The sequence below is a fragment of the Pseudopodoces humilis genome, chromosome 8, assembly GCF_049639895.1.
Source record: "Pseudopodoces humilis isolate 2021_Gansu_Grassland_sample_001 chromosome 8, ASM4963989v1, whole genome shotgun sequence".
NCBI lineage: Eukaryota > Metazoa > Chordata > Aves > Passeriformes > Paridae > Pseudopodoces > Pseudopodoces humilis.
In genome coordinates this window covers 32,533,714-32,774,474 of record NC_142207.1, presented here as the reverse complement: position 1 = coordinate 32,774,474, position 240,761 = coordinate 32,533,714, and the positions used below count along the sequence as shown (strand labels likewise).

General features: G+C 43.3%; 6 protein-coding genes across 28 annotated transcripts; 4 read left to right on the top strand and 2 right to left on the bottom strand.

Annotated features, from left to right (window-relative positions):
- Positions 1–2,891: 2,891 nt before the first annotated feature.
- On the bottom strand, positions 2,892–74,026 carry PCNT (pericentrin). 15 transcript variants are annotated; one of them, XM_088058678.1, is made up of 55 exons: positions 73,895–74,026; positions 68,668–68,865; positions 67,071–67,121; positions 66,048–66,227; positions 65,136–65,279; positions 62,630–62,794; positions 59,871–62,333; positions 59,693–59,785; positions 59,301–59,477; positions 58,101–58,356; positions 56,195–56,253; positions 55,843–56,017; positions 55,108–55,244; positions 54,472–54,583; positions 53,494–53,526; positions 51,690–51,954; positions 51,366–51,453; positions 50,602–50,818; positions 49,485–49,711; positions 48,126–48,592; positions 45,816–46,392; positions 44,943–45,176; positions 43,822–43,986; positions 41,997–42,131; positions 41,327–41,478; positions 40,590–40,798; positions 39,908–40,134; positions 38,493–38,655; positions 37,869–38,012; positions 37,552–37,590; positions 33,625–33,854; positions 33,056–33,175; positions 32,495–32,515; positions 30,124–30,351; positions 26,922–27,092; positions 25,965–26,117; positions 25,387–25,557; positions 24,016–25,125; positions 21,653–22,177; positions 20,886–20,982; positions 20,283–20,437; positions 17,279–17,467; positions 16,848–17,018; positions 16,085–16,280; positions 14,778–14,991; positions 14,133–14,283; positions 11,653–12,369; positions 10,813–11,093; positions 10,454–10,553; positions 8,321–8,485; positions 7,324–7,562; positions 6,100–6,188; positions 5,261–5,423; positions 4,620–4,747; positions 2,892–3,276 (listed from the first exon to the last, which is right to left on the bottom strand). In XM_088058678.1, the coding sequence occupies exons 1-55, from the start codon at positions 73,946–73,948 to the stop codon at positions 3,233–3,235; spliced, it is 13,434 nt and encodes a 4,477-aa protein (XP_087914804.1). In that variant the 5' UTR covers positions 73,949–74,026; the 3' UTR covers positions 2,892–3,232. The 15 variants fall into 15 exon arrangements, with proteins under 15 accessions (XP_087914804.1, XP_014113255.2, XP_087914814.1 ...); XM_014257780.2 differs by having other exon boundaries at positions 20,886–20,979; XM_088058688.1 differs by having other exon boundaries at positions 24,157–25,125.
- A 3,794-nt stretch (positions 74,027–77,820) lies between these two features.
- C8H21orf58 (chromosome 8 C21orf58 homolog) lies at positions 77,821–85,438 on the top strand. Of its 3 annotated transcripts, none has more exons than XM_088059053.1 (9): positions 77,821–77,909; positions 78,153–78,218; positions 78,914–78,971; positions 80,390–80,457; positions 81,402–81,545; positions 81,976–82,090; positions 83,498–83,637; positions 84,085–84,251; positions 85,352–85,438. In XM_088059053.1, the coding sequence occupies exons 2-9, from the start codon at positions 78,159–78,161 to the stop codon at positions 85,365–85,367; spliced, it is 768 nt and encodes a 255-aa protein (XP_087915179.1). In that variant the 5' UTR covers positions 77,821–77,909; positions 78,153–78,158; the 3' UTR covers positions 85,368–85,438. The 3 variants fall into 3 exon arrangements, with proteins under 3 accessions (XP_087915179.1, XP_087915180.1, XP_005528996.2); XM_005528939.2 differs by having other exon boundaries at positions 77,898–77,909; positions 78,156–78,218; XM_088059054.1 differs by lacking the exon at positions 81,402–81,545.
- Positions 85,439–86,928: 1,490 nt separating this feature from the next.
- KMO (kynurenine 3-monooxygenase) lies at positions 86,929–95,948 on the top strand. Of its 3 annotated transcripts, XM_005528924.3 has the most exons (15): positions 86,929–87,069; positions 88,205–88,274; positions 89,376–89,473; positions 90,335–90,424; positions 90,623–90,671; positions 91,267–91,354; positions 92,174–92,339; positions 92,842–92,913; positions 93,690–93,811; positions 94,264–94,411; positions 94,794–94,851; positions 94,962–95,044; positions 95,307–95,408; positions 95,493–95,552; positions 95,738–95,948. In XM_005528924.3, exons 1-15 carry the CDS (start codon positions 87,016–87,018, stop codon positions 95,903–95,905), a joined length of 1,428 nt encoding a protein of 475 aa, XP_005528981.1. In that variant the 5' UTR covers positions 86,929–87,015; the 3' UTR covers positions 95,906–95,948. The 3 variants fall into 3 exon arrangements, with proteins under 3 accessions (XP_005528981.1, XP_087915330.1, XP_014113224.1); XM_088059204.1 differs by lacking the exons at positions 89,376–89,473; positions 90,335–90,424 and having other exon boundaries at positions 88,205–88,279; XM_014257749.2 differs by lacking the exons at positions 89,376–89,473; positions 90,335–90,424 and having other exon boundaries at positions 87,013–87,069.
- A 771-nt stretch (positions 95,949–96,719) lies between these two features.
- ITGB2 (integrin subunit beta 2) lies at positions 96,720–108,227 on the bottom strand. Its single transcript, XM_005528925.3, has 16 exons — positions 108,088–108,227; positions 103,565–103,631; positions 103,163–103,251; positions 102,682–102,865; positions 102,309–102,479; positions 101,863–102,104; positions 101,395–101,550; positions 101,093–101,188; positions 100,874–100,963; positions 100,557–100,697; positions 100,131–100,315; positions 99,189–99,433; positions 98,722–98,941; positions 98,410–98,624; positions 98,131–98,297; positions 96,720–97,859 (listed from the first exon to the last, which is right to left on the bottom strand). The coding sequence occupies exons 1-16, from the start codon at positions 108,103–108,105 to the stop codon at positions 97,797–97,799; spliced, it is 2,349 nt and encodes a 782-aa protein (XP_005528982.2). The 5' UTR covers positions 108,106–108,227; the 3' UTR covers positions 96,720–97,796.
- A 3,788-nt stretch (positions 108,228–112,015) lies between these two features.
- SLX9 (SLX9 ribosome biogenesis factor) lies at positions 112,016–150,890 on the top strand. Of its 2 annotated transcripts, XM_005528926.3 has the most exons (6): positions 112,016–112,144; positions 113,105–113,213; positions 143,171–143,239; positions 146,277–146,430; positions 148,814–148,882; positions 150,260–150,890. In XM_005528926.3, exons 1-6 carry the CDS (start codon positions 112,016–112,018, stop codon positions 150,384–150,386), a joined length of 657 nt encoding a protein of 218 aa, XP_005528983.2. In that variant the 3' UTR covers positions 150,387–150,890. The 2 variants fall into 2 exon arrangements, with proteins under 2 accessions (XP_005528983.2, XP_087915033.1); XM_088058907.1 differs by lacking the exons at positions 112,016–112,144; positions 113,105–113,213 and adding an exon at positions 133,054–133,174.
- Positions 150,891–161,340: 10,450 nt separating this feature from the next.
- On the top strand, positions 161,341–223,081 carry ADARB1 (adenosine deaminase RNA specific B1). 4 transcript variants are annotated; one of them, XR_015773082.1, is made up of 12 exons: positions 161,341–161,417; positions 179,709–179,745; positions 184,681–184,755; positions 190,765–191,696; positions 199,304–199,418; positions 201,217–201,385; positions 201,894–202,042; positions 202,648–202,816; positions 210,840–211,021; positions 216,274–216,452; positions 217,183–218,422; positions 222,937–223,081. XR_015773082.1 is itself a non-coding variant. In XM_088058797.1 (11 exons), exons 3-11 carry the CDS (start codon positions 184,728–184,730, stop codon positions 217,357–217,359), a joined length of 2,100 nt encoding a protein of 699 aa, XP_087914923.1. In that variant the 5' UTR covers positions 161,341–161,417; positions 179,709–179,745; positions 184,681–184,727; the 3' UTR covers positions 217,360–223,081. The 4 variants fall into 4 exon arrangements, 3 of the variants coding, with proteins under 3 accessions (XP_087914923.1, XP_005528984.1, XP_087914924.1); XM_088058797.1 differs by having other exon boundaries at positions 217,183–223,081; XM_005528927.3 differs by lacking the exon at positions 161,341–161,417 and adding an exon at positions 175,797–175,929 and having other exon boundaries at positions 217,183–223,081.
- The last annotated feature ends 17,680 nt before the right edge of the window (positions 223,082–240,761 follow it).

Sequence of the window (240,761 nt, the reverse complement as noted above, 5' to 3'; positions counted from 1 at the left end):
CCGAGCCTGAGCCCACGGGGCCCACCCAGCCCACCGCGTGTTCCAGGATAGGGCATGGACATCTTCACGGCACAGAATTCCACTGTGAGAGCCTGCATGTCAAGTGGTGCCTGGGACTGCATAAAAAAAAGAAAGAAAAAAAATTTAGAAAGCGTGTCTTTTCTAACGCAAACCACCTCTGGAAGGGCAGCAGAGAGCAGCAGGAAGCGTTTGGCTTGGAGGCTGTGTTGAGGCAGTAGTTTTTCCCTTATACTCTCTCACACACACACACACACACATATATATATATCCTATCTATTTCAGCTATAGGTTCTAGGGTGAGTGTGTGGCTGAGCAGCAGAGCCTGATGTTCTGGCATTCCTGCAGCCTCACAGAGGCTCGGGCAAAGGCAAGTCCAGAACCTTGCCAGTGATCCTGACCACCCAAACTGCTCTGCCAGTGGCAACTTTACTAGAACTAAAAAATAGGGAAATCTGGGGAGTAGTCTGCCAACAACTGCTACTGTCCAAAACACCACTCTTGTTTGGGATGATTGCATTCATGTTAGGGCTTCCAAAAATCTCTACTCACATTACTGAGGTCAGCACATCACACAAGTGTATCCCATGTGGCTGCCCTTCTGAGGGCAGACACACCACACCAGCACTAGGAAAACCATTGCTGCTTAAAATGTCATTCCTTACACTGGGCAGAAACACTTCTGCTTCCACTACCCTTCAGAAAGCTGTCTGTGGGTATCGGGAAGCTGAGGGGAAACGTAGTCATGGGGAACACATTACCTGTAGCTCAGATCCTATTGGATTGAATTAGTTTGATGCCTTAAGTTTTAGCTTTCATATCTTCCAGATTGTGTGCTGCATTAGCATACAACTCTGAACTTCATACAAAGTGTTAGCAAGTTCTCCTCATGGTTTAGTTAGACAAAACAATCCTTTAACAGCCCAAGAACCAAGGACACAGTTGCAGCTTCGGGCCTGAAAGTATAAACAACAGTGAACTGAGGAGAGCAAACTGGGAGGATGGGACTTCAAAACTTGAAGCTGTATTTGGACAATTAACCCCAATATGTAAATGGACCAAAAAAGTGTGAAAATGTGACCTGTGGTCCATGGTGGGTGTAGCCTCAGCCAGGCTCTTGTACTGCCCAAGGTATATTCTTTCAAGGCCTTTATAATAAATACCTACTTTATTCCTTTAACACTGTCTAGCCTCTGCTCTAGGTAGCCTCTCAAGGCATCAACTTCTCTACAGATTTCTTTTCTGAGGCGTAGGCTGCAGCATCTGTCCCTTTACCCCCATGTCCCACCTGTGCTCCTGGAAACAGTGACCACCCAAGGAGACTCCTGGAGGGATGTGTAGGGAGGAGGTGAGGCAGGGAAGTACCGACTGCCACAGAAAAGTTCCTCTGGATGCAAAGCCCTGCCAAGGCTTGGGAAGAGCCCTGCATATTCTGGGACATTAAAAAAACCCCTGCAGATTGATTTAAAAATGTGCTGATGCAAAGCCAAATTCCCTTGAAACAGAAGTGATGCCCACAGGATGTGCCAAATGTCCTTTAGAGAGTAACTTTTAAACTGTCCTTTAAACTAAAGGGGAGTTTTAATTGCCCTGAGCACAGGCCCTCAGGTCTCACAGCCCTCCTGCTTACACTCAACATGGAAACATCCAGCTGTGAGTGTGCTATTACATATTGGATTTAGTGCCAGTTCTGAATGCATTGTTCCCAAAACGGGATCAACTTGTGCTATGCTATGCAAAAAGGGCACCAGCACCATTCACTTTGTGCAGTCTCACAATGTTGCATCTAGTGTCAGGATTCTTAGAATCTGATTTTTAAAAGAAATATGATGCAGTCACTGAGCCAGCATAAACTTAGTTCAAATTGGTTTGGAACTCTGGACAAGTTAAATTACTTCTTACCAAGCTTTTACACCAAATCAAGTATTGTTTGTTCACAGCTCTCTTAAATTTATGCCAAATCAGTTCAAGGGTTCTCCTATAGCTGTCAGGGTAATAAATAAATAAATAAAATAAATCTGTACATGTGCCAAGCCCTATCACTACCACTTTTTTTTTTCCAGAGAACCAAATGGTGATCTACCTGACAGATAAATATGAGTTTACCAAGACAAAAGCAGCTAAATAAGTAATAAAACAATCTCAGATGAATGCAAATATATAATTCTCAATAGCCAGTAAATATTTTAATAGGCTGCAGCAGAACAATTTGCCTCCAGAGAAGATTTTTCTCATGCTCCAAAGTTCAACACCACATCTGCTTCAAAGGCAGAGATTTCACATGTCCGGAGGTTTAAAATATTCTGGCATTATAATTCTTCCTATGCCTTTTCTAAAGAAACAGAGAAATATCACAGGAAAGTCTTACTCAGCATGATACTTGAATCTCTCTAATTTTTGCACTGAGACATTGTGATAGGAAATGGGTGTACCAACAGAGCATCTCTTTGCTCTTCTCCTACCAGCAACTTCATACACATTTGGAACTGCCCCCTGAAGGTAGCTACAGAATAAGATACCAGACAGAGGCAGGATCACTTACATTAGATGTAGATAGAGTTCACAGGTTTCATTTAGTACATTTTGCCAAAAATGCATAGAGTTGAACAAAATTATGGGCCTTTTGAACTAGAAAAATGAAGCTAAAAGTATCCAGAATAAAAAGGAGAGACTGAGGGAGGACTTAAATACTGAAAAATCAGAAGAGCAAACCCCAAATTTACAGAAGGCTACAGGTAACTTTGATATTTTTGAATAGTATCTGAGCTATTCCTTTAATTGGAATGATACTACAGAAATATTAAAACCCAAACAAATCTAGGACCAGCAAAATAAATAAACAGGCAGAAATAAACAACCACACAATGTAAGAATTCACTAATAAAATGCCATTTTAATAACTTTTTTTACAAGGAATCCAGCTATACACTATAGAAAAATAAACACCACAGAGACTTTTTGCAGCTTACAATACAGCAATGCAGGCACACTTCAGCTGTTGACTTAATTTCACATGAGAATGTAAAACATTGTTCTTAGTGAAAAGTAAGTCCCTCTTAAATTACTAAAATATAATAAAAAGAGTTGTATAAAAATTTGCTCTAAAAGCACTGCCCTTTATTCAGTTGCATGGGAGATTGCAAGTGCCTTTGTTGAGTGAGGACCAACTCAGAGGAATCACGAACCTGCAGGACAGATTTCATAAGCGTTCCCATCACTTTTTTAGGTTTCTCTGATGAGGTGAAGCTAGTACTTGCCCTAAATTAAAAAAAAAAAAAAAATCTGTATTAGAAAACTGCTTGTATTATGAAGCAACAGCATACAATTATCAGCATATTTCCTCAAAGCACTTCATATGAACTATACACTGGAAGCAATTCCAATTTTCATCAGCCACCTAGGAGCAATCCCAAACAGGATTTCGAAAGCCTAAACATCTGCCAAAGCAAACCTTCACAGCCTGTGACCAGTGCTCCATCACAGGCCTGCTTTACCTCCAGGGACAGCTCAATTCTGCCATTTCTGTGGTGATTCTTAAGGACATTGCTGGACAAGGTCTTGCCACTGCATAGATGTCCCAAAGCTCATTAGGAACTGGGACATCTCTTGGCTGACAGCACTGTTCTAAAGATGGCAGCATCATTCTGTAATGACTGGACATTATTGTCCTGGTAACATGGAAATGATAGAAATTATATGCACTTTTCACAAAGTGCTGTTCATGGTGTCCCAGCCCTGGAGTACTTATTCTGCATTTGGAATGAAGCAAAATGTGTTACTTCCATAAAGGCTGACAGGTTTCAAGTCCAAAACCTGTTTATCTATCTGAATCAGCCGTGCAGCTGCAGTATTTGGGAAAAAAAAACTCAAAACAAATCCACAAAGTCATGGTAATAAAGTTTCTAGGTAAAGTCCTGCTGAGGACAATTGTCAAAGTTCCCAAACTCTTCAGGATTTCAGGATGATGTGATGACAGTCTGTGAGTTCCTCCTTAGGACAAGGTTTTCCTCTGCTATAATCAGTATGTAACAAGAGGAGGTAATTAGACTAGGGAAACGAAGCAAATTTGGTGGAACTGTTTTAAATAGCAAAGCTAAGTGCCACTACAATCCTTTGTGTGCTCTTTGATAAATCTTAAAACTAGATGGCTGTATTTACCAGCCTCCGAATATTTTTTTAAAATCTGTTATGAACATAAGGGAGTGATAAATAAGGGAAGCACTACAGTTTGTGCTGCAGAGAAAGCCCTGCTCAATTATTGCAATAGCTATGTTTGACTTTAAAGCAAATTAACTCTCTAAACTGTTTCATCTAAATCGGAACACTTGCTTGTTTAGACTTGGGAACGGAAGTGGGGCAGAAATCACATGAAATTATTCCATCTTATCTCTTTCACTATTACCTTAGAGAAATGCCACACTTGGAATAGTTTTAGATACGATTCAGAAAGGTTTCCTTTCCGAGACTGATTTAGTTGTTATCCCCCAATAATGATAATTATTCCTTAAAATGATGCTCTGTATTGGCACTGTGTACAAAGAACCTTGTGAAAAGCAGCCCAGACTTGCAGGAGCTGTAAGGGGTAAGAAGGTAGCTCTTACCTGGCTGCACCCCTTGCAGCCTTTGCTGAATCACCTCCAAGCGATGGATATATTCTGTGAGTGACTGTTCAGGATCCTGAGGTGGCACAAGGGACTTCTCTGGAGCTGAACTTGGGGACGGATGCAATCTTAAAAAGAAAAAAAAAATATTTTCTCCTGCTCATGCTCATACTCTCAAATATATCCAGAAGATACATTCATATAGTCAGGAATTCTGGGCAAAGAAAACTGGAACCACCACCACCCCTTCCATCTGTATAGCTGTTCCTGGAAACAAGAGCAGCAATAGGCATTATTTAGCACACCTTGGATCTACATCAGACCTGAGGCACCACCAATCCAGTCACACTGAGCACCAGCTACTTATTATGCTGTTATTAATACCATGTTCCATAGCATACAGGTGACTTTTCTTAGCAGGGCTGTCAGAAACAGACACAGGCCATGACAGAGGAATAGGGTAAAGTCTTCTGGAAGTGCTTGCAGGTCTCAAACTCTCCAAAATGCTTTGCTAAATTACATGCGAACCAGAAGACTACCTGGCTGTTTAGGACAAGCAGTCTGTTTTTCCAAACTACCAGCAAAGTTAAAGAAAAAACCCCTACAATAATTGGAAACATCTCCCATCTTGGCAGACTGACCTGTTGTGTGAGCGGGAGGAGGACCGTGGGGAGAGGCTCATCAATCTTGCAGCACAGATGGGTCTGTGGCATAGCCCTGTGTCCCTGTCCTGGGTAGGGGGAGAGCTGATGGGAACAGCTGGGGGCTGCTGCTCTCTCAGGACTTCTGTTCTCGCACCAGAGGCTGTGGTAAATATGAAGGGTTAAAAAAATATGTGCTAGGAACCATTGAGAAAAAGATATCATAAACACATCCAATAAACCCATGAAAATGATGCAGAATATGCTTAAGTTTGGTTTTAAATGCTGGTAAATACAATTTCTACAGCTAACTGCTTTTTTTGTTTGTGTGGGTTTGTTTCTTTTTTAACCATATTTAACAGAATTGTGATGCTATTTTGTATTGAGGTAGAAAGTTCAGCATTTAAGGATTCAAGTTTCCTAGGAATCATACCACAGTGGGTATATGTACAAAGGTATGCTTTTTTTAAAACAATTATTACCAGCAACTCAGAAACAGTGAAAATTACATAGTACCAGGTAATGAAAAATACACTATTTAATCTGAATTTTGTTAGGCATTGAAAAGGCACAAGTAATGGAATTTTACATTAACGGCAACAGTTCCTCAGTATTGGGTGCCACATTAAGATGTTTGTGGAAATTCTTACAAAGGTACACATCAGTAACTCAAAGGAACACTCAAGTGTTCCTGACCTGCATGAGACCATCTATCCATCTACTCTACAGATGGATAGTGGCAACATAAGCAGATTTTCCCACTTGGGTTTTGTTTTTAAATGAAACACATCACTGAAGAGAAATTACAAAGAAAACCACGTACTTGTCCAAACACATACCTGTGTTACCTCCTATACTGTGAGAAATACTTTCACTCTGTGTGCTCTTCCTGCCAACTTTGTTCCACTTCCTCACCAAAAACTTTAACCTTGGTGAGAAAACAAATTTGTACAAGCATTAAAAATAAGAAGAAATACATTTAATTTTATTATTATTTGTTGGTGTAGAACCTATTAAGCAACATAAGCAATAATTGTTGTGGGAATGACAGGAGAATTCTTCAAATTCAGTTTTTGGAATGCTGGGTTATCCTATTTTACACTGCAATGATCTTGGAACTGCTGAAAACACTTGCATATTTTGGCTCTGCTCCTAATCTCCAGAGAGTTCTTCCTACCCAAGAGGAGGAGTTTGGAGGTTACTGCATGAGTCTGGAGGTCCTGCAGCCTTTGCTGCTATTATGGTATTCATGTCAGACTCTGTGTCATCTCCTGATAGAAACCTGCTAGGAGTCACTTTAACTAGACAACAAAATTGCTCAAAAAATAGCCACCTATTACATTTAAAACTGCTTATTTTTCATTAAATGGGCTTAAAGCTACTGGGAGATGGCATGTTGTCTCGTGTACAGCTAGCAAAACCCATTTGATAGAGAGAGAGCATGATAGAATCACACCCAATGAAACACATGCTCCTGGATTCCAGAGAGAACCAATCCTGACAGATCACATTCTGATACAAGACAGACTATCCAGTGAGACCAAGGAGACAAGGGTCAGCCCCAAAGGCCTTCAGTTTGCAATGCCGTGCACTGGTTCCCAAATATATTGCAGCTGGGTATCACTCAAGTAGGTTTTTGATAGAATTATGGAGTGGTTTGGGCTAGAAGGGATCCTAAAGAAGCCACCTTGTTCCATCTCCTGCCATGAGCAGGGACACCTTCCACCAGACCAGGCTGCTCCAAGCCCCATCCAACCTGGCTTTGAACACATCCAGGAATGGGGACAGCGACAGCTTTTCTGGGCTACCTGTGCCAGGGCCTCACCACCCTCACAGGGAAAAATTTCTTCCCAACATCCCATGTAAACCTACCCTCTTTCATCTTAAAGATATTTTTTACAAATCTTTAGTGCAGATCAAACTCAGCTAATAAGTCATGCTTGAAACAGTTCTGGAGATTGCATCTTCTTAATATCAGTGTAGGATAAGCCACAGGAACTACCAATTATTTAAGTTTCCAAGTAAACATCATATATAAGAGACAGGGAGTATTTTGGCTTTACCTTGAGATGGCAATGATGGCTCTGACTGCACACTTGAACTTGGTGAAAGGCCGGGAGCGTGATCTAGAAAGCTGCAGGTCTGCAGGAGAAGGATAGATTCCCATGCGGGCGATGAGAGAGAGAGTTGCTTGCTCACAGTCCTGAAACCCACCAAGCAGCAGCAAGAGGTATTTCTTCTGATAAACTAGAGCCTTTCTAAAGCTCTCTGCTCGAATGTACTTCCGATATAATCTCTGCAACTGCAGAAAGAAAAAAAAATATATTCAAAAAGTTCAATTTTTTCCACGGTTCCTGTTGCAAGAACCCAGCCACAAACAAGGTGTCTTCAGGTCAAATGTCCAGACTGAAGATACAACGGCAGCCAAAACAATTCTGTATACTGCTAAAACACACCCAGATTTGGAATGTCAGACCTCTTTAAATCTCCTGAATGTTTTCAAGCAAAATTATCATACTCAAAACTCTAAAACAGTTTAACTCTTTAATAAAGAAAATACATCTGCTTAACAGAAAAAAAAAATTAACCAGGAAGCATGGTGGGAGAGATGCCTATCAGATTTGATTACAATCAAACTGTCAGAAAAATAAGATGTATTTAAGATTAGTCAGCAAGGATTAAAAATAATGAGTGTTTTCTATTTTCATGCTTAGACAAGAAATCTAAGTCTCCCTCTCATTTAAGAGTGGAAAGAAATTCCGAAGATCCGGATTACTTTTGATGCAAGTTCCTGTCTAACACTGAGAAAGTTCCAAAGGAACTTCTCTGATGAGTTACATATGGGGAAAGTTTCTAATTTAAAATAATATATCAAACTGTTCATCGAGAAAATCAACCTTTTAAAATAGCAACCAAAGATTACAGCAGTGAAAGATAAATACCATAATCTGACAGATCCCTTTTTCATCCCCAGCAGATGAGGCTGAAATGCTACCTCCTCTGGCTGTGGTTTGCTGGCTCTCCAAGCTCCACAGACCCTCTTTGTCCCCATGATTTTACCTTAGGATTTGAAGTTTCTGCCACTGGTTTGTTTTCAATTTCAGCATTTGCTTTAGCCAGCTGGGATTCTGCCTGTTTCAGCATGTTCTGCAGCGTGTTCCTCTCCCGTTGCCAAGCCTCTCTTTCCAGCTCTTGAAAAGGGTCAGCAACACCTGCAGATCTCATCTAAAACAGAAACCTAAAGGAAGTGAGCCACAATGGGTTTTGCACATTACTTCCACAATCAAACATCTCAAACTGAGTAGTAACCCAGCTTTATGACAAATTAAAACATAATAACAATGAGCCTGAAAACCAGCAATGGCATTCAGGTGTTAAACAGCACAATGGGAAACTGAAATGCATGAAAAGCCCTTCTGACTTTCATCTGACTTTCTTCTACACCCACAGGCAGCACTATTATTCAGAAGTAGTGAAAATTTCTGTGTACATGCAAAAACAAGCTGCACATACATCAAAAACAAGTTGTGAAAAATTCTGAAAAATCACATTCAATTCTGAGAGTCTCTTGTTCAGAAAAGCTGTGGCTGATCCATCCCAGGAAGTGTCCAAGGTCAGGCTGGTCAGGGCTTGGAGCAATCTGGTCTAGTGGAAGGTGTCCCAGCCCATGGCAGGGGGTGGAATGAGATGAGCTTTAAGGTCCCTTCTGGCCCAAACTGTGCTGTGATTGTGTGAAACTGAACTTTGTGGTAAGTCATCTCTTGTAGGAATGAGACCCAGGACTCCAGCTCCAATTCTTCATGAAGTTCTGCCTTCATAACCCTCTTTGTATCAACTACAGATTTACTGGTCAGTCATCAGTTACATCAGTGCATGATGCAGTAGCTCACAAAAAGAAATAGAAGATTTTTTTTTTAAGGTAGTTGATGTTTTATCCCTTGAAATAAAATCTATAAATTAGAGAAGCCAGTACAAACAACTGACCTCAGTTTCTCCTAGCAACTTATTTCAGTCCAATCTGTAGTATCTGAAGGAGTTCTACATGACTCATCTACGTCCTTGACTTCTACTGCACTGCTTGGCAGCTGATTAACAGGACAGCTCCACTTGGCACAGATTTTCCATGCTGACATTTTGCCAGGTTCCCTGTCCAATACTCCCCAATTTATTGCAACTCAAGGTGGGAACTGCAGAAAATTCCTTTGGTCTCCTGAGCACGTGGTTCAGTACCTTAAAGGAAGAAGAAATTCAGGAAGGAGACTGAAGGAAAAGGTGAGTCTGGAAGAAAAAAAGATCAAGGCCTGGAAAGAGGGCAGAGAGGAGGGACTGTTTGTGCCCACAGAAGAAAAGCTATTGAGGTGGAGTTTTTGCTCCTAAGCTCTAGAAAGGCATGTGTCTTTGAAGTTCTCTACTGAACACTTTTTTTGTTAAACAAAATTGAAGTCAGGAAACTTGAGCTCCTTTATTTTTGTGTGGTCAGTCCCTGAAGGAGGGAACTCTGCTCCAACAAAGGTTTTGTTGACAGCTGACAGCTCTAAAGGTTTGTGAGAGAAAGGCTTAACCAAAATAACCCCATGAACTTGGAGAAGAGGCTGCATCCCCCTCCTCAAGGCTGGGGATGATCCATTTGGCAACCACCTCTGTGGCTGCACAGGTGACAGAAGGAAAATATTAACTATATTTTATTTTGTAAGCAGGTAGACACTGGGAGAACTGCAACATGCCAAGGCAGCTTATCACACATCAGACTTGTGACCAGAAGATACAAAAACTTTAACTTATCAGACAGTCATAGATCTCTGTCTGTTGCAAGAGAAAGACATAAAGCTGCAGTTATCTGGGGAATCAGATGGAGTCTAAAAGTTATGCTTTTATGTATTTTCTATCAGTAGACCTGAGCTTGATCTTTGGTAATCTCTGGGCTTGTGTAAAATATTAGCAATACCGCAAACTTGGGTCAGAACAGCCCTCCTGAGATTACAAACCACTTCTTGAACTGCTTTTTGAAAAGTTCTTGGCATTTTGGTGAAAAACAACTGTCTCTGGATGCATAAAGAAGATACAGCAACACATCCTAAAGCTTGTGATCCTTCAAAACATTACATATCTAGGAAAAAAAAATGCTCTCAGAAGCAGACTCTGCAACACAACAAAACAGATTTGGACATTAAAATACGTTAATATTTTCCTTACCTGAGATGCAGGAGGAGACAAATCTGATTTTAGTTCCCTTAATGTCTGCAGTAAAGAGGCTACAGCTTCATCATTTGATGCAGACCAATCGTTAACCGTTCTGTTTAGGCAGAAATACCATTTCAGTATGAGGCTGATTTGTAAGAATGTTAACACACATTTAATTACTTCTTCCCACTACGTGGCCTTTAAAGTTCTGAGGCTTTAACTTACGCAATGTTTACCACACAAATTACTACACATACACAGAGAAATGAGCAACTTCTGTTAATTTTTAAGAATTAAAAGAGCTAAGGGCTCTCAGCCATGACCTACACAAAAAGCAGGATAGAAAGCAAAGTGCTATTTTATGAACTCACTTATCGAGAGTTTTATAAATGAACTCATTCAGGTGCACAGCCACAAAGAACAACTGCTGCCTTATCTTCTCCAGCTGTTGTTGCTGCTGCTGCAAGTGGGGTTTTTCAGTTTCTTTTGTCACCGGCTGTGTGGCACTTCCATCTTTGCTTGAGGTACACAAGAGTTCCTCCTGACAGTTTGGAGCTGGAGGATTTCTTTCTCTTTCTTTTAATACTGCCAGTATTTCCTGCAATTCTTTAATTCTTTGTTCATCCCTTTGGTGTTGCCGTTCCAAGTTTTGCTGTTCGAAAAGAGAAAGTAGTGGTTAATTGCATCTTGTATATATATGTACTTATGTGTCAGCATACCTAATTAGCATATACATCTGGTGTTCCTTAACTGCCAGACAGCTTTTGGGGAAAGGCTTTCCTGCTTTCTAGGGCCACCAGGAAGCCATTTAATGACACTGGAGTGGGCACTGTCTCCATCTAAGGAGAAATTCAGGGTGAAACCAATACTGCCTCAAGGCTTGATTTGGATCCTAGCTCAAAATAAGGGCAATGACATGAAATCTAGTTTGGTTACCATTAACTCATTCCCATTTAACCCATATTCATCCCCACCTGTGAACAACCAGCAATTCCCAGCACAGGCAAAACTTTAAAGATCCATTTCCGCCAACAGTAAACGCAGACACAATCCCTTGAAAACAGCTACATTTCAGAAAAGCAGGACAAGAGCTCATTTAATGCATTTTTCAGAATGCTTTAACAGGAAGGAAATATTCCAATTGAAGAACACCATCCAGAGAGTTAAATGCTAGTGTGTGGCTATTTCAGTGTATGGTAGAGCATTCTCACCAGTCTCTCCTGAACTCTGTGCCAATCCTTCTGTTTCTGTAGCTCTGTCTGTTCCTGCTGTTTCTGCTCTCTTTCCCTCTCCTCTTTCCTGTTCTTATCTTGCTCTTTAAGCAGCTTGAAGAGTGACTGCAGTTGCTCCCAGTCAACTTTCAGCTTGACCTCTCTCTCCCTCTGGGCCTCCAAGGAACGGATCACCTCTTGCTTTTGCGCCTGAAGAGACTCCAGGGTGGCTCGCAGTTTGTCACTGACCTCCCTCTCCTTCTGGGTTTCCTCACAGCACATCTGTACCTCAGCCTCCAGCTGCCTCTTGGACAGGATGGCCTTCTCATGCATTTTCTCAATAACAGCAGCAAGCTCTGTAGTTCGGGCCCTCTCCTCTTCCAGCTGGGCTTGGAGCTCTCGGACAAAAGCTTGTTCCAGCAGCGACTCCCTGTGCTGACAGGAAGCACCTTCCTTCACTCTCATGCTCAACTGCTCTGTCAAAACACGCTCGTGATTCAAGGAATCCAGGAGCTCCAACGAACGATTTTTCTCAGCATCCAGGTTTTTCTGTAGCTCCTGCAGTTTGTTCTGTTCCTGGGACAGCAAGGCTTCGCAGCGGGAGTGCTCAATCTGCAGCTCCTTGCGGAGGTTATCTGTCACTGTCTTCTCGTGCTCTAAGGACACGAGCAGCTGGCAATTCTGCACCGACTGCACATCCAGGGCAGCCTGCAGCTCCTGGGCACGAGAGGGGAGAACACATTAATATTCCAGCACAAACACTCATTTGTGGGACTGGCTGGTATTTAGCAATGTTCAACCTCCTATTTTATCCAAAAATATATTCAAGACTTAACTAGAGTAGTTCAGGTACTAAAAAGTTTAATTTAAAATTACAAGTTTCAGAAAAATGCTCCTTAGCAATATGGCACCAAGCAACAGACCCAAAAATTATCATGTTAATGTATCTGCCAGTACATTATTTCTTCTTTAGTTAGTAAGACCCTCATTAGGAAATCACTACTTTTTACATCACTCAGTCCCATTAATAAGTAACATCTGAAACAGCAATAATCCTGTTGTTTTAAAAAGAAAAATCTAAGCAGTAAATTCAGATGTAAAACTTCAGGACTTAGCAGCCCATCTCTTCAAATAATCACAGAATGGTCTGGGTTGGAAAGGACATTCAAGCTCATCTCATTCCCACCTTCTTCCATGGGCAGGGACACCTTCCACTGTCCCAGATGGCTCCAAGCCCTGTCCACCCTGGCCTTGTACGCTTCCAGGGATGGGGCAGCCACAATTGCTCTGGGTAATCTTGGAGCCAGAGCTGCACCACTCTCACAGGAAAGAACTTCTTCCTTATATCTAATCCAAATCTACCCTCTTTCCCTTTAAAATCCACCCTTAGGTCCATTCTGGGAGCCAGCCTTTCTCCAGAAGGAAAGGCGGGGACTGAAGGGGCAGTGTAGGGCACTGCAGACAGTCAGAGCTGGCACTGCTGTCCTAGTAGGGAGGTCTACCCTGCCCCCACCTAGCCAGCACCATTTGTTATCTCCTAGAAAGCCAGGTCAGATGCTAAAAGGCAGAAGCTTTCCATAAAGGGGCTTCAATAAAGATTTGTGAATGCCAGACCAATCTGCCTGTCCAAGAGCTACCCCCAGGGCAAAGCACTTTTCTCCTGGCCTTGGCTACTGTGTCCTCCTTGCATAAGCAGGTTTCTGAAAAAGAGGATGGTAGCAGCATTTCCTAACCATACAGCAGTAACAAATATCCCAACAAAAATCACTCACAAACCTAAACCTACCAGGAAGATGACAGGAGAAGCCAAACTACAAGGAACTTAGGGAATTTAAGTAGGATTGTTTGGAGATGAGTTTAGTTTTGGGGTTAAACCCCAAAGAAATGGTAAATGTTAAATCTCCCTCCTTTTCCATTCACCGTAGGCCTTTTAAAAGGACTGAATCATTGCTATTACAGTCTTGGAGAGAAAGCTGTTCACTTGTTTTCTGTTCAATTTAGAAGGGAACAGGACGACTTTGGTTAACTTCCAAAAATACATATAATATTGAAAAGGCTCCACTTACTCTCTGCCAAACCTATTTGTCATTGTGTGGTTTTCTTTATAATCTCAGAGATCATACACCTCACACCCCCATGGTAAATTTGCTCTGGAATTAAGGGTGCAGTTAGACAGCTGTAGAATCTGGCTATCCCTACTCAGCAAGGGGCAGTACAGAACGGGGGAAAATGGGGAAAGAAAAACCACTAAGAAGATGTGGGGGAAAAAACCAAACCACCACGGCATTCAACCCTGGTTTATTTCTGCATGTGCAATTAATAAAAGTAACTGAAAGCTTTAACTCTGAATAGGGATGCTGTGCACATTCAGAAAAGGTTTGGGGGTTTTAACAGTTACTAAACAAAAAACAGTGGAGGTGAAGAAGACTGCAAAAATAACCTGCTAGTTAACGTCATGCCCCAGGGGAGCTGGGCGTTACCTCCATGGCCTTTGTCTTTTCATCCTCTGCTTTCCTCTGCTGACGCTGCTGTTCCTCAAACCAACCTCGCAGCTCAGATCCCTTCAGCTGCTCAGCCTGCAAGTCTTCTAGTGCAGCTGCCAAATCCTTTTCTTTTTTTTCCAATTCAACACTGCAAAGTTCAAAATGACATTTCTATGTTCACAACAGAACATCCTTCACCAACATCACAAACAAGACGTTTTGCATTGGTTTCTCTGAGTTTCTCTTGAGTCCTTTCTATTGATTGGTTTTTTTTAAGGTGGCCTCTATCCTTTCTAATGAAGGTCAGTTATCAAGTCACAGCATCTGAAAACATTTAGTTCCCTGCAAGCCAAGCTAGAATTGCTCGACTTAGTAACAATTAAGAGATAGGTTATTTATCATGGCAGAGGAAAGCTGTTGTCCTTCGAGACGAAAGCAAAATATTGGCACACGCTAAGAAGGGAGTGGGGAAGGAACATATCCGAGATGACAATTTAGTAAAGAAAACATAATCCTTAAAAGTGAGAGACCCTAGTTTTCCTCCCTGTGTTTCCAAGTGCTAAGCTCTGTGTGGATCCAGTTAGTATAAAGCTCTTTCAGACCTACTGATAAATCAAGTAAATTAATAAATCTACTTCTCACCGTAAATTATTTATTTCCCTCTGAAGCTCTTCCAGGGATTTCTGCAACCTTTCATTCTCTTGCTTACTTCCAGAAAGCTCTGATTTCAGGGATGCTTTTTCTCGAGTAAGGAGATCACATGTTTCAGAGGATCTTTTCTGCTCCTCAGAGAGGGTGCTGTGCAAGTCACTTACAATAGATTTTTCCTGCTGAAGCTTATATTCCAGTAATTCAACTAGGATAAAAAAAACATTGTAACAATTATTTATATTACAGAGACCTTGACATTATGATATCAGTTACACTAATTCAAATTAGAAAAAAAAAAAATCAGCTGTATTAAATTTTTCTTGTCTGAAGAATTAATCTCTTTTCAAACATGAGAGGAATCAGCAGCAGGATGCACAAACGCTATGATTCTATCATTGTGATATTCTGTAATATCACTAATGGATTTTAAACTTCATTAAACAAATTACTCACTTACACAAACATTTTATGACAGGAATCACTATATAGAACCTGTTTTGCCAGCTCTGCTCAGGCAGGCGAGTTAAGAGAAACAACTCTCCCTAAATTTGGAGGTTCCTGTTTGATAAGTATGTAAAAATATTTAATGTACCTACGTCTACAGTATTATGTAAATAAAATTAGCAATAAACTTCTGGATTTCCAGAAAACTTTCCTTATTGGACTAGTGCATGTGCTATTAAATGGCTGAATCCTGAATGATAGTGATGAAAAAACAAAAATAAGGAAAAAAAAAAAATAAGGAAAAAACAAAAATAAGGAAAAACCAGTGTTTTGCTTTGAAGAGACATGTTTATTTTTGACCAATTTTTCACCTGCACTTGTTTTTTTATTACATAAAGAGAATTTTCTGTGAAAACCAAGGCTTGCTTATTTCATCAGGAGCATGGTTTAGCAGTGGGCTTGGCACTGTTTATGGTGGGACGCCACAGTGTTAAAGGTCTTACCCAACCCTAAATGATTCTGTGATTTTATACTAGTAAACATATAGATAAACAATTCTCTGCAAACAAACAGGGGTTTTACTGTCCTTGCTGGGTTTTCTCCATGTATACACTATTTCAGTTCTATTGCTTTGGGTTATTTTGCAGTTTCTCTTTGCTTTTCATAGATTTGTCTTAACTACTGATATGAGAAAGAGCAGCTAACATCACAGGAAACCTGAGTGCATTCAGTAAAACTGAGGAATTGTACAACACCTGCTTCTTTGCAAGACACCTTCTTTTGCCTTCTTCCTTTGAGGCAATAAGGAACTGATGTAGAAGACAGAAAGAACTGACAAAGACAGTAAGAATTACCTTTCCTCCGAAGCTGGTGTTCCTGTTTGTTCCCATGATCTTCAGCCTTGGTAAGGGTTTCCTGTAGCTGCTGGAGCTTCTCCTGGTTCTGGAGATGTGTCATGCGGAGCTGGGCTCGGAGGTCCTGGATTTCTGAGAGCAGGCTATTCCGGTCCGAGGAGAAGAGGTGCTCCACAACCATCTGCCTCTGCTCCTCCTGAAACAAACCAAGGCCTATTCAAACTACAAGGCTATTTCCATATCTTCTGCAAGGATAAGTACTAAACTCTTACAGTACAAGTTTTGTACAGAAGCACTCAAATTACTAAGTTCATGCTTCACATTAATGCAAACTGTTAACATTATGTAAAAAAGAAAAAGCTCACTTCACTTGCCTTGTCGAGTTTATATGTAACAATTACAACCTAGAAACTAAATATTATTGGCAAAAAGCCCCCAGATTCAGAGTTAGTTCAATATATACCCTTTGCAAGAGTGCTCTGTGAAGTTCCAGACAAATGGGAAGGAGAGAAAGAATTGAAGTATTTCCCATTCACTATCACTTTCTTGGTGCCAGTTAAAATAACCAATAGGCTTTGTAACACCATATACAAAGTTCAAGAAAAATGCTACCACAACAGAAACTCTAAAAGCTACTGATCCCACACCATCTGCATTAATACACAAGATTTAACAGCAGAAGAAATAAAACTGAACAAAAAAATTAAAAATAACAGAATAAAAAAGTGATTTATAAACAGCACACTTTAAGAGCTTCTCATACTTGTTGTTTCATTATATACTCCAGCTTTTCCCCTAATGAACTTGCATCACCAGATGCAGGATTGAAGTGAGACCTCAAGTCAATTTGCAACACATTTCTCTCCTTCTCAAACACACTCTGTACTGCTTGCAGAAGTTCTCCTCTCCAGTCAGCACCAACACCTGATGTTTCCTGTTAAAATAGAATTTTTTTAAATGGCATCTCTCTCAACCTCTAACCCAGCATCCTTCATACCATAAGAGTATATCTGTTAATTTAACCACTTTTAGAAGTGTTAAAAGAGTACTATCCCTTATTACTTAAATATATACATACACACACACAAGCCTCATAGTATAAGCCTCATAATATATTATATATATAATACACATTTATATATATATACACACACAAGCTGATTCCCTTGCTTAAAGACTATTTTATAGCCACACCTTGTCTCCTCTATCTGCCACCTTGCTGAGGTAATCCTTCAGTGACTGGATAGCATCCAGCAGGGATAATCCCTCCTTCTGCCAGCCCTCCAAACTCTGAGGGACATTCTTCAGCTCCCTCAAACGAAAGGGATGCTCTGACAAAGCCAATATTTTGCGGCTCTCCTCATACACCATTTTCAGCACAGTCTGAGAATATTAAAAAAAAAAGATAGCATCAGGAAACAGGCATCAGCATCCTGACAGTGTAAGAGTAGGATGGGATAGTACTAGACAGCAAAAGTAAGGTGTCTATATCAACACACTAAGATGCAATTAAGCAGAAATTATTATTCATGACAAAAGGCGGTACTTGACCTTTGTTTCTGAACCATTTAGCTAACTTTACTGGGAATAAATTAAATTCTATCAAGTCTGAAGCTGTGTTACTAAACCCCAGTGATGCCAGAAAATTGAGTTATGTATTTACACAACCTTAGCTTAATTTAGCAAATTATGTACAAGTATCAACTCCTAAAATAACCAGCTTTAATAATTTACAGAGTGGAAATTGTTTCCTCTGACATTGTCAGGCCAAATAATATATTTTAAATAAATTTCCCGTTCACATACTATTACATCATGCACAGATGTTTCTGGGCCTCCTTTCAAGGAAGGTCACTGGGGATTTAAATCCCTTTCTTAAACACATCTCATCAGAAGCCTCCATATGGAGCTGTTCCTCACTGCTACGCACTTTAACAACACAGAGTACTTGTATTTAACTCTTGATATTCTTTCCTTACACTTATTTTAAAATAACTTTGGAACAAACATGAATTGCTTTTCTGTCACTGGAATCAAAATAGTGATTACTTCAATAATCAATGAAAACCTTTAGTAAACATTAATATTAAAAACACAGTAAAGTGTTCAAACTAAACATTCAGTACTGGAATATGCACCCAGATCTTACAGCCAGTAAAGTCTAGATTCATGCTCCACAAAAGAAACAAAAACAAAACAACCAAAACCAACAACAAAATAACATCTGTTTCTTAAGGTAAAACAAAATTCACCTCTTCCATGAAGCCTCTGACACAGAATTTTTTAGACACAGAATGGTTGTCAGTTGGAAGAGACCTTTCAAGACCATATTTAGTCCAACTCTGCTGTGACAGGCAGAGAGAACACCTATTTTTTCAGGTTGTGCAAAGCCCCCTCCAATCTCATTTTGAATGGATTGAATGGGGGTCCACAACCGCACTGTGCCAGCAACTCATCACAAGTTTTGTACTTATGCCAAATCCATATCATGATCTTACTAGGCAGTGAGGTGAGGCTGAAAGATCAGTAGTTTCCAGGGTGCTCATTATTGAGCTTTTCAAAAATGGATGCTATGTTTCCCTTTTCTCCAGCCACTAGGGACTTTATCTGACTGCTGTGACTTGTCAAAAATTATGGAGAGCAGCTTGACAATTGCAACTGCAACATTTCCTCAGAACCCTGGGATCCACGTCTTTGGGTCCCATAGAATTAACTATGTCCAGGTTCCTCTGGTGGTCTTGAATCTTATCTTCTCTTGCAATAGGAGATACTTCATTCCTCCAGTCCCTTCCTCATCCAATTTAAAGCTTCCCTTATAGGTTTGGCCAGCTTACTGGTGGAGACACTCTTGTCCTACTTGGTTGGGTGAATTCCATGAGCTCCCAACATTTCTGGCTTCTCAAAGGTAAATACATGATAATAAAAATGAAAACCTTGAGTACTGCATCAGCTGCACAGCCAGGGATTCACGTCTATCCTGGTCCCCTTCCTCTGACTGGGAGGATAGAGGATATCACCCATGGTCCCAAACCTTTGAACTGTCCTGTTACAGTGCTGTTAGACCCTACACAGGTGACAATCTGTAGGGCTCAGTCAATTTGGCAGGCTCAATGATAGCACAAATACAAGCTGCTGGTAAGCAACAAACTTCTCCAGAGAAAGTATCTTGATGGCAAGAGGGTGCTTCAGTGCCTCTCAGTAAGGAATCTCCAATTACTAACACCTGATGTACTTTTCTGGTAGCACTGGTTCTAATGCTGGCAGATGATTTCATCAGCTTTGCACGTTTGGCTTTTCCTGGATCACATCGGTTATTGCATGTGTCCTTCCGTCTCCAACCCTAGAGCATCATGTCTCTCAAGGGCAGATAGATGGGGGAGAGAGCTTCCTTCACTTGAGCAGTGATAAAGGCCCAGTCTCCTTCATCTTGTGTGGTACCTGTGCCAGTTAGCTTGAGTGAGTTTGAATTCAGGCTTACCTTCCCCTTGCACAAGTCTTCCTCCACTGTGCTGAGCTAGCTGAAGGAACCTGCTAAGCATACCAGGAGACAGGATTCACTTTCTAGGAAGGGTATTTCTTCTAGCTTCTTATTACTTGAGAACTCACTGTAACCTTCTGTATTCTCTTATAGATAAGAATCTCTCCCTTTCTGTGGCTGGAATTTTTGAAATGGAGAGCTTGCTCAGCAAACCGAAGAGTTCTAGGCATATACTTCAACTTTCCTTACTGACTAGAGTGAGCACTCCCTGCTCAGTCTTCTGTATATTCCTCATGCTGCTTGACCGGGCTCTGACCTATCCCTGCACACCTTGCAATGGTGTTTCCACAGCTCTTCATCACATCAGGATGACAAGAACAGGCAGAGGAGCATGATGTCAGTCAGCTATGGTTACCTCTGAAACAAGCTTCTCTGAAGTCTCCAAGGCAAAAGCATAAAGCAGAGTAATCAGTCCTTGTACCCCCATGTTCTGAAACAGCACCAATGTTGTCCTAGAAAAACTAGTTCAATTCTAGCAAGTACAAGCAAACGTCAATAATATTGTCACAAGAGATGCAGAGACAAGAATCATAATCAACTTGAAGTTTAAACCATTACAGAACAGTTTTCAGTGTAAATGTAGCAGCTACTTTAGATTACCATTTTGTTTTTGCTGTCCAGTTTTAATTTGCTGGTATGCTCATATTAATCATACATTACCTTCATCTCTGGTGAAAGTATTTCCTTTTCTTTCATTGATTCCATAATATCTGGAATCATCTCCCGGTATCTCAGATAAGGCATGACATTGGCATCTAGGTGATCTGACCTTTGTAGCTCCTGCTTTAGATTAGCTGCCAAATCTGAGCTGGTATCTGAAGGAAGAAACAATCCCCCAATCCCCACAAAGTGTTATAAATATGGAAAGAACTTGAAACTAGAACCACCACTTGAAAAATAATCATGATTTCTTCTGCTCATATGAACGCAGGGTCACATTAAGTTGGTTGGTTGAGATCTTAACTAACTTAAACAAGTTAAAAATCATTAAGTTGCCTTTAGAACCAGAGAAAAGTGTTGGAGTTAAATCAGGACTCACTTAAACCCCCTGCCTCTGTCCTGTATGTACATGAAAAGGTAAAAGCAGGCACAATATAGATATGTACACATATACATGTATGTTTCTAAATAAAAAACCACCAGCCTAAGGCATAACTTTCCAATAAAAGACCCACGTTTTATCCAAGTAAAAGAAAATGGGAGAAACATATTAAAACATGTTTCAATACTGAAGATAAAAATAATCTACAAAGTTCAACTTACTGCTGCCACACCCATCACTCATCACAGATGCTCTTGATCTTTCATCATCTTGTATATCAGAAGGGGTTAAAGTCAGATTATCAGCTTCTCTCATCTGCTTGAAAATTAATTTTTCATGTTACTTTGGTTTTCTGAATGTAGCTGTTGGTTTCTGCATTTATGACAACTTTTTTAATAGTGTGAATTTTAGCAAATGCCTACTTGATCCAAGTGCTAGAGATGGCAAATACCATGATTAATGCAACCTTGGTGCTCTCTGGAAGCCATTCCATCTCAACTTTTTTCTCTTTTAATAGTCTTAAGATATATATATTTATATTTAACTACCCATCAAAGCAAGGCAAAAAAAATATACAGCCAAAGATAAATTTTCTTAAGTACAGACTTTATCTTCCAGTGAAATTACAGAACACAGACAATATATAAAATATTGCCATTAAAAGGAAAAGCCTCAATTCTCTAGTTTTGAAAGAGCCTCTTCAGACTGTTGAAGTGGGGAGCTGTTATAGGGCACTGAGTACTGTGGTAGCAAAGGTTTTACAGCTTTAGCTCAATTACTGACACATTAAGTGTTATCACAAATTTATCTGTTATTATCACAGTAAGAGAGGAACTAATAATTGTATATCCAGAACTTCACTGGACCTACTCCCAGCACTGTGTAGGTTTCTATTACTTGAAGCCCGTGGCCCCTCAATGATCACAGGGGGACAGGGCTGAGGAGTCTTGTTTAATAAGAATTAAATCAGACATGAAATATCACTTACCAGAAACTTCACCATATCTTCATCATCATCAACAGAATAGGTACTTTCAGAGAAAGCTGGGGATTTTCTATCTGCTCCCACTGCTGCATCCCCACTGCCATTTTCATCCAGGTTAGAATATCCCAGTGATATGGAATTATCTCCTTGCAGGGATGACCTTGTGTGCACAATTTGAAAATCTGTGTTTTCAGCTTCTGAGAAGGGTGTCAGATGAAGCACTGGCTGAAGTTCCATGCTTATATCTTGTTTTCTCATGATCTCAGGCGAGCCCCATGAAGACATACTTGCAATTAAATTCTGGAAATTTTTTGGAGTCTCTTTGTCTGTGTTCAAATTGTGTTTTGGTGAATCAGGAGTTTGATGAATTGCCAACATTTGCTGGCAATGCTTTTTCAAATCTTGATCCCCTTCTGAGCTGCAGATCATGTCCAACTCCTGGCACAAGATATTTTCTTGTGATTGCTTAATCTGCATTTTTGGATTTTTGTTGTCAATTGTCAAGTCAAACATAACTTCATCTTTTTCCTATAATGAAATAACACATATTAATTGTTTAATGGAATTTGAGTATGATTTTGCTAACTGAGAAACATACACTTAAAGACCTTTTAGAATTGATTGATTTTTCCTCCAATCGCTTTATCTAAGTAATTTTAAGATAAAATTACTCTTTTAACCTCTGATTCTGTGACTGAGTCTAAATAATGCCCTTTTTAGTTTATTTTAAACCTGTCAGCATGGAAATTTGGTTTCATCCTCCACACCTATTGTCAGATACAGTGAATAATTGTTATCCCTCTCATTTTAGACCATCATCTTAATCCTTTTGTGTTAATTATCCCACTTAATCATCTGTTTTAAGACTAGTACTAGCTGCTAGGATTTAACTCTTTTTGCTGCTCCTTCAGCTTTCATTTTAATACATTTCCTGATTTTCACATTGTTTCCACTTTGGAACCCAAGCATAACTGCAGGAGGGATTCTTTGCTCCTTTAAGAATACTGTACCATACATTTTCTAGTACTAGGATGAGCTAGATCCATAGTAAAAGTCTATAGTAATGAATGCCTGAAGACATGGTGTTTCTTTACTTTGATTCAACATATTCTTCAACTTTGGTAATTATCTTTCCTCAGCCTACTTAAAAACTTCTAGCACTTAAATATGGAAATACACATACTGACATACAAACATCAATTTAAACCTTTCAGAGGCTGAACTTCTACTTGAAAAGTGATTTTTACATCATTTAACTGCCCCCAGCATGCTAGTATTCCCTGATATCCTTCAAAATGTTATCAATTTTCTCTTTACTGGATCCTAAATTACTTCTGTTTTTTAAACAGGGATCTGACAATCCATACCTGTATAAACAACATGATCCAGTAGCTACTGGACTGGAAGTCTGCTGCCTTGTACAGACACATTCCATGGTCTGAAGTACATCAAACTGCATGGGTCATTTATCACTTTTCCTACCTATTTCCTTTTCCTGAGAGGTTTCTGGGGCAGACCCTGAATGTATAGTGCCACCCAGGCACTGATGGCACTGCTCCAAACTTGAACTTCCAGGCAAATAAAAATATAAACACCAGCAATGATCACATGTTTTGCATAGCTACACTCTCCATTTCTGCTTTAAAAATAAACATGTCATTTCACATAACAATTATCCTATCATTTCTTTAAATAAGTCATCTACCTTGGATGATTATTATAACATACTGCCAAGCAGGGCCCTGAAAAATCCACATAATCTGACACTGAATGTTTCTCCTTTCCTGTATACTCAAATACTTCATATAAACCCTCTTAACTAGCACTTATCACCTCTGTAAGCCAGCCTTTAAAGACAGTAACTTGGTGTATGACAGATTTCTACAGCTCCCTGAAAAAAGGGTCACCTGGGTACTACTGCTTTCTAAAATTGAGTGACTTAAGAAGAATTTAAGAAGATTAGAGGTTACTTGGAGCAAATGGTTCTAGAAAAGATTCAGAATAATTACATGAAGGAGTTACAGTAAAAAAGGATTTCTGAAAAGAGAAGGAGACATGATGAAGTGTTTTCTAGTAGTTCTCCAATACAGGCATGAAGAATTGCAAACAGTCTTGGTAGCTCACTGTGAGCTCATTGTTCAGCTTGCAGATGCCCACCCTCTCACTCTCCATCCTCAATAGATCAGGAGGAAAAAAAAAGCTGGGAAGAGCTTACAGATGGAAAAGAAAGAAGGGATATCACTTACTAACTACTCTCACAGGCAAAATAGAGTAAAATGGGGAAAATTTATTCTATTAATCTAGAAATAGATTATTCTAAAAAAACCTCTACAACAAATAATACTATTAAAAATCAAATAATGTACCAGTTTAGCCGTAGGGGAAGCCAATACTCCAAATGACTGATCAATATTTGTTTCTAATTCCTGCATTCCAGTTTTAAAGGCTACATCTTTTCTTTTACTCTGGCACAATGGATTGAGAAATTTAGTCTCTTCGTGACCTACTTGCTCTGCCAGCTTGGAAGACTCCAACTGTGAAAGAACTTCAGCTCTTTCCAATCGTAAGGCTTCGAGCTCTTTGATATGGGCTTTGATTTCACCTTTCAGTTGTGCAGTGCTCCCTTGCAGTTCCTTGATTTCTTTCAGATGGGCTACTTCTTTCTGATTCAGTCCTTGCACCTGGAAATCAAGTCTAGAAACTTCTAACTGAAGACTGTAAACATCTTGTGCCTGACTTGCACCTCTCTTTTCCAGCTCTGTTTGGAGCTCTACTGCCTTTTCTGTTAAGTACTGCAGCTCAGTTACATCAGCTTCTCTTTGATCTGCCATTGTCTTAATTTGCATCTCTTTCTCTAGAATATCTGCTTCCCTTTCTCTCACCTTATCTTCAAGTTCTTGAACTTGAGATGTAATCATCTTTGTCTCAGCCTCTTTCTGAGACAAACGAGTTTGGGAAACACTGTATTCTTCCTGAAGTGCCTGGTGCTGGATTCTTAGGGAGGTGAGCTCTGCAACAGACTGCTCTGATGACTTTTGCAACTGTTGGCATTTTTTCTCCAAAATTTCCACTTCTGTTTTGAGCTGCAATTCCTTTTTTTCCAGTTGCTGCTGCAGAGCTTCTTTAGAAGCTGAGACAAGCTCCAGTTCCTCCTGAAGTTCTCTCACTTTGGAGAGTACTGATTCGTTTCTTCTGTTTGGATCAGCATCACCTTGACAAGCTACCAGTCCCTTCAACTCATTCTGAAGGTTTTCCACTGACTTCTCCAATGGAACTTCATAGAAATAAACCTGGTTGTCACTATCTTCATGACATACTGGTCCAAATTGTGACAGTTCTTTATGAAGCTTCTCAATTACTTCATGGAGCTGCTCCACCTCTTCATCCTTGTCCTTACGCAGCCTCTCCTGGTCAAGGCGAAGGTGCTCAACCAGTGACCTCAGTTCTTCAATTTCAGGCTTTTGGTCTTCTGCAATCTAAGCAAAAGGATAAGGACTGAATGCTGCTCTATGTAGGCAATTATTATTGCACACAGAGTTTATATTTCTCTTCTCAATCACACAGGCATTAAATCACACATTTAACAGCAGGAAGAACCATACATTTCAGCTGGTAATTTCTCAGAATAATCTCTACTTTCCTGAGAGAATTATCAAACAGATTTAATTTACAATAAGAATCTGCACACCTTGATTCCCCTAAAAATCAAGCAATGAACATACAGTAAGCACTCTTACTTTATTCTCCAGAGCATTCTGCAGCTCATGCTGAAGTCTCTTCATCTGCTCATTCAAATGATCAATTTCTTGATTCTTTTCTTCAAGCAGTGCTTGTGGTAATGACAGAGCTGAGAAATCACTAATTCCCAGGTCCTTGCTTGGCTTCACATCAAGTTTTGTTAGATCCTCCTGACCAGAAAAAACAAAAACCTTTTTAGAAAGGACTGAATTTCTCTCTCCACCTAACAGCAGAACAGAACTAGAGGCTTTATTTAAACATTCTGCTCTTTACTAAAACGGTGAAAAGCTCAGGAACACAACTACAGCTTCTTTGGGTTTGCACTACTATATTAGACTGCCCCAACCCAGAAAATAACGTCAGCTTTTGATTTAAATCAAATCACTGTAGAAGAAAATGCTACAAGCATGAATCTAGAATACTGGGAAGCTTTAGTCTTATAAAGATAATGCCACATGCTGATAGCAAGAGAAACAACCCAAATCTCTGATTACAACATCATGAGATGAAGACCTCAACACTCAAGAAAGCAGGTCTCTGACATTTTAAGTGGTGCACTAAAGCTAGAGGAACTTACCTGTAAGTGTGCATTCTCTGCCTGAAGCTCAATGATGTTGGAAGTGCTTAAGTTTTTTTGTATCTCTAATTGCAATTTCAGCTGCAATATCTCCTCATCTTTCTTGCTCAAGTTATCTTTGTATTGTTCTACCTGGTCTAGTAAGCTTGCAATCTAAAAAAAATTAAAAATAAATAGATAGCATAGTTGTTTCAATTAAGTCCTCCAAGATAAAACTTTGTTTATTGTATTATTTAATCACAAGAAATTACTTCAGCAAATTCAATGATTTAAACTCTAATTAGCCTGCATTAGTAAAACATATAAAAGACAAAAAGAGTGAGAAGCTTGTATTCCAGCTCCTCACCTGCAAAACCAAAGTACTGCAAAGGTGGGTTTCTGGTTTCTTTTTTAAAGAAATCTACCTGTTCACAAAAGATCCATTAATCTGTATTGTGAGTGATCAAGGCTTGACTGATGTCATTTGATGAGACATATTAGCATTTGATGTGCAACAATGACAAGCAGTCAATATAAACACCATCCTTGTCCTCCCAGAAGCCAGAAATGAGATAATAATATAAACATACAGTGGGGTTGTGTATGCATTTATACGTGTAAATCCAATAAGAGTTCCAGATATTGTGAGTAGTTTCTCTGTTTCTTCTTAACTTGACACAAAAACTCACCACAAACATTCTCTCAAAACGGGTTAAATTACACCATTATGGGTAATTGCCCTTTCTGGTCTTAAAAGAATTATCTCTCACTCGCAAACAAAAACTTATGTACCTACTTCAACTTTGGAAGGAAAGGAAAATCAGTTTACAACTGGTACTGACCACTCTCAAAAGTTACGTGAATCATCATGAAATGGTTTCCAGCAGGAAGGGAGATGGACACAAAGAACAGAGCAAGGAATAGGAAGGTTGAGGCCAAAGCAACTCAAAGTCTGTAGAGCTCTCCCAAAGCTCTCACCTCTCTGTCCTTGACCTGAAGTGCTTCCTGCTCTGCCTGTAGCTGCTCCTTCAGCAGCAGGGCAGAACTGCCATCCACTGGCACTCGGTGCCTCGCTTCATCCAGTTTAGACTGCAGGGCAGAGATCTGGATCAGGTTATTGTACTGCTGCTGTTGCAATGCCTCTTTATCCTGAAAAATGTTTTTTTTTTCATGTTAGAATTAAGTGCTGTCAATATACAAACCTCCTTAACCAGAGCAGTCCTGCTGAAACACTTCATCAACCCTGACACACCCAGTACAAGAAGTACATAATCCCAGTGGGCTATAAAGAAATAGCAATTCAAAACAACTGAGTGTTTTTAGCTCATTATAGGTTTTTACCCCTTTATTTTTTGTAATCCAATTTTAACAACTTCTGAAAATTTAGCATTCAGTGATAAATTATACTTTCTCAGTTACATAGCATTTTATATGTATAAGAACCTAACATCTTGTTCTTGTAGCCATTTCCAAATTTATTATGATACCATATATGTGCCAAACTAAATTTGATAGATGAACACAATTTAAGAAATGAAGAGTTCTGGGTAGATCAAAACCTACTCACAAATACATCAAGTTCAGTCAGAACGTGATAAAACAGCACTGAGTTTGTCCAACCTGCGATCTGCTAAGCTATCATAGCTTATTTTATTTCTAAAAAATTGGTTTTTGATCCTCTTTCTCTCACAGTCCTTCTCAGGAGCTGAGTCAGTCCAAGGAGGAAAGGTTCACCTGGGAACTGTCCAAACAATAAGCATACATATCTGTACTTAATACAGTAAAGGAAATCTTGATAAGAAGCCTAAGGCAGTAATTGCCTCTGCTGTTCAACATTTACTCTGCCCATAGTTTAATGCACGTATCTTTAATAGGTTATTTTAGACTCATTGTGTGATTTGTAAAAACATACATAAATTTAACCATCTTTTCTCTAGTTCAAGAGATTTAAGACTCAGTGCACATAGCTACCATCTTCTGATTCTAAACTTAAAGTAGTAGCAATTAAAAAAATAAAAATAAATTGCAAAGTTAATGCTGTGCCACAGTATCAAAAGGTAAAGGAAAACCAGAAATTTTTCTTGCCCTTGCATGAAACCTGTGATATCAACCAGCCCCTCTGGCAATGCCTCAGGAAAGGACACACAAAATCAAACCAAACCCCAAGCAACAGCAGAGCCTTTTTTGGTTTTTATCAACTGAAAACATTACCCAAACCACAGTGATCACTGACCTAAACCCTTCAGCAACACTGTGCAATCCAGACCACTGCAGAAGTGGGCTGCCCTGCCTTTCTGGACAGCCAAGTGTGCAGTGTCAGTTCAGCTCTGCACACAGGAGTTCAGTTCCTCCTGGCATTCTCCAGTTGCCATGTCCTGAGGTTGCTACAGCAACTCGGCAAAATCAAGTGGCAAACTAGGCAAAAATCAGGGCTTTATATAACATACCTCCACTGTACTTTCTGGGTGGTCATTCACATGTAGTCTAATGTGGTGTCTTCTTCCATGAATCCCAAAATCCACAGCAGAGCAGACTCCCTAAATTAGCCCCACTTCTTAGATCTCAAGCAAAAGGATGAACGGTCCTTCCAACACAACCCTACCCAGGAGCTTCAATGTTACATATCAACAACCTGAACCACTGGAAGGAACTGGGGCAGGATAGAACAAAGACCTGCTCCATGCACATCAGTAGGGCCAAATGAACCTATTAGCTGTGACTTTACTCAGTATTCCTCACAAACTGTTCTATATTCAAGACATTCTATTTCCAGACCTATTTCTTATTTCTCCATCACCTGCAATACATGCATTTTTCATATGTTGGAATATGGGGGACAATAAAACTCTGCAATTACTATTCACATCAAGTGTACTTTTGCAGAAAAATGCCATGGCATGTAATTGTTCTTAGAGCTCCATTGGACCTTATTTACTGCACAAAATTGCTTCAAGACAAGCTATTACAGTGCTTTCACGTGGCAAATTGAATAGTACAACCTTGTTTAGATTGGATGAATTAGTTTCTGGGTAAAAAAAAAAAGAAAACCCAAACTCTAAAGTGTCTGAGTTTATTTATTTAAGATATTTCCAAAACACCAATTGATGGGGACATTCACACAACCAAAAGAATATTCTGAACTCACATGGATAGAGAAAGCCTCTTTAACAGCAAGCCAGTATTCCAGAGGAAAGAGCAATTTGCCAACACCAAGCAGCACCACAGTCTCCATCCACTCTGAGGCAGACAGAGAGTAAATGGGCATGGCTTTTTATGTTTGGATAAAACCACAGAAAAAATTAAGCTCAGAAAGGTCTTTAGAGTTCTCTGACTCAAAGCAATTCTCGTATCTCCCAGAGACACCACTGCCACTCTGAGCTTCCTTTAAGGAGTGGCTGCCCCCAGTGTGAACACTTCCCCCTTCCATTTAATTGGAATTTCCTTTGTTTATATGCCTATCTTCTCATCCTTTCATTTGCACCTTCTAGTCTGACTCCACCTTCTTAAAACCTCTTACAAAACTGTACACAACAAGATCTCCACAAAGCTTTAAACAATACTCAACCATGGAAAATTATTGGGAGGACACTGAACATTCAGTTTCAGATGGTAGAAAAAGTTACTCAGATGTTTAGTAACATTTGCTACATGGATTGTAATTCTTAACTGTAGGCTGTGATTACCTCTGTAGTAGTAACAAACTGGTAGAAGTTTTGGACTATGGCAAACAGATCTGGCTTCAGACACAGAGCAACAAGGGCTACAGATTAAGATACTTTGATTTTAAACACAGGTACTTATTGAAGACCCTCAATGTTTGATATTCAGTAACATCACCTTCTCAGAAACTTCTAGACAAGCACAAGAGCAGCTCTGAAGGAGCAAACATGACAACTGTCAAAAGCAGCCTCCATAGTAGGACTTTGAATAAGTCTTACTTAAGTCTTGTAAGTAATATCTAAAGTACATACTACTTACAAGTAGTACTTAAGCCTTTATAATGGACTTCAGAGTTTGTAGAACCAGAGATTATTTAAAACTCTGGCTGTGATATGTGCCATTAATACACCAGTTTAACTCACCACTGGGTGCCAGACACTGTCGTAAACACTACTGACAATCCCCACAGAGCCACTGTCATGTAATGCAAATCCCATTTAAATAAGGATTTAAAAATTACCTGTTTCAGTTCAGTTTCCACTTTCTTCATTTTCTGCAGCTGTTGTTCCAAGCTGTGTACTGTCTTTGAGACCTCAGCACCACTAAGCTTCAGCTCTTGGATCTGTGCCACCAGTTTTTCTATCTCTGTATCACGAGCTGCAATTTCTTGGTGTTTTCGCTCCTTTTCCAGTAACAGTTTATTGTAATCATCCATCTTCTCTTTTATTTCTGCTTGCAAAGATTCTACCTACATAGAGATCATAGTATACAGATATTCAGGCAATATGAACAAATTTCCTGCCAGTTGAAAGCAAGAATCATTTCACATTAAAGCAAATTTTACTATGGATTAAAGTGGTGCTAAAATCCCAGGTGAAAATAAAACTAAACACAGAAAGTAGGAAGAGTTAGCTTTTTTTTCTGAAATCCTGTTTTCCAAATGCAGCAGCTCTTAGTTTGATTAGTCTCTCAACATCTGCAGTACTCTCAAAGTACTAGGATGAAGGTAAACTCTCAAAGGAGCCTTTTGGTGACAGGGTTAGTTGGTTATGAGATTACAGATCCATTAAGATTACACGAGTTATTCATAATAGCATTGGATTATGAACCCTCAGAACCCTCTTCCAATATTCCAAGGAATTCCAGTTTAAAGGAAGATACCAAGAACTGAAGGATAAATATGCAGTCAGAGATTCCCAGGAGTCAACATAGGACAGGTACTTCTCTTTCCAACAATAACTTAAATATGAAGACGATACAAATTTTGAATTTTAGCTGCAGGAAAACAGTCATTCATCCCAGTAATCAAAGTGAAGGCAAGGCTAGGAGCTTTGGTGTGACAGACAGACTATCTCAGGGTGTGATAAAGTCATTTAGCATAGTGAAAGCAAGCTCAGGCAGGAAAGCAGTGGGAATGGAGAAGTAATTTGGTCAATACCCATGAGCAAGGAAAAGGGGATTTTACAAAATAAATGTTTTGTTCATCAAGAAGTGTCTGAATTGATGTAAATCCCACTTCAACATTATGAAATAAAAATTCTTTGCATTAACATAGATCTTTATATCTTCAAAGTATTGTGCAGATTTTACTAAAGCAGGAAGATATGCTCGAGCAAACAGAGGAGTCAAATTAATAAGCAGGGAGAATGTAGGAGACTGGTTAAGAAAACCAGAAGTTATGAAAATTACATCTTCAAACTGCTTATAGGCATAAACCTTCCCTTGATTGTGCATGTATCTTACTCCCTTCTCATCTCATCAGCAACTAAGCACTGCTAACCATAACACAGGTCTTACAGTGAAGTTTTTGGGTATAGAAAAATCTTCTAGAAGTCTAATCTTTCTAATGCTACAAAATTTTGGCATCAGAATCCCCAAACTATGACACTTCAGACATAAAAAACGTGTTTTTAACACCACATTGCTAGAGAGCTAGTGCTGTGATCCTGTAGCTAAGAAAACACTTCCACATAACCTCCACTCTCACAGTGCACACTGCAGCTCCCAAGAACCAGTCAGCACTCTTTTCACAAAATTATCCCACTTACACATACTCTGTATCTAGTAAACACCAGAGGGGGAAACTTGTTAGAACTGCTACATGCAGAAATCAGTTTACTTGAGATGATTTGGCTTAGAGTGAGTTAAGCAGTTACTGATGTTACAGCTGCGTTAAACAAACAACTGAACAAATGCTGACATTTCCTGGCACAGAATGCCTGCATACCTCACTCTATCCACAAATGTCACCTGCCTAGTTACCATCCTTGTGGGTTTTTCTCCAAGTAAGTTTTCATCCTTTCTGAGAGAGGTTGCAAAGCTACAGTGTTAATTTTTCCAGCTATGGCCTCCAGCATGGAAAATTCATACACTGGAAATTCATTCATATCAAGGGTAAGGATTGCACCTCCTAACACTGAGGCACACAATTCCATAACTATACATAAATAGGCAGATGGAAATGAATTTAACTATTAAAATTAAATTAAATTAAAAATAACAACTTTACCAGTTTTGATAAGAGCCAGGCCACAAACAAAAGCTGAAGGCTAGGGCACAGTTTTATCATCACTATTCCAGTATCTCTGTTTCATGCTCCAAACCTCAACTTCTCCTTTTATAACAAGAGGCTGTTTCAGTGAATAACTGCCTGCAACACCTCTGAGCAGTAAGCCAGGAGAGCTAATTACTTATGTACAGGAAATTACACTGAAAGCAGTTCTTCATTCCCTGCAAGATTTCTGCCACCCTAAAACCTATATCCTTAGCTCCAAGTCATACTGAGTCATGCCTTGGCATATCAAGAAGAGGAAAAAAGCTAAAGCATATCTAGAAGGGATTGAAAGAAAAAGGAAAGAAAAGTTAAGAGACATTCATGCTGTTTTCCATACCTGTAGAATCAATTCATAGTTCTGTATAATGTTCATTTATGTGAAAAAAAAAACAAAAAAAAAATAACCAATCAAAAGGGGAAAAAAAAGCAAAAGTTAATCTTTGAAGCCAAGCATCAAACAAACAAAAATGTGTAAACAAAGGCTCATTTATAAACTTAAATAGGCTGAGGCACGCAGACAAAGGACATCTCTATTTCAATTGTTTAGGTGGAAAAAATAAACACATTTAGAACCCAGAAGTAATTTCTCAGATGTGCTTTTTAGAGCGGAGTGTCTGTAGTGCTGTCCTCCTTGGTTCATTAAAGCCAGACTCAGAGGTTCCTTTAAATCAGACTCAGAAACTTTACTGTAAAGCACATGCAACAGTTCTTTCCATCTTTGTAACAAATAATATAATGCACTCTCATTGCTTAAATATAGTTCAATCAGCTGGGGAAAAATCTGCTCTCTGGCTAACAGAGGAAAAAAAGTCTCCCAAGAACCAGACCCCCGAAAACATACAGTTTTGGTATTTAATTGTATTAAACTCCATTGGCCACCAAATCTGATTTTACTCACCCTATGCTCTCTGGACTGTCCTGAAGTCTGTGATTTTGATGACAGTTTTAACTGTTCTTCCAATTTCTGAATTTCCTGCTGAAAATCATCACGTTCATGTTCCCTTTCTATGGCTTGTTCCTGTAAACGCAAGCAGAGAGAATCAAAATATTTTTGAAGATTTCATTACAATCTTGAGTACAAAAATAATTGGGGTTTATTTTTGTGGTGAAGAAACTGTTAATTTAAAAAATAATTAACTGATTACTAATAATTAATCAAGACTACCTTCCAGTAGTCCTGAAAGCATATCTACAGTTAGAGAGAAAAAAAAAAGAAAGCACCTTTTTGACTGCAACATACATATAAACTACAATTGTCATTTAATAAAAAGGAAAAAATTACCCTGCAGTATTACAGAAAATGAATTGAAAACTCTACTTTTTTTCCTCTTTGATGAGACTAGAACACCCAGGTCTTAATTTCAACCAAAACTGAAAATAGCCCACTTTGGGAACCACCTTCCATGTCTCAAGCCAAGATGAGAATTTATCACCTCCAAACCCATGAAAATGTGGTCTCTTACTTACATCCATGAACTGCCGCTGGTTTTTAAGCTGTTTTTCAAGAACTTCAATTTGCTGTTTTAATTCAGCAACCTCCAGTAACTTTGTAGCCAGGTCTTGGTTACTGCACAGCTGCTCTTCCAGCTCCACCTCCAAAACTTTCATCTGAGAGCGTAAGTTGGAATGGTCTTTTTCTGCCTGACATTGAAGCTCAAGTTTCTCCTTTGACAAAAATTCTACTTCCTTGAGTAGACCTGAGTAAGAACACAAAAATAATAAAAGCTGTCAGTGAAGGCTACAGAAGTCAAATGTTTCAGATGAGACTAAATTTGGATATTTTGGACAGCATCAAAACAAAGAAAAATATTTATTCCTGAGGTGGGCTCTAAGAGACATCCTACACTGCCCCAGCCTAAATCAAAGTATCTCCTTAATCAAGCCATCCAATACAGAATTCTCTGTTCCTCTAAACTGTCATGCCAAGATCCTCCTTAGTCATCCAATATCAGTCTTGAGCTGATTTCTCCATTACTCCTTCCTTGTGCCATGCTGGTTAGTCAGTACCCAGTCCCATCTTTCTAGTGGCCACTGCTGCCCAGCCTGACTCTGAAACCAGCTGCTAGGAAAAAAGTTACTGTATTTCTCTGAACCCGAGTGGGGATTAAAACCCAGAGAAAAATCATGCTTACAGAAAATCAGTCCAGTTCTGAGGTTACAAAGGAAAGAAAATGGCACATATTTTCCTTATGCAGACTGCAAAAGAAATACCAAAAAGGGAAATGTACATAGCTGAAATTATTTAAGTTATCAAGAGTTATAAAGATTATTTAAGTTACCAAGAACACTCTTGTAGAAAAGCTACTTCAATGTGAATATAGTTAGTAAACTGAGAATGAAAAGAATTCTGTCTATTTTGTTTCAAAGCAAGGTCCTGCAAGAGCTCATGATTTTACTTTTCAAGTGTTCCACTATTTACCTCAAATGTTTTTGTCACAGGTTAAAGGTAAGTCTGTGATCCAAAAAGGACCTTAAGAAATCACTCTGCCCAATTTCTGAAATGGTCAACTCCCTTTTTGAAGTATAACCAATTCAATGTATGTGATTTCTGGCTTAATGTCATTACAAGCTGCTCTTAAAAATCTTTACTACCACAGCCTACCTACAACATTTTTTCTAGGGCTTCATTATCCACAGATATTTAATGACATTTCTAAACCCTTGATACTAAGCAAAAAACCATGAAAATTTCTATGTTCACATATAAAAGGGTAAGAGTGACAGGCTTGGAATAATGCAACAACATTTACAATACACATTGGGGAAAATGTCACTACAATGAGGATAATGGAAAACAATGTCAAGAGTGGATGTGTCAATGTGAATTCTCTGGTTCTGAAAATCAAAAAAAAACCAGACAAAGAGAATCAAGGAAGTTTGGAACAAAAGCATTGACTACATGAGCTCTCAAGCTCCACAGCAATCCTGTTATAGATTACAGCTACACTCCAACTACATTTCACTCCAAGCACTAATTATAGCCTACATAATAACCACAGTGCAATCACTGTGCCACACTTCCTACTTTTTATTTTATTTTTAAATAACCACAATAAATAATCACAAGTTTATTTGGTTGTGGATGTACTCAGGCTCTGGCAGAATGCATGAAGTGAAGACTCTCCCCTAATTTCTCTCTCAATCCCCTTGGAGCTCTATTGTACATATAACGTATTTTATATATATATATAATTTCCATCATGTGATGCAACAGAAAAAAAATCACAAAACCCAACAATATTGTGAATTCCATTAGGACACTCAATCCCAGCCATAGCTGCATGACAGAGAATATCTTTTGCCAAGAGCTGTGTTTTGCCAAGCAGGAGATGGGAATAATGTGAATAAAAGAGCAGCCTAGTGAATTTACTTATACATGGTGCTGAGAGGAGGGCAACGGCAGGTGCTAGACATATTTAGGCACCCAAAAGAAAGTCATGGATTTAGACTGACCCTGAAAGAAAAGAACTAGGATTTGGGAAAACAAACACAATAATTTTGCCTCCTATATCCTATGGAACATGGTTGATAGCTTCTTTTTTAGCTTCCAGAGGAACACTAGTGTTTTTGAGGAACAAAATACTGATGAGGCAACACTGACATACACAGTCATAATCACCTTCTCAGACAGAAATGCAAATTAATTGACAAAAATAATTAGGCAAACAGATTTTACCTGGAATCAGCAGTATTTCATAGAAAGCATGTATCAAGTTTTGGCAACCTCTAAGCACAATCTGACAAAGTCTTTAATTTTATTTTTTTTAAGCACATGTTCACCAAGTGTATAAATAGAATTTCAAGCAAGACACCAACAGATTATCAGCTCACAGATTTGTTGCTTTGTAGGGGCAAACCTATTTTATTAATGCTACTTCACATCATGCAAATCCCCTTCAGAAAGGCTCCAGCACACTCCTTAGGACTCCCAAAATCATTAGCAAATGCCAAGCTCCATTCCAAAAAAAGTTTTAATTAGCAAGGCCATTCTACTCACATTAGTACTCCACATGAAAAACAGGAGGAGATGTCAGCTTTTCAAGGAATAAGCCCGTGCCAATCAACTCCAAACAATATGATTTATATTTATCATATTTTCCACATACTACAAACAAATTCAAACCTGAGGAAGAGTACTACCGATAGCTGGGGTGAAGAAAAGGGGATGGATTTCAGGACTTGGCCCTCGCAGCAAAAACTGATCAAGTTCTGAGAAGCTGCTGGCAAGAGCTGGGCTGCAGCTCTTGGGAGAATGTCAATCCCAAAATACACCATAACCAACTTGGTTCTACATTCCCCCTCATTCAGAGGGCAGCAGCAAATTTCAGGACAGTGAGCTGGATACCAAAAATAGGCTAAATTAAAAATAGTGTTTGAGGGAGATCTGAATAGACAGAAGGCATAAAGATATAGTAATGGATAAGAAAGCTCAGTGCAGCTGTTTGAATCTAACAGGAATTTACCTACATAAATTTTTATTCACCTGAATGATTTGGTTTACTCAGCTAACACTGTCTGGGGAAAAGAAAAAGCCCAGAAATAAGAGACAGTGAATATTCAAGAATCTACGACTATATATGTGTTATAAATAAAATTAATCTAAAAACAGTAGGAGAATTATATTTTGAGTAGACCACAAAACAATCATGGCAACTATGAATTTATCAGATCTGAATGTTAGCCACTCAGGAGTTCAGTATGCAAACTTCAGTTCAGGAGGAGAAAAAAATTTTTCTTTCAATTTGACACCTAGAAATTTGACTACAGCACTTGACTTCCAAAATCCTTCCTGCTTATTTCTGGTTTCCTCTTTCATTGCTTTACTAGTCTTCCCTACCATTCTGCTTTCCTTTTTTCTGATGTACCAATCCATTCAGTTACATTTCTCTCATTTGCCTTAGATGTCCTTCAGTTCTTGCTGTACCTGTTTTTAGCTCAAGTTTTATGTCACCTCTAATATTTTTCTTTTTCCGTCCGTTCTTTAACTTAATTTACTCATTATTCATACATAAATGAGTACTCATTTACTCATTAATTTCCTCATTTACAGCCCACTTTGTATCACTAGAAGCAGCCAGCCTGCAACCCACTCCATCCCCTCAAAAAAAATGAAGCTGGCAAATAAAAAGACAATGGCACAATGCACTTTAAGCCTGATGGCAGCAAAACATCTTTGTCATTTCAAATATTCATTATTGAATTGAGTATTCCTAATTTTGCATCATAGAAGTAATAGCTTTTTTTGGCCAAGATAATTATAAACCAAATAACCTGTCAGGCCTAATTATTAAGTACTATTCCTCGTTGTTAAAATAAAATAAAAGTTATCAATTCATTCACTCAGTGTTACAGCAACATGGCAAGAAAAAAAAATCCACACTTGTCATTACAAACCTGAACCTTCTTTTTGTGCTACATTAGCAACAGATGTTCCTAGAAATCAAAACACAGACACATGTACAAGACAATTAGGGCATTGTGATCTATTTCATCTTCTTGGCACAGATTGTGCCAACCTTTAGGCATTTCATCTTCATCGTGCCACGAAGCTCCTGATGACCTTGATCCACATGTGTAGAGCTTTCTGCCTTTCTCACCTGTGTACCAGTCTGGTCATCAAGCCAAACTCCGATCCATGACTGAAGGACATTGCAATGTCCCCTGACTGGAGACAACTTGGTTTTGCACTAAGAATGCTATATTCTACTCACCAAGGATTGCTTGCTCCTGGGTTAGCTCTTGGAAGCGTTCCCGCATGTTCTCCAGCTCCACAACAAGACGACGCTCAGATTCCTCTTTCAGGTTTAAGGCCTCTTCTAACGCAGCTTTTTCTGCAACATAGCCTTCAATAATGCCTGGAAGCCAAGTCAGAATGCACATAAAGCCATAGACAAACTCATCTACTGGGAAAAAAGCAGCTTGAAAACATGAGTAAACAGTTTTTGCCAAACAATGGAATGTGACATAAAAAGGAAGAACTAAAAGATGATTTATGTTTATACTGTAGCTAGGCTTTTGAAGTATCTTAAGGAACAAAATGTACTAGTTAATGTATTCAAAGATTATCAAGATTTTACGAGGCTGACACATCATGAAGTGTCTCCAAATCTGTAGAATTCAAATGGGGATCATTAAGCTTTGATGGCCTGGGATGAGCTTACAACACATCCTCTGCTGAGGGCTGACGTTTGAAGAAACAGAATCTCCAGAAAGTAAGATCAAATGTTAGATTTAGAGCCCAAGAAATCCAGGAAACACAACACACATCATAGATACTTGGAGGGACAAGCTCTGAGTAAACGACACTGCAATCTCACTCAGCTTCCTTTTCTTACCCTCTGCCTTATGAAGCTCTAGTGCCAGCTGGTTCTTGGCCTCACTCTCCTCACTGAGGCACTCCATCAGCTCCTGGTGCTGACTCACCACCTGGGCGGTCTCCCGATTGCAACGGCTGAACTCTTCCTCAAACTGTGCATGGTTTTCATGCATCTTCTCTAGCTACAAGTGAATAATTTCCCCAGCATCAGACCTCAGAGGCACATGCAAGGTAATAATACTGCAGACATTTCAACAAAAAACCTTCTCAAATTTTTAATAATGTTTACACATTAAGGTCCAAGTTTTGAAGTTTCATTTTACTACTAAGCTGACTTTGCCCAAAACTTCTGGATACTTTGGTGAATCCCTGTCCTTGCATACCAGTATTTTTGCCATAAGTCTTGCTTAGGAACTTATGTTTCTTCACTATTCATAAAAATAAATACTTCCCTATTAGCTAAACTGCTCAGCTTGACACTCCCTGAGCCACTTGAAATTTAAAGCATCCTTACACTTGAATTCTTCAAGAGATTCAGTCACCTTTAATAGACAGGGAAGTCCATGTATCAGGTTTCCCAGGTATACCACCAGTAAGCAAAGTATCCTGGATCACAGCTGATGAGGGTCACCTAGAACCCAGATCTGCCATGGCTTGGGCAACTGCTTTAACCACAAGTTAGCTATGTCTCAGTGGAACCATCATCAGTACCTAAAATTAAATTTATGCACCTCATTCTAGGAGGGATTTTTGAAGATGGTGAATATAAATTTCATACAGACACACATATCTGGGTTTCACAAAATACCTGATGAATAGATTAATTTCAGACATGTTTTTTTCCTTCCCGTCTTCTCTTCAATTAGGGACTTCCGTACCCAAAAAACTAGTTATTGTCACACTAAATTAAATCCTCAGATGTATACAGTGCTTGTGCATATACTCCAGATGTGCAGTCTAAACACTGCAAAACTCAGTATAGAAATACTCAAGTTCTTTTATGATACTAAGTGCATCTCCTTTTGTCAGAATTAAAGCAGCATAGAATTACAAGGACGTTTGTTTACTGCTATCTACATTTTCCCCAAGCATTTTGGCTGTAGACTGCATTTTCCTGAACCTGCTTATCACTGTCAAAAAAGCATCAATGTGAAGCAGGATAAAACCCCCTCAAAAAAACTACTGGTCTCCTGAAGTTACCAAACTAATTTAAATTCTAGTTTAGATCTACTTAAGGTGAACAATTTATTGCCTCCCCACAGGATGTGTTAAAAGACTTAGAACTGATTTCACATTTTCAGTGTTATACACAAAACCACAAAACTGTTTGTGTTGAAAGGGATCTTTAAAGACCAGCTAGTTCCAAACCCCTGCCATAAGCAGGGACATCATCCACTAGACCAGGCTGACTCTGTACAGATTAAAAAGCTTTACTTGTTTAGTTGACTCTGTAACCAGTTCCAGAAGTTTCTCCACTGCAGTGTGCAAACGATGACAGATTTTCTGTATTGTTTCTTCACTTTCACACGCCGATTCTGGCTTTGCAAAAACACTTTCACATAAGTACTGGCTCAACTCGGACACCTCGTCAGATGTTGGAGACAGCTGGTTGTGTTCTGTGAGAGTTTCATCAAGCAGCTCCTCTACTGAAAACAAGGAAGCTATTGAAAAACACAGGAAAGTGACAGCTAGCCACAAAACTGGTATCAGCCAGATAACTGACATCAGGCAGTGACATGGTCCTGGACATGCACTATGAGATGAAAACTTGGACACATCAAAAACTCAATGCTGAAAAATCATGAGGGTTTTTCACATGGTTTGGGAATCTTGTGCATACATCAGGACCTGGAACTCTGCATTCACCAAGTCCATCTTTCCTGCCCTATAATCTATACAAGCTTTTCTAACAACATTTTAATAGTTGCACTATTAAAAGAATTAAACTGAGAGAACACTGGTAGACAACTATCTTAAGTGTGGACCAACTTTAAAAGACACAAACATTGCAAAAAGAGATAATCTCTTTCTGATCTTCATCCATACAAAAGGATATGAAAAGGCAGTTTTCAAGAATTTTAATTGACAACATCCAGGTTTGCTGCTTTGTACTCACCTTTTTCTAGGTGATGGTTTTCTTTGGCTTTAAAATACTGCATGAATCCCATTTCTTCCATAATACTCTGAGTTTCTTTAGAATCTCCAAGAGCCAGGCTGTCATCAAGACCAATCTTGCTACAGATAAGGTCCTCAGTAACTATTGTGGCCTTCACCACTTCCATAAGCAGCTTCAGAACGTGCTGATAAGATTCACGCAGTTTTTCCCTGGAACAAAAGCATATTGAACATTTGAAAAATTGCATGCACTTGAAAGCTCTATTTCTATTTATGAAAATATTTTAGTTTTAAGATTAATACTAAGCCAGTTTCTGAAAGATATGAGAGAGAATTCTAGAAGCTTATGCAGCGTGACAGCTTCTCTAATCCACACATCCCCATGACACATCAAACCAATCCACTCCATCTGAAAGCCTCTTGGTCACAGAACCTCTCTCCATTTTTTTAGATTTTTCCAAGATTAGAGACAGCAGAAACCCCAAAACACCAAAGTCTTCGTCACACTGCAAGAAAAATAGCAAGAAAAAAACCCAACTTGCTCTTAATGTCAGAACAGATTGATAACTTAGAAAACCTCAAATAAATTGCAAATAAAAGCAATATATCATCCTTCAACCCTACTATTTTGAGCTGGCTTAGTTTTGCCAGATTATTGATTTCTTTATGAGAAGAGAGGAAACAAGCAAACAAAAAAACTCCAAGCACTAAGAATTATGTAACCAAAGATGAACAGACCTTTCCTCCTTGGACTGCTCAATATCAGACCTCAAGAGGGCTACCAAATTTCCTCCTTCTTGGTTTTCCCTGTCCCGCCGCTGAAGGAGTGTCTCCAGTTCAGAGTTGGTCTCCCCTATCTCATGCTTTAAAGACGCCACTTTCTTTTCCAGCTGTGGAAATACAGTAACAACACAAAGTCAACAATTTTGCTTAAACTTTGCTTTATAAACTCTACCTGAAAACAAGTTTCTAGAAGATTACTTATGTCCTTATATTTATTTGTTCAGATGATACCTATACCAGACTAAAACATATGATTACATATAAATAAAAATACATATTTGTACGTATATATCCACACCCACCTCCAGAATTCGCTGCCAAACAAATTACTGCCATTTTGTTAGAAACTCTGTCTCATAAGTAAGCTAAGCAAATAAGTCAAAATATCTATTTGGGAGAAAACTGCAAAGACAGAAAAGCATTCTGTTCCCATGCCAACATTCTCAACACTCATCAAGTCCTACAAGGAGAGCTGGAATGAGTAATGCATTCCCAGTCAGGAAACTCTTAGCATTACTCTGTTTTCCCCTAGTCTAATATATCACAATAATTAAAACTGCAGTCCCTCTAAAATATAACCCCAAAAACACATTTAAAATCTAAATTTGAAGTAATTTCTCCACACCTGGATAATTATTGTTGCCTTTTCCTGCAGCTGAGCTGATAACATTTCTTGTTCCTTTTGGTGAGCAGCCTGTGCCTTCTCCCTCTCCTGAATCAACATCTGCTCCTTGTCCTTTTTTTCAGCTTCAAATTCATCCTGCATAAATCATATATACTTGGATTTACTGAGAAGAAAAAAGTGCCCAAACACCACCACTACCACCCTCCCAAAAATGCTCAAACAGCCCCTGTATTTTTTCCGTATTCTTTAGAAGTACACATTCTGCCTTTCAGAATAATAAGCTGTAACTTACACATCAACACTTTCAAACAACAAAATTATGCTGAAACTGTGATCAAAATCAAAAATAATGTGGCCAGCAGAACCAGGGCAGTAACTGTCCCTCTGAACTCATCATTGATGAGCCACAATTTTATCTATGAACACCAATACACTCCAAAATTAATTTTTTCACCTATTTTTTACATTGGTAAGTCAAGAAAACAGCTTTCCCCCATGGCAAGAAATAAGACTTCAGAGCAGAAGACCTGCAGACCCAAGCTGACATGAATCCCGAGCCAGTCTGTCCCATGCTTTAGCAGTTAGGAAGGTAAAAAGCAGCTGACAGAAAGGGGTAGGATGACTTTCCTTGACCTAGAACATGGCATTTGTGGACAAAATCTCTGAAGTAGCCTGCTTGTTCTTCTCAGAAGCACTTAGAGAGTATGTCAGAGCACAGACAACAATTCTGAATACCTCAAATCTGCTAGGGGAGGCAGAGGGAAGAAACCAAGGGAACATGTTGGCTTGAAGACAACTGCATAATCAGCACAGGGGAGTGGGAAGGGAAAGGCTTGTAAAAAACTGCATCAGCCACAATACAGCTCAGTCTGACAAATGCAAAAAGATCCAATCTCTTCTGAGACAAAACACTGGTCATCAAGTTCATGTGGCAAAAAAAATCCCCAATTGAATCCATAGTCAGCTGTACCAGCAGGAGAATTAGCCCTGGAAAAGGTTCAACAAAAAGTGAAGTTTCTGGTGTCACAAATGCTTATTAAGGCAGCATAAGAGAAAAAAAAAACAGGGATAATTTCTGGAGTTTCTGCATAACACTCAGTTCAGTCCCAGCTTTTATGGGCTGGAGACTGGGGTTCAGCTGAGGACAGCAGTGCCAAATAACCCAAAACAATTTTTCAGGATACATCTGTGCCCTCTGTTTCAAAAGACAGCTGCAACAGCCAGAGAGAGGTGAAATAGTGATCAGGACTACACAGAGGGCCAGAGGCAGGAAACATCTTGAAAATGCTTATCATGATGCTTATCATGGTGAATCAATGAAAGCAGCGAGTAATAACAAGAGTATCAACAAAGTATCTCATAGACATAGACAAAGTATCTGACTGCCATCACACACTTGGTACAGGCTTAGATGAAACTGAATATTTTGCCACATACACACAGTATGTGCAGTAGATGTGGGATGATAGACCAAGAGCACAGTCTCTGCAGACACTAAGAAGAAAAAGTCTCCAATGACAAACTGAACATGTACACAAGGAATGCTGCTTAGAGCATGTTCCACTGATTTTTTTGGTTTTAGCTGAAGGACACTTCATATCCAGTTCAGGACTTGAAGACAAGCCTGTGGTAAAGACAATTGCCCACAGTAGACTGCTTTATTTCCAGTGCTGTTTTTCTAGTTCTAACACTGTGAACCATGGGAGAGATCTCACTCAGACTGTCATTTTAGAGGCTGAAGAACAAAAATGTTACACCAATTGTTCTTTTTCAGTGAAACACACTCCCAGTGCATACTCAGAAGCACATTTTCACCAGAGCCTACCTTCAGCTGTGCAATCTGCTGTTCCAGCAGCACCTCTGACTGACACTTCAACAGCTCAATCTCCTCCTGGAACTGAAGCTGCTGCTTCAATTTTACCTCTGCAAATTGAGCCAGAAGAGCTGTTCTCACAGATTCTACTTCAGAGGCTGATGCAGAAGCATACAGCTGCAGACAAGGAAGGAAGATAAAATATTTTAGCCACAGTGTTAGAATTAAGGAAAAGATGAAACCAAACTAAACTGACCAAGCTAAACCAAATTCTGAGAGTACATTCACAATCCTCAAGGTCATACAGGGCTGTCATTTATCATCACGCTGAGTATAGAAAAAAGCAGGTTGATAAAAATAGATAAGAAACAACTAGGCATTAGGTATCAAATATCTCCTGTATTCATGAGGCCATCAGGTCAGACCAGCAAAGTACTTTGGACTTACTCTTTCCAAGAGACACTTCCCTAAAAAAAAAACTCAAAAAATAAAGAGGAAAGAGGGGGAGAGAAACACAGACAGCATATTTTGTCAAGATGTGATTTCCCTTGTTCAAATGGGAACAAACACTACACATCTCTATACAGTGCAATTATCCTGGGATACAACAGTGAAAGGTTTGAGAGATTTTTGTTCTTTTAGGGTTTTTTATGCTACTATTCTCTCTAAGAAGAGTCACTGTTGTCATCAGATAGACAAATCCTTTTCCCAGGATGATGCACTTGAAGACTGAATCACCATTAGAACATCCCAGGAAACTAATGAAACTTCCTCCCCTGGCAATCTACTCTTCTAAAAGTGATTTAAGAGTTATTTGGAACAATATAAAATTTTCAATTTAGTAAGTGAAAAAGCAAAAGTTAGTAGTAATGTTTTAACTTAATGTGTTCTGTGGTTATAACTGGATAAAGCTCATTTTGTTTGTGACTTTTCCTACTGTATGAGTGCAATATGTAACACTAGCTGCTGCTTGCATCTGCAGTAGTCAGATTATATCCTCTTACTACTGCCACTATTAAAAAAATTCTAAAACCATCTAGATATACAGCCTTATTTCAAAGCTTAATAAAATTGAATTTACTTTATGATAAAACATGGATTGTTTTGAGTTTAGGTGTTAGCAGCATTCTGACCTCTTGCTCACGTTCATGCTGTGCTTTTAGCTTCCCTAGCTCTTTTTCCAGCTCTATGGAGTACTCTTCCTTATGTTTCCTAATATCTGCCTCATGAAGGTCCTGAAGCTCTTTGAGTGCTCTCTTGTGCTTTTCCTCCATCTGCAGCACTTCTTCACGTAACAGATCCAGAGCCAGACATTTTTCTTCCTCCAGCAAATGCCTTTGATTTCGAAGAGCTGTGTTCAGATCATCCTGCATAAGCATTAATTTAAAAAAAGGAGAGGGAAAAAAAGCAAGTATAAGTATCTTTGCAACCCATTTGTCAAGCACATGTCCTGCTGTATCAAAGCTTTTAAAGTAAACAGGAACAATATTGTTTCATGAAGGATGAGCATACATACATATATACATACTCTCTAAAGCATTTAAATGGGTTTATTTTTCTTATCTAGTGTAAGTTTTGTAAATCCTTACTTATTCAGAAAGATCTTTAGATTCCTAGAGCTGTAACTTAACCTCCAAAATTGCATTTGCTTTGGTCTAATCACTTTCTGAAGACTTACACAACAGCTCTACCAGGGAGAGAAGGTCTGAGCCACAAAATGAAGACCCCCTCCAATCTTAAAAACATTAAAAGATATATCTCATTTGTACCTTTTCCACAAATGATATAGAAAACTCATTAGACTGAGCATTTGGGGCAGGAAGCAACAGATGGATTTAATTTTCAGCTGGAGTTTCCTGTTTCAGCTCAGAATATGGCCAGATAAAATGTGTCTGTGCTGGCACGAAGACATTGTGAAAATATCCCCCAAGAACAAAGGAAAAGGTGATCCCACACAATGTGTCATGAAATTTCACCTCCTGTGCTAGGTTTTCTTTCTGACTCACCTTATGAGCTTCTTCTGCTTCAAGAGCCATGGTTTTCAGCTTTTCCATATTAACAGTAGCTAGCTCAATTTTCAAATTATTTTGGATAAGTTGAAGTTCTTCAGCATGCTTTAATTTCAGCATCTCAACCTCCTGAAGTAGTTGTGCCTGATGCATTTTATCCTGCTCTTGAAGCTGCTCCCTGTGCTGCAGCTGCAGCTTCTCCAGAGCCCAACTGTGTTCATCTCTTACACTCTGAATTTCAGATAGGTAGGAAGACTCCAAGGAATCCAGATTTGATAAGTGCTTAACCTCCAGCTCATCAATTTGGGCCTGATGCTTTGTCTGTAGTTCAGCAACACAACTTTCAAGCTGAATCTGCTGTTTACTTTCCAGTGTAGATTTAAGTGTCTCAATTTCAGCTTGGTGTTTTGCCTGAAAATCAGCTGTCAGAGACAAAATCTGCTGCTTATGCTTCTCCTGTAACTGCTGACTTTGGAGTTCCAGCTCATCCACATGTTTCATTTTCAGCTTTTGGAGAAGAATCTCTTGCTCAGTTGTGAATTTCTGAGTCACTGCTTTGTGTTCCTCCATAAACCTGTATTATTTCCAAGAAAATTAAGAAGCTATTGTCAAAAAAGGCATTGTTTTTATTTTTTAAATGATTGAGCTAATAAGTAATAATCCAAGGAAAATAAATAGAGCTCACTTAACCTCCACAAGTTTTACTTGATGCCTCAAATAGAGAAATAAATTCAGAGCAAGCAACAACAATGATTTCATAGCCACATAATTAAAGCTTTCTGCAATGTCACCTGGGAGTATCTGGTTATTACTAGAGAACCTGGCATCCCTATTAACTTACAAATAGAGACCGACATGTTTGAGAAATACTAACGTGACAGTATCTCATGGTGTATATATTGCTACATCTCAAATGTGTTATCTGCAAATAAATGAACTGTCATAACAAACACCTCTAAAAACACCTGGTAAAGACAGACATAAAATCACTGTGGAGATGTATGTGGGATACTTGGGGGCTCCACCAAACCCAGCTGATCTCTCCTTAAAGCTTGATGCAGAAAATCTAGTATCTGAAGTACTGCCATTTACTGCAATCTACTGTAACTACAGGATTTTTGCATGCACACCAATAACTGAAAAAAAAACTTGTCTAAAAGTTAAGTTGCTGCTTTCAGTGTTTACTTACAGTCATTATTTCTCCAGTCTTGTTCTGTGAACATATTTTTGGGAAGGGAAGAAGGGATAAATTTGAAGCAAAGCATGCAAATACCAATATGAGCTTGTTTACTTCCCTTAATTCACTTGAAACAACAGGTGTAGGAAGGGGAAGAAAAACAGTAGTTTCAGAACTAAAGAATACCAAAGGGGGCCCCATTAACCTCAGCATTCAATGGTTAGCACAAGTTTCATTCACCAGGAAAAGCTTGTTTACATTCATTCGAATTGTTTAAAAACAGAGAATTTTTCCGCTTATGTGGAGGCCCAAGTGCCTTAACCCTGGAGAGACACCCCTCTAGATTAGGGTGGGGAAAACCTTGTTCTCACGGGTTTTTGCAGCCACACGTTAGTACCTGTTGGGTTCTGGTGTTCTAGCGGTTTGTGGAAATTGGTAACACCCTTGTTCAGCCCCCGTTTGCCATTTATGTAAATTTCCTGGAATCTTCTTTCTTCCCTTAACCCCCATTGGCTCTGTTTTCCTGCAGAACTCCACCCCTGTTGCCCTATTGGCTCTCCCAACCTTTAGCCACTCCCATGCACCACTTTCCTTTATCCCTACCGGCCCTTGACCATCAGATGCACCCCTTCTGCCCCCATTTTACCCTGAGCCCTCAGACCAGTTCTTGTTCTCATCCCTGAACCTGTTTGTGGCTGTGTTCAATAAACCAGTTGTTGGATTATCAAACGAGAATCCATCCCTTTGTCTTAAATCACCAGTATTTTCTACTGGTGTGCTCCAGGCTGAGTGACACAGGTCATCCTCTGGGATCTCGTTGTGGCCCAGGCTGTAACACACTTATATATCCTGTCACGCTTCTCTTTGAAGGCTGGTCTATGATTTCCATCTCTGCTGTAACTCCTAACAGGCAAAACCCGACTACATTTTATTTGCTAGACTAGATGAAATGCCTTTACACAAAGCAAAATCTACAGCAGATGATAACAGACAACAGTGCTGTTCCCTGGGACAGCAGCTTTATATATGTAAATCAGATAGTGCCATCAAGTGACTACCTTGCACTCTCACTAAGTTTAAAATAAGACAAAGCAACTCTAACAATGAGTGAGCTTCTAAGGGAAACTTACTTGTTTTGTGCTTCCAGGAGTTTCAGTGCACATTCTTCCTGCAGGCTGAGTGTGGCTTTTTCCATTTCTTTCGCCATGACAGCTTTGACTGCCTCCAGGTCAGCTTCGTACTGCTGCTGAGCTTTCTGCACAGCCTGGGCACCTCCAAGGCTGTCCTCCAGCTGCTGCAAGTTGTTTTGCTGCTCCTTCACCAGCTTTTCTAGCTCTAGAATTTTGGCAGCTTGGTGATCTTGAAGCTGAATCATTTCAGCTTCACGGAGTTCAAACTGTTTCTGCAAGTTCTGCTTCTCAGATTCTGCTCTGGTTTGCAGTTCTATGTGCAATAGCGATAACTTCTCTTCTGCTAGGATTCTCTGGGCCTCACTTTCACATTGCCATTTCTTCTCTTTTTCTTTGTACATATTCTCTATTTTCTGGACTTCTTCTCTTAATTCATTTTTGTGATCCTCAGCAATTTTATATTTTACCTGTGAAGACAATTATTTAAAAGAAAAAAGAATAAACCACCAAAACCAAACTGAAGTGCATGAAATGAACACTCAGGTATTTAAGGTCTTGGAAAGATTAAATTCTTGTAGTGAAGTAACCCTTCCTAATGAAAGTAAGGCTGAAATAACTAAATTTATAAACTGACATGATGCATTGAATTCAATGCATTATTAAGAATTAATCTGGGTTATTAAGATAAGAAAAAAATAAGGCAGAATTCTATAATTAATATGGTACTCTATGTTGACTTTTCTTGAGGTCGTTTATCTTCTTTTCAGGTGTTCAACTTACACAGCTATGGGCATCTTAGGTGTTTATATTAGGCATGAATAAAACCCCTTTTTAAACTTCTTTTAAAAGCCACATAAAAAGCGTGTAACATAAGAACAGAAGCCAAAGCAGCAAATGACTGCTCAGTGACAGAAGGCAAAAAAAGACTCTCTAGCTTTCTCCATCAATTTCTAAGCCTGGAAAAGGATACATGGCTCTTTAAAAAGGGTGGAAAGGAGGACTTGATAAATAAGAGCTTCACCCATCTAATTCTCACAAGCACTCAAATATGCAACAATTTAAGCAAGGGATTAACATCCAATCTAAGTTAATTCTCAGACTGAACAGCTGATTTAACATGTAAGAGTGATGGTACTGTGTATGATTGTCTCAGCTCTAAGACTTTGAGGTACAAGAATTATACCAAAACAGAAATGTATTCCAACATTTGTGTCTATCCAGGCAAGTACATTTAAAGTTTAGCTACTATCCCCAAACCAGGGACTTCTAAGTGCAAGTGCTGCCTTCCCCTCCCTTGGCCTTCCCACCAGGCTGGAGCTTGCCCAACTCTACACAAAACAGTTCTGTAGTACAAATTACCTTTTCCATTTCTTCTTTCAGATGCTTTTCATTTTGCTCAGAAAAATCTTTTTGTTTTATAATCTCTTCCTTTAAATGCCTTATTTCCTCTGAGAGCTCTGCAATACGCTGTTTCTCAGAGCTGGAGAGAGCGAGCTTGGCTTTGTGCTCTTCCTCCAACACAGACACCTCTATCTCAACCTGACATGCTACATCTTGAGCACTCTGGAGACACAGCTTGGTGATTTCTGGAAGGAAAAAAAAAAACCTAAAAAATCCAAGCCAGACAATAAAATGACATTCTGGAATTTATTTCAACAGCTCCTATTGATGCACAGAAATAAAGCTGAATGTTGTCAGCTGTGCAATTTATCCATACCCATGCTAACTACAGGACAAGGAGAACCCCTTAGCTGGATGATTTTATATACTCTGTTCCATTTTATCACTGCCTTGGGAATTTACCAGTATTAACACACACAGAAATAATCATAAAACTTGTGGCATGACCTCCCTCCTTATCTGCAACAGCCAGAGGAGCAAGCTTTCTTTATGGGCAATGTAATGACAGATTTATGGAAGTTTTATCTGCTCTTTTGCACATCATATTATACAAGGCATTTCCCTGGAAGTCAGATGGGACAAATCTCTAAACATTCTTATTTAAGCAGTTTTGATAGTCTCTCTAGTATTAAAAATAAATAATTCAAGGTAAGAATTATAACTGCAAATTTAAAAAGCTTTACTAATCCTTTTAACCAACATACAATGGAATACAACTATAACCATGTGTGTCAAATTAGCTAACTAAGTTATGTATTGTTAGTCCAAATGTTTGTATGACAGTGCCCTTCTAGGCACCAGAAATGGAAACCTGAACAACTCCTTTTAGCAACTGTTCCACAGTTCTAGTAGTTTTTACTACAGAATAAACAACTTCAGGTCACCAAATCTTCTGAAGTGCAACTCAACATGCCCGTAAGTGCTCAACAAAAGGGATTAACATCTGTTCAATGTTCCCCATAGTTTAGGGTAAACTAATAAGTTGAAAACTTCTTCAGATAAGCCTGTTCAAAGAAAAATATAAGCCACACAACCAACTTACTGTTTCCCTTCCCAGTCTATCAGGCCATCCTACCTTTAGAATGTTCTTCTGAAAGTTGGGCACGGAGCTGCTCAAGTTCTAAACAATGCTTTCTTTTCATGGCCTCAATTTCTGTTACATATTTGTCTGACAGATCCATCTTCATTTTCATCAGGTCCTCTTTATACTCAAGTGCAAGGGAGGATCTTAAGGAATCCAATTCATGCTTGTGTTGTTCTGTAAGCTGTAGCTGCAAACAGGCAAGTTCTTCCTACAGAAATAAAGTGTTAGGTAGAGATCTTTAGCTTCTAAAAACCATGATAAGAACCTTTCAATGAGAGAAAGGAAAATTCCTTTTCCAAACACATAGTCAACTTGAAATAAGTTGAGCAAAAATGTTGAGATCTTCAGTCACAGCAAGGTGCATGAAAATAGGGGCATAAATTTAAGAGGGAGCAAATTAGCATCTTGGCTTGAAGAGAACATGGACAGCCACAATTACTACCAGAACTACAGAGAAGAGAAACACCATGAATTCTGCACTTGTGTAGAAGAACTGATAAGCTCCTAACTCAGCACAGGATAATCCAAACACCACACAAAATTACAAAGCACTGTTTCAGCTGTACTTCTCCACAGCCTCTCTGAGGCTGAGAGCTATTTAAAGATGGTAATTTACAACATTCCTGTCAAAAATAATTAAGCCCTACTACACATCTGAAATTAGTTTACTCTTTGTAAGAGCTAGGAATCAGACATCAGTTTTCATACAGGTCATGTGAAGAACAGTAAAGCTTAAAATATAGCAAAAATCCTACCTGTTGTTGTTCAAGCTGTTGGTTTAGCTGACCAAGTGCACCACTTCTCTCTTTCTCAGCAGACTCTTCAAAAAGTGTGACAGAAGAACTGAGAAAAGGGTTTTAAAGTTTAAGGCTGTGATATGTCATGAATTCAGTTAAATTTACTTGATGACTTATGGTGTAGTACTGAAAGCAAGCAAAGAGCAACTATAACAACTGCTCAGGACTGGGCCATCACCTAATACTCAATCCCAATAGATTTAGATGCTATCATCTTTTATGGTAAACAAAAAGAAAATGGAAGCATGCTGTCATAAAATGAAAGGGAAAAGAACAGATCACCTGATATCCCCTACTTGATCTTGACTCATTTCCAACTCCGACAGTGAATAGTCCTTCAGTTCTTGCGGTCTCTGATGCAACAAAGTCAATTCTTCTTTGTAGTTTTCTTCAGCAACAATTAACTTGTTTTCAAAATAAAGTCTCAGTTGTTCCAATTCAGCTTCGTGCTCCTTGTTTCTCTGCTGACACTGCTGTTCAAACTCCTGTTTTAAACACTCTATTTCTTTTACCTGTGATGCTCGAGCCAGGAGCTGCTCTTTTAGCTCTGGAATGGAGGCAAAACCAACACAAGCACTAAGAATATATATCTTTAAGCTAAATGATTCTGTGAAGATTAGATTTAGTTGCAGAGTGTCAGTGGTTTAGGAATGGCATTGCCCCATTAATATTCCCATGAAAAACACCACAAGCCACTTCCTTCTCAATGGGACTCACAGAAGGCAGAGATCACAGGTTGAAGTAAGAGCCATTCACTGGAAATAGCAATGAGATAAGAAAAATGAATTTCTGAAAGACAAGAACTCCTTCCTCTGAAAACATTCTCAGTTACAGTTACAGTACGTTCAGAGAAACCACTCACACTAAGAATCAAAACCACCAGCACAATGTTAGGTCTCATTGTTTTCTTACAGTACAGGACTAGGCTGGTAACAAGCAGAGTCATGCACTATTGCTTAACCTTCACACCTGCTTGCTGTTGTAGCACCCAGAAGCAATAAATTATTCAAGAACATTTAATTTGCTCCAGGCAAAACTATCCAAACAAAACCAAACTGAGCATAAACTGCGCAGAAAACCAAAAATCACAGGAAGGAAAATAAAATCAATTCTGGATTACTTTAATGATGGTTTGCTACCCATTGTGTGCTCAGAGGCCGAACTGTCTGGATTAAAAGAATCAACCAGTAAAACAGGAATGCAAGTAAAAAGCAGCTACCAAGGCTGCCCTCCTTCCAGAGAGTGAGAACAATGGCCAGCATTGCAGCTTTTTCATCAGCCCTCCAAGAGATTTCTTCCCCCGCTTCTGTATTAAAGCAGCAGTAACAATTTGGGAAGTTAAAAGGTAGGGAAAAAGGGGGAAAAAAAATCTCAAGAGATGTAAGTTTTCCCAATAACTCAACTTTCCAAATAATTCAAGTTAGTTAAATCCCCAAAGAATCAACTGAAGTGGGAAATACACTTGGAGGAGTTCCTTGAAAAGAAACAACTTGCCTGGAGGCAAGCAATTGCTTATGTTACACAAGAGAAACTTAAGAAACATTGATGGAAACAGAGGATGCCAACCAGGAGTAACACAACTGATTGTCACAATGTGGTTTTGTGTAGCAAACAAGAAAATGCACTCCCAGCATGAAAAAATTCTCACTGAGAAGAAATAAGTGTTCAAGGCTAGGTTGGATGAGGCTTGGACAGTGGAAGGGGTGGAATGAGATGATCTTTAAGGTCCCTTCCACTCCATGATTCTGTGAAGTCCATGGTTCAAGCCGGCTTGCAAAGGGAGAAGCTGCCAGGCACAGGGACCAGAGGAATCAAGTGACAAGAAGGGACAAGGGAAGTCCAAACTGATGCAGGTAGGTTTTGGGTAGCCAGCAAAATCTACTAGCACAAAATTAACCCAAAAAAGTGTTTTGTTGTTTTGAACCGGCATGCCATTCTTACACCACTGCAGCAACCCCATCATGCAGCTGCTATGATTTAAATCCTACCATCAACCCAAATGCATGGTCAAATCATCACTCAAATGAAGAACAGCAGAGTAAAACAAAACACCTTTGAGATGTCACATACCAAAAGAGAGCCTCACCTGGACCATGAGCCTGCATTCTGGTCTCATCACCTTCAAGAAAGATGAAGAAACACAAAGGGTCCAAAGAATGGGATTGTGAGTGATTAGAAACATGGGAAGACATGTGAAATGTTAAAGATTAGATCTACAGAGAAGAATTCCAGCAAATACTATGAAGTGCTATGTACTATAATTCTGTAATATCAAAACAAAAAAAAAAATGAAATAGTCAAGGTAAAGTCTGCCTAATAGAAAAAATTACTTATTTAGTGTATGACCAAACCAATCAAAGAAAATGGTTGCTCTAATACACTTCAAAAGCTACCTACAGTTATATTATTCAGAAAATCTGTAAGTAGTATTTGAAGTATGTTACATGTGCCTTCTGTTCTAACTACCCCAGCAGAACTCAAAAACCTCAAGACAAGAGTTTCAACACAAGAACACTGGCAGAGTCATGGTTTCTAGGTTGTTGGCTTTTTTCCCCAAATGTTCTTTAATATGTTATACATGTCTGTGCACACACATCTATGAGATGCTATATTTTATTTCAAAAGCGGATGTCATCTCCAACCACTACACTGCAAAACTGGATGTTTCATTTAATACACCTGGGTCTCAAAGCAGAAATACAAATAGGATCATGTTACTGCACTGACCAGCATTTTCTCCAGTTTTTAATTACATGATACTTAATTTGAAAATCCTTTTGTTTTCACTGAATGTTTTCATAGTGTGCAGGAAGTGAGTGGGAAGGGAAAGGAAAAGCACAGAAATAAGCTTTTCCTCACAGTCATACCATGCTTTTTGACACTGTAGAACCGGTCATCTGACACTGACCCACCTCAATCTAGAGACAGATCATACAGTGCATGCCAGTGCACTGTAGCCTTCCTGTGTGCTTCTGGTACTCAGTTTAAAAGCATTTTGTGTAAATAATGTCTACTTCTGTATGAAGAAGAGGCAAAAACCAAAATGTGTTGGTTATGAACATACCACTTAGCTCTTGTCGATTTGCTCGGGTACTGTCAAGCTGAGACCAAAGCTGTCTGATTTCTTCTTGTGACTGAGCCTTGAGTTGCTCATGCTTGACCTGAAGTTGGTCCAGCTACAAAAAAACCCCACTTGTTAAAACACCAAAAAAAACCAACAAACCCACCACAAACAATTTTGTTCTCAGGATTTATTTTACATGCAAGAGACACTTCTGTCAGAAATAGGTGGAAACAGTGACAACACCACTCTCAGATCCTGACAGTATAAGAGATCTCAGTAGCAGCATCTCTTAACTATTACACTCCTCTCAGAGGGAAGAATGTGTTCCTGAGGTCATAATTATCTTCACTGGCAAGAAAATAAGGTATTAGCCAGACAAAAACGAAATGTGAGAACCAGAAAATTTGGAATATATATACAGAGGAAGAGATGGCACCAAATGGCACAAAGGCAACTGCATTCCAAAGGTTTTGAACTCCTGTGGAAACTCAGTATTTACCTGCTTCATGATTCATTTTGATTTTTCAATAACATCCCTAAATGCAAACAGGTCACCCAAATGATATGTATATGGTCTAGTTTTCATTGCATAAAGAGTAATCAACTACTCTAAACAACTAAAGAAATGTTATTTACCTCCTTCTGAAGCTCCTGTTCCTTTTCTTGGCTTTTCATCTTTATGTCTTCTAGGAGTTGATTATGTTCAGCCTGCAGCTGTTCTTGTAATTTTGTGATAGCTAACTGGTGCTGCCTCTCCAATTCTACACATTTCACTAAAATTAAAAATTAGTTCTGTTACTCTGTCATCCCAGTTAATGAATAACCTGTACAGCTTCTGTGCAACAAAAATAGGAACACGTGTCTCTAGCTCAAGCACTAGCTTTTAGGGAATCACAGAAATGCTTGAGAACAGTAAATTATTTCAGTCAAACACTTCCATGCACTGCTTTGTAATTCTCTGCATCCCACACTGTCAGTTAGCCAAGAGACAACCATTTGTTCCATTAAGCCTTAACTATTCACAACCCAAATGCAATTTTTTTGTTAGAAAAAGCTTCTATTAATATTAATCACATTTTTTATTAACTCAGCAAGTGTCAAAACAGGTTTTCAGATAGAAGCAAAACAGCACCTCCCTTTAATATTCACCTTACATCTCATACTCTGTGGAAGTCAAAATGCAGCAATGCTATCCAGGTTTTAAACAATTCTTCATTTACAACCTGTTGTCTAGACAGTCTTAGGCCATCATCCCAGGTTTTAAATAAGGCTACATAAATACATCTTGTATGTGCTTTTATACATATTGTAAAATCACTTAACTATGTCACTATTCAATAAAACAGCTGCCTCCCAGACCATGATACTTACTTTTAGATTGTACATTCTCAACAGAAAGAAGCCCCAGCTCTGCTCTGACTTTTTCCAAATCCATTTCCAGAGATTTCTGCAGTGCGATCATCTCGGTCTCATGTTTTTCAGACAGCTCCTCACACATGTTTTTTAAACGTCTATCAGACTCTATTTCCCAGTCTCTTTTGAGGGTCTAAGAGAGTAAGACATGCATTATATTAAAACAAACACATTTAGTAAATTAATAAGGTTTTATTTCTCCATTTATTTGTCCTTTACAATAAATGTGTAGCAGATCTGGGACTTGTAACAGCTCTTGTTTTCTGAAAGGAGCTTTATTTTTTCCTTGTATAAAGAACAGAATTTGTACCTCTAATGCCTGGACATGTGTGTCTTCCATTTCCAATTCTATTTTCTTTCTCTGGTCAACTGTGAAATAAAATACTTATTAATAAATTTACATAAAACATTAAATTATAAGTAGAAATATGGATGAGATTACAATTTTCAACATCAAACTCAGGACTTATATGGGCAGGCATAGAGCAGGGCAAGATGCTCAGTTCATCCACACCTGCTTCAGGTGAACACTGGTTCACTTTCATTTTAGAAAACAAGCATTCTAGAACTTACAGCTTCAAAGACTACTCAGAAAGTGAAGTTCAATTTAATTAGTAAAGCCTGCTGAAGTCTACAGAGAATGTGATACTAAAAAGAAAAATAACCCTAAAGGTACAAATTCAAATGACTATTGATGTCATTTTAACATTTCACTGCACACCACTACGAGCACAAAATCACCTCCAGAAAGACAGAAGTAGCACACAGCAGCAGCAGGTAGGAAACTTCAAATTTCTTCTACAAATGTCTAGGAAAAAAGACTGCAAAACAGATGCCACTATCTGCTCAGTTATCACTGACACAAATAGATTCTTCCTTTCCAGCTCCTCCCTCAATTAATTCCAGCTCCTTGTTCGGTCTCTTTTTTGGTTTGCAGGAACCCTGTAAAGGTCTATTAGCCACCTTCCCACAGCATCAAAGCACTGTTACCTAGGCTTACTTATAATATTTAATAGTTTATAATATGCAATCATTATTTCAAGTCTTTTCATGAGAAATGAAAACTTAGGGATTAAACTGGAATTAAGTTGCATTGGCGAAACACACCTTAATGGGATTGCTATTAAGAACTGCCTCTTGGCCTCCTCCTGCTCCCAATCTCACTGTGATATCAGTTCACTGCACTACTGGTGGTAACAAATGATTTCCCTTCTTTTAGATCAAAAAGAAACACCCTTAAATGAATGTTCTCTTTCTCTTAGAGAAGGACACCTAAAGGAATGGTTTCTAAACCATATTTCAGAGCTCAGATGGGTGTGATGAGCACTGCAGAGCCTAGCTGGAGGCCTGCAACTAGGAGTGTTCTCCATTAATCCACTGGAATACAAGGAAAAACTTCTTTTCTGTGAGGGTGACAGAGCCCTGTAACAGGCTGCCCAGAGAGGCAGTGGAGCCATTTTCTCTGCAGATATTCAAAACATTCCTGGACACAATCCCATGCAAATTGCTCTGGGTGGAGCTGCTCTAGCAGAGGTTTGATGATCTCCAGAGAGCCCTTCCACCCCGACCAGCCTGTGATTCTGTAAACTTCTTCAGTGAAGTGCTGCAAGATTCACCTTTCTTCAGAAATTTCTCAAGCTCTGCCATACAGGTAAAAAATGGTCTGACCTGGAAAGAGAGAAATTTCCCAAACAATGCCAAGAGCATCATCAGCAGGCCTTCAGTACTATGAGGTGCAGCTGCCTTCTTACTTATGCCACAATACCATCTTACATTAAGCGCAGCTCAAAGGACACCCAGCTACAGGTTCTCACTGAGCCTTTCAGTTCCTTCCCAATTCCTTCCTAACACTAAAAGGGTAAGCCAGGAAGCATTCACACATCTTCTCAGAAAGACAACAGTAGCGCTGACTTCGGGAAAGAAGAACCCTGAGAACATAAGGGATAAGAGCCCTGCTCTTTGCACTGATCAAGTTCTTTATGAGAACTTGGTCTAAAGCCTCCTGAAAGAAAGTAGTTCAGTTTAGCACTAATTTACAGATAAAGAACAACTAAACTTAGGTCTGCACAACTTCATTCTTATATATAAAACACGCACTCTTGCACATGGCAGCCCTGCCCATACTAGAGGTAACACCAGCTGTCATTCACAGGCCAGCTCTACACCAAGACAGGAACCTGTGCAGGAAGAAAATACTTATTCCCCAGTTTTAGTACCTAGTTCTTGCTGATACTTGGACTTAAGGTCTTCTTTTTCCTTCAGACACTGTTCTTTCATCTTCTCCCACTCCAGCTGGTGGCGGCTCTGCAGAATCGCTACCTCCTGAGCACGTTTGTCATTGAGCATCTCCCGCAGCTCCATGAGGGCAGTCTCCTTCTCTTTCCTCAGGTTTGACTGTGTAAGCTCCAGCTGAGAGGTGTGTATATTGTTTAAGGTCAGGCGTAAAGCTTCCAGTTCAAGGCTGTGCAGTGTCTGCAGTGGAGTAAAAAAGGGTTTCTCCCTCCCCTCTAATGAAATGTGCTTGCTTTTTCATGACTAGTTTAAGTTTTGACTGTTAAACACATCTGAGTTTTGCCTTTCTGTACTTGGAGACTGTTTCTTTGTGGCAAGGACCCTTCAACCCTTAAAATAAGCTGCTATAATGAGACTTGAATGTTCTCAGTGCAATGTAAAAGGCTTTCCTTACCTGCCTCCTAATTTCCTCCCAAATATCCTGTATCTGTCTACTTCCTGATATCAAAGCAGAACACAAGCTCACCCCAGCCCTTCACTGTCTTTTGAAAGAGCTCTTTATGTTTGGTGTTGGTTATAATTTGTTAACAAAGTAAAGATCTAAGTGATATTGGAGAAGTAGAAATAAAATTCACTACTTCTCAATTCTTAAGTAAGCTAACCAGTGTACCAACAGGTTATAATTTGACCTAAACCTAGACATATTCTTTCCATTTCCACTTTGCATTTAGTGGAAATGTTCAAAAACCCAGGAAATATATAGAAGTAAAAGTCAGGGTTTCACACTTCAGCTTAGCAAGAAAGCATTCCTAATTATTAATAGTAGGATAATTAAAAAGGGGGGAGGGGTTTATATCCTTTATAGAATTTACCTGTTAAACGTGCCAAAACAAAAAATTACAAAGCTGTTTTTTCTCTCTTAAAATCATCAATTTAAACATCCAGTTTTCTTCAGAATTCATGTTAAAATATAATTGCAGTGAGGATTCTGGAGAACTCCTCTAAAAAATATCTACTACCACTCACTAAGAGAACACTCCATTGACTTTGGTTGCAGCACCATGTGAAAGAGCACATGTAAAATCCACAAAAATTAAGGAGAAGGCTCCTTGATTTCTGTGTATGCTGGAGATCATCAACAGTCAGCTAAGAACTATATTAATCACTGTGTTTCTTGTTTTCACCTGGGATTGGAGCTGAGCTTGCTCATGCTCTGCTCTGTGTGTGGCTGCCATTTGCTGCTGGAGCTCATCTAGAAGGTTCCTCTGTTCCTCCTTTAGCTCAGCACGGAGCTTCTCCATTTCCTCTGAGTGTTTAGCAGCCAGCTCAGAGATTTCCCGATCGTGCTCTCGTTCATGAACCTGCAGAGAATACTCAGATGACAAGCTTTCTTCAAAATATGTTTGTTTAGCCCTAATTATGGAACAAGAATTATCCCCTCCTCCTGATCCCAAAATGAAAACACCACAGAAAGAAATAATAAATAGAATTTTGCATATCTAAAATGTTTACACTGCTTACGTGACAAGGCAAAATTACTTTACTTTTCCAAAACAAACCAAATTACACCATGTACCTTTTTTATTATAGCAATCTCTTCCTTTCTTTTTTCTTCCAACTTCCGTTGTTCTTCCACTTTGTCTTTTATTTCAGCATTTAACTCTTCTATCTGAAAACAGGCATACAAACATTAGAAATGGCTACCTTAAGCATTCCAAAACCCCACAACTCCTGCAGTTTTCAGGGTTTCCTACCTCTCTCTTGTGTGCCAAACTCACTTCAGTTAATTCAGTAAGGTGCTGATTCTCCATCTTATCCATTTCCTCTTTGTAGTGCTTCTCCATCTTGGACTGAGCCTCCTGGGCAGCCTGACAGGACTCCTGCAAGAGAGCCTCAAGCTCCAAATGAGCCTTTTTCAACTGGGCAATTTCTTCAGTCAACTGGCTTTTTTCCTCACTATATTCAGTAGTCTTTTCCTTTATTTCAGCAGTAAGTTTATTAATTTGTTGGTTGCTGAGGTTTAACCTGTCCTCATAGCTCAGTCTTTCACACTCCTGTATTTCTTTGATGTTTTTCATTTCAGCATTAAGCTCATGGATGTTTTTCTCAAGGTCCTCAATGATGCTAGCATTCTCTGCAAGTGCTTGTTCTGCTTTTAACAGATCCTCCTCAACGTGGGATAGTCTCTCTCTTAAGGCTGCTTTTTCCTTCAACAAAAGTGCTAAATTTTGTTCTTTAGTACTGATTTCAGCTTTGAGCAATTCCTGTTCTTTTAGCAATGTCTCTTCAGATATGGGTTTCTGACTGCACAGCTCTGCTATTCTCTGATTTTTAGCCTTCTGAGCATTAAGCTGGCTTTGCATCCAATCCCTTTGACTTTGCAAAGCTGCTAACTGATGGTCAAAAAGAGCCTGCACTTCGCTTGTCACGGAATCAGAAGCTGTTTTCTGCTCCTGAATACCTCTCACTAACTCCTCCTGAGTTTGCAGCTGCATCACCAACATGTCTCTTTCCTCCTGGAGGTCTTTCACCATTTCTAGCCATGTACAGGGGTTTGACACTTGTGCTGGAGATGGCTGGCCTCCATCCTCACTCTGCTGTTTTACTAGAAGCATGAGTTGATTTTCAAGTTCTTTCTCCCTCTCCATTTTCTGAAGAAGTTCTTTTTCACAACAGATCCGTGCTTTGTGTTCTTCCTGCAGTTTTGCATGCATGTGAGAGAGCTCAGACATGGCTTTTTCCCAATTTCGAACAGCTTCTTGGGTATCCTGATAAGGCATTTCCAAGGCTGACTCCTGATGGAGCTGTTCAGCTGGCTTCAGAGGTCTCTCTGCTAAACACATCATCTCATCATCCTCTGTGTCACCGTGGTCTCCAATTTTATTTTGCTGCAGGGAGCCATCTGACATATATGAAACAAAGGCTTCTGCTCTCGCCTCTGCCTCTTCAAAAACATCTTGAGCCAAGCCACTGAGACATGTCCCGTCATCAAGGCTAGAGTTTAATGGAGAAGATATAAAATCTCTGCTGGGTCCTAGGAGCACACTGTTGTCTAACCCATACATACTGCATCTGCCCTCTTCAATGGCATGGCCCTCTGAGGAGCTGGACACACAGGAGTCTTCTGGAGTTTCTGTGGAAATGAGGTACTTAGCCAATATACCTACATCACCACTGAAAAGCCCTAGTTCTGACAAGGGTTCTTCAGACAGGTTCTCCCCTTCACTACTTCCATTATCCTTCATGATCTCTAAATTCTTTGTTTCTTCTAATTGATTCCTTGAGGAGTCATGCTGGAACTCCAGTTCTCCATGCACTGGCTCATCTCTAACTTCTGACTGGTCTGCTGCGTCCCACATCTCCTCAAGATCCACTCCCTCCAACTGAGACATCCTTGATAAAATATGGCTTTCCCTCAATTCCAATAACTTTTTATTAGAGACTATCTCTCCTTCATGCTTTTGCCTTACATCTATACTTTTTTCAGCCTCATAAAGTTGCTTTTCATTTAATTCCTGGATGTAGGAATTCAGTTTCTGAATCTCCTCATTCAAGGACTGTTTTTCTTTTTTATATCGCTGGGCTTCCTTCACTTGCTCTTCTGCATGAGAAAGTCGATAGTTAAGGCCATCAATTAAATCCTTGTATTTAGTTTCTATTTCCGATTTTTCCCTCTGGAAGTCTTCCCGTTGGTTTTCAAGTTTCATCTTCAAATTTTCTTTACTAATTTCAGATTCTTGAAGCCTTATATTTAAGTCAATTATTATGCCATTCAAATTCTGAATGTGTTCTTCAGAATTCAAAGCACAGAGTTCTTTCTTTAACTGTTCAAGTTCACTTTTATATTTTAAAATAATTTCTTCTTCATAGACCTGCTTGGCTTCTGCAATCTCTCTTCTGTGGCACTTCTCCAGCTCATTTCTCAAGTTATCCAGCTGTCTGCAAATATCCTTCTCATGACTGATTTTCAGTTCTTCAATATGTTGCTGTTCTTTTACTTTGGATAAAGCGATTTCTTTTTTTAATTCTGTTATTTCTGAGTCCCGGAGAGAAAGTGTGTGCTGTAGTATAGACAAGCCAGATCTTTCTGATGTCAGGACATCTTGAAGACTTTTAATAAATTGTTCTTTTTCAGCTATGCTTTTGTATAGCTCTTGCATTGTATCTTTCATATCCTCTTCCCTTTGGACAAGAGGGTTTTCTTTACCTTTGGTATTCTTAAAAATAAAACATTACATATAAAATATGCCATGATTTCATTTCCTTAAACGTCACGTTTTTAATTTGCATTCAGAAATAATGCTTAAGTTTAAGGTTTCTATTTATGGCACTACTAATTACATTCTTAAATTAAACCAGACATTAAGCTGTTTCATTAATGTATGTTAGTCATCACAATCCCTATGAATTTATTTCTGTATAAAAAGACTTTTTTTCATGAAAATGTCACTACAGCAAGTTCAAGCTGTCACCAAATTTGAAATAAATAAGAACAAAAAAATTATGTTTTTACCTTTTGAGAAGACTCCAGCTGTACTTCCAGGTCATGTGCTTTCTCACGCAGTATCTCCAAGTGTGCATTTTGCTCTCTGAGACAATCCTGAAACAAGGACATTTGCTGCTGAGCTTCTAATTCTTGGTTTTTCCTGAGACTTTTATTCCTCAGTATCTCTGTAACCTGGACACATAAAAGGCACTCACAGTCAGGAGAAAGTTGATATCCAAACAACTCATACACAAGACTCACTGAAAGCAAGTGATTTTACAGATTTACCCTAAATCTTTCATTCTCAAGGAATAAAAATCATCCTAAAAAAGCAGACAACACTTGTCATGTTTGAGATACAATTACTTACTGAAAAGATGCAAATGTTAGACAATTCATCCCTATGGTAAATTTTCTAACATTATAAACCTATCAATCTATCATAATAAATCATACTGGATTCCTCCAATATGAAGCAGAACTTCCAATGGACTGGACATGCCATTAAGAGGACAATGAATAAAACCAGTCTTCTCTGCAAAGCATTTACAGCTCATTACTAAAGATAGTTTCTTCCCTCTCCACATCCCTGCCAATGAAAGGAAAACATTTCCCCCATGAGGCTAACAAAATATGTTTTATTTAGCATATTTTTCTCAATGTCACTAAAACCAAGGAAGAATATGTAAGACAATATTAGTGCCTTCATCTGTTATCAAAGTTGACATCCATCCACAAGGTGCATCGTCTCAATAAACTTAGAATATGCCTGAAATGCTACTTAGAGGCTTGATCCTTGTCTTTCAATGGCTTATGGTGCAAATCCAAAACACCTGCTGAGTAGCCTTCACTTTTACCATATTCTGCTGTTGCAACCAGAATTGTAGACACAGAGCAGTATTTTTTGTTATTTTACAAAATTTCATTTAGCAGACAGTTTATTTTTCAGGGCATAAGCAACTCCTTTAAGATAATTCCTGGACTTAAAAAGTCTCCATTTTTATTTTTAAAATATTTACAACCCTTTCCCTTCCTATCCAGACTTTTAAGATAATAACCCCATGTAGGGCAATTCTTATCCTGCAAACCTGAAACAGTTACTGTACAGAAACACTTCTCTTTGGTGTATATTACAAGGCTACAAGGACAGCAAATACATAGGTTGAGAGAGAATGGCCACTAGAACACTGAGCATCACCAAGAAAGGATAAAGCACTTTTAAAAATACATTTTAAAGCAGTGAAGTGCTGCAGTATATCTCATTATCCAGGGATTAGATCCATGATCAACCCAATGCACTGAAGCAGGTTCCTATGTGTCACAGAGGCTGCTTGAACCATGTTATTTAAATTTCTTTCTTTGAGCCAAGTCACATCACCTCAGCACAGCAAGTTTCTGTCTAACAGCTGAGATGTCCCAGTTGCCCAAGCAGAAACTCATAGATTTCTCTGGCAAAGGACAAATGATCACATGCAAACCCAAATAATAGAGCAACAGTTGTGTAAAAGCCACAAACCACTTGTGGCAGGACATTCCCCTACCACAGAAGGGCTCATCTGTTCTGCCTATCAGCTGGTGCAATAGCTCAGGGCATCTTCCCCTCTCACAAGATTTTGCTAATCCTTGAAATATCTCAGGCAAGACATCTGTCTGGTAGTGAGATATTTCTGGTGCCATGGAGGTGGCATTCCCAGCTGACAATAAATATCTTGCCTTGGCAGAGAGATTGAAGGAAGATAAGCTTGAATTTCTGACTGATAGACACTTTACAAATTATAAAAGCTACACCAAATTTTCGTGAGGCAGAAGTCTTCTGCATATTCCATGGAAATGAGTGGGGCTCTTCCCTAAAGCTGAGATGCCACTTTGTGGTTACTCTCTTGGGGGTTGAGTCAAAGCAATCTGTGTGCCTCAACATCAGTTTGGTGGTAAGTTATACTGACTCCTATCCATATAACTTCTTTGCCAGCTATAATATAGGTACCTTTATGTTGTGCACTGTTTTATGTAATCTACTAGTAGTTCTTTGTTTTAACCTGTGTAGTACTGAACTCTGTTTAAGGCCATTTGTGTGTTAATCTTCTGCCTACTCAATAAATAACTCATTTTGTGATAAACCTGATCTGCAATTCTTAAGAACTTGCGAGCCAGAGAGGTTTAGGTGTGCCTCACCTGAATTCAAGCTGCTGCCAAAAATCTACACCCAAGGCAGGGCTTGAATAATGCTTTTACTCAGTCCATAACACCACTAACAACATTGTGTAAAATTCCCTAACAAGGGCTTAAATTAAGGATAAAAGAAGTGCAATTACCTTCAAAACATTATGCAAGCAAGTGGAAAACATGGGGATATTTCCAGGACTTCTCCATAGCAACCAGGAAAAAACTCTGCCTCGAACTGAAATAATTTTGACTGCTGTGCTACAAACTGAACTATGAAGAGCTACATCATCAGTTCAATGTTTTTACATTCATACTCTAAAGTTGTTCTTGCTGTCTCTGTAAGGACACACAAATTGGAGGAGGGGCACACCTGATGTAGCTGGAGCTGTAAATCATGGATCTGACCAGCCACAGATGAAGCCTCTTCCTGTAGCTCATCCCGGTCTTTCTTGGCCTGTTGAAGGCAGGTTGTTAACTTCCAGATGATTTCATTCTGCTCTTGAACCACTGTTTCCTACAGGAGTCAGAAGAAGTGCACTTTTAACATTAAAAGATTCTTAACATATTTGGAACCAAGTAGGTTTTCTTGAAGCAAAGCCATTACAGAGTCTGTAGTTATATTTCAGTTTTAACCAACTCGCACTAAAGAAGTCTTTGTGTCCAAAGATGATGGCAGGCATGATGGAAGAGGAGTCTTAAACTGATCTCAGAGATAATAAACCTAACCAAAAGTGACTTTAAAAACAAATTATGGGATGCCAGCAATGAAATGGGTATTTTTACTTCCAAATTTGTAGCTCTTATTGAAGTAAAAAGCAATCAAATTTTCAAAAAGGATATAATGAATATTTAGTACCCCCTAAATTATTTCCTATCTGCCAGCAATTCCCTTCAGTCATGTGAGAGGAAGCTAATGAGATTGGATACATTAATCCTATTTTACATTAATCACATTTATCTTTTCAATTTATTTATCACCAACAGTAAATGTTTTTGTTTCCCCAATCCTAGAATGTGAAAAAGAACATCTAAAGGGGAAAGTAACTAGTCTTAGAAAGCATCTGGTAATAATTTACCTTTATGCAGAACTGCTAGAGAAAGGGAATCCAAATTATTATTTAATATTCTGGAAGAGGATGCTGCACTACATGTACTCACTAAGTTCATGTGTACACTACATGTTCTCACTAAAAAAAAATAGGTTTTTGAGTTCTGTGGCCTAAATATTTTTAGGATTAAAACAAGATAGTATTATCCCAATACCCAATTCTGTGAAACATACCTGAAGCTGCATAGAATCGTTGTGCTGGGTGAGTTGGTCCTGCAGCTCCTCCATCTGTATAGTGAGCCTTTCCACTGCTTCCTGTTTCTCAAGCAGTCTGCTCTCCAGCTCAGCTATCCTCACCTGACACATCTGAGCATCAGCCTCGCTGTATTCTGCAGCAGAATTTATCCTATCTTTCTTCATAAAAAAAAAAAAAACCATCAGAAATGCATTTTTATTCACTAAAAATACCATTTCTGATTTGTGATTAGTCTGAAAACAAATTTGGCTCCAAGGTTAAGTCCTGGGCAAATTCTACTTTAAAAGTAACCCAACACTGGGACTTTGTATCTAATAGACACCTTACCTACATAAAGTCCTTAATGCCTAAAAATTTCAAATTAAAAATTATCATAGATAATAAATTTTCATGATAGTTTAAAGCACAAAAGTAAAGTAAGAGTGTTGTGATTCTATAGCACCAAATGGTGGCAACATGCCATTTTGGCATGTATTGGGATTTAAATACCTCCAGTTGTGAGGAAGGAAACAGAATGCTACCAATTTAAACAAACCTTTTACATCCATCTGACCAGAGAACAGTCCACTCAAATGAGAAGCAACAATGTAAAGCTCTTCAGTTACAATGAAATTTCTGTGGTTTCTTAGGAGCAACATTGTTGCAATCATCACAGAGGATACAGTAGCTTGAATTTTATTTTTAATACTTTTGGTTGTATTGTTTGAAACAATGAAAAAGGAACCCAAGTATGAACTGGAAACATTAGAAACATTCAAATTTCTCTGGGCAAAGCCTATGATTTTACAAAACCCAATTTTCTTAGCAACCAATTTGCACAGCCAGTACATGTACATACAGAGAAATACCCGTTTTATACCATAAAATAGTGAAATCGCATCAGTTTTATCCTATTTGATAACAATGTTTAATTAATCATTTTAGCCACCAATTATCACTTATATCAATTATAGTCTTCTTTCAGCTCTATCCAGCACAAAGATACACCCTTTCACACTTACTTGAGTTGCATGATCATCCAGTGGCTCCCAGCTAGACAAATCAGTGCTGCCCTGGTAAATAAACAAAGCAACACTAAATCATAACTATTTTAAATAAAAATAAGGAAAAACAGAATTATTTTGGAAAAACCTTAAGCATAAGCCAGAAAGGTCTGTGCTGTGAGAGACTGACTTTATGTTAAATCCAGCTGGTCTTTCATGGTGAAATAAACTAAACTGCAAAAAAGTAAACAAACAAAAGTATTATGTCTACGTAAATTTAGGGCTAAGCCTCAACACTGATTCAATACTTGATCCTCTGCTGTTGTAGCTGGCATATATGTGAGCAATCTTTCATCTAGTACTAAAGATTAGTAAACTGAGAGGAGATTATTTAACAAACATGCCAAAACCATTCAGGTAATCACAAAAGCAACACCTTTTTCTGACACACAGATATAACACAGCTCGATATGCTGAAAGAGGTTTCCCTCTCACTAAATTCACAAGACCAAGATGACCATTGCATTATTTGGAAAAGGTAGCCCACAGCTCACCCTGCATTTTGAGTCTGCTTGAAGTAGTTCCCAATGATTACTGTCTCCCTGGAGGTATCCTCTCCAGATAACCTAGAATTCCAGTTGCTTCACAAACCAGCTATTTTGAAAAAAGCTGCTTAGCAGCAGTAAGTGATTTTTGTTTGCTTTTTTAAATTTAAGCTCACACAAATGTAGAAGGGACATGGCTTTGGCTGAGTGACAAAACACTATGTTTTCCCTCAGTGCAGACACTTCTGTAGCTTCATAAAAGCCTTTGCAAAACTAACATTATGTTGAAGATATCCTGAAAGCATCAGGGATACCCTCACAACAGAAAGCAGGATAACACACACAAATTTTATGTCCCATCATTGCAGGTTTGCAAACACATTAGAGTTTGATGCTATTGTGGTATGTTGTGAAAATACACCAACATCTGGAGGTGTTTTTGGTGCAGAAGGCACCAGCTCCCCAAAATTTCTTTCACAGAGAACATGCCTATCTTCAGGGAGTCATCAGTATATATATATACCAAAATACACCAGACACAACCAAAGTCACATCTTAAACAAATCTGTGGAAATTACATCTATGCTGGCTTTAAAATGGCTACTAAGAGCTTGCTGGAATAAAATACAGTTTTTCAGAAAACACTAAGAATATTTGAATCAGTCAAGTGATACAAAACCAAATTAATGGTGCGCATTACAAGGTCCTGGCAGTTTCTAATCTGTTGATGTCCCAGTCCAGATTTGCCATTTTATGACTTCACAGCCACATAACCCTAAAGTCTGCCCAAAGAGAAGTCATGACAGTGAAATACTTTAATTTAGGAGGCTAACAGCTCCCTGGCAACAACAGCTGCCCAGGCCATATCATGGAGATGTCCTACTCAGCAAATGAGATCACTTTGTTAGAGAGTGAACTATTACAAGTGAAGATAACACCAGTTCACTTACCTCTCAAGGTCAGCTGGTGGCCAGTGCCAGTGAGCTAACACTCAATCGAGTAAAACAACCACCTGAACACTTGTTACCTGCAGATGGAGCATAGCAAAGGCAAGAAATATTGAAATTTACCTGTGCCTCTGTTGTTGCCTCTGGCAGGTTGGTGTCTTCAGCCTGACCCTCTACACCCTTCCCAGCATCTCTGGCTGCTACTGGGTGCTCTTCCTTCGGAAGGTCATGCGTGTGGACAGCCGAGCCCTTCCTCTTCGCCGCCTTTTTCTGCGACTGCGTGATGCCACCCTTTGCTTTTCGCTGTCTGAAGTAAGCAAACTGTTCAGGAAAGATTGCAAGAGGTACAGGGAGAGGTAAGCAAGGAAAAAGTAGCAGGACCACAAGATTAACACAGTCATGGGTGACAGAGCTCCTGTCTTGATAAAATATATACATCTGCAGAAAAACTGCTTTATCTGCCTACTCTCACAACATACTGGATAACTGTGCCCTTAAGCAACAAATCTCACACCAGCACTAAAGGCTCATTTCCACACAAGAATCCAAGTTTTACTCAGTGAAACTTTGTGCGTTAATGATAATCCAGAATTACAGCAAGACAAATTAATAAAGGAATGAGTTGTCAATATACTAGAAGCATTAGGAAAAAATAATAATTGAGCAGTCTTTCTGTAAGACCAGCCAAACCAAGCACCCTCTTGTCATGGTGACAGAACCAGCACACCCCTACAAATACATCTAAACAGGTCTTAGCCAGCGTAAGCTTTGAGATGAGGATTCACTTCCGTTAATTTTAATGCTCCTTCCCTGCCACCCCCTTAAGAGAACACAGCAAAACTTCCTCGCCAGAAAGCAGCCTCCAGTACATAAATAGAAAATCAATTAAGCCAGGTCATTTTAATTTCTTCTGTTGAAGAATCAGATGCTCTACTTTATCAGGCTATCACAGCTATCCAAAGCCCCAGGGACTTGTAAAGAATGTCACTGACAATTTATTACCCAACTCACCCTAAACAGCTTGAAAAGGATTATTGTTATTTTCAAGTCTAGTATAGTGTTTAGGCACCATTTCCAAATAGCATCTCCCCCAGAGAAGAAATCCAGACATCCTTCTCATAAGGAAAAAGTCTTCTTCAAGCTTAAAACCACATGTTAACAAGTTTAGTGTTATATCCTTGTGATAAGCATACAGATAGTTAACTGTAGATGACTGGATATAAACACCACTGCCAAGTTGTACCTGCAAAATATATGAAAATCCTTGACAAGCTTGGTTTTCCTGTCAGCCACCTTGCAGAAAAATCTTGTCCCATTCTTCTCATTCAGATTGTGAAAAGGATCTAGTTCAGTCCCCTCTCCTTACAGGAACTTCTACCTGACAGCTTACCAACTCAACAGGTGCACAGTTGCACATCTGCTACACCCAGCAGCCTGTTTGAAAGGTATATTTGCAGAAAGACATCAACTTCTTAACCGCTGATATAATTTTTATGTACAAAAAACTTATTTTTTAAGACTACCTTCTGTAATTTCTACAGTTAGTTATACTGAAGTGCAGATTAAATGAAGATTGCCAGGCGTGTGCCTTTCATAATAAGCAGAATGAACAGACCATGAAGCTGCAGTGAGACACAAATACCATCCTGTGAAACCAGGTGTCAACTCCAGCACTTACTGATGGCAATGTATGTCAAAAATAGCTACAGCACTAATTAACCTGATAACATGGGGAAACAGGGCAGGAGAAAGCATGCAGAAAAATGGAGAGTAGAGGAAACTGCTGAAGCAGGGAAAAAGGGAAAACAGGAGTAAAACAAGCAGAAAAAATTAAAGGCAGAGAGAGTGGGCATTACAGAGAGCAGTTACTGATTAATGAAGGGAGAACCAGAGACTTGGCATGGATGAACACCAAAACAGTATAAATTTTCAAATGCACAGGTAAAGAAAACAGAACTTACTTTGTCCTATTCACATGCACTAAACATATAAAATCATAATATATACCATGCAAAAATATCTAACTACACCAAAATTTTATGGAACTACTGGACTTGGTGGAGTGGCTGGAGTCAAACATGTTCCAGATTTATGGGAAAAGTTCTATTTAGAACAATATCCAGTTTTCATGTGAGAGAATCTCAAATTCACAAGCAGCCATCCAACACGAAGTAGTGAATATGAATATGAAGAAAGCAAGACACAATTGCCTCTGCCTCATCACAATGAGATCCCATCATGCCCGTTTTGAATTAACCCTCCTTTTGCTTTCTAGAAGCACATGCAAAGGTGAAAGCTTCACTTTTAGCCAAGATTGCCACAGGAACCCTGAGAGCATTGTCCTCCACAGCATTCTAAGCAGCTGTTGTAACATAAGAACACCTTCCTACAGGTACCAATGCACTAAAACTTCATTTCACCAGGACCAGACAGTTAAAAGTTGATGTAATACTTTATGTACTTCAGAAATTAGTACCAAAACCAACACCCAGAGAAAATGGAACAGAGCAGAAAACCACATCAGCACCAAACAGAAACAGGTTGTTCAAATAAACATTAGTCTACTTCTTGGATACAGCAAACATAAGCAACAAGTGCTCTCAGACAAAACCAATAAATAGTTTCTAGACCTTCCTCAAAATGACGAGGTGGGAGAACTTCCTGGAAAACCTGAACTCATTTTTCAGGTCCTAAGTGTAAAACGGAAGAGGAGCAAAACTTCCCACACCCGAGATACGGCACAGAAAGCTCTGTAACTAGAGGTACAGGTGGTCAACATGCAGACTAATTAATGTGAGGTAGGAAAAAACTAGGAGAAAAAAGCAGCAGTAGTTAAGCTTGTTCTGTTTCTCAATTACTACTCTGGCTATGAGTATTGCACTCGTTAGAGGCAGGAATCTGAGGTACCTGACAGTCAGTATTCAGCTGCCAATTACAGTCTCCAGTAAATACAACAGTTGGCATTATCATTATTATTATTAGGTGATAACTTAAATGCATCTCAATAGTGGAATGCTTATTCCTATATGGAAAAGAAAAATGCAAGTATGGTTTGAAAATATTTAGATCATATTTCTTTGCAAAGTCATTGCTTAGCAGACTAAAATCTAAGGATGCTAAAGATAAAATAATTCATTTTGTGGAAGGTGGCAGTTAGACAAAAAGCCCTCAAGAGTTGACACCTTCAGACTGAGGCAGTATCAAACTGCAGTTACATCACTGCACAGGTTGCTACAACAGAGGCCTGTCACATGGAATCAGCCTCACTCCTGTCCCCTGCTGTCAGGAGTGCCTGTAGAGATGTGTGGAGATGGTTTAGAAAGCTGATCTGGTGGACACTGAACATTTCTGTGTCAGACCAAAGATGAGATCATCCTAAGCTGCCCTCAGCTGCACCACAGGAAGGAGAACCTGTACTTGCTCATGGTTCTTCCTCCCTTTCAAAACTGTGCTGTATCCATGAGGAGGAGAGCACAAATAAAACTAGAAAAAAAGAAAAGCAGAAGAATAAAAAAGGGGAAATGTCATCTGGGTGCTTTTTGGAATCTGCCAGGAATCTCAAGGAATAGATCTCTGTGACATTCTAATCATCAGAGGAAGCACCACATTTATCTCTGTCTCTCAAACTCTTCCTCTCCTCTTGGAATACCGCATGACACCATGTAGCAGCAACACTGATGGGGCTGCTAATGATATTTTTTTTTTTTTTAAATGGGAAGAGAGATTAAGTACACAGTATAGAAAAGCAGTAAATGCAACACTGGGTCTGCAGGTGTAACTTGAAACGTAAGTCCCTGATTTTTTTTTTTAATGGCAAACAACACTTTTCTACCAGGTGTGAGCTAATAACTTATTCAAGCTAGATCTGTCACATTTTTCTAATGATAAACAGGTCCTGCACCTGGAATTGTGCTAACAGAAGTGTTAACACAGGTTGTGCCACACTAAGGTAAACTGTCAGCCTTAAGAACTCCTGCTCTCAGAGTTCTTTCTCTTGAGCTAATGATACAGCTGCTCTCCAGCAGAGGATTGTGTTCTCACAGCACATGACAAGGCTGGGAAGGCAGGCACATGAGAAACTGCTGAGCAGGAACAGGCAGTGTGGAATCCATGGCAGCATCAGGAAGGGCCAGGCCAGAGACGAAGGATCTGTACTGCCCATCACCAGGCTGCAGCTTCAGCACAGCTCCAGCTACAAACCTGCTCCCTTCCAGAAAAGCTCTCTGGTTTCCTTGTACACAGCACTAGCGTGAAGTAGCTGAAACAGAAACACAGCAGACAGACAGGACAGCTCCAAGCCACCTCTGACCCCACTAGCCAGATATCCAGACAGGTTCCCTGCAGAAAGGGCAGGATCTGGAAAGATCTGATGGGTCCAAACTTCCCCCGACCCTGTGCAGCCTCAGCTATCCCTGTCCAGCTACAGCATCCATTCCAGTCCTACTGGAACAGTGAGAACTAGAAAGCCTTACGTAGCAGGGCCAGCCAGAATGGAAGTATGACAAAACCAGCTCAAAAGCCAGCAGAAACGCTAAATTAAAAGGAAAGTAACCCGGTATTTCCAACCAGCTCCTTGAACATCATTAATAAAACAAAGCAGAAGTTTTTATCCAACAGGATTAGAACACAACCAGAGTTAAAACACATGGTTGCAAGTAATAATTGCTTGGAGAATGCTATCTTTATATAGGCTCATCCCGTGAGCTCTACAGAGGTCCCTAAACTACACACAAGTGAAGACACTTAAATGTTCAAAGCTTATGAAGTGTTTTCCACCGGCGTGACTGGAAACCAACAAACCAAGCCCAGCTCTCTGCTAACCCACCTGCAGACACACAGGGAAGCCAATGAGCCAGCGGAATAATAAAACAACACCTGTTCTTTGGGATCCTCAGCTGGAAATGCAGTATTCCCACCAACACTGAATTCTAGGCAAAAATGGGATCCTTCCAAAAATCCTTCCCTAGTTAGGAAGGAAAAAGAAGCCAAACAAAGAAAAGAGAGCCTGAGGGACGGTATATGCACTGCTGTCAGCTGCTCTGTGTCTACCCCAGGTAATGTTTCTATGCCTGTGTAGCAGGATGGGAGCCCCGCAGGCAGCCTGCACGCACAAACACCTCCGGGCACGGCTTTTCCTGCGGAGCCATGGTGCCAGGGAAGCCCCGGCCTCTGTGGACAGTCCCGGGCCGGCAGCAGACCCCGGCCCCGCCGCTGCCCGCGCCCAACCCCACGGAGGGGAGAGACCGGGGGCGATCTGAGGCGAAGCCGCCCCCCGGGCCTGGCAGCCCTCTCAGCGCACAGAGACCGGGGCGGGCGCAGCCTCCGCCTAGCGGGGAGCCCTTCCCCTCACCTTGGCCCTGCCAGCCTCCAGCTTGCGCCTTCGCGCCTCCTCCTGCGCGTCCATGCGGCGGCCGGGGCGGTTCGCGCCCCCCGCGCCGTCACGGCGGCGGCAGCGAAGCCTCGGTCATGGCCGCCCCGGGCCGCCCGCCGCCGCGCCAGCCACACCTCGTGGGGCGGAGCTCTGCGCCCATTGGCCAGAGCTCCTGACGCTCCGCGGCCGTCGACCAATGGCGACAGCGTATCTCAGCCGGGCTCCGCCCCCTCCCGCTAAATGGCTGCTGGGATACCCCGGGCAAGCCGGCGCGAGCCCCCGGCCCCGCCCCTTCCGCGGCAGCCACAAATGGGAGAGTCCCGCGCCATTTCAAAAGGGCCGCCGGCCCCGCCCAGCGCGGGAGACAGCCAATGGAGGCGCGGCTGGCGGCAGCCAATAGGATGAGGGGACGGGTTGGTGGTTCCCTTCCCGCCTTTTCGCTTGTTTGTAAATCTTGTAGCGAAGGAATTATTAAATTCCTTATTAAATTAATTATTAAATTAACGTTCATTGGTTCTGAGTTGCATGATTCTCTTCAGTAATGAGTGTGCTATCCTCTGTTGCTTATTGATCTCTCGTTCTTCGTGCTAATTTGGTCGTCATTCTTTGAACCCTCTATCATAATTTTCTCGGAGATGGAGTCTCCAGCTGTCCAGGCCTTAATCCCCTCTGGACTCTTCTGGTTACTCCAACGTCCTTGAAGGGCCATAAGATCCCAGATGTCCAATCTTCAACTCCTTTTTACTCTGCTTATTGAAGCTACAAAATTGGTGGCTTCTTTGTATTTAGAAATCATTGTTATAAATTTAATATATATTTTAAATATAAGTATATAAATATAATTTTATAAATAATATTATAAAAATGCAGTCAAATCTGTTAGGGCAGTGTGCTGGATTGGCAAGCATTTAAAAGCATTAAAAAGCATTAAAAAGCCCACTGCAGAGGTTTGTGGGGTGCAGTAGTTTTGGCTTTCCTCTTCACAAATGATTTTACTCTTCTCAGGAAGAGTGGAAGTTTCAGTGAGCAAACCACGCTCGTGCTAGCTTTGACAAGGAAGAAGACGTGTGCTCATGTTTTTACAAAAAATTCTGAGGGTGAAGGTGTGGGTGTCAATGTCTTTGAAATGTCTTCATGTCTCTACGAACTTCAGGCAGCAGGTTGGTTGCAAAGCCCACTCTTGAAACAGTCAAGGGTCTGTACAAGGCTGAACTTTTGAACTTTGGGGTAAATTATTTGCTTTTCCTGGTAGTACTGTCATGCTCTCTGATTTCTTAGCCAGGATTCTGAGATTGCCTGCAGTCATTACCAAAAGACAAAGACTGAATTATGGAATGTCTTAGTGAGCACCTCCCAGGATCAGGCAGCCACAACCTTTCTGGGGAAACTGTTCCGGGGCTTCACAGAGAAGAATGTTTTCCTAATACCCAATCTAAACCTGCTCTCTGTCAGTGGGAAGTCATTTCCCCTTGTCCTGCCACTCCAGGCCCCGGTAAATTGTCCCTCTCCATCTTTCTTGTAGACTCCCTTCAGACACTGGAAGGCCACAGCTAGGTCACCCTAAAGTTTCTCTTTTCCAGGCTGATCCATCCCAATTCTCTCAGCCTTTCCTCACAGCAGAGTTGCTCCACCCCTCTAATAATTATTATCATAATATCTTTTTAAATTCTCTTTTTGAACTCACAGAAATGAAAATTAAGGATATAAAATATCAGAATCAATAAAAGACATCAAAGAAATGCAATACTGGTATGGACCTCATCAGGTTATCTAATCCTTTCTTGTATCTGAGGAGTCCTACAATGGTTCAACACATTTGATTTTTTAATTGTTCCTAAACAACTTCTGTGAAAGTTTTTTTTTGTCTAATAGCTGCTCCATCATTTCCCTTAGAGGTTAATGAAGATTCCTTTCCCCATTTTTATCAGGCTTTCTCTTCCTCATTAAGCCAAATGCCTGTGTTTTTCCAGATGGAACTCCCCCACTCCACCCCGTTTTTTGATTGCATCCTCTCATTTATTTAAAAGATTCTGGCCTGTCCTCTTCTCACCAGCTACTTACTAATTAAACAAAGCCAGTTCTTTAAAGTCCTCCTTAGAACCTTCCTTTTTGTAAATGCATCCTTTCTATTTATTTTTTTTTCCTGGACTTACTTTCCTTCTAAACCACCATGTCTAAAAATAGGCACAGTGTCCAAACTGACTTCAGCGCTGCTAAATAGAGCAGAATAATTATGTCCTGTGAGGTGCATGTAACACACCTGTTATTCCTCTGCAGGATTAAATTTGTCTGGTTTTGCTCTTTTGAATCCTCATTCTCAAGTGTGATCCCTTATTTGGGATTCAGTGTAGCTACAGATCCCTTTCAGCAAGATCTTGTGTGTGGCTGGCACATTTCTGGCACCCCATTAATTAGCAGGTTGTAAGATGTCCCAAGAGTAAGGATCACACTGTAACCAAGGCATCCATAAGTGTGGGAAGAGAGAGATCCTTTAGCAGCTTTGCTGGAAAGCTTTTTGATTTTTCTGCCTTTTTTATTTTTATTTTTTCCTCCTAGTATTGGATTTTCTCTGGGATACCTGTCACATCAAGCAAGAATTTATCATCATTTCCTCTTTAGTAAATTCAGTTGCTTAACACTGGTGCTGTACTTTTAATGGAATGCTTATAGCTGGTTCTTTTTGTCAAACTTATTTGTAACTCTCTATTCATACTGCAACATAGGCTCTAGAAATTTAGTTTTTAGGGGCACTGTACTAAATCAGTTGATGGTAAAATAATCAGCTCAATATTCACCAGCAATCAAAAAGGGGTAGGTGTCTTTCCCAGCACAGAAGCAAACTATAATGATGCAGTTTACTGACATTACTAGGCTCATGCTTATGGTTAAGATAACTAGGAAGCTCCTTGTCAAACACTGTTGCAGCTGCTTGGATGAAGGTCTCAAAGATGTCAGAGAAAAATCTTGTTGGGGTTTTAAAGTACAGAAATGGACTTCAATGAGTTGTTTCCCAGGAGAACTGCTGGCAGGTGAGAGGATTTTCTGTCCTGGCTTGTCACTCCTGCCATTCACCACAGAGCCCTGCCAGAGGAAGCTGAACCCCAGCTCTGACACAGCACAGCTGTTTTAGGGATCCCTGTCCCTTGGTTTCCCTAATTTCTCCAGTGACTTCCAGCCTGTGTGGGTCACAGCTGGGGGAGGTGATCTGTACTGCTCTCACACAGCTTAGGAGCATCTCTGAGCTGCTCCAGCTGCCAGCACTGGCTCTGCTGCAGTTTTGCTGTGACCTCCGAGTGAGGAAGGGGTTGTAACTTGTCTCTCCTGGGAGCAGAACTGGCCTTAAAATATGATACTGAGGAGTGTCTGTTACTTGACTCTTTTTCTCTTGCCTTGCTGTTCATTTTAAGGTTGTCACCGATAAATGTTACCCTGTTTTGATGCTGGTGGGGATTTGCTGGGAGAGGGAGACACTCTACAGGTTTCTTGGGAGATGGTAGCCAAAAGGATGTTACCCCATAGCCTCTTTGCTCTTGAACTTACCCAGGGGTGAGTTCCAGCTATGCTCCTTCATTTTTTTAGTTACTGTGTGGTAATAACTCATGTAAAGGGCTTTGTCAAAAGTGTGCAGACCCCTTATAGTGGAATAAAAAGGCACCATTCAGCAAGATCATAATCTGACCGCTGGCACTGGGCTTGTTTTAAAGAACCATTGGCTTTTATTTCTTTTTTTCTTGTCCACTAATGTGCCAGGCATTTGCCTTACCAAAGGTACACAAGCTTCTGTGCCTGGAGATTAAATTGTTTATGTTATGTATTGACATTACAAACTATAGCAACCAGGTTACAGGCACAAACCTCTGAACTAATTAGAAGGCTCTAACAACACAGATGCCAGGCTTAGTGATGCTTCCAAGGGAAGGATAGCAACCATTAGGAACAGACAAATAAATATTCAGTCTCAGTTACCTTCGTGTGAGCAGCCTGCAGCACAAAAGTATGTTGAGAGAAATGGCAGGAAAATCTGTGTCTGTGATGTTGTGAACGCCTGTACTCATTTTTACCTGGGAGTGAAACTGAAGCTTTTATCTGCTTGTCTCAATTTCTACTCTTCTTGTATTACTGTCTTTTAATAATGGAATTATTCTGAGAAGACTGTGGAGGGAAAAAAAATGAGCACTGAAAACCTATCTGCCTCTGTTTAGCTTTTTAACATGTTTTTACCTGCCTGCTCTTCCAGTAGATAATGGCAGATCCTTCAGTGGTGGATCACCTGACACGACTGAAACTCAAACTCCTAGAAAAGGTAAGAGAAACTCCTAGAAAAAAGTAAGAATTCTGCAGTGTTTGCTCTGCCTTTTGCTCTTGCATGTCTAAGCATTTACAGTGTATTTTAAAACAGTATGACTCTACTGAGATACACTGAGGAGTGGTAACACTTACTTTCTTAACTGGCATTGTACAAGTTTACATGGAGCTACAGTAAATAAAATTGACTTTGGTTTTATGGGAGATGTCACCAGTTAGCTCAAAGCCAGTTTGAGCTGGGACAGGCAAAGTTTAGGAGTAAATCTTGGGTAAAGAGAGTCTCACATTGTTTTAAGGCGATTTCATATCTGTTTTCACATAAGATGTGTTGCCTGGTCAGACCTTTGCTGAATCAAGAGTCCAGATCTTGGACTATCAGGCAAGCCCAAACTGAACATTATCAAGTTCTTCATATGATGCAGCTCTCTGCCCTACAAAATAAATTATGTATATGTCTCCTGATTCATCATGCTATCAATTTTAAGGTCTGGAATAGCCTGGGCAGCTGGAAACATGACTATTCATTATTGTAACTAGATTTGTAATGAGACATTTCATACTTTTTTAAGAACCACCATTTTTCTCCACTTCTGCTCTATTTCTTCCATCCCAAACTCATGCCATAGGCCTCTAAATCCTTGTGAGCTTTTCTGCCTGACTTATAACCAGTCCTGGTTATGGTTCTGCCAACAGAGACTAGAAAATGAACAGGAGAACCTAGAGAAGATGGAGATGTCTCTCCCAGCAGCAAGTAAGAGAAGCATTTGTTCTAATTATAGGCCTATTTTGGAAAGGGCTTGCTTATGTTCTCAGGCATGAGTTCCTCAGATGATCCCCTCTCCTCCCTAAGAGCTGTGAGCTAACTGCTTTTTATCTTTTGCATTTCTTCAGCTATTTTTTTCCTGAAGGGAAGTGAACAACCAGCTGAGCACTAACATAAGATGACTTCCTGCAGGAAGGTATCCTCTGCAGCCTCTCCAGCTGGCTCAGCTGGAGCAAACTGATGGTGATCCAGTTTGTCCTAGCTCTTACACCTAGGAGTGAGCCCCTGTTGTAGTCCAGCTGTTTGCTTGGCTTTGGTGATTCTGAAAAGGCAGGAGGAACACTTCATTTCTTTGCATGGCACATGCACTGTTTATATTATTTATGGATTCAAGGCTATGCCAGTAAAAGCTCAGTGATATTTCTAAATTGTACTGTGGATTCATTGATCTGATGCACAAATAGCTGGGATCTTCTAATACTGTGGCCAAATTTTTTTAAAAATCCCCTATAACAACTTACAGTTTCAAAATATGAAATTGTGCTTTCCAGAGCAGACACCAAGCATGGCTCCAAAGTACCTGAAAACACTCTTGCTTATCTTCATTTCAAGAGAGTTCAAAATCAGCCATGTGTGGGATGAACTGAACAGGAACTTGATTCAGAACAAAATAGAAACAGAAAAGTTGACATTCAAACCGTAGTTTGAGCTGTTACTACAGACAGTCATCCTCTGCATGCACAGGGTACATCTAGAAACTTTCAGGCTAAAACCGATTCCTAAACCAGGAGGTTCAAAGGAGGCTTCAGAGAGCAATCTAAAGAGTTTATTTTAAGAGGTGTTTTACCTTTGTAGAGCTGCTGAGCAGCTGTGACTGCAAATGCATAAAGTCATTTTCCATACATGTATTTGACAAGAAACAGCCTTTTCCACAAGCCTTTTGTGGAAGAACTCAGGCTGTTAAAGCAGGGCAACACAGAGTCCTCAGGCAGGTGCAGAGGGGAGCCTCTGCTTTTTATTGCAAAAACCAGGCCTTTTAGAGCATTTAGGCCTTTTCCAGTTACACAGTTTTAAATCACAACAAGCATAATCCAGCCAACCAGCGTACACCACGATGTGAGCACACAATGTTTATATAACTTGTTTTTCTGCCTCTAATTCAGCTGAGTCACTTTCCCATAGCCCTTTTCTGCTTAGCCAAAGTAGTAGGCCTGAGCCATGGTTTTACATGGGTAACAAGGCCCTTACTTTATTATTATTTATTTATTATTATTATTAAGGCTTTACCTATATGCAATATTAAGCTATCTAATAACACATTTTCCACATTAATATCGTAATACAGGTGCTGTAATAGCTCTGTCTTTGTGATCCTTTGAGAAGATAATGGACTTTTCCTCTTCCAGGGAACAGACATCAGGACATGCTCCAAAGTGCCCTGAGGCAAAGGAAAGATCTGCTGCAGGAGCTTAGGGTAAGAGCCCTCTCTGGCCAGAAGTAACAGAGCCCGGTGATCTGTACATCCACTGCTGATGTGGATTCAGTGTCTTCCTGTCCTTTAGTTCTGGGGCTGGACAGGATTTAGTGCTCTGCTGCTTTAGAATATAATAATAATAATAATAATAATAATAATAATAATAATAATAATAATAATAATAATAATAATAATAAATGTATGTGTATATCTATCTATCTAAAATATATTATAATATATAATATATATTACATATATTATATATTTTAATATATATAGATATATTTTTATATCTATATATCTATATATTTATATATATCTATATATCTATATCTATATCTATATCTATCTATATACATATCTATATCTATATCTATATCTATATCTATCTATCTACATATACATATACATACATACATATATATATATATATATATATATATATATATATATATATATATATATAAAAATATGCTTTGGGCTAGCTAATCAGGGAGAGAGCCTGGGGAGCAGCTTGGCTGCCCTCACTACAGCTCTAGGAGCTTGCAGCTGCCTCAGGTACTACAGGGGGGATGATTCTGTTTGTCCTGAACTGCTGTTCCGTAAACTTTCTGTGCCAAAATGCAAAGAAGGGATTTTTAGCAATGCCAAAGTAGAGACAACAGTAATTGTTATTTATTCCTACTTTGTGGAGGATACCAACTATTATGGAAAAGTTTTGCCTGACTTTTGGCAGCTTGTTCTGCACTTTTTTTTTTTTTTCCCCAATCCTTTTTGCTTATGCTTCAAGACCTGTGGGAAGGAAAACTTTCTTTATACTTACACAGGCACTGACAGTGCCCTTGATGCACTAAGGGGCTAATCCCATTTGGTCCAGAGAGCATAACCATTCTCTCTGCCTTGCTGTGACCAGATTTTCTTCAGGAAAATACTTGACTTTGCAGGAGCAGCACCTTCTGGAAGAGCTTTCACAGCCACCTGCACCAGCTGGGGGACACTGCCATGACCACAGAGCTGCCCTCCCACAAGTCTACCAGATCCCTTTTCCAGCTTCCCAAGTGGAGCCACCAAGGATTATCCAGCAGGCAGTAAGGATTGTCTCCTAGAAAGCACCACTAGCACTGTGCCAGTCTGAGCTGACAATCATTTGGGAGCTGCATGGAATTGCTCATCCCACAAAACTGGAAGATACATCTCTTGCTCTTTTATGGGACTCTTGCTGCCTGCAGCAAAACCTAAGGGGAAATCATCTTGCAAATAAGGCTCAAAATTAACAATAGGAATGGTTTACCCTAGGAAGAAGATGGCAGAAGGAGTGGCAGAGCTGCCCACACTCCAGCCTGGCCATTCAGCCACTTTCTAACACACATCAGTCTGCTCATGCAGCCCACAACCTCCACAGCTTCTCCACGAGAATCCCAGAGTTTTCCTGAAGCCTAGGCAGATGACAGCTGTTCCCATAGATAGACCAGCTGGCCAAATCCATCCCTGACTTCTCCACTTTCCTTCCTGTTCCAGATGCCAACTCAGCCTGCCACCATCATCCAGCAGTTGCCCCAGCCATCCCCTCTGGTCACACAGGTTCTGCCAGCCCAGCCCTCTGCAGCCCCCAGCCCTGGGAGCATTAGAGAAGGTAACAAATTCTCCATATAGCAGCCAGCTCCTGTCACTAGGCCTGCAGAGGGGCAGGGCAGGTGGAAGGGGACATGGGATAGTGGCCAAGCTAGTTAGTGATGTGCTGTTTAATGAGCTGGTGGAGCTTTGGGAGTTGTGCTTCATAAGTGGGATGGGTACCAGTTGTGAAAGGCATTAAGGCAAACTCTTATCACTAAAACTAAAGAAAGAGGAACTACAAACTCAAGGGAAGATTGGGAAAGCAAAACAGCTCAGCTCATGAGTAATCAACTCATGGCACTGAGTAATATTAACAAAGTCAAACCCATGCACTTGGATGATTCCAGAATTAGCAAACAGGCTTCTAAAATCTGGTTTTATTCTTTTGTTCCTTCCTAACCAGCTGTTCAATCTCCTCAGGCTTTTATTTGTACTCTGTGTTTGGAAACAAGACAGAGCATCTGAAAGTGTTGTTCTAAATATAGTGCAATGCCAATAAAAGTGTTTGTTTCTAAACATAGGTGGGTGCTACTGTGAAGTAATACATGAACTAAAACCTGGGACAATTTCCCTGTCTCAGCCTTCAGCCAAAGGTTCATCCCACACAGGAATCCTCAGTCATGAAACAGCAGTATTTCTCAGCTCCCACTTCATCTAAGTGTCTGGATTTTTGAATCAGAGTTTATTTCCATAACCAAAATAGTCCCAATCCACTCATGACTTCTCTGAAGCTGGTCCATGTAAACTACTTTTTGTATGATCAGAAAAAAGGACAATGAGAGTTGCCTTCATTGCTTTTTCCCTTCTTTTTTTCATCACCTGCCCTTTTTCACTTCTCCCAAAGGAAATTAATTATACTGCACAAGTCCTTTGGATCCCAGAGATCATGTTAGGAAATTTGATGTGCATGAAATGACAGATTAAGGGTTGGACTTGATGATGTTAAAGTTCTTTTCCAACCTTTACAATTCTATGAATCTGTGGACTCTCAAGGTGGCAGTGCAATATCACATAAATTTGAGGAAACCTCTCACATGGAAAGCAGCAATCTGGGGCTGAAGCAATGGAGAGCACAGTCAGGAGCCTGTCCATGCTGGAGTAAGGGAAAGCTGCATCTCTTCTCCATCCTGCCATCCAGCATAGGTGGGGGTGTGGGCTTGCAGGGCAGGCAACAGACAAGATACTCAGCAGCAGCTTTCTTGTAGAAGGGAGGAGAAACAGGAAAGCTGGTATGAACAATCCCATTCACAAACATTAACTCTGCACTTTCTGGGGAAATATTGCCAATATTCTTCATGTGCCCCCTTCCAGCTGCTCTGCCTTGGTTGCAGTGAGCAGTCTGTGTGCTGGAGGGCACTCCTTGCCATGATGCCTCTGCTGCTTGGCAGCTGTGGATAAAGCTCTTACTCTGCTCTTCTCTTCCCAGATATGGTGGAGATGATGCTGATCCAGAATGCTCAGATGCACCAGATCATGATGCAAAACATGATGCTGAAGGCTCTGCCACCGACGGTGCTCACACAGCTTGGGGGAGCCAGCTCTGCCCTGCCCCAGCACACGCAGCAGGTAACAATCCCCCAGCCTCAAGGGCATCCTTGCCCACACCAGGCAATGGCTCATCTCCCTGAGAGGGAACAAGGCCTGGACACAGCACACAAAGGGCTGGGAGAGCCAGAGGACTGTGGAGGACACTGAACCTTAGGAAAGATGACAGAGGAAGAGCATGCCCTGATGCCCACCTTCCTCTCCAGGCCATCCTGTCATTCTGCATTTCCCTGACATTGACTAATGGAGTAAATTGGAGGGAGCGGGGTCTGAATATCAGGTGAAATCTGAAGTCACCAAATGTTCTTGGACCTTCTTTACTGGAACCTGCAGGCTCTTCTCCAGACACATCCCAGAGGCCTTCCTTTCCCAAGGGGTGGCTGAGTGGAACCCTGACCCCTCAGCTAGGGACCCCCCCTCCGTGGGGACACAGGTTTCTGCAGCCACCCTTTGTCTCTCTCCACCAAGGACCTGCAGCTCGCTGCTCCCCTGGCCATGAAAGGAGACAGGCCCAAGCCACCTGTGGTGCACCACCACCACCATTACCCTCCCACAGAGGTGTTCCCAGTGACCCCCAGAGGTTTCCTGTCCACATCCCCAGCACAGCACTGGACTGCAAGCTCTGCCCAGCCTATGTAAGTAAGCAGGCAGCTGTGAAGTGCACTTCACAGTTTCTCCCTGCCCAGGTGGGGTGGCAAGGCAGATTGTGAAATAAACGTGGGATGACACGTTTATTTCACAATCCTCATCCTGACAAGGATGAGGATCACACAGATCCCCCACCCTGCCATGCTGCATTGCTTTGCTCTGCAGAGCCTTTTGGCTCTCCCTGTACACCCAGCAGTCATCTGCTAAATAAGGCAGGGGGTGGGGGAAGTGTTTTATGCTTGGGCTAAGGTTCCCAGAAGGATTTATGTTCTTAAAGCACTGCTGGGACGTTTGCTAATCAGAATTTCCTGGGGAAATAAAAACCCAAACCACCAGCTAAGAAAAATGGTACAAAGGGAGGGGAGTATCAGAAATAATGCTGAGCCTTTGCCATAAGCTTGTGCTTGCTGTTGAAGGGGGTGGGTTTCAAGTGCAGAAATGGATGAGCTTTTCCCCAGGATGCTCCCAGATTCATGGAAGCCTTGAGCCCTGTGCAGAGGTCACAGCCAGCTCCTCCAGGGGCTCACTTGCTTTGTGCCTTCATCTGAGCTTGTCCTGCCTGGCTTCCTAGATGCTAGGAAGTTCTTGTATGCCAAGGCTGGTAAAGAAGTGCACCCTGCTAGAGCATGGAAGGGAGGGTGACATGGGGACACACTGTGAGAGCTCAACTTTTATTTCTGTGCCATTGCTCTTTCAGAGCCTTAGTGAACAGGAGAACAGGATGGAGGCAGCTGTAGCCTTGGGCACAGATGACCTGCTGGCAGGGGTATCTGTACAGCCCTCTTTAGCAGAGGATTTGAATTCCTGAACAGATTATTTACCTAATGGGATTATAAAGGATGAACATTTCTACCTATTTCCCCTTGACACGGGCTTGTAATCTGAACCAGTAAAGAACTCCTGGCTCCTGTCAGGATCAGTGCAATTCACTGTTTGAAGAGATCAGGTTTTGTCATGGCTTTTAAACTACGTTCTTCCTCTTCTTCAGCTGCCTTTCCCCACAACCTATGAGACCAAACACATCTTTTTGCAGCTGAACCACTACTGGCTCTTACTAAACACAATAACCCCATTTTTCTTGTTGCAGGTGGCCCACATACTGACAGTACAGGATCCTCTGCAAGTGGACCATAGCCTTTCTAAAAACAATAAAGTCCTGATGTTCTTCCTCAGCCATTGGCATGTCTTTTTCTTCAGCAACACAAATCGAACACTTTTCCCTCCTTTACTTTTCCCACTAGTTTTCAGAGGGCAGGCTTTAATCCATACCCATGTTATCCTGTTCTTTTTAGTTTTATTTAGAACTTCTTAAAAGGCTCACTCAGAGTTTTTATCAGGCAACACTTTTTAATGCTCTCAGCAGCCTGATTTTGTTTAATATAGAAAGATGAACAATCATTTTGTAGCACTTTCTCAGTATCTTCCCACCTTCTGTTTTTAAAGTGGAGAACATCTGTACACCGGGTTTGCCTCATGCAGTTTGTGAGCTAGTCTGATTAAGAAAACCCAGGGACCTAAATTTTGTTTGGAATGAAGAAAAGATAGTAACTGCCACTGCTGGAAGCTAAATAGTGTGCTGTGTTGCAAAACCAATTAATGAATAATTTATTTACTGTGTAAAACCTACCTTGCTCTTTGCCCTCTCTGCTCTGTCGTCTTTGAGATTCTTATTGCTCTCTACAACTTCTCACTTTCTACAACTACCTGAAAGAGGAAATGGCCTCAAGTTATGCCACAGGAGTTTAGATGGAATATTAGGAAGAAATTCTTACCTGGAAACATTGTCAGACATAGGAAGAGGCTGCCCAGGGAAGCATTTGGGTCCTGCCCCGTTCCTGTGGGTCTTTGATAGCCATGCTGATGTGGCATTTAGGGTCATAGCTTAGTGGTGTGCTTGGCAGTGCTGGGTTAACAGCTGGGACTCGATGTTCTCAGAGGGCTTTTTCTACCTTAACAATGCTATGAGCCAAAGCTGCTGGTGCCCGGCAGGTTTAGCAATAAATTGTACTTGATTATACAAATGTCTGCAGTTTCACTGTCTGCTGTTTATTTATTGTGTGTTGGCCCTAATTGGCTCCTCCTTTTTCAAAGCTTACTGTGAGCAGCATTGGCTCAGCAGAGCATTTCCTCCCAAGGATGGGCATGTGAGATAATGCCTGCAGAGATGTTTCCTCACAGCCTTGTCTAAGTCCTGGAAAGCTTCTGCAGAGCAGGCATGGACCTTCTCCTAAGCATCACCCCCCCAAAACGCCTGAGCCACACACAGCTTCCTTGGATGAAAGATGTGCTCAAGGATGGGATGAGGCTCCTGGGCAAGTAGTGTGGCTTCCTTCCCACCCTCAGGAGAGAGTGTGTGAGGCTCCAGAAGTCACTCCACATTGTCCCACCAATGCCTTTGCAGTTGCATCCCAGCAAAAGCCTGGCCGATGCAAAAGCCTGGCTCCTGCTCTGTGTGTATTCCTTGGAGACTGCAGGATTGCTCTACAAGTTCCAAAAGAGGCCTTTGGATGGAGCCTGACTGAACAACACCACGGTGCTCTCTCAACACCTCAGCCTCAGCCAGGCTGACTCCCTGACAGTCTCTGGGCTGGGAGTTAAACTTTAATATGGATTGGGGGAGAAGAACCCAGGCATGACTCAGCCACCCACAGTCCTTCCCTTCCCCTCCCCACTGGCAAGGGCAGAGGGACTGGGGAGAAGCAGAGGGATCAGAGACTGAGCAGGGATCTGAGAGCCAGGGGCTGACCTAGCATGGAGCCCTGTGACCCACGAGGGAAAAGAGTTGCTATTGTCGGTGGTGGTCTGGTAGGAAATGCCATTTAGCTGCTGCATGATTGTGTTTGCTGGGGAGCTGGGGCTGTAAAAACACTGCTTGAATGTGGGGGTGAATGCTTTTCTTAAAATCATTCCTCTGTCAGATGATGGGGTGTTGCCAAGGGGTTGATTGAGTTCCTACTGTGGGAGGCTCCTGTCCTTTTGTCGGATGAAGGGGTTTGGGTAGTGGGTGGAGCAGTGGTGCCCAGGTACACCAAATAAAAGTCCTTGTTTGGGCTGCCAGGTTCCCCAGTCCCTTGGCTGATTTTGGCTGTAATCAAATCTCTAGTGTGAAATGCTTTATAAGAACTGAGAGTGGTAAAAGCCAGGCTGGGAGGAAATGCCTTCCTCTGCCCACTTTTGTTTGGGAATGGTTCTCATCTACTGCTACTTGCAGAGAGGTGTGACACTAAAGGCCAGGCTGGATGGGGCTCTGAGTAACCTGGTCTAGTGGGAGGTGTCCCTGCCCATGGCAGGGGGTTGTAACAAGATGGTCTTCAGCATCCTTTGCAACCCAAACCATTCTATATGAGTCTGTGATTCTGTGACAGCTCGGGGTATTGCAGCACCTACATCTTTCTCTTGACTTTTTGGACATTAGCTCCTTGGAAAAGAGTGATAACAGAAGAGGCTGTAGTTCTGATAACAATTCATAATGGAAATTAGATTTTTTAATTAATTTAAATTACAAACAGGACATATTTGTACTGTTCTCCCTTACTATGTTCCCAAGGGAATGCTGCTACACTCTGAATTCTAGTGAGGAAGGTAAACAGAGTCCAGAAAGGAGCTGGGAACTTGTCTACACCAGCTCCTGCTGCCTCTGGCTGAAGAGGTGAGCCCTGCTGCACTCAGCTGCTGTGTGTAAACAAGCTTGAGCTTGGTATAAACTTTACAAACATTTTAGACTTTATAAAAAGAGTTTTGATGGGTGGCTTTTGTCTTGGAGACTCTGCAAACACACAGGGCTGCCAGAGGACTTCAGTAAAAAATCTTCTCAGGTTCTTGGTCAAAGGACCTCCCTGTTTATGCTGAGCTGCATCCCTTGATCACTTCTTTCCTTTGATGCATCTCAGTAGTGCCCTCTGAAATACTTCACCCACCATTCATGATCCTTTTCTTGCAGGTGGGTGCGTTAAATGCCTGTTTCTTGGCTAGAAGAGGTTTCCATGTTGACGTTTATGAAGCCAGAGAAGGTAAGGTCAGTCTGATCATTACTGAGAGCTCACTGAAACTGCAAGAAAATAACCAAATTTGAGAGTGGCAGTTTGGGGATGTTCTTTTCTCTCTCCCCTTTAGCTCCTGTGGTGGGGAGGAGCATTTATTTGAAGTTCATCTTGTATGGAGGGAACCCACTCTTTATCTACTAAAATGATGCCCTTTTTTATATTCTTGGCTTAAACACTGATTCAAATCCTCACCTTTGAAGCCTGGTCTCTGCAGGAAGCATTATAGTACAGTGCTCCATCCGGAGATGGAGCCTCCAGGTCCACAAGGCACCACAAAAGAGAAATTAGGATTTGGAGCTAAAGGCAGAGAAATTGTTCATCTTCAGTATCTGTCAGCTGGCAGACAAAAGAAACCTTGGTAGAGGTGGCAAACTGATTGGCAGGTGGGAATGATACCATGGGAAGAGAAATGACTCAAGTGTGCGGTGAAGGGGAGGAGGAGCCATGCCTGACACTCTGCAGTAACTCTTCCTGCCCTGACAGACAGCAGAACAGGCAGTTCTGCTGCATGGCTTACAGCTGACAGAAGTTCCACAGCTTCAAAAAGCCTCTGGTTGCTCTCACCTGCCTTCTGAGTTGGATGGATCCTACTGTGCTAGTCCATTTGTCCCACTGCTTACAGTGATACCCATGTTGGGATGAGGAGGCTCTGTCCCATATGCTGGCCAGACAGCCCAGGAAGTCTAAAAGAGACAACTCAGAGGAGGAACAGGCCAATTCCCAGACATTTCCATCTGATCAGGCATGAAGAAGGTGACCTGCCAACGTCACAAAAAGCCTGTGGACCTCAGCAGAACCTGGCAGGCATTCACTGCTCAGCCTTCTCCATTTAGAGGGGAAATGGCTCTTAATGTTAATGGACCCTCTGGCACGTGGGGCGCTGTCAGAATCCAGCATTCCCTTTGCAGCTCTTGGCTGCAGCTGCTTCTTCCAGGCTGGAGGTGGCACGGAGGATCCAGGCTAGGCTCCCCCCTACCCCACCTGCTGTTACTGCAGGGGGCTTGGGAGATGTTCCCCTCCCCAGGCTGTGCTATCATTGCCTCCACAACCAGCTGCTCTCCCCTGCAGATATCCGAGTGGCCAGCTTTGCGCGTGGCAGGAGCATCAACTTGGCCCTGTCTCACAGGGGACGCCAAGCCCTGCGAGCTGTGGGGATGGAGAACCAGGTACTCTGGCACATCTGGTGCTGGTGGGGGTCTCTGTGTCCTCTCCTTTCTTGCCCTGTCCCAGCCAGACCTCTTCCACTGCATGCCTGCAGTCTGGCTCTCCCCTGCTTCACAGCACATCTGCCAGCAGGACCTTCCCCATGCCAGGCAGCTGGGCTCTGCACCTGGCAGTGAGCGCTTCCCTGGGACACCAAGCACCTTCCTGTGTTTACCTCCCTGCTGTGCTCCCCTCCCTCCTGGAGAAGAGGGCAAACAGGGCAGGAGTAGATGGACTCCCAAAAGAGCTGATGCAATAAAGCAGGATGCAATAAAGGCAGCTGTTTTCCCCACAGACACGTCCAGATTTGTATTTTCCCAAAAAACCTTGGTCTTTGGGCTGATCCCTGACATCCATCCACACTGCCTTCTGCCCAGCATGCTCGGCTGGGAGCCCAGCACTCTTCTGCAGGGTACTGCCTACCATTTAACATCCAGCTGTTGGCTGTGGTGGGATCTTCTGGTCCCTGGATCCCTGCAGAGGAGCCCAGGCTTTGACAACACACATCCCAGTCCCAGGATGTAATTTGGCTTTCATCCCCTGCCCTGTCCAGCACTCTGGGATTTTACATGTCCCTTCTATCCAAAAACAATTTCCCTCTGATTTTTATAAGAATGAGCTTGTAAGTTATCTCAGTAAACTGTAGTAAATTGAAGTGACAGCCCTGTTAAAGTTTTCCCTGGTTATTTGGAAATGTGTGAGGAAAGAACCCCCCCATTCTTCCCTGAGTGCAGTGCTTGGGTGAGGGGATGATGCTTGGTAACCTGTACTAAAATCCCACAGTTTTGGCCAGAAGCATGGCTTGTGTTTCCCTGCTGTTTCAGATTGTGGCCAAGGGCATTCCTATGCGGGCAAGGAGGATACACACACCTTCAGGGAAAAAATACTCTATCCCTTATGGGAAGAAGAACCAGGTACTGGAGTTGCTCTACAGAGCACAGGAGGTCTTTGTTAGCATTTGTGTCTCTGTGTCATGGACAGTGTGGGGCTCATGGATGTGGGAGAGGCTGGAGAGAATGAGGGAAGGGGATTACTTGGAAGGGAGGGTTTCCTGGCCATGCAGAGTGTCCTTCAGCAAAGCTTTCTGAACACCCTGTTTGTTTGCCTTGCAGTACATTATCTCTGTGGACAGAGCAAACTTAAACAAAGAGCTGCTGACAGGTAGGTTGTAACTTCTGTTTGCAAATTCTTCTAACACACTTTTTGCTGGGGATTTTGGGTTTTCCCCGTGACTAGAAGACTTTGAGCCCCAAGCTCCCTTACCCACATCTTAGGAAGTGCAAACCTGAACTAGCAGAGGAAAACCTGTGCTGTTCCCCAGCTAAAGAAGAAGAGACCTCCCCAGCCTTGTCACAGTTTGTGGCATTTTCCATAACCCCTGATTGTACAGAGACAAAGAGAAATTGGAGCTCTGTGGCCAAGTATGTAATCAGACTAGACCAAATTTATGCAAATTCCCCACCGACTGCAGGCACCTCAGCCCATCCTGAACTTGAGTGGAGTGATGGTGGAAAGCTGTCAATGACTCATGTCATTGTAGGGAAGAAAAAAAACCTTGCAGGATTGCTTGCATTTTTTAAACCATATTTTAAACCATAGTTGACCAGTCCCAGTGTGCCCTGCCTGCTGGCCCTCATGCAACACAGCAAATTATTTGCTGTAATGGCAAAAATCCCTATAATTTAGGGATCTCTTGGAAATATTTTTTGTGGTCACAGTAAACCCCTCTACATTTTGTTGTTTTTTCTTTTCACAGCTGCTGAGAAGTACCCCAACACTAAACTGTTCTTTGGACACAAGCTCCTCGGGTGCAATGCAGAGTTGGGGACATTATCTATAAAAAGGTAATGCCTGGACAAGCGTGGGATCAAGCATTGTGGTCAGCTAGTTTCTGCTTAATCATTCATAAAACCTCAAACAATTGAGCAATCTCAGTTTTGAAACTACTGTGCAGGCAAAACTTTGTGCCAGTTTTGAAAAGGAGAGACATCAAGACAGCATTAAGGGAGAGACTGAGGAAGGTTTAAGCAACTCACAAACCCTCCAGCCTGGCAGCAGGCACACATTTCCTGACTTGTGCAGGGGATAAACATACCAGTATCCATACCACTGGGTTCAGAGACAGATTGCTCATCAGGGAGGGTGGATAACTGGTGATTCCCCATCCCTGGAAGTGTTCCAGGCCAGGCTGGATGAAGCTCTGAGCACCCTGGTGTGGTGTCTATGCCCATGGCAGGGGGTGGAATGGGCTGAGCTCTAAGGTCCCTTCAAACCCAAACAATTCTGTGGTTCCACAACCTTGTTTCACAGTCTTTCATGGAAGTTCTGGTCCTACCCCCCATCCTCCTGGCAGGTGCTGTAGGCTCTACAAAACAGCAGTGTTATCTCAAAGGTGCCTCCTGCAATGCTGAGTAGACCTGGCAGAGTTATGCTTTTGATAACCTACAGGATAATTATTTATCCTAATGCTGTGCTTCCCAGGCAGTGAGAGCCAATCTTCCCTAGAAGATTACTAACACATTTTGCAAAAGGCAGATCCTCTGGGCACAGTGGTGCTGAGCTGGCCCGGAGTTGCAGGAGGATTATCCACAGAATCATGGAATGGTTAGGGTGGAAATGGACCCTGAAGATCAGAATGATCCAAGGTACTGTCCTGCTTTCAGATCTGACCAGCAGATCTTGGAACTGACCTATGATCTCATCGTGGGGTGTGATGGAGCCTTCTCAACAGTCAGAAAACAGTTCATGAGGCAAACACGCTTCAACTACAGCCACGAGTACATTCCTCATGGCTACATGGAGCTGACCATCCCTCCCAAGGATGGAGATGTGAGTGTGCCTGTCCCAGGGGCTGCTACAACCTTCACAGGTTGGATATCCCACCCCCTTCTCACTCTGGCTCTGCTAGAACAGCTTTGGAAGAATTCATTTCTCACCTGGGGTTCAGGCAAGGGATTAAACCTTCCCTAAGAGAAGACACACGTCTCTTCCTCTTCCAAAAGTGGGGCCAATATTGGTACCTGCATGCAAAAATCCTAGAGTGCCTGGAGTGGTGGGATTAACTCTGGCTCTGAGAGGTCCTGGAGGTATGGGAATGTGTCTATGAGGACATCAGCAATTGCAAAGCATCAGATTTTTGCCCATATTTCTTATCCTTTCCTCTTTCCCTTGCTCTGTGTCTCCCTGAAGCATCAGGGACCAGAAAGGGGTCCTGTAGTTGTTGTGTCTTCCCATAGGAATTGTTGTGCTGTGTGGAGGGAAGCCAGTGCCTGGGCTGGGGAAGCTGAGCAGGGCAGGTCAAGGATACAAGGCAATTTTCTTTCTCTTTCAGTTTGCCATGGAACCAAACTACCTCCATATCTGGCCGAGAAACACCTTCATGATGATTGCACTGCCCAACATGGTGCTAACCCAGGGCCATGCTCTCTTGGGGCACAGGAGGGGGTTGGTGGGGATGAACAGCTGTGGTGGAAGGGATTGGGAGGGTCAGGAGTCACGGAATAACCAAAACACGGGATCAATTAGATTGGAAAAGACCTCTGAAATCACAGAGTCCAACCTATGACCCAATACCACCTTGTCAACCAGACCATGGCACTGAGTGCCATGTCTTTCCTTAAAAACCTGCTGGGACACTGACTCCACCATCTCCCTGGGCAGCCTGTTCCAATGTCTAATCACCCTTTCTGTGAAGAAATTCTTCCTAATGTCCAGTCTAAACCTCCCCTCGTGCAGCTTAAGACTGCCTCCTCTTGTCTTGTCCCTTGTTACCTGGGAGCAGAGCCCAACCCTCACCTGGCTCCATCCCCCTGTCAGAGTGCTGTAGAGAGTGATAAGGTCTCCACTGAGCCCCCTTTTCTCCAGGCTAAGTAGCCCCAGCTCCCTCAGCTGCTCCTCACAGGATTTGTGCTCCAGACCCCCACAAACCAGCACTCTGCAGCTGGATGTTATAAACTACATACCAGGAGCATCAGGACAGTGTGCCAGGCCCATGCTGGCCAGTCACACACAGTTTCTGCCTCCCCTGTTCCTGCCCAGCACGAGAAAGGGGATGGCCAGATATTTGTCCCTTGCTGTGCCAGTGGGTCACAGGGATTGCCAGTGGCTGGGCACTGAGCTGCTGCCTCAGGTCCTTTCTGTTCTCTGGGCTTCTTACTGACCTTTTTTCCTGGCTGGCAGGACAAGTCCTTCACCTGCACACTCTTCATGCCCTTTGAGGAATTTGAGAAGCTCACAACAGGCGAGCAAGTGCTGTCTTTTTTCCAGACCTACTTCCCAGATGCCATTCCCCTCATCGGAGAGTGAGTGTTCCCATCTCCCCTATTCACTCATCAACAGTTATCTATTATGGGATGGGCTTTCTCTTGGATGATATCAACAGTCTCAGCTGTGTTAGGCAGTTTCCTCTTAGAATGAATTATCCCAGGGCTTCATATTAACTGAGAAACTCAGATCTTCTCTGGTATGTCCTTCCTACATTGGCCAACATCTACTGCAGCTCACAGTGAGAGGACTAAGATGTCAATAATCAAGTTGTGTGCAGAACTTAAAACCTACAGACAAAATATCTGGTCCACAGTGGGGAAGTTGACTTCCATATTTTTCCCAGCACAAACAGCCTAGTGCACAGGCTTGGGGGTTTGCACACCAAAGCTGACAGTGCCTGTGGCCTGGCTTCCTGAGCTTGGATGCGGCATGGCTTGCTCTTCTCTCTTGTGGTTCCACACAACAAAATCTGTTGTTTTACCTGAAGGCAAGAGCTGAAGCACGATTACTTTTTGCTGCCAGCCCAGGCCATGATCTCTGTGAAGTGCTCTTCCTACAACCTCTCCTCCCGGTGCATGCTGATGGGAGATGCCGCGCATGCTGTTGTGCCCTTCTACGGACAGGGCATGAATGCAGTAAGTTCATGGCTGGCCTGTCCCTCTTGGTGGAGATCCCACTCCTTTCACCCACAAATGCCTGGTTTTAGTGTTTAACTCCATAGAGCTCATGGGCTGGCTGTCCCACAGCCTGATGCCCTCTGAAGAGCTGGGGACAGGGTGATGATGCCACCTTCCCATGGAGCAGCAGACTACATGAGAGGGGGGTCCAGGCAGCTGGGAAATCAGCAGCAATCCCCTCAATTTCTCTCAAGACCCCTGTCAGCAGGGCCTGGAGTAAGACTCCTACTCTGAAGCTGTGGTCAGTGGGACCAAACAGCTACAATAGCTAAGGATCCATGAGAACACTTCTGAATGTATGGGTCCTTTATGCCTATTAACCCCCTAATATTCCTTCCAGGGCTTTGAAGATTGTCTGGTCTTTGATGAATTAATGGACCAGTTCCACAATGACCTTGGTACGTGAGGTGGCTGGGCACATGTGAGAGCAGAGGAACATCCCTCTGCAGCTGAGGGCAGCTGGATACCCTGCAGGAGCTGCCTGTGAACTGTTACTTTCTTCTCCCAGGTGCCTGCCTCCCTGAGTTCTCCAGACTGAGGGTGCCAGATGACCACGCAATTTCAGATTTAGCCATGTACAATTATGTAGAGGTAGGTGAGAGCCCCACGCAGACCTGTGGTTCTGTGGGCCATGCACACAGTAGTGCTCTCAGGATGCATGCAGCAGGGAGGGCCTCTGGCAAGTCCCTGGCTGGGCTCTCACCCTGGCAGGTTTTAGCCTCACAGCTCCTTGGGAATGTCACTGGGGCTGAGGAGGCACTGGTCCCTGCATCACTCTCCTGGAAGAGGTAGCAAAGCACAGGGGAGCTCTGACAAAACCCATTGCAAAGGGGTGACTGTTGCTCTGTTGCAGATGCGTGAGCACGTGAATTCAACATGGTTCATTTTCCGGAAGCACGTAGACAACTTTCTCCACGCCCTCATGCCTTCCACCATTGTCCCGCTGTACACCATGGTAAGCCAGCGTGTCATTTCCCACTGCTGTGAGCTCCTCCTGCCTGGCTTTGGGGTGGTGACATTCTCCTGCAACCCCTCCCAGGTGACCTTCACCAGAATTCGCTACCATGAGGCCCTCCTACGCTGGAAGTGGCAGACAAAGGTTGGTCAAGGGTGGTGCCCACCCTCCCCATGCCATGAGCCTGGGGAGCATCTTGCACACCAGCACTGCCCAGCTTGGGGGGGGACAGCTTTTTTGGTGGGATATTGCCAGGTGTGATGACTGCTTGGTGTTGCAGGGTAGGGACCAGCCTCTGATGATGTCGGGGATTCTCTTTGCACTTGCAGGTAATTAATCGAGGGCTGTTTGTTGTGGGAGCAGCAGGACTGGGTGGCACCTACCTGCTGATGAAGCGTCTGGCACGGAACTTCAGCTTCTGCTTGGAAGACTTGTGGGGCTGGTCCCATTATCTGAAGAATATTGGAAATCTTCCCTTTGGCACACGAGTGGCTTAAATGTATGGGGAGCTCTTTGTTGTAATAAAAATGAAGGCCCGGACTGTTGGCTCAGCTGGGTGATTTTGTTTCTCTTGGGATGTGGTTTGGCAGCTCCTGCAGCCCCTTGGAAGCAGTTTGGCCTCTCTCCCTTTCCCAGGTGAGAGGAGCCCGTCAGGCACAGTGCCCAGAAAGCTTCTCCAGGGGCTCAGGTGTGTAACCCTGGCAGCCTGGTCTCAAGGGATGTCATATGTAGATCTGGCACTTAGAGATTATGATTTAGTGTTGGAGCTGGCAGTGCTAGGTTAATGGTTAGATGGTCAATGATCTTAGAGTTTTTTTCCAACCTGACTGGTGTGTCCCAGCCTGCAGACTGCTTTGAGCAAAAACAAGCCATCATTTTGAGGGTCCTGAAGCCAACAATAGCTGCAGTCTGGAAGAGAACTAGGTGGATTATCAGACACACTTTCCTTCTTACCTTGCCCTGGACCCTCACAGTCACTGCTTAAGAACAATAAAATGGCCCAAATTGACCCCTGATCTGATGTGGCACCGCCAGTCTCATTTGAGGTGGTCTGTGAACAGCTGCCAGCACATGGGCAGGGATGAGAACTGCTCTGCACTGTTCAGTGAGTCAGTTTTGACTCGCAAGGGAGCACCATTCAGGGCATAGATGGCAAACTGTGTAGAAAACAGTTTGCTTCTCTAGCTGGGATCTTTCCCAGGCACTGTACCTATGGAAGATGGTGGTAGCAATGACAAGGTGTGATGGTAGTTTCTCCAATGAATGCTTTAGCTGCTGCCCTTGCACCTAATTCTTAGCAGGACAGATGTATTTACCTTATATATTAATTTTTATTCACATTAAACTTCTTCACAGAGCAAATAAAGATTCAACACAATACAACTCTATGCAAATTAATACCAAACTTAAAGAAAATAAGGAATTGGACCACTATTTCACAGGAATGGCCCACAATGTAAGAGCAACCGGCTGCTATGTGTGGTTGGGATAAGTGCTGAGCTGGAGAGGCTCTGGGTACTGCCAGATGTTTTGCACAGCTGGTTCCTGGCATGACTGACATGCTTGCAAAGCAGAGAAAAAATCATGCCCCAGGGGGTGGGAGAAGCTATGGCTGACCTCCAACCTGCATTTTCCAGGTGCTCATAGATCATAGATCAAGTTCTATAGATCAAACAGTGGCTCCTTACTGCACAGAGGACTTCAAGGCATGATGGAGACAAGGCAAGCATGCAGAAGCCCAGGCAGAACCTGGCCTGAGGTAGGTCTGAGCAGGGAGCGATGTCAGGAAGCTGTTGGTGATCTGGGAAAAAGATCCAGTGCATGTTCTCCAGCTGCTCTTCATCACAAGGTACAGGTGCTCACTTAGGGCCTATCATGTCACTGCAGTTGCTTGGACCCTTTATGTCCAGCTCAGCAGTGAGTTCTCAGGAAAACATTGCATAGTGGTAGAGACCAATGCTGCAGGGGAAGGCATGGAGCAGCCTGCAGGCAGATCCTGCTGGAGCAGAAGAGAGATGGTAGTTTTGAAATCCCAGCTCAAAACAAAAGCTGGAAGCACTCTGTACTCTGGCTTTGGGGTCAGTGTCCAAGATTGCTGCCAGAAAGCAAAGTTGCCTTCAGGAGATGGGGCAGGACCCACTGCATATTCCTGTGGTGTTCCCCTCTCCAGCTCCACCAACACAACTGGAAAGCAGGGCCAGGAGACTGGCGTGGGTGCAGTCCTTCAGTCAGCACCTGACACGATGAGGGCTCTTGGAAGAAGGGACGAAAACATGAGAATAAAGAAGAAGGGGTGGGAGCCTTAGTTTCAGATTTCCTTAGTTTGAGCTTTCCTTAGCTTGGCATTTCCTTTTTTAACAGTGAGTCCCAGTGCTGCCAGGTATTGCCTCATTCATTAAACCTGGGGTTGACGACAGTGGTGGTGGCACTCTTGAAGAGGGGATTATCAGCCTGGAGGGAGAGAAGTGAGAGGCTTGTGTTGGATTTCCAGCAGAGCATTACCCATCCCACCCATCCCAATGCCAACAGCACAGACAGCACTGGAAGAAGAGCCCATAGGGTGTTTAGGCCCCTAAATGGCAAAATCCAGCTGGGCTGAAAAATGAGCGGTGCGGAGGGCTCAGGTCTACATGGCTGCCTCTGGAAAGGATGTCCGCTCTGACTGTCCCCAGTGGATCTGAGCACCCCAGAACATCCCACTGGCACAGATGGGCTCTCTTACATCATTCCACTTGGCTTTGGTCTTCTCCTTCTCAAACCGGCGGTATTCCCGACGGTCAAGCAGCTCCATCAGGAGCCGCCAGATGACCAGGACCAGAATGCCAATGAGGAACACGCCAGCGATGGTGCTGCCCACGATCAGTGGGATGTTGGGAGGCTGTGGGCACTCTTTGGGACAGACAGACAGTGTCAGGCTGCAGCCCCTGGCAAAGCAGCAAGGCTGCCATAGCAAGGTTGGCAGCCTGCCTGTGTCAGGGCAGGGGGAGCAGGGATGGGATACCTCTATCAGGATCAACGATGATGGTGTACATATCCTCGCCATCCTCCTGGACCATACGGAAGGACATCCAGCAGTTCTGGGAATCCTTTTCTCTGCATTTCCTATCATTTATGCTCACCTCTGTTGAGTTTGTGTGCAGCTGGATGTTGGGACAGGCCTGGGAGCAGTTCTTCTCAAAGGGACCACTGCTGAAGAACTTGCACTCCACGCAGGAGCTGCAAAACAAGCAGCCACAGCTCACATCTGCAGGGGCAGCAACCCTCTCACCTGGCTTTGGCTACAGCTGGGCTCTGCCCAAGCACAGGCACTCACATGTATCTGCCACAGGGTGAAGCGCAGCCTGGGCACTCCTGGCAGAAGGGGGGCTGGTACCCTCCCCAGCACTGGCAGCGGTTGCAGTGGCAGGTCCCGCGGAGGCTGCACACGTGTCTGCGGGTGTTGAGGCAGCCGTCCGTCGACTGCTGGCACTGGCAGGCGCTGCCCTCGAATCCAGGCAGGCACTTGCAGGCCCCGCAGTCGCACTGCCCTCGTGCTGCAGAGGAAGATCTTTCAGATCCTGCAGGCAACCAGGCCACCCTCCCTCTGCCCACGCTTGGAGAGCGTCACCCACCCTGCGCTCACCACACCACCCTTCACGGGATGCCCAAAGAGCCGGTGTGGTGGGACCCAGCAGCCCCAAACCCTCCCACTGGGCTTATGGCACAAAAAGGCCACATCTCCCTGGGCATTTAATTCTTCTAAGCAGTGGCCAGTTGGAAAAGCTGTCGCAGGCACATCACCTGGGCCGCCGCAGAGGGAGCCGTTGAAGAACTCGCAGTTCATGTTGTCGCACTGGCAGTAGGTGCCGTAGATGTACTTGCCAGGTGTGTCACTGGTGTGGCAGACGCACTGCCCGCACACGCAGTCCCCCTGCCCCGAGCAGATCACCGAGCTGTTGTCCCTCTGGCAGCTGCGCTCCAGCTCCTTGCTGCTCTTTCCTTTGGTGTCGCACTCACAGTTCTTCCCTGTGTATCTTGAATTGCAGCTGCCGCCAGAGGAGACAAGCAAGCTTGGGTCAGTGGCCATGGGGCATGCACAGGGCCCAGACCTCCATAAAAGTGGAGCAAATCCAGGACAGCCTCACCAAAAACCAATCACAGCATGTTGGTGCTAACTCCATGCTGGAGCAGGGTGGCTGACTGGGAGCAAACCTCAGAAATGCTGCTTTTCCACCAGTTGTATGCACAACACCAAATAAATGCCCAAAAATTATTGTTATATTTTATAATTTCTAAGCCCTTGCCAAGGAGATGTGAGTATTTCCTGAGGGAACCCAGTCTTTGCCTCTCTTTGTCACTGAGAGGCCGTGAGGCAATAATTACACTTAAAGACCTAAGAGCTGCAGCCAAGAAATGGGATTTTCACCCACTACAGAAATCTGTGTCTGCTCGGTGGGTGGATTGGTGGATGATTTGATACTGGGATGGATGGGTAGATAGTTGGATTGAGGCCCTTAGGAAAACAGCATAACCTCCACCAACAGAAGAGCCAGCTCATTGTGTCCCCTGCCTCCATCAACACAGGGGACAGTTCCAAGGGAAATGCACGGATCCACCCCTCTGAACAAAAAAAATTTGTGCAAAGCTACAGAGCCCAGCCAAGGCTTGGCCCAACATCCCTCTCCCAGCAATTCCCCAGCTCTGGCAGCATTTGAAATTGTGTTTTGGGTGGACAGCACATACCTGCAGATGCCACATTCGATGATGCCTTGCCCATTGCAAGCGGCTGGGTCAGGCTGGTCATTGCAGTGGCAGTCACAGTTGCTGGCCACATGGACAGTGAGGGTGTCTGTGAAGCCTAGTGGCCGGATGGTGAAGGAATAGTTTGGAATGCACACCTTGGCTGTGACCTTCACTTTGAAGATGACCTAGAAAGTGCAGAGTAGGACAGGGAAGGGCCAGATGTCACAGTGTGCAGGCCCTAGACTGAGGACATGCACATCCAGAACAAGGGCAGATCTCCCATATTCTATAACATTTCGGACACTCTTGGCATTAAATTAGTATAAACAGAAAGCCTGGAAGAGCAACCAGGGTTCCTGTCATTAAACAGGATGGGCAACAGAAACCATGCAAGCTGTGGGGTGTTCCTGGTACAGGAGAGCATACCTCATCATTGATCTTGACATTGTCGCACTGGCCTCTTGCTTCATCCACAGACTCCTTGTCATTTTTGCATTTGGAGTCATATTTGACATCCAGAGTGTCCAGCAAGGAGGAATGGTCCAAGATTATCCGCGAGGAGAGGTTCTTTGAAAAAATGGTGGAAAGGGTGCCATCAGTCCAAGAGTAGACTGAACCAAGGGTATGGGGTTGCAGGTCAGGAAAAAGAGCCAGAGAGCACCACAGGTCAGGATTTCAGCTGCCTGGGGTGGTTCTGGAAATGCAGGTGATGTCACTGGAGAGGTGGGAACTCCTGCACTTACATTGTAGGCCACTTGGATGAGTTCAATGATGTTGCTGGAGTCCTCATTCAGCTCTCCCACCGCTGACTTTGGGATCATCTCACTGAGTTTCTGCCAGCGGAGAGCAAAGAGGTGAGCACTTCCTACCACGTGATAGCTGAGCAGGAGACAGCAGCAGGAGACACACACAGCTGTGTCTGTCCTCCTGGAAAGGGGATGGAGGATCTGACATATTCTCACCTTGTAAACATCCACCACCTTACTGGTGACAGCAAAAATGGGCTGAATGTTGTTTTCAGCAAGTTTCTGGACCAGCTGGCCAACAGATGGGTAGTCCTGGATGGGGAGAGGGATAGCACACTCAGCACAACCTCCCCCACCAGCAAAAGAGTAGACACTTTGGGTGTGGCAGCACAACTTAGGGTGATTAAGGTGGTATTTTGGTCTCTGAAACAGGATGTTATTTACATGACATCATCTTTTCTGCCTGGGGAAGTGAGGTGGGGGGTGTTGGAGATGCTGAACAGCCCCCAGGTACTTACAAACTCATTGCTCCTTTTGTACATGTTCTCCTCCAAGTGGCACTTGCCATCGTTGGGGGTCAGGATGCCCGCAAGCTTGCCATCCCCGGCAAAGTGGAAGCCGTCATCAGTAGCAAACACCAGCAGGCGGGTCACGTTGCGCCAGCCGATCAGGTCCTGCAAGTGGCACAGAGAGTGGCCCCTGTCCCTGGGCAAGGCTGGCAGGACAGTGACTCCACCCATTGTGTCAGCCCCAGCATGGGGCAGGGGGCACGAGGAATGTGGGTTCAGGGAGATGAGGGTTAGGAGGCTCTGGGGTAGGATGCCCTCTTGTGCTCTCCAGAGTGACCTGCCCTGCTGCCAAATCAGAACTTAGGCAGGATGGGCTTCCAGAGCCCACCAGGAGAGGGGCAGAGCCACCTGTGTGCGTGGGCAGCAGCCCTCCTGCCTGAGCACACCCCCTGGCAGCAGGGCAGGTGCAGGACTCACCCCACACACTGCTGCCTGCATCATGGCATCCAGCCCCCCCTCTGGGGCATCCAGGTTCCCTGAGATGAACTGCTTCCCCACTTCGTTCTCAAACTGCTTGGCATTGTCCGTCAGCGACAGGATGTGCTTAAAGGCGAAGGGAGGCTGGCACTTCTCGTCCTTATTGGGACAGGGGTTCTGCAGCTTCTCGGGGTGTGTGTTCACAAATGGCAGCACTGTCTTGTCCACAAAGGAGCCAAACCCTAGGGTAGCCAGACTACAGTTTCAGGGGCAGGGCACAGGGCATGGACAATCTGCTGGCCCCCACACACATGTCCCATGTGCCCTTGCCTTGCCACACTCTTCAGCCTGGCAGAGGACACCTGCTGTCCACCTCCTGCATCCCCCTCCAGCCCTGCAGCTCTTCCCAGCAGCAAACAGATGTGCCAGGCTGAAGACAGGCTCACCAATTCGCCTATAAGGGGTGGTGCTCTCCAGCGCCCTGAGCAGCTCCCCTCCCAGCTTCTTCACCTTCTCCAGGTCATCCAGCATGGAGTAGGAGAGGTCCATGAGGTAGTAGAGATCAATGGGATACCCCATGGCACGGCGAAACTTCACTTCAAACACAGCAGGCTGGCCTGAGGGACAGGGATGGCGGGATCAGCTGCCGTGTTGTGCCAGCTTGTGCCATCACCCACCCCCCCCCTCTCTGGGAAGAAAAGGGGTGGAAATGCAAGCTGTAATGTGTTGCTGTGTCTCAGGTGAGTCTGGGGATGAGTGGAAAGGCGTTGTTGGCAGGCCACAAGAAGAAGGGTGTTGGGGATGCCAGGCAGAGCATACCTATCCTCAGTTTCAGGTGCACCTCCTGTGGAGTCAGCTGTATCTTGTTGCTTAAGGGAAGGTCCTGTGTCCTTTTGATCTCATTGCCTGGAAACTCAATCTCACTCTCTGGGCATCCCCTCTGCTTCAGCTGCTCAATGGTGTCGCAGCGGATGGAGTCTGGCTCACCGGCTTTGGTGAAATTCTGCGTGTGACAACACCAGCAGGAAAAAAACAAAACAGAGGAGCAGGAGGTGAACAGGCACTGTACAGGATGACCTGGCCCCCAGTCCAGGTCTCCAGGCCATTGATGGAGAAAAGAAAGCCTTTGATGGAGAAAGGATATAGCTGTTGGATCCCTCCTGGCCCCATCCTTCAGGCAGGACATGAAACACTCCCACAATGAAGTCAGGCAGAGCCAGGCAGGCAGGGTGACTGCCTTGATTGATGCCTGTTAGCTGACTGCTGGGGGGTGACAGCTAGACAGGCTACATGGACCTACCAGCTTCTTGCACCAGGCGCATCCTGGACCAGACTGAATGCAGTCCTTGCACGTCCCCACTTTGATCTTGGGGCACTCCATGGCAAAGGCTGGAAAGGCAAGAAGGCAGAGTTGGTGTGGGGGAAGTTGGGGGTGTTCAGACACCCAACACCATGCACCCAAGCTGGCCTGAGCCTGCCCTGCCTCCCAAACCAATGCTGGGGGCTCTGGAAGGGCCCTCAACTGCCTTGCTGTCCTTCAGCTGAGCTGGCTCGTGTTAAGTCCAGATCCCAGGAAGTGTAAGGACATTGCCTTTACACACCTCTCAGTGCCTGTGTCCCCTCTGCTGTTGGGCAGATTTTGGATCCCCCCACCCTTTCACTGCCCGTGAAAGGTGCTGGGAGGAAGGCAGGTCGTGCTCACCTGTTGTCACCAGCAGTAGCACCCAGGTCACTGCTGACAGCTGGAGACAGTAGTCAGGACACATTTTCTGCAAGACAAAAAACATTCTTGTGACCACCTGGGATGTGCCCCAGGGATGAGGCAGCTGCAGTTTCCCTGGACAACCTGCGTTGAGATCACATTCATTAAAACTGTCATGTGTCACACCTTTCCCCAGCAAAGCCCTGGAGCAAACCCTGACAGTCTAATGGCCTTGCAACATGGATGAACACGAGGAAGTCAGAAAAGAGGAATTTGTTAAAAGAAGAAAAAGGAATAAGAAAGTACAAAGGAACAACAAACACTCCCTTTTTTAGCAATATTAGACACAGTGCCTGAAAACCAGGTCATCAGTTTCAAAATAGCTCTGATAGCTGCCCTGAGTAAGAACAGAACCACTCCTGCCATTACCTCTTCCTGTGAACTTACCAAATAAACAGCTCAGAGTGATGTGGAAATGAGAAAACAAGGCAAACTGTCAAAAGACACTGAGGCAGGTTAGTACTTTAGGGCTGCCCAGGTCCCCTTCTCAGGCATCAGGGTGTGCTGCCTTAGCTCATCAGCCTCTGTAAGACACCACACCAGCTAAGGATGACACTGGTCAGCCTTGAAAGGATGTCTGGTCTTCTCCCAAAGGCAGAGAGAGGGTCTAGGTAGATCAGTGGGTAATGTTTGCACAGTGAGGTTTGGTGCCCAGCTGTGATACAGGTAGTGGCCATCACTGATTATGGCTGGGGCCATCTGGAAGCCCACCCTGCCCTGGATCCAGTCCCCCTGGCAGAGCTCCACAGCCAACATCACATTGCTGCACAGCCAACAAGAGGTACTGCTGTGGTCACCCAGCCAAACCCTCAGGGTGACAAGTTCACTCTGCCACATCTGCACCATCCTATGGTGGGTGGCCAGAGCCCTCCTGGACAAAGAGCTCTGCAAGTTCCTCTCCACCACCACAGTCCCCCATGGTAAGATTTTAAGTGCATAATTTATTGTCACAGCTGCAATGTCCCTGTCTGTGTGTCATGCTGTGCTCAGCTGGCCCAACTATCCTATCATCTCCAGATTCTGCCAGCAGAATTTGAGCTTGAAGGAAAGAAAAGTGGGTCCTGCCTTTGTTTCCTGTAGAACTCAGTGACTGACACCCCATATGTGCCTAATTCGGCTCCAGTTGTGCTACAAACCAGAAGTTCCCACACATGCTGTGAGGACCAAACCCATGGGCTCAATGAGCTCCTGCTGTTCCACCTGCCCAGTGTTTCCAAGTGTTTAATTCCCACTGCCATGCCAAAGTGTGCAGTGGTGAGGGGATGGAGCTCTGTGAGCTCCTCGTTTTTGCTGGAGGTTGGAGTTTCCTGTTTACAGGCTCATCTCATAAAAGAGAGCAACTCTGAAACTGGATTTAGAAAAGCTCCCGAACTCCAAAAATACAGAAATACTCTCAACACACCCCCAGTGCTAGCTGCTATCAAATATTGTATAGTAGGGCTCATGTTGTGAGCTGTATTTGGATGCTTTATTTCACCCCCACAGTGGCTTCTTGCCCTTGTCACAAGAGTATCTCCTGATACTTGGAGTGAGCAACAGCAGGAAGTTCAACACTTCTCTTCTGCTATGGAGGGAAATTACGCTGTGGTGTGTAGGCGGGTGAGCACAGGGCTTTCAAAGAGCACTAATGGGGTTTCTGCCTTTGTCTGCCTCCTTACAGCCTTCAGAGGAGGGCAAAGCAAGCTTTCAACCTGACTCTGCATGAGCAGGGCACTGACATAGGCCTCAGCAGCACTTCCTTCAATCCCCTTGATGATCCCTTCAGCTCATCCCAGATTTGCAGTCACCACCAATCCTGGGTCTTGACTCCCGCAAGTGCTCTGCTTGTGAAATTGTTTTCTTCCCCTTCTTTCCCACAAATTCAGGCAAGCAGAGGGGTGCATGTGGTCCATCCTCCTGCCCTTCTGTGAAGGAACAGAACTGCAGAGCTTTACAACCACCTTCATCCCATGGTGGGGAGTAGAGTGCCAAGATGGAGCAACCCAGCTAAGGGCAGGACACATTGCCACCAGACTCTGCTTCCTGGCCAGGACTGCATGGTGGCATCAGGGGGAGAAAGCTGCACCTCAGGACCAGGGTCCTTCTTGGTCCTGTGCTCTGATCTTCTCACCACATGACTTGGGTGGCTCGGGATCAAGCCTCATCTTCAGCAAGCCTTTTGCAGAAGCCACCATGGTATTCCACCAATGGAGCATCTGCCTTAGGGCAGGGTGTCCCCCAAGGGTCTGCATGACAGAAGATGTGAGGGTGGCCTCAGGGAAGGTGCATAAGTTAAATGCTGGGTGCTGTCCTTGCTGTTCTGCCTGTGGGCAGGGTGCAGAGCTGGGGCACTCTAGCACTCAGGATCTGCTGGGGGCTGCTGTTGGGGTGAATCCGGCTGCTGTGCTCATGGAGGAGCAAGCTGGGAGCTATAAATAAGGCTGAAGGGGAAGTGTTGATGCCAGCAGTGATCCTGTTGCTATAAATAAAACAAGTGTTCAACAGCAGAGATGAGTCTTGAAGTCTGTTAGCCACAAGCTCCCATCAGGGCTTTGCTAAACATCTGTTTTCCCACAAAAAGGGGGGATATGCACTCATGCCAGGTATCCCGGGGGGACTCCTGTGGTGTTTGCATCATCCACCTGTAACAGTGAGGTTCCACTAGCACCAGTGCCCATGGGTGCTTTGCTCCACACTGCCAAGCATCCCTGGTGCCAGGTCACCGTCATGCTGTGACAGAGATGCCAGGTATTGCACCCAGCAGAGCTGCTCCTTCCCACCCCTGCAATCTGGGCAGCTCCAGACCCCTGTACAGAGGGGAAATGAGCAGAGTGGGGTATGGTGAGGATGGGAGAGTGGATGTCACTTGACTTGGGGCTGATTCTTCTGTCACTCAGGTCTTTCCCAGTCCATGCAGAATATCATACGCAGAGCGTGTGTGTATATGTTTTTTTTATATATATATTGTATTTATAAATCACAGGAAAAAATATAAAAAATAAATGTATAGAAACATTTTTTTAATATGTAAAGAATACATATAATTAAATAAAAAGTATATACATAAACACAGACACATATATATATCTGTATTCCCATGTCCTATTATAGGAAATACAAATATATTTTATATATATTTCCTTCCAGCAGCCTCCAGTGCCTGCAGAGGATAGACCTGTGGGGTGAGCTCTCTCCCATGTGCACCAAGTCCCTGCCTAGTTGGTGTCATCCCTTGGCTATGAGCACCAAGATCCCTGGGTGCCCGTGGGACCCTTGTCCTGTCCTGGGATGAAGGGAAGGAGGGGGTTTGTGCTGCTGGGTCTGCCAGGGTCAGAGTCCTGCTTGGGTGGGAAGGGGCTGCCTGCTATCTGCCCTGGGTAGTCTGGGAACACCACATCCTCCAGCCTGCCTGAGATCACTCGGAGCAGCACCAAAAGTGCAAAACCGCTGTGAAGCAGGATGTGACAGCTGCCACAGCTAGGATAGCAAAATGCACCATTTAGAGACTTCCCACAACTTGCAATAGCCCCGTTCTAGGGTCTGTGCTGGCCATAGGACATGATGTCACCGCATGTGTTCACACCGTTGCTCCTTACCTGCTAGGAGGCTGGGAGCTGTAGCTGTGACACTGGAAAAAGCATCAAAAACAGGGACCCAGCTGCTTTCCCTGACACCTGGGGTGTGCCCCACATTCCATCTGCATCCAGGAGCCACTGAGATGTTGGGAAGGACCTGCTCTCCCCAGGGCCACATACCTGCAGAGTATTTGATGTGTGCAGCACACAGAGAGATGGAGAAGAGCGAGGCTCTCACTCCCTCTCCCAGCTATTCCCCCAGGCTCACAGGGGTGCAGGGACAGCCGGAAGGGTCTGTGCACAGGTATTCCAGGTGGTGACACTGTGCTGAGTCCTCCAGGCAGCCATCCCTACTATCCTCATGCCATGCCACCGTGCCACTTCCCTCTTTCCCACTGCAACCCGTGGCTGGCAGTGGCAGAGATCCCCTTAGGAAGAGAGGGGGTCACGGGAGGGGACGGCGGCAGCCCACAGCCTTGGTGCTGCACGTCAGCACACAGCCCATGCCACCCTGCCCAGTGCCATGTGTGAGGGCGTGGGAAGAGCACACTGCACCCTCTCTGCCCTGCCTTCCGAGCCTGCAGGGTGTGAGAAAAGGGAGTTTTGGAGGTCTGGCGTCATCCCCACAATAACCACCTGCATTTCTGGGCTCAATGCTATCTCCAAAGGCAAAACTGTCACAGACCAGGCAAGCTGCCTTTGCAAAGGCTGCACGGACTGACCTGCCGGCAGGAGGGACACCACGCCAAGCTCCCTGAAGCACCCTGAACTCAGGTAACCAGAGGTTAGATCAGGAGTAATAAAAATGTGCCATTGAAAGACCAGAGTCACAAAACCTCCTTGTTGCCTGCCTACTTCCCCCCCAAGAAAGAAGGAACAGAAGCATAAAAATTGAGACGCTGTACTTGCCTGGCCTCTAGCCCTCATCTCTATCCTGTACTTGGGCTGGGATGAGGATGGTCTCAGCTTCTTAAGTTTGGCTGGGAAAAGCAGCTGGGCATCAGGAGCTCTGTGATGTACCGCAATCTTTCCTTCCTACTTCTGTCTTGCAGTTGCAGGGGAAGAGGAAGTCGAGTGGTGCCCTGCGGGAGGGTGTGTTTCCCCAAACCTCAGCCATCCCCACTCAGCCTGGCCAAACTCACAGCATCCTGCCTTGTGGGACTGGGACCGGACTCCCTGGGATACCCAGGGTCTTGCAGCCCTCATACTGCACCTAGGAAAGGGACCCACCCAAACCCCCACACTTCATGAGAACTTTTCAGCTTTCACAGCCCTGCTGGGGACCGGCACTGACCTCAGTGGGCAAACAAAGCTGGGAGTGGGTGAAACTAGCGAATTTGGGAGCTATTGGCAGCCCTTGGGTGTGGAGAAGATGGGGAGCTGGCTCCTCTTAGACTGTGGGTTGGGCTCTGAAATGTTTCTGCAAGGGTAGTCAGGCCTCCTCACATGACAGAGGATGCAAGCGCTGTCCTCTGGCAAAGCTCAGGGCTGTGTGGGGAATTTTTTTTAAGCAGCCTTTTACTGTTTTTGTGCCGGCTTCAATAACTCCTCCCAGCAGCAGCATTTCCCTAAGCAGAGAGGAACGAGCTTCTGGCAATTTTCTCTTAACCTCTTCAGGGCACTACAGTAAGAAAAATAAAGTCATTTAGAAAACATATAGGACTGTAGGGTTTTTTTAAAGCTAATAAATGCGAGTCTTTATTAATTGCTTTGTAGGTTTTCCTTCCAAGCAAGCTGATATTGAGCCACCATTTTGTATTATCATGGAATCCCAGAAGAGTTTGTGTTGAAAAGGACATTACAGACTATCTTGTTCCAATTCTCTGCCATGGTCAGGGCAACTGGAGGCGTTACAGGACCCTGATGCTGTTCACCTGCTGCTGTGTTACAGTTACGGGTTTATTTTTGCAGTAAGAAAAGCGGTTGCAGTGCCAGCAGAAAATTTGCAAGCCCTGTGGATTGTAAAATTGATAAAATTTCTTTGCTCTGTGGATTGGTGCTTTTATTAAAGAAGACATCAAACCTGGCTTGGTTTCATCACAGCCAGGTGCAGCAGGAAAGCATCACAGTAATCCTGGCAGTGGGACAGGAGCATCAGAGCATCTAATGCAGGATATGGTGGGGATGGACCCTGAGAGTGAGCCAGCTGGAGCTGGGACACTCATCCAGCCTGGATGGCTGAGGCTGGATGTTGCAGAGAACTCCCCAGGCCTCCCAGGAGTGGGTGAGCTGTGGTAGATAAAAATGGGAAGGTTGGTGGAGTTCCTGCCAGTGGTGGGGGTTGCAGATCTGGGGGAAGGAAGTGTGGTTGAATGAGATGAGCTGCTGTAATTTTCCTTTTGTATGCATTAGGCCCTTAATGTATGGGTCTTTTCTCCCCAGTTATTTCATGGGGTTCGTCCAACCACTTTGCTTCAACTGACTCAAAGTTGCAGGAACAGGGTGGGAGGGCTGGGAGCCCCCAGAGTTGGAATGGTGGGAGCAGAGAGGGTGTACCATGGCTCCTTGCAGCCAAAGCTGAAACTTGCTGGCATATCTCAGTCCTTTCCAGCTGTTCCTCAGGCTCTGCTGCAGCTTTGGCCTTCAGCGCTGCAGGTGAAGCTTGCCCAACCATTGAGAATATGCTTGGTCACAGCACATATGCTCCCCAGCCTGTTTTGTAAGCATTTTAAGCTGCTAAACATTCCCTTTCCTATTTTAACTGCCTTTATTTTTATTGGTTCATCTTTTTATTTATACTAGCGTGGATTGTGTTTCTCCCCCCCCACTAACTGCAGGACCCCTATGGTTTATGCAGGATGCACTTGAGCAGCTGAGGTGGGGAGCTGGGACACTGTCAGAGTGGTTTTTTTCACAAAGTCATTGACTTTGATGATCAGAGTTGTAATTTTGTGCCTTTGCTCCTAAATTATGCTCACCCAGCCTACAGCAGGGTAAGGGAAATTCTCCTGTTGTTATTTTCTATCCCTGTTGAACATTAAATCTTGTGGATGCCCCCTATCTCTGGAAGTGTTCCATGTCAGGCAGGAATAGGCTTGGAGCAACCTGATCTAGAGGCAAGGGAGTGGGACAAGATGATCTTTAAGGTTCCTTTCAACCCAAACCATTATGTGATTCCATGTTTTCAACATCCTCTCAAGGGGAAGCAGAGGGCCAGACACTGATCTCTTCCCTCTCGTGACCAGCGACAGGACTTGAGGAAATGACAGGGACCTGCGTCAGGGGAGATTTAGGTTGGATCTTCCCCCAGAGGGTGGTGGAGCACTGGACAGGCTGCCCAGGGAATGGTCACAGTCCCAAGGCTGCAAGAGCTCCTTGTTTGGCCACCACTGTGAGCTGAGATTTTTGGGATATCCTGTGCAGGGCCAGGAGCTGGAGTCAATGATTCTGATGGGTTCCTTCCAGCTCAGCATATTCCATGATTCTGTGATCTTTCCAAGTACCTTCCCAGAGGCCTCTCCCTGCATTTCCTTGGTACCCACAAGAAGTGTACTTACAGCTGTGCACTTCTATTGCCCAATATCAGGCCCTGGGAAACACAGCCTGGAGCAAAACGGGAGGGCAGAGGACGTGGAAAACAAAGATGTATTAACCAGGGAGCATCTCTCAGTGCTTGTTAAGATCAAACATACCGTGGCTCCAGGCTTGGAGCTTTTTATTCATCTTGGAGCAAGGAGAAGCAGCTTTGCATTTCACCCCCTCCTGTGTGTGGAAAGGTGCAGCCAAGGCTTGCGTTGCTTTGTTGCAGCATCCACTTGGGCCCATGACTGCAATCTGGCAGGTGTTTGCCCTCCCTGGGGGCTTGCTGGGTATTTTCTACTGTTTTAACTGTAGAAATAATTCCTGGCAGTAATTTTTAAAGTTGTTTTTTGTCCTACGTGGCAGCCTGGTCACTAGCTGGTGCTACTGTTACCAAGAAATCTCCAAAATCATTGGGATAAATAAAGCTGTCTCTCTAAAACTGTCTTTTCAGTGTCAGTGAGTGAGGCTTTATTCCTGGCCAGGACAAAGGGTGTGTGTGGCTAAACATTTCAGCTCTACACTGACCCCAGCACAAAATTTTTTTCACTTATTTATACATTGCATATATATATATATATATAGATAGATAGATAGATGTAAATTACATAATTATCTTAATTAGTATTCTATCCTGTATTGCTTATTGATTTCTTGCCCTTCATGCTAATTTAGCCCACATTCTTTAGTCCTCCTTCTATTCCTAGTCCTCTATCTATTTCTCAGACAGGGAATCTCCAACTTTCTAGGCTTCTATTTCCTCTGGTATCCTCTGGTTACTCCAACCTCCTTGAAGGGCCATGAATTTAAGATATCATTTTAAGATTCTCAGATATCTGATCTTCAACTCACTTTGGCTCTGCTTATTGAAGCCTGTCAAGGTTAACCAACTATAGGTTTTAATCATCAAAGTAACATTAAGAGCCTGTGAAGAAACTTAAAAAGTGGGCACTGCTCACAAGTAATTGATCAACTAATTATAATTAGTTTAGGAAAGTTCTATCATTTCCAATGCTACCAAGAGGCTCTCAGCTCTTACAGAGGCGCACACTTGGCTTTAAACTGTTGCCGAGTGTCTGGGTTTAACCTAAGCACGCAGAACACCCTCAGGCCGTACACAGGACCCACCCTGGGCAGGCCGCAATGGTCGGAAGGCGACGACCCGCAGGCCGCCCAGCAGAGAGCCTGGCGCCACAAGGCACTCATCCGAGCCGCCACCACACCACCCAGCCGCGGCGGCTGAAGAGCTCCGCCCGTGGAAGGCAAATTTCCAGCCGGAAGGTCCCGCCCGGCCCGGCCTTTTCCTCCCGGCAGCGCCATGGTGGGCAAGGCCCGGCGCCCAAGGCTGCACCGCGCCGCCCCCCGGCCCGCCCGGGCGCCGCCGCCGCCGCTCCCCGGGCCCGGCCCCGGCCCCGCCGCGGGCGGATGGAGCGCGGCGGCCGGGAAGGTACCGGGGGCAGGGACACTCGGGGAGGCGGCGGGCGGGGGCTGGCAGCGGCCGCCTCGCAATGGCTTCTCCGCCTTCCCCCTGCGGAAGGGGCCGGTCCCCCAGCACCCCCGGCCCCAGTCGAGCTCTTGTGGGTCTGCCCTGGCTGCCGGGGCTGTGCGTGGGAAGGAGTGGAGCAGTGCCGCTCTTCAGTTTTAGGTTGGGGCAGATGGAGAAGACCTGTTTATACAGAAATATTTAGGATATTCTGGTTTTCACCAGCTGTGTTTTGAATATACGGTTCAGGTGCCTCCACGTAGCCCCCTCACAGCAAGGACACAACACCAGTAAATGTTTTTTATGTGCGTAAGCTTTCCTTGTGAGGAGGCAGGAATTACCTGTCACACTCCTACCTGTGCCAAATACAGCTGGGTTTATACCACTGTGAAGTTATGTGTTGGTGATGGTAGATACTGTTGGCTAAAGTAATAGTTTCCAATCCAACCAGAGTAGCTACTGCAGATTTTAGGGAGGCATTGCATGCTTAAAGCATGATGCTGAAGATTTGCTGAGTTGCTGGTAGTTACTGAATCTGCTTAATGTCCATTGATTAAGGCTTTAGTCCCCTAATCTTCTCATTTGTTGCATATCTATATTGTTCTGTACCTGTAACAAATGTCTTTTCCTAAGGAGGCTGTTCGCAGCTCTCCTGGGAGTGAACACACTTGAGTGAGGCAGGAATCTCTTAGGAACAGAACAGTCCAAAATGAGACTTTGTGAAACTTCCCTCTGTGTGGAAGAGCCGGGGGATAGGTGGGAGGGGGAGCAGGACGGTAGGGTGCCTTACCTGCTCAAGAGAGTCACCTGCTCACTACCACTGTTCCTATCTGAATGGTGCTGGGTTTAATTTTTTAAATTTTTTTGAACGTGTGTTGCCTGGTGGTGTATGTACTGATTCCTGCTTTGTTTCTTTTGCATAAGGACTGGGACTTCTCATCTTCTGGTGTATTTTCTGGGCTGAAAATTGACCCTGATACCCTAGTAAAGAAGCTTGACTTGGACTCCAGAAGCATAATTTCCTCCAGAACAGGTTTGTTGTATTTTGAATGCGTCCTGCATTAGGTTGTGAGCAAAGATGCTGAGAACTGTATTTGCAGTGGCTTTTAGTGGCTATCCCAGGAAGCTCAGGGAGCTACAAAGCAAATATTGCTTCCTGTGCTCCTGTGAAGGCTTTTAGAAGAGGTTTGTTTTTGTTTTGGCTTCTGCATGGATGTGCTTAGTGATGGCCAGGTGGGGGACTAGCTTCAGGCTATCTATGGGATATTCTCGTGCAGCCAAAGACTGCCAGGGCTGAGAGCACAGCAGAGCCCAAGCTATGACCTGATCTCTGGGCTTGCTCTGTGGATGCTTTTGCCTCACCAGCAGCTGCTATTGGAAACCCGGTGCTTTGTCAGCAGGCTCTCATTGAGTGCCAGCAGTGCTTCACTCACATCAGCCTGTCTGCAGCAAGTCTTCTCCCACCCTTTGCTGTTGAGGGGTCTGTGGTTCGAGTATTCCTGGGCAAGAGAATCTTAACTCATAGGAAGTATGGAAAGTGAGACGAGGAAAAGGGAGGACATGACAGAGCCCTTTGATTTTCAGTCCCAGAACAAGGAAATGCTCTCTTTAACTGCTCACTGTGAGACAGAGCTTTGTGTCTGAAAGCAGTTTTCAGTTCTAAATGTCTGCAAGGTCTCAAAAAATTTATCTGAAACCTGAATGCCAACCCCTCCCACAAACTATGTAAATGTTTAAAAAATCCCAGAAGGAACAAACCACCAGGCAGAGCCTGGTAGCACAGCAAGCTGTCCTGGTACAGAAGATGCATGTGACTCCCAAATACCTTCTTTGCAAACTAAATTAATTTCTTTTCTTCATGTAAATAAATACTATAGTGACTTTGTTTTCCTGTCCAGGGCTATAAACAAATCAATCACACAAGGGAAAGTGGTTGCCTGAGCAGTGGCGGGCTGCCCATCAGTGACATTTGGGCACAGTGAGGAAGTGAGGAGGTTGTGTGAGGACACATTTGCCTGCTCTCTGTACAGAAACCTTGGCAAAACATACTGCTTTTGAAACACTGGGCTCATTGTTGGTAATTCTCCTGGGAAAAGGACATGTATGCATCTATGTGTGCATGTGCACCTTGCCATCTCTTTAATTAAATCGGACAGCATGTTGTTGGGGGCTGGCAGCCTGCAGTCCCAGCCTTTCAGTGCAGGCTACAGCTGTACATGTCTGGGTTATAAATAGAGCTGTGCTGCTGGTCCCCGTGCAGTGCTGATGATGCAGATGTGCAGTGCCTTGCTGCCTCTCCCTGGGCTATGGGCTGGCTTCCTGCAGCCAGCCGTGCTGACCCCACTGCTTTGTGCTGTCACGCACTGTCCAGATGATTGGCTAAAAATAACTGTTCATTTGGGGGGCTCAAAACTGCAATTCAACGAGGCAAAAAGTGATTTCATTATTTTTTTACATCTTCCCAAGCTGTTATGCCCTTTCTTGTTGTCGCACTCTGGAGCCATGTAGAGGCTTTTTCATTATGGAAATCAGTTCGTTGTTTTTTTGTGTTAATTCAGTGAACTGTAACTAAGCTGTGCATACAATGGCAGACACCGTAGAGTTAGAAAAGAGATGTGCTTTGTCTCCTGGCATCTCTGGTCAGCTCAGAGCCTGTTCTGCAAGAAGTTCAAACTTGACTCTAACCCTCCCTCTACCTCTTCCTCCCTTTTCCCCTCAGCTTAGAGCACAGGCCAGGAGGGTAGGATTCTCCTACACATTGCTATTTTAAGACTTAATAACAAGACAAAAGCATGCTTCCCTCCCACTTGCTTTTCAAGCTCTGAGAAGGTCAAGTTGGCAGACTGTAGGTGGGCTCACTATCTCCTGTGCTTTTTGTAGCTAGAGAAGATTTTTTTTTTTTTTCTGCCAAGGCTGCTGTGTGGCAGTTGGGAAAACAGGTATTTGTCCTGTGTGTGTGTGTGTGTGTGTGTATTTCACATTATCCAAGATTTATTCACATTGTCCAAGATTGCTGGTATCTGTGTTTTGTGTTTAGATCTGATCTTATGCTGTGACTCTCTTCCAAATAAAACGTAGTCTGAGGGAGATCTTGGAATCGGGTTGGATTTTAGAGGATGTCAGCTTGGAGCTCGATAGTCAAAAAAGCCAGCTGGATGTTGGGAAGTAGGAGGGAAAGAGAACATGGAGAGCATTGTTACACTGTAAATAAACCCATGATATAGGCAGCTCTTTGATGCTATGTGTACCATCACAGGGGATAACTAACCAACAGCAGAGCATGGTTACTTCCATGGGATAAAGGGCTTCACCTGGAGCAGCTGTTTTCATGTGTCAGAGCCAAAGAGGTGCAGTCCTGCAGGAAACCAATCCACAGCTGTGCTTGGGATTAAGGGCTGTTGCCTGTGGTTTCCAGTCTCTGCAGTTTTTTCCTCACAGTTTTCCTCAATTTGTAAGTGACCAGCTTTTGCTGGTTTTTTGGCTGTGGTGGTTTTGAGGGAACAGGACGAAACGCAATGTGTAAATTGGAAAGTCCAGCATCTCTAGCAGGGTTATCCTGTTTGGCATGAGTGCTTCTGTGTGCTGGAGCTGAAAGGAGTGAGGCCCCTTTTTGTGGGGGAACAAACTGGTGGTGTTGATTTTTGTTAGCTGAAGGTCTGTTTTTTATGGGGATTTCTGAGGATTGTTGGTGCATCTGGTTGGGGCAGGGTGCCCTGGGGAGGTATCTGCTACTCATGGTAGTGGTCTGTTGCTTCCTTTAGATACAAGGCTGATTCAGTGTGCTTGTGATTAGTGTGAGGTACCAGCACAGGCTGTTCTGGCATCAGTAATCCCTGTGGCATGAGAAGGAGAGGGTGGAACTGTAATGAAAAATGTCACCAAAATGGAATTCCTTGTAGGTGAGTCTTGCGTTCTGTGATATAAAAAGACAGTGGTCTAAAAAGGAAAGTATTTTAATACAGTAGCTCTAAGCTGTCGTGCTTAGAAGCAGACCTGCTGCAACTGCTTTCCCCTGCTCTGCTTTTTGTCTTTAATCATTAGCTGAGCTTTACTCCAAATTCCAGATGATTTCCACACGTGTGTAGGTAAGAAAAGCCAGTGCCATCCCTGAGAATGCTGGAGTTCAGTCCATGAGTTACTTTGTGCTCAGTGATTGCTTCCTGTCAGTATAGTTTACTTAGCCACTGACGTAATGTAAACCAAAGTCTTTGCCGTAATCTAATCCATGCAGGGACCTCTGTGACTCGAGTGAGTGGATAAATCTCATTTGGGTGAGCCTCTGTAGCGTGGGAATTAAATGTTTCCTACCAAGTCAGAAATAATGGCCTGTCATATCGGAGTTGCTGCTGCTCATTTTATGTTGTTTTCTTTAGCTTTCCTTCGTCAGTGTTTGCTCCTTGAAGCAAGGGCCTAGTCAAGCTTGGCTCTGGCTGAGGAGTTGCCTATGAATGTCTCTTTTCTTGGAGTGGATGATGAACCAATTGTGGAATGATATGAACGACTGGATTGGTAGCTTCCTGCTTCATTTTCAGCCGCTCCTGAAGGGAATGGTGACAGGCTGTGTTGTTGAGAAAACAGAAGCGCAACAGCAGCAAGTTCATAATTTTTTGCAAAACTTGATGCAAAATCATCCTGATTTCTGAGGTTGGATAGGACATAAAGAAAGACTTCTCATTTTACCATGAGGGTGATGAGGCTCTGGCACAGGATGCCCAGAGAAGCTGTGGCTGCCCCATCCCTTGCAGTGTTCAAGGCCAGGTTGGATGGGGCTTGGAGTAACCTGGGATAATGACAGGTGAAGGAGGGCGTTTAAGTAGATGCCATCTGCAGGTTTCTTCCAACCCAGGCCACTCTGTGTGTCTGTGATTCTATACCAGGGTGTGAAGCTGGTAGAGTGAGGTGGGTCATGAGCCTGAGCAGAGGTTGTGCTCTGAAGAACAGGACTGTCTTGCAGCATGGGAGCCACTCTCAGTGGCACACAGGGGTGTAGAGGAAGGAAATGACTGGGCATCTGACAAAGAAGGAATTTGCTTCTCCTCCTGAACAAATGTGGAGATAGGAGATGATAAAATCAGACTAAGCAGGAATTCACTGACGGCAGTGAATTTCTGGGTTCTGCAGGCTGTGTACAGCCTTGCTTTCCTCCTTTCTGAGGTTCTCTGTAAGTTTATTTTGTTACTAAGCCTCTTTTTGCAGAGTCACTGACAGATCCCTTCTGGTTTGCACCTCAGTTTCTGCTCTAAAGTTCCAGATCTGCTGGGTCTGTCACCTTATCTGCTTCTGCTTGGGTTCTGCACCTGCTTGTCCAATTCTGTTCTCCTTTTTTAGCCTCCAACAGAAGCAGAAAAGCTGTGGTTGGTTGGCATTATGGTTCTGCATTAGCTTCACGCAGTATGATTTGCTGTCCAGTTTTGGGGATTTTTTTATGGATGTTGTACCAGAATGTTACAGAGTTCCTGTAACACCTCTTCTCTGATAGCATTGCTGTTCCTGCAGTGTCTAGGTTCACAGTTACCCCTGCAGAGGATCCACACCACCCTGGAAAAATTGCAGCTATGACCAGGCCCCCATTACTCTTCAGGAGCTCTTGACAGGATGCCAATCTTTGTGTCCTATGGTTTATTCTTGTCTGTTGATTGGATTTCTGTGTGTTTATTGCCTTTAAATATTAAGGTTCCTCCTCTTTTGTCCCCATCCCTCATCACCTTCCTCTGTTTTGATTTTATGCTTTGGTTTTTTTCCACTCTTCTGGAATACCGGCGTGTTTAACAATTAAAGGATTAAAAAAATAAAAATTAATCCTGTTTGTTTTAATGAATGCATCTGTTCTGAATATTGGTTCTAAACCTCTGCTGCTGTTTCTTAATGCATGCTTGGGGAATTTTGAAATCTGCTTGTGTTGGTCATTCTCATCTCTGGTGTAGAAAGCTGCTGGATCCTCACAATTCTGCTGCTGTTGCTTTTCTTCAGCTTATCATTCTGTGCTGGCAGTTGTCAGGCCTGTCTTTTGTTTGTTTTGTGCAGAACGCCTTCCTCAAGCTGTTCCCCACAGTAACACTGCTCAGATGGGAAGGGGTGTAAACAGGCTGCTCCACATGCTGAGGATGGCAGGGAGCGGCTGCAGCACCTCCAACGTGTTCGTGAAATTTCCCTGGGAAATGCCTGTGTGCTGTGCTAGACCCAAGTGATGAGGTGTTCCTCCTCCATCTGTCTTTGTTATTAGCTGCCCAAGCTTTGGGCTGTGTGAATTTGGGGAGTGCTGAAATGCTCTGTCCCTGATGCTTTCAGTGATGCCCTTGGTGGTGTAGCACTGAAACTATTTTAATGCCTTTGAAAGTATCTGATGGGCGTGTGGGCGCTGCCCTGGAAGGAGCAGCTGTTTGAGTGGTGTTTGAGCTGGGAATTCTTGCTTTAGCTCCCCTCTCCCTCCACCCCATACCTTCTGTAATGTGTCTGTGTCCATTGTGTCACCTGCACAGGTCCAGGATGTGTCCCAGGACTGAGTGTACAGCTCTCAGCTCAAAGGGGGAAACTTCCTACATAAGCTGATGTTGCTTCTGACATTGTGTGTGAAAGTGTTTGAAACCTCCAGTAACAAAATTTGCAAGAAAGGAGAGTTCCCAGGGAAGGGAAAATGCTGTGTAGGGGTTAAAGTCTTTACCTCTCCCCCAGGTCCAAGGTTGGCCACCCTGGTAGCTTGATAAAGTGACAGATGGCAGTTTACCTTATCTGGGTAAAATGCTTTAGGTAGCAAATTGCTGTACATTCCTTCTTCTTTGCTGTTCGGCTGAAATTTACTTGGTTTTTTTGACTGCATCATTAGGACCTGCTTTTATCTTGACAATGCCAGATCACCTTTTAAGGGCAGATTTGGTGTCTGAGAGTTTTGTAACAGGCTATTAGAAAACTGCACTGTGTTTGAGAGGAGCTGAGATAGCGGTTTGTCATCTGGAAAGCCTTTCCAGTGAGGTCAGATGACCTCAGCCTACTGGACGCCTCAAAGAGGTTCTGTTGTTCCCAACAACTTGCCTCAAAGCTAGAGAGTTTTTCTGTTCCTTTGGTCCAGTGGGATCTTACTTCAGGAGTCAGATTGACCAAGTTCTGTAGCAGTGGTGAACAGCTGTGGGGATTGGTTGAAATGGAGAGCGGAGACCTGCTGTGGTCTCTGGGCAGCTGTGGAGTGGGGATCCTACTGAAAGCTCAAGACATTGGTGCCTTAAATAATAATAATTAAAAAAAAAAAGGTTAAAAATCCATGCTGCTTAATGTTGCTTTAACAATTTGTGCAGTGTGGTGCTGGCTGTGAGAATAGCTGTGGGAAGCTCCACTTTAATTAAAGTAAATGCAATTAATTGAGAAACTGTAAATAAGCGTCTGAAGCTCGCACTGGTTTTGGTGCTTTTGCTTCCCTTCTGCAAATAGAGCATTTCCATGTTGTGAGTGCCTTCTGCCAGATCACAGGAATCACTTGTGTTAATATTTATGGAACTAATTAACTTTTTTGTTTTCTTTCCCTCCCTCTAGCTGTGGCTAAGTCTCTGCTCTTAAAATTAACATTAAAAAACCAAAAGACTCCAATTAGCTCATGGTTGAGCACAACACAAACATAAACATTTTCCAGAGAGCCCAAAGCTTCCAAAATGTTTTGCAGCCTACTCCAGGGGAGGAGGCTGTCAGTGGGAAGAGCTTGAAATGAGTCCTAGGAGTTTGAAGGATGTGTCAGATCGCTCTAGTTTCCTATTTTGGTTGGTTCCTTGGCTGTGCCTGCTGTGTAATGCTCACCAGTAGCACTAGTGGAAGGTACCTGCCCTGGAGCAGCCTTTCTGTGCTGCTGAGTGGATGAAGAGGAGGATATGGCTCAGTGAGGGATTGGAGACTTCGTTGGAGAAGCTCCTGAGGTTCTGCTCTGTGCTTTTGCTTAGCCTTCTTCCAGATTTTGTAGAAGTTGTGTGCTCAAACCTGAGCTTTTTAGGTCAAACGTATCAGTGCCTTGTGCCACTGAAGGGCTTGCTGAATTTGAGGCCGGGGTAACCCCTTGCCTTCCTGGCCAGAAGTGGTGGGGCATGGCCGTTGCATGTCATGCCATGTCTTGCTCTGTGTGATCATGATTCCTGGAGTTTTAAAAGGATACTGATCTAGCCTAGTATTCTCCTGTGAAATGATTTTAAAATGGTTGGACATCCTTACACAAAAATAGATCAGCACTGCTTAGGAGAGTACTGAAGCTGCGGTGTTACACAAGAGGGTTATGAACTGAAATCCTTGTCTTTGCTGCACTAATGTTAAAGCTTTAACATAATTAAGTTATAAAATTATAAATTCTACAAAGAGAGAGGTAGAATGGCTCTGCACTGGTGCCACAGGGGTCTCCCAGCACAAGTTCAAGTAATGCAAACCTCTCATGGGCTGTAAGAGGGATGGCTCAACACTGCAGGAATTGAGAGACCAAACCTGAAGAGGGGTGAGGAAGCACTTCTGGAAAGGGGACATTGATAGTTCTGGAAGTCAGAGCCATTTTCTTGTCACCAGCAGTGGTATGGTGGTGTGTCAACCTGTCAAATGTCTCTCTGAAATATGTGTCCTGGGAGTTTAACAGACACTCTGTTTAGAAAATCGGTGAAGGCTGGTTAAGGGTGGATGGTATGAGAGGTTTCCCTCTTCTGGGTTGCCCCTTCTGACTTGTCTTTATAAGTTTCTGCGGTGGAGGAATAAAGTGAGTATTCTCCTGCTAACCCCTCTGGGAAATGCATCCATGAAAAACATTATTTTTCTTGTTTTGGTTTGGTTTTTTTAAACAAACTTCTATGCTATATAAATCACATTTCTGATTTACTAAGAGATAAATCTCTGCCCTGCTCATGTGGGTCTTACTGAATTACAGGCTGTGTTACAGGGAGATCTCAAAAGTTCATGTCTGTCATTCAGACCTAGTGGGATCTGTAGTGTTATTCTACTCTATGCAAGTTATCCTTTATTTCTGATCTTTGTGAGCAATTTATGGACCAAGGTTTTCTTTATGCTTGGGTGGAAATGCATCTGTCAGCTGAAGATCTGTTTATCCCCTTCAGCATTTCAGAGTGGCACTACTGATGTTCATATGTGGCATAACCGGTAATAACATCTAATTTGGGCTTAGGTTTTTAGTCAGGTGGCTTATAGAAAGGAGTTTTTATTGTTTATTTGATTTTTTTAATGAAGCTTTTAACACAGTAAATCTCAATGTACATTGTCTGAGCTAAATGTGGGAAACACAGCTATGCAAGGATTAAATGCAGTGGTTACTGGAATATTCTAGGTTGTTTGAAATGATAATTTGGACAGATTTAGACTGAACAAGCAGTGTTGCAAATGTCCTGTAAGGCAAACCACGGAACATTCTGGAGAAAATCCTGCTGCAGAAAATTAGGCTATCCAAGCAGTTCTTCAAACAAGAAGGGACTGTGAGTTGGAAGGTATGTAGTGATAGTGATAACCAACTCCAATGAAATGTGGTGTTTTAGAGAGTCCCAGGCAGGAAATTGGAGTGAAAATGGGGCACACAAACTTGTTTCCTGACCCACTTGTGCTGTGTTCTTGATTGCTTGGAGAACACACAGCAAATCAAAAGATCTACTTAAAGAATTTTGGCTTCTATGAATGCTCGGGGATGTTTGTGCGTGCTGTGGCTAGGCACGTGCATGCCCTGGGCTGATTCCTATTGCATTTCCCAGCTCCATGGCTTTTTAACTTTGTTTTTCCTTATGTCTATTTTCCTCTCCAAGGTTATTTGTAAATTCAGGTCACTGAGTGTTCTTATGTAACAGGAATGGGCTTCTTTAGCATGGGAAGGACATTTCCAGCTGCCATGGGTGCAGGCTGTGTCTATACACGCAGCAGTTATTTCACAATGTGGTTTGAGTTGAAATAACCTGGTGTGCCTGACGACAGGGTGACATGGGAAGGCTCTTCTACACTGCGGGAATTCTGTTGTTAGAAATCACAATTTTAAATTGCTTTGTTCAATGACACTTCTGTATTTTGCTCAGCAGAGCCTCTGGCTATTGCTTTTGATTCATGCCAGTAATTTGTGAGGGCTGGGCTTGGGTAGGGCTGCGCTTAGATGTGCTCCTCTGCAGCTGCATGTGTGCTTGTTTTAGTGTCTGCACCTGAGTGGGTTTTTATTTATGGAAATAGCATACAAATGTCTAGATATTGTTTGTGTGGGGTTATTATAACTTCATGTATTTTCTTCCTCCAAAATAGAGGGCATTGGCTTGTTCACCTGTATTGGATGGAAGTGCAGGGTTTTGGTAGCAGGACAGAAGCCAGAGCTGTCACATTCTGTGCACAGCCAGGTCCAAAGAGCTAAAGTGCACCCAATGGAGCCACAGCTGAGCCTGTCAGGCACAGTGGTGCTGTCTCTGGGAAAACATAGAATTAAGAAGGAGTAGAAAAAAAGTGAGAGAGCCCTAGGAAGACCAGGGACAGAAAAGGAGGAAAGGCGGTGCTCCAGCCTCCAGGACCCCAGTGGGTAAGTGTGAGGAGGAAGGAGCAGCAGAGGGTGACTGTAATGCCATTCCCTGGCCCCTGCACTGCTCAAGGGAGCCGGGAATGAAGAAGTCAGAATGAAGAAGTGGAGGTGAGAAGGGGGTGGGTGAAGGGAAGGTGTGTTTTAGTGTTTGCTTTTCATCATCTGATTCTATTCTAATTGGCAATACATTACATTAATTTTTCCTGAGTCTGTTCTGCCTGTGATGATGATTGCTGAGTGATCTCCCTGTTGTTTACCTCAGCCCACAAACTTTTCACCGTATTTTTCTCCCCTGTTCTTTTGAGGAGGGAGGGAGCAGCTGGGTGGGCAGCTGGCCAAGGTCGGCACACAATAGCTCAGTAAAAACTGAGATAAAACTCAGTACTAGGTGGAACTTTCTCCATGGTGGTTCCTCTGCCTTCCTGTGTTTTTCAACTGAATGTTTTCTGAGCATTGTGCAGGTGCAGAGACACCCTTGCATGAGAACTGAATTCCTTTGCTTTTGATTGAGGCTCACAGGTGTTGAAGCAAGTAATTCTTCCACATGTCTGTGGTACTTGTATACCTGTAACAACATTGTGGCCCTTGCATCCTGAGCATCAGAATTGGGAACCGCTCCCCTCCCTCTATTCAGGCAAAGAAAGGGAGCAGAACAGGACCCAGCCATATACTCCAGTCTGAATTCAGGGAAGTACAGAACAGATCTTGGGCCTATCTAGGTGTTTCTTCTGCCTGTCTTTGCAGTGTAGGAGGTGCTTCTCCAGCTGTGTCTGCATTGCTGACAGCTTTGTAGCACAAGAGGACGTACCTGTGGCAGAGCAGAACAGATCTCTTTTGAGACTGTTCTTTTTCAGATGTTAGATGTGCTCATTAGAGGGCAGCAGAATAACTCTTCCTTTTTCTAGGTCAGGTCTATATTTTTGAATATTTTTCATCTCTGCAGGGCATAGAACAAAATTTTCCAGTTCCTCCGTCAGTTTTTCCTGGTGCATTAAGTGTACAAAGCAGCAATGCTCATATGAAAACCTTAGCCTGTATAAAGAAATATGGAGTATTTATAGTAAAACTTGCCTCTTTGAAGCTTAGGGGGGTTGCAGGCTTATATGAGAGAGCTTCATTAAGATTAAACCACAAATGGTTAGCACAGTATGTAGAAAAACAGCCAAAAGAATATTTCACAGCTAACTTGGTTTTTGCTCAGCCTAATTCTTATTTGACCTATATGTCCATATGCATCTATGGATTTGTTTGCTGCACTCCAGCTGATGCTGCCACCTTTTTCTGCTTGAAGAAAATGTTAAAGAGCCAGTCTTGCTTTATCCAAAAGTAATCTTTAAATGAGATCTGATAGTACACAGCCCACCATCGTCTGGAATGTAAATACTATAAATAATTATGGCACTGTCTTTAAAGGCTAAGCGAGGCTGGGATTTGGAGTCCAGCATCACAATATTAAAATGCATTATTTATTATGTAACATTCATAGGAGGTGGCTGTAGCACTGACTTTGTAGCCAGCATGTTTCAGGCTTCTGAAAGAGCAGGGTACAAGTCCTAGCTAGGAGTTAACATCTCCCATGCACACCTTACTGGCAATGTTTTGCATGCTGTTGTCTTTGGAAGAGGTAAGCTGGTTCAAGACAGCTGGAATAGCAGGAAATTTTTTGGGTTTTTTTAAGTTTAGCAGCATCAGCCATTGATTTCCAACAGCTGACTGATTTTGGAAGGTCCTCAGTGGAAGTAAAGCTTCATGAACTAATCTTTGCTCCGTGGCCTGATGTGGTGGAGCAGGTGGGAGGGTTGGCAGGAGGAGACACGACACCTTTCTCTCTTACCCACAATGTGTTGTGTGTATTTTGACATCCTGCAGGCTTCTTTATCTGCCTGTCCTCTACCTAAAGGTGCATGTGTCCACCCAAAGGGAAGGTCCCTCAGGGGTTTGTGAGTGCCTTGTCTTCCTCACATGCATGGGGGCTCTACCAAAGCAACATACACTTGGCTGCTGCTTTCTGCCCTCAATTATTTTTAGAGTGGCAATATCCAAACCCACAAACTGCTGAAATGGAGCAACCTTCTTGATACTAGCAAATGTTGATCCTGGCACGGTGGCTTGGATCAGTCCTGCCTCCTGGAGAAGTCCAGATTGTGCTTTGCACTCCTGGTTTGGGATCCACCATGTAGCTGGCGTTTCTTCACGTAATGCTGCGACACCTCAGCAAAGTCAGCATTAATGGGGAGTTCCTCATCAGGGAAGGAAAGCTGAACAAAGCCATAAAAATGTGAACAATGGCTCATAGTTCTTGGCAGCTCTTGAGCCATTAGGTAAAATTAATATCCTGTCAGCAGGGTAAAAAGATTAAACTGAGTCTTACACCAAGTGAGAAACATGATGAGTCTGTAGGCGTGTGGATTTAAATCCATTGGACTGTGATCCATATTAGGAAATTAGCAGGCACGGTGCTCATGCCACAGCCTTCTTCGTGCAGAGAAACATTCTTCCTGCCAGCATCTTCTGTGCAATGTGGGAAGATTGCTGGCTTCCCTTGTGTAATGAAAGTCTCTCCTGGGAACTAACATGGTATTTTGTTGGGGATACAGGAGTTCTCAGTAGGTATTGTTTCAGGTTTTTCTTGGGTGTGGTGAGCCTAAGTATTGCAGATACTACTGGGTAAGGGGAGTGTAGCTTTTTTTGTTCAGGTAACACTTTCTTCACAGGAAGAATGCCAGTCCTTGTTGCCCTGTAAGTGTAAGGATACTGAATGAGAGTTGAGGGGATGGATGGGCAGTCTCAAGGTTTACTGCTGCAATCCCAGACCTGAGAAGATCAAGGCAATGCCAAATGTCTGGCAGCTTTGAAAGCTGACAAGGAGTGTCAGAGAAGCACCTACTCATGGTAGTTTTTTCCTTTGCCATCCCCTGTTATTTCTTCTAACATCATGGGTGTTCTTGCCACAGCTCTGTGCTGGCAGCTGCTGATCTCATCTCTGTGTGGGGTGGATGGGGCTGGACCCGTTCATGCTAGTGCAGACAGTGTAGATCAGACTTTGCCTGTGCTGCTGGCAGGCAAGAGCATCAAGTACAAAGTGGCAGAGCCCTATCATTTTTTTAAAATTTCGCTTGCTTTTAAAATAGATTCTGCCAGGAAAATATCATTCCAAGATGGGTAATGGATGCTGACCTGCAGGGTTGAAATAAAGAAAAGGTGAAGAGGTGATGGGATGGAGAAAAAAAACAAAACAGCAAAACAGTTTCTAACTCTTCTAGAGGGGCCCAGACCTTGATTTTCCTTTTAAAAAAGATTTCTTCTGCATTTAAGTGAGTCAAATGGGTATATTGGAGTAGAGGGGCTTGCTCTAAGACCGTTTTTGAAAAACAAGTCTTGTGTGAGAATCGCTGTGGACCACACAAAGAGCTCCCTGACAGGGGGCAAGCCTAGCTTTGTCAGGAGATGAAGAATGCTGTGGGGGTCTGGAGTGAGGTGATGGTGGGGTCTGTTCAGGGGCTTGGTAGTGGGATGGTGCCCTGTGTCCCTGGAGCCAGAAGAGGAGCTGGAGCGGGGTGTGGATGTAGGTCTGTCCAGGGGGGAGGATACTGTGTGTCTGTGTTGTGTAAGATGACAGAACTGGTGATCTTGTTGGTGCCTCAGGGCTTTTGGGAGCTCTGCATTGTCAGCTGAAGTGGAAGAGCAGTTGAGACAGCACAAAAGCAGCCACCAGAAGTGGCAGTGGCAGCTGGAAGAGATGGTGAAGCAGTGTTTGGACCAGTTCCACTTACAGAGCAGTCTGTGCTCGCAGGAGGAGGGAAGGAGACTTGACATGCTTGGGCACCACCTGGAATGAGTGTTTTCATGGGCTAGGCTTGTTGAACTGTTTAATCAACATCACCACTGTGAAAAAAACCCCATCAAAACTGGTGGTTTACTGTGTCTTGTTTGAATGCTAGAGCTAGTAAAACCCTTTCAAGGTTAAAGTGCCATTATGATCACACAGAGGCTTCATGGAGACACAGGATCACCTTGATCTGTCCTTTAGGGGCTTCTGCTTGGCAGCTTCGGTCTTGACCTTGTGATGAAACAGTTACTTATCGATGGTACTCAGTTGTCAGTGATGTGGTAAAAAAGGCATCTTGTTTCTGTTCTAGACATAAGCCCTTTGAGCAGGGAAGGCTGTGTGCTCATGTGAGGCAGGAGGAGGTGCCTGGATTCAGCAGATGCTAAGCTGCAATATATGCTGAGAGTGGGCTCAAGTTCCATCCCCACCCCAATCACAGACCAGAAGAGCAAGGATTTTATGTCTTGTACTACTTCAGGCAGTTATTTTTCCAGCTCCATTCTTCAAATGCTTCCCAATTTTGAAATCTGCTATACGTGCCCCTAAAATGGGGGAGAACGGGAGGTGTTCTGCATTGCCAATCCTGTGTGTCAGCTGTTGCCCAGCTGAGCAGGGGGCTGGAGATCAAATATATGCCTGTCACAATTTTTGGGCAAGCTTTCCTGGGTATTCTCACCCTCCTTACTTTATGTTAGTGTTTTAGTCCTCTGTGTGTGCAGCAGTTTATAAAGCCACTTATGATGCAAGTGGTGTTTGAACTGATTATCAGAATGTGACCCGATCAAGCTAATAATTCTTAAATGATGTAAATAATGAAAGTCTCCTGGTGTTATACAGGCTGAGTTGTGGCGCTCTTTTCTATGTCTAAATCTAAAATTTACTTTGTATATATTGCCTAAACAGACTGTCAGGTAAAAGAAATGAGTATGATTACATTTAATATGTGGCTGCTCGGTGGTATATGATGTGGCTGGACTTAGTGTTTCCTCAGTGCTCCCAAGCTGCAGGTGTGTGGGTTTCCTGGAGTGTAGGAGCTCTGACAGCTGCAGATGGTGGGATTAACTCCTTGACGTATGGTTGTGCAATAGATAGGGCAGCGTGGGGAGGGGGACTGCACTACGCTAATCTGCCGCTCTGACTTAAAAATCAAGGGCAAGCTTTGGCATGTGATTACTCTTTTCATTTCACTGTCAATGCATGGAGTGTTGTGAGTGGGGAAACTAACTGATGCCACAGGGAGCCTGAGACCAGACATGTTAAAGAATCCAAGGAGGAGTGCCAGGAGAGGAGAATTAATCAACACTTAAAATAACACAGTGGAAATTTTGCCATGGTCCTAAAGCTCTGAGTAAGGTTGAGAGTAATTACTTCATAAAAAGAATTGATTGGAGCAGTCAGGAAACGTCTCTAGAAACTCTCCTTCTGCTTTTCTTTCTGCTGGGGTGTAGGCATTGCTCAGGTCCTTGTGGCTGTGAACATGATGCCGGGTTCACCGAGCTTCCTTAGCACAGTGGCAGGAAAAGCACATGTGCCTCACCTCAAAGGAGGTATAGGAGCTCACAGCAGTGTCTGCAGTCAGTGCTGTCCTTCCTGAGCTCTCACATTTATCTGCAGATCAGGTTTTTGGCATTGATGCCAAAAGTGTGGAATATGAGTGAGTAATGACTCAATTGATCAGAGCTCTTTTGCTTGGAAAAGATGACGGTGAGAAAAGACGAGCTGATGAAGTTTAATCAAGTAGGCTTGCCCCAGAGACTAAACTTGTTCCAGTGTCTTCCAGTAAGATAAGTGGGGAAAAAACAAACTAGAGGATGCTGGGTTCAAGGTGGGCAAAGATCCTTCAGTAAAATGGCAGTTAAGTTGCAGTTCCCCTTGCACATCGTTGTTCTGAATGTCTGGTACCCACATGGATGCGAAGCAGATCTTCCAAAATAAAAATTCATTGGAGGTACTGCATGCAGGCACTCTTTACTTTCACAAAGCTGTGGTCAGGTCTGGTATGTTCTTAGCTCAGTGGTGCTGTTTGCTGGTGGTAAATCTGGACACCAGGACTCTAGTTCAAGTCCTCAAAGTGCCTTCTGTTAATGCTTTATGAGATGTTGGTGTGTAGGCTCTGCCTGTGGCTAGCTGGACAAGGTGAAAGGCCGGGGGTGCTGCCCATAGGTGCTCCAGTGGGTGTTCCCTCCAGCCCAGTTTCAGAGGCTTTTTTTGGGTCTCCTGAAGCTACAACTGGAGATGGGGCAGAGGGGCTGCCAATGGTACAGCTAAGCAGTGCCAAAGTGGAATTTTTTGTTCCCATCCTGATCCCAGTCCCAAATACATTCATTCAGTCACTCTGCCCCTTGGCTATTTTACCATAAAGTTGCCACTACAGTATTTTTGTTGCATTTTAAAAACTGGAATGAAAGTATTAAGAATCTGACCTTGTACATGCTTTTAATACAATTGTGCTGGAACTGAGAATAGCTGATTAAAATACTTACAGGGTACAAGTTAAGCTTTGGGCTTTTTTGTCTATTCTGCCTGTAACATTTTTGTAACAGCCAGAAAATTGGTATATCTTCCCAGTCTGTTTTGCAATCATTTCTCTGTACTTTCTTGTTTCCTGTGCTTCCTGCTGTCCTTCAGATCCATCATGGAAATAATTGGTGGGGAAAAAAGAGCAGGGAAAGAAATTTGCCTACTGCGCATGGCAGGAATTTAGCTGGTCTCAGGTTAAGTACGGAATTGTAACATGCCTTTCTGTCAGATAGCAGGCATCTGCTCCGTGTTTCTTGCTTCAAAATAGGATATGCAGATTTTGTCTGGAGAATAAGGCCTATGGCCAAGATGGGAAATGTTTGCTACTTAGCACTAGGCCGGAGAAGAGGGATTACAGTTCAGCAAGCAAACAGGGCAAGAATTTGGTAAGCAATAGAAATGCTGACTCTGCTGCCCTCAGAAAGGGGTAACTCGAGCCCAAGTGGTTGGGAAGCCGCTGTTTGGAGGTCAGGAAGGAGCTACTGTTTGGAAAGCAGAGGCAAAGGTCAGGGGCTGATTGGATTAACTAGGGCACCACTGAAAGCTCATCAAAAAGAAAGTAAGGTGGGGAAAGGCTTTTTTTAACTTCCTATTGGTCTTGCCCAGGATTAGGCACTGGGAGCTCCTTAGAGGAGGCTGGAACTTTCTCTCTGCCCCTTTGTCCCAGCAAAGGATGTGTCTGTGCTCCTAGCGTGAGCCTTCCTGGAGCTTGGTCTCTGCACGCTGCAGAATCCTGGATCGTGTGGCCTTCTCCCAAGCTTTCTGTCTCACCTCATGCCTATTCATAAAGCAGACCAGAGAATTGAGTCTTCTCCTGGGTTTCTCTTCTAATTCTGTTTTCTTCTATTTGTTTCTTTATGCTACAATTCAGGCTGTATCTGTTTATTCCTTGTACAATTCCCATGTGTGCGTCTGAAGGGACATTTCTGTCATGTTTGTGTCTTTAATTTAGAGGCACATACTCCTCTCTGGATATGTGCTCTGGGCCACACAGGGCAGAGGAGTAGCACTGGTTTTATGTGTATCCTATGCTCTGTCATGTGCCTGGGACCAGTTAGGAATCTGCTGTTTGTAAACACAAAACATGTAGCTTGTAGGGTCATGTAACTTGCAGGATACAGAGATGTGTGTCTCCAAATGTTAAGCATATCTGCTGTATTTTGTTATCTTTCCTGAGGCCCCTGTGGGGGAAAGTCCAGTGTCCAGACATCTCTGCCTGATTTTTTTTCATGTCAGCAGCTTTCCAGGAGCCAGTTCAGGCGCTTCCTTGTTGTATGCGTCTGAAGGCTGCTGCATCCTTGGTGGGCTTGCACAGCCTCTTACCACCAACTCCCTGATAGTATTTTGTTGTGTAGTTTCACAACAATCTTAATCTTAAAATTTTAAGATCTTAAAAGATTAGCCCACCAAGATCACCCTTCTGGGTTTTGAGGCAGAGGTGTTGACATCCCAGTACCCCTAAAGAGTGAGTAGGAAAGTAAGGGAGGACTGTAGACATGGTGGGCAGCTCGTTCCTGGAACAGTTGTGGTACCTTAGGAGGAGAGAGGAGGCACTTCTGCCATGACAGGCTAAACTATGCAGCTGTAACTCAGTCTGTGGGGAAGAAGAGGAGGAAAAGATGCTGTAGCAGTGTTCACTGTAACTGTTTAATAGACAGATGTGGGAGACACAGAATTCACTTCAAAAGCTTTTCTTTCAGAGTGTACATCCAGGTTTCTCTGTCAGAGTCCTCTGCCAGCTGCTCCCCTCCTTTACCTTCTGTCTAACAACAGAGGCTCTTCTGGAGTCCTATGTCAGAGTGTAGCTGGGAAATCAAAAAAATCAAAGCTGTGGTGTTGTGCCAAGTCCTGCCTCTGGTTATCTCCCTTCTCCCATGCCACATGTTGCCTTTTTCCCCAGTGGAGCTGTGGCCTCTGCATTTTGGCTGGCTGTTATTCTAAATAGGTCTTTGGGAAGAGGCAGAACCCAGCTAAGAAATCTGTAGCTAGAATTACTAAAGGAGAAGGTGAAATAGGGGAGGAAGGAAGATTTTTCAGCCTGTTGATGAGCTGGTGTTAAAGCAGGTCAAAACCTGCTGCTTGATGTTGACCCCTGAGCTATTTCTGAAGGTGCTTCTGTTTTTTTCTTCCAGGCTGCAATCAGAGTGGGAATTGGTGCTGGAATGTTTGATCAGGGAATTTGTTTCTTCCTTCTGATGGTCAGACACATATTTCTCTATGGTTCCTGTGTGTGAGAGAACTGTGTTTGGAAGGTGGGGGTTGGGGTGGGTCACCCAGTAATTTTCATGTTTCTCTTGTTTCTGGTGGCTTGGTTGCCTTCGCTGCTGAATCTTTTACTGTGACAAGATCATTCCCACCCCTCCACAAGGCTTGGCATAGGAGCTGGTGTGCTGTGTCAGAGCAAGAAAGAGTATCCAAACTGGGCACTCCCATCTTTTGACTGCAGCCAGGAGGGAAAACCTTGGGAGTATAGCAGCGCTTTCCTCAAAATGCTTAGCTGGGTATTTAAAACATCCAGTGCTTAGTAACTGTTAAAAAACAAACTAGTGAACTGCACAAGTAGAAAGCTGTAGGTACCACCAGTGCCAAATCCACTGAGTGTCCCTGTTCCTCCAGCCATGAGAGGTTCTGCAGACATTCCCTCTGTCCTTGCTTGTGAATCTGTCCTGAGGATTTGGGAGTGCTTGTGTGCTCATTCATGTCAGGCTGGAATGGGGGGCAACAGTTGGCCTAGAGAGATGGTGCTACTGATGAATTTTAACTTCTGTCTAAAATAGATTATGGGTACTTTAGACCTTGGGACTGAAGTTTAAAAGATCAGTCCAGCTGTCTCACAGAGCTCCCTGTGCTCCTGTGCATCTCCCTTGGTTTGGCTTAGCTCATTAAAGAAGCAGGAAGCTGACCTGGGTGCAGGAGAGTTTGGATTGTGTGCAGGACCTGGGGGGATAAGCTAAGCCAAGGCTAAGCTCTCATTTACCAGCGCCCTGAGCTGCTTTGGAGCCTGCTTGCTGTTGTTTCTGTGCCAAGTTTCCAAATGTCATGTGTTGATACTGTCCATGGTATTGATAACTGCTTCACATTCCATGTCGATCTTTCCAGGGGAAACAGCCCTGGCTCTGTGTCATTAACATAGAAGTCGATTACAGTTGATTTTTTTTTTTTTCCTTTAGTTCCATTAGAGCCAAGCAATCCAATATTGCATTCAGTATTCCCTGGAGCAAGTCAGCACTTTGCAGACCTCTTCCCTGCTCCCCAGAGCACCCCTGAGCATCCTGCCAGCATCACTGCAGAATTTGAGAGCATGTCTGCAATCCCTTTAGCAGTAGGCGGGGTGTTGGCATACAGAGACCTTGGAGTGGTCTGGAGATGTTACCTGTATGGGCATGTGGTGAAAGAGGCTGCCAGTTTGCCAGGAGAGCTGATTTACTGAACAGAGAATTTATTAAATTAAGTGGGGGACCCTTCCCTGATGTGTGGCCCAGCCAAAGGTGAGGGCTGCCTGCCTTAGGTGTGGCTGAATACACTCGCAGCAGCGAGTGAGGGGATGGTGATTGCCGCTACCTTCTGAAAGCATCTCCAGGTGGAGGCGTTTGGGTAGGCAGGAACACAGCTTCACACACACACAGCAGCCACAGAGAGCAAAAGGAGCCAGGAACCATTGAAAGGGTCTTCTGTATGGAGTTCTGATGGGGCTTATTGGGGCCACACCACCCAGGGGGGCCAGGGGTGGAAGACAAGCATAGGCTGAGGGTCCAGGATTATATGTGAGTAAAGGAGGGTGGATCAGAGGGTCAGGGTCCAATGGGAATAGGGAAAGGTGGTGTATAGGTGGGACAACCAACTAGGAGAACCAGTAGGATAATGGGGTGGAGTAATGCACCAAGCTGGGGCCAATGGGGGAACAAGGGAAGGAGAACATTCTGGGGGATGTGCATAAAAGGTGGGTGGGGGCTAAACTGGGTAATGTCAACGAGATAAACCACTAGGGGAACAAACATTAACGTAAAGCTGGTGATGTCTAAGGGAGAGAGGCCTCTCCCACCCCAACCTTGGGAGGCATTACTTATGGCCTCCTTTCCACGATTGAGGGATGGGGATTTTGGTCATAGGCCTTTGGGCCTCCACATACACTCAGGTTTTTTGACTGTTGTCTGTCTGACATGTTTGGGTTTTTTAATATGTGTTTTGGTGAAATCCCAGCTTGATTGTAGATGCTAAAGCAGTATTTCTGATTAATGGAACTTTTTTGAGGAGGTGGGAGGGAAGCAGAAGTGTGACATTTCAGCTTCCTTGTCCTTGAGCTATGGAGCTCTCTGAGCTATGGTGGCAGGATGGTCCTTCCTACCAGTGTCCTCTCTGCTGAAAAGGCAGCCTGAGATAGTTACTTGCTGGTGTTAGAAGGGTGCATTCAGGGCCATCCAGCAAATCCTTTCTTCAGGTCTAGATTGCAGCACACCCTTTAAATGCTAATTTAACAAATCTCCTAAGAAGAAACAGGGAAAATGTAAACTGGAGAGAATACTTTTGTGGATCTTCAAAGGTTTTTCTAGGATTTTTCATGGTTTTGAACATGTGCTTTCAATGTATACTTGTATTTCTTGACACTTGTGATAAAGAGAGGGTTTCAGGAATAAATTTTAGGCAGTCTTTTCCTACTTTGGGCAAGTCCAAGTTTATATTGCTGTTGGAATAGTTGCCATGGGAGATGGAGGGGTGCAGAGATCAATATGATCAGGATGTTACTTTCAGGTAAGCTGTCATGTTTGATGAAAAGTCATAGGTTCAGATTTTTCTGGAAAGCACTGATTGGCATAAGCACAATTGCTTCCCAAATGGAAGTTGCTGGAGTGAAGTACTTGATGCCCTTCTAAGAAACTGGACACTGAGGAAGTAATGGTAGGGGGAAATTCTCTCCTCTCCCAGCTCTTCTCTGCCTTCTGCTGTGCCCCTGAGTGCTTATTCCTTCTCAACTGATGGAAGGAGAGGATCTGTCCACTCTGTGCCTTGTGTGCCCTGTGGAGAAGAGAGGGCTCAGTGAGTGGGTGCTTCGGGTCAGCAGGGTAGGAGCAGAAATGATCCTTCTGCCAACCCTTCTCCCTTTCTGCCCAGATGGGCTTTGGTTTTGCTGTGGCAACCCCACACCTTCCTACTGGAAGACTGAACATTTAATGGTGTCCTGCGGGCTCCCTTTAATATCCTTGTTTCTGCCCCTTCCCTCGCTGTTCCCACTTCTCCCATTTTCTCTCTGCAAGAGCTTCGTCCTTATGCTCCTGTCATTTGAAACTGTGATTTCAGCCAGTTTTGACAGTCTTCTCTTGACCTTCATGGCTCAATTCTTTCCCCTTCACTGTGGAGACATTTGTGATGTGATCTTTTTTCTCCTCTCTGCGCTGTTGAAGCTCCTGTATGTAACTCCCACTTATTGCTGATCTTGTGATGGTTTTGTTTTTACCCTGAAGTTACATATCTGCACAGTCTACTCAATGCAGTTTCTGGCTGGCCTTGTTGCCTGGAAATATAATTAAATATTGATTACTGGGCATTCAGCAGTCAAATGAGTTAATGTATTAATTATGTGTAAGTGTATGTCATTCCAGTAATGTTTGTTACCTACTGGCTGTGTTGGGAGAGAGGATGTAGATGGACTTTGGGAGTGGTGTTCGCTTTCTCTTTCGCCTTTTCATGGTTGAGTCCCTTGACTGATGGTGGTCTGGGCATTGCTGTTGTCTGGTGGTGTTGTTTCTTGCCTGTTCCTGCTCATTGCTCTCCGCTGATCATAAATTTTCAGAAGCCTTACACTACCTTAGTGGTTACTTCTGTTGGAAGCCAGGCTGGAATAATCCCAGTTAACATCTTGCTTTTGGGGGCTTCCTGGGAAATAGCAGTGCCTCCCTTATTCAGACTATCTGTCAGGTGAGTGGTTGGCCTGATTCAGGAGCTAGGTAGCTACTGGCTGGAAGATGTGTCTCTCTGCCAAGCCTTCACGTCACAGAGAGTGCAAAAAAATCCACCTTGTTCTTCTTGCTCCCTGGTGGTCTTCTGCATGGCTTAATGTGGGAAAAAATGTTTCTCTGCTGCTAAGTCTTGCTTACCAGTTCATTGGATTCTATCCATTAAAAATCTTTGAAAACCTCTGGCCAGCAGCAGCTTTTAATAGGAGCTGTGTGATTAACCTGAAACAGTCCCTGCCAGCTTCCCTTGTGCCACAACTGGTGTAAAACATTAGCCTGACCTCAGCGTGCATGGTGGGAGATTCTTCTCGTGTCCAGAGAAGGGTGATGGAGCTGGTGAAGGGTCTGGAGCAAAAGCCTGACGAGGAGCGGCTGAGGGATCTGGGGGGGATCAGCCTGGAGAAAAGGAGGCTCAGGGGGGACCTTCTCATGCTTTACAACTCCCTGACAGGAGAGTGCAGCCAGGTGGGGCTTGGGCTCTGCTCCCAGGGAGCAAGGAACCAGAGGAAATGGCCTCATGTTGCACCAGGGGAGGTTTAGATTGGCTACTGGGGAAAAGTTATTAACTGTAAGGGTGGCCAGGCATTGGAAAGTGCTGCCCAGGGCAGTGGTAGAGTCACATCCCTGGAAGTGTTCAGAAGGCGTTTGTGGAGCTTAGGGTCTAATGGTGGAACCTGCACTGGTGTGTTAGTGGTTGGATTTGATGATCTTAGAGGTCTTTTCCTGATACACAACCTAAACTTCCCCTGACTCAGCTCCCAGCCCTTTCCTCGGGTCCTGTCACTGGTCATGAGAGCGGAGAGATGGGTGTCTGCCCCTCTGCTTGCTCTCAGGAGCATGTTGAAGACCTCAGTGAAGTCTCCCCTCAGTCTTGCCAGGCTGAGCAAGGTTACCTGAGCCAATCCTCATAAGGCTTCCCCTCCAGACCCTCTCCCATCCTCGTGGTCCCTCTTTGAAAGCTCTTTATCAGCTTGATGTCTTTTTTTGTATTGTGGTGCCCAAAACTGCACACAGGACTTGAGATGAGGCCACAACATGCAAAGCAGAGTGGGACAATACCTTCCTTTGACTGGCTTGCAATGCTGGTTTGTTTTATTTGTTTTATTAGTTTCTCTTCTCTCCCCAACACTTCCCAAGTGAAGTGTGCACTGTCTTTGCTTAGCAGCATGGAAGGGCTGAGCCCTGGGATTCCTCCTACCTCTCTTTTTCCATCTCCATCTGAGGAAAGGTCCAGATGATTAATCCAGATGATTAAGGGAGTGGTTCCTCTGGGCACTTGTTTCACCAAGTTGCACAGTGAGTAAGGGTCGGTCTGGTTGCCTGTCATTTCTCATTTCCGTTAAAGAAATGATTCCAGATTATACAATCTGTCTGAATCCCTCTATGTCCTGTTTTTCCCAGGAAGATGGCTTTGATTGCTAAACCTGACTCAAAAAAATTAGGAAAATTTGGTACTTCTACAAACAATCAAATGAATCTATGAAATGTATTGCGTGTAGGAGTGGGAGGGAAGGTGGTGCTCTGCACATAACAGATTCAGGTGTTTGCTGCAATCCCTGAGAAACAGCAAACAACTCCAGAAATCGTTCTAGGTAATGTCTCATACCTCCTCCTGTGTGCAGCTGGTCTGCTGCCTGTGCAGCTGTGGCACCTGACAGTGACATATTTGTCTGTTTGCCTTGGAAGTCTGTCCCTTTGTGCTTTTTTCCCTCTGAGCATATTTAAATCTGTATTTTGTTTCTCTCTCTTCCCTATTTTTGTCTGCTCTCTTCACCTTTCCCCAGCACCCCATCAGGCCACTGCTTTGGCTTGGATGGGAAAAGCAGCATGAAATGCTGCCTGAGGCAGGTGTGGTTGGAGCTAGATGATCTTTAAGGGCCCTTCCAACCCAAACCATTCTGTGATTCTATGTTAAAATGCAATGTCTCCACGGAATCCATCCACTGGGAATGTAATAGCAAGTGTAGCAGAGCAGAGCTGCCTCCCCTAAGGTGCTGAAGGAACATATATGAAGGCATAGGTAAAAGAAATGCCAGGTGACAAAAACAGTACGAGAAGGATTATAGGAGCTAGTGGCTGGAGATGGAAAACTTCCCTAGGGAATGCCAATTTAATTGTCTACTAGATAATATGCAGTTAAAAGACAAGAAAATTAAGGTAGACTGTTCTTGCTTTTTGCATAAATTAGAAGTGCCAGATAAAATTCAATAGTGTAACTATTTCAGATCTAGATCTTTCACTGTGTAGTACTGAAGAGATACTGAACTACTGATTTTTAAAGCTTCTCAAAGGACAGGATAGTCAAAGATAATCTTACTAGCAGGAAAGAAAAGGATATTTTGGGGAAAATCTCTTTCAAATACAGACCTCCAAGGCATTGTCACAAAACATAGCAGTGTTTCAATATTCTGCCTCCTTTAGCAAACCCTAAGGACAGAATTTCCCCTTTGGTAAACATGAATTACTCCTGGTCTCAGAATAAATCTCATTCCAGAGGTTTGTTGCTGTTCAAGCTTTTATAGAAATGGTGTTTTGTTCTTCTCACTGCCCTTTATTGAAACTGCAACATCCACACAATTAACTATATGGTGTGTGTATCTCTGTTGCTAAAATATAAATTTTTATCCTGTGTGAAGGGAATCTTGCCGACTGTCCAAATTGTACTGCAGACTGGGTGCTGCTCCTTTGGGAAGGCTGGGCTTTGGGGAAGTGAGGATTGCCTGTGCTCCCAGGGAAGCTTCCCCTGAGAGTCTGAACTTGAGGAATGTATATCCTTGTATATATGTGTGTGTTTCTGTATCTTCCCCTGTGTCTGAATTGCAGCAGAGGAAGCTGCTTTAACTGGATGGCAATGCTTAATGCCACAAGCTCACTAACTTTTGTTCTTCAGGAATATCTTGAGCCAGTCAGTGTTGTTTCCTCTGGGTGAGGGAGGGTCCAGGTGTCCTTGGTGCTGCCTGAAGCAGCATTTGGCCTCAGCTCCACCATCTGCACTTCTTGGAGACTCTGGGGCTTGTATATGGGTGGTGGAAGCAATGAAAACATGGTTGATTCTCCTCTCTTGAGGGGGCTGGGGCTGTGAAGTTGCCCTCAGAAGCTTCTGGTGGGGTTTCTCTGCTCACAGTGTTAAGGCAGGATATTGGAATAGTCAGGTTTCTTGGCTGAGTGTGGAAAATGAGGCTGCTGCCAACCTACAGCTCCTTGGACCAGCTTGATTGCATTAAGGCTTTGCCATTCATACAATCATAGAATTGTTCAGGTTAGAACAGCTCTGTAAGACTGAGTCCCACCATTCCCCTGCACTGCCAGGTGTACCCCTAAGCCATGTCCCCAAGTGCCACATCCACACCCCTTTTGAATGCTTTCAGGGATGGTGCACTGATGCAATAGCCTCTGCTGCTCTTGTGGCTGAGTGACCTTTTGGAAGGCTGGAAGCTGCAGCAGAGCTTGCTGAAAGCTGCTGGGCATAACGTTAAATTCACTGTGATCATGGGTATTTAAATTGTTTATGGGGCTGTACAGAGACAAAATACATGCCAGAGATAGAAAGGAAAAAGTCAACTTTTTTGCCGTGCCATTCCTTGACAAATAAGAATATTTGCAGTTTGTAATTTATGATACTTTTGGAGAACTCTTTTGTTGGAAGAAGTGTACGCACACTTGTTGCATGTACATGGAAAGGGGTGTGGGGGGGTTAAAACGTCTTTTCTTGTAAGCAGACTCATTCTCCCAAAGCTGGAAAGCCCTGTTTTTTGAAGGAGATCACACCTGGTCTTTGAAAGTCCCTGACATGGTGTGTGTTTCCCAGGGCACCTGTCTATGGGTGAGCCTCTCTGCGTTTGTTTTGTGGGTTTTGAAGTTTTCCACATCAGGGAGTACTGAGACATATCCTTCTCTCCCTCCCCTCCCGTTTTCCCCACTGCAGGGGTTTGTAATGAGTTACTCTTCAAGGTCCCTTTTAGCCCAAACCATTCTATTTCTTTGATTCTCTGAGTCTGAAATAGCAATACCAAGCTCCTGTATTAGACAAAGCATTCTGCAGTCCTTGTGGCATGCTTGGCTCAGAAATCCGGGTTCCCTGCGGCATTTTCAGCCTTGGTTATAAAAATAACCTTCAGCTGCACAAGTGGCTTCAGGAACAGTGACACACTGGGCCACCTTGAGCATCCTCTGTGTGCCTGTCTGTGACTGAGCCTTTGAAGGGCAGCCTTTGTTCTGGGGAGGGCTGAGAATGTGCAGGTGGGAAGGATGAGGACCTGAAGTGGAAAAGGCCTTGGGCAAAGGAGGAGAAGGAGGTGCTTTTACCTTGTGGAAGGGGCTGAGTGTGCCAGCAGTGTTTAAGACACCGTATGGAAGCACAGACTTTGTGTCTGAAGTCGCCTTTCACAGCCTGCTGTGCAGATTGTGACTTCCTGGTCACCTCCTGAGGGGATGTGGTCCTGCCACTAATGGAACATCACTTGTGTGCTTCTGTGAGCCCAGTCTGAGCTCTGCTGCACTGGGAGGCCTTGTGCCCTTGCTGGGGCTGCTTGGAGCCTCGGGATGTTTACCAGGCCTGACAGAGCCATGACCTTGGCGTGAGGACACGAGCTGCACTGCTGCTCTGGGTTTCCATTGGAAGCCAGGCTTGGAAGTAGGCTTTGCTTCAAATAGCTAGGGGATCTGAAGGGGCAGAGAATGCAGATCCTGCTTTTTGTAGGATGCCTTGCATATTGGGGCAGAAGGAGCGCTTGCATGCTGGTGTAATTATTAAGTGTGAACAAAAATAATGTAGCTTGTTTTATGTTGTGAAAAGCAAATGCTGTATCCATGGAGAAACCTTTTCCTCCAGCACTGGTTCCCAAGCCTGCAGCGGGGCTTGGACTGGGTAAACCCATATGTATCTTCTGTGGCCACATACAGGTACCAAGCTGTCCCTGGGGGCTCCCCTAACAGCCAGAGGACAGAGGGCTTGGATGCAGCCCCCTGCCTCTGTCCTTGCCTCCCCCAAGCCTTGGTCACACTAGTGACCCTTCTGCATCCATCACTGCTTTTGGGAGCAATGGAGCTGGAGTCAGTGATTGGGAGCTGTCAGTGGGATGAGGGGATGGAGCTGTGGAGCATCCTCTCTGCCAGAGGACATCTTGGCTGGCTTTTTGCCTGGCCCGTGTTGTCCCTCATCTCTGTTCCTAGAGGAGTAAGAACACCTTTGGGGGTTGTGCACTGACAGCTGCCAGGTCACAGCACTGTTGTGCGTGCCCCAGGAGACTGTCCTTACCATTTCCCAGGCTCTTTCATTGGACAAGAGTAGCGCACAACTTAAGAGTGACACTATGTAATTTTAAAAAACAACTCCAAACCACACCCAATATTCTGCTTTTGGATGTAGTCTGACTTTCTTCATGAACTCATCCCACAGCTGTAGGCATATGGTCATTCTTGTTGTTACACAACTGAGGCTAAAATTAAAACATCTGTTGTTATTTAATTTCAGTTTGCCAAAATACTATGTTTTGAGCAGCAACAGCTTTACTGTTATGTATCATTGGGGTTTTGGAATAATAATTAATGTTACATGTCGTTTTTTAATGTCTCATAGCCCAAGTGGAGCTTTGCAGGGCGGAGCAAATGCCTGATGCTCCTCTGTCCATGTGGCATTGCACAGGTTTATTGAATATTTCTGCTCATGGCCAAATGCTCCAAGTCATGTAGTTTCCTGGAACTGTCAAACCCTCTTGGTTGCGGAGCCAAAATTAAATAGTGGGATCTTGGAGCAGGGAAGCCTGTAGTGTTACAGCTTTAACTCAGTCCAGCTTCTTTCTGGATGCCTAGAAAGGATAAAGTGGGGATTTCTAAGGTAGGATTTATAGATATATTTAGTCTAAGGAGTTCTTTATGAAAAATAGTCATATATATGTGTGTGTATATATATATACATTCAATTTTTATTTTTAGTCTGAGTCCTTTACCAAAAAACCCTCAAGATTTCTGAAATCCCAAGATTTCTGAAAGCCATCCTCAAAAATCTGCTTCTCTGTCATGAAAGCAGGATCCTGAGGGTTGCCAAGAGTAGTACCAAATGCTTTATGTAGGTGGCAAAAAGCTATTGTGGTTTTTTTAACCTGTTTGTATCTGGCATATCTTGTACTGCACAGATCAGAGGGAAGAAAGAAAAAAACATGTTCTCACTGAAATGAATAATTGTCAAGTTTATAGTATGGAAATTATCCTTAGCTAATGTAATGGGGTTTGCTTACCTTTCCACTAAATTGTTGTTAAATTACCTGTGGAATGGGCTGGAGAGGAGGATTCAAACCCTTCTGATTTCACAGGAAAATAATTAAGACAGAGCTGCAGTTTGGCTTGATCTCAGAGGTGCTTGCAAGCTAAATAAAAATAAAAGGCTACCTTGGGGACAGTCTGTGCTGTTAATTAACTAGCTAAATTCTGCCTTCACTGTTCTCCAGCGGGTTTCCAGCAGTTTTGGCACTTGACATCACAACTGGAAGCTGCCAAGCACAACTTTGCACCTTCAAGCAGCCAAACAGCCTTCTGAGGGCAGGCTGGGATATGGAAATTGGAGCGTCTGGGGATCCAAGTGATGGAAAAGGGCAGGAACTGGCTGCTGGCAGAGGAGGGATGCAGCTCCTTTCCCTCAGGCACCCTCTGGATATCTGTGGCCACCTTCCCCCGGCCAGCAGCAAGGTTGGGTTCCTGCCAGGAAAACAGCTTTTGTGTTTCCTTAAATATTCCACTACCGTTTTGGGGAAAAGAAACACCAACCCAAACCTGAATTGCTGTTATTACTAGAGTTTGCCAGCTGGCTGAATTGGGCCTTTTTATTTTCATTAACAAATGCTGCCAGGCGATGTTTTTCCAGTGAAGTCATAAGTGTGTTTCCAGATGAGGGGCAGATCTTCCCAGCACTGCCATGGCTAAAATCTGGGCAGTCTGGAGCAGCTGTGGTGTCCTGTGCAGGCAGCCTTCTGGAGATCACTGGGATGGGATAACAATTCCATAATAGTAGTACATATGTGATAATTGACTATAATTCATCCTTTTTTCCCCTGAAACCACAGAAATGAGGGGTGATGGGGGGTGGGCATAACTCAGAGTTGGTTATTGGACCATGCAATTTGTTGTATCAAAGCATCTGCTTTGATACCACAACAAACATGGTTTTAGTAAGTCCTTTTTGGGAATTTATTTTTCTGGGAAACGAGGCTGTGGAAGCTCCAGCTTCATTCTCCCTGTCTCAAAACATGGTGGTGATTGTTGGTTTTATGGAAAGGTCTCCTTAGCCCCAGCAGGTTTCTTCTGCTCTGAAGAAATTACTAAGGCATGCTGTTGTTTAAATCATCCTGAAGGATCTGTAGCTTCAGAAAAGTTATCCTTAGTGAGTTGTTTTCATAATTCTGTTGAGTTCCTTTTCTCTTTATTTTGGGGGAGGCAGGAAAAGGGGTACTTTTTCTTCCCCTAAGCTAAAGTGAATGGCGTGATCTTTGGGGAGCTTGTTACTCTATTGGAATTCTGGTATTTCCAGCACATTTCAGGACAAAAGTTGGCTAAAGTCAATTTTGTTTTAAACACGTGAGGTAAAATATAATTCTATAGCACTTGCAACAGATCTCCAGTAAAAATATTTGCAATGGTATTTTACCTTATATTGGATATCAGTGCCCAACAGCTGCTTTCCAAATACTGAATTTGGTAAATAGTAGGTACTGGTCTTTTTTACAAGCTGCTGGCAAACAGCTGCTCCCTAGGGCTTCCCTGGATATATTTCAGAACTTTCTCCCTGTGAGGGTGGTGAGGCCCTAGCACAGGTTGCCCAGGGAAGCTGTGGCTGCCCCGTCCCTGGAAGTGTTCAGGGCCTGGTTGGACAGGGCTTGGAACAAACTGGTCTAGGGGAAGGTGTCCCTGCCCACAGCAAGGGGCTTGGAAATGGGATGAGCTTTGAGGTCCTTTCCAATCCATACCATTCTGTGATCCTGTGCTGATAATCTGATTTACTTGCTTGTTTCTTGTTTTTTAACTCACAGAGAGCAGATTTGATTTGCGTGGCTAAAAGTTGGGGTGCAGGGTAGCCTCTGGATCTGCCTGCAGCCTGCCTACCATGCCAGCAAGCTCAAAAGCATCAAGGGTTGAACAGAATCTGTTATGCAGGAGCCAGGCTCCATCTCATGTCTCTTCTCTTCCAGGTTTGGAAGAAAAAACAGTTATTTCCAAGAAAGAGAAGATGAAGCTGAGGAAGGAAAGATGGCTGCAGAGTGAGTATTCCTGTGACATGGCATCACAGAGCATAGTTCTGATTGATCTCTATACTCTGGGTTTGGGTGACAGTGCTGGAAGAAGTTGAACACTTCTCAGAAATCTTCATCCCTCCCCGGCACTGGGATAAAAGTTCAAGTTATTGTTTCTCAATGTTCAGCACCAAGACTTAGTCTTTGCCCCAGCTCTACTCTTGATTTTTCACCATATGTAATATATGTGACTGCATAAACCCTTTGTTAACCCAGAAGGGCACTGTGCCCATATAAGTTTAGCATATTTTTCTATCTTTTAAAACTCTGGTACAGATATGAGTAGCTGTCTAGTGGACCTCCTCCTTACCCAGGAGCTGTGGGGATGGCAGGACATGCTGGAGCTGAGCTCCATGCTGCCACCAGCTAATCCCAAACCTCTGTGGTGAGACCCTACAGTGGCCTGTCCTGCCCCCTCAGTAAGGGAGAACTCTGGACACTGCTGGTTGTGTTACTGCTCTTTCCTACATGCTACAGGTCGGTGAACCCACCTTTACTAGACAGTCTGGCCTCTCTTGAGGCGGTGAAATATGAACTAAGCAAACCCAGCCCATGGTAGAAATGCTTCTCTTCCCTATTTTTGCTTTGAGTGTCTTAGCACAGTAGGGGACTATACTGTCCTACCCAGTGGGATTCTTTGTATCACCTGAAGCTGTTCTTGGGACAGGCTTTTCTCCTAACACCTTCTTGCCCAACAGGGTTGGATACAGACTGTGTTTGGGGTAGAGGGATGCAGCTCTCTGCTACACCAAACACTCTCTCTGCCTGAGCTCTGAGCCCAAGTTCATTAACCTTTGATTTCACCAGTTGTATTGAAGGTGTGTCTGGCTCTTAGGTAAAAAGATACGAATTTAACACATGTGAATGTGGAGGAAACCTCCTCTCAAGCAACCAGCCAACAGTTTCTGAATGCCTTGACATCTTGCTTGGACACAAAATGCAGATGGCTGTGCTAGTCAAGGTCAGCCGCTTTGGAAAAGCCCAAGAGCAGGATCCCTACATGGTCTTAATCCAGGCCTCCTGATGCCTTTGTAGCATCAGTCTTTCCCAAGATCATGTGTGCTATTTTGGCCCTGCTGTGGTCTCTTTCCCTTTCTCTTGGTTCTGAAATTACTAAGGTGAAATGCAGAGGCTTTGCTTTGAGGAGAGCACCAAGACAGTAAACTCCAGGCCAGATTATCTATTTTAGGAGGTACAAACTGCTAGAAGTGCTTTACAGGCGCAGAAGTACCTAAAAACTCTGCCAGTTCTTTGTGGAGAAAGAGCTTTTTGTGCCCCCAAAGAGAACCCAGCTTTGACTGCTGGGACTGCTGAAGTTATCTCTACATCTGTTTTCCTAAATCTGAGTTTGTTGTTTCTTCTTATCCCTGGGCTGCTTTTGTGACACTGGATGCCAAGACTCTGGGAACCAAAGATCAGCCCAGTGTAAATCAGTGCAAATGTAAAACTCTCTTCCCATTCCAATAAGTAATCTTAGGAGAGACTAGAGGGGGAAAAAAAACTTGTGTAATGCTTCAGACATTAGAAGTATGCACATTTAAAAATACATATATCGCGTGGCTCCTCAGATGAACAAGATTTCATAGGAAAAGAATTTGGGATGTTTGCGCAGAATCAGGTGTCTGAAAATTTTGAGCACGCACTGTTTATGAAAGCACTGAAGTAGTCAGCTTCATAAAGCCAGACCAAAAAAAGAAGTAATGCAGAACAGAAAGCTGTGTTCTTGGCAGGGATTGCTGTGAGGAGAAGTGTTTCTAATCCTGATTCGTCACAAACATCCATGTACAGCAGAACTGTAGTTCATGAAAAACTGTTGCTCGTCGACTCAGCTGAGTTGGAAAACAAGCAAGGCAAAGGTATTAAAAGAGTCAGCCACTGAATTTGAGTTCTGCTTCCCTGACTGTGGGAGCAGGATTATTCCCAGGATTGTGGTCTGTAAGTGGGACTGTCTGCTTTTGTGCTCCCACCAAAAATTACTTCTGGCTTCTGTGGCCGTGATGCCTTGGGAGTTGTTGGCCTCCCTGTGTCACCAACTCAGCCTCGTGGCTTCTGGCTCACTGTCACATCCACACAAGGAGTTTGTAGCTCAGCACTGAGGCACATCCTTGCAGTTGTCCAAGGGACTTGTGGGTCAGGTGGGGCATCTTGGAATGCAGCTGGAGGCTTGTAGCAGTGCTGGGCTTTTGTGGGCTGTCCTAAAGGACATATTCTGCTGGTGCTCACCCTGGAAGCTGCTGGCTTTGAGAAGCGTGGGCAGCTGTGGGACTTACTGCTACATCAGGGAGCATCAAGGACTGAGGCAGAAGCCTGTGGATTTTAATGCCTACCTCCTAAGGCAAAGAAGGAGACAGATGTAACATTTATGGAGCTTTCTGTGCCCACACCCTTGTCTGAACTGCTGGTGGGAGACAGAGAAAAGCCATCTGCATCTGCCACTTGGTGCAGTGCTTTTCCAAGGGTCCAGTTTATCCAACATCTGACTGCTTGCGCTCCAGAGTGAGTCATGGAGGTGGAACCTCGACTCGCTTCAAACTAAGTAAACAACTGACATTAAGTCCATCTTTTCTGCCTGCTCTAGGAGACACTTGTTTAGTCCCAACAGCAGTGCAGAGAGGGGACTGCCTGTTTAAGGCCAGATGTGGAATTGACTGTATTTGGGTTGCCCCTTCCCCTCATTTTCCAATTCCATGCAAGGTCAGTGTGGTTTTTGCCACATCCAGGACTCCTGTGCCATTTTGCTGTGAGCAATGGATGGCGTAAGGGATGGAAACGGACAAAAATCTGTCTGGGAATTTCACTTTCCGTTGCAATGTCAGAAGGATGTACATAGTTACAAGCAAATACATCAATGGAGGGAATGACACAGCTGCACTTTTTCATTTTTTCCAGGTTTAAATCTTGTGGCCTGTTGTAAATGGTAAAACAACTTATGCATTTCTTAGCTCAATGGTTATCTCCTGCAGGCGCTTTCCCTTCTTCCAGTAATGCCTTGTTTCTGATGCAGAAATAGAAAGTGTCAAGATGGCCAAGCAAAAGCAAAAAGCTGAAGCAAAACGGAAAGCAACACCTGTGGTGGGAGACATGCAGCCCTTGATGGAAGCACTGCCTGACCTCTCTTACCTGACCACAGGTGTGAGGGGAAGGAAGCCTCTCAAAAGGTATGTGCCATTTAGAGATGGGCTATGTATTGCCCTTCTTCCTGTGGGGTAAAGTGTCCTTCAGCTCAGCTTGTAGCTACAGGCAGCAGTCAGGAGAACAGGGTCTCATTTGCAACTCTATTTTAACCCTTTTCATGCTTCACTTGACACAAGAAAAAAAGATGAAATGTGTCTTCTGAACCTAGAGCTGAGAGGGGAACCGTGTTGCTTGGGTGAGGCTTGGCATGAGACAGGCTGGCAGCATCCAGATGTCCTGGGAGTTGGATGAGTGGCACGTAGGTGTCCACACTGTAATGCTGCTGAGCTCACCTGATAACCTTGTCTGGTGGTGTTGCAGCCTGATATTCCATCCTTCCAGACCTTCATCCAGGCATTATCCTGTGGCAGTTCAAGCCCTTTGAGCCCTGCTCTTTGTGCTCTGGCCAGAATCTTCGTTGTCTTGTAGTATGACTTTGGCCAAGAGCATGGCTGAGTTGGGTGTTCCCTGTGCACTGCCAGCTCCCTCTCTCCCCATCCCAGACCTTTCCCAAAAGTCTCTCCTTTCAGAAGTCCAAGCTGGCACAGTGGAGGTAGGAGTTTGACATGGGCTGATGTCACCTACATTGCCTGTGACCTGCTAACCCCAAATCAGCCCCCCTTGGTACTGGCGTAGAGGACCTACAGGCTCTTCTTCCTGACTTCTGGCTTCCTGCATGTCTGCACAGAAGTGTTTGAAATAATCAGAGGAGGCCTTTATAGGATTTGAATCATTACAGAAAGGAAGGGTAATACTCTGGTGATTTGTCAGCAGTATTAATAAAAGATTAGATTCTCCAGAAATTTGATCTCCTGCAGGGTAAAAGTGCATTACAGGGAGGTTTTTATTCTGTTTTATAATGAATGAAGGCAATGAAGTGTAATGAAGCTGAGCTGCTAACAGGGTCCAAGTGAACAGGCAGCATGCTGCTGGTTTTGAGGGGAAATCTGGTGGGGAATATACTCTAGAACAACTTTCCTTTAGGCTTTGTCACCCTCTGCAGAGCTGCTCACCTCTGAAGGGACTGCCATGGTGACTTGGTGGCACACACAGATTTGCCTGCTCTGGTGACCAAGGGGTGCCATCCAGCTTAAGAAAGGATTTTCCTGAGCTTCTGTGAGCATTCTAGGCAAACTAGGACCAGAAGTTGTTCCTGTGCTGAGCAGTTAAAAATGAAGAGAGCAAAATGAGCAGAAACTGATTGAACAATGACAGGTGATGGAGATGAGTGAGGTGAAGGAATATGAGGCAAGGGGAGTAAGAAGAAAGAAAGAATGGGGGGAAAAAGGCAAAATAAGAGGACGGAGGGTAGCATGCCAGAGAGGAAAATAGGAAGAGGAGGTCACTGGTAACAAGAGACCAGATCCTGCTGTCTTGAAGAGGAGGTGAGAAATTGTTGCGTTTCCTGACCTTTGTATCAGATCAGGTGGGGATGGTTGTAGTCCCCAGCACCGGGATTATTACTCCTTGATCCCTGCTCCAACGGAGAGGTGGGATGCAGGCCCTCTTTCTCCACCTTGTCCTGTATGCTGGGGCTATTCAGGGTAAATTGGGGAGGAGCTATCCCACAGAGGCAGAGCCTTTTCCCAGCCTCTTTCTCCTGTTAACTTTCATATCTGTGTAATCCTGAAAAATGGAAATTTCTTCTCCTTTCCTTAATGTTCAGTTCTACCAGCAACTTCCCTTGTGCACCACAAGTCCCAGAAGCAATCTCTGCGCTTCCTGTGTGTCCCTTGCTGGGGCTTAGTGGTAAATCTCTGCTGCTGCCTGGCATCAGGCATCATGAGGGATGGTATTACACCTCTGGTCTCCTTGCATTTTGCCCAGGAAAAAGGAATGCATAGAGAAGTGGCAGCTGTATCTTCTGCCTTGCCTCTTCTGCACATAGTGCACCATTACACCATTACTCCTCTTGCTGAGTATCCATGGTGCTCCCTGTAAGGAATGGCAGGAGAGGCTGGAGCTGTGTGGTGTCAGCAGGGAACATGAGCTGTACAGAGGTGACATGTGGGGTGGGGAGGTTTGATGGAATCTTTTCTCTGAGCAACAGGATCGGTTTGACCTGGAGGTCAGTGATAAGCAGAAAGTGATCCGGGCATGGGCAGCTAATGACCAGTTCTGGTACTGAGTGATCTGGTTTTCCTGTAGTGCCTCCTGCTATGTCAGCCTCGAGTGGAAGGAGTTTGCATTTCCCTCCAATGCCTGGCTGTGGGAATAATTGCCTTTCAGGACAATTTCCATGCAGGACAATTAATTATCTATCCTTTCTGGAAAGGCAGAAGCAGAATCCCTGGACTCTTTCCATCTACACAGCCATTGCTAAATTAATGCTCTAACACTCACTTGTTTTGTTTCTTCTCTCCACAGCCACATAAAAGCAAAGGCAGAGCCAGCAGACTTCTGTCTGATGAAACAAGCTCAGAAACATCAGCTCCTGTAAGTACCCAGTTGTCAGTGTCCATTTCCTGCTGAGCCTCATTAAATGGTTGAGACTGGAAGGGACCCAGTCTCACCTGGGGCTCACCTGGTCCAGCCCTCATGCTCAAGCAGGGTCACCTAGAACTGGTTGCTCAAGACCCACGTCCACATGGCTTTTGAATATCAACAAGGGTGGGGAACTTAAATGGGTCCAAGTAACTCCTGGACTTGGTCTGGCAACTGCTTATTCTCCATCTCTTGGATAGCCATCAAGAACTTCATTTTCCCTCAGCACGGGTCTCTTGGGGCTAGGCTGTGTGATCTGGCAGTGTTTGCTTTCTTGTTTCCTGGATTTCTGTCAGTTTTGAGCCAGTCAGCTTCAAACTAAGGCTGAACAGTCAGGCTACAGATCCAGCACTGCTCTCCATGAATACCTTCTCTGTCAGAAGCAGGCCAGTGTTGGTGCTGGGATGCCTTTCTTGCTCAGTTCTGCCTTGCTTTACTTTTTCATGGTCTGGCAAGTCTGTGCTTCTTGGGAGGGAAAAAGTTTAGAGGAAGGTCTTGAGGTTTCTTTTCCAAGGTATTAGTTCAGATGAGAGATTCCTAAGCCTCACCTTATTACCCCAACCCAAGCTTCAGGAGCATTGGCTCTTCTCTCTGTTTCTCTGGCAGGAACATTGAAGGGAGGGGCTGTGCTTGGGAGGGGAGGTAGCTGTGTGCTACCAAGTGTTTGTCTGGCGAGGCTGTGGAAAACCTGGCAGTCTGAGAGAGATTCAGGTGCTGTAGTAGATGTGGCAGTGTGCAAACCCAGGGATTTTTTTTATACTCCTGCTCTGTTCTTGTCCCTCCCTGCTTGCTTGCTTTTTGAGACAAGGCCATTTCCCCAGGAAGCAGCTGTGACCAGGCATGCAGAGATAATTCTGTCATACTCTTCCCATGGTGTCCAGCTAGTGTTGTGTGTAGGATTACCAACGCTCAATGTTCAGCAATAAAGAGAGTCAGTAGATAAGCTCTCTAAAGAGAATTTCATTTTGTGCTGGTGCAATCTGAAGTAATTTTCATTCCTGGTGATTCACCAGATCCAGAGTCTCTTGTTTCTGGTTTACTAGGGAAGAGCTCTTAAAAAAACATTCCCAAGTGATGCTGGACACTATTGTGGTTGTTTGTGTCTCTCTGGTGTGAGATCAAAGTCTCTGGCTCCCATGAAGCTGGCAGCAATTTGGGCTTTGCCCTTGGCTAAATTAGGTTTATTCTTACACTGTCTTTCTCTGAGATTTACACCCAGGATCACTCTGTCTCAACAGAAATCTGCTGCTGTATGAGTTGGTCCTTATCTGCTCAGTTCCTTTCACATGAGGCACTTAGAGAGCTGATGTGTTATTTTTCTTTCCTCAGTGAGCAGGAAGTGGCTCGGTTTCATGAGGTTATCAGCGATCCCCAGTACAGAGCCAACCCCCTCCTGGCCATCAGCAAGCACCTCTCCAAGAAGCTGAGGCAGGGGGAAGAAGGGGAACCCCTTTAGAGCTTCAGCTTTGCCCGGACATGCGCAGGCTGTGAAAAGGAGCACATCCCTGGCATGACATCCCAGCCACTTTGGTCCTTGGAAGCAGTTCAGCAGATGGTTAAACCAACAGCCCTGCTTTCTGTCTGCAGGAATAATGCAGCTCTCTCCTGACAGGGGCAGCTGCTCTTTTACAAGCAGTCCACATGGAGCAGGGTGTTCTGTGAGATTCTTGTGCAGTCATTAATCTCCCTGCCAAGTGTCTTGATACATTTGCTCTTCTTGTGAGCAGGTATGATTTCTGAAACTGTACCAAACGGCCATGTATCTGTGTTCTGTCATTCCCCCCCCCATCTTCCTGACAACTCTGAGAAGAAGTTCTTGCTTGCTCTGTTGGGATGGTTCAGGACCCCAAGCCCTGGAGCCCAGGAGGCTTTTGGAACTTGTTATGACCAGTGCTTCTGTTCATAGACATTGTTTTCTGTGAGAAATTTAGTTTTTGAATAAACAAACTTTCATACAGCACTGAGTTTGTCTGGCTCTTGTTTTGGTAAATAGGAATTGTAATATGAGTTTATTTCCTTCTTTGGAAAAATGACTTAAAAATATTGTTCTTTCCATGTGTACAGTGAATTAGGGGGGACTGCTACAAACAATAAGAAGTGACTGCAGATCACATCTAACTCACAGACGTGCCTTCCTCCTGCCCTGGGAGCACGTGCTTTCTGTGAGTGATGCTCATCCCTTCTGGCCTTTGTGCACTGTTTGGCCTGCCCTGTAGGAAGCATCCCAAAACATGTCCAGCCTGCAGGCTATGAACTTCAGCCAGTTGTTTTGGGGATTAGGAACCTCTGGAGCAGGCTTTTCCTGTACCCAAACACCAATGTTCCCAAAACCCCAGTGAACTTTCATGGGGGACAACTGAAGGCAGGGCCATTCCCTATTAGAGATGATCCTGATTTGACACCCAAAAATACCCAGTGCTGTCTTTTAAACCGTAAAAAAGTTTACTGATGCTTCTTAACCTTGGGAAAGCAGCCTGCTGCAGTTGACTCTGACCCAAGTTAGTGCCTGAAATGAGCTTCAATGGAGGTGGCTGGCACCTGGATCATACTTGTCTTGCCTCAACAGTAATGCTGCTGCTACTGTTCTCTCTCTAGGCCGGCACTGTTGAACAAAGGCTTTGTCTGGTGCCTTTTGGCTCTGGCAGTGCAGACACTGTCGCTGACTCTGCCACTCCTCTTCCCACAGGGCCTGGCAAGAGCTTCCTGCTGGCAGAGGCCACAGAGAGATGCTGACAGTGTCCCATCCTTCATTCTGTTGCTCTGAGGTTGGCCAGCCCCAGGGGCAGCCATTCTTGTGCTGGAAGGGAGAGAGGGTGGGAGATGAAGGAAGGCAAAGACATCCAAGAATTGAGATTGTTCAGCCTGGACAAGAGTAAGCTCTGGGGAGACTGAGCCCCCACCCCCAGTGCCTATAGGGGCTTCAAAGAGAGCAGGAGAGGGGCTGTGAACAAGGGCTTGGAGGACTAGGACAAGGGGGAATGGCTTCACACTGCCAGAGGGCTGGGTTAGATGGGATATTGGGAAGAAATTGTTTCCTGTGAGGGTGCTTGAGGCCCTGGCACAGGTTGCCCAGAGAAGCTGTGGCTGCCTCATCCCTGGAAGTGTATACGGTCAGTTTGGACCAGGCTTTTGGAGCAACATGGTCTAATGGAAAGTGTTTCTGCCCATGGCAGGGTGTTGGAACTGGATGAGCTTTAAGGTTCTTTCCAGTCCAAACCATTGTATAATTCTCTCATTCTGTGATTCCAAGTACAAAGGAGGATGGAAATCTGGAAACAGGAATGAGATAAGAAAAGGAACAGTAACAATATTAATAACAAAAAAGGGGGTGATTCATGTGCAGAAATGCTCACCCAGACTCTGAGACAATGAACGATGGCAGACAATGCTGCTGTGTTTTCCTTTGACTGCAAGCCAGAGAGTTCCTAGTCCCTGTCACAGTACTGTCACAGCTGGTCTGAGCTGGACAAGGTAAGTCTGGCCATAACACAAATCCAATTGGGCTAGCCTAGTTCATTCCAGAACAAGTCTCAGTTACAGGTTATAGGGGACCCTCAGCTAACCCAGTTTGAGCTCAGATGCAAGCACAGCACTGGTCAGAGCCCTGGATGGAGAGAGATCCCAACCAGTCAGCTATCTGAGCCTGGGAGATTCAAACCCCTAGGAAAAAGGGCAACCATATGAAACCCACTGCTGTTGTCTCAGGGATCTCTGAGAGTTTGTGTCGTTCCTGTCTCCAACCAACGACCCCATGTAACATGCCCCCATCCTGGTAATGGTGTGATGTGGTATGGAAAAACCCCTGGTCCTAGTCAAAACTTGGATATACCTCTGCAAAACCAGCTCCAAGCACTTTGGAGCCCCCAGAGGCATCACTGTCATGAAGGGCTCTGTGTGTATGTAGGACTTTCTGGGGTGGCAGCCTAAGGGGTCCCCACCCCTTAGACTGCACCTTTAGGTAGCTACAGCCAGAGCTGTGGAAATTTGGACACCAAAAAGGAGTTATGAGTCCAGCATTTCTTCCTTGCTCAGTCTGCTTGCTGGGTCCCATTCTTTCCCTTCAACCTCTGGGAGCCAGCAGAGCTGAAGCCTCATTATCTGGGACATGAAGGGGTGACTGATCTGATAGAGGCGTTGAGCAGGGTGACCCTCCTGTTTTTACTGCCTGGTGGCTGTCCCCACATGGAGATGTTGGGCCAGTGACTCCCCTCAGTACCTCCTGTACCCACCTGGTGGCCTTTGATCTGCCTGCACCGTTGTGCAACACATTCACATCTTTCCTTCACCTTGGATGGGCCAGCACCCACTCGGCTGTGTGTATAGCTCTGAGCCTGCTGTTTGGAATTGTTGGTCCCCCAGGAACTTAGCAGCAGTTAAACATGTGAGTGTTTAGAGCTCCAGTTCACAGCCTGCTGCTGCAGGCATCTCCTGCCCCCGCCATCTGAGCAGTTGAGCAAAGGACTTAAAATCTGCCAGGAAACAGGCGTCTGAGACACAGAGTCGCCTTCGCAGTTGGCATGTTTTCAGGATGATAAAAGCTTTCACGCCTTTTTTTTTCTTTTTTAGATAGTAGGGTGGGAAAAAAATAGCTTCCAAGCTGTAAGGAGTAGTTGTGCCAGAGGGGTGGGTGGGGGCCCAACCCCAGCAGCTCCAGACTTGGCACGAAGTGAGTAAGCAGTGAATGCACCTCAACTGAGCACTGGAGAAATTTGGGGCTACATTTTTGAGCTGTTCTCTTTCTTGTTGGGGATTTTGCCTTTGAAGGCTGTTCATAGAGCTGCGTCTGAAAGTGGGAGCCAGGATATCCTGTCCATCTGGTGGTACCAATGGATATTTTCAGCTACACGCAAAGCAGTGGGTGGAAGGGGATTCTCCCTTCCCATCAGCCCATGGGTACTGTTGGTGTTCAGGGATATTTTTTAATATCCCTGCTCTTACTACTCCCACATTTCTCTGTGGTACCTGCCATGGCCCGTTGGGTGGTTCCTGCTGGAGCAGGGCTTGCATCAGGGCAGCAGCACAGCTCAGAAGGGTGCAGTGAGTCACACAGACACAGTCCCTGCCTTTCTTATAACTCTAGGAAATCCCTTGGGTTGTGAGCACGTAGCCTACCTCCTTCTTCCTTCCGCTTGCCAGCTGGTCTGCCCTGAAAAGTTTTCCTTACAGACCTCATACAAGTGCCCTTTGCCTATGAAAAGTGTGGCTTTTGCTGGGTAGAGCGCACTTTTGCTTACACTCTGTTTGAGCTGCCTTATGTGCCCATGGCTTTCTTTGATCCCCTGGAGCTCAGCATGTGGGATGGCTTTTGCCAGCTCTGTCAGCCCCGGCACTGAGGCACGTGCTGGTGCTGGTGATATTGGGGTCGAGCTGGCTGCCTCCCAGTCTGCTACAGAAACCTTGCTGCTGGGTTCCAGATGGCTTATCCCAAGTGCTGGCTGGGAGCAGTGGGGCTGGGGGACTGCCATGGGCTCCTTGAGATGACTCCCTTCACTAGCTGACAGCAGGCCCTGGGTCATGCCATGGCCTGGTGCAACTCCAGTCCTCAGCTACACTTCTTACACTGTATTTAGGGTGCCAGTGGCAGCTGGTGAAGAGCAGTGGGAATATTGGGAGCATTGGATCTCTGCTGCAGTATGGTTGCTCTCCTCTGCTCCCTGGCTAGGGCACAGTAGGACTGTCTGCCTTCCCATGCATTTCTTCACCACAGCCACTTGCCAGTCTGAGCTTTGAGCCTCCGTGGATCATTTGGGGGTGTATCTGTAGGTTTGCTGTCTGGGGATGAGGCGTTGTCTCCCAGCTCACAAAAAAGACCTGCTCTCCTCACCCCTCCATAACATTGCATGTGACCAGTCACACCCCAGCCCACAGGAGAGTCTGCTTGGGGCAGCTTGCCAGGGATGTGGCTGCAGGTGCCAGCAGACCCCTCCAGCCATGGTGACTGTCCTCAACAGCCAGCTGTGGGCAGTGCGGCTGACCCAGCTCTCAGGCAGCTCCAGACAGCTGAAACTCCAGTGTTTCCTGCTCCTTCTGGCTCAGAAAGTGGCTGGCAGAGCAGAGACTTGGCACTTCTGACCTTCTGCCACTCTTGCATGCTCCAGCATGTGCAGCGAGTGCTTTCCGTGTGTGGGGTTATTTCCTTCCTCAGATGCCCTCTTCCCTGGCTGATCCCTACACTTCCCACACTTGTATCTGTTTCTTTTGCCCTTTATTTACCTCTGAAACCAACCCAGGTGGGTTCTTACCGGAGCAGCCTCAGGGAACCCAAAGAAATACAGCTGCACGCAAATTTGAGCTGCTTGATGGTTTTGGAAGCAGATGAGATTGGCACCAGCAACTCCTTGCACTGAGGTGTTGCACAAGAGAGGGGTAGAGGTGAATCACCTGATCCAGCCTCAGAGCACAGCCCCACTTGTCCCCGCCCAGGTTTCACCATGGCCTTTTTGCCTTTGTCTGTTGGCATCACTGCCCTTGGTGGCCCTTGGTGGCCCTTGGTGGCCCTTGGTGGCCCTTGGTGGCCCTTGGTGGCCATCCTGCATGGATGTGCTGTCACAGTTCTGTGTCCTGGCCTTTTCAGAGCACTCAGGCAGGATGCATTGGACTTCCCTTGAGAGGAGCAGTCGTGTTCCTGCTTTTTCCTTCCTGACCTTTCACCAGGTTCCTAATCCCAGGAGGGCTCTACTTCTTATCCCATGGCAGCTCAGTTTCTTTAAGAGCTTTTGGGTATTCTTTAAGTGCTTAAGAGCATTGCCACATACCATTTTGAAATCCCCATAAAGTCCAGTTAATTGGATCACCCTTATCTCCATACTCACCATTTCCTTGCAAGGGAAAGCCATGCCCTGCATGCTGACTCTTCCCAATGAGATAATTATCTGGGATCTGCTGATTGTGCTCTGAACCAGGGTTGCTTTATGTGAGGCCTTAAACCTGGCTTTGTGTTTTTAGTTTGACAAGCAATTTAATGCTGTTCACACATTTTTTTTATGGGAGAGGCAGCTGGTGTGTGGCTCTGTGGTTTCTCTCCATCCGGTCCTGATGCCTCATTGGGTGCTCTGCAACCCAAACTGGGATTGGCATCAGGAGTGGTGTTGCTGACAGGGGGACAAGGCTTTTTTGTGGTGGCTTTTTTTTTCCTTAACTGATTCAATTTTCTTTACAAAATAAGTTAAATATGTGCAAACATATTTAAATAGTGTGAAAAAACCACAGTGCCTTTAAATTTAGACCACAGGTTTTAGATTTAGATTTTAAGATTTAGACCTTTGCATCTGGATTCTCTGAGATTTTCTGGACTGCCTGATTACAAGTAGGATGCATAAAATACTATCTAAGGGCTTCTCTCTGCTTTAACAATTGGTGTTTTGTGCCAGATGGGGTGTGTTGGTGACCTTGTTTGAACTCAGTATGATTTGTACATGAACCATGCAGGTCTGCCTGTATCTGCTCCTTGTGGCTTGTCATCTCCAAACATCTGAGCAGCCACAGTTCTCCCTGATGGTGCTACCCCAGGGTAATGAGGAGTGGGGTCTGGATCCATGCTCAGTGTTCCTAAATTGAGAATTTCTGTGGTTTAATGCAATGCAGGTTCTCTTTGAGACTGAGTAAGCCATGGTCAGGGGGTTTGCTGCTGGTCTGTCTGCTCAAGGAGTGTGTAGGATGCAGTTTGCTGTGGAGGATGTTGACAGTAGGGTATGACACATCATTTGCCTGATGCTCCCTGGACTTGGTTTCAGCAACACAAGTAGGAGAGGAAGCTTAGACAAAGAAATGTCCCAAACAGGAAGGTGCTAGGAAGGGAACAGATCTCAGGCCCCAAGCAGGTAAAAGCAGATGATGCCAGGATATCCTCCCAAGTGAAGGAGATGAAGGAAGAGATAATCACCCCGGTGCATGCACCCTTTGTTCCAGCTCAGCTAGCCCGGATTGGGGTGAGGGGGGAAAATGGACAGACCATTCTCAGCTGAACACTTGATCCATATTTAAAATGTAGTTTCTCTGGCTTTAGCAGGCACTGTTTGAGGGATTGATGGACAGAAGCCAGCCCAAGAAAGGGGAGAGGAAAGAAGAGTTGCTTCCCTGGGGGATGTTGCTGCTCTGGTCCCTTGCTCTCCACAGGCTCAGCAGGGAGGAAGGGCTGCTTGGAGCCCTGCTGTGGGACAGGGCCATGGGGGCATCATGAGGGCTGCAAGCCCAGGCAGCCTGATGGGTTTATGAACACATCCCTGGTGCCATGGCCCAGAGCTGTGTCAGTGGCTCCAGGCTGGAAGCAGTGTTGGTGCTCTGAGCAGAGGGGATGTGTTTACAGCTGTTTTGGATACACTTAATCTGAATGAATGCGTTTACAGTTGCCCTGGGTACATGTAATCACTGCTCACCAATGTGATGGTTCATCTAAACACCTTCCACTTCACTGGCATAACAACTCCTGCCTGCCTCATGAATCCCTTTGCTTTGGGAGCAGGAGGTGTTACTATGGGAAGACACTTAACTCTTAAAACTCTGTCGAAGTTCCTCCACCCACCTTTTGGCCCTCTGTGTAAAGGTAGAGATTGTGCTGCTTTCAGGGGTGCTGTGCCCACGATGCCTGATGCTGGTGGTGGGCTCCAGGTGAACTTTGGGACGTTCATTATTGCTCACTGTGCAATTTACTTTTTTTATTTTTTTGACCACTCCTTGTCACAATTCCACAAAAGGTCAGCTCGGTCTGTCTTGGTGCCAATGCCTGGCAGCTGAGCAGTAACAGCCAGACTACACTACACCTCATCTCCCGTGACCAGAACGCCGCTAGATGCTCATGGTTTAAAAATTTGCCTTGTATTTGAGCAGGTTGGTCCATGACCTGTTGCTGGGCAGTGCTCAGACTGTCCCCAAGGCAGTTCTGCATTTTGGTGTCTGGTCCTGCCTGCCCACTGTGACCCCAAGGGCACATTTTGCCATGCCCCAAGCCTGTGGCTGCCCAGCCTGGGGGTGTGAGAGGATGAGGGGGAGCCAGAGTCCTTCCTCTGCCGTGTATTGCAGTGGGGTCCCTGCAGGTGGGGTAAAAAGACCAGGACCATTGGTACTTGTGTGAAATTGCATTGGATGTCACTCTTCCTCCAACCCCAAGGATGGAGTTCCCTGTGGATGGAGATCCCTGTCTTTAGGATGTGTTTCCCACCCCAATGTGGGGGCCTCTCTGTCTTGGGGCTGCCCTGATCCAGCTCTTTCCCTGGATGACATCAGGCGAGGCACTCTGCTTGGCTATCATCTGATCTGTTTGCTCACAGGCAGTCTGGCATCACCACCCTGCCTGTAGACCCAGCTCAGGACACCTCGTAGGCATGAGGACACACCTGGGCGTTGTTCAGGGGTCTACACAAGCAGCTTACTGCAAGAGGAGCTGCCAAGCTGCCTTGAAGCATGTACTGGCCTTAAGAAATTCATGTTACAGACCATCTGTGAAGGAGCTGAATCTTTGATTAGGCAGCTACGCTCCCCAGTTGCCCTACAGCAGCAGCCACCACCCCAGTGAGGATGCCATTGTCCTTCCACAGGACTGCCAGCTTGCCACTCTGCATGGAACGGGTTAAACATCCTCCCTCCTACTTTTTGCAGCATGGATTTGGAAACAGGTTCCCCAGGCTTGGCAGCTGCCCCGCTGAGGATCATATGGCGACAGCAGGGAGAAACTACTAAGCTTGGATCTGCTGCCAGGGCTTTTCAGGGATGCAGCTTCTGTTGGGTTGGTGGCACAGAATGGTGGAGGAGGTGCTGGGTCTGGCAGTACATCCACCACATCCTCAGGTGAGCTTAAGGACTCTAAAAGTAGGTCTGTATGAACTGGCATGCTGGATGCAAGGTGTGTCTCCAGTATGGTGCATATGGGATGGAGAATCCTTACTGTGGAACTGTGCACCAGGACCAGCACATGAGGGGACCTTGAGGAGCAAGACCAGTTTGCAAGTCATGTTTCCCTGAGGTGGAAAATCACTGCCTGAGTGTGGAAACTGTGAAGCTGCTTTTGACTTGTGGTGTTTGAAATGCGCCATGCTCACTTCTATGAGTGACTGCCTAATAGTTCAAATTTTGCAGGCCCTTGATGAAAAAAAACATTGTTAAAGAGCCATCCATTTATTAAAGTGGGTTTACATAAAACAAACCAAGCAGAAAAAACCCCAACCAATAAAAAAAAAACCCACACACCAAAGTTTGAATTACTGGGAAAACTGTAATGTTTCATAAGCACCAGCAACTGAGTCATTGTGGCTCGGCTCAGCAAAGCCAGCGCTGTTTGGGGAGAGAGCCCCTTTGATTCCACAGTGGCAGGGAGCCAGCAAATCCATGGTGAAGTTGGGTCTGCCATTGAGTGGGATAAGGAGCCTTGGTCCCACCCTTGTCCCTGCCACATTTCAGGGTCAGGTTGAAAGGAGCCACAATGGGTCACCAGGTCCAACCTCCCAGCTCAGGCAGGGTCATCCCAGAGCACATGGATTGTGTCCAGCAGTGATTTTCCCAACATCCTGATGGGAAACAACCACTTTGGCACAGAGGAGGAACTGAGGAAAGTAGTTTTGTTTCGTGGCTTCACTGCTGATCCTAAGGCAGGGGAAAAATGCAGTAATTAGTGTTAAATTCCCTGAGTATAAAATAGGATAAGGAAACACAGTCATTCCCAGAGGTGCATCAGCAGCGAGAAGCTGCCTGCCCATTGGTGCTGCTGCTCCTGAGCAGGGCAGAGGCGAAGGGCTGTGCCTGAGAGAAGGAAGTACAAAAATAGGTTGTTGTTTCCAGCACTGGCTTTGTGCTGGTCCTCTTTCCCCTCCCTGTGAACGCCCGCATGGATCTTTACCCCACCAGGAACCGGGAGAGAAAGAAGAAGCCACGAGCCACTCAGTGCTGCACCTGGAGTCCGTGCTGGGGACTGAAGGGACGTGGTAATGTGGGTGTCACTACTTAAATACTCTGGAGTATTTAGGTATATTTCTGGAGAAACAGGTGAGAAGGCATGCAGAGTTCTCAGCATGAAGTTTTAGTAATGCCGAGGTGGTTGATGCAGCAACATGTGTCAACACGTACCCAGGACCATAGGAAACAGCTTCAAGCAGCACCAGGGGAAGTTCAGATTGGATATTAGGAAAAATTCCTTCACTGAAAAGGTGGTCAGGTAACCTCAAAGGGACAGAAAGCTGGGAAAGTTAGGATTTCTCTGACCAGTTGATGTCTGTGGCCAGGAATGAGATTTTGGGACACGATGAAAGTGTTGTGAAGGGCAGAGATGAGGAGTGATATCAGGCTGCAAGCATGAAAACCCTTGAGCCACAAAAACTGGGAAGAGCAAGGCCAGCATTGCATTCCTCTGTGTCCTGCAGCATCCCATGGGCTGAGCTTGGTTCAGGGCCTGCAGGTGTCTTCAAACTGCAATGACCTGCAGTGGTTTTAAACTGACAGTGAGTAAGTTTAGATTGGATTTTGGGATGAAATTTATGGCTGTGAGGGTAGCGAGGCCCTGGCACAGGTTGCTCAGAGAAGCTGTGGTTGCCTCATCCGTCAAGTGTTCCAGGCCAGTTTAGACAGGGCTCGGTGCAAATAGTGGAAGGTGCCCCTGCCCATGGAATGGGACAAGCTTTAAGGTCCCTTCCGACCTAATCCATTCTGGGATTCTTATGTCAAGAGCAAAATGCAAGTCAGAAACCTGCTCCCGAGGTGACCACATGCCTTCGTTCTAAGCCTGCTGTCACAAACAGCCAAGGTTTAAAGCAGTTATTTAATCCTTTTTGGATCCCCTGTTCCGCAGGAGGCTGAAGCCCTAACACACATAGCGAGCCATACACGTGGTGGAAGCACTGATGAACTTTACTGATGATGTTTGGATGGAGATCTCCCACTAATTTCTGGAAAACCAGAACTGTTCGGCCTTCTCATCTTGGCACGGTGGGATGCATTCGGACACGGACACCGCATCCAGGATGCCGCTGGAATGTCAGAGGCTCAGTCCGTGGGCCCCGTGGAGGGTGCTGGAGGCCCCGGCAGTGGAGGCTGGTGTCGGGGTCCCTTCGGGAGCTGGGGGTGCGGGTGTGCATCCCGGGCTGCGGGGGGGCCTGGCCGGGGCCGGGCTGTGGGCGCAGCGCGGGGGGGGGGCGGGAACCGTGCCCCTCACGCCCCCCCCCCCGCGCCGGCCCCGCCCCCCGCTCGCCCAATCAGCGCCGCTCTTCGGAGCGGCCGGCCCCGCCCCCCGGCTCCCGTTGCCATCCCCGCCGCGCGCGAGCGCGCGAGCGCCCTCGGCCCCACCCCCGCTTGCTCTCAGCCTCGCCAATGGGAAGAACGGAACCGCCCGCGGCCCCGCCCCCGCGCGCGCGGGGCTCGCGCCGCTGGCGGGCCCGGCGCGGCCTGGACGTCGGCGGCGGCGCGCGCCCGGAGCCGGGGCGGGGCCCCCGCGGGGCTCGGCCGGGACCGCGCATGGCGGAGCGGCGGCGGCGGCGGCGGGGCGCGGGCAGCGGCACGGCGAGAGGTGAGCCCGGGCTGCGGTGGCGGGAGCGCCTCGCGGGACCTGTCCAGGCCCTGACGCGGTGGCAGGTGCCGGTGCCGGTGGCGGCTCGCGCGGCCGCCCCGCACCTGTTGAGAGCGGCGGGGCCTGGGTGGGCCGGACCGCGGTGGAGGTGCCGGTGCGGGGGCGCGGTGCAGCGGGGAGCGGGGCCCCGCCGTTCCCGGCGGGGGCGGGCGCCCGGGACCGCTCACCCGGGCAGGGGCCGCGGCGGCGGCGGCGGCGGGGCCATTTTGGGGGGGTGGCGGTACCGCGGGAAGTTTGGCCCTGGCCGCCCGAGCCGGGGGCAGCTCCTCAGCGGGACCGGCCGCCCGTCACGGCGCCTGCCCCAGCCGCCCGGGGCCGCGGGGAGCGGAGAAGCGCTGTGCCCGGCACCCGCTGCCGCGGGGAGGCTTGGCTGCCTCCGGCGTCGCCGGGTCCGGCCGCCCCGGCACCGCCGCACGCCCTCTGCAGTGGGGAGGCGGCGCGTCCTTGGAGAGCAGCTCGGGCGTGAAACGCGGCTGCACATCCCAGCGCCTTTCCTTCCCGGCTGCATAACCCCACCAGAGCCCTTCTCCATCTGTTGCCGTGGCCCCCGGTGGGTTTCGCTGTTCTTTTGGGATTTGGTTGCATTTGTGCTATGCTGGAGCAAAACTGCGGTCGTGAGATCTGTGATTGTGCTTTTAAAAGTCTGGGTTTGCTTAGAATAACAGAAATAAAAGGCTTCTGAAGTGTGCCTGTCTGCTGACCGAGGGGCACTGCTGGCCTGGGCCACTCCTGCTCTGCCCATCTTCACCTTGTACCTCTCAGCATTCAAGTGGGGAAAGCACTGGTCATGGCAGAGAGGGTCTACAGAGCATTCAGAACTCTGCACTCAAGCTTGTGAAACCCAGAATTGTTGGACGAGCCACCATCAACCATGCTGGTCCTTGGCCTGGGCTTTTTTTTATTTCCTTTTCTCTTTTTAAATTTTTACCTACTTTTTTTGGTGGTATAGAAAGGAAAAACCAACTTCAGGTATTTTTTTTTTTAGCATAAACAATATTAGGGTCCCGTTTGTTATTGTTTTTTGTTTTATCCAAGTGGTAGTGAGCTTACTGGAGCTGTCGGGATCTCCCAAGCACCCTGCTTGCTCTGTGAGTTGCTCTGTCACTCCTGAGAGTGAAGTCGTAGCATCATTCTCTGAGCTGTTTTATGCTGGAGAGTGGCATCAGGCCAGCCTTTCTGGACACACAAGATGTTTAGAATAATTAGTGATGGAATACCCTTTTAAAATAATTGTTTGGGTTTATCTAGCACTCAGTTGTAGCGATATCTACCTCTAAAAATAGGCAGGCCTCTGTGTAATGAGCCTTATAGTATAAACAAGTCATATCTTGAATGACTGTTGTTACTTTTGGGATGTCCGAGATAGATGCCTTTGGGGGTTTTGCCAAATCTTCTAAATTTTTTTTTTCCCTCTGCAGTGAGCTATGTTTCTTGGCCCTTACGCTGTGTAGTTGTATGCACTGACCAGAGGCAAGGCTCGGTAACGCTCACTGTTCAGAGCTGGCACAGCTGCAGAGAAAAGCTTCCCACTGCTCCTATGACAGCCCAAGGTTAAGCAGTCCTGGTTTTTCCATGAAATCCATGCTCCTATGGAGATGGCTAGCAGCAGGCTCTGCTGGGTGACTGCATCACTCCTGCTCTGAGGCTCTGCCCTCCGTGAATTCAGCTCAGAGCCCTGTTTATCTGTGCTCTGAGCCCAGTTTTCCATGAGACAGGGACACCGAGCAACTGGGTGTGATGCTGCTTGTGCTGGTCCTTCCTGGGCTGCTTTCCCCAAGTGTCCCAGGGTGCAGCTGTGTGAGCACACCATTCTTGCTGTCAGGAGTTAGGAGTGAGGCTGGCACGAGGAATTTTCTCACATTTTGCTGTGTGGTTTATCAGACTGTGATGGTTGAGCGCTGGCCCAACCTCTCATGTGCACATGCTTTTTGGAGTTTGTTTTCAGCAGCCAGTGTACTGGCCGAGGCTTCTCTGCTGCTGATGTTCAAGAGCACTGGCTCCTCGGCTTGAGAGAGAAAAAATAGCTAACTTTCTCAGCAGGAGGAATGTCTGCTCTATGAGCACTTCTTTTTCTGAGAAGGTACCAGAGAGGTCATTGTGCTCAGCGTTTGAAACAGGAGTGTCTCATAGCTTCGGTCACACTGTGCTCACAGACCCCAGCCCACTTTGATATTACCCCCAGTTATCCAGGTTTATCTGCTCAGTTGGAAGTTTAGTGCCCTTTTGTGGGCTGTATGTGGAAATGCAGTTCCGTAAGTCCTCGGTGGCAGGCCTCTGGCTTGCTTTGAGTGCAAAGGTCTTCTGGAGAACCTTTATTATAACTAAATGGGACTTTTTTCTCTTTTGAAAGGCACCCATGCTTTAGTTTAACTGAGTGAAACCTAAATGGCCAGGCTTACTAGCTCAGACAGTTTGGGACTGGGACCAGGCGAGGCTCTGCTACCCCGAGCAAACTCATGCCTACACTTGACAAACCCCTGACTGCTGCCTGTAGCTGTTCCCATCACCTGGTCAGAGATTCTGCATGGGAACAAGGGGTTCCTGCCAAACAGGAGCAGTGTTCCTGCAAACACTGCTGTAAGAGAGCCGTGGGACACACCGTGAGTGTAACATGCCCTCTCAGCAGTCAGTGCTGTTGAGGTGTCACCTGTGACTCGAGGAGGTTTAAGGGATGGCAGTGGTGGTTCAAGTGGGAAATGTTTCTCCCTCTGCAAGGGCTGGGTTGTGTGTTGATGTGAGGCTGGTTTCAGGTGGAGCTGAAATGGGTTGTCTCCCAGTGCTTGCAGTGAGTGCACTGTTAGGCTGATGCCTTGTGTTTGAAATCATGGCAGTGCAGGACCCTGAGGGTCTTTGCTTGAATGCCTGAGAGTATCTGGTCTGATGAAGGGAGACCAGAGCTCTTGCTATTTCTGCAACTTCTGAAACTAGTAGGTGCTTGGCACATTTGAAACTCAGGCCATCCAGCTGCTGCAGTGTGGATTTCAGCTTACATTTAAGTACTGAAGATTAAAGCTGTGGTTTTGGGCTGTATTTATGAGTGGACGCTGTTATTTATGTATCTTGGTTTTAAAGGAAATACCTTTATAGTAGAAATGCTGCCTGACCAAAAAAAAAAAAAACACCCCAAAAAATCCACAAAAAACCCCCTTTGTGAAATGATTATGTAAGCAAGTGAAATGACGTTTTAAAGCAAAAGTTTCTTTCCCGTTTGGGGATGGTGTGGCTGTTTTTTTTTTTTTTCTTTCCTGCTGTTTAGCATTCTAAAAATGCTTTTAGTGAATGTTTTTTGTATGGTAGGTATGAGAAATAGTTGTTTTTAAAGAGGTCATCAGCAGGCTCTGGGACCTAGCAGGAGCCAGATCTGAATATTTGGGGCTGTAGCTGATCAAATCAGCAGCACATGTGTGCATTTAAGTAATAATTAAGGTAAAACATCCCCAAAGAAACCATGTAACTGCTATTACTGTGGGAGCTCAGAGGATGCTTAGTAGAGTCGTCATCTTAAGAATGTCTTGTTGCAAAAGGATTTAGGATCTTTTTCTGTTCTCTGCCTCTGGGTCAGCTGTGTTGCGTGTTCCCAAGCCAAGGGAATCCATCACCTCCACAAAAGCTGCTGGGGTTACCTTGAGCTGTTCCCGGCAGGAGCGCAGGGCTGAGTCAGTGCTGGCTGCCCAGGGCTGTGACTCAGTGCTGTCCCCTCGAATGCACAGCCAGCCTGCTGCCAGCACAGCCAGGGTGTGTGCCTGTAACCTCATTCCAGAGCTGTCCTCTGAGAGTATCACCTGGTTAGAGGGGTTTGGGAATGTCGGACTTCTTTCCTTTTGTGTGTGTTGGTGGAAGTTGGTTGTTACTGAGCACCTGTGGAAGTGCCAGGGAGCTCTGAGGCAAGAAGCTTCTCCTGTGTACAGTATTATGTATTGTCTTTGTGGGTTGTATTCTTTGTTTTCATTTTATTTTAACTTACTTATTTTTTAAATTATCTTTTAAGATTTTCGTGCTTGAAAAGGAAGAGTGCTTTGTTTTCTTTTGGAGAAATGTCTTCCCTGATGCTCCAGGGTTAAGTCTCTCTGTGGTTCTGTCTCCTGAAGTGAGGAGAGCTCTCTGTACTTCTAACTCAGGGTTGCTTCGTAAAAAATGTCTTTATTGGGAACTCTGGCCATCTTCCTGTGCTTCTAAACTTGATTTCCCATTGCCTGGTGTCATTCTCTCAGTGCCCTTGAATGAAATTGGTCAACACCTTGAAAAGTCTGTCAGATTTGGCAAGCGAGTGGGTATGTCACAGGTAAGTACTGACTTTTGTGAGCACAAGAATCTTTGAGGAAGGAAATCTCAGATGAGTGCTCTGAAAGAGCTGCTGAAAGAAAAGCTGTTGCTGGAGTGCAGATACTATTGGGCATCAGAGGAGCTTTGTGGTAGTGAGACAAACAGGAAATCAAGTTTCCTAAGTAGTTCCAGTAAAAGGTAGGTCCTTATTTTTCTAAGTATCCTTTGTTGTCCTTTGTGAAAGTGGAGATGAGTGATCTGAGGGGCGCTCTTGCATCATAGTAGATGATGGAAGAAAACAAAAGGTTTGGGTACAGTCCCTCACCCTGCCCCTGGGGGCTGAAGCACAAGGGAGACTAGCAAAGATTTTAAATTTCCCTATAAAGGCTCGTGTAGTTGTTTGGAATAATGTCCTTTTATAGGTGTAGGAAAGCAGAAGGGTCAGGATTTTTCCATGCAGAGTGCTTTTGGCAGAGTTGCAAAAGGAAGGGCTCCTCATCAGATTTCAGAGGAATTTTTGGGTTTAGTTAATTTTAAAGAGATTTTAACAGAACGGAGTATCTAGGTAAGATAAAGAGTAACCTGAATATCCTCATTAGGAGAAAACATGTGAGGAATATACCATATTTTGAATTTATAGTAGAAGTCTTCCTCAGTTGGGGATGAGTTTGGTGCTGCATGGCAGAAGGTACTTTCTGATTACTTTGCTGCCTGATGCTTTTGTTATTATGATACTTTTAAGTTGCATAAACAAGTTTTATGATGTGCCTTGGGTAAAATTACGTGAGTACTATACCAATGTCAATATATCTTTGTTCTAAACTCAATTTATCAGTGGCTTCTCCTTTCTGTTATTGATTTCGTCATATCAGCTCTGAAAAGAGATGAACTGTTTAAAATTTGATCAAAAAGAGAACAAGCACGTATGCTAAACATTAGTTTCTTTCATTTGTCACATGCAATGTGACTATGAAGTTTTTACATAGGAATTGTGAGGCAGTCTCAACTAGGAGTATTTTCCCCATTTAGTCTGTGTAAGTTTTGAGATTTGCAGAGATAGTTAATCCTTGCCTCTGCCATTCTGAAGGGCTTCTGCTGAAAGTGTTCAGTGTGTCTAAAATTAGGTTGATTTTGATTTAGATTGATTTACTCAGCTCTTCAACTTTATTAGCAAATGAGCCTTTAAGTTTAAGCTCTCACTGTCTTTTTCCTTGCTTAGTTATGCTCTAATATTTGTGCACTGTCTGCTGGAAAACTATTAAAGGGGAAAAGTACCTTTGACTTCTTTCTTTAGATGCAGATTTTATAAAGCTTTGTTTACAGAGGCCATTCTGTATCAAAATGCATTTTAATTTTTCTCCTCAAATACTGAATGCAGATGCTGAGTTCTTAATAAAACTACTCTAAAACTCTTTAGATGGGTCCTAGTAGTAGGATCTTTAATTAAAACATTCTGGTCAAAACTGGACTAAGATAACATGTTTTAGTGCTGCTTTTGGCCTTAGAGTTGTCATGTTTTTCACAGCTAAAGATAAAGGATCAGTTTTGGTATATTTAAATAGCTGAAAAATGAGAATAATTAATATAAGCTGATGCCTGAGCTGTGCTTTGTTTGGGAGAAACTTGTAATATGCTCTGTGAGGGAGCAAGGGTTATATCCCTCCTCCACTGCCCAGGTTTTAAAGCTTGCTCTTGACATGTACAAGTAGCTCACTGTGGGAGATCAAAGGTGGAGGAGATAAATTCTCTTTTGTTGGATGCTTGCTCACTTTTATAACCCTGATAGCCTTTGGTCAAATGTACACCCATACGAGTGTTTTCCACAGCATGGAAATGACCAAGGTGTATTAAGTAGGGAGAGATCTCCTTTGCGATAGTTTCCGAGCTATTTGGAAGACAAATAGCGTTTTTCTCCCTTAAATTTTGGTAGGTAAAACTTGCCAGCTGGTTGACCAGCACTTTTTGGGTGCTGACTCTGTGCAGGTTTGCAGCCCTTTGGACCTGTTGCCTGTGGAGTCTGCACAAAATCTGGGTGTCGTTCACAGGTGTGGAGCCACAGGCAACTGCAGTTATTACTTTATTCTCTGTTAAACCAGAGTCATCTTTTCCAGCTGGACTAGAGCATGTCCTTTTTTTTTTTTTAACCTGTAAGCTTTTCAGAGCAGCTCTGTGGCACAATGCTTGTATTTTCTCAGCCGTGGTGGCTTTGATGTCTTCTTTGGGGCTGCGGCCCCTCTCGGTGAGGATCACTTTTACAGGCAGCAAAACCATCCTTCCAGTGCTGACAGCAGATAGGCTTTCCTGGGATTTAATGTGTATTATACAGACCTTCTTGTAGTGATATTTTTACAGATGCTTTTTGTCTCCTGCCGCTCACCAGTGCCAAGTGGTGTTCTGCAGTTTGATGTCATGTGATACTGTGTTTTGATAACAAAGAGGAGCTGGAAATTAATGTTTAACTCAAACCAGTGATCCTGGCAGTTGCGGGTTGGGTGTGTATGCCAGTGTTTTAATTGGAATTGGAAACATGCTTCTGAGACTACAAAAATATGTAGATGTGGCACATGGGGACATAGCTTAGTGGTGGACCTGGTTAGACTCAATGGTCTTAGAGGTCTTTTCCAGACTTGCTGATTCCATGATTCTGTGACAATCCTGCATGTTTCCACCTCTATGCCTGAGGTGGGAGAGCTTGTACAGGCTCCCTTCAGAGGAGGGTGAGTGCAGAGATGAGCTCTAGGGGCGTGTTCACTGCCTCTAAGTTTGTGATTGGATTGTACTCCTTTCACTAATGAGTGTTCAGAGTTTGATTAATAAGAAGCTAAATTGGGACCTTTCACTGAATTAGCAGCTCTCAAGAACATGAGACAGAAAAGTACAGCTGATGCAAGCAAAAGCAGCAAGGTCTGGTCGGGAGCGTGTGCCTGTGCTTTTGGCAAAGTACCTCCAAAGTGGTGAAGTCTCCCAGAGAAAGCTTTTGTGAAAGTGGAGAAAATCCTGTCTTCACTCCATAGTCTACCCATACATGCTTGAATTGGTGGGAGCTCAAGTCCAGTAGCACCCTCCACCCCCTCTATTTCATGAGGACTGTCAGGTCCTTCCATCAAATCTGAAAATCTGTTTTCTCTCGTGTCTTTGAAACTCTTGCAAAAATCTGTTATGCTAAATACAACTCTGCTGTTTTCCATGAGGATGATAATGAGTTGGGAAAGCTTCCCAGCTAGTGGAAAGGGTGCATCAGTCTGGAAACGTTGGGGTAGTTTGTCCCTGTTTGATGCTTTTATAGCAAAGTTGATTTCCCCAGACCTCAGTGTTGACAAATATGGATAACAAGGGATAGTGAATACTATTGTAGCTCTGTTGGGTTTTTTTTTCCCCGGTACAGCCTAGTTTATCTTCTTTTATCCTCTGAAAGCTATTCTTAGTAAGTGGTTGTTTTTCTTGAATTAAACGAGTGAATAATCACTATTTCATTCACTGTCCTTACATATGTTTAAATATAGTATTAACCTAATCTTCTTATATGCTTTTCCTTCTGCTGCTCCTGAGTTCCTAAAGGAATCAGGTTCGCTATTAGTGAGATCCATGAGTGAACTTGCCTGGAAATGAAATACTTCTTTTGAGCTTTGGCTTGTGTTTTTTGCCAAGATGGTAATTTATTCATATTTTTGGACAGCATCATTCTTTATGCATCTAAGTTCTATGCTGTCAAGAGAACTTTTCCTGCGTACAAATTCCTCAGATACAGTCTGAGAGATGGTTTTGTTTGGTTTTTTTTCCTGCTTGGAAGGGAGAATGATTGTTTGGTGGCAAGCCTTTGGTTTTCCATTTTAGGAGGAAGGGAAGGAGGGAGCTCTCCGTGGTACCGAGCGGGGCCGCTGGGCTGCGTGTGCTTGCTGCCACTGGCAGGGAGGGAGGCTCGTCCTGCCCTCCTGGTCCTGGCTCATCCCAGTTACATAAAATACTATATAAACTATATTTTATAGGTTTTTTTTTAATGTTATCATATATTATAGATACAGATCAACAACTTCAATAAATACGGCTTAAATAAATATAGCTAGTATTCCTATAATTCTGTACTTTTTTTTCTCTCATCACTGTGTTTCAGATCATAATGGCTAGCTGGCTTTTTTTTTTTTTTTTGCAGCTCAGGTAATACCCAGCCCTACTGGATAGTGTTCCCAACCCCACTGCTTATTTTGCATCTCCTTTGGTCTCCTTGTGCTCCTTTCCTCAGAGAGCAGCTCTTCATGCAGGCTTCAGTCAGGTTTCAGTCAGCAGCTCAGCTGAAGATGGCCCACGACACTTTTGGGGCCAGTTTGCCCAGCCTGCATATGAGCACCCGCAGCTTCTCTCAGCATCTGTGATGCCCTTGCTGGCTTTCAGCAGAAGCCTTTTTCAAGTTCAGGAGTCATACAATAGCCAGTGTTGGAAGAGACCCACAAGGATTATTGAGTCCAGCTCTTGGCCCTGCACAGGATAACCCCAAGAAGAGCTGTGGCTTGCTCTTCTTTTCAATATATTCTTCCTTCAGTCCTTTGTTCAATAGATTTGCTTTCTTTTAAAGTTTGCTTTCCAGACTTAAGCGAGGTTCCCTGATAGCTATGAGAATATTTTCTAAGTAACTGCTCTTGAAGGCTTTCGGTGAATATGGAAGGAACTGGAAGTACATTTGATTTTTGTAATAAAAGCTCTGTTGAGGAATATGGCTATTGACAGTTACTCTCTTGCCAGAGTATCACCTGATCTGTAGAACAGCTTAGCTGAAGCAGGCTGCTTTTAAAGCTAAAGAAAAATAAACCAATATTTTGAAGGTCATAACTTTTAGAGTGCTGTGGTAGAAAGGAAAGGATTTTTTTTTCTGGTAGCTTTCAGTGTAGCAGAGCTCCTCAGAATTATTTATGGCTTTGGCTTGTGTATTTGTGCATCTCCCTGGGTCACAGACCTTCTTTGCTGTCTTCTAGTGTTTTCTTGCCTAGGTTTGGTATGTTGCTCTAGTCCAAATTGGACATAAATTGTAAAAATACAAAATAATACAAGAATTGTATTAGTGGGTATTTTTACATCCAATGGTACTTAAAATGCATACAGATGCCTCTTGCTCCAGCAGTTGTCCTGGCAGCACTGCTAGTGAATACTACTTTAATGTGTGTGCAGTGGGGTAGTTTTGAATAAATGACTTTTGGATCTATCTTAGGAGGCTGCTGATGTTCTTATTGGAGAATTTCACCTCCCAGAACTAAGTCTTGGTTTCTCGTATAGTGCATGTTCACAGTGCATAGGTTATCCTTGAGAGAACAGCCAATTCCCTATATTTCTGAATCAGCAGCTGTTTCTTTACTTCACAGAAAATGCATGCAGTATGTGCATATATTAAAAATACATGCATATGTATAATATTTTATCTCCAGTACTTTGTCCAGAATAAAAACTTCAGTCTAAAAATAACTACAGTAAAAGGTCACTAAAGTAGGTTCATAATTCAGATTCCACTCAGCATGGAGTTTTTCTGGCATATGAACTGATAGACTCTACTTCTGTGGCTGAGATCTCTTAAGGACTCTTGATGGCTTTAAATGGCTCTTACTCTGTGATTTTGTTGTCCTGAACCTGAAGGAAATGTTATATCTTGAGTTATTTGCTCCCCTGGGTTGGTGTGCCAGGGGAATGGGAATTTTCCATCCTCTTACCTGGAGCAGGTGCACCACAGTCTGTGCAGAAGCAGTGCTGATCTCCTTGGTGATCTGCTGCTGTTTTAACATCTTGGGGACCTCTGGTGGGGTCATCCTTCGACCTTATGCCTGTGCTGATGTTGGGAGCAGCAGAGACAGAGGAAGGATGTGGTGGTGATCCAGGTATGTGTGTGGCCTGTGAGATGGGGAGGATGGCAGCAGGCTTCTTGGGTGGCTCCACTTTTGCCTGGAGTGGAAATACAACTGAACAGGGAAGGCACAACTCTGGTCTCCAGCAAAATCACAGGCAAGTGCCCCATGTCCCAGGTGAAGGCTGGCATCTCTTGGATTTTACATTCTTCCTCCACAGCTCATGGCTGCTTGGTGGCGGCTGCTGCCTGCGTGTGGCACACATAGAAGGCTGGCAGCTCTGCCCTTCTCCTGGAGCCACCCAGATATGCTTTCTGTGAGACTGGAGAAGAATAGATGTGCTTGGGGCTAATCCAGTGTACTTGCTCTGCCAACATTTGCAGCATGTATCAATTCTGCCTGAAAAGCATAGACTATTTCTTGCCTTTGATTCTGTACAGTGCTCCCTTTCAGGACTGATAATTGTTTCCTTTTTTCCCTTTTCTCCTCTATTTGTACAGTCAGACTCTGATTTGTTCTTGTAGACTGAGCAGCTCTTTAGGGTACATCTCTCAAGCTCCCTGTGCTATGTATCACCCTGTAGTCCTTCTGTTTGCCTTCTGCTTTGATGTAATGCTGATTTACAAGAGGTAGCAAAGCTGGGCAGGATCACGTATGCACAGGTTGCCCAGAGAAGCTGTGGATGCCCCATCTCTGGATGTGTTCAAGGCCAGGTAGGAGAGGACCTGGGACAGTTGAAGGTGCCCCTGCCCATGGCAGGTTTTGGAATGAGATGAGCTTTAAGGTACCTTCCAACCCTTCCAGTCTGGGATTCTGTGATCTGGAACTTTCATCACATATTAGTTCTTTCCCTTTAAATATTAGTTTCAGGTATGTCTTGCTGGGAGATTCTTTGGGGCTACTTTGTGTAAATAACTCAGTAGATAAAATAGGTGTAAGTATTTCAACTCCCATTTGTCTTGTTTACTTTGGCTATCATGAACAACTTTAATAATCAGCTTTTCAGATAACCTAACATCATTTATTATTTATCAATTTTTATCTGAACTCAAAAAGGCTAATGAAAATTAATATATGAGTTACGTCCCAGCATCTCAGCCCTTGGGGGGGAATACATCAAAGACGGTCTGATGTAGTCTTGAGTCACTGCCTTGATACACTCAACAGGTTTTGGTCCAGTTGCCCTCTGATGTGGTTTTCGTTCAAGGCAGACCTTATTGCTCCCTACAACTCCCTCACAGTAGGTTGTAGCCAGGGAGGGATAGATCTCTTCTTTCAGACAACAGGTGACAGGACCAGAAGAAATGACCTCAAGTTGTGCCAGAGCACATTTAGATTGACTAGTAGGGAAGATTTCTTCCCTGGAAGGGTGGCCAGGCTGTGGCACAGTCTGCCCAGGGTGGTGGTGGAGTCACCATCCCTGGAAGTGTTCCAAAGGTGTGTAGATGTGGCACATGGATGGAACACGATTCAGTTGTGAACATGGAGGGTCCTGTCTAAGAGCTGGACTTGATGATCTTAGAGGTATTTTCCAGCTTTAGTTCTATGATTCTGTGTGCAAGTAACGTAGGCCACAGGTCTGACCTGGCCTGGTCATGCCAGCATCTTGCCTCTCTCTTGCTTTCCTCCTGCCCTAATCCAAAATCTTCTGGGTGTTTTCCCTGCTTGCCTTGTCAAACTCCAGGATGTATTACACTTTCTTGAATATGAAGGTGGTAAGTCCCATTTCTGCACAATGTAGCTGAAAAATGTCTAATATTCTGTGATGGCAAGCAGCCTGCCCACACACCTGAGTGGTGATGGCATTCAGATTTTACACCATAAGTGTGGTGTTTTTGGGGTTGTTTTTTGTTTTGTTTTGTTTCTTTAACATTCAGTAACTTAATATTGAATAACTCAAGGAACTGCTCTGGAAGGCAGCTTGAGTCAGTCTTCTGTTAGAGAGATCCCTGACAGGCAGTTGCATGCCAGATCCTCGGAAGGCTTCCAGGATCTCAGAAGACTGGTGGGAAGTCAAGGTGCATCAAAAGTTAGCTTGAAGTTCTTCAAATCTGCTCATATTTTAGTAGGAGAAAAGCAGAATTGTGACTGTAAAAATGAAATGTAACACTTTCATATTCTTAGAAGTCCAGCAGCTTGTTCTTCCTAAAACAGGGATGAGATATATCAAAATCCTAGGAGTCACCAGTCTGAAAATGCAGACTGTCAGTGAGACTTGAGTCACAAACATGGGGTGTTTCTAGTTTAGCTTGCTGCTGCTATGCTCCCTCTCTGGGACAGCCTCAGAGTGGGCCTCTGAGGAGAAGAAAACTCAGTTTAAGATGCAGTCACTGTTTTTTTTGCTCCCTGCTGCACTGGGATGCTTGGTGTCTTTTCCTTGTCTGATGTGGTGGGGTGAGAGCCGCCCAGAGTCTTGCTGTGGTTTAGTTCCATCCCTGCATTGCTCCTCTGTGGTCTCCAGCTCTGCCCAGAGCACAAAATTAGTCTCTATAGAGAAATGGCAAGAAAACAACTGACCTGGAAACATGTTTTGCAGCTAACCCAGTCCTTTGTTGGGAAAATAGCGTGATTCAGGTCTTTCACAATCTTTTAACTTGTCTGTGCATGGAGTTCCTATAAGGTGCAAGTTAAAGGAATAAAGACCTCTAAAGCTCTTCCATTTTGCATGCATAACATATATTTAAAAAATAATACTGAGTCTGGTAAAAAGGTTGTTGGTGGGTGCCCTGGCTTTGGATGCACTTGTGCAATCTATGATTTTTCTTTTCCCCCTGGTGTAGTTTGTACTTTCTGGCATTTTGTGCACAGCAGATGCAGTTTGTTCTGTATCTCAGATGGGGGAAGCTATTGGTGAGCTGCAGGCTAATGGAGAATGGCTGGCATTGGGAATCAAAGGATAAGGCCAAAATTCCCCCTTTACTGTCATGGGACTCCACCTGGAGTATTGTGTCCAGATTTGGGATCCTCAGCACAAGAAAGACATGGGCCTGTTAGAGTGGGTCCAGAGGAAGCCTTGAAGATGCTCCAAGGGCTAAAGCCCCTCTACTCTGGAGACAGGCTGAGAGAGCTTGGGGTGTTCAGCCTGGAGAAGAGAAGACTGGGGAGACCTTGGAGGACCTTACAGTGCTTGAAGGGGCTTCAAGAGAGCTGGAGAGGGACTTCAGGCAAGGGTGTGGAGTGAAGGAGAAGGGGGAATGGCTTCCCATTGACAAAGGGCAGCATTAGATGGATATTGGGAAGAAATTCTTGGCTCTCAGGGTGGAGAGGCTCTGACACAGGTTCTGTAGAGAAGCTGTGGCTGCTCCATCCCTGGAAGTGTCCAAGGCCACATTGGATGGAGCTTGGAGCAACCTGGCATAGTGGGAGGTGTCCCTGACCTGGAAGACGTCCCCTACTGGTGGCAGGGGTTTTGGAACAAGATGGTCTCTAAGGTCTCTTCCAACCCAAACCGTTCTGAGACAGTATGAGAAGTGCACAAGCAGTGACTGTGTTAAGCCTTGTTTACAGCTTATACATAAACTCCTTTTACTGAAGTTGCAGCACCCTCTTCTACTGTTTTATCTTCTTCTCCAGACAATACTGCCGTCAAGTTGCCTCTCATCAACAAAATTGAAAAAATTTGTTGTCTGGGCTGCATAAGGTGTTTTTTTCTGCGGTGATTTGGGTTGTTTAAGTCTCTGTCACATCACTTTGTCTTATGTCATGTGCTGAGAGGTGACACTTGGCCTCTCTGAGTGTTCTGCTTTTAAATCCAGGAGTAGATCACATTGGTTCTTGAGGCTGTAGGCATGTTCTGGGAGCTCTCAGTGAAGGGTGTATCACAGCAGGCATGGTTTAGTATGTGCACTTCATTCCACCCTTGCTAATTCCCAGTCTGTCTCCCAGTTTTGTCAGCAATCTCTTCTTATACCAGGAGGCTGGAGGCAGTAGCACAGCCATCCCAAACTGTCTTTAAAAGCAGAGGTCTGGGAATAAAGTGCCTTGTTCTGGCACTCCTGAATCAATAAACTTTATTTAAGGACTGTGGAGAGTGACTTCCCATGGTAACAGCCAGAGAAGATACTCATATGTCCTTAATGCACAACATAATCTCATGGATTTGAACACTGTTAAACTGAGTGATAATTATTCGGCATCTTTTATTAAACATTGATTTCTGAAGCATTTTTCTGAAGACTAATGCTAAGTACAAAGTGTTCACATGCATCTAATCTTTGCCCTAGGGTGGGAGTAAGAATGAAAATAATCAAGTCTGCCTTGTTGTGAAGGCTGGAAAATACCGCTGCTGTTCAAAGGAAGAAAGATTGGCATTCCTCTAGTAGGTGCTGCACATACATAGAACAAGCTTGAAGCAAGTTTTACAGGTATTTTTGTTTTTAATGTGTTAAGCTGAAACCCTGGTTGATCACTGTAGCAATGAGAAGAGCTTTCAGCCGTTCTATCAGTTGGTGCAGCAACATCTGCTCACAGGTAGAGCATCTTCCAGTGTCAGAATTGGTCAGTGTGGTGGGATGGCTAGGTTGTCCTGTCTCTGCTGGACAATTCTTGTCCACAATTTATCTGTAGTAAAAAACCCCTTATTTTTCTTTTTTAGCTGTTGTCTAAAAACCACTAATACCAAACACAGAAATTACAACTGATGTCTTAGATTCGGTTGCCTTTTAAAAGCTGCTGCTTAGTCTGGAGGGTTGCACTGTTGGACTGCTTTACTAATGTTTAAAGCAGCTAAATAAGTAATGTAAATATTTAAACACTAGCTATAGTGAAATCATCAACAACAAGATTAAAGCCTAAACTGCTCTGAAGACATTTGTGGTAATTTTGCTCATATTAATAATTCCTTTGGTTTCAATTACGTTCTCTTCTAAGGTAACTGCTCTTATACATGAGATGATCCTGTAAAAAGAGGAGTGGCATTAAAACCTTTGATTTTGAAATAATGTTGTTTCAGTATCAAAATTTTGTATTGAGGCTTTAGGATGTACCAGTACACCAGTGAACACACTTTTTCAAACATAGGAGATGGCAAAAGTAAAAGTTAGAAGTGAAGAGTTTCTTGCTGATACTATGCAAATACGTGAAACCATTTTTTGTGAGAGAATGTTTGGAAAATACTATTCTGTGTTTATTCCTTAACATTTTTTGGATAATTCCATGTTCTAGAATAAATTATGAACATTCTTTTGTTTTGATTCCTGCAGTAAAAGCTTGGATAATACTTGATGGAGTAGTACTTTTTTTATTTTATCCTTGCATTCCTGTTGCTTAATAGCTGCTGAATTTTCATAGCTTTTGAAGTGTCAGTGAACTTTATTTCAGTGTCTTGTGTATAAAAAGTACCTGTTTGTAAGTTCCAAAAGAGTTTGTTTTATATCAAGGGAAGGAGAAGCATCTGACAGCTTGTATAATAAGTAAACTGTACTTCTTTTTCCAGTTGCAACATAATGTCCTTTTTGTTCCTAAACTTTTTTTTTTTTCATTGTGGTGCTCAATTGCTAGTCTTTCTTAACTTTAGATTTTTAAATGAGCAGTTCAAAAGGGCTGGAGGGAGTGTGGGCTGGATTTGGGCTATTATGTCTTTAATTCAGACTGATAAACTGAAGTATATCATAGATGTCAAATTGTTTCTTCATATATAGATGGAAAATATTTTCAGAGGAAAACCCAGCTCTGTAGCTGTGCTGTTGAACTGCTTTTATAGTTTATGGCAGAGACTCATGACTTGGTGTATGAAAAAACATGTCATGTCACAATCACAGAATATCCTGACTGGATTTAATGTAACATGTCTTTTAACGTACCTGTGGTTTTTGTCATGCATCAGCAGATGAGATGTCTCAACAGACTACTTTTCTTTTTCAACATGTGAGAAGTAAAATAAACAGTAAAGTAAATACAGAAAGATTGGAAGTGGTGTTTTTTTTATCCTGACCATAGGACTGATGCTGAGTGCCTACAGGTTGTTGCCTTGTGTTTGGGTGGTTTATGTCTTGAGGTGGTACCTCAGATGTCTGTTTTGATTCTCATTGCCTTGATATATTTTCAACTGATCTTAAAAAAGTTAGTATTTGGAGATATTTCTAAAAGGCCAATGTGTTATGTTCTTCAGATGATTTTCAAGTATCCTTTGCTGCCCTGGGAGAAATCATGGACATGTTTCTAAACTTTTCAGGGTAAATGAATTCACTAGTAAGGGACAAAGAATTGGTTTATTGGATTTTTTGCAAGGTAACAATATGGACATGCTGTGGCAAAGTGCTGAGCTCCTAAAAGAGGCTCTCCCTGCAGAAGGTGTTGGGGAAGCATGTCATAACTTGAACAAGCTCCAGAATGGCCATTTGCCACTGGACAGAGCCAGGTAGGACATGCAGAAGATCAGAGCTTTGTTCCTGGCTTTTGTAACATAGTGGTATTTCCCTTTCTTTGCTATTTAGAGTTTTTACTGGTTCAAGGTGTTACAAGTCTCAGTTTTTCCTTCATCTGTCATTACTGCTCACAGTATAACAAAAATAATTACTAAGATGAGCTTTCTTTCCTAGGTCTTAACCCTGTCTGGTTCTTTCCCTCACTGCAGCTTTCAATATGAAAGGACTTTTGGTACTCAGTGGTAAACTTAAAGTCTCAATTTTCATAGGTTGTTTTTAGTTTGTTAGGGAATTACTGATTGGAGTAATGTTGCATATAAGGAAGATAATGTGAAATCTAAATAAACTCAAGGACATACTAATATAAAAACTTAGTTAAAAACTATTAGCAGTGTGTTTTCTCAGGATTAATTGTAACTTTAAGCAATGCTTGCATAGGAAGAGAATTATCAAAACCTTGTTTTTAAGATACGTTTTTTGGTGGCTGTTGCCACAAATATGGGATTTTCACATCAAACCTAATTTATAGCTCATGTTCTAAGAGCTTGGGAGTTTTTATTTGTGGATATGGGAACACTAGGTTGGGACTTGGATTCTGAACTCAGTATTCTGGGTATTTTTCCTGCTTTATGCTAAGAACAACGTAGTATTTACAGTAATCTTTTTATTTTTATTGGAAAATGCCAGCATGGAGTGTTGGGAAATAAAAATGTCTTAAAAAAAAGCTGAGATCTAATCAATGCAATATGCTCTTTTATGATCTTTAAATATTGTGTCAGATCTCTTTTTTTTGACCAACCTCTAGTTTAAGACCCGAGGTGTGGAGCCATCGGTTTGTGTTGTGTAGCTCTGCTCTGTGTAACTTGAATTCAGTGCAGGTTTCTGCAGGGTACCAGCACCCTCTCGTGGGCTGTGTGATTGTGGTTTTGGAACTGTTTTACAACAGTCTTATCTTCACTCTGGTAAGGCCCCATCAATATTTTTTTAGAACTAGGAGGTTGTCTGTTAAATTAAAGCTGTTCCTAATCCAACAGCTGTGCCTATTCATAGAAATAAAATTGTTCACAGGATCCCCGTTATCCTCCTTAGAATCAGAACCACTAAACAGTTTGGGTTGGAAGAGACCTTAAAAATGGGTCTGTGTGTGTTTTACCCTACATCTGCCAGTTGTTTTCCACCCCACTGTTGGTAGTTGAGGGATTTTCCTCTTTTGCAGGAGAATGCAGTCTGATGTCAGTGGGATCGAGAAAGTGGTGTTTGGAAAGGGGGGGTTGTTGTATGAGGGGCCTTTTATATGGGTTCAAATCAATCCCTAAAAATAAAAACTAAAGATCTAAATTAAAAAAAGTCTAACAAGATGAGAACTCTGGGTTTGCTTTCAGGATAAGTTGGCTGTGATAGCACAGATAATTTTCAACCATTATTTACCACATTTTGCTGACCTGCTCTCCTAGAAGATGCAGAGATTTCAGATTGGGTACTACTATGTAACTGCTTGTACCTTATGGATGTTTCTTCTGACCCCCACTATTAACCACAGTATTAGGCATCTTGAGTCTTGATTTCTTTTTTTAATTATTTTTTTTTCTATACAGAATGTCCAAAATCGTCTTTGCTAGGGTTACAAAAAGGCTTGGCTCTGGGACTGTGTATCTGTAGTATGGCCTGTTTATTTCTAGTGTACCAGAAATTTGTCCCTTTTAAGGTCAGGAGTTGCTATTTGTAATGCACAAATTTTTAAAGAACCAAGCAATTGACTGGATTTTCTCTTCTTGCAGGTTGCAGAATCAGCATGTGTCTCCAATAGTTAAAAAGGTAAGCATACTGCATTTGCAGACGTGGAGCAGGATTCTCTGTTCTGATTCTGATGCATTTGGCTCATAACTTGGAGGAGGAGAGACTTCATCTTAATGTATTTGAACACTTATTTAGTACTTCATTGTTTTATCTGTAAGTTTTATTTGTATTTGGACTCTAAATCCCTTCACAATTATCAGATCAACAGTTTGAAAATAGAGAGGATATTGGTTGTCAAGTTGATCCTACAAAAAGTTAGTTACCCTTCTGCAAATTTGTTTTTTGCAATGCATATTAATAAAGTAAATAGGCAGAGCTGGCATGTAGGACTTGAGAGTTTGCAGAGTGTTTGAGCAAAGCTTAATAACTGATTTTGGTTGGTAAAGAGGAAATTTGGAAAATAGGAAAAAAGCCCAAATTGTAAGTCTGTCTCCTAATCCAAACCATCAGCCTACATCTATGACTTTTTTTTTTTATGAAATAGCTTCAAGATATCTGAGTCTCTTTTAACATCCCTTTTAAAGCTGGTTTAGATATTTCTTCCAATTTGCTATTATATTTCTTAGCACCGAAGAGCTGTATCAGTTATCTTTTAAGTGATGTTGAAAATATTAATATTAGTTACTGGGAGGTCTAGGCTGTTCAGTTTTTCTCTCTGAATAGTTACCACTTTTGCCTTGGTAGCACATCATAAATACATTTCTGACAGTTACAGGTGTCCTTTGGGAAAAAATATGTTAAAAATGAGAAATTCAGTCCTAACAGTAATCTGGTAAGAAGGTTAGAGACAAAGGAATAAATCTGCAAACATCTTAAGTTATTTCTAATTGGGAACAGAGCTCTAAACTTCCTTGGTTGAGGGAACAATAAATGCAAGCTCAATTATTTATGTAACAGCAGATGGCGCAGTTGGAATGGCTTTGATCACCTGCAGAATAGACTCCAAGATGACCAATAAACTCCAGTATGTGGTTATATATCAGAGCTCTTGGGGTTCCCAGTATGCAGCCAGCAGCTCTGCATCTGGAATTTGCTGTGCAGAGCAGCTTCTCAGGCTGTAGCTTAGCCTTACTAATTCTAGCAGTTGATGCTAATTTATATTCGTTCTTGCTGAAGTACACAAAACTAAGAGGAAAACTGCTGTTGGCCTGTAATACTGTCCTTGTGCTTGAAAAATACCCAGCTTGCTTGTGAGAGCAAAAAATTTAAAAAATCTTTAAAAGTGCTTACAAAATACAGTGTACGAGTATTTCTTCAAAGAGCATGTAAAGTGAGCTGATAATAGGGGCCAAATCTATAAGTAAATGAGATTTTCAAGGATGTTTAAATGCATGGAGATTTTCATGTGATGTATATTAAAAAACTTACGTTATGTGGTGTATATAAATATGCTTTATATATATATGTAAAATAGGGGCTGCAGCATGGCTTTGAGCCTCCTGCTGGTCAGGGAACCTAGACAGGGAAGGGAGTAGAGATGTCACAGCTGCAGGGTCCAGTGGTGAGCTCGAGCATGTTGGGTTTGGTTAGTGAAGTGCTGCTAATTTAAGATGCCAGTGGCAATGTCTTTCAAAAAATGCCAGCCTGGATAATTGTCAAAATATGATGGTGCATATAAGTCATCTACCAGAGATCATCTAGATTCAATCATGTGCTGTGTTCCTGATGTACTGAGAAATAAAGGTCTGAGAGCAGCTGGAGGTGACTAGTCAGAGAAGTCTTACCACTGTAGTAACAGACTGAAGAAACCCATGGAGTTTGCCCCTGCAGGCATTCCCTGCTAGAAAGTGCTTTTTTGTCCTGTGATGTTTAATCTGGGGGCAGGATTAAAGGATAGCTGCAACCCTCAGTCTGTGCTCATGATCTGTACAATCTACAGGATCAACATATCTTTGTTGGTCACTCAAATGGGGAAAGAGGATGATACCACATTATCCCATAATGTCACATGTTACTTTTTAGTTTATGGAAAGGCTGGGAAATACCACAGGTAATGTTGACAATGGGAGGCCTCTTGGTCAGGCCTGAGAGAAGTCCTTGTATGGAAAATCTGTGACTAAAGTATATTTGAGATTGGCATATTTATGTATTTCTGCTATTTCCAAATACATTCTGTGCCTTTTGAGGCAGTGTATGTAATGGGAACATGAGGAATAGTTGTAAAGGATGTGGAAAGCATTTTGTTTGATGCACTATGCTGTATAACTATTTCCTTGCTTATGTCTCTCCTTGTTTCTGAGCTACAAGACTGAAGAGTTGCCCTCCCTTATTAATAACAAAATAAAATTAATCCACACCTAGCAGTGAGGATATCTTTGATCTAGTCCTTTTATAAGAGAACTGTCTTTCCTTGCCCCTTCTGTGTGACAAAGGGTTAATTGTCACATGTGCCTCTGGCAGTGGATACGAGTGAGCTGCATCCTTCACTCATCTTTGTTCACTGGACTGTGCATCAGTGCACTCCATGGTTCTGGGGGCTGGGTAGAGGAAGCACAGGGATAACTCTCCTTTTGGGAATACATTGCTGCTGCTTTGGGAGAAGGTGAGGGGGTGGCACAGGTGGTAGGGGGTGCGTGGCATCGTGTCAAGCCATGGCTCTGGGCAGGGGGAACCTCTGCAGCGTGGCCTGACTGCACTGGAAACGCAGGAGGATGAAGCTATCTGAGAGGAGAGGTATTGCTGATTTTAAATGCTGGAACAAAGGAGTAGCTGGAGGGGTGGTGGTGATGCTGTAAATGTTGCTTTCAGGTGAGGTTTGAACCTCTTTGCTAAGTGCAACTTCAGCATTTGACTTCGGATTCATAAGAAATCCAGTTTGTTGGAAATACTTTGAGCAAGATGCATTTCCTCATGTTTTATTTCACTTGATTTTCAAGGTTTGGAAGGAGAGGACTTTTTAACAAATATGAAAATTCTCTAAAGCTGCAGCTTTCTGACTTACACTGTTTTCTAATAGTGCTGTGTCATCTATCAAGTTAATGGGATTTTTTGCGTATATGCCATTCACTGAATGTAAAGTGTTGTTAGCTGCTAAATTTCCTTTTCAAGACATATTTAGGTTTTCTCTCAGTAAAGAGAATAAACCAAGGTAACTCTTAAAGTCTTTCTCAACTTTTTTTGCATGCAGTCAATACCTAGGATATTCAAGCAGAAGAAATGCAGGCTATCTGTAAGTCCTCATGTGCTGTGTACTTGCTATAGCTAACATTTACCTAAAAATTTCTCAAGTAGTCTCCCGTGGAAATAAAAGCAAATTCTGTTGTGTTGGCAGCTGCATTTTTAAGTATTTCTGATGTTCTTCCTATCTATGGAAATACTCAGTGGTTCTATGCCTCTTATGTTCTTTACCAGAGTGATCTGCTGGTGCAGTTGTAGGGGCTGGAGGGAGGAGCTGAGCACTGCTAACTCCTGTGTTTTTTTATAAAGAAAGGATTTGGAAAAAAGGTGATAATTCTTTATATGCCATGAGTAGTCTAACTCTTAAACACAAGTGGTTAAAGCTTAAAACAGGGAGCTTAGTGTCATTTGGCTGCATTAACACTGTAGGATTGCATCTCTTAGGTGCCTTAGGGCTCTTCTGTCAACTGTCCTGCTTGGCTGTTTATCTTCCTCAACGCATTCAGAATCTATTTTGGCACAGTTACTGAAACTATTTTAAAAAAATTATGCAAGTAGAGTTTCTGTTTTCCTCTGCTTTTAACAGACAGGAGCTTGCCTTTTCTCTCCTTTAGGCTGTGGGGTGAGGTGCTGAGCCCAGGCAGGTAACCCAGCTCCTCAGGAGGGTTTATCCTTGGTGTGGAAGTGTGGGACAACTCTACAGCTTTTGTCACTTCTACCCTGGCTCAGGGCACTCACTGATCTCCTTGGCAGAAGTTAAACCAGGAATTCTTCAAGTCCTTTGTCCTTGACTACAAAGTGGTGCTGCATGAGTAACTGGAGCTGTTGTGATGTGCTAATGTAGGTGATAATTATTTACAAGTCCTGTTGATTACAGTCAACTAATTTCCTCTTGTTACAGTGGAGTGTGCTGATGTTGTGTAATGTAAACTCCCAAGGGTTGGGCACAAGAGGTTATACTAGATGGGGTTACAGTGTCAGGTGTGTGTTCAGTCACTAGTGGGGTCCCACACGCTCTATCCATGTCCCTGTGCTCTTCAGCATCTTCATAAACAGCCTGGAGGCAGGAATCAAAGGAATACTAAATAAGTTTGCTGCCAATACTAAATTGGAAGGAGCTGTTGACTCCCTCAAGGGCAGAGGGGCTCTATAGAGAGACCTTGATGAATCCGAGCGCTGAGCAGTCACCAGCCATGAGAGGTTTAATATCAAGGGCAAGTGCTGGATTCTGCACCTGGGGTAGGGCAACCCTGGCTGTGTGTATAGACCAGGACATGAGAGGAATGAGAGGCTGGAGAGCTGTGGGAAAGGACTTGTGGGGATCTTGTTTGATGGCAAGTTGAGTAGGAGTCAGCAGTCCCCTGGCAACCAGGAGGAGCATCAGGCACAGCAACCCCAGCTGGCAAGGGAAGAGATTGTCCCACTTTGCTCTGGACTGGCGTGGCCTCACCTTGAGTCCTAGGGATGGGTTTGAGCACTACAATATAAAAAAGACATGAAGCTATTAGAGATTGAAGGAGGCTGTGAAGGAAGTGAAGAGTCTGGAGGGGAAGCCATAGGAGGAACAGCTGAGAGCACTTGGCTTGTTCAGCCTGGAGAAGACTGGGGAGACCTCATTGTGATCTTCATCATCCCACTCTGTCCTTTGGCAGATTGGGGCTGCATCTTTCAGTCACTGATGGACATCTCCATTTTAGGAGGTATCTTTGGTCAGGATTTATCCAAACAGCCCAATGCCAAGCCCAGGTCTGAGGCTGCTGCTTTTAAAGGATGTTTAAAACTTGACCTAATAAATTGGTACCTTAAAGCCTAAATATCCCCCTCCCTGTTTTCCAGCCAGAAGCCGTCTCCGCCAGCCAAGAAACCAGCAAAGATATTTCACAATGGATGCAGACGATGAAGAAAATATGAGTAAGATGTGTTTATTTACATAGCAATAAACTCTGTAATAGTTTCTGAAAGTAATTTTTTCTCCCAAGCACAGGAGCAACTGCAAAGAAACTTCAGATGCTGAAATGGAAGTCCTTTAAAATGCAGTGAAGAGTAAATTGGAGCTTATGCATTAACAGTGTTTTAAATGTGCTAATATAACTATATCTTCTGTATTATACTTTACACCTTGGATTTTTCTTACAGAAGCTGACTAATCAAAATATTTCCCTGTGTTGAACCAGCAGTGAAGAAGGGAGAGATAATATCAGTAGTGCCCATGCCGAGGTGTAAATGCTAGTGTGGAGTGAGATGAAGGAGATGAAGAGAATAATGTAAAGGAGGGAGAGCGGAAAATAAGAAAGAAAAAAGCAAAGGAGGAGCTGGAAGCTCTGTGCAGGTCTCACATGGGCTGCTTATTCTCTTTAGATGCTGATTGTCCCATCCCTGAGCTAGTGAATTATTAAAGTGATTTTAAAGCATAAAAACAGTCAAATGAAGTGATCATCTTGATGCTTACTTGATGCAGCCAAGTGTGTGAGGCTGCTAACTCTGGGCTATAATTAAGATCCAATAACTTATAAAAAAAGTGTTCTTATTGAACCATTCTAAAATATTTTTACTGTTATTTGCCTTTCAGGTTTTTTTTTTGTTGTGACATAAGAGAATTGTTCTGTTGCTGCTGTGCTGTGCCTGACTAAATAATTGTACATTATGTTATAACAAATTTGCTTCTTTTTCCCCCAAGTGACAGTGGCTAAAGAGTGCATCTGGCAAAGGTGACAAAGCCCTGCAATGGTTTTGGAGCAGAAGAATTGTAGTTCAGTCTGGAGGAGTTACAGAACAATTTTAGGAGATGAGGAAGTTAGATCATTGTGTTAAAATAAACCAATCAAACCCAAACCAGACATCCTCCCTCCCCCTCATCCCTCCCCCCCAAAAAAAAACAAACCCAAAACCAAAAAATATTACCTGAAATAGAATTAATCTTTTCTCCTTAGTGAAACAGTAAACTCAACTGCAATACACTTGGTATAATTTTCTTTTCCTTGATATATAAGAAATTACTTCACATGGATAAGTTTCTAAAGGTGACTTCTCTATGAAGGCCTTTAAAAAGTGTAATTGGATAATTCTCATAATGTTTTTGATAAAATATCTCTTTTCTTAATAATGCTGTAGCTGAGGATGAATAGAAAGTGCCTTCCTGAGCTAGAGAAATATAATCTCTTTATAGGGGCATTTTTCAATTTTGTGTAATTAAGAAAAACACTAAAGTCTTGTCTGCTTATGGATTTTTTTTGTGTTAGTGCATCAATATGGGAAACCATTCAAGAAATTTGTTATTTTGTCAGGGGCTTGGCTCAGTGGAACTGTTTAGGAATGCATTTGTATAACCTCAGTTTTGAGTTGTCAGAACCTTGGCTGAGCCCAGTTCATATAAAGTACAAAATGACCTTCCTTTATGTGCCCACACAAACATCATGAATTTGAAATGTTAAATCATCTGATTTTGGGGGGTGGGGTGGATGTGTGTCAGAAATCAAAGTTTAAATTCTTAAATTCTTCACTTTGATGTGTGCAGGCATACTTTTTTTTTTAACTTTTTCTCTCTTTACTTTTATATCTCTTATAATTGTGAAGTAGCATATTAAAAATTGCCTATTAAATTTTTTATTATTTTATGTAACTCCTTCTGGGGAAAGGTTCTTAAAGGAAAGGAAGGTGGGCTATGCAGTTGCATTCATTTTGATTTATGGTAAATTTGGGAGAAAATTTCTGAATGGGGTTTTTCTAGAAAGTAAATTTAAGTGGCCCCTCCCTTAACTAGTTTGGGAAAAGATTTTTTTGGAGAAAAGTGGAAAAATTGTTTGTTTAATAAGTAAAATACTTATAAATATAAAAAAAATTAGTGATATTAAACAATAAAACTTTCTGTTACTTGAAGAGATGGTAAATTCAGAAAGTTTTTGTTGTGGGGTAGCCTGTGGTTGCATAACAAGAATTCCTCTGCAGAAGCCAGAATTAAGATGATTTTTTTTGGTTCAGATTAAATATAAGATAGTGATGATGTCTTACATTAATAAATTAATATCCCTGAGAAAACAGTGTTTCAGACTTCACTTTTTAGAGTTGTCCTTCTTTATTCTTTGGTCATAGAGATGCTACAAGATATCTGGGGAAAGAGATGGTTATTTGGAATGTTTGTTTCTGGTTGTTTTGCATGGCTGGTGTGTCTGCAGCACTCTGAACACTTGGAACACAAGCGTGTGACTCTCCTGACCTTTCTCTTTGATCTGTTTTCTCCTTTTTCTAAAAGATGCTCTGAAGAGAGCATGTGGTTTTTTCTGCTTGTTTTTAAATGAAAAAAATTACTTATTTAGAACTTCCCCAGGCCACTAAATGAGAGCAGCAGTATAAGGGATAGCTAGAACCATCTTTTGATTCAGCTAAGAGTCATCTAAATTTAATGAATTGTGTTCCAGATCAGACAGAGCAGGGGGAGTGTCTCTTAGCAAGCAGGTAATGGAAGGTCCCCAATGGATAAAGCATCTTAATGGCAGATGCTTTTTAATTACAGGGAATAAACCCAAAAATAAACCAGCATGTCCAGATGGAAGGTTTATTTCTTTACTGGCATAAAAAATTCCCCATACCTGTTCCCTGCTATGAGTGTTCTTGGGTTTGTAAGTGCTCAGACAAAATCTGGGGGGCAGGACTGTCTTTCTGCTGAAGTTGTTGGTGTCAGCTATGATTTTTACTCTGGTGGCCTTCACAGACATAACTCAAATACCTAGTTGAAGCTGCCAGCTGTTTTTAATGACTAGAAAATATACCAATCTCATGAAAAATATCCAGTTTTTAAATCATGGGTTGTATACACGATTAAGAAAACAGGATCTCAGTCATCAAGTGTTTATTTTGTGTTAATGCTACTTTAAAGCCTTAAATACACAGCAGATATGATGGACTTCAAAGGGCTCTCTAAAGCATTCATTCCTTGAAAAACTGAAGATTGGAAATACTAGATTTCTGTAAAATCATGCATGACATCCAGTGTTACATATTAGAATCATAAAACTTTAAAAAACAGCAAATAAATGCCAGTAAATGCAATAGGACTGTCCAGGTGGAGGATCAAAGAAAGCAATGGGAGATGTTTTCATGCCATTTGTAATGAAGTGCTGAAGAACCTTGCTCAGGACTTTGTGGATGCCATGGGTTTATGGGGTCTTTAGAAGCCATTAGGAAACTTTTTTTGGGGAAAAAAAAGCACATGTGGCTCCTTGCCTTGACCTCTGGGAGAAAGCAGAGCTGACAGGCTGCCCTCGGGAGGGTCACTGTGTCCTTATGCTGGTGTGATACCCTCTCCTGGGGTCTGTTGGTGGCTCTGTCACATGTGGGGAAGTGGGCAAGGTGAGGAAGAGGCAGGAGGGCCATTCCTGACTTCCCTGGAAGGGTGGCATGCCTGGAAAAGGCATCCAGGGAAAGGCTGTGCTGCAGGCTCCATGTCTGAACATGGACAAGATTGGAGGTGACATCTCTGACTTGAACAGCTTATGTTTTGACTAATCTTCCCAAGCCCTCGGGTAACTAGAGAGCCTCAGCACTGCTGGGTCAGACAGGCTTACAAAAAGAACCAAAAACGTACCTTCACCCTCGGTCTGAGAGGGAGGGACCTCTCCTTGCAGTCCAGCGACCCTGTGGGTTGAAATAAGCACAGGCCCTTTTGGTTTGCACGAAAAGTCTTTCACTTTTCCATCACAAATTTGGATTTGGATCAACTCCACAGTTGCCTCCTTTCCTGGTCTCTCGGTTTGACTCAGGATCAGCTCCCTACATTCTTCCTCTCCAAGTTTCTTCCACCCTGCAGATTCTCCAAGGCTAACAAAGCCTAGTAGCTCTCAGGCAAGGAGTAGTTTTCTTCCATTCTCTCTTAGTGAGCCAAGGTAAGCCTGCAAGTTTATTTCTTGCTCCCTACAAGTCCTTCCTGTCAGGACATGGTTTCTCCTACCTGACGAAGGAGTTCCTCCAGCTGCCACGCTTATATGCAAAAGTTTTTCTTTGTAATGTTCAGCTGGAGTCTGTTCAACTCCTATTTTCCTTCTGTGGTTTCTGGTATTGGTTTTCATATAAAAAAGGAAATAAACCAGAGACCATTAATTAGTGTTAACACAGTTATTTCTGTTTAGCCTGAAGGTCTTGGTGGTTGATAACAAGTACCTGGTGCCACCAGTAAGGGCTGTGTTTTAGATAAGATGTAAGAAACTCACTGTAAGGAAAGATCTAAAAATATTCCTCCACCATAGATATATATTTTTATAAGGAATATATATATACATGAACACTGTGTTGACAGTTGTGGCCCTATAGCCTTCATTCTCCAGGCAGTATGTTTGTTGCTGAACGAGAGCTCCTTGATTAAATCTAGCAGATTTCTAGCAATGAAATGCTTCAGAATTTGAATTCTTGACCAAATTTAATTGACTTAATTGCGTGATCAGTACTGTACAATTCTTTGTTGTGCTGCTGTGATTTAATGAAATGTGTTCCTACTTTGGCGTTTTCTTTTGATCTGTTTTTTTCCTTCCTTTTTTTCTCTTTGAGCACCGAAAGGAGTAACCTATCGAGCTTTTGCTGGAGGATGTTATAAATGAAAATTTAGTAACCATTCCATCAGCTTTGTAACCTGGGTGAAGTGATGTGTGCATGGTAGGGGATTCTTAGGGAAGACTGAAAGCGTGGCTGGAATTTGTCACTTTATTTAGAAAGAGAGTTTCCACCTGGTTTGCTCTAATTTCAATGACCATTTACTACCTTGGATCAGTGTACAAGTAATACAGATATACTGAAGTTTTGTAAGAAGAGAGTTAAAAATACTTGTTCTGTAACATTTGCCTTTTCATTCACAAATGCCAGTAGAAAGCACAAATAGTTAATTTCCTTAGTTTCTTCATCAGGATGAAAAGGAGGTCTTTGAACTTACAGCAAATTTAATTCCTTATATATAGCTCTGACATATCATTACCCCAACTAATATTTTTGAAAACAAATCATTAAATTAGTATTATATTGTCTTCCCTGCCCTCCCATTAAAATATTATCACTGTGAGTGTGCAACTTTTGTCACACTTTTGTCCTGTATAGCCTTAGAGAGGATCTCTAGTGATTTTTGGGTTTGTAACTCCATGACAACAGTTTTCTTGACAAGGAGTTATGCTTGTAAATGATAAGAGATTTTTTTGGTAGGAGGCTGTGTGGAAATATATAGTTTTGTGGTCCTGCTGGCACAGGGGGCAGCTGAAGTTCCTGAGAAAATTGGGATGAGGTGAAATGAATGTTTAGAAAAAGCATAAAAACCCACTGAATTTGAAAAATATAGAATAGCTAAAGAGAAACAAGAACATTCAAACACTCTTCAGCCATAGTACCTACTAAAGAGCTGCCTAATTTTTCATTAGTTTTCATTGTTTTCTGAATGAAGGTTTTTTTAATGTAGTTTTTAAATTTAAGCAACTAAAATCACTGCGGGAAGAAAAATAACATGACTAAACTGATAATAAACTAGAATTAAATATCTGGCTCAGAGTTGTGGTCTTAGGCATCCATTTTTACATATGGTAGTTGTTTGTTTTGTGGGCATATGTTGTTGTAGCTCATATTGTTGATTTAAAGTGTTTTTGAGGCTAAATATAACTTGATAAGGAAAAGGTTTGTTCCAGCGTAATTAAAATGAAAAAAAAAAGTTGTAGTGACTTTTCGCTGTGCAGTTGTATCAAGTGTGTAGTTTGAAGATTGAGTGTGTTACTTTTTGAATTACTGAGAGGTTGTGTTACATTATCATCATCTCCAGTTGTATTGCAAAAATTTTTAACCTGTGAGCACACATCACTTAACCAGTTACAAAGAGAGATAAAGGAATCTATAAATTTTGCATTTACAAGATCCTGCACCGAAGGCATTGTAAGTTACTCTTTCTGGGCACCGCAGGTTCGAGCAGCACCGACATTAAAGAAAACCGCAATGTGGACAACGTTCCCCCCAAGGACAGTGCCGGGCAGGCGCCTGGCGAGGGGACCCCACTCTCCAACGGCGGTGGCAGCAGCAGCAGGAAGAGACCTTTGGAGGAGGGCAACAATGGCCATTCCAGATTTCGCCCCAAGAAGAGGAAGAAAACGCCCGGCCCTGTTCTGCCAAAGAACGCCCTGATGCAGCTTAACGAGATTAAACCTGGTTTACAATACAAACTCCTCTCCCAGACAGGGCCGGTCCACGCCCCTATGTTTGTGATGGCAGTGGAAGTCAATGGGCAGGTGTTTGAGGGGTCTGGCCCGACAAAAAAGAAAGCCAAGCTTCACGCTGCCGAAAAGGCTCTGCGCTCCTTTGTCCAGTTCCCAAATGCCTCAGAAGCCCACCTGGCCATGGGCAGGACTCTGTCGGTCAACACGGACTTCACATCCGACCAAGCAGACTTCCCCGACACCCTTTTCAATGGGTTTGAGACTCCAGTCCCTTCTGACGCTTCCTTTTACCTGGGCTCCAACGGGGACGGGTCCTTCGGCTCCAGCGGGGACTACGGCTTGCCGTCGTCTGCCGTAGCCAGCAGCCTTTCCCAGTCGCCTCTCCCCCCACCCTCACCCTACCCCATGGCCAGCGGGAAGAACCCCGTCATGATCCTCAACGAGCTGCGCCCGGGGCTGAAGTACGAGTTCCTCTCGGAGAGCGGAGAGAGCCACGCCAAGAACTTTGTCATGGCTGTGGCGGTGGACGGTCAGACTTTCGAAGGTTCGGGAAGGAATAAAAAGCTGGCAAAAGCTCGGGCTGCTCAGTCAGCCCTGGCATCCCTGTTTAATATGCAGCTGGACCAGACTCCATCTCGCCAGCCCATTCCCAGTGAGGGGCTCCAGTTACACTTGCCACAGGTGAGTAACCCTTTGGGTGTTGTGGATGGCTTTGGGTAATGACCAAGAGGAGTCAAGTCATGTGTATTGAATCAGTTTGAACAGCATTTCTGCTTCTCTAGATATGTGTGTGCCTCTCTATATATACACATATGTGTGTATGTATATTTGTATTAGGTGATTTATACAGTTACAGCTTCTGACAATTCGTATTTTCTTGCACAGAGAAGAGGCTTTGTTTCTGCTGTTTTCATGTTGTGTTAGCACCAGTGCCAGCTTGAATTACGGTTTGTGCTAGGGAAAGATTGAATCATATCTTGCTCATCTCAGGCAGCAAGACTTAGATGGAGTTCAAAAGAGAATTACTGCTTTAAGTGAAGTTATTATTTGATACAACAGTTTTTAGCAGAGAAGAAAATCATTCTCTCCTGCAAACAGAAATTGTTGCAAGTCAAGGTCAGATGAAGTAAGACTGCTGCAATTGCCCCTGGTTTCCAGGGTGTGACACATTCCATGTGCATGTATCCAGGATGTGTGGTTGAGTGGCTGTCATCTGAAGGGTTGTGCTCTAGGCAAATGAATTAACATGCATATGGGAATTACTTAGGCAAGTAAATCTGGTTGAGAAATAATTTAAATCATATAATGAACTAGGGAAGGTAGCCAGCATACCAGACACAGATCAGAAATTTGAAGTCACTAGAATGGAGTAATTTTGAATTTTTTTAATGCATAAAAGTTCTCCACTCTTTTCTTGTTTATGTTTCTTCCCAGTCAAACTGCACTAATAATTGTTAGACTGCTGTCTTTCTACTGCATCTGTTGGGTCTTTTTAATTATATTATTTGCCCATCTAAATTAAAATATTTGTCTGTGAATTCTTTTGCAACTTTCTGTTTATTATGAGAATTTCAAGGCTTTGACCTTTTATATCTCAAAACTGTTGTAGATTTCATTAAAATTCTAATATACTGTTCTGATATAATAATGTGGGGTCAAAGAGTATAAGTAAATGTGACTATTTTGAGTACATTGTTTTCACAAAATAGGTGGATATTATACATATTTTAGGCCTTCCTATAGGGTTTCATTTTAATGTTGCACAGTTGTGTTACTGATGAATGTTTCCTTCATTTTCAAATCCAGGATCATGCTGTTTTAAGTACTTACAATTTCTTCAATAGATTCAGTGATTTCACACTGCATTCTCTGCTTTTAAAAGTAGATTTGACCCCAGACACCAAAAAAATTTCACTGCTAGTAATTCATGTGTAATTAGTTCTTGCATCAGTAAAGTGGTGAAAACTGGAAGAGGGAAGTGTGAAAAACCCAAGCTGAGCTGGGAAAGATGTTACATGGGTGCTGCCTCATTTAGACCCTATTTCAAGTAATTTTTTTATTCAGGAGCTTTTCATCTTGTCATCAGAATGTCATCAAGCACTTCACTGTGTTGCTTTGCTTTGAATTATAATTAGCTGTTACTGGAATTACATTAGGTCTTTTACATATTAGTGGTTTTGTTCTGGTATGCATTTAATGCTTTAAGCATTTGTGGTGTTTTCAGGTCCTGCTTGATTTATCTTTTTTTAGAAGTCTGTGAGTTGTTTAATTATTTTAGACATTGTTTACTGTTTAAAAAAGTGTTAAATTCAGAGATAATCCTAAAGGGGGTGAAATCACAAAAACTGGAGACTGCAGGAATGATGTAAATGGGGCTAGGTTTTGATACAATCAGTGGACAAAAAAATGTTGATTGTGTTGGAAAAAATGAAAGCTAGAAATATGTGAGGGGAGGAAAAATTCAAATAACAAGTGCTCAGGGGAAATAAAAGAAGTACAGCGTGGTTGTGCCCATGAAGATGTTGGAATTGACTGCCTGGGTGGCAGGTCCAAACCTGCCTGTAGCTCATTTGTGGTGAGAAGAATGGAGCTGAGAGGAGAGATGTTCCCTGTGATGGTGGTGGTGGTGACTGTGGCTAGATGTCTATCTGTGACCCCAGCAGATGTCCCGAGAGCTGCAGGTGCCCCAAAGAGAGTTAAATGCAGAAACACATGTGCAAAGTATCAAATGGTACAGAAGGGTTGCTAAAATCAAAAATTGATTGTTCTGAAATGGGTGTGAGAATAATCTTGTGGTCTGTACAGGGGATCACTGAGGTGCTGATCCTGTGGTTCAATTCAAGCTTGTCTGCTTGCTCGGAGCTTGGTCTGTTGTCAGAGATGAAGGAAGGTTTCCTGCAGTGAAGAACATCTCTGTGCCGCTTTTAAAAGTAGATTTGACCCCAGACACCAAAAAAATTTCACTGCTAGTAATTTATGTGTAGTTAGGTACACACTCAACATGTACCTCAGAGTGGGTAAAAATGTCTCACTGAAAAACTCTGCAGTTATGCATTTAACACCTTGGCAGTGGGTGTGTTGGTATTGAACAGATTGTCACACTTGCATTAGAGTGACTTACCTCTCCAAAACACAGACAGTATTTTTATGGTTATCTCTGTTTTGTGAACTGATCAAAAAAGTCATAGAATGGCAAAATGGTTTGGGTTGGAAGAAACCTTGAAGATTGTTATTCCCACCCCCTGCCATGTGTGCAGACACCTTCTGCTATTCCAGGTTGCTCCAATCCCTGTCCAACCTGCCCCTGAACGCTTACAAGGATGGAGCAGCCACAGCTTCTCAATGCCATGGCCTCACCACCTTCACAGGGAAGAATTTCTTCCTAATATCCCATCTAATGCTGCCCTTTGTCAATGGGAAGCCATTTCCACTTCTCCTTCACTCCACGCCCTTGTCTGAAGTTCTCTCCAGCTCTCCTGGAGCCCCTTCAAGCACTAGAAGGGCCTCTAAGGTCTCCCTTGATCCTTCTCTCCTCCAGGTGAACAGCCAGCTCTCCCAGCCTGTCTCCAGAGGGGCTCCAGCTCTTGGAACATCTTGGTGGCCTTCTCTGGAGGGGTCTCACACCTCTGTCAAAGATGGCATGGTGCTGTCCCTAAAAGAAGTTCTCAGGCCAGTACCAAATGCTTTGGAATAAAACTGAGAAAAGAACATACTAGCAGCAGTAATTCCCCAGTATATGCTTCAGACTTTCAGCAGTCCAGGCTGCTGGTGTCACTCAAGGCAAGGTTTTCCATCAGACAGTGGGATCCCGCTGGTTGGAGGTATCACCTCTTCAGGCCACAAAGGGCTTATGTTAGAAAGCTGATATTGGAGGTTTTCCTAATGCTATTTCCTCAAACTGTTTACTTAAAATGATAGCTGATTAGTCAAGGCGTGCAGAGAGCTGGAAATTGAAATCGTACACATTGAAGCTTAAATATAGTTATTTAAATTAGAAAGCTTGACTCTTGTGAGAGGAAGCAAATTGAGCTACACAAATGAGCAGTGTAGTTGCAAATGAGATAAGTTTGAAAAACATCACTAGAGAGAGTATTATTAATCATCCACCTAATTCAATGTATCCTTTCTGTTGTTGTGGACAGACATTGAAACAAAACCTTAAGCAGGAGAAATGGGATGAGAACCCCTACTGAATGGCTACTTGTACCTGATATGGTTTTTTTTAGTCCTGGTTCAACCTGGGACAAGGGGAAGTATAAAATATGATTCAAATATATAAAAGCTACACAAATAATTATGAACATTATTGGAGATCTGGGAAAGCTACATCTGGAGAGGTACAGAGGAGTTCTAGGCAGTTATAGCAATGGATTGCTTAATGTATACAGGAGAGTAAGAATGCGATGGATTCAAACCTGGGAAAAAGGTAATATTGAATGTATTTATGGAAATATCATTATGTCTTGGAATAATTGCTGTGGAATTGGAAGAAATCTACAAGATATATCAGCATAAGTAGTGAAAGACTCTACAAACAGGCAGAAGTTTTTTAAAATCATTACAAGGAAACTTCTCTGAATTGTGTGTGCTGGTCACTGTTAAAGGGGAGGACCTGGTTGACCTTGATTTTACTTGCAGAGGGAAGTTCACTTAAGCCATTAACTCTGAAGTTAAAGGAAAAAAAAAAACCAAAACAAACCAAGGGAGAACATTTCTGCTTGAGAAGGGTCCCTGGTGATCTAAGGAAAGCACAAAGGACTGAGATGTCTTGGGTTAGTTCCTTTGAGAGCTGTGAGCTATTGCTGCTGCCTTTCCCACTGTTCAGGGGATCACCAGCATTCATCTTGGGTGGTCTCCATGGTCATTCAAGGTCTTCCTTCAGCTCCAGATAGACCTGACCTTCATCAGCTCCAGAATATTTTCAAGTGTGAATGATCAGGGTGGTTCTGCTACAGCATTGCTGCAACATTTGTATTTAACCAAAACCAGTCTGTGTGTGTAGAAAAGGAGTGGGTTCACTGTGACTTCATCAGAGAAGGGAACAACGCACCCAAAATAACTTGGAGCTCACATGCCTTACTGAGCCAACTGTCAGATATTTTAGGTCTTTCCTTTTTTGAATTACTCAACTTGGAATAATGATTTAATGCAGGGGTAGAGAAACTGTGTCAGATTTTAGAGCATTCACAGAGAAGGTGAGGCATAAGTTCAATTTCTGTCCCAATTAATGTTTATTTATATAAAAGGCAGTAGAGTCAGAATGTGATGTGAAAGATCCCTACTCAGGCCAGTCAGTGGCCTGGGGTTCCTGTGGAAACAGCTTCAAGTCCATGGTTTTGAGATGGGCCAGCAGGATGTAATTTCTGGCCAGTAAGTCTTGTTCCTCGTGCTGCCTTATTCCCTTCTCTTCCATGCCCTTAACTATGTCAATATAATAGATATAGACTGCCTGGGAGGCGAGGATAATTCTTCTCATTTATTGGGGCAGTATTCTTATCAAAGATCAAAATCTTAGTGACTGCATCTATAGGCATTTACCAGTGTTTATTCCTCACTGCCCAGCTGTTGTCACACAATTTTGTATCAGATAGAAATAACAAATCTTGAATGTATCTGCCTGTTTTCTGGCAGTGATTTTTCTTTTTCCTCCTCTCCAGTTCATCCTGGATTGTTTGCATCTCCAAGGTTCATTTTGTCTCGCTTGAGTTCTGCCAAGTCTTTCTTATGAGTCCTCCCCAGTGTCTGGCTCTAAGTTCATCCAAGCATTTTCAAATTTCCTTGCCAACAGCTTAGTTCCAGGCTCTGTGAGATGCAGCTCCATCCCGTTCTGCTGTGCCAACTTACATCTTCCTAGAGGAGCTCACTGCATGCTCCTTTGTATACCAACACCACAGTTTCCTCTGCTTTGCTTGTTATGTGGGGAAAAAAAAAAAAAAAAGGATTCTTCTGGAAAAAGCTAATGGATCCAGCCTGTATGCAAGCTTACTACCCAGCAGCCTTTCAGGGAGCCTTTGTCAGTGGCATTAACAGGGAAAGTGGCCATGGATTTCTTCCCAGAAACACATGGCATGTTCAGTTCTCAGTGCTGGGGAAAGCTCCTCCAGATACCAGTCACCACCCACCACCTTGGTTTTTTTTTTGGTTTTTTGTTTTGTTTGTTTTTTTTGAGAAAAGTCAAAAAACATTGTTTATTCCCTGGATACCTTTTCTAGCATGTTTGAAAGCTTCTATTAAGCATAGAATCATAGCATAGTTTGGGTTGGAAGTAACCTGAAGCATTTCCTGTCTGGAATAGTTTGTTTCATAGTATCTATATTCTATCACAATGTCATTCAGCATGATTTTACAGTGTGCTATCCAGCACATCACAGTATAGAGTAGAGCAGAAAATACATGGATTACAGAAATGAGGGCATAAAACTTGCAGCTGGGAAGCAAGTATCCATAACTATGCAGTGAGACTAGGGATAAAACATGGGAATGGGGATTCTGTGCCTTGGCTGTACAGTGATCTGCCCTCATGGCTGCAGGGAGCTTAATAATATAAGCCTCTTGTGTCTTAATTGTCCATTTCTAAGACCAGGGTGATTAAAAAACACTCAATTATTTGCCTTTTATTTTGTGTATTCACCTTAAAGTTCAGCTTTCTGCATTAGGTAAGTACTAGGACAATTAAATGCAGATTTAGAGCTGTGTGGTTGTGATGCTGGCAGAACATGGACTGTAACTCAGTTTTGGGTCCACCAACAGAAAGACCATGTTTGAAAATCAGTGCCTGACCAGACATGTTCGTGACCTCTGAGCCAAACTGCTTTCCTGAAAAATAGATGGAGTTTCAAGTGTTTGAAGAAAATTGGTGTTTGCAATGTCGAGAGTCTTCTGATTCCACAAGTTGAGCGATTGCAAAACATGGATGAAGCTGGTGCAGTTGGGACCTGACTGCTGGTCACTGTGTTCTGTCAGGCTCTGGTGAGAGCTGCTGAGCTCTGTAATCATGACATCCAACCTTTAGTTATTTCTTGCCTGCTAAAGCTTTTCCAAAACGCAGTTAACATTGAGAGCATGTCTACATCATTTCTAGGCTGCTGGTTTTCATGAGCCTTGTTATGGAAATGGGGGTGAATGGGGCTGGTGGCCTTTAACCCCTTTTCTTTATTTTATTTTGTTGTTTTCCCTTTTTCCCTTGGGCATCTAATACATCTCTATCATAGAATGGTTTGAGTTGGAAGGGACCTTAATGCTCATCCAGTCCCACCCCCTGCTATGGGCAGGGATACTTTCCACTGTCCCAGGTTGCTCCAAGCCCTGTCCAAGCTGGCCTGGAACATTTCCAGGAATGGGGCAGCCACAGCTTCTCTGTTCCAGTGCCTCACTCAACAGCTGAATGTCACTGGTGGGTGTGACACAATACCTGAGTCTGTGTGGCATGTGAAGCTGTGGGCCAGGTGTGCACACCTAGAACATCTCAAATACTGTTGGTTATTAATGCATGCTTGCCTTGGCTTTAATTTCTTTTCAGAATTTGGTCTAGACTCATTTTTTCTAGCAGTTACAGCTCCAGCTGCCTTGTAAACAGCAGGTGAGATTAGCTGCAGTGCTGAACTGAATTGTCTGTCTACAGGAGCAGGACTGCTATTTAGAAGTTTTCCCTCATTTTAGAAGTTACCCCCACTTACAGACTGACTTGAAGTGACTGTTCAAGTTTTCCTGAAAGACAGAAATCTTTCCTAATTTTGAGATAGCTTATTTGGGCTTATGCACTGATGTTTTCTATTCCCAACTTTGTATAGATCTTGTAAAAATAGGATATAGGAAGTGCTAAACTAGGGTTGAAAACAAAATTGCCCTTATTTATATAATAGATAAGGAATTAGATTGTTATAAAAGGTTCTTTTGAGTGGCATGAATTATTACTTCCATCTTATTGTCAGGCTCAATGTTGAGGATACTGAAATGATGTGTTTTGAGGTTTGAGCATGAGAATATGGACTTATCTGTCTATGCAATTGTTCTCCCAAGCCTCAAATGTTCATCAGGCTCATGGGCATTAGGTTCTTCAGTGCTTGGCTTAGTGCTGTTTGACCTTGTTTTGGTAGACATGGAGCATTCATACCTCTGCTTCTACTTGCAAGGGATGCCTCAATGTCAATTTTTAAAGTGAACAATAAAAACTCACTTCATTTGCTTTGTCCAATTATTTAAAAGTGTAAATCTTTATAACTTCATGCTCCTGTAATTTTTCAGTTATTATTTTATTTTTTCATGTGTGTTTCTGTGTGGTCCTACAGGTGTTAGCTGATGCTGTTGCACGCTTGGTTGTAGATAAATTCAGTGATTTGACAGAAAATTTCTCATCTCCACATGCACGTCGAAAAGTCCTTGCTGGAATTGTCATGACAACAGGTACATTTAAAAAAAAGTAGCATTTTGAATGCCTAAATATGAGAGCTCTCTTTACATCTAGTAAACTAACTTTTTTCATTCAACCAAATTGAAATGTATTTTTACTGTTTAATCTTGAAGGTGGACTAAATATAGTAATTAAATCTTGGGTACTTATAGGAAAATTAGACCTGCAAATACTTCTTTTTCCACAGAGTTCCAGTCCTCTGCCTGAGACATCCGAGTAGCTCACAAAATGTAGGTTTTAAAGTTAATCATGAAACTTTGGGGGGGATTTTATTTTTTTTTCCCATCAGTATTCCTGGTTTGGGCATGTTATATAAGAATAACTCTCCAAGGTTTTAAGATTTTGCACTTTGTTATTCTTGCTACATTTTATTCTTAGTGCTCTATGTCAGTCATTTTAGTAAAAATATTCTGAAGAAAGCAGTTTATGTTTTGGCAGATGGCAGTGGTGTTCGCGTGTCAGCAGTGGTGTCATGGCTCCCTGGGTGCTGACACGAGATCTCTGCTTGTCCAAATCTCCCAAAACAGTGAAGTTCTGCCCTAAATTAATCCATGACCATGCTGTTGCTGAGTTTTCCTCACATTAAGGTTGATCTTGGTCTGCAATCCATGTGAACCCTTGGTGGAATATTCATTTTGAGGCTGTCCCGGCTGTGTCCTCCCCGGTCTCTTGCCCTCCCACTCACACAGGCTATTGGGAGATTTAAGAAGCCTTGATGCTTCTCAAGCTCTGCTGAGCAACAACCAGACCTCCATCTGGTAATAACACTATGTTAGCCTCAAATACATGAGGAACATGCTGTAGTTTTGTTTATTTTGTTTTCTGATATTTAATGGGTTTTTATGCTATTTACAGCTCTGTATGTGGAATTCCCAGAAGAGGCCTGTGCCAAAGAATTAAGACTTAACTAGCATGTGAATACCTTTTGATTAACTGAAGAAACATCTTTACACAGAATAAGAAAATATCTTTTAATGAATACATGTCTGGGGAACATTTGGAATTAAATGACCCCATTGCAAGCCTTGTGTTACAGCTTGGTGCTTCTCCTCTAGCCCTGTGGGCAGGAGGGCTAAGCTGGGCTCAGGTTCATTTTAACTTCTTGGGCTCTTATTACCCCTGAGTGTTTTGCTAAGTGGCATTTTGACCTGTCTTTCTTAGTCCTTCAGTAAGGTGGATTCTTTGAGTGATAAAGGCAGTTTTCTATACAGAAAACACCCACCCAACATACTTTTTGATTTCTGTTGCATGGGATAGAAGAGCTACACGTTATACTGGTAATCTTTCCAATGATTTAACATTTACATTTCTTTTTTTCCTAGTTTTCCCTTTCCTGTTGTTGGCTCAATACCCTTCCATAACATGTTGCTGCTTTAATAAACCAATGCCTTTCGGATTTCTAAAGTGAATATCTGCACAGGTGGCCAGAAGCTACAGCTGAAAGTTGCTGACTGCCTGAATCTCAGGAAAAAAAAGCACTTTGGATCTTGGGCTTTAATAATTCCTTTTGAAGCAGCACTTTTTACCTGCAGGTTTCCAATTTTTAACTTGTCTGAACTCCAACATGAGAGTAGTTCTCATAAGAACCACTGACGGTGCTGGTGCAGGGAGGTATGGCTGAGTGAAGCTTTTGTTTTAAATAAATTATCAGAAGAAAAAACATTTCTTCTTGCTTATTTTAGAAGCAAACAACCAAAAAAAAAAGAGTCTTGTTTCGGTTCTGCAAGAAGATCACTCAGTGCATTATCTGTGATGTTAATTGCATGTCCTTGCTGAAATTTTGTTTGGCAGGTACAGATGTGAAAGATGCCCTGGTAATAAGTGTTTCTACAGGAACAAAATGCATCAATGGTGAATACATGAGTGATCGTGGTCTTGCACTAAATGATTGCCACGCAGAAATTATAGCTCGACGGTGTCTGCTGAAATTTCTGTACACGCAGCTTGAGCTTTACCTAAGGTAAGCTGGAGGGAAAAAGGTGATGGGCTGATCCTACAGAGCTGAAAAGGTGTCTGTAGAAAACATCTGTCTTCATTATTTCAGTGTAAAGCACTTGTCCTGTTGCATTAGGATGCTGAATTTAGAACTCGTGCCCTTTGCCTTCAAGTTTGAGTTGAACAAAACATTTATTCAGTGAGGTGTCAGTCATGAGAGGGGAGGATGGGGAAAGTAACTGGCAATAATTTTTTAAACTGTAAATGTATAAATGAAAATAATATGAAGTGGGGTAAAGGTTGCTGATATTTTATTTAAGTTCCTGAAAGCTCTTGACACCTGATATTACCACATCTCTTTGTTTCAATTTGTCTCAATGATCCTTTAGTTTTGTTAATTGTCATAACTGTTAGATTTATATTATAGAATTTTCAGCCATCCTGTGTTTTTTAAATGCCTATTACGTCTGCCCAGTTTACGCCTATTTCCATGTTAATATCAGTTTTGACTCCAGCTTTCTTCTCTGTTTCAGCAATAAAGAAGATCAGCAAAAATCCATTTTCATCAAATCAGAGCAAGGCGGGTTTAAGCTGAAGGAGAATGTGCAGTTCCATCTCTATATCAGCACATCTCCTTGTGGTGATGCTCGGATTTTCTCACCCCATGAAGCAGCACAAGAGGGTATGACAGCAGTCCTCTACCACCCAAGGGAGCTTAAATTATTCTTGGGGCATGTACAAGTGGTATGGTTAAAATTTAGGTGTCTTCTTTCCTTTTAGCATAGAAGTGTGTTCTAAGTTCTCTTCCAAAAAAATCTGAGCTGTACTTCCTCTGTGGTAGAAGCTCAGTATAGAGTGATGAGCCCTGTGGTCTTGAAGAGGCTGATGCTAACTGAGATAAGCCAGTGAGTCAGCAAGTATTCCTACAGAACTAACCATCCCCTTTCCCTGTTTCCATCTTTTAACAGCAGCTCTCTATCTGCCCCCTCCACAGTCTGTCCATTAACTTCATTTTAACTCTGTAACACACAGAGCTGAGCTCAAGAGTTGCCTGCTTCCTACTGCTCCTTAGGTGAAAGTTTGGTTTAACTGCAAGTGTGTTTTGGAAGGCAGTATTTGTGAGAGGTGTCTGATGCTATAGCTAAATCGCCAAGAGCAGTAGGAACTGTGATGCAAGCCAACAGTAACTACAGGCAAATACCTCAAACCAGTCTTTCATATTGTGATTCTAATGTAAAAACATTGAGAATGTTCCTCAGCTGATTCTCAGTGGTTTTTCTCCTTCAGACCAAGGGGACAGACATCCCAACCGCAAAGCCAGAGGACAGCTACGGACAAAAATCGAGTCTGGGGAAGGGACCATCCCTGTGCGCTCCACTACCACTATCCAGACGTGGGATGGGGTATTGCAAGGAGAGAGGCTGCTGACCATGTCTTGCAGTGACAAGATAGCCAGGTGAGACACTGAATGATTGGTTTTGTTGCTGTTGATGTTACTGCTGAAGGAAGGCATAGGACAAGGGGGAATGGCCTTAAGCTGAAGAAGAGCTGGGTTAGAGGGGATATTGGAAATAAATTCTTCCCTGTGAGAGTGGTGAGTCCCTGGCACAGGTTGCCCAGAGAAGCTGTGGCTGCCCCATCCCTGGAAGTGTTCAAGGCCAAGGCTGGATGAGGCTTGGAGCAATCTGGGATAGTGGAAGGTGTCCCTGCCCATGGCAGAGGGGTGGAATAAGATTATCTTTAGAGGTCTTTCAATCCAAAACCATCCTGTGAGTCCTACAAGAGAGGAGGAGTGTATGGTACCTGCAATGAATGAGCGTGGAATTGATGGGCTTATCTCACTGCTTAGACATAGTGTGAGGGTGGCTGTCACCCCTGTGATAAATCTCTGATTCTTCACCTGCAGTTGGTGTCAGACCTTTTGCTGGCTTCACAGTCAAGGTGTAGTCATTCTGTATCATTACAGCCACATCAAGTCATGACAGCTTTGATTTGTATTTCTGTCTCTGGGGAATAGCAGAGGAATGTTTTACATTTCTTTCCCCTAAAGTAGTGTAGTATTAGGAAAACAATACAATAAATCTATTGCATTATTTATATTTGGATATTTTCCTCTGATTTCCTGGTTATATATGTCCTTGCCCCATCTTTGGAAATGTCCAAAGTCAGGTTGGATGGGGCTTGGAGCAACCTGGTCTAGTTGCAAGTGTCCCTGCCCATGGCACGGGGTTGGAATCTACTCCAGCACAAATCATTCCATGTTATTAAAGATGCCTTCATTTTCCATACATAGTTTAGATTTTTATTAGTTTTTATGGTGAAAAGTGTGCCTGTTAAAAATTCCTAATTGATGGGCACTTCTAGTTTTACTCTAGAATTTTAATTACAGCTTTAATTTATTGTTGAAATTAAATATTTTGTTTCCAGAACAATATTTTAATTTGTATTTCATCAAATTTCTTTTTTGTTGTTCTTTTTGACAAAGATCAAAATATTTTTGTTGTTTTCAAAATCAAAAATGGACAGAAAAAATTCATCAGTAGTATTCTTTAACAAGCATTGGAAGTATGGGAGAGTTGCAACTTCATAATTTTTTTTTAATGAGTCTGTGTGTTTGCAGCCTTTGTGGACTTGCAAAGTAGATGAGAAATGCCAAGTTTTTCAGCTAATGATACTTCAGTTATTTTTAATTATATGTATGTTATCTATGTTTTAATTAAAAGAGCTCTGCTGTTTTCTCAAGTCAATGTTAGCCTGATTCAAAGTTTATTAAAGATATTAAGTTGGAACTATTCTTGTGAACTGCATATGCCAAATGAAAAATAGAGGAGGAAGGTTATATAATGGTTTTGTTCCTTTAGTCTTGTCTCAAGTAATCAGCATGTCTGCTGAAGGAAAACATTTTATTTTAGGTTAAATACCCCTAACATAAATGCATTGGGCCTTTCAGAAGCTAGGACAGGCAGCTGGGGAAAGGTAATTCTACAGAAATGACATTTCAGCTTCTTTTTTAATATTTTCAGTAAAATTCACCAAATAAATTCCCCAGTTTCACGCCAGGGGCTTCTCCCAACCACCTGACTTAGGATTCATGCCACATTCTTTTATCACATTGTCATTGCAAATATATACAAAAAAAAGCCAGTTGTTGAGCTAGAACACATTTGACTCTTTTGTTGGTTTTGTGTGATGCAGAACAGAATCCATCTCTCGCTTCTATAGCTAGCTGTCACCTCTCCTTGGGGCTAATGGGAATAATTTTGTTTGTGCCAGTGATGGAGGCAAATAGAACCCCTTGACACAGAACAAAGACTGTATGACGGGTAAGGAGGCCCAAATTTTCATCTTCCTATTATTTTTTTTTTTTTTTACATTGCCCTGATGTATTTTGAACATTTACATTTACAAGAGTGCCTTGCTCCAGAGTGTCCAGCAATCAGTCCTCCAGTATGCCTCAGACCCAGGAATTTCGACTGAGCTTTCCCAAAGGTTCACAGTCACAGCCTGGGAAAGATGTGGATGAATTTGGGGTGTGGGGCTGTAGTTGTATCAAACTGCTTATATCTGAACTGCCTTGTCTGTGTGGATTATCTATATAATCCAAGTTGCTGTTTCTAGCCTTTGAGTGCTTTGTTGCAGTGTGCTACCCTCTTAGACCTGGTAGGAACATCCAAGAAAAGTTGTGAGAAATGTGGGAGGGCCACGAGTGTAATCCCACTTGGGCTGGAAGCATTAAAACAGGATTGTCCTGGTGTGTTAGAGCTTAGTGGCTCTGCAGTAAGGTGTTAGGGTGGTTTCTCAGCAGAGTTAACATTAGTATACATGCCTTTGTTTTAAATGTATCCTGGCCTGGTGCCATGGTACTTCACAATGTTGATTTCTGTCATTTTTCTTTTGATGTGTTTTTCTGCCCCTTTTTTTGTTTCAAATAATTACTTCTCATTAAACATTCCAGTTAATGGCAAATGTCCTGCTGAGAAGTGCAAAATTCCTTTTCACATAGTTTCTTACAAAAGCTCTAGGAACTGAGAAAAACTTTCTAGGTTGAGTTATTAAAAGGGAAGTCATTGGCGCTCTTCTACTTCAAAGAAGAGAAAATATTTTTCTGATAATCTCTTGTGTGAAAGAACATCACATGCCCATCCACTGGCTTTGTTTCGTGTTCATTCAGAGTGGGAAATCCAAACAGACATTTGTAACTCGATCTTCCTCTTCTTGTCCCCAAAAGTGAGCATTTCTCCTTACCAGTTCTTAACCCAGTGACAGTAGCTGATGTGAATGGTTCATCCAAGTGACCACTCAGCAAGCAGTGTAGTCAGGCCTCTTTAGGGCATAGTGGTGTTCTCTGCAGCTTTTCTAATACAGTTTTGCTGTATTTTTGCTGTATAATAGGCGAAGGTCCTTCATGGAGATGTTTAAGTCATAAACTATAACCTTGCTGTCTTCAACAACATACAGGCAGCAAATCCAGGGAATGCCAGAAAAGCTGGGACAAGTTAGAGCTGTGTGGTTGCCTGCCTCAGTGCAGCTACATGGGGAAAACTTTTTCATGTCTGTAACTGCAAATTTAAAACAGTATTTTTGAGAAGAGCTACTGTTGAAGACCAGAGACTTCCTGCACTTAGGATTTCTAGTGTGGGCTGCTGAGCCAGCCACTTGATTTAAAGAAGCTCTCACTCCTTGTCAAGATATTGCTGCCTGTTTACAGCTATGGCTCTTAAAGAGGAGTGGTCATAGAGAATTAATCTCTTCAGGAAACGGAGAAATCAGGTTTAAAGTTGTGCCTTCTGCATGCCAGAAGGAAAAGTGCTTTCTGGGATAGTCCTACATCTTCCATAGTGACACCTTCTCTTGCTTGCCATCATTTGCAAGTAAAAACCTGTGATAAACAAAGTGCCAACTAAATAATTGTCATTTCTTCATAGTAATTGTTGTTTATAAACAATATAGATATGAGAAGCTCTCTGAACTGTAAACACTTGTCAGGTTTTGCCTTGTTTGGGTAGTTTCAGGAGTCTCTTGTTTTCCTGAGATGAATTTTGACACAGTTCAATGTAGGCACCATTGTGGGTCACAAATAGAGACTCCCCTGTCCCATCCTGCTCTCTGTATAAAATTTAGAAACTAAGATGTTTGATATCAACATCAGGTTTATGATTTACTGCTGCTAGCCCCCCTTCAATTCTGCATTTTTTCTAAAATAATGTGAATAACAGAATTTCTGTACCTTTTGAGTTTGGAAGGTTCAGAGGAAAGTTTTTACCTGGTACATGTATTTTTAACACGTTTTATTTTTCGCAAGAGGTACTACCAGTACACTGTGAAAGTGTTGCTGAGAGTTAAATTTTGCTTACCTTACGTGTCAAGAGCTGGGAAATCAGCTGCATTTCATGAAGAAATCCACAGACCTTTTAGGAACCCAGAATCCACTGTAGATGCCCCTGAGCAGATGGTGGTCCAAAGCAGAAATGTGACAACACAGCAAGGAGGAGAGGACTCCTCTTGATTTGGTGTCAGTCTCTGGTTTCTCCACCCTCTTTTTTTAGTGCAGTGTGCTTGAGAACAGCAGAAAGGTCGAGGAAGTGCATCCATCCTCCAGACTGTTATGAACAAGATCTACAGTAGTGCATCTAGAATAAGAAAACCAGTGAGTATGATAAATGTATAAAATTCAGATTTCCCACTGAGGTGCTCATCTATAAGACATCAGGTGAGCACAGTACACAGAGAGTGTCCTCTGTGTAAATTGACAGGAGTTGAACACAACTCACGTGCATTGACCTGCAAAGGCCAAGGTTGGGGTTGAGCCTGTAAAGGTGTTGTGATGTACTGGTTAGAAGGAGCATTTCCCAACACTGTCCTTCTACTCCAACAGTGAAGGAATCAACGTTAGCTGTACCCCAGCTCAAATCACAGGGCACCTGTGCATTAGCAGTTTGAACATAAATCTTGTGGCTATTTATACCAATCTAAGAGCTTGCATTTTACGTATCAGTTTTACTTTAAGGTTAAGTTTTTGAAGGTTGTCAGAAAAAATTCTTGCAGTAACTTAAAACCAGAACACTCAGAATATGTTAAATAGCATCATGAGGCAATTTTTTTGCTTACCTTAGACAAGCATCTTAGGTGTTTCCAGTGAGAAGGTTTATATTGGAAGAGTTTTCCTGCCTGCTTCCCTGGTTGTTCTTTTCCATCTGCAACTCTCTGCTTTACATGCCTTACTTTAGGCATTTCAGTATCTGTTGATGTGAAGCAGCATTCCTGTGTTCTGCTCATGCTTGTTCTTTAGCACCCAGGTTTGGGTTTGTAAGCTACTTTTAAGTCACTTCACCTAACTCTTTTCTGATAGTATTTTTAATGTGAAGAAAAAAAAAATCCATTGTTTAATTGCTCCACTGGAGAGACAACACTGACTTGAAGTTTTCTGTAGTGCATTTTGCTTTTTCTGCTCTGCACTGCAGTGAACTACAGCATTTGGCCCCTTAATTTCAAAAAGAAATATTGCCTTCAGAAAAGGTTAATGCTATATTGGCAGCAGTTGTTGGTGTGAGTTCTGACAATCTGTGTTTGTAAACTGGAGGACAAGGCAGTTTTACCACTTCTGGAGGTGATGCCTGGTGGCCTTTTGTAAACTGATTTGTGGTGGTGGTTTCTTCTCAGTTTATATTCATAAAAGTTGTTTGAGCATATGTGCTAATAGAAGTGAGATATTCCTATTTGACAGAATTATAGTATCAAAAAGGAACAAGAAGCAAGTCTCTATGCAGTCCTTTCTTTCACTCTGCTATGATCTGCAGAACATGACCATAAATCTGATAGGGAGAGGCTGAGCAATCTGGGGGGGCTCAGCCTGAAGGAAAGGAGGCTCAGGGGTGACCTTCTTGCTCTCCACAACTCCCTGATGGGAGGGCAGAGTTAGCCAAGGGTTGATCTCTTCTCCCAGCTGTCAAGGGACAGGACCAGAGGAAATGCTGTGCCAGGTGAGGTTCAGGTTGGATATTGGGGAAAAATTTGGCCCTGGAACAGGCACTGGAACAGGCTGCCCAGGGAAGTGGTGGAGTGTCCCTGGAAGTGTCCAAAAGGTGTGTGGATTGTGGCACCTGGGATCAGTGATGAGCAGGATGGTGCTGAACAAGGTTAGTGGTTGGACTTGATTTTAGAGGGCTCCTCCAGCCTTAGTGATTTTGGGATTCTTTTGGGTTTCATGTTTATCTCTCTTCACTATAACCTTCTATAACTTTATGTAAGCTTCTGGTATAAGAATACATTTCTGTAGAGGAGTATATGTTCTTTTATTATGATGATGCAATTTAAAGCTAGTTTTATAAACCTAACCACCACCCAACCTGGCTAATCAATATTAAGGGTTTTGGTTGTATGAGTGGTTTCTGTCCTTGCATAGGCCCATTGCTCTGAGCCCAGCATGAGAGTGTGCTGCAGTGGCAAAAGAGATTCAGCACAACCCAGCAAAACAAGGCCTGTGCCCATTAATATCAGTTCATACAATCCTCTTTGCAGAGGCTTGCTCAGCTGTCCTCACTCCTTCTCCTCTTCTTCTAATCAGAAGTTCACAAGACAAATGCCAGCTTTCATTTTCTGTGCCAGAAAAGGTCACTGAGTGTGGGAGGAAGCAGCAAAACAATGAGCTCTGGAAATACTGAAGTCAGAAGTAAGGAAAAGGGTCTGGCAGAGGGTTTATTTAGGAAGTAAGGGCTTGCCAGAGGAGTGCTTTGGCCTATTTTAAAATGTCTATCATCACTTAAGCACTGATCATGTTACGTAAAATGTGACGTGCCTTGTCTGCAAACCTCAGTTTGCAATGCTCAGTCTTGAATTCTTTCTAGATGTTACTTCCATAGTATTACCTGTGTCTGTAGCAGTCAAAAAGGCATATTGGTCCTGGGAACCAACAATTTTCACTTGATATCTTTACTCTGACACTTAGTTGCTGATTGTGTTTTCAGTCTTATTAAAAATATGCCTTTGTTCCATGTAAAATACACCTCATATATTAGCACAGTATTTTTACTCACTTATTAGGGCCAGCTTTTTTATGACAGGTGAGTAAGTGAATGAATATTGCCTCCATTTTCATCATCAGTAAAGATATGTAAAGAAGTAGTTTCTTTGGATTATAATCTTTGTTTTAAAACAAAACATGTTGCAAGTCCTGAAGCCAGCCTGTGTAGATCAGTTATTGCAGTAGTGAAACAGTTGTGGTGTGGAGTTTCTAGTCTGAAAGGATGCTGATGTGTAACCAGCCCAGCACAAGCTGTAAGAAACACTGTTAACAGCATCTGAATTCCCTGTTTTCCTAGAAGAACCTTGCAACCTGGTATAGCATGAGCTTTTTATTAAGGACATCCATTCTATGGGAGCACGAGAGCTTCTGGTGTGCTCCTCTGTTTTATCCAAACACCAAAGGAAACTTCCTGCTGCTTCTGTCCGGCTGTTGCAGTTGGGCTCCAACACCAGGTTAAACAGGGATTGAAGCAACCTGGGATAGTGGAAGGTGTCCCTGCCCTTGGTAGGGTTTGCAACTAGGTTATGTTTAAGGTTCCTTCCAAGCCAAACCATTCTGGGATTCCAAGACTAAAATACGCTGTTTTCATGGTGCCTCAGTATTCCTCAGACCAAGGCAGTGAAAATACTCTGCAGGAGACACTGAGGTTTTCAAAAATATTTTGTGTGACAGTTACAGAGACATTGAGAGCCAAACTTTATCAAATGAACACAATTTTTAAAAAAAGAATCAAAATGAGGATTTTGTTCCTAGGCATTCTATATCCCTGACACCACACCTGATCCAGTGTAAATCACAGTGCTCAGACAGGGCGTTTATGTTCGGAATCTGTGAAGCAGCTAAAGGGAGCAAAGACTGTATGCATTCTTTGCATGCTTTCAGTTTTCATATTCAGTTTTGTCCCTGCCCATGGACATGGCAAGCCAGTGCACGTGCCCTTTCTGTCAGCAGGATGTGGGCAGTTGGGCTAGGGTTTGAAGGACAGGCCTTTCCTTGTGCTGGTGAGGTATGGAGGTCTTGCAGAGACAATCCTTCTTGTTCTCCAAGAAGGATGCTCTTCTCCCTGCCAGGTGTCTTCTGCAGACATCAGCTGCTGTTTCTGGTGGAGAATCTCACAGTTTGGCTTTCTCCCATTGAATGATTCTGTCCATCTCTGGCATTATGAGTGCTGGAAAGTGCATCACCAGGCATGTTAGCAGGGGTACAAGTTACAGAGTCTGTTCCTGTTTTAGGTCATTTTACTCAGGATTACACTGAGTATCCCCTAAGCTGATCGCTGAAATTCTGGCAGGTGTCACAGCTTATGCTACCATGATCATGTGCTGGTCAGGAGAAGGTTTGAAAGTCTGGTCCATTGTGATTAACTGCTGTTATGTCTGGCAGATGTTACTTGTTCCATTAAAAAGAAAGTGTTTTTTTTGTTTTTTGTTTTGTTTTGTTTTTCCCTCCCTCTTAGGTGGAACGTATTGGGTATTCAAGGAGCCTTACTTAGCCTCTTTGTGGAGCCAATTTACTTCTCTAGCATCATCTTGGGGAGTTTATATCATGGGGATCATCTATCCAGAGCCGTATACCAGAGGATAGCAGAGATAGAAGATCTACCACCTCTTTATACACTCAACAGACCTTTACTTAGTGGCAAGTATCTAATGGAGAAGGCCGCGCCGGTAACTAAGTCTGTCGCAGTAGCATTGTGATTTTGTAGTTCTCAAAACCTTGCAAACTGTGTGCTGTGAGTAAACTGCTTGCTGCTTACAATAGAGAAGTTGTGGTCAAAACTTAATACAGATACTCAGTCAGAAATACCATAGCAAGGACCTTTAAAAGTTGGAAAGATTTGGGGGATGAAACTTCGGATGAGTTTTCACGCCATTCCTGTCTGGAGCATGCCCTAGGAAGATGTGAAGAGTTGAAGGCTTAGGGAAACCTCCTCCTACCTGTGGAATTCTGTGTTGGCACTCATTGTCACTTCTCTTGCATTTCAGATTTTTGTTGAGTGGTCCTTTCATCTATCAGTATGCCAAGATAGAGACACTTGGTTCACAATTTCTAGGTCAATAATCAACTCAAAATAGACAGAGGTAACACCTCACCTGTCTTAAATTCTAAAATGGCTTGTTACAGTAATGCTCTCAAGGCTTTAAAACAGAAATCTCATCCTCCCTCTCACAGTGTGTATTGCTTTGTTCTGTAGAGGTTAGCTTTTGGCATGTTTATTTTCCAGGGGGGAAAGAAACAGTTCATCATTTTAAAGCATGTTTAAAGTTTGGCATGAATTTTTTAAAAAATATTTAGGGAGCTAGTGGGGAAAAAAGCGTTGTGAACAATAAGTATATCTTTAGGTAAGAAAGGTAATAAGGATTCCCTGAACTTGGATGTATAAAAATATTAAATAACATATTTGTCCTTATATTAGCAAGTAAGTAACAGTTTAAGCACTCTGGAACAAATATGTAATAGTTTTGTGAGCATAGTAGCTGATGTATGGAGTGTTTCTGCCTGGTTTTGGGGAATTTTTATCAGTCCTTCAAGACAGCAGGTTTGAGGTAGGGTGAGAAGCGTTTTCGTTATCCTTTTCACAGCACATAACAGTACCTTGTCTTCTTGAAAATCATCTTTCTGCAATGGTGCTATTATCTATTCCCCATGAAATAGAGCCATCTGTTTAAACAGTTGAGCCAGGACTTGCTGTGCAGCAGAGTTTGGAAATGTTCTCAGCTGTTGAATTTACACAAAAATACACATCTCAAAAATGTACAGGAAGGTTCTTTAGGAGGTTGGGCAGAGAGCTGTGTTGATGTGTTTTCTTTGACTGGTTCAGTCTGAAAGCTGATTTTCTGACCTCTGATTCAGCTGGGACATTTGTGTAGCTGCCCATGTGCTCTTGGATTCTCATATTTTTCAGTGTATTCTTCCCTAGAACAAGCACAGCAGAAATACCTGTCTCTGTGTTCTTTCTTGTACCACACACACTTCTCTGTGATTTATTTCCACCACGGGGATGAACTAGAACAGAAATAGCTGTCTTGCCCCACTGTTCTGCCCGTTTAGCTGAAAAAGTACTGTAAAAATAGGTTTTCTTCCTCTAATAAAGCAAATTTTATGTCTGCTGGGGCACCTGCATTGTCAAAATTATTTTGAGATGTTGTTTGTACTGCTAAAAATTGTCTTTTCATCATCCATCTTTCTTTATAAGAGAATTTTTACTTACATCTTTTGCCAGCAGATTAAATCATAGAATCATTAAGGTTGTAAAAGACCCCCAAGAACAACGAATTGAGCCATTAGCCCAGCACTGCCCTGTCCACCACTAACATGTCCCCACATATTCAGTTCCAGTAGGGGACACACATACCAGAGGCAGGTGTTTTTCAGCTGAGGGATGCAGGAAATCTGTCCATTCATAGAAAACTCCCTTCTGTGCTGACTCTTGGAAGCTGTGGTTGCAGGATCCAGCCTTTCAGGGTTCCTTTGAGCTCTCCCTGAGAGGTGGCCACCCCACTTGAAGAGAAGACAGGTTCAAATCTTGTAAATTTCTAGAATAATTTGAAAAAACCCTGGATTTCTCAATCAGAGTGAGGGTGGTTGGATAAATCAGCCAATATCAAGTTGCCCATCTACAAAGTGACCTACACAGACTCTTTGAGGGGGGGATGCTGTGGGAGGTGGGCATGCAGGAGTTCACCTGAGCTGAAGCCTGAGTCAGATACTGAGATCTTTGTATTTAGAAATCCTTAACACATTTTGCATTTGTTCATTCCTGGTTCCATTTTTTTAAAATGCTTTCAACTTTTTGCTATCCACAGCCTCCTTGAGTAAGGAGGACTGTGGATTGTGCGAAGGTCTGTGCAAAGGAGCTTCCTTTCTGCTAATTTACTCAATTAGATGTTCCTCAGTGCTCTGTGGGATCCAGGCCATAAGCAGTGGCCATGACACTCAGTTTTCTATACCTCCAAGATATTCCTTCCTATATAAGTCCTACTTTTTGCAAGCTGAAGTGTCTTAGTCTACTTTGTTGTTCCTTGTACAGAGACCCTTTCATGTAAGGATCGTTTTGCAGACCCGTTTTTGTGCTAGTGAGACCAGGGCAGTACCTGATATTCAGGATAAAGAAGCAGTACTAGTCCATGTAGTTGCATATATTCTGTTCACTTCCTTGATCCTTCACTAATAATTCCTGACACTCACTTTAATTACTGTTGGTGATTGACCTGACCTTTTGGTAGAACTGAGTATTAGAAACTAAAATCTCATTCCTGAATGCTAATATCAAGCTTCAAGCCCAGCACTCCTTGTGCAAGATTGCTTTGGGTTTTTTCCTAATATGTGTTGCTTTATATTAATATGTGAGGAATTTTATCTGCCTTTTTATTGCCTAGACACACCCAGTATGTGAGGTTTTTCTGCTACTTTTTGCTCCTTTTATTGATGCTTAAAAATAATTCAGTATCATCAACGATTCTACCTCAGTGTTTCCCCCCCACCACACATGCCAGGTCTGCCCCGAGCTGGAGGGTTTCCAGCTGTGTTCACTCTTCCCAAAGATACCATCTTTATCCAAGTGTTAATGAATTTGTTTTTAAGGTAGACAAAAATAAAACCTTCAGCAGAATTTCTGATGATTTTTTTTTATTTGGCTGTTCCCTTGGTACCTTATCCTCCTGTTCACATTAGTGTTTTTTTCTAACTTTCTATGTCCTTTTTAATGAAGGTTGTATTTGCTCTCTCCTCAAAGAACTGTCAAAGTTTATTATTTATATAAGCACTGGCACAAAAAGCTGTGACATTTGCTTTTGTTTATTATATCCCTTTGTAATAATATTCAACAATAAGTTCTGAGCAATGTTCTCTAAATAGCTCTAGTTCTATTAGTTTTCAAAGAAGAGGAAAATATTTGATTTTCTATTGTAAATTTCTTCTCTGTTTCCAATCTCAGCATACTGTACTATATTCATGTCTACATTTTGAGGGGGAAGATATCACCCACCTAAAGTTTTATCAAATGCTTTGAGATGACTTTTGTTCCCTGTCTATGCTACTTGTGATCCACCATCAGGGACTCCTTTGACATCACTCCAGGGTTCTTGCATACAAATAAGCAGCTGAATGGGTTGTTATTAATTAAATCTATTTGAAAATCCAAATCTGGGTTGGTTTTGGTTATTTATTTTTTTTAAATTTAATTAGTTCATCAAAAACCAAGGAATGGAATCATATTGCAATGGAAATGTAGTACATACTGGATGTTCAACTTTCTCTTCTTTATTTCATGTGCTTGTGGGTCTAGTTGTGATATCACAAGTGTTTTGGAGTACTTGATGACCTCTGATCCCTGTACTTGTTTAATAGTGTATGAAATGAAAGAAAAGGTAATAGTATAGATGTCATTAAATTAAAGAGAAAAAAAGACAAAAAATGGACATGTGGCATCAATTTCTTAGCACTTTTGCCTCAGTACTTTTGGTAAAACCAACTTTTGTCCCAATTCTCAGTTTTTTCAGGTTATATTTTAAGAAAATGGAGAATAGTAGGTTATTTTCTGTTATTCAGTTAATTATTTCTTATCAGTCATAGTGACAAGATTGATCCAAACCAAAGGTAAAAATACAACAGCTTCAATGGTTTATATTTCAAAGGGTTTGTTCATTAAATGAGGAATTGATGATAGGAAGCAAACTGAATTTTGCTGTGTCATTCTGACCTTGTAGGTCTTGCTTACTCTCAGTGCTGGGCCCAGAGGTGCCAGGAGACTGAGCCACATGAATCAGTCCTGCTCCCAGGTGCCCAGCTTTATCAGGTTGTGTTCCAGATATCAGCCAGAAATGCATCCTGCTGTGTTGCTTATGTTCAATTTCCACAAATTCTTTAGCTTTTATTAAGGATAGGGCCTGGCCTAACAGTGGAGCAGACTTGAAATAGGTTCTGCCTTAAAGTAGAAGTGGGTTTTTTATTTACTAGAAAGAACAAATTGCCCTGGTGCTTTGTTCTTTCCTGGTGAGGTGACTGAGACATCTTAAATAGAGTTTTGGCACCCCTGGAATGTCTGAGGAGTCACACGTGCATGGCAGCAGCTGCTGTGACCTTCATTATGTATAGTCCATCTTTGAGCACTGTGGTGTTGTGGGGAATAAATCCTGCCCTGGGCAGAATCGATTTGCACTTGGGTTGGATTGCAGTGGCTTTGCTTCCCCATCCCTGCAGATAGAGCCATAGCTGGAAGGTGTCACATAGTTTAACACCTGGGCAAAGTGATTTGAGTCCTGTTGGGAGTCCTGTGGTTCCCCATCTCTAGGCTCAATGTGCAACACTGGACGTGTAAAGTGGGGAGTCAGCTAGAACACAGTGGATTTATGCTGGAAGATCCAAATGCCTGCCAGTTCTGGCTTTGTGGAACGTGCTGAGGATGGGGCTCGCTTTCAGTAGAATCACAGGATGGTTTGTGTTGGGACTGTAAAGCCCATCTCGTTCCACCCCCTGCTATGGGCAGGGACACCTCCCGCTACCTGAGGTTGCTCCAAGCCCCATCCAGCCTGGCCATGAACACTTCCAGGGTTCATAGTTTCACATCCATTTGGAAGTGAAATGAACCTCATGAACTCCTGCCACAGAGCTCTCTATGATCCTCTCTGCTGAGGAGGCTGCTTTCTCCAGCAGTGCACACTTGGCCTGCTGGGAAGGGCAGAACTAGAGAACACTTTAACTTTAGCCAGAACGAGAGTGTTACCTCACTGTTGTTACCTCATGGTGCTACCTCTACGAGTCAGTGAGAAATCTGCAGGAGAATGCCCTCAAAATAAAAGATCTGCCTCTAAGACTGTTTACTTCCCAACAAAAAACCGAAGTCATGCATTTGTGTTTATTATCATCATTAAACATCACTTTTCTTTCAGGTATCAGCAATGCAGAAGCCCGTCAGCCAGGGAAAGCCCCGAACTTCAGTGTGAACTGGACAGTAGGAGACTCTGGTCTGGAAGTCATTAATGCTACAACTGGCAAGGATGAGATGGGCCGTGCGTCACGCCTCTGCAAGCATGCGTTCTACAGCCGCTGGATGCGCATCCATGCTAAGGTACAGCTTCCAGAGGGCAAGGATTGCCCCTTCTTAAGTCTTAGGGAAATACCTGCATGTGCTTTCTCTGCTCAGAAGTCACTTTCTCAGCCTTTCTTAAGTTGAGCCCCATGTTAGAACCATTAAGGCTGGAAAGACCCTTAAGACTGTGAAGTCCAATCACTGATGCAGCACCACCACCATGTTCACATTAAACCATGTCCTCTAGCACCACATCTGCACGTTTTTTGAAGGTTTCCAGGGATGGTAACCCCACTACTACTTCCCTGGACAGCCTGTTCTAATGTTTTACAACCCTTTCAGTGAATTTTTTTCCCTAATAACTAATCTGAACCTCCCCTGGTGCAACTTGAGGCCAGGTAGCTGCTGCTCCGTGCAGTAATGGAAAAAAACAATGTGTTTTGTAACTGACTTTTTAATATGATGATGTCTGGTCCAAAATACATATTCCTTGGTTTATAACTGAGTAAGCAAAGGATGCTGTCCCCTTTGAGCTTGCCTTTGCATTTTAATTTATTTGGAAGAATAATCCCATTTTCTCTGCTGAGGTTTCACTTTTTACTTTCAGAAAGAAAGCTTCCAGGAAGTATGTGTGCGCCTTTTTGGCCTCAGCATTTAGTTTGATAGATCCTTGTTTGAATATCAGCTGTTTAAATAACTCAGTCACTCTGGTACTGTTTGGCTTAATAAGGTCTTGTCTCTCTCCTTCTCTTGTCTCTGAACCCCACAGCTTTCCTCCAGCTTGCGCTCAAAGATCCTCAAGCCCAACCTGTACCACGACACCAAGCAAGGAGCCACTGAGTATCAAACTGCTAAAGAGTGTTTGTTTAAAGCATTCCTGAAGGCAGGACTTGGAGCCTGGGTGGAGAAGCCCATAGAACAGGATCAATTTTCTCTCACAATCTAATTCACAAACTGCACATCACTTTGGAAAGGAAGTTGTTCTGGAGATTCCTGGTGTCCAGCATTGCTTTCTGGCATCTCCACAGCCGTCAAAACATCTTTCTGCTCTTTGGAGTTGAGTTTCTTTGGGTTTTTTTTGAAACTTCACAGTAGCTGTTTCTGTTTTGCCTAAGTATTGAAACTCAATGATGATCCAACACATAATTGTATATTTTGTTATAAGAAAGTAATTTCTGGTGTATTTCTAGAAATACTTCTACTGTAGAAAACTTGCAGTAAGGCTGTCCTTACTGTATACAATGACTCATTTTTTCTGGGTTAAAATAAGTTCTTTTTTAATTCAATGTCATCAAGTGCATGAAGAAATTAATAGTTTCTCTAGGTTTTACACCACACTTTTAGGAAGTAGCTTAATTTTTAAAAAAGAAAATAGGCGACAAAGCTGATTCTACTCCTCTGTTAACTTGTTTTTCAACTGCAGATATTTTTAGTACATAGACCACAGAGCCAGAATGGAGTCTGGACAGCTAGTTTTTTCCCAATTCCTTTCTCTTTAAAACCAGCTGCTGAAAATTTCATGTCTTTGATGTATGTATTTATTAGTCTGTGAGCCAGTTTTTAACATGCAGCTTTTTATTCTGTTTTTAAAAATACATTTACCTCCCATTTATACCCATTGTGAAGTCTTCATTTTTTTACCATTGTAAACTGGAAACAGCAAAATAAATATTTGTAAGTTAAGAAGTTTAGTCTATAACATGCATAAGCCTGTTTAGAAGTAGGTGATTTGTGTACCCCAGGAGCTCATCCAAATACAATCTTAACTGTAACAGCAATGTAACAGCTTTAAAAAAATCTGCTTATTTTAAGGGCACCAAGCCTGAGTTGCCAAAAACCAGTCACTTGTTGGGTATTAATTGCTCTCCTCTAGAATCTCTTGTAACAGAGAAACCAGTTCTTAAAACTTCTTTCCTGTGAGTTATATCTGCTTTCAGCCAAATTGTTGTATCTGAGATTCCCTTGCCTTTGGGCTTTACATGTGTGATGGGCATCATGAAGCTAATTAGGTAAGTTGCTCTCAAATGTGTGTCCATCTCTTTTGACTATTCCTTTAAAAAGTGCTTTTCCTGAAGGTTTGGACACTTCTGCTTTATGTAAAAATGTGAGGTGGAAGTGAGATACTGAGGGTTGATTAACTGCTGTGTAGAAGGAGCACCTCAGCCCCAGCACCTCTGGGGTCAGCAAGTCCTTGGGGTGTTGAAGACTTTGGTGTAAACCCACTTCTGGCCAGTCTTGAAGGGTAAGGCATTTCTGCTCGAGTAGGAACCTGTCCTCAGCTTCAGAAACTGATCAGACCTCAAAATCACTTGTGCATTAGTTGAAGTCTCTGGGTTCATGTCTTGGGAGGAAGACACTGAGGTGCAAACAGGACATTTGGGTGGTACTGTGGATAATAGCAAGCATTCCTCTGGGAAGACAAGAGAGTCTGATCCAGGGGTCCCCTCAGTGGGTTGGTGCTTCTAGAGGTTACTGCCTTTCCCAGATGCCGGGGGAAGAAGCTGCAGTGGAAGGGTTGGGTAAATTCACCTTTGTGGTGGCTTCAGTCACCCTGTCAGCTTCTCACCAAAGCTGAAAGCACTCCTCTGCAGGCCTAACAAGGCTCTTGGAGTCATCATCCAACTGAGGTGTAAACTGACCTCTTCCAAAACAAGAAGGAATTCAGTTGTGTGTGGTCAGATTTTGCAAGTACTGGGACACCAGCCTTTGGGATTGACCTTGTCTTGGTCACATTGCAGAAGTTCTGTTTGGGGCTGTAGCTGAGTGTGTGAACATGTTTCTGTGGGGTTGAGGGAAAGGTGGTCACGCTGTGTGTTTCCTTGGGGTCATTACTGCTCTCAGGTGAAATACACATTTTTAAGGTACTCATTCAAAAGTTGGTGTCTCTCTGAATTTTTTTTTTTTTTTGAGGACTAGGAAAGTAGTAGCTCAAACTATTTTTTTTATTAAGTCAAAAATATGAACAAAGTATTTAAATAGTATTATAGACATAGTTTTTTAGCTGTTGGAATGAACTGTTAACATTAAACTGTAATGGAAATGCGTTCCATGCCAAAATCTTTGGACGAAGGAGTGTTGTCAGGTTATTTATGAGGAAGAGTTCTTTTGTTGGTAATTCTGGGATTTTAAAAAGTTTTCCAGGGTTGTGTGCAATCCATATCTGTCTTCCAGGAGTCAATAAAATACTGCTTGGCTTCCTTCAATCCCTTGTTCCTTTTTGTGCAGTTCACACGATAAAAGGAAGTAGGAAGAGTTCATTCCCTGGAAATCACTGTCACTGAGCAAGGAGGGATAGCAATGCATAGAATCTCAAGTGACTGCAAAAGAAAAGACAACTCAGCCTCTGGCAGCTGCCAAGTTTTCTAGGAGACCAGCTTGTAGAGGCTGAGGGCTCTGGAAAACCTGGGCTGGGTAGGTGGGAGCTGGCCTGCACAGGGAAGTTGTACTGCTGCTCTGGGAGCTGCTTCCATTCTTTTACTTATTTTTTTCCCTTATATTTGATTGAATATTTATATAATTATTTTGATTGGATATTTACTTAATTATAATTGAGTATTTGTCTCAGGATCTTTAAAGGACTTAGAGCAACAACTTTAATGTTGATGAATACTTGAAATTGAATTTAAGGTGTTTTTTCTCCAGATGGCAGTCTGGCTTGTAGTAAAGTTTTATAGGTTAGGTAAATAGATAATTTTAAATATAGATGTTATATATATATATATATATATATATATATGTGCTGCAGGATCATTTTAAAAGAAAAATCTGGGCCTAAAGGTTTACACTTGAAATCTTGCTAAGGCTGTACTCAGGACCTGGTAATAACTGTAGATTGTTCTTACTGATTGTGTGAGTGTTACTGTGTAGGAGCTTGGCAGTGGGGATGTGCAGCTGGCTCTCCCCCTAGGAACAGCTAGTGATGGGAACTAAGTGACTCTTAGAAGCTGTCTTAGTGATTTACAACAGTGGGGTTTCTGTACACTTGGCAATTCTCATTTTCTTCTTGTCTTGGAGAAATCTTTTCATGGCTGGTTACTGCACAGGAAGCTCCAGAGTAGAAGGTTTTTGTGTGCAGTTCCTCTAAATCTAAAAGATCTAGCAGCTGCAAGGCTCAGGATCACAGAACTGGTGTTGCATTTCATCAGTCCAGTTCTGGAGACAGGCTGGGAGAGCTGTGGCTGTTCACCAAAAGAGAAAGTTCTGGGGAGACCTGAGAGCCCCTTTGAGTGCCTAGAGGGGCTCCAAGATAGCTGGAGAGTGCCTGGAGTGACAGGACAAGAGGCATGGCTACAAACTGAGGTTAGATTTTGTCTGGATATTGGGAAGAATTTTTTCCCTGTGAGGGTGATGAGACCATGGCACAGAGATGCTCAGAGGAGCTGTGGCTGCTCCATCCCTGGAAGTGTTCAAGGCCAGATTGGATGGGGCTTGGAATAACCTGGGATAATGGAAAATGTCCTTTTCCCATGGCAGGGGGCTGGAACTGGATGAGCTTTAAGGTCCTTCCAACCCAAACCATTTCATGATTTTGTGATGTCCAAGAGTGCATGTAGCCAAGGGAAATCCCAAAACTCACTATGTTCTCAGTGCAAATTAAATAAATTAAACAAGTTAAAGCTGTTGGTCCAGAGTGTTTTGGGAGCATGAGGCAGAGCCTGTCATGGAGTAGTGCTGCCTTTGGAAACCAAGCTGTAGTTTTAAAAAAATTACCAGCCAGGAATTGAGAATGTGTTCTAAGAACTGCTTAGTCATGGTCACCACATAATTAAAATTTTGGGTTTTTAAAATATCAGTAGTTTTCAAAATAGTTTTATTTCCATTCCTTAAATTAAATGTTTGGAAGGCTTATGCTTGCAGAGAAGCTGCACTTTGAATTCTTTCCCATTTCATCATCATTAACTGTCTACTGTGAAAATTATCCCAAAGTTTACTGAAAAGGAAGGAGAGTTGCAATTCAGGTATAGAGTCAGAACAAAAATGTCTCATGTTATTTAAAACCTAAAACCCCACAGAAATAAAAATGTATAAAATATAACTGTTCTGCCTCAGAATCACTGTGTGGTTTTTGTTGGGTTTCTTTATCCATTTATTTATTTATTTTCTGATACTAAGTGTTTTTGGTTGAGCTTAAACGTTTCCACCTTCACTTTGTGTGCTCCTGTTGGGAGAGGAGGTGATGTTTATCCTGGGGCTAGAGCTAGCAGAGGCACAGAGGTTTTGATAGGAAGGGGGGATTTTATAAGGGGTGCTGAAATTTGTGCCACAGGGCTGGAAGGGGGAAGTTTCCTGGGCTTGGTCCCTGTCCTGCTGGTGGCTCAGTGGGATGGATGTGCTACAGCTCGTGCTGAGTCTGGTTTCTAATGTAGAAATGATGGCATGGGATGGGGATTTTGTTGGAGAGGCCCTTGGGCTGCAGGCACAGAGAGCACGGACCAGAGGATTTGCCCACCTGGCAGCAGGTGCTCCCAGCCACTGCTTTTCCCAGAAATGTCACAGCTCAGCTCAGATGTACCAGCTCTGAGTGTGTATCTGAGGCCTTTGAGGTTCATTGGGCTTGCTGCTCTTCCTTTATGCAAACAGCTGGAGTATTTGCAGCAATTTTGGGCTGATTCCCTGTGGGAGGAAGTTGTGTGTGTCTCTGGGCAGGCAGGCTTGGTGTTTGGAGCTGCAGGATGGGGCGTGGGGGGGGTGTGTTTCATCTTTAGGTAGGTGTTTGTCCCTAAAACACACCTGGGGGGATGAACTCCAGCAGTTTTCCCTCAGTGCATCCACTGGCATTGTGTGCTCAAGCCCATACGGTACTTCCAGTAAAACTGCTTTTTCCATAGTTTCTGTCTAGCTGGGAATGATACAAATCAGTCACCAGGGGGGCTGCAGGAACTGAGCTGGGACTGGAATCCTGGACCTGGCGGGGCCGTGGGGACCAGGGAGGGCACACATTCCTTGTTGGATCATATCACTGTACCGTGTTTTTCAGAACCTTTCAGCCAAAGGCCTGTCCCACTACCTGGTAATGAATGGGCAGTCAGTTGCACCAACAGCATTTGTGTTTGCAGGAATGAGTTTTGTGGGTAGTTGTTTTGTTTTCTTTGGTCATTCCAGGAAAGAGGAATTGAGAGCCATGTTTGCAGCCTCAGCAGATGGAACAGTTGAAGTAATATCTGTTCTCTGGAGGGAAAGATCCACAGTTGGTGTCACTGCTGTGTTTTTATGTTTTTAATATCTTCATCACTATCATTTTTGTTTGGCTGAGACATCCTGAACAAGTTTAAGATCCAATGTATGTGTGTGTGAATATGTATTTATACATACATATGTATAATATTGCTGTATATTATTTGCATTAAGCAGTTACTCTTCCCCAGTCTTTCTGTGTGATAGTGCAAATACATCAGCTTTATCTACCTGGTGTAAGGTTATTAAAAAACACTTTCAGATACTGTCCTTGACACTTTCTCCATTCATAACCCCAAATCTGAAGCAGAGACCTCATTATACCTCTGGTTTGTCGTTTTCCTTCCAGCATCCTTGTCCTCCCGGTGTCACCGCTGAAGCACAGCCCCCTTGGTCGATTATTTTAAGCAATGACTGTTTTGCATACTACCTTGCTTTGTTTAAGTAATGTTTGTACAGAGATTTCAAAATATAAAGAGCTATATAATTGCTAAGTTTCATTATTATTTTTTTCGTATCAGTGTTGCTAGTGACAGCAAAACAATAAGTGTGCATGTCCTTAAGGTGGGTGGATTTGCTTACATCCTGAAGAACTGGAAAGAGCCTGGGAAAGGATAGGACAAGTGACAGGTCTGTGACTCCAGTGTAGGGTCACGGTCTGAGAAGGGCTGTGCCACCTCTGCTGTGTTTCAAAACTGACATTTAGCACTCAAATCCCAAGTGGGATCCCCAAAACCTGTGGGTGGTCACCAGGGTTATCACCCCAACACGTGTCTGCCGTTGGGTTTGGATCCTGCCCGTGGTGGTCACCCTGAGCTGCTGCTGGGAGCTGGTGAGCCCCCCATGGGCTGCCAGCACTGCCAGTGCACAAGGAGGGGATCCAGCTCCCCAGTGCTGGGACAGCAGGAGCCCAAACACCTGATGGTCACCTTTAACCAGCACCTGTCCCAACAAAACAAGAAGGTCTTGGCTGAATGTGCTGCTCTTGCATCCTGCTCCAAGGATGCCTCTGGAGAATCCTGGTCTCAGTTGATCAGTTAGAAATGCCAGCTCAGATCCAGGGCTGCAGCACTGGCTGAGGAAGGGCAGGGAGCCACCAACACATGGCCCCTTTGGATCTGGAAGCAGGTGCACCAACTTATCTTGCATAGAGGAAATAAATTTTAAAAACTAATCAGATCCAAGACAGCTCTGCTCCACAGCCTGATTTTTGTGGGACTGCCATATCCTTCAGTGTCCTTCAGGCTGGTATTTGTTGTCCCCATCATCTGACTTACCAGAACAATGTCTGATTGGGAGCAGGAGTAAGATAGGAGATCCCTACATGGGTGATGCACCTGTTTTGGAAACACCCCTTGTAAGCTCCAATGATCCTTGTGGGTCCCTTCCAACTTGGAATATTCTGTGTTTCTGTGACCTTTTCTAGGAACAACAGAAGCAAGGAATGTACTCAAGGAAACTGTCAGTGTGAAAGTGGTTTCTGGCTTCATGGGTTTAGGTTGGACTTGATGACCTCAGAGGTATTTTCCAACCTAATTGTGTCTGTGGTACTGTCACCAATCCCTGCACAAGCACAGTTTGTAGGAAGCTGGGTAAGGGACACCACATCAAGAGGCACCAGTCTCAAGAGCAGCTCGTGGCTAAGACAGGTTTCCCCTGGCCTGTGGCACTGGGTTCTGTCCAGCCAGGTGACAATCCTGCATTAATTGCACCAGATTCAGTGGCTGGTGCTTGGTAGAGGGCAGTGATCTCCAGAGGCAGCAGAGGGAGGGTGGTGGAGGCTGGGGCAGGAAGGGCAGGTGCAGAAGTTCTTCCCCTGCAGGTGAAGCTGTGTTTATTTCACTTGGACATCTGTAACTTGTAGCAAATGGGAAGGTTATGGGGGAGCTGAGTGGTGTGTTATTGGAAGCACTAGACTATGGGTACAGTGGTAAGTTCTAATGGATTCTGTTTTTTCACTCTGTATCACAACCTCACAGAAAAGCTGGGCTCTGAATTCCAGTTCAAGCCTTTGCAAGTGGCCAGAATCACTTCAGTTTGCCCCTGCCACAGTGGTAATACAGATTTGACCTGCTGGTGCTGCTGCCGGTTTGGCTCTTCCCACTGAGAGATCAGCCCAGACATGAGTATTTCAGCTGCTGAAAATGTCAATTATCTCCCTCCTAGAGCCTGTACTGAAGTGGGGTCTGTAAACCAGGACATTTGCCCGTCAGGCAAAATCCAGTATTTATGAGGCCATCTGCCTGATGTGATGGCCCAGCTCTTGCTCACACTGAGTTGTTCAAATACAGATTTGATTTCAGATGCCACACAGCAATGATTGCATGCTTTTGGAAAACAAACCAATGTAGTCCCAGGCATGAGAGGCATCATCCTCTTGCATCCTTGGCAAGTGTGCCAGCATTTGAAGAAGACAGCTTGGCAGCATTACTGCCACAGCCACTGGGACTTCTGCCATGGGGACAACAGCCTTTGCAGCAGTTTTTTTGAACCTCAAAGCAGTAAGATGGGAACCTATGAGCTGACCCCAGAAGGGATCCAAGGGATGCCAAGAAGACATAAATGCTTTGAGGGGGCTACAGGAATCAAACTGCAGTGATGAGCCATCACTCTCTTTGAGAGAGAGGACAGCAGACTGTAAGATCTGTCGCTGCACAGGCACCTCTCAATTCACTGAGGCCTCTACTCATGTGGCCCCACACCACTGAGCCTTCCTAGAACTCAGCAGGGTTGTACTCCTCTTCTTGCAGAAAAAAAAAGAAAGGCTATTCATCCCCCTCTCTTCATGTACATGTCTGGAAATAGTTAAATCTCTCATGAGCTACAGAGTGGTGAACCTCAAGAGACATTCTCCTTGGATGGCTGTTCAGTCAGGGTGCTGACAGCTTTTTAAGGTAAATGTGCTTTTTCTGTGGCTGTATCAAACCCTGCAATGGAAATCATGGCAGGGGTCACTTCTGGATGTTTGTACCACACAACAAAAGATGAACCATCCAAAAAAGGCGGGTTTCAGCAGCAGGCCTGTGTGGGAGCAGGAATTGGCTTCTCCAGCCCAGGGAGAGGAGGAGCTTGGACCCCTCTGCCAGGACTGTGGCAGGACAAATGCTGTTCGTATTACAAACCAGACCCTTATGAAAGAGACCAATTAGATTTTTACTTATGCCTCAACATATGTTATGAATCCATTTTCTGACATGGGGTGAAAAATTCCTATAGGGACTGTACACTGCTGAAAGCCCTAACGTGTGCCATCTGTTAAGGAGGCAGAAAATAGAGGGGAGCCCTGTTCCAAGGAGGCTTTGCCTGACAGCTGGCCAGGGCAGAGAAAGCTCCCATGATTTTCCCTTTTCTCTTTTCCATTCCCTCTTCTGCAGAGACATTTATCAATAAATGGTTCTAAGACATAATATTGCTGTGTTTGCACTTCATTTTCATCTGAGAAATATCAAAAAGAATCCTCCCTGATTCCTCTTTCATCAGGACAGGACACCTGTTGAGAAGATCATTGTTGGAGTCAGAGGCAGAGATAATATTCCCTGATCTGTGCTGATGGGCTCAGACACTCAAGAGAACATTGAGTTTCCTCAGTAACCTGAGACCATGGAGAAAGCTCCAAGTGGAGAAACTGAGAATGTGAGGAAGTCACTGGGTAAGAAAGTTAGAGTTCAGGGTTTAAGCTATATTAGTGAATAAGAGACAACATGGAGGATTTAGGGTGCTGTCCTTTCCCCTCCTCCTTCTTCTAGGGTTTTTGGGTAATATTAGGTGATTGGATGGAAGAATCCACATTGTGGGATGCAGGTGTTTGGTTACTGGGTTATAAGCAAAAATAAAGTCACTTGGCATTTCATTGTTGGGTAGGCTGACACTTAAAAGACCTTGGAGAGATACTTCTCCTTCCATTTTGTAGCTGGTTAGCTTAGTGTACACAGCTCCTCTCTGTCTGTAAATATGCAATATAGATAAGGAAGAACAAACAACTGAACCCAAACACAAAAGCAATCCCTCTCTCTCATTAATCTTGGTCCTGAGGAAAACAACCGAGCTCTCAGTGTTGTACCCTGACACACCTGATGAAAAGATAATCATGATCTTATCAGCCTCTATTCCTTCAATCATCTAAACAAAGCCACCCACTCCCACCTTACTCACAGGTGCAGAATGAGAAAGGAGGCCTTGATGCTGTGCAAGTGCTGCTCAGCAACAGTAAAACACTGCTCTCCTGTCAACACTCAAATCTGCAAAGCAGGACTCTACCAGCTACTGTGAAAAAAATAAACTCTTCATGCCAAACCCAGTGCAACTTCCACCTCCAAGTGTGTTCCAGTTCTTGACCACCCTCTTGGTGGGGAACTTGTCCCCCACTTTGGACAGACATCCAGAATTTTAAGAGCAGAATCCAGCATTTGTCCTTGCTGCATTTCATTTGGTTGCTGATTTCTCAAGTACACTAATCCATCGAGATCTCTCTTTAATGGTCTCTCTGCTCTCAGGGGAATTAATGGTTCCTTCTTATCATTGGCCAATTGCCCCTAACATTGAGCCTGGGGAGCACAGCTAGGGCTTGGCTGCCAGCTGAATGTTACCTGAATCTCCTGGGACCATTTTGAGTCTGCTGTATGACAGTTCCAGTTAACAGCTAGGAAGCTGAAGTTATCTGTAAAAGAAAGGACCCAGAGATTTTCTGTAATAACCTATGGAATAACACAGTGCTGCTCTTTTGATCAGTTCTGCCAATTTATGAGGAAAAATTTATTTTCCTCCATTGATAAAGGTGAATCTTGTTGGGCACAAACAGGCCTGGTGGTGTACAGACCACCACAAGGTCCAAACCCACAAAATTTCGCCAGTTGTCTCAGGCTGCAATGCAAAATGTAACCAAAACCATATATTCTATTCCCATCTGTTAAATCCAGGTGGAGCAATGTTCTTTATCTCTTCCAACACCCATCCCTCATAACTCCTCCAGGATGATCTCTTTGTTCATGGGCCATTGAGTCTCACTGCACGACTGACAAAATTACATCATCCCAGTGTGAGATGCTTCACCCAGGGGCAAGAGTCAAGCATTCCTGGATAGAATCTGAAATTTGGAACACCACAGCAGCCTTTCTCCACTGGACCCCAGAAGAGAGACCAGACCCATCTACACCATTGGACCTTCAGAGGAAAACTGAACCTTTCTACAGGATCATTTCTTCAACAGAACCACATCTGTCACTCCAGGAGGACTGCAGCCACCATTTATTGGGACTTTTACCAACACCCTGACCAACAGGCTGTCACCTTGTGTTTTGACTTTGTCAGAGTTTTTGTACTACTGCATTTTACTTCAATTTTCCTATTAAATTGTAGGGCTTTTTTTTTCCTCTGTTTGGGACTCTCTGGATTTAAACTGAGTTTGTTCCTGTGTTGAATAAATGGCTTCCTGAGCTTAACCAAGCAGAAACCCATCTTGATGAGTCCCATGTCAGTCACCAGAATCCATAACCTCCCTGGACTTGATCCTGCAGCTGCAGAACACAGCAGCCCCTTTCCCTCTGGGAGCAGCTTTTAATGAGTGTAAGAGAGGTTTGTCCGCAGAGAGAGAACAGAGCAACACCATCATAGAATGCCCTGAAAAACCATTGAGGAAGGGATCCAGCAGCTGAGAGAAGTGGCAATATTAGAGGTCCTTTTTGGGAGGGGTGGACAGCATGATAATGACCCCGACAAAGTCAGGTGCACCGGGCAGATGTTGTGGAGTCTGGCAAATCTAGGACCACGTGAATACACCACCTTCATTGCGATGATTAATGCCGATAACAGCCAAGAGACCGTGGGTTCTGTCACCACCAGGCTTAGACATTTTGCCAGTATGGTCCATGGCCTGATACAGGCTCAGGTCTCTGCTGTGATTAAGGAACTCAAAGAGGAGATGAGGGAAATGAGGGAAGAGATGAGGAAGAGCAGTTCCCATATGGCACCAGTGCAGGTCACAAGCCCAAAACTCCAAGCCCAGCATCCCCCAGCTAGAGAGAGAGGGTACACCTCACGAACTGAGCTGTGGCTCTTTCTACGTGACCATGGGGAAGACATGGGGAAGTGGGATGGGAAACCCACTTCTGCCCTGGCAGCACGAGTGCGTCAACTCAGGCAGGGAACCAGTAACCAGAAAGGTTCCACTAAAGTGAAGGTAGCCTCAACCTCCCGTGACCAAACTGCCAGATATTACAGAAAAGAGGATGATCCCCTTGAAGGAACCTCTAGCATGTATGCCCAGGGAGGAGAGGATGACCAGTGCTAGAGGGGCCCTGCCTCTAGCCAGGAAGAGGCACGGGAAAACCGGGTCTTTTGGACGGTGTGGATCCGATGGCCTGGCACATCAGAGCCACAAAAACACGAAGCTTTAGTTGATACTGGTGCACAGTGTACCCTAATGCCATCAGGACATGTGGGGGCAGAACCTGATTCCATTGCTGGGGTGAGTCTGACTGGGAAAGAGTGGCAGAAACATCCCATTGTGACTGGCCCAGAGGCCCCGTGTATTCTGGGCATAGACTTCCTTCGAAATGGCTATTACAAAGACCCAAAGGGACTCAGGTGGGCTTTTGGAATAGCTGCTGTGGAGGCAGAGGACATTAAGCAGTTGAACAGCTTACCCAAATTGCAAAAAAACCCCATCTGCAGTAGGACTTCTGAAAGTAGAACAACAGCAAATACCAATTTCTACCTCGACAGTGCACCACCAGCAGTATCAGACGAATCAAGATGCTGTGATCCCCACCCACAGGATGATCTGTGAGCTAGAAAGCCAAAGAGTAGTCAGTAAGGCCCATTCACCCTCCAAAAGCCCCATTTAGCCTGTGTGCAAGCCTGGCATGCTATTGTAGCTTAAATAAAGTGACTCCTCCGCTGAGTGCTGCTGTGCCAGGCATGTTGGAGCTCCAGGACGAGCTGCAGTCCAAGAAAACAAAGTGTTACACCACTATTGACATTGCTAACATGTTTTTCTCCATTCCTCTGACAGCAGAATTAAAGCCTCAATTTATTTACTTTCACCTAGAAAAGTGTGCAGAACACCTAGAACCGACTGGCCCAGGGGTAGAAACACAGCCCCACATCTGCCACAGACTGATCCAAGCTACACTAGAAAAGAGTGAAGCTCCAGAACATCTGCAATATATCAGTAACACCATTGTGTAAGGGAACACAGTGATGAAGTATTTGAGAAAAGAGAAAAAACCATCTAGATTCCCCTAGTAGCTGGTTTCACCATCAAAAAGAGCTTAGGGGTAGCTGGAGAAGAGCGCAAGGTATTATCACTATTTTCTACAATTTTTCTGCTTTAATCCTTACTGCCACAAATATCCTGTAGAAATCGTGTTTAAGAACAGTTTTATTCATTTTTGGGGTAGGGCTGCCCTCTTGTGCAAAAAGGTATAATCACAACACGTCAGTTTCCTGAGCTCCCTGAAGTGGCCAAGGCTCCAGCTCAAGCCCAGAGAGCCAGACCAGGCAGGCTCTTCCTGGATGGGTTCTGGTCCAGAAACCTGATAGAACATAAGGAGTGGTCCAAGATTTGAGAGCTGTCAATAAGATAGTAGAGGATTTATATCCCGTAGTAGCGAATCCATATACTTTGTTAACAGTATTAACTTAATTTACTGTTTCAGATTTGAAACACACTTTTTTTTACCTCCCTCTCCATGAAGCCAGCCAAAAGATATTTGCCTTTGAATGGGAAAATCCTAAAAGTAGGCAAAGAACTCAGCTCACCTGGACTGCACTGCCCCAAGGATTCAAAAATTCCCCCACCATATCTGGCAACCAACTTGCCAAGGATCTCGAGTCTTAGGAAACCCCACCTGGGAAGGGAAGATTGCTACAATATGTAGACAGCATCTTGATTGCCACTGAAACAGAAGATACTTGCATGGCTTGGACAGTGAGTCTCTTTTTAGGGCTCCAAGGGCACTGAGTGTCTAAGAAGAAAGCCCAGGTAATGGGGCAAGAAGTAATTTATTACTGAGTGCTGAGCAGAGGACCTTGAGACAAGCCCAGAAGGAGACTGTATGCCAAACACCAGAGCCACAGACTGCAAAAGAGCTGAGAACTTTTCTCAGGATGACTGGGTGATGTCGCCTTTGGATCTGTAATTATGGGCTACTTGTTAAGCCCCTGTGTGCACTAAAACACTGAGCAGAAGCATTTTCAATGGGATAAACAAGCCACATGGGTCTTTGAACAACTGAAAAAGGCCCTGGTGTCAGCTCCAGCCCTGGGACTCCCTGACATGACTAAGCCTTTCTGTTTTCTCATGAGAAACAGGGATTTGCCTTAGGAATATTGGCACAAGATCTGGGCCCATACCATCAGGCAGTCACATTTCTAAGCAATTGGACACAACTGCAAAGGGATGGCCAGGGTGCTTGTGTGTGGCAGCAGCCGTGGTGCTCAACACCCAGGAAGCACAAAAATTCACCTCAGGACAGAAAATGACTGTGCTGGTGTCCCACACAGTGTCTGATGCATTAAAAGTGAAGGGCAGGCACTGACTTTCTCCAGAGAGATTCCCGAGTACCAAGCCATAATGGTGGAACAGGATGATGAAGAGATTGTAGTCACTGGCACTGTCAACCTTTCCTCAGTGGAAACACAGGGGAACCACTGCACCATGACTGCTTGGAAACCACTGTAGCACTGCACTCAAGTCTCCTGGATCTGAAGGATGCTCCTATAGAGGATGCAGAAAACCGGTTCACAAACAGAAGCAGCCACGTCCTAAATAGCAGAAATCATGCAAAATATGCCATCACCACTAGCCATGAGGCCACAGAGTCAGAGCCATTGCCTGCCAATACCTGTGTGCAAAAGGCTGAGATAATCACCTTGACTCAAGCCTTGGAATTGGCCCAAGGTAAGAATGTGAAAATATACACGGATTCAAAGTGTTCTTTGGGAGTTGTGCATGCCCTTGGAGCAATCTGGAAAAAAAATGGGCTACTGAGCTCCCAAGAGAAAAACATTAGACATGCAGTAGAAAGTTTGAAATTATTAGAGGCGGTACAGCTCCCAAAGAAAATAGCAATCAGGCACATCAGAGCACATCAAAAGGCAAACTCGGAATTAAAAAAAGGAAACGAGCTGGCAGACAGAGAGGCAAAAGAAGCAGCAAGGAGAGAAATAAAAATAGAAGGAGCTTTAGTTCCAGACAGAAGAATTTCCCTTGAGGGTAAGCCAAACTATAACAAAGAGGATCTAAAGCTAATCACAGATTTGGAGGGCACATACAATAAAGGAGGGTGGGCCTGCACTCCAGAAGGAAAGGTAATCATACCTAACCATCTAATATAGTCTGTAGTAAAGGAAGAGCTTAAGAAGAGGCACTGGGGACAAGAGGCCCTGTATGAGCACCTGACTCAGGAGATCACAACTAAAAATTTATACACTACAGTAAGGCAGGTAACCTGACAATGTGACCTCTGCCTCCAGACTAACCCAAAAAACACTCCAAAGCCCAAAATGAGACAAATTAGAAGAGAGAATGGATCTTGTCAACCATGACAAATTGATTTTTCAGAACTCCCAGGAAAAGAGGGGTTTTGTTATTTACTGGTGTTAATTGACACCTTTTCAACATGGCCTGAGGCTTTTCTCACCAGAACCACTAAGAACTGCTTGAGAGGTGGTCAAGGTATTGATCAAAGAAACAGTACCACCATCTGTGGTTCTGGCTGTCAGTTCCTCACACAGAGGACCCTGTTTTATTTTAAAAGTGGTACAAGTTAGCAATACTCTGGGTATAGACTGGCAATTACATACCCCATATCATCCCCAGTCAAGTGGACAAGCAGAAAAGATGAATGACCTTATCAAGCAGCAAATTGTGAAATTAAGACAAGAAGTCAATCTACCTTGGCCTCAGTCTCTTCCTCTAGCTCTCTTATGCATACAAACGAAGGGCAAAGGAAGGACTGAGTCCCTTTGAGATCCTATGGGTGACCCTATGAGATGCAGAAAAGAAAATCAGCACAAGTAGGGGAAGAAACTACAATAGAAAATATAGTAGCCCTGGGGAAACATCTCAATGATATTAAGAAACATGTATTAAGAACCTGGTGTAGGGGATGGGCCAGTACATTATGTGCAACCTAGAGATCATGTCTGTGTAACGTCTCTTGCAAAAAGGACTTTGGAACCTCAGTGGAAAGGACCATATCAAGTGCTCCTCACCTCCTTCACCACAATCAAGATCAAAAAGGCTTCACAGACACCATGGAGAATCGAGCAGGTTCAGCCTGGAAAGCTGTGGCTGTTGCAATCACAGTCATGGCTGCAACAGATGCCAATGCAAGACCACCTGAATCTAATGTGACTGGCATGTATGTTTGTCAAGGAAAAGCTTATGACTTCAACTCTCATGAGTCTCTGTGGCAGGTTTACAGATTTCAAATTCAACTATTTGGACAAGGAGAAATGTCCCAAGATGTAAAGTGAGGTTTGTTCAAGATAGAATACACCGAGGACCTATAAAATCCATTCAAATTAGTACTAAATACTGTGACAAATGCTTAACCAACTATTCTGAATCCAAGATTGTACTATCAAGATGTGAAAGTACAAGATTTAAGATTGATTATAATATAACTCAAATTTATATTACATCAAATGATAACCTTTAGAATAAAGAGAACAACTCCACAAACCCCAACACCAGGAGAAATCATAGTTGCAGGAGCTCAGGACTTCTTATCAACAAACTAATATGATTTCACAGAAGCTGTTTCTTGTTTACATTATGCACTTATTTATAGATTCTAAAAGTACTGTTCACATGATTATGCATTACTTGATTGGTGCCTCTGTGCTGTTCACGCACTGAGCACGAACTCCTCAGGTTTTGTGATTGGTCACAGCCTAGGTGTTCAACAGCCTTTTGTTATCTGGTTCTTGTGGTCTTGTTTTTCTGTTCCTCAGCTTCTTCCTCATTTTAGAACAATTCGTGTTTCAGCAGCTTTGAGGAATTCTAGAGATAAGAAATTCTACAGACAGTTTGGCTGGGGCACACTATGCTACACATAGTCACCCAGGCCACACCCATTAAAACCCCAAAATAAATCATTCAGCCTTTAATCACCAAAATAATTACTTATGCTATTAAAAAGACCAAGATCCAAAGGCCATTGCTTAATCCAGAATGGTCCCTGAAGGGAGTAGAAATGCAGGGCAGGTAAATGCTTCTGCCATTTGGTCAGAGTGTGTTCCAATCCTCAGAACCTCTCCTATGGAATAAACCACTTAGCTGCAAAAGTGTGTACCTTACACAATCAAATGGAAAAAAAGATCTTACAAAGGCATTGGGAACAAGACTGGAGGTCTTAAACACAACAGATTCAGAGGTATTAATGAAGAAATTAACTGCAACCAGTAATATACAGCCAAATTGCAACAACCCTTGCAATCATCTGTATTAGCATTAGGCACTAGCCAGTGGAAATTATCCAAGATATTACCAGAATAAAAGAAAAAACCACAAGAGAACTAAATCATGAATTGATAACCAACACTCTAGGCACAGCAACTGAAAACATTTCTCTAGCCCTTAGTTGTATACAAGCACAGCTGTCGATGCAATCAGTGTCTGCCTCCATTTTTAGGGAAGGTAGAGAAGGCGCCTTCCCTACCGAGATTCACAAGATTATTTGAGATAATCTTTCTTGGAAAGAAAACTCCAGTCCTGGTAAATTTTAGTTAATTTCACCTATGTAACAAGTGCAGTGACTCTTTTTGTTTTAACTATACACAATGCATCAGTAAGTATGATTCACCCAATAGTCACTTTAAGATTAAGCCACAAAAGAGCTGTGCTACATCCTCCTGAACAAAGGCTCAGGTTTAAAAATTTCAGAAAAAAAACACTCTGTAAAATGCTTTTTGCCTTTATTAAGGAATGCTTTGATTCAGGTGTGCTGTTGAGTAATGTTTATGAGCTGTGCTTCTACCAACAAAGCGATGTTTTCCACTTTTACACAAATAAAACGTGTTGAAATCAGGAGCACGGCTGAGAAACTCTAAGGTGTCATGTATGCCAACAGGTATCTTGGCTTCTCAAGTTTGTCAGCTTTGCAAGTGGACTTTCAGCTTCAATAAAACATTTATTGCTGATGTATTCAGATGCAGCGACCCCAAAATTCTGATCTCTGTGATCTCTGGAGATGAATTGTGTGTTTTGTTCATTACAGTTCTTTGCCTGAAGCTGGAGTCTCTCTTCTGCTTAGAAACAGCAGGAAAATGAGAGATTGTTCTGAACAGCCTTTGTTTTATGGTTTCAATTGTTTATTGCATCAGTTTTTGGTACAGTTTACTGCAGAAATCTGTTTATGAACATATCATTCGTTGTAAGGATTAAATAATTTTTTAATATGAAAATCTGAGAACTTTTCAATATATTTTTCTTTTCTATTGTGTATCTCAGCCACCTAATTTTTGAGTGCTGATAAGTTAAATGGTGGTGTTCTTTTGCCAAAACTCCTGTTTCCTCCTGGCAACTAAACATACAGTTGGCTTGAAAGAATTAGAATTACAAAGTTGTCTGTAATGACAAAAAAAAAGCACTGTAAAATAAATTTTTAAAAGCTGTTTGGATCTTTTAATATATTAATAACATATTATTAATTCAACTAGTCAGTTTTGTCTTCTGCTCAAAAATGCTCATCAATCTGGCTCGTAACAGAAGTCAGCTCTTTGTTGCAAGAGCATCTTTCTACAAATGAATCTTGTTCGTGAACACCAGCATAATGAAGAATTTAAAAATGTATTTTTAATTATGTTGTTATGGAGACAGCTAGCCTAATAGACACACAATGATTAACTGCAATATGGGTGCTTTAGTGCAGTTGTCACCGTCCCTTCAGCTATAGATGGAAAAATTCAGATGTTGCTGGACATCTTCCTAGCTGAGCCTTGAAATATTTGGGGTTTTTTCCAGATCTAAGTAGAGTTGCCACTGGGAAAGGTCCTGAAAGGCAGAGAATCATAAATTATCCCAAGCTGGAAGGGACCCATAAGGATCACAGGATCAGAGTGTCCAACTCCTGTCACTACAACTACGGCACTGGAACCTATTGAAACTTACTACTAGTTGTACTGCAGTGGTGGCAGCTGGCATTCTGACCCCTAGGAGATAAAACCGAGTTTATTTAGGTGAATTAAAGCTGTAGTAGCATATAAAATTGTGATGCAGGAGCAGCTGCATAGATGCTTTATTTCTAGAAGGCTTTTGTGGCATCTGGCTCTGGATGGGCATTTAATGAACCTTGAGAAATATTTTGTGTGTGTGTGAGAGAGGCAGGGAGTTGGTGCAATACACAACGTGACAAAGACCAGGTCAAGTATAATTAATCCAAAATGAAGAGTAAAACCTCATCAGGAATAGTCTGAAAAAGTGATTGGGAAACTTCTAGTGTACAAATATCACCAAACTACTGTAAAATGCAAGTACTGAAAGCTCATGTTCTGATATATCTTCCACCATCTGAGATGTTTGAAAAGTTTATGTCCTGGTTTAAAGAACAAAATGTCTGCTAAAGAAGGCAGGAACCTCCCTGGAATGGAAAAGAAGACCCTCTCCCTCCAAATTATTGTAACTCTGAAAGTTGTGGTCTTTCCATGCAAAAATGAAGGAAAAGGAATTTACTGAATTCTTTATTACGATACATGTGTGTGTGTGTGTGTATATAACACAGAACTGAACAAAAAACAACACAGTAACAGAAGTTTCCCACCTGCCAGGCACGATGTCTTTTCAGATGAAGAACTTCAATGAGAAACCTACCCCACAACAGTTTAAATTTCTGACTTAAATTTAGCTTTGACATATAACAACGGGGCACTTAGCTTTTAACCCTGACACCTTGCAAGGGAAAAATGAGGTTGCATAAATTTATTCACTTTCAGCCTTACCACTGCATACGAAAGAGAGAGAAATGGCTTAAGAACATTTTCTCAGTACTCTTCCAGTGCCCTTTTTTTTTTCTGCAATTAAACTAGCATGATGAAAATTGCCCCCTCTGTTTCTGCAAGAGCTGCCACCTCTGCCCTGAGGTGGAAGATCATGGAATATGGTTGATAGGGCAGTGCTGTGAGTGCCTGTGTGAAAGAAATGCCTAGGGTTTTCTCCAGCCAGCCTGGTTTTGCTTGGCATTCTGAGCCAGGTGTTTATTTGCTGGATGAAGGAGTTCTTTTTAACACCTAGAAGTGCTTTTGCAGCAATTGTGCTCTGACCATCTGGAATTGCTGACATTTGAGTCCCAGTAGGATGGACTTGGAACAACGGTGCCTGTAGTTTGCATGAACTCTTTGGGCTGGAAAAAAGAAGCTGTATAGGGATTTGATTCCACAATCTCTGTATTAGGTTCTGTTTGGTTTTCATGTTTCCTCTCAAAATATTTTTATTACAAACCTAAGGAACACTACCAGAAAATTTAGCCAGTAGAAAACTGTTGTTTTAAAAAAAATTTAGGCAAACCCTGATCACAAACCCTATTTTTTTGCATATATGGACATCAATTTTTAGGTAGGGACTAATGATTGAGCAGATCATATAGCCAGACTAACTGCATATGAGGAATATAGTGTTTTTGTTGTCTGATGTCACTAAGAGACAAAAACCCCCGTTATACTTCAGCTCTAAGTCTAATTGTTCTTTTCTGAAACCCTACAGTATTTTATTTCATATTCTGTGGCTCTAATTTTCTCCAACTTTTGTCTCCTGAAGTCAGTGAGAATCTTAAAATTGGAATCTCCAGCTGTGCAATGACAGGACTGAGATAGCTGGTGGGTTTGACAGCACGTTAAATGAATTGTGGGTTCACTTTATTGTTTTAATAACAGCCTCATGGAAACAAAAGTGACGCGCGTGCTTGTGTGGTTCCCAAAATGATTTATCCCATCGAAGGGTCCAGGGACAAAAGACAAAGAAACTGGGTGTGCAGGAGCTTTTATAGGGGGAGGCCTCAAGGGGTGGGTAAAATCTTTAACCAATGGGGAAAACACAGGGGAGGATCACAGGGCGGGATTCACAATCCACAAACCAATGGGGAGCACAGGGGGAGGGGAACAGAGCAAACAAACCAATGGGGCATGGAATATTAGGGGATTTCCAAGGGATTTCCAAGGCAGGGGGCTGGGGTAAGGTGGGATTGACAACTCAGAAAGAGGAGGAACAGAGAACATTCTAGAACAAGGGTCTGAAGTGGAGGGTATAACTTAGATTAAACCAACAAAGCATGGGGGAAGCAGAACAGACTGTTAGGGACAAAACCACACTGCAACACAAATGTACTAATCCATAACATCAAAGAAATTTCAGTAAAATCAGGGTGAAGTTTTATGCAGCTCAATATTTATTCACATAAATTTTTTTTTTTGGGCGGGATGTGTGGGTTTTGTTAGTTTCTTTGGTTTTTTGGGTTTGTGTTTATGTTTTTTTTTTTTTTGGTTGTTGATGTTGTTTTTGGTTTTGTTTTTTTTTTTTTTTTTCAGCATCCTAAAACTGTTAGACCTAATGGTGTGTACTTTCTCTTGTCCAGTAATACAAGGGGAGTATAAAACTTAGAAATTGTTGTGTCTTACTGCAGGAAATTAAAAAAAGCAGCAACCTGATCTGGCATATTGGGTTGGAATACTTGCCCTGACAGGATCTAGAGTTTCACATATAATGGATTTTCCTACAGTTAGTTGCAAAAGAGAAGAGGATCTGTTATGCACCTGCATGCTGTTACTGTGAATGGTTGACCACAATTCCCTCTTGATTACCCTTTTCAATCCCATCTGTTGCTTTCATCCAACAGTTTTCTTCCCAATTTGTTGCATGCTCAGGAGCAAAGGAATAGTTTTTCTTTATTGAAATAGTTTTTATTTATTGAAATACAAATAAATGTGCTACAGAGGGAAACAGAGCCTATCACTGCAGGACATTATCCTGTTCTTAAGGGCACTTAGTGCTGTGATTCACTGATCAAATCTGCTCCCATCATATCCCAGGCTGCCCTGGCGCAGCAGGAAAAGCCTCCTTTCATAGACAGAAATACCAGAACATGGAAATTCAGCTGATAAACCATTGAATTGTTTTTATATATTTTAATTGCCAAGATTTTAGGCAGAAAAAAGGTCACAGATCTTCACCATGCAGGGAGGAAAAGTGTGGGAACAGCAAATGTTATAACAGATGATGGCTGAGGAGGTTTAGGTCATCACTAAAACCTGCATTTTCAGAGTTTCAGTCTTGTGTGGGAAGGATCTTGCTCTTGTAGGAGAATCTCTATCTAGAAACCAGGTGTCTCCTCCCTTAATTGCTGAAGATTGTCTTCAGTAGAAATATTCAAAATCTGAAAATTTAAACCTTCCAAATCCTATGTGGAGGACTTGACTTTCTGGAGCACAGAATGATTTGTTCCAGTGCCTTTGCTGTCACACTGGTTTTAGACTCCCACTCTTGTCACAGTGCCTTTGGTAAGCCCTGCAGAGACACTTTGGGAATAGGTACTGCCCTCCACAGCTGAAGACCTGGAAATGTGAGATGGATGGAAATTGGGATCTTCCTTTTAGAGACATAGAAATGATTGAGCTGAAAGGTCAAGTGACTGAAGCCAGGGTTACAGAGTGGATCTGGAGCAGCAGAACAGGCGCTGATCAGAGTCTGGTTTAGTGCTGTAAAAAAAAACAACATTCTTCCCTCCTTGCTAATGTCACTATGTTACAAGCAAATTAATTCTATTTGAAGAGAACTTGGTGTTGGGCAGTTTCTGCTGGAAAACTGTGGGTAAGGCTGTATTAGTGCAGCTTTTCTTTTGGAGCACAAACACACAGAGGCGGAGGCGCCTGCTCCCCTCCCTTGTGCTCCCTCTGGTTTTGCAAACAGCAAGCCAAGTTTGTTGAGAGGGCTGGAAATAATCTTTCACATTGTCGTCTTGAAATGCCACAGCACCTGTAATCAGCTCAAAGTCAAGAGCTGTACACAAGTGTTGTCACTCCAGTGCAGCTGGGTTTGTGTCGTAATAGCAGAGAGGAGAATAGGAATAGCAAAGGAGGGGCTGGTGTGTTCTGGAGCAGCAGCAAGTGTTTCGTACATGAAAGCAAAGTCCCAGTCTTGTGCAGAAGCAATAGAATTCTCTCAGTAAAGGAGAACAAAGAAATATTGTATTACACAAAGCAGATGGGGTGAAATCTTTCTGTATCTGAAGCATCGACTGCACAGTGCAGCTTCTCTAAGTGAGGGGAAGAAAAACATGATTTTTTTCTCTCCCAACAGAGGTCCTGTCAGACTGAGATTTAAATGCTGAGCTACCCTACAAAAACCAGACCTATCCTAATACATGCACGAAAGTTTACTTATTTATCTAAAAATACCCAATTTTGGTAAGAATGTTTTGGTGGATTGTGATTTTGGTGACAAATAGAAGTAATACACCAAATTCTCATTTTTTCCTCCCTCAGGTTTTAATAATCTGTATAAATTACTATGTAAATATTTTTCTTCCCAAGGATAAGGAAAACAAGCTCAAAATTAGCATCTTGGTGGAAGGAGTGTGGCATGTAGAAAACCCAAGTGTGTATCTCTACCACCAAAGTCACTTGAAAATAGTGACTTCAAAAAATTCTAATTAAATATTTAGGTGCTGTTAAAAGTGGTCATATTAGATTGATTTTGGACTGCAAGTCCTATGTAATTGAGAAGAGATAGAATCAAATCCAGCTAAAACTCTCACTTTGTTTTTAAAAATAAAATTTAAAAATAGAAGCAAATCAGCTTAGGAGTGATAATTAAGATATTTGTTGTGTTGAAAGTAACTTTTTTACAATATTTGGCTTAATAATGTAAGCTATGTGTGCATCTACTCCTTTAATCATCACTTTAGTGATGCCAGTTAGGTTTATGTTTTCTTTCATCAGATTTTGGGAGTTTAAGCTCTTGTTTTCCTTCTGCATCACTGTGAAGGCACAAAGAACCTGCTTCTTCAATGGACTGAGTTCTGTCACAGGATGATTCCTTGGGTGAGGGTGTGACAGTAAACAAAACCAAATGAAATCCTGAAGCAGAGCAAAGACAGGATATCTTCAGTTGATTTACAAAATGTATGCTAATCTCGCTTAAAAACAAGGATCAGTGGTTTAGTTCTTATTTTATGAGGA

Excerpts from the sequence above, each read along its gene's own strand:
- KMO (XM_005528924.3), top strand. The coding sequence starts at position 87,016 with ATGGAGCCCTGTGACCCACGAGGGAAAAGAGTTGCTATTGTCGGTGGT. Across the intron at positions 91,355-92,173 it reads GGGACATTATCTATAAAAAG|ATCTGACCAGCAGATCTTGG; the intron begins GTAATGCCTGGA and ends TCCTGCTTTCAG. Across the intron at positions 92,914-93,689 it reads TGATTGCACTGCCCAACATG|GACAAGTCCTTCACCTGCAC; the intron begins GTGCTAACCCAG and ends CCTGGCTGGCAG.
- ADARB1 (XM_088058797.1), top strand. The coding sequence starts at position 184,728 with ATGGATGCAGACGATGAAGAAAATATGA. Across the intron at positions 201,386-201,893 it reads CAGCTTGAGCTTTACCTAAG|CAATAAAGAAGATCAGCAAA; the intron begins GTAAGCTGGAGG and ends TCTCTGTTTCAG. Across the intron at positions 211,022-216,273 it reads CAACAGACCTTTACTTAGTG|GTATCAGCAATGCAGAAGCC; the intron begins GCAAGTATCTAA and ends CTTTTCTTTCAG.
- SLX9 (XM_005528926.3), top strand. The coding sequence starts at position 112,016 with ATGGTGGGCAAGGCCCGGCGCCCAAGGCTGCACCGCGCCGCCCCCCGG. Across the intron at positions 113,214-143,170 it reads CATAATTTCCTCCAGAACAG|GTTTGGAAGAAAAAACAGTT; the intron begins GTTTGTTGTATT and ends CTTCTCTTCCAG. Across the intron at positions 146,431-148,813 it reads GGAAGGAAGCCTCTCAAAAG|CCACATAAAAGCAAAGGCAG; the intron begins GTATGTGCCATT and ends TTCTCTCCACAG.
- PCNT (XM_088058678.1), bottom strand. The coding sequence starts at position 73,948 with ATGGACGCGCAGGAGGAGGCGCGAAGGCGCAAGCTGGAGGCTGGCAGG. Across the intron at positions 45,177-45,815 it reads AAGCAGAAGAAGCTCATAAG|GATGATCTGAACACAGCTCT; the intron begins GTGAGTCAGAAA and ends ATGCTTATGCAG. Across the intron at positions 43,987-44,942 it reads AGCATGAACGTGAGCAAGAG|CTGTATGCTTCTGCATCAGC; the intron begins GTCAGAATGCTG and ends CCTTGTCTGCAG.
- C8H21orf58 (XM_088059053.1), top strand. The coding sequence starts at position 78,159 with ATGGCAGATCCTTCAGTGGTGGATCACCTGACACGACTGAAACTCAAA. Across the intron at positions 80,458-81,401 it reads ATCTGCTGCAGGAGCTTAGG|GAGCAGCACCTTCTGGAAGA; the intron begins GTAAGAGCCCTC and ends TTGACTTTGCAG. Across the intron at positions 83,638-84,084 it reads TGCCCCAGCACACGCAGCAG|GACCTGCAGCTCGCTGCTCC; the intron begins GTAACAATCCCC and ends CTCTCCACCAAG.
- ITGB2 (XM_005528925.3), bottom strand. Across the intron at positions 103,252-103,564 it reads GCTACTGCTGGTGACAACAG|CCTTTGCCATGGAGTGCCCC; the intron begins GTGAGCACGACC and ends TTGCCTTTCCAG. Across the intron at positions 98,625-98,721 it reads TCACCCTGTGGCAGATACAT|CTCCTGCGTGGAGTGCAAGT; the intron begins GTGAGTGCCTGT and ends CTTGTTTTGCAG.